Genomic DNA, 240951 nt, shown 5'->3' with positions numbered 1-240951 from the left:
ATTGTCCAAAGACTTGCTCTTTCCAGTGGTCACTGAGGCCCCTACCCCTCTAAGTTGCCACCACTCCCCATCAGTGGCCAGTCCTTCAGCCATGGTGAAACCTCCTGGTATTCTGGCCCTGGAGTCTTCCTCCTTCACCCTTAAGCCCTGCCCCAAAAGCAAACCCCTGTTAAGTCCATGAAGAGAATGAACCAGGGTCTTCAGGGGCTCTGAGGTGCACCACAATCAGGACAAATGAGTGTTGACCCTCTGGCTCATTTGCTTAGAGATTATGATGTGGGACAGGGCTCTTCCCCACTCTAGGCTTCTGTAAAATGAAGGGTTTGAGTGGCATGATCTCCAAGGAAGTTCTAACTCTGAAGTTCTATGCTCGATGGTTAAATGATTTCTGGCTTGAGAGTCCCACCCTATCTCATTCATTCACTCACTGTCTCTTTTTCTCTGTCTTTCTCTCACACACGTACGTCTTAGTCGCATGCAGACATAGGTATCCTCAAAGACAAGATCACAGTCAATAGATAGTCATTTTTGGGGGGAGGTGAGGGCAGGTGCTTGGCCTATGACCTGTTTCATATTCCGAGGGCTCCCTGATTGGGGGTGGGAGCAGGAAGGGACCGGGGCCCATTTTCTCTGACCAGCCACCTTGGCATGCAGCTGGAACCCACGTGCCTCGCCTTCCCCCCGGCCGAGAGTGGGGGCGCGGGGGCGTGGCCGCGGGCGGGGTAGGCGGTGGAAGGGAGTGATCGGGGATAAGGCCAGGGCAGCCTTCCCAGGCCGGGCGGTGTCCCGCACCTTCTGCTGCTGCTCTGGGCCGCGCCCCCTTCCCTGAACACCGTAGCACGATCAAGGCCCGGCAGACGTGAGGGGAGGTGGGGAGCAGGAAAGGAGAAACCCGTCGGGGACGGAGGCTTCCCGGAGGTGGGGGGCTGTCAGGAAGAGGGGGCCTCTATCTGGCCCTCACCTCCGCCCCGGGTCCAGCTTCAGTCTTGCTCCTTACACTGCGGTGGGGGGGAGGGTTGAAGGGGGGCCCGGGTGGGGAGTGGGAGCGGTGGTTTTTCCAGAAACACAGAGATTTCCGGAGGAGGTGGGGCGGGGAGCTGGGCCGGGCCGGGCGGGGGCGAGGCACGGGCGGCGCAGGATTCTCCCGGGATGCACAGACAAAGGGTGAGTCCGCCCCCGGCCCTCCACTCACCACGACCCCAGGCTCCCCGAACCTTGGCCCTTGACCCTCAGAATCCCGAATTTTCTAAGGTTCGGGCCTCTTCTCGCCCAGGCACCGACCCCTTGACCCGCAGAACGCTGAAACCCAACACCCCCCCTCCCGGCCTTGATCCCCATAACTCAGAACTCCCTAGTCACTGGACCTTCAGAATCTCTCAAATCCCTGGCTGGGGCCTTCAGGATGGGGCTCCCTACTCAGTGGAAGGCTGGAGCGAAGCTTCTTCCTATCCTGAACCTCATTTCTGTCCCTGTCTATCTTACTCCCGTTTCAACCACATCTCTGTGGTTCTATCTCTCTCAGTGTCTCAGGGTTCTCCATGTCTCTTCTCCCTTCTCCCACAGTTGTTACGCGGACTACTGTCCTACCTTCTCCTCCAAAGCCCCAATCTATCTGGCCTACCCAGGAACAGTGGCCAACTTCCCCAGCCCTCCTCCGAGCCCTCACTATCTTCCCAGTACACAAGGTTGGAGCTCGGAGCTGTCCGCGGTTCTGAAGTCGGCCCTGAAGCTGGAGGTGGGGGTTGTGTGAACTGCCCCACCCTTGCTCACAGCTCCGCCCCCAGGGTCTCCAGGGCCTGGAGTTCTGGAAAGGCGCTAGAAGTCTCATGTCTGTGAAGAAGACTAAGACTAGTTCTCCTGGGATCCTAGAAGAGGGTCCAAGGTCCTGGGGAAATACTCTTGGAGCACAGAGGTGGAAAAGGGAACTGTGGGAGGTGGGGGTTCTTCTTGGGGTGGGACTAGGTAACAACTCACAGTAGAGGTTCTAGGAATGTAAGATATTCTTGTTCAGGTATGAGTTGGACTGAAATTCCTCTGAGGTCCACTCCAACTCTTAGATTCCGGTTCTCAGGGCTTCAAGAGCTGGGTGGGGGTTAGTCCCCGGGGGCCTAGAAGAGAATTCCAAGGGTGAAGTTGGCCAATTGCTGTAGGGGTAGGATGGGGTGGGGTTGGGCCTGGGTTATCCATGAGGCCTGTTGACCTGGTCCTTGGGGCCAGGGTCCTGAAGTACAGCTGAGATGAGAGGGTCCCAAGTTGGGGTCTGGGTTCTGAGGTCAGAATAGGCTTGGGCCAGAGCTAGCTTGCATTGTGACCACAAGCCTGCTGGAGCCTAGAGCTGCTATTTCTATTGCCACTGCCCAGTGTGGCCAAGGAGTACTCCCTGCTCTGGTGCCACCATTCCCCAGGCCCTACCCCAGTGGCCAGCCCCCCGCGATGACGGGTATTCTTGGGTAGATAATACCAATGGCGCTGTTATTGCTTGAGAATACACGTAGTCGAGGGGAGGTGCCTTCGCCGACCCCCTCCCCCTAATGCCCAGCCTGTCCCAAAGGAGATAGGGCCTGTACAGGGACTGAGGATGTGGGGCATAGGGTGGGATGTCTTTCTAAATCTTCATATCCCTCCTCTCCTCCCTCTCTTCCTATTATCTCTCCATGTCCCCCTCCCAACCCAAATACTCTTCTCTGCAACCTCCTAGCCTCTTTCCCTCTATCTACCTCCTGCTCAATTCTGGACCTTTTCATCCTGCTCCTTGTTTTATCCAAGAGGACCTCCCGACAGGGTTAGAATCCTTGTAATGGCCTGGGATGGATCAAGAAGCAGCAGCCTCTGGAAAAGGAGAAAGAAAGGGGGAAAACAAGCCTTTCCCTCTTCCAATATATCCCTGTTAGCACACCCAAAGCATATCTCTAAGAGGTCAAGGGTGTCTGTGTGTGTCTGTGTATTGGTGTGTGTCTGTGCATATGTGGGTGGGGGAAAGGGAGCTAAGCTCAAGACTGGGCATGTGCATGGCAGGGAGTGTGGAAGGAGGGAGGCAGGGCAAAGCCTGTAGACTGAGGGTGTCTCAAGGTGCATGGAGTAGGGGATGGGTAGTGCTATTGAGCCTGTAGGCTGTGGAGGTGTTCTGCTCATAGAGACCTGATGGGATATGTGTTTATATGCTTTGCTGCTACTGTTCTGCTGCTTCTGCTGCTGCTGCTGTTACTGCTACTGCTGCTGCGTTTCCTTGTCCCAGAAGCCTCCACCCACCTGGGATCTCCTAGCAACAGCCTTTCTGTGGTTGCCAGGCAATGGTGCTACAATGGGGAGTGATTGACAGAGGGAAGATGGACAGGCTGAAGCAGTGGATGATACTGGGCAAAGAAGCTGAGCCAAAACCATCGTTTATCTCCCAGTCCCCAGGGCAATGCTCCAGTCTCTGTGGTCCAAAGTCTCTAGGATTTCTGGAACATAAAACATCCCTGCCATCTGCTCCTAGTGCCTTATGTCTCAGAAAACCACCCTCGTACACATATATTTATTCACACACCTCACTGACCACTGATGCCTGGAACAACCCCTCCTGTATCTCTACGCATATGCATATTTATGCCCCAAGTCAGAGAAGAACTCCCCCCAAACCATATGTTTCCCCTAGTATGTACGATAGGCTTGGAATCTGGAAGAGAATTTAGAAATCACCTGGTCCCACCCTCTCATTTTACAGATGAGGAAACTGAGTAGGGGTTCTTCAAAGCCATACATGTAGTAAGTGGTAGTGCCAAAACTCAAACCTAGGTCCCCTGACTCCAAATCTATGGCCGAATCCACCTTGTTAGGACTGTGAGAATGAGTGGAACATGGCAGAAGGGCAAGAGGGTATACTTTATTTTATTTTTACTTGGGAAAAGGACCATGAACCTGTACCTGTCCTCTCTTTCCATTGACCAGGCAACTGGTTCCTTCCTCAGGCATAGAAATGGGACAGGCAGTAGGTAGGAAAAGCACTTGGATCAAGTGGGTTCCTACAGGTCCGTGAATGCAGGAGTGAATACACACATATGCCTGTGTGGAACAACATGTGTATGGATGGATGGATTATGCCCTCACGCTCAGGCAGAGACATATTATATCCTCCATACATGGACCCCAGACCCAATCCCAGAGGATCAGATCAATGGAAGCTGACAGTTGAGGGATCATGTGATTTTTTGCATATCTCCCTGGGTTTTGCCTAACCATACTTTAAAAAAATTTAATTTATGTATTTTTGGCTTTCAACACTTACTTCCATAAGATTTTGAGTTTTAAATTTTCTCCCCTTCCCTCCTCTCTCCCCTCCCATAAGACAGCATACAATCTTCTATAGGCTCTACATATACATTAATATTAAGCATATTTTCACATTAGTCATGTCGTAAAGAAGAATTTGAACCATTGCGAGGAGCCACAAGAAAGAAGAAACAAAACAAAACAAAACAAAAAAATAGAGCAAATAGTATGCTTTGATCTGTATTCAGACTCTACAGTTCTTTCTCTGAGTGTAGATAACATTTTCCATCATGAGTCTTTTGGAGTTGTTTAGATCCTTGCATTGCTGAGAAGAACTAACTAAGTCTATCAAAATTAGTCAATGCACAATGTTGCTATTATTGTGTACAATGTTCTGGTTCTGCTCACTTTACTCAGCATCAGTTCATATAAGTCTTCCCAGGGTTTTCTGAAGTCCACTTGCTCATCATTTCTTAGAGCTAACCATACTCTTTACCTGAAATGAAGTCACTGTCTCCTATGGACCCTAGCCTGGGGAAGGGAAAAGCCAGGAAATCTAAACCTATAGTTAGGGTTGGAAGGCTGGTGTTCTCACTCATTCCAGGTAAACTGGGGACTTGAGGATCTGGGTTTGAATCCGAGTTCTGCTATGTTCTACTTGTGACCTTGGGAAAGCCAGATTGCCCCTTTGTGGACCTCAATTTCTTCATCTATAAAGTAATAGCTCCTGAGTATATGTGTGCCTGTGTGTAATGAAGTGGCAAAACTCAGGTCCATTTTAGCTCAAACAGTCTATGGTCCTGATGGGCCAATGGATCCCTGGTGATAAAGCTCCGCTCTGAAATCATTCTTGCTCACCAATGCGGAAAAGAGAAGAGAAAGGGGAGAGAGCAGACAAAGGAATAGGAAGACAAAGAGGAGGGAAAGAGGAGAAGACTCTCAGTGTTGGAACTCAGAGGCCTCCTCATCCAATCCATACCTCGAATGAAATCCTCTCTACAGAAGTCACTCCCAAATGGTGAATAAACCCAATCCCTCTTCCACAACACAGCCCTTCAAATATTGGAACCTAGCTTTCATTGCCCCCAAGTCTTCCTTCTCCAGGCAAAACAATCCCAGTTCCTTCAACTGATTTGCACATATTGTAATCTATAATCCTTTCACCTCCTCTAAATAGACTCCATTTTGTCAATTTCTTTCCTAAAATGTGGCTCCAGAATTGGAAACAATACTCCAGATGTAGTCTGACTAAAACAGATCTCTACATCAGAACAATTAACATTTCTCATTTTAGACACTGTTTTTATGAATGCTATAGGTTTGGGGTTTGCATGCCAAACTTCTGTCTCATATCAATATTCCAGTTCACTAAAATTTAGAGCTCTTTTTTCTATTTACTGTTGCCTAGCTATTTTCTTTTATCCTATACTTGGGCATTTGATTTTTGAAACCTAAGTCTAGGACTTTACATGTAAATTTCATTTGTCTAAATTTGGTTCATTGTTCTAGTTTGTTGGGATCTTTTGAGATCCTAATTTTGTTATCCAACATGGAATTTCTCTACCAGCAATAAGTGTTTTCTGAATTATACAAGTCATTATTTAAAGCACTGAATTAAAAAAAACACCAAGGACAAAACCCTGAGATACAAATACATTAAGGACTATTCTTTGGATCTGGTTGTTCGACCAGTTCTGCATCCAGCCAATTATAAATTCTCTAGCTAATAACTCTCTATTTTATCCATAAAGTCAGCATGAAACACTCTGTCAAGCGCTCTGCTGAAATCCAGGTACAGCATTCTCCTTTTCTGCCTGCTTAGCAACCCTCTCAAAAACAGAAATGTAGTTAGTCTGGCATGACCCATGTTTGATAAAGCCATGCTGGCTCTTACTGGTCACCAGAAACCATTCCTTTAATATAGGACTCAGGTGAACACCGTTGTTACCCCATGTGACACTTAGGGCACTGAAATACTAAAGCAACCCTCATCACCTTGTGTTTTGCCTTCTCAATAGCTGATTGCTAATATTTATATAGTGTCTACTATGTGCCAGGCACTGTGCTAAGAACTTAACATAAATGATCTAATCTGTTCCTCACAACAACCCTGCTAGGCAGGTGTTATTACTAGGTGCATTTTACAGATGAGGCAACTGGGATAAACAGACTTCAAATGACTTACCCAGGGTCACACAAGTAGTAGGTGTCTGAGACTGTATTTGAACTCAGGTATTTCTGACTCTAAGCCTGTAGCTCTAACTCACTGTGCCACCTAGCTGCCACCTGCAGGAAGGTAGGGTATTACTCTATTCATTAGTGAATAAGGGAATATAATATATAATTTTCCCACCAGGTGGCATATTACTCCAGCCAGCAGCAAAATGGTCACAGGAAATGAGGCTCCCATACCTAGGGCTCTGAGGCTCCATGTGACACCACATGCACTCACACACACACACACACACACACACACAGGACTCAAAATTTATGCTGTAAAAGTGAAATATTGCTAAGAAATATACTTTTTAAAAATAGTGTAGCACAATTAAACAATTATATAACTATACTCACTTACAGAATTCATTTTATATGCTTAACTTATAGAACCCATCCTAAGTTCTAGGGTAATACAGGGGTATGTCTAAATAGCTTCTCATTAATTAACAAAATTACAGCATGATAAACTAAGCTTAGAGCTCCCAACATAGTTCGTTATTTATTTAATGAACTGTAGAAACCTCCTTTTCCAATAGTAGCTATATATACACACACACACACACACACATATATATACATATATATATATATATATGAAATCGGTAATAAAACAGTTATTTACAGATGACTTCTCTTCCTTTCTTAGAACGTAAGCCCACACCATTTATTTCATTCCAGATGCCAAATAAAGTCTCTTCACAAGAATCTTCCTCATCTTCATAAGGTAAAGATTACAATAGTTTTCATCAGAAAAAAAATGAGCCCTCAATCTTGTTTCGCTGTCTAATCCAGTTTCTCTCCAGTCTCAATAGCTTCTCTCAAACCATCGATCTGAATATTATCTTCAAACTGACAGTTAAAACTGCCATTTCTACAATATTCCATTTGGTTCTTAGGACTGCTTCTGTAGAGAGCCTTTTGAAACATGTTACAATTTTAAAAAAAGCTATGGCTTGCTGTATCTCTACCCACTATCTGAAATTTCTTTCCTGAGGGAAGAGCAACCCTCTACACATATGACCTTTGAGATCATATATAGCTCTATATCTATGATCCTATGAAACTTTTTTCCCCACATAGTTTATTTAACACAGTAAAAAATCAAGGAAAAAGGTTTCAGTACTTTTACATGGGCATTCTTCCTGAACCATATCACTGAAACTCCTCTTGCACTCACAGGTGAGAGTTAGGAGAGGAGTATTGGGGACTAGATTCCAGCTGAGTCCTAGACAGGAATAGTGAAAGCAATGGAAAGACCGGATGTGCTGGAAGATGAAGTTCTGCCCTCCCCCCACCCCAAAATGACCAGCTATGTCTGCCCAATCATATCATTCATTCAACTCCTGACTTGTGGAACTATCCAAATAACCGGCGCAGGTAGTTTTTGTCTCCAACGGATAGATTCGCAGGTTTATAGCGGCACCAGTGGCTAATCACTCCTCGTCTCTGTAGTGGCCAACAGGAAGTCTCTCCCAGAAATTCTCAGTCCCAAGGGCAAAGGCAAAAGTCATAAAGGGTAAATGCAGACCTATGTGCTCAAATACAAAATCTCAACATGCCTCTCTCTCCTTTCATCTCAGTTCCATCATTCTGTGAAGACACACTCAGTGTAGTCCCAGTCTTTTTATGGTGGGGCTGGTATTAGGAAAAGCTTGGTGATGGTTACTGAGAAGTGTTGTGTTATTTTTTTTTCTGTTTTACCAGTTACCATCACTTGAGCTAAAGGCAGCTAGTAGATAAAGAGCTAGCCCTGGAGTCAGGAAGAGCTGAGTTTGAATCTTGCCCCAGACACTAGTTGTATGACTGGGGGCAAGTCACTTAACCTCTGTCTCTCTTGGTTACCATCACATAGGTCCTGGAGTGACACAAGAGGGTACTAATTTACAAATATGTTCTGGAATTTTGACAGGAATCAGGATCAATATGGGGGAGTTTGGAGTTTAAGCCTTTTGAGTTAACTCTTTTTGGAAACTGGGACATTTGCCTCTCTACAATCCTGCAGCACCTCTAATTTTTCCTATTCTTTTTCAAAGATCATTGACAGCAGTTCAACAGCCATACCTGCTGGTTCTTTCAAAAACCTTGGGTGTAGATCTTTTAGGCCTGGTGACAAACTCATTGAGGATTGACCAATGTTATTGTATTTCAATTTCTTGTAAACCACATGTATCTTATACTTTCCAGTCTGAAGAAACTTTCTTCTTTGAAGAGAAAACAGAAGCAAAATGAGAGTTGAGTATTTCTTCCTTCTCTCTGTTATTCATGTCCACTCCAAATAGGAATCTTACCCCAACCTAGCTTTAAAGAAAAAGATATTATTAACCACATTTTGAAGGATGTTGATATGTGTTCATTTAAAATTATCATTTTAGTTTAATATGGGAAAAGTGCTGCACATAATATGCCAGCAAACTTGGAAAACACAACAGTGGCCACTGAATTGGAAAACATTAGTTTATGTTCCAATCCTAAAGAAGGGCAATACCAAAGAATGTTCAAATTACTAAACAATTGTGCTCATTTCACACACCACAAAGCTTAAGATTATGCAAGCTAGGCTTCAGCAATATATGAACCAAGAAGCATCAGAAGTGCAGGCTGGTTTTCAAAGAGGCAGAGGAACTAGGGACCAAATTTCAAACAATCACTAGATTATGGAGAAGGCAAGGGAGTTCCAAAAAAATCTACTTCTGCTTCATTGCTAATACAACAAAATGTGGCATGTTCTCAAAGAGATGGGAGTAGCAAATCATCTGAATCGTCCCCTGAGGAACCTGTATGCACATCCAGAAGCAACAGTTAGAACAGAACATGAAACAACTGATTGGTTTAAGACTGGAAAAGGAGTCCCAGTTATTGAATACAAGTTTGAGTATGTAAGCTCATCTTCTGTAGGTTCACTGAAAGCATCTTTTAGGATGTCTCCAAAAACAGAGAGGATGATGGGGATGAGATGCGGGTGAGATGTGGATGAGATGTACTTTGTTCTGTTCTTGCATGGTTTTCATTTATTCTTCTAAGTTTTTAAAATATTTCCACTCCACAACTTAGAAATTACGGGTATTTGGGATGAAGAAATATATCTACTAAAACCACTGTTCTTAAATTTTTATCACTAAAATAATTTCATCATTATTGTTATTGCTAAAGGTAGAAACAAGGGCAGATTAAAGGGGATCAATTGATCAAGTACCTACTAAAAGATGGGCGTATATAACATATCAAATTGCTTGTCTTCTCAATGAGAGGAAAGGGGGGAGAAGGTGAGAATTTGGAACTCAAAAACTTTTTTAATGAATGTTAAAGATTGTTTTGCATATAACTAAAAGAAAAACAAAATATTGAATCTTTAAAAAATTCTGAAAGATGGTCGTAACCCTGGAAAAATAGCATTGGGAGCCTGAATGCTCAGATTTCTCTAAATCTGGCAATAAATGCCAGTGTCACACTAGGTACCGTAGAAAGGGCATTTGGAAATTTGGGGGCCAAGATCAAATGAGACATAGCACCATTGCCCAGGAAGAAGGAGATAATGGTATTGGAAGATGGAGAGAAGTTACAGTAAATTCAGCTCTTGTTTGTTTTCTTGGCTAAGGATTTATTAAATACCCATTTATGAAGTATCTATTATGTGTGAGGTGCCATGCCAGGTGCTGGGGATATAAATCAAAAGTGGAAACTCCCCAGCCTTTAAGGTTTTCACAGTCCCTCTGGGAAGATAACACGTACATCTATAAGTACCTACACACTAGATACAAGGAGATCAGGGGAAGAGGAGCCACTAACAGCAGGGTAGGAGATCAGGGAAGGCTTCATGTAGAAGGCCAAGCTTGAGCTGAGTCTTGAAGGAAACTAGGAATTTTAAGGGGCGCAGGTGAAAAGGGAGTGCAACCCAGTGATGGGGGACAACTATTACAAAAGCACAGAGATGTGATGGAGAGTTATGCCTGAGGAACAGTAAGGCAACAAGTTTGACTGGACTATAGTGTACCTAAAGCCTAGTATTGAGTCATAAGGTTGGAAAAGTAGGTTAGAACCCCGTGTGTGAAGGATAGAAAGGAAATGGTTAATGGGGGTAGGGTAGGAATAGGAAACCACACAATTGCTTTTAATGAATTCAACACACTGGGTCAAGATAAACTTTATCCCAGTGTACTGGGAGGGCTTTCCATGCATAGATTTAGAGCTGGAAGAGACCTCTGAGGCCATCCAATCCAAACTCTTCATTTTTCTGATAATGTGATTGCCGAGTGGGTGTCAGTGTTCTTGGGAAAATTAGGGAATTTGAAGTTATGATACAAAAGTACGGAAAATGTCTACTCCCTTTACCCAGAGATCGCACTGCTAGATATGAACCCCAAAAAAGTCAACCACAGAAAGAAAGGTCCCATATACACAAAATAATCTTAAAAGCATTTTTTTGTGGCAGTAAAGAACTGGACACAAAGTAGATGCCCATTGGTTGAGAAACAGCTAAACAAAATGTGGTATGTAAATATAATGAAATATTACTTTGCCCCAAGAAACAAGGAATATGAAGAACATGAAGAATTCAGAGAAGACTTACATAAACAGATGTAGAGTGAAGTAAGCCGAAACAGGAAAACGATATACAATAAGACTATGATGATGCACATAGAAAACAAAACAAAACAGGATTCTGTGTAGTAATAATGACTAAGGTTGGCCCAGGAAGAGATGAGAAAATGTACCTTGCTTCCTTCTTAATAGAGATGGGGGACTATAGGGATGAAACATTTCATATACTATCAGATGTTTTTATGTGTTTGTTAGTTTTGCTGAATTCTTTTTCTCTCTTTTGAAAATTCTTTGTTATAAGGAATGACTTGATGGTTGGGGGTGGCGGAGTGAGTAGAATACTGGACTTGGGGTTAGTATGACCTGAGTAAAAAACCTGCCACAGAGTCTAAAATGGGGAGACATTTCTTTTCTATGTGACCCTGGGAAAGTCATTTAACCTTTAACCCTCTTCTGTAAAATGAAGATAATAATAGTGTCTATCTCACAGGATGGTTGTAAGGATCAAATGAAATAATATATGTAAAGAATTTTCTCTTGTGGAGAAAAAGAGAGGTACCACAGGCTTGGGGTGTGCAAATGCTCAGGTTTTCAGAAAAGGGACAAGAACAGCAGTCTGTAGAGTCTATAGAGGCTAGTGACCTTGACTTTGACTCCTGGCACAATTAGTTTTGTTGTTCTTGTTCAGTGATTCAGTCCTATCCAACTCTTTGTGACCCCATGGACCACACCACAGCAGGCCCTTCTATCCTCCACTGTCTCGTGAAGTCTGTCCAAATTCATGCTTGTGATTTCCATGCCATTATCTACCCATCTCATCCTCTGCCATCCCCTTTTCCTTTTGCCTTCCATTTTTTCCCAACATCAGAGTCTTTTCCAATGAGTTCTTTCTTCTCATCATGTCACCAAACTATTTAAGCTTCAGCTTCAGTATTTGTCCTTCCAATGAAGAATCTGAATTAATTTCTTTAGGTATTGACTTGTTTGCCCTCTCTGCTGTCCAAGTGACTCTCAAAAGTCTTCTCCAATACCACAATTCAAAAGTGTTGATTCTGTGGCACTCAGCTTTCTTTATAGTCCATCTCTCACAGCCATGCATTATTACTGGAAAAACCATAGCTTTGACTATACAGACCTTTGTCAACAAGGTGATGTCTCTGCTTTTTATGCTGTCCAGATTTGCCATGACTTTCCTTCCAAGGAGCAAGAATCTTTTAGTTTCATGGCTATAGTTGCCATCTGCAGTGATCTTTGAGCCTAAGAATATAAAATCTGACACTGTTTCCATTTCTTGTCTCTCCATTTGCCAGAGAGTGATGGAACCAGTTGCCATGATATTAGGTTTTTTTTAATGTTAAGCTTCAAGCCAGCTTTTATGCTCTCCTCTTTCATTCTCATCAAGAAGCTTCTTAAATCTTCTTCACTTTCTGCCATCAGAAAGTGGAACAATGGTGGAACAATGAGTTAGTATCATTTGCATATCTGAGATGGTTTATATTTCTCCCAGAAACCCTAATTCCAGCTCTTGATTCATCCAGCCTGGTATTTGGCATGATGTACTCTTCATAAAAGTTAAGTAAATAAGGTGACAATATACAGCCTTGCCATACTCCTTTTCTAATCTTAAACCAATCAGTTGTTCCATGTTGAGTTTTAACTATTGCTTCTTGACCTTCGTACAGATTCCTCAGGAGACAAGTAAGATGATCTGGTACTCTGGTACTCCTATCTCTTTGGGAACTTGCCACATTTTGTTGCGATCCACATAGTCAAAGACTTTAGTATTGTCAATGAAGCAGAAGTAGATGTATTTTTTCTGGAACTCCCTTGCTTTTTTCTGCATAATCCAGCTATTGTTGGCAGTTTGGTCTCTAGTTCCTTTGACTCTTTGAAAACCAGCCTGCACTTCTGATAATTCTTGGTTCACATATTGCTGAAGCCTAGCTTGCAAAATCTTAATCATAACCTTGGTGGTGTGTGAAAAGAGTGCAAGTGTTCAGTAATTTGAACATTCTTTGGTATTGTCTTTCTTTAGGATTGGGACATAAATTGATGTTTTCCAATCCAGTAGTTTCTATTGAGTTTTTCAAATTTGCCAGCATATTGAGTGCAGTATTTTAACAGCAACATCTTTTAGGTTTTTAAACAGCTCGGCTGGAATTCCATTTTTTCCACTAGCCTTATTGTTAGTATACTTCCTACGGCCAACTTGACTTCATTGGAGGGATGGTTTATGAGTATGTTGAAAGGGAAGCCATGATCCTTAAGAGCCAACATGCCTTAATCAAAAAGGGGTCTTAATTTTCTTTCATTTTACATGATTACTAGACAATTCTATCAGAGAATGCTATGAACTCAATAGAACTAGATTTTAAAAAACTTTAGACCAAGTCTTTCGACTGATTCTTCTATCCAAGGTGTAGGGATGTAGCTGGATCAAAATGAAGTTAGCTGAATTTGGGAAAGGTTGAATGACTAACACCAAGGAGTAGTCATCAGTGTCAATGAATTGGAGGGAGTTCCTCAGGTATCTGTCCTTGGCCCTGTGTTTTTTCATATTTTTGTCAATGACTGAGAATAGACATCAGGATTATAAAATTCACAGATGGCATAGAGGGTAGTTAACAGGTTGGATGACAGAACCCAGAGAGTTCTCAAAAGGCTAGAATAATGGACCAAATCTAATAAGCTCAATTTTGAAGCTCAAGACTTGAATTTTAAAAATCAGATATACAACTAAAGGATGAGGGAGACATGGCTAAACAATTCATATGGAAAAGAACTGGGTAGAGGAATAGTCAGTGTTGGAAGAATTGTGGAAAGATGGGCATGTCTAATATACTGTTGGTGGAACAATGAGTTAGTTCAGTCATTTTGGAAAACAGTTTGGAATTATGGAGAGAAATTAATGTTTGAGTTAATGACAAATAATTTAGTAAACCCTTACTATGTACAAGCACTGTGCTAAGAGCTAGGGAAATAATTAGAAAAGCGAGGCAATCCCTGTTCTCAAAGAGATAACATTCTACTTGGAGGAAGACAACTCGGATAGGTACATTCAGCCGCAGCACTGAAAGTGTCTAAAATGTCCATACCCTTTGACCCACTTCTAGCCATATAACCCAAGGAAGTCAACGATGAAAATAAATATTCTCTATTTGTCGAAATATTTGCAGCAGCACTTTGTGTAGTATCGGGAAACCAGAAACAAAGCCAATGCTTCTCTATTCTACACTTTTTCTTCTCTCCTCAGGCTTCTCGTGCCACTATTCACCCTTACTTCCCTCTTGGCTGAGTTGCACATCTTGTACTTCCTTTCCTCCAGATTGAGGGGCATTAAGAACTCCCTCTTCTTCATCAAATATCCCTGTTACGCCATCTTCTACCATTTCCTGTTTCACTCTAGTCTCTGATGTGGGGTAGCCCTTCGGTTTGCCAAGGCCAGACCTCCTTAATTCCATCCCTCCCTGTCTTCTCCCGAAGATTGCCATCATTATCATACTCACCTTCTTGCTACCATCTCTCCCTGTCTACTGGCTCTTTCCCTGCTTCTTAAACACATCAAAGTTTCCTCCAACCTTAAAAAAATTCATTAAGCCTTACCACGTCTACTAGCCATTCCATTATGCCTCCCCTTCTCAATCTATTTCAAATAGCAGTCTGCTCTTCATGCTTCCATTTCCTCTGAATGCTGGCCTCATTCAACTGAAACTGTTCTTTCCAAAATCACCAGTTATCTCTTAATATTTAAATCTAATGGTGTTTTCTCAGTCCTCATCCTTCTTGATCCCTCCATAGCATTTGAATAAAAGTACCAACATTTTCCCCCAATACCTCTTGGGCATACCCTTCTGTATCCTACTTTGGCCTCTGGGGATAGTGGGCTCACTCTTAGTACAGTTTCTATGTAACATTGGTCCACTGAGTTCATTTCTGGATGAAGCATGACTGCTGGATAAGTCCTTGTCTCAGCTACTGCTGGGCAGGATACTGAAGGTCACCTCCAAATGTCATTCCTTGCTCTTTGGGATATTGATGCTGAACTGTCAGAAGAATCCCACTAGGGCACTCGAGTGCCAAAACACCACTGTCCCTTCACCTAAAATTGAAAAGAAATGCCAAGACAAGCAAATAGTTAATAAACATTTGTTCAGCACCTACTATGTGCCAGGCGCTATGCTAAGTGCTGGGGACACAATTATGGAAAAGAAAGACAGTCCATGCCCTCAAAGAGCTCACAATCTAATAGGGGAAGACAACACATAAAAGAGAGCTGAAAAGGGAGGATGACACACACAGCACGGGGACATGGTGGAGAAGTCTAAGAACCCTGTCTTGTCATCAATCACAGGGTCATATAACTTGGGGAAAGGTGTGAAGAAGAAGGTCAAGGCCTGTCTCCCTCATTGCACCATCTAGAGAAAAAGTCCAACCACAAGTAGAACAGCCAAGAGAAAATGGCAAGTATGACTCAGGCCTTTTTGAATTTATCTGCAGAACACCAAAGGGCCTTCCATTCACCATGTAGTTAGCCTTTATAAAATGTCTAAGCACACTCCAAAGTCTCTTAAGGGCACTTCTATTACCTGTCATCACGATTCTCCCAGAAGCAAACATCCTGGGCTCTGCATATGGAGAGATGCCATCATCGGCACATGCCAGACATTCCACTTGCCATCAAAATTATCTTATTTATGATCACCTCTATTCCTTGTTTGGCTAAATTATGTCCCTAACCATAGCTAAGAAACGAAAACCTGACCTGGTTTTCTTCTAATTTTTTTCCATAATGGGAACTTAATAAATATTTATTATATGGATAAAAGGACAAGAAGGAAGAGGGGGAGGGAGAAAATGAAGAAAGATGAAGGAGGAGGAAAAGGAGAGAGGAGGAAAGGCAACTATTCACCACCATATTTCTCTTCGCTCCTAATCCATCCCAAAATCTCTCAACATTTTTGCCCATCTTCTCTTCCTTTACTAGTCCTCTGCAGACCTTCTCTTTCATTAGCTCGACAACCACCAATGACGCACCTACTATGTGTCAGGAAATGTGCTTAGTGCTGGGAAATACAAAACCGATAGTCCCTCCTCTTACACAGTTTACATTCTACTCCTCCTCCATGGGGACCGAGGGCGAAGGGGAGTATGGAATACTACTAGGTAAGTATGTAACACATTTGCCACACAGAGCAGGGACACTTTGAGTCCCAAGGGATAGTGTTTCTACTAGGACAGGCAGGCACCGCCGTCGATCCTCTTGCTATATCTATGTCAGCCACCAGGTGGCACTCACATCTCCAGTTTTCTCCCACTGCACCTCGCAGTGTTATCCAGCCTCAACACTCTGCCTAGTGCTTTCAGGGGTCCCCATTCCAATATGGGGCATAGATAAATTCCAAAAATAATTCCATTCTCAGACCTTAGTCTGAAAAGTCATCCCTTCTCAGCATATTCACAAAGAATTCATGCAACTGGTATATAGACTGGATATTTGCTATGGTGAAGAGGCAACACAGGCAGTTAGCCAGTGGGAAGGTTGCATGGCTTGGAGTAGGGAAGATCTGAGTTCAAATCCTGCTTCAGACACTTAATGCTGTGTGACTCTGGGCAAGTCACTGGACCTCTGTTTGCCTCAATTTCCTCAACTGCAAAATGGGGATCATAACAGCACCTACCTCCCAAAACTGTTGTGAGGGTCAAATGAGACAACAGTTGTAAAATGCTTAGCATGAAGCCTAGCACATAGTACGCACTTATTTCCTTCCTGTTTATGAAGATGAAAATAAAGGTCCACAGAAAGCAAAGCACAGACACTCTGGCAAAGGTTGGGTCACAAAGGTACCCTCATGCTCTTCTGTGTCCTCTTGCTTTGCTCTCACAGGGGAGGGGAAGATAGATGTATTCAAAGGCCTTTGTAGAAAAATGCTATCAAGCATTCTTCATCTCAGGGTCACAGAGGGGAGAGGAAACTGTTTACCTCCTTCATAGGGAGGGAGGGAGGGGAGGAGGGAAGGAAGGGAGGAATGGAGGAGGGAAGGAGGGAAGGAAGAAAGGAAGCTAGAATGAGCCAGCTACAATAGGGGGGGTACGGTTTCAAAGTCCCCAAAGTCAGGTACAGGGCCAGGAGTAAAACAAAAGGCTTCTTGTAGAAAGTGGGATTTTATCTGGGACTTGAAGAAAACTAAAGAAGCCAAGAGGTAGAGATGAGAAAGGAGAGGATTCCAGGCATGGGGAACAGCCAGAGCAAATGCCTGGAATGGGAAGATGGAGCATCTTGTGCGAGGTACAGAGAAGAAGCCAGAGTTACCACATCTCAGAATAAGTGAGAGAAAGTAGGATGTAAGAGGGCTGTATAGGTTAGGTGCCGATGTATTACAGATGTTGTACAGATGAAGACCAAGAGCAGCCCCTTGAAACTTCCATGAAAGGTCTCAGGAAGTCCCCTCCACACCTCCCATACCCAGAGATTCCCCACAGTTTCTGCCACATTTGGCAATCAGAGTCAGCCAGGAAGAACAAATACCAGAATGACCAAAACGAAAATCTGCAAAGCACTGTTTTCTTTCTTCAAAAAAAAGCCCTGCCATATGCTGTTGGTGGAACTGTGGATCAGTTAAATTATTCTGAAAAGCAATTTATTATTATGCAACAAAATAAAGGGGGGGGACTAAAATGACCATACCCTTTGACCCAGAGACTGCCCTGCTAGGCATATACTACAAAAAGGTCAGTGACAGAAAAAAAGAAAGGCTCCAAGTACATGCAAATATTTATATTCTAAAACATAGAGCAAAGAACTGAAAACAAATTTTATATACCTATCAATTTGGAAATAACTAAACAAAATATAGTACATGAGTACATGAGTATAATGGAATATTATTGAGCTATAAGAAACAAGTTATGTGAAGAATTCAGAAAAGTATGAGAAGATTTATATAAACTGACAGAATAAAGAACCAAGAAAACAAGACACAAGAGTGCAACAGTAGATAGAAAAAAAACCCCAAATGTTGCATAATTATAATATCCACGCTTGAACTAGAGAAGAATGGAAAATATCTCCCTTCTTTGCAGAAATGAGTGACTATGGGCATGGAACGTTTCATATGTAATGGAGGACTAGCCAATAAGCTCCCAGTCCTTAAAGAATACACAATATAACCTGCCTAATATTAATCCACATGGAGGCTTGGTGAGCCTGCTCCCTGAACCAAGTGATGGAGGGATCCTTTTCTTCCCCATTTCAGAGCACACATAAGTTCTGTTTCCTGTTGGTTTACTGTGTGATGATGGACAGCCTTCTAACTAGGTCATGAGCCTTAACTGAGTGTGCATATAAAAGTTTTGAGCAAAGGAACTCTCATTTCCTTCCCTGAACCAAACTTTCGAGTGAGGAGGAAGAAATGCTCTGGACCTCTGAGTGGCTGGAGGAGGGGCAGTGGCAGTCACCTGCCAAAGCAGATTTATATCCCCACCAGACCAACTGCATAGCCATGAACATACAATACTCTGTCTCTTTGGTAGCTTGTGTTTATCCTTTCCTATTCTAGAAATAGTTTACCCTATCCTGGTTGTAGATGACTGGGTATTTAGAAACAACAGATTACAACTCTGTGAGCATCAAAAAAATGTTGGAAAAACTATCAAATGCCCCCTCAACAACAGGAACCAAGAGTAACCATATCTCCATATGGTGAGAAACACCCTGGAAAAAAAGTCCGGCTTGACCCAGAAATTAAAGGGGTGCATATCAACTGGGGAATGGCCAAACAAATTATGGAATATGAATGTAATGGAATATTGCTGTGCCACAAGAAATGATGCAATGGACAGTCTCAGTGGAAACAGGGAAGCCTTTTATGAACTGATGTGAAGTGACCAGAACTAGGAGAGCAATTATACAGTGACAATAACACTACAGAGAAAAATATCTTTGAATGACTTGAGAACTCTTACCTATGCAATGATAAACCATGAGTCCAGAAGACTAGGATGAAACACATCACCCACCTCCTGCCAGAAAGGAGACATATATTTTCAGGCATGGCCAATGTGGGAAGCTGTTTTGCTGGCCTATCCATATCTGTTACGAGGATTTTCTTTTTCTTTTTCTTTCCCAAAATTGTTCAATGCCAGGGCACAATAGGAAAGAGGGATAATAAATATTTGTACAAAATAAATAAATATTTTAAAAAGTAAAAGAAATGATAACCTAAGTCCTACCAGACCAGCATGACCTCTGACAACTGTCATTTATGGTAGTGCCTACCTCAAGTCGATTCAGTTCTGTATTTCCATCTCTCTTGGATGCCTGAAGATCTGAGGAGGGGGTGGGAAGGAACAGGAAGGAAAACAGCCATAGGCTCAAGTAGAAAGCAGCCTCACATATGCAAACTAAACATGAAATCATTTTAGTGGGAAAGGCTATAACAAGTGTGTGTGAGTAGAGGGGAAGGAATCAAGAAAAATTTCTAGTAGCAGGAGGTACTTGAGCAGAAACTAAGAAATCAGAGATTCCAGAGGTTGGGGTGAGAAGAAAGTGCATTCCAGACATTGGGGGACAGCCGGAACAAAGCCACAGTTATTAGGAATGTTTGGCATGGCAAAAAGCACATACGTTAGTTTGGCTGGAATGTGGAGTGTGTGAGGTGTACTGAGGTGAAATTAGCCTGAAGAGAAAGATTATGAAGAGTTTTAAATGCCAACCAGAGGAGTATGTGTTTTCTTTTAGAGGCAATAAGAAGCCTCCGAATCTTCTTGGATAAGAGAGTGACGTGTGCCCATCACTTTAGGAATATTCGTTGGGCAGCTGTTTAGAGGTTTGGGCTGGAGAGGAGAGATACTTGAGAGACCAATTAGGAGGGTACTTCAATAATCTAGGTCAAAGGTGATGAAGACCTGAACTAGTGGGGAGGGGGCAGGGGGCGGGGTTGGCTGAGATTTTGTGGAAGTTGAACCAGTAAGACTTGGTAACTGGCTAGAAATGGAGAGGTAAGGGAGAGTAAAGAATTGGGAATGATTCTGAAACTTTGGGATTGGAAACCTGGGTGACTGGAATGAATGAATGAATTAATGAATGAGTGAGTGAGTGAGTGAATGAATGAATGAATGAATGAAGTGTTTATTATGTACAGTGCACCATGCTAAATGCTAGGAATACAAATGTGACAGCATCTGCTCTCAAGGAGCTCACATTCTAAATGGAAGAGATAGCACATATGGAAAGGTCCCATGGTCCTTAGGATACAGCAACAAAGCAGGTGGTAATGCCTCTTTTTAAAAATCATTTCCACTGATAAAATCATATCCATTTCTGATGTTGAAGGATTTGATAGTGCCAAAGACTTTAGTGACAAGAAATTTCTTTTCTGTGTCTTCTGTGGGTAGCACCCACATATCCTAGGATAATGGCTAAAGGCACTTGCCTGGAAGCATTGCCATTCCCAAGACTCTTGGGTTCAGGTTCTAAGTTGTCTCCACCAGGGTCTGAGGGGATATGGTGGTTAAGATGGAGATAATCTGCCTCACCGGGCATATGCTGCCTCCTACCTTTCCCCAAGGGTGCCTTGCTGCTTCAGCTAGGCTGGCTTGCCTGCCTGCTGAATGACAGTTGGTCGAGAGTTAATGAGGATGCCTGGCTCCTTCTCTACAGGAGTTGCCTCCCTAGATGACGGCTGGTCAGAAAGCAGACCCAGCAATCAGGAAGGATGGTGCCTCTTCCAGGGCTCCTGAGCTTCCAGCTAACTGGAAGTATGGTCATACCCTTGGGAGAAATACAGAAGTTAGGAAGATGGGTGTGTTTGAAATGAAAGATAACGAGCTCTGTATTAGACATGTTAAGTTTGAGATTCCTATGAAACATTTAGTTGCAGATGTCCAATTTCACTTGGTGAATGCAAGCCTGGAACTCAAGAAATGAAGGCTTGATGTATAGATTTCAGAGTCACCTGCATAGAGATGATAGTCAAACCCGTGGGAGCTGATGAACTCCCCAAGGGAGAATATACAGAGAAAAAGAATGCCCACGAAATAGTATTGAGGGTAAACCCACGATTAGGGGATGCGACATAGATTATACAGTTAAGAGAAAAGGTTGTCGTTGAGTCATGTCTGACTCTTTATGACCCCATTTGTCATTTTCTTGGCAAAGATACTAGTGTAGTTTGCCACTTCCTTCTCCAGGTCATTTTACAGATCAGGAAACTGAGGCAAGCAGGATTAGGTAAATTGTCCAGGGTCACATAGCTAGTGTCTGAGGCCAGATTTGAACTCATAAAGATGAGCCCTCCTAATTCCAGTCCCAGTGCTCTATCCACTTCACCACCTAGCTGCCCCTAAGAAGGAGAATAGGATCATAAAAATCCAGGAAAGAGAATCCAGGAGGTCAAAATTGCCAACAGCATCAAACATAGCAGAGAGGTCAAGAAGAATGAGAGCTGAGAAAAAAGTCAATACACTGGCAATTAAGAAAACATTGGTTACCTTGGAGAGAGCAGTTTCTACTGAATGATGCTGTTGGAAGTTATTTTGAAAGTGGATGAGTGAGAGCAAAGTGGAGAAAAGTAACATAGCTCTTTCTAGGAGTCTGATTATGAAAAGGAAGAGACATATACATGAGACGCTTGGACTGTTTTTCGTGTGTACACTATGTGACAGCTCCATCAATGGAGTGAAATACCACATTAGCCCACTGAGCATCACTCTCCTTGAGACTGTTGCCCAGTAATCGCCTCAGTTCCTTTCTGGGTCTTACATAGCATAGAAACCCCAAAGGCTGAAGTATCTCCATTGACCCATAGGGGGTGTTGGACTACTCTTCACATCCCAACCAAATTCCATGGCAGCACTGACTAGGTTAGAAATTTAGCCAGGGGATGACACGAAATATTGCTCAAAATGATTAAAAGCAAGAAATCTCTAATTCTAGTGTTCCCGCTTTACAGCTAGATTCTCTTCTCTCTGACCCCCATGTTCACATGGCATAAGCCAGGGGTGGGGATCCAGGTTCTGGATAAGCATTCAACATATTATGGCTATATCACTTATTTTTTAAAAGTGAGAAGAAAAATGTTGTGTTTTCCTATATGATGCCTTCTGCTTCCAACAATCTCCCCAAACTTCTTCTTACCCTTCCAGTTCTTTGTGCATAGTCGGGGATTCCTGAACTTCACTGGCCCAAAAACTATAGAAATGGAGTAAGGTGGGAGCAGCTTGTGAGTCCAGCTTAAAGTCAGAGTATAAACAAGAGGATAATGAGAAGGGAGGTCCCTGCCTCCTGGCTCACCATTCTGTCCTGGGATTTGAGGGAAGCAAAGGCTTCAGGTACTTGGGACCTTCTGTCTTTCTCACCCTCTGGTCTATGCTTCTGCCAATAGGAACTTTAGTGATAGAAGGTACTGGTTTAATAAGGCTCGTTGTGCATGGGAACCTTTTCATTATTTGCCCTTTTATCTCCTGGGCCCAACACAGTGTTTTCACATAGTAGGTAGTTAATAAATACTTAATTGAGAAACAGGAAGATGCAGTAGAGAGAAAAGATGGAGTTTGAAGAGCTTGGAAAATGCAAGATTAATCAATAAACATTTATTGAGCGCCTACTACGTGCCAGGCACTGCGTTAAGTGCTAGTTATACAAAAAAGGGCAAAAGACAGTCCCCACCCTCAAGGGTCTTACAATCTAATAGGGGAGACAATATGCAAATATATACAAAGCAAGCTATATACAGTAAAAATTGGAAATGAATGCTTAAGGCACTGGAGAAGAGACAAAGAGGATGGGAAAAGAAAATGAAGAAGCGCAGTTCTGTGACCTCGGAGGGCGCAGTAGGAGGCGCCGCGGAGGACTGTGCCCCAGATTACGATCGAGACTGGGAAAAACACGTGGAGCGGCCGCCCTTTGGGGGCGGGGCCGGACAAATGCGAGGCTCCGCCGGCGAGTAACTTAAGTGAACTGAGACTAAACCAATGGAACGTTGCCAAGGGGGAGGGATTAGCGCAGAGTAGCGCTTTGATTGGTCCCGTGTCCAGCGCAGAGGGAGGACCGAGAGCGGGCATGGAGGCTCTGCGGCTACTGCTGAGTCCCGCGACAGGGGTCGGCGGCGAAGCTTGTGCCTCAGGGAAGGGTGCTGGCCTCCTGCTGCTCGGGGAGCCGGGCTCCGGGAAGACGGCATTGCTGTTCGCGGCGGCCCTGGTGGCAGCGGGGGAGGGTCGGGGCCCAGTGCTGTTTGTGGCTCGGAGGGCCCTCCAGAGCCTGCCTCCAGGATGGAAGGCCGGAGCTGCTAGGGACCCCCTGAGGCTCCAGGTAACTGACGGGCGGAGCTCTGGGGGCGGGGCCATCTGCGGGGCGGGACCCTGGTGGGACGGAGCTCTGGGATGGGGAGGAGATGTCATGTGGAGGGCGGGGCTCTGTGAGGGAGAGTGGCCTTAGATGGGGCGGGGCTCCGGGATGGAGGCAGGGTCAATGTTTGGGAGAATCCAGTCCATCACCCACCATTTATTAAGCGCCCAATGTGTGTCAGGCACGGTGCTAGTTGTTGGGGATGCAAAGACAAAATCCCAGACCCTGCCTTCGAGGGTCTCCCAGAGGAGACAGGTCCCTACGTAACATATGCAGAACAAACACAAAATAAATCCAAGGCAGGTGGTGGGCGCTAGCTGTTGTGGGGATCGGAAGAGACTGGGAGTTCATGCTTGAGCTGAGTTTTGACGAAGGTGTGGGATTCTCAGAGGCAGAGATGAGGAAAAGTGCACTGCATACGTGGAGGGACATCCACTGGGGACAAGTTGTGTGGGGATCAACAGGAGGAGCCTGGTTGGATGAACTACAGTTTCCGTAGGGGAATGTATTTTGAGACTGGAAAAATAAGTTGAGGCTACGTTGTGAAGGGCCAGACAGAGCAGTTGGTATTTTTATTCTAGAGGCAATAAGTATCCGCTGGAATTTAACAAGTTGAGGAATAACATGGGCGTTAGGCAGCTTTGTGGAGGATGAATTAAAGTGGGGAGGGACTTGAAGCCTCGAGCTCTATCAGAAAAGGAGCAGAACCTGGTCATAGTCCCCCTACTTAATTCTCCCCCTGCCCCGTGGCTGACAGATTGCTACCTCCTGCTCCGCTGATCCCTGTGGTTCATCATTTCCACCTGACTTGGGGCGAAATGACTTTCCCTTGCTGTCTCCCTAAATGCTCATCCCTATACAACTAAGCCCAATTCCTTTCCCTCCTCGCTTTCCCCTCCCACTGTGCCCTGTGGGATTTCTGCTCATTTGGTTAACAAGCTCCCCCTCATCCTTCTTCTCTTCCCCTCTATTCTTTCTGTCTTCAGGCAGTAACTCAGAGGTAGCGTAGGTCTTGTGACCATCTCCAGTCTTGGCTAGTCTATCTCATATCATGTCCCTTGATACTACTCAGGGCCAGGAGTCATCCACTTTGAGACCTTCTCTGCACTAGTTCCCAGTGACCTTTCCACTTTAAATTTCCATCATCAGACTGTATCAAGATGTTGCTTACTGTTATATACTGAGCTCTAGATCATGTTCTGTCCTTTCTCCAGGAGTTGAGCGCTTGGCTCATGGTTCATGCCAACAAACCTTATAACGCCCAGTTCATTAATCTCTTCAACTCGAATCAACTCTGATTTTACTCTGTCAAACGAGAGGGGTGTTGACACCTTAGATTTTGACATTACCTAACTCTTCCATTTCCATGACTTTGGAATATTGGAGGGATTACTGAATTTGGAGTCAAGGGACCTTGACTTCTCTGTGGTCTCTGTGTTCCCTTTAACAAACAAGTCACTTTATCACCCTGGACCTCAATTTCCCCATCTGCAAAATAAAGTTAGATGCGATGATCCATATGCTCTAAAATCTGTGATCCTTTGATCTTAAGCACTGGATACCCTCTAAGGTCCCTCCTGACCTACTCTTCCTTCTCACCCTGCCCTGCACCTCCACCCCATCCTAGGTCCATTTTCCTTGTTCTGACCTCACTTTCTTCCCTTCACAGCCTTGTTTTTTGGTCACTTTGGTTGTCTTCGACCTAAATTTTTATTTTGGAGATTTGCCTGTAGTAAAACTCTGGGATGGGGGCAAAACAAGCCAGAAAGTAAAACGCTACTTTGGAGTTAGCTCTTCCCCCACAGGATGTCACTCAGGTCTTGTGACCTAGGGGTCTTTGGGGAGGGTTCTAATCTGTGGTCACACTTGAGCGCTCAGCTCAAGGGCCCCCTCTTTCTGAGCCCTCCCCCAAATTAAAAAGTCATCTTGTAATTATTTTGTTTATGTTTTGTGTTGACTTCTCTTTGTACCTGGTTTTTTCCTCCCAGTAGCATGTAAACTCCCTAAAGATAGGGACTTTTTTGGTTTTAGTCTCCTAGCACTGTGCCTGATTGATTGGTTGATCTTTGATCTTTCCTTATCCACTGGCTTCTTCCCTGCAGCCTATAGATAGGCCAATATTTCCTCCATCCTTAAAAAAAACCTTCTCATGACCCTGCCATCCACTCAAGTTATCATCCTCTATCTAATATTCCCTTTGACTTGATCAAACAGACCCATATCTGACTCCTAGAAAAGGCATTCTGCACCTGGGGTGTCAAATTCATGGCTTCCAAACCTCTCCAGTGGGGACTGAACCTGATTAAAATGTAACTGGGAAATGTTTAACCCAATAAAGTTTAAAAATACAACATAGTGTGAATTTGTGATTTTCCAAGTCAACATGTGGCCTTGAGTTTAACCCTGCTGGTCTATAGTCCTTGCCTCTATTTCTTTCCCCACTTTCCAACCCCTTCTGGCCTGGTTTCCAGCCTGAACACTTGACTGACACTGCTTTTCGAAAAGTGTGATGCGCTCTTTTTTTTTTCCTTAAGAAAAAATATTCTGAACTTAGCAAACATGAAATAAAATGGCCATTTCTGTATACACAGTAGAACAAAAGATGATTGTATGTGAAACTAGCTTGCTTTGCTTTTTATTTCTGTAATAAACTCAGCAGGTAACTTTCAAAGTGTTCACGTTTTTCTGTGATATTCTCTGACATTCCTTCTGTTCTTTTCTGTGCATTTAAAAAAAAGATGTTTTAATAACCTTTTTTTGCTACCTTATTCCTCCCACTACCACACATATGTATATATTCTCTCTCTCTCTTTCTCTCCCTCCCTCCCTCTCCCTCCGTCCTTCCCCCTGTCTCGCTCTCCCTCTCCCTCTCTTCCCCTCTCTCCCCCTCTCTCCTTTTCCTCAATTTAAAAAAAATGTGAAGAAAAAATAAAAACAAAACCCTTCAAACAAATGTGCATAGTGTTGTACTTGGAGTCAGGAAGACCTGAGTTCAAATCCAGCCTCAGACACTCTCTAACCATGTGGCCCTGGACGAGTCACTTAACTTCTGCCACCCTCAGTTTCTTAAGAAGAAGAATAGCTAGCATGTATATAGTCCCTGTTCTGTGCCAGGCACTGTGCTAAGCGCTTTCCAAATATTATCTCATGTGATTCCCCATAACAATCTGGGGAGTAGTAAATGCTGTATTATCCCCATTTTATAGTTGAGGAAACTGAGATAGAGGTTAAGTGGCTTGTCCAAGGTCATATAGCCAGTGAGTGTGTGAGGCTAGATTTGAACTCAGATCTCTCTATCTAGCTAGCTTCCTATCTATCCATCTGGCACCATCTAGCTGCTTATATATGCCTTTCCTTACCTGTAAAATGAGGAAAATATTAACACTTCCCTGCCAGGGTTGTTGTGGGGAATATGAGATAATATTTGAAAAGTGCTTTGCAAAGTGTTTTTATTAGTCAAGGAAAACATTCCTACGCAGAGTCTGAACATGGACACCCTATTAGTGATCCCTTAACTGTTCACCACCTCTCTGCAGCCTTGGGCAGCGTTGCCCACCTCCTCTTGTCTTCTGTGTCCTTGCTTTGTGCCGGGCCTGCACAGCCTTCAGCATCCTCTACATTTTTCGAGGGCCGCAGGCCGTGCAGGCCTACTTTGTGCTGATTCTTCTCCGATCTACTTGACCGATCCTTTTCAGACCCCGATGGTAGTTTATCATCATCAATCTTCTACCCGCTGAGTGCGTAACATTCCCCCAGAGCTCTGTGCTTGGCCCTGCTCTCCCTTCACTGTTTGTGATCCCGTCCCATTGCACAGATTCATTGTCCTCAGCCCTATCTATCCAGGCCTAACTGCCCCTCTCCCCCATCCTGCGTTATCAGCCACATGTTGACCATCTCCACTTGGAGATCCCATTTAAATCTCAAACTCAGAGTCTGAAAGAGAACTCATGACATTCCCCCCTCCTAACCCTTCTCACTCCAAACTTCCCTGTTTCTTTTGAGAGAGCTGCCATCATTCCAGTCATTCTGATGTCATTTTTGACCCTTTCTTCTCCCTTACCCCTCCATATCCAGTCATTGGAGAGATTTCTCTCTCCAAAACATCTCTCACACCAGTCTACTCATCCTTTTTTTTGGGGGCGTGGGGAAGAGGAACATATATCTGTCCTTTGTCTGATTACCCAGGGATCACCACAGTTCAGGCCCTCATTCATTCTTGCCTAGGTTAGCAATAGCTTCCTAATGGGTCTCCCTGCTTCCAACCTCTTCCCTCTCCAATCTCCCCTACACCAGGCTGCCAAATCGACATTCCCAAGACCCCAGTCTTTCACTTTCATATTCAGAAGTCTCCTCTGTCACCCTGTTGCTTCTAGGATCAGGTACAAACTTCTTGGCTTGCCATATAAAGCTCTGTGACCTCTGGCTCCCACTGACCATTTCAGCCTTATTTTCCAGCCAGACTGGACCCCCAGCTGTTACCCAAATTTGGTATGCCATTTCTTGGAACTTTGTGTAGGCTGTCTCCATGCCTGTTAACATCCACCCTCCTCAACTCTGCCTCCTTCAGAAAGGCTTAGCTCTGGCGCCACCTCTGACACAAAGCCTTTCTCCCTGCTGAAATGACTATATTTGGTTTCTGCATACATGCTGTATACGGTCGATAACATCTAAGCTCCCTGTGGGCTGGAACAATTTTGTTGGTTTTTTTTTTTTTCATTTTACCTCTATGCCCCTAGCACCTAGCAAGAATGCCTTACACAGAATTAGAACTTAGTAAATGTTTATTGGATAGAACTCTGAAATCACCTGTTTGCTGATCACAGTCTCCTGTCCCAATACCTGTTTCATGGCTCCACACTTCCTAACATGCTCCTCTGGCCGCACTATGAGCTCCAGTTCTTAAATCCATTCCAGTCCACCATCTTCTGCTAGAACCCTCTCAACTGAGTCTTAAGAGGTGGAAGGGATCTTGGGCCCCATCTTGTCCATCCCATAACTGGACAAGGATCTGCTTCATGATATGCTCCAGAAGGGCTCGTGCTGCCTTTGCATGAAGACCTCCAGTGAGGGAGAAGCCACTCCCTCCAGAGGCAGCCTTTTCCACTTTGAGAGCTCTCTTGGTCACATTTTCCCTTAGGTCTGCCCTTCTAGAACTGTCTCTTCTTTTCTCCAACTTCTAACCTTTAGGGCTGAGGAGAACAATCTTAATTCTTCTTCCACATGACCATTTTTAAGCACTCGAAGGCAACTCTCATGTGTCATGTCCCATCCCCCACCCCCTAGTCTTCTCTAGGCTAAACATTTCCAGCTCCTTTGAATGATTCTCACAGGACATAATCCCAGACCCTTGACCCATCCTTGGTCATACCTTCTTCTGTATGTTCCTCAGCTTCTCAGTGTCCTTGCTAAACTGTGGTGCCTAGACCTGATCACAGTGTTCTAGATGTGGTTTGGCTAAGGACAGAGGAAATAGCCCCTCCCCAGGCATGGGCACTGTTGCAGAGCAGTGATTCAGGCTCAGGGTTAGGGTGCATCGAGTCCTCATAAAATGAAATAAAAACAACCTTACTTGTGATGAGATGAAAAAGGAGAAACTACTTACATTCAAAACGAAACTCTGCTCCCTTCCGCCTCCTCATTCATGCCAGCAATTGGCAGCGCAGGGACAAGAAGGGGAATCTAAAGGGTGACAGGAAGACCACTGAAACCCCCACAGCGCCAATTCCACAGAGGTTGGGCCTTTTATGCCTCTGGGACAAAGAAGCCAAACCACTCATTCTTGCCCAATTCCTTGGGCCAGTCAAATCCCTGGGGTGGCCCCCCTCATCCCTTCAAAGAGATTTCAGCCCAGCCTGTATACAAGGTGCTGCTGCCTACACAAACACTAAAGGAACTGAAGGTCGATTTTTTCTTTTGGTCTACCAAAATCCCACATCGTTGTTGTTGTTTTTTTCCTAGTTAAACTATCTAGCCATTCCCCCTCCCCACCCCCATGTTAATAATAGCCAGCTAGTATTCATATAGGGCTTAAAAGTTTGCAAAGCATTTTACATATGTCATCTCATTTGATCCCTCACAATAACCCTAGGAGGTAGGCGCTATTATCATCCCTGTTTTACAGATCAGGAAACTGAGGCAGATAATGGTTAAGTGACTTGCCCAAGGTAATACAGCTAATTATCCAGGGGTGAATTTGAACTTGGGTCTGTCAGACTCCAGGCCCAGCACTCTGTCTGCCGCACCACATAAAGTTATACTTGCAAAGTTGATTTTTTTTAACCCAACTCCTAGTTCACATCTATTAAATTTCATTTCATCCTATTAGATTTAGCCGAACAGTCTAGGCATTGAATCTTTTTGGATTCCAACATTGTCTTTCAATGTTTTAACTATCCCTCCTGCCTAACTATCCTGTATGAATTCAGTAAGAATATACTGAATTGCCTTTATCCAAATCATTGATTAAAAAGTTAAGTAGCACATATCCCTGGGGTACTTAGAAGAGACATTCACCGTCTACTTAACCTTTCTACCAGGCAATGCCCTCTAACCTTGAGTCCCTTTCATGCTGACTTTCCAACCCTGCCCATCCTCTCCCAACACCATTCCCATCATCTGCCTTCTCAGGTCAGATTGGGATTGCTGAGCCACTACATACTGCTCAGCGATATCATGTTGACACTATCTTTGCTGGGTCCATCAGAGATCCATATTCTCTAACCTCACCTGGATCCTCCTTGCTGCCTAGTAGTCAGTCACCCAGATTGGCCACATTCTCCACAGAGGCTGGTCCTAACTTCTTTCTGCCAGCCCCCTGCCCCATCCCCAGCACATGGTCTGGCCTCCCCCTTTGATCGAGGTCACCCATTGGGAGCACCCTCATCGCTCTTCCTCCATACCTGGAAACCTTTCTCTGTGTCCCTAATGTCTATTCTTTGTGTTTCAATCACAGAGGAAGACGTCACCCTTTTCCTTGCTACAACTGACCAGTCCCTCCTCTCGTACCTTTGATCCCATCCCCCACCATCTTTGTTGGAAGAGGAGCCTTCTCTTTCTTTCACTGTCAGCCTCTCCCTATCATGCCTACAGTCACATGCTCAACTCACCCTTAACCTTAAAAATCCTTCCCTTGAGTGATTATTTCTCTACTATTCCTTCACTGCTAAACTCCTAGAAAGAATCATTCACTCCATTTCTTTACTCCTCATTTACCCCTCAACCCCTTAGAATTCCTGGCTTCTAACTGTTCTACTTGAAAAAACTTCTCTCTTGATGGTCATAGGCCAAATCTTAGCTGGTCAATGGGATGTCTGTCCTCAGTCCTCACCCTCCCTGCCCTTTCTGTAACAATGGACATTACTTTTCACCCCTTCCACCAGTGCCTTCCCATGGTCACTCTTGTGACTCTGCTTCGCCTTCTCATCTCCTGTTCATTTATTGCCAGCTTCCTCCCCCAAACACGTCCCCTGGCTCTGTATTGGGTCCCCTCTCCTTCTCCCTTGGCAAACATCTGTGCCCATGAGTTTAATTATTGCTTCTGTGCTGAAGGCTCTCAAATCTAGATATCCAGCCCTAATCTCTGGATTCATTCCCACATCCCCAACTGCCTTGAGGACATCTCTATCTGAACATCCCACAAATGCTTCAGACTGTCCCAAACGGACTTCATTATCTTCTCCAGTAAACCTGCCCCACCTCCCAGTCAGTGGCTAGCACCACCATCCTTTCCAGTCACCTGTTCCCAAAACCTTGGAGTCACCTCTGGCTCTTCCTTCTCCCCCTGCAGTCAGTCAGTTGCTAAATCCTGTCAGTGCTACTCTCAAATCTATCCCCTTTTCTCCATTCACACAGATGCCATCCTAGTGCAGTGCCCCCCCATCACCTCTCACCTGTATCACCCCCCCCCAGTTGGTCTCTCTGCCTTCAGTCTCCCCATCCCCCTCACTCATCTGTCCTCTGCACTGTGGCCAAAGTCATCTTCTTTGTCAGTTCACTGCTTCGAACAGTCTCCTTGACCAGGCTTCAGACTACCCTTCTTGCCATGCGTCACAGCAGTCTTGTCTGCTTACCCCCACTGGCCAGCCATTCCTCCCTGCACGGGCTCTTGCCTCTGGGTATTTTTGTGGTCTGGCCACCGATCCTGAAAGGTATCTCCCCCTCTCATCTCCCCTGCCCTTTCTCCATTCTAGAGTAGCCCGCCCCCCTTTCCACCCCCAGAGTGGGAGTGACAAAATATTTACTCCTCTCTAGCTTTCTCTCCTTTTCCCCCTTCCCATTCTAACTTGAATTAGACACCGTAAGCATAGAGGTCTCAGTGTCCCAAGTAGAACATAAGCCCCTTTCAGGCACTCCCTGTCCTTTTTTCCTTTGTATCCTTAGAGCCTATTCCCATGACTTGCACATAGTAGGTATTTGACTAATGTTTGTGGAATTGAATTGACTGGATGAAATATACGTATGCTGTCTAATAGGTGTGTGTGGTAAAGGGTGGCATCCAGGATGAGACCAACTCAACTTGTGAGCACATAGGATGTATCCTTGTGGCCGGCAACAAGGAATCGGGCAGGGTTTTGCGATATCTGCCATGAAGAATGGGTAGGATTTGGATCAGACTGAGGAAAGATGGAAGAAGTTTCTCGTTGAAGGCCTGGGATGAGTCTAAATTTGTGGAAAGTGTGAGGCAACTAGGCTGAAATGGAGGGGAGGGCAGTCTAATTATTGCAGGGCTTTGAATGCCAAGCTAAGCAGTTTGGGCTTGGCTCATTGGAGATCAGGGGCCATTGGCAGCTCTGTGGTCAGAGCTCCCTCGCAGTTCTGACCTTTGGGATTTTTTCCCTCTGGCTTGTTCCACTTATTTTCTGAACTATCACATCTCTAGTGGGCTCAGCAGGAGCTTCTCTGAGGCAGCTAGCTGGTGCAAGACCCGAAGTAAGGAAGACCTGAGGTCAAATTCTGACTCAGGGACTCACTGGCTGGATGACCAAGTCACTGGGCCAGCCTCATCATCACCCACCTCCCAGGGCTGTTGTGAGGATCCAGGAGCTCACCTGTATACAGGGCTTGGCAGACCTTAAAGTGCTCCATAAAGGCTAGCTTTTACTGTCTTGTCCCTTTCTTTTAGAAAATCCACTTCCTGTACCCACCGTCCTTGCGGGAGCTGCTGCAGCTCCTCAGCTCCATCCATGAGACAGCAGCCCAGCCTCCCTCCCTCCTGCTGCTGGACGGAATAGAAGAGTACTTGGCAGAGACCTCTGGAGCCCAGGCGTGTGCCCACCTGGCAGCCCTGCTGGTAGACACGGCCACCTACTTCTCAGGCTGCTCGGGCAGTGGCTGTGGACTCCTGGTCACCATGCGAGGCCCTGCTGAGGCTGAGCCAGATGCAGCTGCCCTCCAGCTGGCGGTGCTCCAGAGATACTTGCCCACGTGCCTCTGGCTAGAGCCTGAGCCCCCAGATCTGGGAGAGACACGGTCCCAGGACTCCGAGCAGTGCTTCAGGGCCCGTCTCTCCAGCGGGCCAGGCTTCCCCAAGCAGGAATGGTGCTTGAGTTTTGGACACAATGGTGAGATGGCCATTTCCCAAGTGACCCACCAAGCTCAGAAAGTCGAGCCCAGCAGCCCCAGCTGAGAACCTTGGTCGGGGTGGGGGCAGCCTTCATGGGACCTTGTCTCTCCCCAGCCACATTGCGTTTGTATCTGAGAGCAGCTGTCTAGAGGTGAATGGAGGCACTGTCATGGGTGTAAGTCCAGTTGGATCCTGACAGCTGTGCCTTCTTGCCACTGTTGGGTAAAACACTATGACACTGTCTGTAGCATCCCCAACAAGCTTCCTGTGCTGGGGCTCCGGGGTTGAGGACCCTGACCAGGGCTGTGGGCCAGGTGTATGGAAAGAGCTGTGGAACCTGGGCAGTGGAGGGCATGGGGGAAGGAAGGTGAGCTGACCTTGTCCTTCTTCTGACATGGAATAAATGATGTTCTGATTGGGCCTTACCATTGTCCCAGCTTGAGATGGACCCTGGAAGTTTTGGGTGGGAAGGTAGGGGGTGCTGAGGGGGTGGGAATGGTCCCCTCTTTGTCTCTGGGCCTGATACTGTTCCTCCAACCACATCCATCCCCACTTCTAGGATCATAACATTGTGCCCTGGAAGGTACCATGAGATCGCCATCCTGCCCATTGCCTTGATTTTACAGAGGAGAAAACTAAGTCCCAGAGAAAGGAAGGGACTCCAGGTCCAGTGCTTTTTCTATACCCCATGTTGCTTCCTCAGTTCCCCCTCCCCTGGCTGTTCTGTCCTCCCTCCTGAGGACACCTGTCTTCCTTGGTTCTCCAGCCTCTCTCTCATTTACAGCCAAGTCTTCTTTTCACCTTTCTCTTCAGAAAATGTGACTCCCATGGAAAGAAAATAAATTTATTACAAAAATATATATAAAAGGGCAAAGAAGGGCCTGCTGGGCAGTGATTTCTCCTCTTCCACCCCTAGTCCTCAGAGGCCATGGTGCCCTGCAACCATGCCAACCTCCTTCTCTCCACGTCCCTGCCCCCATGGCCCTCTGGGAAGAATGAGGAAGGAAAGAGAATGAATCATGCCTCCTTCCTCCTTCCTTCCTGCAGCTGCTCCTAGGAGAGTTGCCAGCCATGATCCTGACAGATCAGCTTCAGAGGCTGCCCACTAGGAGCAGGCCACATAGCTTGGGGGCAGAGGCTCTGGGCTAGGCTGGAGAAGGCTATTCTCATACAGGTTGGTGTAGGGGCCTTCAGGGGAGCTGCCAAGGGCCCCTTGGGAGCCACCAGAGCTGTAGTCGGCTGAGATTCCAGAGTCTGAGACCATAAGATATAGATACTTGAGGTCAGGGGGCCTAGGGGGTGGGGAGGGTGGGGAGGCTCGAGGACATAGCAATTGAGAACTGGGATCCAGGATGGTGTACTCAAAGTTGGAGGCTGACACCTGTTCTTCCTGCTCAGGCTCTAGAGCGGAGATTGAGATCATGGAAAAGGAACCAGACTTGGCATCTGTTTCCATCGCTGGCTCCCCCTCAGCCTCCAGGGCCCTGCTCGCACTGCTGCCTGAGCCCTGAAGGCTGAAGGAGCCCAGCCCCAGGGGCCCAGCAGCTGGACTGTGGGGCAGCAGCCTTGTGTCCAGTGTGAGGTAGTCATCCTTTGCTCCCTGGGCCAGCCGGCTGGCCTCCTCCTCCCGGGCTGGCTCAGCAGGGATCACCCAGCAGCGCTCAGACAGTACTTCCAGCCTGGCTGGTGGCTCCTCCAGGTAAGCGCCAAGCGGCCCCCACCACAAGCAGGCGTCGCTCTGTCCCAGCCACAGCTGCAATGAGAACACCGAGCTTAGCTCAGGCAGCACCTTCCTGTTGCTTGGCCTCAGGGCCTGGCTACAAAGAGGGCTCTAGCCCAGGAGCCTGGGGTTTGGAGGCCTTGCAGCCCTACCCAAGGGGAGAGAGCAGTCTGGCCCAGGCTTTACCACCTACCTGGAAGTCCCCTCTGTGGATGGTGAAGAGACCCTCGTACCCATGCTCTGGACTAGGGATGCCTGGCCAAAACATCTGTTTCAGAAACCTGAGGGGAGGGAGGAAAAACAAAACTGGAAGGGCCTGCCTGGCCAGATGGGCCAACTGTAGAGGCCTTTTGAGTACAATGCTCTCATTCTACAAAAAACAAAAAAACCTGACACCCAGAGGATTAAGTGACATCCCCAAGGTCACACTGAGATCAGAACTCAGGTCCTCAAGTCCAGGACCGCCACTTCCCTGGGTTGGGAGAGCAGGGAAGGGGAGCTTACCTTCGCTGTGAGAGGAGGCCCAAGATGACTGCCAAGAGCAGAATGACAGTGAGTATCACAGACATGCTCAGAATCAGAGGGTCCGGTTCTAGGGAGGGAAGAAGGGAGAGAATCAAGCCAGTATCCCTCTTCTACCCCACTGGTCACAAACACAGACCTTGCCACTCCCTCCTTTCCTCCCTCCCCTCTTGGCTCACTGCTGGCTATCAGCACGGTGACCGGCTGGGACCAGGAGCTCCAGTAGCCGCTATAGCTGGGCTCTGCCATCTTTGCCCTAACAGCAAAGGTATAGTGAGTGTGCCCGCGGAGGTTGGCAATAACACAGTCTGTCCTTCCTTCCTGGACATCCATCTGTAGGATAGGGAGAAAGCCATGAGGAGGGCTGGCAAGGTTGTGGAGGGTAGGGGAATCCAAATGACTGAGGATGGGTTCTCACCCTCTGCTCCATGGTGCCAGCTGCTTCTGAGTACTTGACCTCATAATGGATGTCCTTGGTCACTTGGGCCATTGGCGGTGGGAGCCAGCGAAGGGCCACCTGGCTGGGGGTCTCTGTCTGCTGCACTGTTAAGCCAGAGGGTGGGTCCAGAAACACTGAGAGGGGCACAGGGTTAGGGGTATGAGAGATGTAGGAAACTTGCAAACAAATTAGTTGCTGGCAGCAGACTAAGGGCCCAGACCTCCCCAGGAGCCAGAATGAGGGAGTTGGCATGGAGAGTCTGGCCCTTCGGCCAAGCCAGGAGAGCCAGATTGGTGCCTACGTGGTCCTTTCTGTGCTAGAGCATAGGGAGGGGGATGGGGCAGGGCCCTCCAGAAGCCATACCTACTTCATTGATATAGATGGTCCGACGGAGTTCCGTGCCATTGGGGGCAGCCATGACCTTCAGCTCTAGTGGGATGAAGCTGGAGGCATCAGACAGGGGGAACGGGCAGGTGTATCGAATGGTGCCCCTTCCCGTCCAGACAACCTTCAGCATGCAGGGTTTCCATAATTCCTCCCTGTGTAGACACAGGCACAAGGATAGAGGGGAGGGACACACAGGTGCTATAGTCACCAAGAGTGGAAGAAGTGTCCCTTAGCTCTCCCCTCTCTCCCCAACAACCCGATCGGGGAGTGAAGGGTGGGAGTGGGGGGAGGGGGGACAAAAGATGTGCTGGGACTCACTCCAACTGGTAGAAGAAACTGTAGTTCCTGGATCCCAAGCTGGCCATCTCTTCCCAGAAGCAGACCAGATCCTCCAATCTCTGTGTGAAGCATATGGGCTTCTCTTTCTCTTCAGCCAACAACAGAGTGACTGTAGTGGGGGAGTGGGGGGGTCAGGGTGGTGAAAGGTGGAAGGGCACATCAGTGGGCAGGCCAGAAAAAAACAGGAGGGGCCATCTTAATGCCCTTCCCTGCCCCAGGAGCCCAGGGAAAGTTTTCTGCTACCTGGCTAAGTCAGACCCTCATCTCTTATCACACGCATCGTCGAGTTCACCCCCATTTGGTCTCCCTGCCTCCAGCCTGGAAATGCTAAATCACACACAGCAAAGGGATTTCCTCAAAGTTTAGGTGACCCTGCCATCCACTCAGTAAACTCCAGTGGCTCCCGATTCCCTCTAACATCAACTATACACTCCTCTATTCAGCATTTAAAGCAATTCCTCGCTGGGCCTCTTCCTAACTTTCCACCCTTCTTATACCCTACTCCCCTCCACAGGGGCTGCAGTCTAGCAATGCCTTTGGCCTCCTTCCTGTTCCTCACGCATGACACTCTTATCTGACTCATCATCTCTCATCTCTATACCTTTGACGAACGAATGCCCTCCCTTCTCCCCTCCACTTCTCCAGATTCGAGGTTCTCTTCAAGACTACACTTTCTGCATGAAGCTCTTCTTCCCTCCCCAAACTACAATGTATTCACTTTATCTATCTTACTGCAGCACTTGTTTCAAAAGCCTCTCCTACAGAGACTATAGTTACTGTACTTTTAAGAACCAAAATGGAATCTTGTGGAAATAGACATTTTAACCATTATTTGGGAACAAAGACTATTCAGTGACAGCTTTGGAAAATTGGAAGAGACTGTTTTCCAGTCATCATTAGAGAGAAGCTAAAGAAGACAGAAAGAAGGTGAAGAGACCTTTCTTTTTTTCTTCCTTCCTTCCCTCCTTCCCTTCTCCATCCCTTCCTTCCTCCCTCCCTCCCTTCTTTCCTTCCTTCCTTCCTTCCTTTCCAAAGGAAACCAATCTTTTTGAATTACAATTATTGAAACACTTAAAAAGCATGTTTATGGATCCCAGCTAAGAAGTATTGATTTTTGGTTTGTTGTAACTATTTTTAATAGGATTTTTTTCTTTCCCCCAGTTACATGAGATCTTCTCTCTTGATGGACCTATTTTAACCTTTATTTTGTGAAGAGAAGGATGGGAATTCTTGAGAAGAGCCTTTGCTTGGTACCTTGAGAGAACTGGAAACTGAGAATTAAAAAGCATCTGTCATTACAGTGATGATTGGAGGGGACTGCCTGTGATGTTTCTCACAGCTTTATGCTGTGAGACTCACAAGTCTTTGTGCTATTATTGACTGGGTTTTAATATATCTTATGATAAATTATCAATATTAAGTTACTCCTAGCAGAGTTACGATTTTGATATAAAGATGAGAATGGGGAAAGTGGTTTCTCCAGTTAATGAAATAATATCTAGTAAACTGGGTGGGGCTCTGAGCCAACTGATTAATTAATGAAGAAAACGGTGAAATTAATGAATGAAAAATTATCCAGATGTACCCTCTGCATTACTCTAGAACTCAGGATGCTAAGAAAGAATGTGGTAACGAAGCAATTTAGAAGTCCGAAAGGTGATGAAGAAGTGGTGCTGGATGGCTGCATAGCTCTGGTATATATGTTATCTCCCTGGGTGGCAGGGACTGTTTCCCTCTTTCTTCATACCCCCAATGATGAGCACAGTTTGTGGTCCTGGGTAGATGTTTGTGATTGGTTGATTAATTGATGGCAGCCCCTCAAACCTTACGTTTGCTGCACATGGCCGGATTCTTCCCCCATGATCCCGACTCATTCAGCCCCAAGCACCCCTCTGTGTTTCTCATTCAGCTGCCCCCCTCCTCCAGCCCACTGTGTGTCCAGGCTGATAAGAAAGCCTGGATGTAAGGACCTGTTCCCCCTTACCCCATCTCCCCCTGCTGTCAGGAACACAACCACCATCTCTCCACCGCTCTGAACAGTAGACCCTCTGCTCCTACACCCAGGCTGTTGGGAAGCACGAGAGGGAAGCCACAGACATCAGCAGCTGTAACTCCTGCTTCCTTGGGGTCCTGTCTTGGTCACTGAACTCTGCTCCCATTATACCTCAGGCCGTGCGAACCCCACCCTCAGCATTCATAGCAGAGACCCTGGCAGACTTGGTTCCCAGACTCCCAGTGTGTCTTTAGGCCTGCCAGCCCTTTGACTCTACTCTCTGTCCTTGTCCTCTCCCTGAGCCTAGGCATAAAGGGAAGGCTAAGCTCGAGAGCTTGCCTCCACTCCCTGAGCAAGTCCCTCTTCCTGCCAAGTGACTGGGGCTTGAGCCCTGTTGCTCTTCACCACAGTCTCTTTCATGATTCCCCCATTCCCCAAGAAAGAAAACCATATAGAGCTGGAAGAGACTTGGGAGATAGTTCAGCCCTTCAGTTTGCAGTGGGAGAAGCTGAGGCATGAGGAGGCTGAGTGCCTGAGGTCATGCACCTAATAGCAGAGCAGGGTTTCCATCCCCTGGCCTGGGACTCTCCAAACTTGGCTCTTTCCACTACATGATAATAATAGCTCACACTGACTGTGGAGTAGCAAGTGCAAGTATTCTTATCTCCCATTTTACAAAGAAGGAAACTGAGAATCTAGGAAGGAAATAGACTTGCCCAAGGTCACACAGCCACTGGAGTTGGGGCTGGAGCCCAGGACTCTCATTCTTGCTAGTACACAGGACAGCCTCTCAGAAAGCCCCCAAACTGATTCTCCCAGGCTTGGAGGGGGGAGGAGGCGGGAAGGGAGCATATCAGGCCCCACAGGCACCCTTTCCACCCAGATAAGGCCAACAGCAGAGTCTGAGGAAAGGGGCACAGGGAATAAGGTATACCCATGCATGAAAACACACAGTCACTGTTTACAATTTTCTTTTTCCCCTCATGCCCCTCCACCCCCAAAGCCTCCTGACTCCCCTCTTCACCTCAGAAGACTAAGGCTCCTTCAGGGGATCCTGGTCAGCTCTTCTCCAGGCGAGGTGGGAGTCAGGGGGCAGTTGTGTTGGGGAGCATGGGGGTGGAGATGGCTGTGGCTCCAGCTGGGTATTTGGATTCCTGGTTTCATTTCAAGCTCTCTGATACCACCCACAAAGAAGGCAATGAGGCTGGGGACAAAGGGAGGATTCCCAATGCTAGGGCTTACCTTTGCTCTCAAACAAGGGACCTTCCAGTCCTGGTTCATGCTTCAGGTCCCACTGTGGTGCAGGGGTTGCCCAGGCAGCTCCTGCGCTGAGTAGGACACAGAGGGACCCAATGCCAGGCCAGTGGGGGGGCCCACCTCGTTCCATGGCTCTAGCCCTGGGCTTGCTTGGCACCTCCCCCCACCTCTCTCTCAGAGTTTGAGAGGAGGAGGGGCTCTTCTTTCTTCCTTTGCTATCCCCAGTTGGAGGGGGAGGGGGATGCAGGAAAGTTTCTGCCAGAGGCCACAGCTGGAGCAGCAGCTGCAGCAGCCGGACACAGCTGGCAGCAGTGGATTCTGTCCCTCTGGAGGGCCTGGGAGAAGTGGCGGGCAGTGACAAGGGGCGGGGCCTTGAGGGGGAGATAAAGGGGGGACAGCAGCGGGGGAGGGGCAGCTCCAGGCACCCACACCAGGGAAGGGAGTTTGCCTCTGACACTTGACGTAATCAGTTCAAGTTGCTGCTCACTCAATAGAATTTGATAGAATGCTACTCTGCGTGAGCACCTTGCTGGGCTTGCAGAATTATTCTGTGTTTGGTCCATAGGGAGTGCTGACTGTATAGGGTGGGAGGAGGGAAGCAGGATGACCAACACAGATGGCTCTAGTGCACAGTATTACATGCTAAGTGCACAAGAGGGCTGTACAACATGTTTCAGAACCCCATATTCTGATTCCAAGTCCAGTAAACTTTTCGTGATACCAAAGCCAGTGTGGCATTCAAGGCTCTCCATAATCTAATCCAAACCTACCTCTCCAACCTTATCTCCCCAACTTCTGTTGCACGCACACTGGCTTCCCCTTCGCCATTTCCTGCCTTTGTTCATGCCGTAGCTCTGCCTAGACTATCCTTTCCCTGCTTGGGACACCCACTCATGGATTCCGGGAGTCTGGTGCTCATGTAAGGGTGAGACCATGGCAACCCATTAGAAAGGGCAGCAGCATTCTAAATGCTATTTCAGACTCAGAGGCACATTAGCTCCCCAAGGCCACAGCCCAGGGAGTTTTGCCTGTGGCACATACCACAAGTTCCCTTGCTGCATACAAGCTTCCAGTCTCGTGCCTTAGTTCAGAATTTAGAGGGAGAAGGGACCTGAGAGAGCAAACCTAGCACCTTACTGCTAGATGAGGACTTGGAAGCTGAGCTGCGATAGGACTTACCCAAAGACAATCAGATAAGAACAGCGGCAGGATTTGAACCCACGGCCTCTGACTCCAGACTTACAGAATCACAGAATTTTTGAGTTGGGAAAGAATTTGGTCAACCAGTCCAATCCAAACATAAAAGTAATCCACACTACAACAAGTGGTCAACCTCTCCACCCTAGTCTGATACTTGGGAAGTAGATTTTCTCATTTGTGTAAGACTGTAGGTGCATTCTATTAAATTTAATCTTAGATTTAGCCCAGTGCTGATTCAGTTCTATCAGATTCAGTGGTGGTGCTGGTGTAGGTAGCTGCTTTATTTTATTTTGTTTTGCAAACTAAAAATTAAGACATTTATTCCCCATTAGTACAGTGGTGCATGAGGTTCACGCAATTCAGTGTTCTTTCCAAGTTGTAACCTTCTGCTATCTTCCCCCAAATGTCATTCTTAGTCTAATCAGTCCTTCTCCCCCCATATTTATCTTCCCCCCCACCACAATTCCCCTATCTTTTTCCTCTCCCAATAACCCCTTTTTGTCTTGTCTGTCTCAACCTACTCACTTTCCACTTTCCCACTGCATCCTCTCCTTTAATGTGACTCACAGAACTAAGAGAAGGAGCAAACATCCTCCCTGTTCTCTCTCCACCCCTGCTGCATTTTGACTATTCCTCAACTACCAACCAGCCTTCAGTTTTGAGGTTCCTACAATCCATTTATGCCATCTCCTCCCCATCTTGTTGCTGTCATCCACCAATCTCCAGGACATTTCCCCAGCATTTTCAGTGAATTCCATGCCTAGGTCAAGTTCTGTCTTTATACCATCCTCTACAGGCACCTCAATGTACATTTCAATGACCCTTATGCTAACCTGACCGTACAATTTCTTGGCTTCAATTTCAACAGCCCCTTTCCCTCCCTCACTCCAGACACGTGTAGGCAAGGTCATACTTTAGCTCTCACCATCTCTCAGAAGGGCATTGCCAAGAATTGGAACTTTGGGATTCCCCTCCCCAATAGCAACTTCCTATTCTTTTTAAAACATTTTTATTTATTTATTTTTAATGTTCTTTTCTTTTTAAATTTTGAGTTCCAAATTCTCTCCCTCCCTCCCACTCCCTCCCATACCCACTGATAAGACAAGCAAGTGATACCAATTATTCATGTGAAATCATGCAAAACATATTTCCATATTAGCCATAGTTCCCCCCAAAAGCAAGAAAAGTAAAGAGAGGAAATTATACTAAAATATGCACTCGGAATTCATCACTTCTCTCTCTGGAGGTGGATAGCATTTTCCGTCATGGGTCCTTTGGAATGGTCTTGAGTCATTGGATCGATCAGAGCAGCCAAGTCTTTCACAGTTGATCATCATTACAATATTGCTGTTATTGTGCACAATGATCTCAATGGGAGGAAATTTTCCCCCCACTTAATAGTATTTTATTTTTTTGAATTACATGTAAAGATAGTTTCAATATTCACTTTTATTAATTTTTTTTCCTCCCTCACTCCCTTTCCCCCTCCTCAAGATGGCAAGCAATCTGATATAGACTATGGATGTACAATCATATTAAACATATTTCCACATTGGTCATGTTGTGAAAGAAGAATCAGAACAAAAGGGGAAACCACAAGAAAAAAAAGAGAGAAAAAAATAGTGTGCTTCAATCTGCATTCAAACGCCATAGTTCTTCCTTTGGATGGGGAGAGCATTTTACATCATGAGTCTTTTGGAATTATCTTAGATCATGGTATTGCTGAGAAGAGCTAAGTCGAACAAAGTTGATCATTGCACATTGTTGCTGTTACTGTATACAGTGTTCTCTTGGTTCTGCTCACTTTACTCAGCATCAGTTCATACAAGTCTTTCCAAGTTTTTCTGAAATCCACCTGCTCATCATTTCTTGCAGTACGATACAGTACTCCATTACATTCATATACCACAACTTGTTCAGCTGTTCCCCAACTGATGGGCATCCCCTCAATTTCCAATTCTTTGCCACCACAAAAAGAGCTGCTATAAAGATTTTTGTACCTGTGGGTCCTTTTCCATTTTTTATGATCTATTTGGGATACAGTCCTAGTATTGCTATTGCTGGATCAAAGGGTATGCACAGTTTTATAGCCCTTTGGGCTCTTTGCTCTTAGAGCCCTTTGCTCTCCAGAATGGTTGGATGAGTTCATAACTCCACCAACAATGCATCAGTGTTGCAAATCTCCCACGTCTTCTCCAACCTTTATCATTTTCCTTTTTTGTCATATTAGACAATCTGATAAGTATGAAGTGGTACCTCAGAGTTGTTTTAATTTGCATTCCTCTAATCAATAGTGATTCGGAGCATTTTTCATATGACTATAGATAGCTTTAATTTCTATCTGAAAACTTCCTGTTCATATCCTTTGACCATTTATCAATTAGGGAATGACTTGTATTCTTATAAATTTGACTCAGTTCTCTACATATTTTAGAAATGAGGCCATTATCAGAAACGTTGGCAGTAAAAATTGTTTCCCAGCTTTCTGCTCTCTTTCTAATCTTGGTTGCATTGGCTTTCTTTGTGCAAAACCTTTTTTAATTTAATATAATCAAAATTATCCATTTTGCATTTCATAATGTGCTCTATCTCTTGTTTGGGTATAAATTCTTCCCTTCTCCATAGCTCTGACAGGTAAACTATTTCTTGCTTTCCTAATTTGCTTTTGATATCATCTTTTATGTCTAAATCATGTGCCCATTTTGACCTTATCTTGATATACGGTGTAAGATGTTGGCCTATGTCTAATTTCTGCCATGCTGTTTTCCAACAACTTCTTATTCTTTGTAAGCAGTAAAGAAAGTGATGAGAATAGGGACTAGACTTGTTGTCCAATATAAGAAATTCCAAGATGAGGACACTCCCTCCATCAATGCAGCTTAGCACCTTCTCTGCAACTTGTAGTCCCTTGGGAGTTTTCTAGGGCACTGAGAGGTGGAATCATATGCCCATGCATGGTTACACAGCCCGGAAGAGTCAAGGGCAGGACTTGGAAGCAGTTCTTCTTGACTCCTGAGGTCAGTTCTCTATCCACTATATGGCATAAACTTTAAATTGGTCTATTAACGGGAGGTATTTTTAGTCTCTCACTCTAAGCCGCTCTCCACCCTCATGATGACCTCTGGGCTCTAGATCTGCCCTTACTCTCCCCAGTCCATCTTCCCCACCCTAGCTCCTCCTCCTTGCTCAGCCTCGACCCCATGGGCTGCCACTTTAATGTTTTACTCCTGGCTACCCCCATCCCCACCCCCACCTTCAACCATTCCGAATTTGCTAATCCTCATTCCTGCGGTAACTGCTACCCTCTGATTTCACCATTCCTACCCAGAGGCTATTTTCCCAGGAGAAAGTAATAGAGATGATTTCCTCCTACAAATCCATGACTGTGACCTCACTTAGGCCCCGGCTGCTACTCAGTGATCCGTGAGCAACCTCAAACTCAACATGTTCAAAACATAACTTATTATCTTCCCCTCATCCTGGTCCTCTGTGACATCACTACTTCTGTCTGTAGCATCATTATTCAATGGGTCCACCATGTTCCTCACCCGGATCATCCCTGCATCATCCTGGTCCACTTCCCACATTGGTCATTTCCTCCCAAGGGCTCCATTTTGAGGAAAAGCTCACACTAGTCTCTTTTCATTACTCTGATTTTCTGGACTTTGATACCCCTATTCAAGCGCTCACTCCACCCTGCTGTTTCTTCAACTCCCTTTTGTGGAGTCTTCCCCCGTTAGAGTACAATCTCCTTGAAGGCAAGGGCTATCTTTTGCTTCTTTTTGTATTCCTAGTGCTTAGTCCAGTGCCTGCATTAGCTCAGTGGGTCACTGGTTTGTTAAGTTGTTTTTCGGTCCTGACTCTTGGTGACCCCATTTGGGGTTTTCTTGGTAGAGATACTGGAGTGGTTTGCCATTTCCTTCTGTAGCTCATTTTACAGATGAGGAAACTGAGGCAGACAGGGTTAAGTGACTTGCCCGAGGGTCATACAACTAGTAAGTGTTTGAGGATGGATTTGAACTCAGGAAGAGGAGTCTTCCAGACTCCAGGCCCAATGTTTTATCCACTTTGCCACCTAGCAGGTCATTAGAAGGTCTTTTATCACTGTGAAATTGGCAGGAAACAGTCATAATATACTTACACATGTTCTGATTTGGGGAAGATTCCATCATAGCACACCTTCAGGAAGCAGGCTTACAGGTAGAGCATATTGAATATTGCCAAAAGGATCATTCCCTCATTGGCCAGCCTCTATGTTATATGTATACATACACGTATGTGTACATACATATATATGTGTGTATAACATATAACAATATACACCTCAGACACATTAGTTGTGTGACCCATGCCAAGTCATTTAACCCTGTTTGCCTCAGTTTCCTCATCTGTAAAATGAACTGCAGAAGGAAATGGCAAACAACTCTAGTATCTCTGCCAAGAAAACCCCAGATGGGGTCACAGAGTCAGATGTAAGAACAATAATCATAGTGTATATTATTTTTCTGGTTCTGCTTGCCTCACTTTGCATCAGTTCATATAAATCTTTCTATGCTTTTCTGTATTATGTTTCTTACAGTAGAATGATATTCCATTCCATTCATGTACCACAGTTTGTTTCACCATTCCCCAACTGATGGGCATCTACATAATTTTCAGTTCTTTGCTACCACAAAAAGTGCTGCTAGAAATATTTAGATGTATATAAGGAACTCTGATCAGTGACGTTTGTGGTATACACCTGGCAGCAGTATGGATGTTTTAATGACTTTCTCTGCATAATTTCAATTTGCTTCCCAGAGTGGATGTAGCATTTTACAATGCTCCAGCATTCACTGATCCCTTCTTTTGTCCCCTCTACTAATTTTCTGGGTGTGAGGGGAAAGCTCTGGATTGTTTTCATTTGCATTTCTCAGAGTATTAGTGATTCACAGGATACTTTTATAGGGTTTCCTAATAGTTGGCAATTATTTTGAAAACTATTCATATATATATCATATATATCATTTGAATATTTATCAGGGAATGACTTTGGGCCCTTTAATTTTTTAATAGCTCTAATTGCTAATACATTTGTTGTTGCTTCTTCTGTCTGTAAAAGATTCCAATGCCAGCCCAGTTCTTTGGACCATGAGCAACATGCTCTGCCTGATGCAATCTTCCACGTTATTTAGTGAGCCTGCTTCTGTGAGCTGGTGATAATGTGGAATGAAGGGGCCCAGCTCTCTGCTTCAGAGTACACTTGGGTATTTCTTGTCCACCTCTTGTTATCGTTGTTTAGTTTTTTCAGTTGTGTCTGACCCTCCGTGGCCCCATTTAGGGTTTCCTTGGCAAAGATACTGGAGTAACTTGCCATTTCCTTCTCCAGCTCATTTTACAGATGAAGAACTGAGGCAAACAGGATTAAGTGACTTGCCCAGCTAGTAAATGTCTGAGGCCAGATTTGAACTCAACAAGATGAGTCTTCTGGACTCCTGGCCCAGCATTCTATCCACTGTGCCCATCCACTTATGAGATAGTGAAAAAAAAAAAACCTTTTTTTTATTAGCTCCTGGGCAAGAAATGAGTTAGTATAAAAGACACTAATAAACCAAAATGATCTCTTCCTGGCAGTGGTTGAAGCAAGGACTTCTGTAAGCCGAGAGAGAGAAAGAGAAAGAGAAAGAGAGAGAGAGAGAGAGAGAGAGAGAGAGAGAGAGACAGACAGAGAGAGAGAGAGAGAGAGAGAGAGAGAGAGAGAGAGAGAGAGAGAGAGAGAGAGAGAGAACCAGCAGTCTATTCCCAGCTCAACACATGGTCATTCCCATGGCACAGCTATTTTTCTCTATTGGGTCTATTCTTTCCTGCAAAAGTAGGTGAGGGTGTATTAGAGACGGGTATGTCCTTGTGAGCTTTAAAAGGTTAGAAGAGTGAGCCAGCAGAGGTCCAGGAATTGGAGTCCATACTAGAGTTTGCCAGCAATCAAGCTCCTCATAAATGGGTTTTTATTGATTGAGCCATTGATTGCTGGATGCCGTGGGTGCTTTCCATCTTATAATATCCTTTCTACAACATGGTGCCCAGAATTGAACATAAGATATAGTCAGACCAGGGCAGAAGGATCATTATGGCCTCGTTACTGCAAGCCTTATTCTCTTCATGCAGCCCAAGATTGAAATGCCCTTTTTTTGGGAGGGGGCGGCTTTCTCATCACACTGCTGATTCACTTGGGGCTTGCAGTCCACCCAAACCACCAGATCTTTTTCATATAAACTATCTAACCATGAATTTCTCTATCTTGTGCTTGTAAGATGCTTGTTTGAATCTAACTTCAAGATTACATTTATCCCCATTAAATTTCACCTTATTCAGCCCAGTGTTCTACCAGGTCAAGGTCTTTTTGGATCCTGATTCTATCATACGGTACATTAGCTATTCTTCTAGCTTTGTGTCATCTGTAAATTTGATGAGCATGCCACCTACACCTTTGTCTAAGCCAGTGATTAAAAATGTGAAACAGCACAGGGCCAAATAGAGCTTCCTGGGGGTACTTCAATGAGACAAATTGAGATGGTACCATTAATAACTGCTCTATGGGTCTGTCCGGACAATAACTCTAATTCGTACTAGTCATAGTCACTTTACTTAAATTCCAGTTCTGGTGGGAGAAGAACATGACCCTCCTGTGGGAGAATGTGGAAATCATAGGCCTCCCTGGATTAGAAGATGCTATGCTTTCTTCCCACTGGCCTAGTCATCCCAAAGTGGGGATTGCCATGATCTACAGCCTAATGGAGGTCTCCCTGGCCAAGCAGGCTGGAGCACCAAGAACAGCTGAAGAGGTTATCTCTGCCTGGCCAGAATCAAGGAACCTGAGCTGGAAGGGGCTTCAGAAGCCTTCTAATCTAATACCTACCTGGACATACACACCCCACCAGAGGTCATCCATCCTTTGTTGGAAGACCACTAATGAGAGGCAAGCCACTGTTTCCTGAAGTAGTCCGTTTCTCTTTTGTATAGTGTTGTTAGGAAGCTTTTCTATATGTTAAGCTTAAATTTGTGGCTCAGCAATTTCCTCCCAGGGCTCCTAATTCTGCCCCCTGGGGGCATATAAAACGCATATAATTCTTCCACTGGAGAACTCAGATGCTTGAAGATGGTTATCATGTCTTTCCTGAGCCTTCTTTTCTACAGGCCAACCACACCCAGTTCCTTCAAGAGGTACTTATCCCATGTGATCTTAAACTTTTCACCTCCCTGGGATGGACTCCGACTTAATAGTGTTCCCGAAATGGGGCAACCAGAACTGACCCCAGTATGAAGGACTATCATCTCCTACAGCCTGGACACTGCCTCTTGTCAGAACACCAACATCTCATTTGACTTTCTGACTCTTTCACCTCTCCCAGCTGCTCAGAGGAGGGGACAAAGTGCAGGCCTCCTGGACACCATAGTATAAGGGTGAACACCTAGAGTGGAGTTGAAGGAATAAATGGTCTGTAATCCTCTCCTTGACCTGAGAATCCCTGTTTAAAAACCAGCACTCCCGAAAGAGGGCAGGAAGTGGAAAGAGTCCTGAATGGTGGGGTAGAAAGAACCCTGAATTTGGAGTCAGCAGATGGGGCTTAAATCCCACTCTGCCACTTAGTACCGGTGTGCGTGAGGCTTTAAATTCTTGAGGATGAGGTCCTCCCATATTAAAAAAGGCAGAGTGATGCTTGTGCTGCCTACCTTGGTGAGGAAAGCAATAGCCAAACTGTAAACTCCTGTAGACATGGGAGCTATTGTTCTCTCTCTCTCATCTTTCCCTTTCCCTTCCCCAAGTCCTGCTGTCCCTATGGTTGTGGTAATCTCTTCTCTCATCTTCTGCTGCCTTTGCCCTACCTAGTTCAGGCCCTCCTTGGTTCTTGTCTGTATTACTGCAGTGGCCTCCAGTCTCTTCCCTCTCCAATCATTCACTGCCCAGGTAACTTCCATCCTCATGATGATGATAGCTAGCACATAGCACTTTAAGGTTTGTAAATCACCTTCTAAATATCTCGTTTTATCTTTATAACAATTATCATCCCCCATTTCATGGATGAAGAAGGAATTGAGGCAGAAGTTAGGTGACTCACCCAGGGTCACACATCTTGTGTCTGGAGCAGGACTGGAACACACGTCTTCCTGACTCCAGGCCCAGCACTCTATAAACATTGCACCACCTAGCTCCTATGACTATGTCCTCTCCCTACTCAAAGCCTTCTCCCAGATAAAGCAGAAGCTTCCGGTCCTGGAAGTTCTTCAGCAACTTTGCTTCAACCTCCCTTTGCAGCCCTATTACACACTCTTCCCTTTCACTCCTACAAAGTGAATTGTAATAGCTAACATTTCTAAGGTGCTTCATAAGTGCCAGGCACTGTGATAAGCACTTTACAATGATCTCATTTGAACCTACCCTAAGAGGTAGGTACTGTTAGCATCCCCACTTTACAGATGAGGAAACAGAGGCAGACAAGAGGTTAAGTGTCCAGGGGCACACAGCTGGTAAAGTGTCAGAAACTGAGATTTAAACTCAAGTCTCCCTGACTTCAGGCCCAATGTTCTAACCACTGCACTACCTAGCTGTCCCTTGCCCCCTGTCCCATCTCTGTGTCCCTTGTCCGGAAGCAGCTTCCCATATCTGTTGCTTCTCTTTCCTTCCTTCAAAGCCAAACTTGTGCCACCTTCTCCCAAGATCCCTTCATCACAGTTCTCTCCCTTCCCTTTCCAATAATCTCTCCCTCCTCAAATATCCCATAACAAATTTATATTGCTCTTTTAAGATTGCACAAAGCACTTTTCTCACAACCACCTCTTGAGGTAAGTAGGATAGGAACTAGTCCCCATGATTTTATTGGTATGAGGAACTCCTAAAGGAGAAAAAGCCTTCTACCAATGCACGTTAGCCCTTTTTTCTGCAGTGGGCACTGAGAGGTTAAGAAATTTGTTTGGGGTCACTCAGCCTGCAAGGGTCAAGAGGCAGGACTTGAAGCCAGATCTTCTGGGCTTCATGGCTGGATCACTATCCATTCAACCACACAACTTCTAGCAGTGCAGATATTTTACAAGTGAGGGAACCAAGGCGTAGAGAGCTTAAGCTACTCACTCAATGTCACAGGTGAGATTTGAACTGGGCCTCTGCTGACCTCCATGCCCTTTCCACGGTCATTACAGTTGTCTTAGGCACCTTGTCTCCCTCTTACGGTATATTACTGTCCTTCCCTCCATTAGGTTGTACGTTTCTAGAGCTATAGCTATCCTTGTATCCCAGCCTCCTGAACAGAGACTTAATGTTTGACAGAAGGTCCTCAGGAGCAAGAGAAACATGGATCCAGAGCTCTGGATGATCACAGTGGGCTGGACAATGCTGGTACCTGACATCTCTACTCTGTTCCATGGCATGGCATTGGAGAGACAGTGGGTATATCACTCAGGATTCAGAAGGTAGGAAACCTAGGCATGGTAACACATGCCTGTGAACCACAGACCTAAGGCTGGTGGATTGAGGTAGGGAGCTACAGTGAGCTAAAGCCAATCTGGGGCTTACCCTCTGTTACTAATATGGTGAGCCCTGGGAATGTGTATGGGGTGTGTTGGTGGCATCAAGCACCAGTTCTGGCCTGGGTCAGAAATAAAGTAGGTCAAAGCTTCTTTACCAATCAGCAGTGGAAAATGGCCCATGTGTAGCCACTGTACATATAGCCTGGGAGATTCAGTCTCCAGGAAAAAAAAATGTAGGAAAGATATGGATCAAGTTGGTTCTGGCCTGTCAGGTTTGGGGTGGGGGAATGGTTCGGTGAGTTGGAATGGGTACTGACTATTGTATGAGACTTAGAACTTGTGTGAAGTCAGGGTAAGTCCCTAATCAAAGGCTCTAAGTAGCCCCCATTCAGAATGTTGCTTTCAGTTCTGGGTAGGCCATAGGAGTGTAGATTTTGAACTGGAAGACACTTGAGAAATTATCTACTCCAACTCCATTTCACAAATGGGAGAACAGGGGCCCAGGGAGGTTAAGTAATTTGCCCAAGGTAGGGAATAGAAGTGTCAGGATTTGAAAGCCAGAGGCACTGCTAGTCTATCATTTGGCTTTCTCAATTCTAAGGACGTTGACAAGGTCAAGGTCATCCTGGAAGGTGACCAGGGGGATGGGTCAAGGGATGGGGACAGGAGGCATGTGACAATCGACTGAAGGAACAGAGAAGTTTATCCTAGAGAAGCCAGAACTTAGGGGGCGCATTCATCTTGACTGAAGGGCTGGCACGTGGAAAGATTAAACTTGCTCTGTTTGGCCCTATCATGCAAAATTAGGAGTGACAAAAGTTGCAGAAAGGCAGATTTAAGCTTAGTGAAAAGAAAGAAGCCCCCAAATTATATCAAGAATAAAAAACTTTGGCTTTGAGAGGGGAGTTAACGGGAAGGGTTTCTCCTCACCAGAGGGCTCAGACAAGGCTGACCACTTTTTAGCACTATTGAAGACATTCTTGCTCAGGTGGGCACTGGGCTAGGTAGCCCCTGAAGTCCTTTGCAATGGTAACCCGTAAGCCAACTGTCTCTGGGAACAGAGCTCTGGGTTAGGTTGGGTGGCTGGCTGGGAGGGCAGGAGAAGGCAGCAGCCTCTAGCTTCTGGCCATGTCTCCCCTGGCTGACTTTCTAAACAAACCCAATCTTGTCTTTTTCTACAAGGGCCTGGGATTACAAGGTATCTGTGGCCCTGGTGGGGCCCTAGAGAGGGTGAAGGCAGAAAAAAAAGGGGCTCCTGGATGCTCACAGATATAACTCTGCCTTTCCCACCCAAAAGTCAGGTCTGGGTCTCAATTTCCATTGGACCCATGCCGACCAACCCTAGACACTTGCCATCTAGTGGCCGGACTAAGGGCCTGCACATAATGCCATCCCCTTCAGGGGACTACTTGTCCTAGTTTCCCAGAGAGGACACGGAGACAAAGGTGTGGGGGCACCAGGGTTCATGTTGGGATCAGTGCCTCGGCCCAGCCAGACGTCCCTCTGAGATGGCCTAGGCTCCCTCAGACAGGTCCAAGCCTGGGGTCCTCCCAGCCAGGAGAGTCAGTCATCAGGGTGGGGACTGAGCGCCCTCCTTCTTCCGCAGCACGAAATCCCCAGGGCTAGCTGGGCTCATGGCATAGAACACATTGGCGTTGTCTGGGATCAGGAGCTCTGCGGGTGGAAGGCCCACATGGTATCAAATTGCATCAAGTTGGTATACTCACCCTGTGTGCCTTTTCTTCCTCTGTGTATGTACTAGGTTTTGTTTTTTTTTCCCCTTATGTAGCAGGGAGGTGGGGTCAGAGGATCATAGAAATTTAGAGCTGAAGGGACCTTTGCCCTCTCATTTGACAGAGGAGGAAACTGAGGCAGGGTGGGGGGAAATAGCATTAAAGTGGCAGGACCAATCTTAGAATTCAGGTAGGTCTCAGATCTGGTACACCATGCCACCTCTACACAAAAAGCCTCAGTGATTGGCGACTTCCCCATGTTAACCCCAGCCAGTCGGAAGCAGCTTTCTGCCAGAGTTGTTTGCCCTTGAATTTTCTCAATCTTGAGGCTCCGGAGGACGGAAGGGCAGGACTACTGAGAAAGGGAAAGCTGCTTGGGGTTCTGCCAGAAGCCCTCTTGGAGAGCTGGAGTTCCTGCCCCTTTAGAGCTTCCAACCACCACCCCATGCCCTGGGTTCACCACAGTCCCCAGGGCTCTCACACCCACTCACCCCGGGCCCCAGGCAGGACCTGGAACAGCTGATAGTCACGGGGCTGTGGCTGCTCCAGGTGAAGCTTCTGAAGGGCTCGGAGAACCACACCTGGGACTTTATCCTGGCTAGTGAGCTGGAGTGGGGGTGGGGAAAGAATTCGTGAGAAACAGAAGTGGGGGAAGTGCTCGGGACACAGTGAGCAGAGGGAGAGAGGGGGTACTACAGGTCAGTGAGAGTGACAGGAGGCTGCAAATGGGGTGGGAATGTCCTAAGCTCAGAGACAACCTCCCACCCCTGCCTCAATTCTCCCTTTGCTGCCGTCATCCAGACCGTGTTCCCCCTCCTTACCAAAATGCTCCGATAAAGGTTCCCAGGGTCGTGGTCAATACTGACTCTGATGACACAGGCATCCGGGGTCTGCTGCCCTGGGTGGAAAGCTCGGGCACTGCTCCCAGGGGAGGTTGGGACCTGCTGGAGCTCAGGAGCTTCGGTTCCCAGAGGCAGCTCCAGAGTGCCCTGGGCAGGGGAAGAAGTTACAGTGATCACCAGGGTCCAGCATACCTCCTAGCTTCGGTACACATCACACACAGACACAGCAGCCCTCTCTCCCACCTGTCAAGTGGGGAGGAGGTCCTTTCCCATTCTTTCATCTGAGCCCCTTAACACCTCCCAGCCAAAGTGGTGCGATATTCCCCTATTTTACGTGTGAGAAATTTGAGAGCCAGGCAGGAGGAATGACTCACTTAAGATCATACAGTCAGTGGCAGGGCCAAGACTAGAACCCAGGTCTCCTAACTCTCAGTCCAACTACAGTTTCCCCTGTGCTCTGGCTGCCTCTTCACACAGACACACGGTATTTTATATAGTTGAGGTCATGTACCTTGTGGCCCAGACCAGTTGCCCCTGGGGATGGAGGAGGGCTGAAATTCAGAGGGTCCCCATCTCCAGGGCTGGGTGGGTAGGAACCTGAAGAGAGGCTACAGGAGACACAGAAACCAGAGATGGTATTATTCCCCTAACTCCAGACTCTAACCTTGCCCTCCAACACTTATCCTCTCCCAACCTTACCTGGGGCTGGGAGAGGGGGGGTCCCCAGGCTGGTGGCTGGGAGAGGAGCCCCTTTCCCGAGACAGCTTCCTAAAAGTTGGGAGAGGTGTCAGATTTAAGGTTCCCTCAGTCTCTTCTCCCCACCTCACCATAATTTCATCATTCTTCCACCCTAAGATTAAAATCGACTCACGCGCTAAGTCTCTTAGTAAGACTTATCCGTCGCCGGATCCTGGGGGAACTGGGACAGGAGGCAGCTGGGGGTTCGATAACCCGGGACATGCGGTAACTGGGGGAGATGGGAGTGAGGAAATGGAGACCAGAATCAAATCAGAGACTGAGTTGGAATCAGAAGAATGGAGATAGGGGCCAGAGGGATCGGGGCCAGGTGATGAGAATGCCTCAAAGGAATGAGGTTGAGAACATGAGTTAATTCATTTAACAAACATCCAATCAAAATGCCTGGTCTCTGCCCCAAATCTTCCATGTCTCCCTGCTGTCTACCAAGTCAATAATTGAAGGGTCATTCTATGCTCCAACCTAAGTAAGGAAATCTCTAACCCCAGCACCCCACATGCCCTGTACTCCCCTCCTTTACCTCTGCTTACCATGTTCATCCTTTACCTTTTTCCTGTTCAATTCCTGCCCATCTTTTAAAACTAAGCTCAAATGCCATGTCCTTCAGGAAGTCCTTCCTCAATCAGAAATGACCTTCTCCTTCACACCTCATATAGTATGGTGCTTGTATCTCTCTAACATAAACCATATTTGTTGTCTGCATTTGTGTCTTATCCCTATACCATACCGTGAGCTCTATGAGGGAAGGAAGCATGCCTTATCCAAGCTTACCCTGAGCCTAGTACAGAGCTTTGGACACAGGAGACATTTAATCAATGCCTGCTTAACTGAAGTGTGTTCAGGAAGAGAGGCGTGGTGGGGTAGTAGATAGAGAATCGACGCAGAAGCCCAGTCTCAGAAACACACTAGCCCTGTGATCCCGGACACTTTGTTTTACATCTCATTGCTTCCAAACAACTTATTCTTAAGATTTGTAAGTTACAGAGCAAATGCTGAACTGCATTGATAGATGGGTTTCCCTCACTGGAAGTTCCATGTACCAGAATAATCACATTGATAGAAGGGTTTCCCTCACTGGAAGTTCCCTATACCAGCGGAATCATAGATCTGGTCAACAAAAACAAAGACCATTTAGGAAGTGCCTACTTGTATGCTGGGTCCTGAGGGACAGAGAGAAGACAGAGCCCACCCTAAAGGAGCTTACAACTTAATAAGGAGAAATGAATGGGAGGTAAGTGCACAGGAGAGGAGCAGGCAGACAAAATGCTCTTTGAAATGTGAGAAAAATCCAAGAAGACTTCTTCAAGGAGGTAGCAACTGCTATTCTAACCACTGAGGAACTCAGAGGATTCCCACATCCACAGAAGGGGAGAAGAGAGATTGGTGCTGATCCAGACAACCACAACAAAGATAAGGACACAGGAAGGAACAAGGCAAGAATGGGGGACAGAGAAGCCTGGTTGGAGTAACAGATGGTAGGATGGTGCCAGGATCAAGCGGTTGAACTTAATTCCGAGGAGATTGATCGCCTAGGGGCTTAATTTGGGGGCACATCAGAGATGGGGTGTGCTCCCAGGGTAGAGGAGAAGCTGGAAGCAGGGGATCAGACATGTCACCTCTGTTCTTCACTGAGGGGACGCTGGGCACGGAAGGCAGCAAGAACAGGTGGCCGAGATGGCAGGTTATAGCTCATGCAGCGACGCTGAAGGTGCTGGATACGGGATAGGATCTCCCACTCCTTGGAAAAGGGAGATGGGGTTCTTTCTGCTGGACCTTCCCTCCCTCTATTGCCCACCTCCCAGGCATTCTCCCTCTTACCTATCCCGGGGTCATTACCTCTCTCCCCAATTTCCCTTCACCCAGCACACCCCCCTTTCCCTCCCTACCCAGGCCCCTTTACCTTCCTACGCTTTTCAAAGTTGATGAGATCTCCCTGGGGGTAGTGGAAAGGAAACAAGCCTGAGCCCAGAACTGAGCTCAGAGTCCCCAAGACAGGATCTAGAATGGACCTTAGAGATCTAGTCCCACCCCCTTAAATTTACAGAGGAACCACCTGAGGCCCAATGAGGGGAATGGAGTTGCCTAAAGACACATCCAAAACACAGTTTTGGATCCCAACCTGGGGCTCCTTACTCCAGATATGCAGGGCAGTGGGGCAGGGAGGGGATGTCTTAGTTCTTCTGGAAAGGTTTCAGGAACAAGGATGACAGTGAAAGGACAGGGGGGTGGGATTGGGGAGGGGGATCAGGAGCCAAGCTTTCACCTCCAGTAGGTCAGGCAGTGCTGTGTCCAGCATGACAAGGTCAGTGAGGAAGGTGCCCAGGTAGGGGATAGGACCAGGGGGCACTTTCTGGAATTGATCAGAAACTTGATCAATTCCTTTGGGTATTATTGTCCCAACCCTGGTCCCACCTGTTCTATCATGTCGCCCAATCCCTGTCCCCTCCCCCCAACCCCCACTCCTAGCGTCCCAGAACCAACTCCTTGTAGCCCTCTTCCCCAGACCTGCCCCCTTCTCAAGTTCAATATAGTCCCTTACCAAGGGAGAGACTCCTGGAGCTGTCTCCTCTTCAGGGGAGGTCAAGGGGGCTTCTTCCTGGGATAGAAATTGGAGTTAAGAACCCAAAGGATAGAACCTTAGTCCCTTTTTCCAACAGCCAGACTAGAGCCCCCCAAGAGGAAGAAAACCTGTGTTTTGTGGAATAAAGGTTTAACCACAAAGGCAAAAAATGTCAGGCACTGAAAGAAGGGAGTCCCCTTAGTGGAGAAACCAACAACAGAAACTTCAAGGGTCCTCTCTTTAAAAGGGTCAAATGAGTTAAGAGAGAGGAACATGAGGAATGAAGGTTTGCCCACTAAGGGGTGCTAAGGCTGAGCTTTGGTGCTGGACACTGTCTTCTGCCTGCCTTTGCATCCCCTCTGGGGGAAGTCCCAAACCCTCATCACTGCTTCTTGCTAGGTTGCTTCTATTCATAGGCAAGACTGCTAGTTAAGTTACTGCTAAGCATGTGTCTACCACCCCAAGCATCATATGCCCCCAAACTCAAGTCAACATACATTGCTTAAGCACCTACCGTGTGCCAGGCTGATAAAAGTTAAGCCTGGTACAAAGTGACAGCTCTCTAAGACCCTGCTACTTATTGCATGCTTGGTGTTTCCTTTCCCCATCCAGCTTGGGTACTCCCACTTCAACGACCCCCAGTGTCCAAGGCCCTTCTGTACCTGGGAGAGAATCTCTCGGCTGTTCAGGTGATTGTTCTCATCAGAGAAAATATTGGAGAGTTTCCGGTATATGGACAGTGGCTCCCTAGGGAAGAGAGAGATGGGGAGGAGGAAGAGAGCAAGGCCAGGAGTGAGAGAGCATCTCTTTAAGATCTCTGCTGATCAGCCTCTCTATCCACAGCATCTCAGAAGGGATGTTAAGAGTCGTCTTCGTCAGCTACCACCTGTATGGGAATCCCCTTTAACAACATCTGGGGGGTCCCTTTCTCCATTGCACTTTTGCAAGTCTGGGATCATTAGGAAACTTCCCAAATCCTAAATCAGCCTCTTGGCAACTTCTGGCCCAATATTCATAGTTCTATCCTCTGAGGCTATGAAGAACCACTCTGGTCCCTATCCTCTGTTAACAGTTCTCCAATATCTCTGCCCAACCCCATCTATCCCCATCCTTGTTACTCAGTCTATAGTCTTAGATCAAGGAAGAAGAGGTTGCACCCTCCCTTTGGCCTCTCCCTGGCTCACTCACAGTCACTCCTCCCCTCTCACTCCTGAATTCTCACCGGCTCACAGCTGCCCAGCTCCTCTTGAGTCTGTATATGGGGTTGGACTGCAGTGCTGAGAGGATAGCCCGGAGGGATGAGAAATTCCTCAACTCCCTACAGCGCTGGGTAAGAAAAGCTAGGCCATGTTAGATCCTGTTAGTCTGTGCTGAAGACCCCAGGTACCCCACCCATGGTCCCCCTAGAGGCTTTCCAGCCACCTATACCCCCACACCTGAGCAATGAAGATCCACTTCTCTAGGCGTTGGGCCCGATGAGGTGGAGACAGTCCTGGTCCCGCCAGCACTGAGCTCAGGACACAACTAGTTACTGTGTTGAACTGGGCCACGGTGGCTCGGACAGAGGGGGCAGTCCCATGGCCCCCTGCTTTATCCCGATGAGACCACACAGAGCCTAGGCACTCCCAAAGGCATACTTGAGAAAAAAGTTCCTGTACATTGGGATAGAGGTGGGGGCGAGATACAGCTGAACATAAGGACCTCCCCATATTGTTGGCCTCCATGCCTACCCCACCCCCAATTTCCAATCTCCCTTGGGGCTCTAAGTATACATAAGGTTCTGAGGTCCAAGCAGGGGATGAAGAAGGCAAACATCCTTGCCCAACACATCAGGTATAGGTTAGGGAGGAGAGGGCCAGGGAGGTGTCCCTACCCCATCCATTGGGATCAGGAGGTTGGGGACAGATGTTCCCTGCCCAGCAGGGTAAGGGAGAAGCGTCCCACAGGGTTGGGGGAAGGGACCAAGGGAGCAGGTCACAGAACCAGGAGATCTCAGAGTCAGAAAATACCTCAGGAGCCATCTAGTCCAACTCATACCTGAATGCTTCTATAATATACTGGTCAAGTAGTCATCTAGCTTTTGCTTGAAGGCCTCCAGCAAGAGGGAACTCACTACCTCCTGAGGCAGCCCCTTACACTTGGGGACTGCATCAGTTGCTAGGACAGAGAGTCAAATCTGCCTCTTTGTACATCCATCTATTGCTCCTAATATTGCCCTCTGCAATCAAGTAGAACATAGTTTGTCCCTCTGCCTTATGACAAATACTTCAATGATCATAGATTCAAATACTTTAAGGATCAGAGATTTCATACTAGAAGGGAACTTGTTGGGCAGAGTCCACTCTGTTATTTTCTAGATAAGGAAACTGGAGTCCCAGAGAGGTTGTGACTTACCCATGGTGGCAGAGGTGACCGAGCTGGAATTTGAATCCAGGACCTCAAATCTAGCACTCTTTCCACTATATGCCTGAAGAAGTGACCATATCCTTCCCTAAGTCTCCTATTCTTCAGGCTAAATCTCCCCAATTTCTTCAACTGATCTCACATGGAACAACCTTCAGATCCTTCACCATCTTGGTTCCCCTTTCTAACTTATCAGTGTCTCCTGCTTAAACAATGATTCCAAAGCAGCTAGGTGACACAGTGGATAGAGCACCGGCCCTGGAGACAGGAGGACCTGAGTTCAAATCCAGCCTCAGACACTTAGTAGCTGTGTGACCCTGGGCAAGTCACTTAACCCTGACTGCTTCCAAAAAACAAAAGAACAACAAAACAACCCAGTGATTCCTGGAACTGAACCCAGATGTGGGATGACCAGAATTCAAATCTTGCCTCTGCTTCTTACTCCTTAGGTGACTTCAGGCAAATCACTTCACCTATATCTTGTTCTTTCTTCTCATCTGTAAGATGAAGGCATTGGACCTCCAAGGTCCTCCTGTAATCCTATGATTTGTAACCCTAGTGGAAGCTTGGTGGTGTGGTAGATAGAGTACTGGGCCCAGAGTCAGGAAGACCTAAATTCAGATCCAGTCTTAGCCACTTACCAAAGCTGTGTGAGACTGGGCAAGTCACTTAACCTCTCTGCCTCAGCTTCCTCAGCTGCAAAATGGGGATAATAATGGTACCTGCTTCCCAAGGTTGTTAAGGGGATGAGATAATATCTGTAAAGTGCTTAGCAAACCTTACAGTGCTATATAAATGCCAGCCTAGAACTCTTAAAGGACAACTGAGTGTTCTATTTTAACACTCTTTACCCTGCTTGTTCTGGATTTAAACTTCCTACAAGCCATTTCTTTTCCTCTTAGTCAGAATGTCATTCCCTTTGCTATGAAAAACAGAAAAGAGTCGAGTAGTTTTGCCCTCTCTGAGGGAATACATTCTTCTCCCTCTTAAGTAGCAGTCCTATCCTGTCTTTTATCCTTTTCATTTTCCCCATTGTAGGAAAAAAAAACACACAACCCCTAAACTCACCCAAATATACTAATTTTCCTCACCAACCTCCACTCATTCTGAATTTTTATGCTCTAATACTATTCTTAAATGACTTTTAGATTCACTTTCTGTTACCTAGCCATGGTCCTGCTTTTTCTAAAACCCTTTTAAACATCTCAGTTGGCCAAATAATTCCCCGTACATCCATTCACACTGATCTCTATAAACATCCTCTTTTCTTTTTCATTTGGTAAATACTGGTTTCTCTTTGGATCTTCAGAATTCCATCCCTAAGAGTTTCTTACTACTATTAGACTGATTTTCTCTGTCAATTTTTAGTCTATGGGAGCCTTTTTTTTAACCTTTTGAAAATTGCTCTCCCCAAGTCTAAGATATATATCAGACCCTATCCTTATTCCAAGCAGCAGAATCCCCTCACCATGTCCATCAGGGTCAGCTGTTCAGCAACCTCATCCACACTGAAATCCAGCAGCTCTGGCCACTCCTTTCCATGCTCTTCTTCCTCCTCCAGGGGGTTTTCTGGGCCTGGAGACCCTGGGCAAGGGGAGTTAAGAATGAGGAGAGAATGGCCCTTCTTCCCTCTGGGAGAGGGGCAACAGGTGTCAGAAGTGGACAGCTGTGGTGTCAACGTTCTCCTAGAGCCATGAGAGGACCAGGGGGACTGGGGTGAGAACAGGGTAGGAGGAGGAAACCTTTCTTTAGCCATAACTAGCCACTGACATGGGTGTGAGCCTCAAACATGAGCCAGGTGGAGGCAAGAGAAAGGGGGACAGGGAAGAGGAAAGAATGGTTAGGGGTTAGAAAGGGAGGCTATGTCCCAAAATACAACCTAACCATGGGAAGAGGAAGCTTAGTGCTGTGGAGAAAGAGACCACTGGAAATGGAATCAGAGGAGCTCACATCCCAGCCCTGCTACATCCTAGCAGGGAGATGGGGCAGCTAGGTGAATAAAGCACCAGCCCTGGAATCAGGAACACCTGAGCTCAGATGCTGCCTCAGATGCTTCCTAGCTGTGTGACCCTGGGCAAGTCACTTAGCCCTGTTTGCCTCAGTTTCCTCATGTGTAAAATGAACTGGAGAAGGAAATGGCAAAACCACTCCAATATCTCTGCCAAGAAAACCCCAAATGGAGTCACAAAGAGTCAGACATGACAGAAATGACTCAACAACAACAACTCAACAAAAAGATGAGAGGCCTTGGACAAGTCATTTAATCTGGGGCTCCATTTTCTTCATCTGCCTGTACAGTGCTTTAAGCATAATATAGAAACGTAAATACATTTGTTGAATTGAATCAGATCTGTAAAATGAGGGCATTGAACTACATGATCCCGAAGGTCCCTTCTAGCTCTAGTCCTGGGATCTTATGATTTCAGCCAGCTTGGAAGCAGGAGTCTTTATCTGTCAAATAATATTAGTAACAGTAATATAATATTCCTGAAGTACTTTATGATTAGCAAAGCCTTTTCCTCACCACAACCCTGTGAGGTAAGGAGTAAAAGGTATTGTCCTCATTTCACAGATGAGAAAGCTGAGGCTCGTTAGAGGTAAGGTGACTTACCTGAGGTCACACAGCTAATATGTAACAGAGTTGGGACTGAAACCCCAGGTCATCTGCACTACAAGACCAACATCTTCTTTCCACTACTGACTGCCTCACTTCATCCAGAGGCACTCCTGAGAAAAGAAAGGTCTCCCCCTGCCCCATGCAGATATGAGGACGAAAGAGGGATAGATTCTGTTTTTTTTTAGTTAGCTGCCAATGCCCCCATTCCAATCTCCTAGGATGGCAACCCCACAAGCAAAGGGGCTGGTTGTGGTGGTAGGAGGGGAGGTACCATAATGAGAAGGCTCTGGCACTTCTGGGGCCTCCTTGGCCCCCTCTTTCTCCTCCTGGAGTTTCTTGGCCACCTCCAACTCTTCTTCCTCCTGGAAGTGCTTCAGCAGCCTCTCAGCTTCTTGGCTTTCTACCCCACCTGGGGCTGCCCAACTCAGAAAGGTACAAACCTGGACCAGGTTGGGGTGAGCAGGGGGATCTTTGAAGTCCTGGGGGTGATCCAGCAGCCAGGAGCCCAGCACAGATATCAATGCCCTGTAGCCAGAGTCTAGCCTCAGGCTATGATCTAGCCATGAACCCTTAAAATCAAACCACTAATTTTTTAGAACCAACCCCTGACTTCTCAAACCTAACTTCTAGTCCAGTCATTGACCTCTTGCCTTTCATATCCTAACCCCTAACCCCCGACCCAGCCATGGATCCTTCATCCTTGGAGACCCAACCAATGGCTCATGGCAGTGGTGGAAAAATAGGTACCAACCTGGACTCCTGCTCCTGGTTCAGATCCAAGTGACCTTGACCTTGTTCCTCCTGTCCTTCCCTGGAAAACAGCCCCAGGGAAGCATCAGTAAAAGGAGACTGGAAGGGGGAAATAGGATAGAAGGATGGTAGGAGGGAGGAAGGGAGAGAAGTTTCATTAACATGAGGATAAGGAAATATCTGGATGGGAGGCCAACCTGAAAGACTTAAACTGGGGGGAGGGGTGTGTGTGTGTGACAGGAACAGGTCCTTAGGGTGACTGAGTGATCATTGCAGTTGGGAAAAAGGGGAGTTAGTGAAGGGTGGCGGTGACCTGGGAAGGAGCATCTGTTATAGAACAAAAAGACAAGAATGGAAGCAAGGACGAGCGGCAGATTCCTAAAGGGGAGAGAAGAACCTGATGGACAAGCAGGGAATACAGAGAAAGAGGAACCTCACTAACCCTTGGGGTCTTGGGACCTGCCGCAGCGGCAGCAGGAGACCCAGTACATGGTCGGTGGGTACGAAGGCACGGTGTGTGGCCAGGAAGGCCGGCACAAAGGCCGGGTCCTGTTCATGATCCCCGTGCACCAGCTCCAGTACTAGACGCTCTAGGGGCGCTGCGCGCAGCGCCCGAACTTTGCAGGTGCGATAATGCACGAAATCTTCAGATCGCCCAGGATCTGGAGCCTTGAGGAGGTGAGCCTCAATCAGCCTCAGGTAGTGAGCACCCCAAAACCCCCTGGGCCCCCGCCCTGTCCCACCTAGTTCCTAGCCGCCAGCCCTGACTCTGCTTCTGACCCCTTCTCACTGGAGGCCTAGGCTGGATCCACTCTCCTGGACCCCCACACCTGCCCCTGTTCCTCCCCTGGCCCCCCCCCTGCTCCCCCAGCCCAATTCCTCACCTGGCCCCTCCCCCTCTCTCGGCTCCCTCCCTGGCCAGGCCGCTGACTGCGCTGCCTCCGCAGGGTGACATTGTACACGGCTCCGTCCACTTCCTCTTCACCCCACTCCTGGAGCGGTGCCTGCAGGGACCAGAGCCAGATTTGGGACCAGAGGTGGCTTGGTGAGGAAGCCCAGGGACAGGGGACTTAACTCCTTCCCTGATTTTCCGAGTCTTCTCACCCTGCCCCCTTCCCCTGTCCTGGTTACCAGGGCGAGCTCCTTTCCCGGAGGCCGCTCCATGGCTGGGACACCTGTAGCTGGCCTGGCCGCTCCTGGCTCGACTCTGGCTCCGGCGGCGGCGCAGGGACTGAGAGGAAGAGTGGACAGACCAGCCTGGAAGCGGAGCGCTCCGGCTCAGGCAGCTCCAGGGACTCTTGCTCCGTTGGAAGGCGGGATCCGGAGAGGGGTCTGCCCTGGGGGAACGATGGCGGAGAGGGCAGAGAAGGGAGGCGGGGATGGGAGGGAGCCTTGGGGTGAGGGCCCAGTTAACGCCGCTGGGATGGAGGTAGCTCAGGCACTTAAAACTGCGGGCGGGGGGCGGGGTTGGGTGCGCACCGCTGACCGCCAAGGTAGGTGGGTACTGGGCGGGCTATTTCCATAACAGCCAGGATGGGGACACTGGACAGGAGGCCGGTCAGGGGGCGGGGAGTCCCGGCCACTGCCCACCTAGCCCTGGACAAACCGGGAAGTACTTTCCAAACGTCCAGGAGCTCTTTTGTGGGGGGTGGGGGAGAAGGTGCCCTTCAAATACACATACCTGGGGAACACCCCCCCCAACTCCCACCAGGACCTGAAACCTAACCAGCCTTGATCTTCCTCTCTGCCTTGGCCAAAGGCAGTCTTGGCCCTTTTCTGTTTCTCTACATCCCTATTTATCTGTCTCTACTTATCTGTGTGACCCTGGTCAAAGTCACTTAACCTCTGAGCCCATTTCCTCATCTGTAAAATGGGGCTAACAAGGCTGTTGTGAGGAGCAAATGAGATAATATGAAAAACACTTTGTAAATCTTACAGTCCTATACAAATATCAGCACTTAGGACTCTGCCTCTCTTCATCCCTCCCTCTTCCCTTTAGGGCCAATGCCAGTGACCCTTCCTCCCAGCACCAGAGTCCCCGGGCAGGCAGACGCAGGAACACAGCTCAGGCTCCTTTGTAATTTTTATTGTCTGAAAAAAACGACCACTGGGAGGCAGGCAGTGGACCCTGAGTGTAATACAGGGCCTTGGAGACCTTCCCAGCCCCAGGAGGTTTATGATTGATGGTGGGAACCGTCAGGAGCTAGGTCCCACCTCCCCTCTAAGCTGGGCCAGCAAGGCCCTGGGCTGGCCTCCCAAGGGACAGGGACATTGCTACTCTCCCAGGCCTTAGGAGAGGAAAAGGCCCCAAACTGCTCTTGCCCAGCTATGTGGGCCAAGACTTACTCCTAGGTAGGAAGGGACCCAGATCCTCTAAGTAGATCTTGAAAAAGGGGAGAGAACCCAGTCCACCATTTGGGCCCTTGAGAAAGAACCTGGGGCTGGGCAAGGCCATGAGATGCTCTAACTGGCCCAGTTTGGGATCTGTGACTGCCCCACTAGAGGGGCGCTGGCAGCCAGGCCAAGAGGGTGTGGCATCTATGACCGCTTGCGAGATCGAGATCGGCCTCTCTTCTTGCTCTTGGACTCTATGAGTTTCTGAGACTGAAACTTCAAGGATGCTCTGGTCACTATCTCCCCGGTCTCATCCTCACTCACTTCCTCATCTGGGGGAGACATGAGCAGGATGAAGGAGCAGGGGTGGGGGATATGAGGACATCCCCTGCCCCCAGCACACAGATTTTCTTGTGCATTTCTCCTTGCCTGTTCCTGGCTCCTTGCCTGATCCAACCCTCTCCCTACCTACCCCTAGGCTGACTCACCAAAGAATATGTCCTGGGCGGTAGATGTGGGCAGCAAGATGCGGGTGTTGTGAGGAGGAAGCTTCCCCTCCAGGGTGGCATAGAACTGTGGGAGGAAAGGACAGAGTAAGAGGATGCTGGGGGAAAAAGAGGGAAGGAAAGAGGCATTTCTTAGGCGCCTCCTTTGGACCAAGCACTGTGCTAAGGACTTTGAATGGTAGGGAGGTCTGTCTAGGGATTCAAACCCCAAGGAACAGGGGGTATAATGGAAAGAGGGAAAATCTGGAACAGTTCCCCACTGAGACCCCTTCTGGGTTCCTACCTCCCGCTCAGCAAGCTGGTGCAGTAGATCTGGCACGTCTCGCCCCTCCATATCACTCTGAAGTTTGAGCAATTTCTCCTCGTTCTGAGCCATGACATCCAGCACATAATCTAAGGCATTCGGGTTTAGCTCCTTTTTGCTTTTCTCCTAGGGAATGTGGTTGGGGTGGGGAACCAAGGTCTCAGGAAGTTCATGAGTGATTCCTCAAAGAAAGGGAGTGACAGGGGGATTGGGGGTGTCTGTGGGAGACTCCAGGGGTTAGGGATAATAGGGTAACATGTTGAAGCCAGATAAATAGGGGCTTGAAGGGTTGGGGAGGGCAAATTTGGGGGTTGGGGGATTCATATGTATACCACTGGGATATGCTGCAATTTGTCGGCCAGGTGCTCAACCCCACCCTTGGCAAGCTGAAGTGCTAGAATAGTATTTTGCAGCTTCTCCTTAGCTTCTGCTACTTGTTTCTCCTGGATATCCAGATGCTTTCGAAGCTCAACCAAGACCTTCTGATCCCTGGGTTGGGCGGGGGGAGGGGGAGGACCACATGTGAGGGGCCTTGGGATCACACCCAATCCCCTCCCCCAGCCAGGCCCTGCCCCCTCCCCTCCCCCCACCAGACCTGATGGCCTTGGCCTCCCCGGAGTACTTCAGCTGAGTGAGCTCTTGCTGCAGACGCTGCTTGTCTTGTTTCAGCGTCACCAGCCTCGCTTCATTCTCTTGCTTCAAGGACTCCAGGTGTGCAAATGTCTCACTCTGGGCTATGAACCTGCTCACCACAGACTGCCCCCCACCCACATCCACTCACTCAGGGACACAGACACACCTAGGAGAACCCAGATTGCTTTCCTTCCCACCTGGTCAGAGACATGAAGTAAAAATGGAGTCAGTCTCTTAGAACATACTGGGTACCCGACCTACCTACCCAAGGGTCACAGGACTAGAGAGAGACAGAGACAGAGGAAGATCACAGTTGCATGAGCCTTCCAGTCTCTTCTACATCTTGTCTAGAGTTGAAAGTGCCTCTCAATGTATGGTTGCTTATTTCTTAATGTGTCTGGGGTAGGGCCCCCAGGGAACCTCTACAGCCTCGTCTTCTTCCCCTCCCCTCCCCCACCTGGAATACCCTCCCCTAGTTAGGTAGGATGAGTGAACTAAAGCAGCCAGAAAACCTGCCTAGCCTCCCCTTGCCCTGTCCGATGACTCACACTGGGGTCAGATATGCCGGTGGCAACCTTGAGCCTATCAAATGCGATCTCTGTCTGGTACGTGGTCCAGCGGTTCTTTAAGTGGCCTGTTTTTGTCCCCTGGGCATCTGTAAAGATTTCATCAGACCGAAGAGGTACATGATCTCGCTGCTGAGTCTGTGGATACAGTGGGCAGCATGGAAGGCAGTGTCCTCAGTTCTGCCACCTTCCTCCCCTGCCTCCTCTGAACTGAGCCCACATACCCTCCTCTCAATGCGTTCATTCTGAAGCTTCTTCTCTTCTGTTCGCTTCTTGGCCTCCATCAATACCCTGTCTCGCTCCTTCCGATCTTTGAATAAGTTCTCCTCCAGCTTCTGAAGTTCACTCTGGGTGGGGGGTAGAAGGTGGCAAGAACATCAGGAAGAAGATATAGGAAGCTCACTGGGGGCCAGGCTTCAGGGCTTCTGCCCCTGGAACAAAGGGGGAGCGGCTGCTGCTCACATACTCAAGGCCCCTGCTCCAGCACCAGCTTTGCAACTGAGATGCTGGATCTACAGGCTTGTTGGGTCTAAGTGCACCCAGCTGTGATGTGCTGTGGCTTGGCCAAGCTGAGGGCAGGTGAGGACCAGAGTGAGGCTACGGCATACCTTGGCAGCATCCCGAGCATGTGTGGCTTCCTGGGTCACATTCTGCAGTTCTGAGAACTCATGTCTTAGTCGTTTGACTTCGCCCTCCATTGCATCCAGTTTGTTCTCAAAGTTCAGGCTCTCCTCCTGAGAAAGGGGGGAAGGGAGGGCCAGGCTGGGGTGTAAGAACCCTGGAAGAAGGCCCACTAATCTTTTCAGATCCTCACCATAGAGCCAAGCCCCGTCCTAACTGCATCTACATCTAGAAAGCAATTTCCTCACAATAAGCCCCTACATATAGGACCCCCACCACACGCATCTAACCCATTTATATTCATTGTACCCCACCATTCCCAAATGCCACACCTGCATGTAAGCCTTCAGCTGTAGGTAGACTCGAGTGATGTGTTCTGCCTCATCGGCCTTCAGCCGTGCTTTTTCCAGCCGATTCTCCAGGTTGCGTATGGTCTAGGGGAGAGGAGGCAGTGATTGGCCATGAGTTCTTTGGTCCCATAACCCAGGCTTGTTCTTTCTCCAGCCCTGTTTGGCCTCAGTGGGTCCTAATGCCCACCTTTGCCATCTCACTGTTTCTGTCTCGAACTTCAATGACCTCCAGCTCTCGAAGTGAATACTGTAACTGGAGTTCTTCTATTCGGTGCCGCCTTTGTTCTGCCTCATATCGAAGGGCATTTAATTGTTTTATCTTCTCACTCAGCCGGTGATCCATAAGGGCCAGGGCTTCCTGGGGGCCAAGAGTACAAGATAGATATGTGTGTGCATATATGCTATAGATGGCTGATACAGATATACACATAACCACATCATACATATGTATATAACATGTATCATATATGTATGTATAATGTATATGTATAGAAAATGTGTGTGTACATACCCACATTCTGAGTCAGGGTCCAGGACTCAGAAAAGGATCTTATTATTAAAAGGGCCTCCTGGGAGTCTGGGGACTGAGTGTCCTGCCATGGCTGAGGCTACCTTTCCAACCTACCTCCCCATTCTTGTTTTTCAGATAAGGCTTTTCCTCTTTCCACTCTCTGATGACCCAACGCACCACTCTCTCATCACCCTGTGAAGTCAAGAAATCAAAACATTCCCTACCCCACCTCACCCCCAGGCTTGTTTCACCTACTGGAAAGGGCATCAATAGCAAAGTTCCCCACACAATCACTCCCTCTTTGGAAAAGAAAGGGAAGGAGCCTTGCTTTCCTGAAACAGCCGGCTCCCATGACCCAGGTGGCCTTGGTCTAGACCAGCCCAGGAGCATGGTTTGTGCGGCTTTCCCCTTAAAGGTCAGTGGAGCATGGGAGCCTCCTTCCCCTCCTACTTTCCCCCACCCTGTCCCGTCTTTTCTGTTCCCTCCACCCCAGCCCTCACACTGAACAAGTCTGTCAGCTTCTGGTATGATATCTTGTTCTCTTCTCGAAGATGTTTAATAGTTTCCTTGTTCTTTTTGATGGTCCACTGAGTGCTCTCATAGACAGACTTACGGTCGCCCTCTGGGGGCAAAGCAGAGTGTGAGCACCCCACCATATTGCCATCTCCCTTTTTCAGCTATCATTCCCATCCTTCAGCCCTTGTCCTACACACAAATACCCCATTTCCTACCCTCCTCCTGATTCTCTCCTTCCATCTCCCCCATCAGCCCACTATTTGTTAATCCTACTCTTCTCTGTTTTCCTAAGTTCTCCCTACCCACTGACCCTGGCTCGATTAGCACCCTGTCTTTGATATCCGTCTCAAATTATGGACTTCCCAAGTTCCCTTAGGTCTGACCTCAATATCCTGACCCCAATTCTATCCATCCCTTCTCACCACCCTTTCTTGGTTCTGATCGCGATCATTCCTTTATCTCTCCCTGAGCCCAACTTCTTTCCAACCACCCCCCTCCCCGCTCCAAGGCTTAGGTCACCTCAGCTGCCCTGTTGCTCTCTCCCTTATCCCCCCCCCCACATGCTTACCCAACAATTGGATTTTCTTGTGCAGATCAGAAATCTGCACTTGAACAGGAGGCTTCACTCCAGCATGACTGACAGCTGGACGACTCTGCATATATTTTGCCTGTGGCTTTGAGCCTGGCCTCACAGAGACAGAACGGAGTGAACGGAGAGAACGGGGCTGGGGGAAGGAAGGAGCTGGGGAATGCAGGGGAACCATGTTTAAGCTTTTGCAAGGGAGCCTCCTTAGCCTCTGGCTGAAGGGTAGGTAGGATAGAGCCTACCGTAGGGGGAGGAGGCAGAAATTAGCCTATGACAGGGGTACAGAAAAGAGAAGCTATCCGCCAGGGTTGTGGCCAAGCCTGTGGGATTTAGAAAATGGGGAGCGTATCCTGGGAAGTCAGAGAAAGAACTAAGGGGAGAGAAGGGAAAATAAGGATTGGAGGTCCGGGAAGAACAGAAGGGATCTGAGGGCTTATTCCCAGGGTTCAGAGAAGGACTGTCCCAGGACGGGAAGGGGCTGTGGGAAAGATTAGCGCCTGGACATTCCGGGAGGGAGCTCCGCTGTCGCCTGCGGCTCAGATTCGAGGGTCCCTGGGACTCCCACCCAGACTAGGTCCAGATGGAGCTCTCAGCATCTGTCTCTGTTGCTAGGAAACCATCTCCCCCCTCCTCCCGCCGTCCGCTACCATGGAAACCGGCCGCGTCCCACGCGATCGTTCCCATTGGCTGGCGCTGTACCATGGGGAAGGGACGTGGGACCAGCCTGGAGGCTGGGCGGGGCATGCTGGGAAAGAAGGAAGGAGGGAGGATTGTGGCTTGGGGTGAAGACTGGCGCGGGCGGAGGTCCCCGCCGACGGCTGGGTGATCTCGGACTTCTAGTCTCTGGAGATCGGGTCAGAACTATCAGTGACGCCAGGGGAAAAAACCAGGGGGATTTTTCATTCATTTTTGTCTTTTTCAGTAGTAAGTCGCCCCGCTACCAAGATGGCGCCCGCAGCCGCCATTAAGCGCGAGACCTCGGCTCTGACTGTCCTACCCAAGATGGCTGTTATAGCTTGAGATTCCTTTCCGCCACTCTCAACATGGCTGTCAGAGTGGTCGCTGCCGCCCCTCTTCCGGGAAGCCGTGATTGGACAATAGGCCGGAAATTCTGAAGTTCCTCGTTTCCGCTTCCTGTTCCTCGCTGGAGCCCCCTCGGGCGTGTGCTAGGAAGCAGCGGTGAACGAGAGTGACTTTTGCCTCCGACACCGCGTAGGTCCACCGACGGGGTGGGTGGGTGGGGGGCTGATGAGGGCCTATATTTGTGGTGAGTGGCTTGCATTGACTGCGGGGGGGTGCGAGGGACTCCCTTTGGCTGAGAGATCAGGGCTCCCATTGGTCGGGAGGGGGTGATGAGGGACTCCCGTTGACCGGGAGGAGCGCTAGGGGCTCTCAGTGGCTGGGAGGGGGATGGGAGTTCCCATTGGCAGGGGGAGGGGTGGTGAGGAGCTCCCATTGGCCAAGAAGTAAGTGGGCCCCATTGGCTAGGAGGCGGGTAAGTCATTGCAGTTTGCGTGACAACCATGATAGTCCGCTTTGTGATTGTTATCGTGGTTTGAGAGGTAAGAATAGGCATCCCTTTCCTTAGGCCCTCACCTTCTCCCGTATGTTTTTCTTTTCACCCTAAGAGGTGCTGCTGCTTCCTGTACCCAGCACAATGTTTCTGCCGCCTCTTCTGCTGCTGCTAAGCGTTGCCACTGCTGCTGTCGAAGTCAAAAGGCCTCGGGGGGTCTCCCTTACCAGTGAGTTCTTTACAGGAGGCCAGAGACTAGATATAGGAGGAAGCACCGTGAAACCCCAGCAGCCTCCTGAAGTCAGTGGGGTGGGGGTTGGAGTGGGAACAAAAGCCTAAATTTCCCGCTCTTGGGTGGGGGCCCCGGGAAGAATAATATGTTTGAGTTTCTAAGCTGTAAGGAAGTGATCTCTGGGTTAGTCTTTGTGCTTAATGTTATGCATTGGTCCAGGAGGGACTGTCAGAAACCTTTTGTAGTCCCTGGAGCTTCTTGGGTCCACTGATCTTATATGGATGGGAAGCTCAAGTTATTTTTGCTTATCCTTTTCAGATCATCATTTCTATGACAAAAATAAGCCCTTCACCTGCCTGGATGGGTCCTCCACTATCCCCTTCGATCAAGTAAATGATGACTACTGTGATTGTCAGGATGGCTCTGATGAGCCAGGTGGGAATGAGGGACTCACTGAAGGAGGGTAGAAGGGGCCTAACTACATCTCCAAGTGGGAGGGTAATGGCTGTATATCAGCTGAGAAAGGGGTTCTACTTGGTCTTTCTCTTTTTCTTTTTTTTCTTTTGATCTCTTTGTGTTTGTCTTGGTCACTCTTTTAGTCTCTATCTGTTTGAGCTTGGTCCAGGCTATCCACATGGCTGTGAGTCTGACTGTCTTCCCTCTTTTTGTTCCTCTGTTTGTTTCTTCACCTGTATATATGATGTATCTTTCTTCTCTGCCCATCCGTCTCAGCATCTGTTCATATCTCCCTTCTGTTCGTATTGGCCTGTCCATTTGTCCATCTACTGTCTTTTTGTCTCTGCATCTTTTCAGTTGGCCTGTCCATCTGTATGTCTGTCTCTTTGCATCCATCCGCCTCTGTGTGTCTGTATACTCGTGTTCATCCATCTGGGTTTTTCTGTTGCTGTCTGTTTATCTGTATGTCTATGAAGATATCTTCCTACCTGTCTGTTTTTGAGACCACCTATCTCAGTTCTTTTTTGTTTGTATGTCGATTTGTCTTTGTGCATCTATTTCTTAATCTGCATCTGCCTGTCTTATGTTTAGCCATGTGCATCTCTGTCAGTTCATCCACCCATCGATCTATATCCTTTGAACTGCCCGTGTCCATCTTTCCCTACGTCTCTACATTTTTCTCTGTATGTCCATGTCGGTCTGTCTTCCAGTTTGTCTTATCTGTGTGTCCATCTGGGTTTGTCAGTTTCTGTCTGTTTGTCTAGTCAACAAGGATTTAAGTGTCTCCTGTTATAGATAGACACAAAGAAGGCAAAAAAAACCAATCCCTGCTCTCAAGATGCTCATGATCTAATAGAGGAGAAAAAATGCAAACAACTATGGGCAGACAAGATATATATGAGGAATATTGGAGATAATCTCAGAGGGAAGACACTAAGGCCTGCTTAAGGAGGACTAGGCGAGATTTCTTGTTGAAAGGAACTTCAGGTGAGATTTGAAAGAAGCCAGAAGGTAGAGATGAGGCTGAAGAGAATTCCATATATGGGAGACAGCCAGTAAAATGCCTGAAAGTTGGGAAGTGGAGAGTCTAACTTGAGTAATAACAAAAGGGAAGCCAGTGTCACTGGATTGCAGAGTAAGGGTCTGGTAAATGTAAGAAGACTGGAAAAATATGCAGACTCTAAAGGCCAAATAGAGGATTTTGTTATTGATTCTGAAGGCAATTCGGGCTTTGATCTCTGTGCTTGCCTCTCCATTCCTGTGTCTCTGTATTTCTTTCTCTTCTGTGTCTATATTTGTGACTGCATGTGTGTCTCCATATGCCTTTCTTTGTCTCAGTTTCCCTTTGTATCTCCATCCTCTGGTCTCCCTCTCTATGTATTGCTTCATTTTTCACCTTGGATTAGCTTATTTCAATAGGATGTAGTAAATAACTTCTCTCTTCCTTCTTGACCGTCAGGGACTGCTGCCTGCCCAGAGGGACGCTTCCATTGTACCAATGCTGGCTATAAGCCTCACTATATCCCCTCAAACCGCGTCAATGATGGGATCTGTGGTAAGACTCTTTTTAAAGCTGTGCTGGTTGGAGGCCAAAACTAGGGCAGGTGTCCTGGTACCAGATCTGGTCTCAATGGCTCCTCTCTGCTTCCTTCCCTTAGATTGCTGTGATGCCACAGATGAGTACAACAGTGGTGTCAACTGTGAGAACACATGCAGGTACATGGTTGGGCAGTTAGGGGGAGATTCATCTACCGCTAACTCCCTTCTCCCTTAGAGGTGTTAGGCCTCCATTCCCAGTCTCCAGAGTGGACTTAGGTCCTCAAGCATATGCACACAGACAGCTGTAAGCTGTAAGACCTGGTACACTCATCATTTTCTCCCCATATTCCGAGTTCCTCAGAGCCAGGCTAGAATCCACCACCCATGGTGGATGGGGAGTCAGGAAACCCCATTGGAATGCTCTGAGAGATTTAATTTTAGGAATTTTACTTTCCCTTAACCCTTGTATGCTTCCTCCGCATCCACACTGGCTGCCCACCCAGGGAAATGGGCCGGAAGGAGAAGGAGACTTTGGAACAGATGGCAGAAGTTGCCCGTGAAGGCTTCCGGCTCAAGAAAATCTTGATCGAAGAAGGGAAGAAGGGCCAGGAGGAAAAGCGGGTGAGGCAGGGTGGTGTTTCTACCCTGCCCCATAGGGATTGCCCCATGTTGGAGAAAGTGGCGGGTTTAAGCATGACTCCTCAGTCCTTGGTATCTGTGGGCATGTGTCCTCACCTGTCAAGTGAGAGAATTGGAAAATTTGATTTCCAAGGTCCATTCCAGCTAACTGGTGATTCCTGATTTTATCAGGAGCCTAGATGTAGAGGGAGGGGATTGAGGATTATCTTTCTGATGGAAACTGTTGGGTGTCCTGTTAGTGATTTGCAAGAAGGTCTTGTTCTCCTTCCTAGACCCCTATTCCCCTTGGTTCCCATGTCCCCTTACTTGTGTCAGAGCAAGGCAAATAGAATTATGTTTGAGACAAGCGGAAACAGGCCCCTTGATTATTCCCTTCTCTTGCCTTTGATGAATCGAAGTCCCTTCTGCTCATCAGAGATGTTGAATGTATATTCCCTTGCCCTGTTAACGTGGTGACTCTGCCCTACATCTGATTCTTTATTAAAGATGTAGGAGACCCGCTTTCCAATCTGGATCTGCTGAGTGCTAGGCCAGCGGGACTGAGGCAGGGACAGCTTTCCTGTAGCAGGGTTGGCTCTCTGACCTTTGCCCAGCTGGTTCAGGGTAGCTGCTGGTCATGGGGCAGTGCAGAGGGTGGGACTGGCAAAAATTATTAGCTTGTAGTAAAAGAAGAATTTAACTTGGAGCCATTTGACTGGGTCTGAGTCTTCTGTCCTTCCCAGGTGACACTGAACAAGACCTTTCCCCTTTTTGGCACTCGGTTTTTCCCTTGGTAGAAGGAGGGGATTGCCCTTAGGCTGGGGTGGGGAACCTTTGAGGTCACATATGGCCCTCTAGGTCTTCAAGTGTAGCCCTTTGAGTCCAAACTTGACAGAACAAATCCTTTTATTAAGGGGACTTGTTCTGTGAGGTTTGGATTCAGTCAAAGGGCCAGACTTGAGGACCTAGAGGGCCACATGTGGCTTCGAGGCCACAGGTTCCCCACCCGTCTTAGATGATCCCTAAAGCCCGTTTTACCTGTGCATTTATGATTGTGTGGCTGGGGGGGGGGTCCTCCCAGCCCTGTTGTTTCTACTCCCTTTGGGCCAGCCCTGAGGACTCTGCCCCTGGTCAGCCTGGCCCTCAGGTGGGCACTGCTTAAGTACTTTCTCTGTTGCACAACCAGAACAGGCTCCTTGGTTTGCAAGAGTCAAAGAAGGCCCTGGAGGAGCAGGTGGCAATGCTGAGAACAGTGAAGGAAGAAGCAGAGAAGCCTGAGAAAGAATTCAAGGAGCGGCACCAGAAGCTGTGGGAAGGTGACCTCTCCTAAAAGCCTCCCACTGCTTTCAGTTCCACAAGAAGCCCCCCATGCCCTCCCTCTCAGCACAAGATGGGATGGCGTTTATTATTATTATTGGGCATTGTTAGTCACACTAAGGACCAGTGCTGAGAGTGAGATTGGAGCTGGAGGAGTCCAGGAAGGGTCAGGAACATGGGTGGGATGTGAACATTGAGGGGTGGAATTTGGTTAGAAAAGGGCATTCTAGGCAGAGACAAACAGGACTGGGGTCTGGGGTGGAGGGGCGATGGGGAGGAGGGAGTGCCCCCTTGCCTTTCCATTCTCCCTGGCTTTGGGGACAGTCCCAGCTCCCTGCCAGAGTAATGGAGTAACGGAGCTGGTTGTATATGAACAGAGCAGCAGGCAGCAGCCAGGGCCGCTCGGGACCGGGAGCAGGCTGCCAGCGCTTTCCAGGAACTGGATGACAACACGGATGGAGTGTGAGTCCTTTGGGCTGTGGAGGGTACTGCTTCCCAGAGCCTTCTCCCTGCAGCTCCTGTCTGCTTCACGGGTGCTCTTTACAGAGTCGGTCTCAGACCTCCATCCCCCCACCCTAGGGAGAGGGGACTGCTTCCGACCTGAGGGCTTCTGGGAGACATGCTTATCTCAGGTGGCCTTGGATTACCTGAGGTGTTCTTAGCCTCAAGCTTGGCTGCACTTCCTAGATATTTAATGGTAATGCCAAAAGATTGGCCAAAGACAGGGACGGGAGCTTGGGGGTGGGCTTCACAAAGTGTCATATGCTCTCGACTCTTCCTATTCTCCCTAAATAAGATAATAGTAATAGGATCGTAGATTCAGAGTTAGAGAGAAAGGGACTTTGGAGGTTACCTAGTCCACCAGATGAGGAGCTCTGAGGCCCAGCAAGGCCGAGCAGGGTCATAGAGCTACTAAGTGTCTATGGCAGGATTTGAACTTGGGTTTACTACTTGACTTCTGAGGTGATTTGAGACTGAGGAAGAAATGTTAAGTTCTAATTCTGTGGGAAGAGAGTCATGCTTTAGGAAAGTGGTTTATCAGCCTTAGCCAGCTGCCCTCTCCCCCCTCCCCACACTAAGCCCTTTCTTACCACTTGCCACTGAGATGACCACTTCTGTGACAAACCACTCCTTCATCCTGTCTGTCTTTCCAGGATTTCAGTGGCTGAACTTCAGACTCACCCAGAACTGGACCCAGATGGTGACGGGGCTTTGTCAGAGGCAGAAGCCCAGGTAATGGGGTCCCCATCCCACTAGCTAGCCCTACAGTGTTTGCCCACAACCCTCAGCCAGGGTTTCTCAAGGACCAGGTGAAGCTGGGAGATGAAAGGTAGAGACAAGCTAATGTCCTACCTTGATCTGGCCCCTGGCCACGCTCCCTCACGTAGAGGGCAGGGCCAGGCCTTGGGTCCTTTACTGGAAACCCCCATGACAGCTACTGGCCCAGAGGTCTGGGCAGGACTGTTTCCTCCTGTATCGTACGTCCTTATGGGGTCAGCAGCAGCTCTACTGGGGTTGATGCACCTTCCTGGCTTGGTGATTGCATCTTCCCTTAGGGTCCTGCTGGGTAGCTGGAAGCCCCCCAGGAGCGGGGAGGTGCAGACATGCATGTCCTGCCTACTCTATTGTGGCTGGGCCTAAGGGAGAAATGCACACCCTGGGAACAGTGGGCTCAGGTGGGAGCCCTGTATTCTGTGATGTGCACACACATGCCTGCTCATCCCCAGGGGGTTCGCAACTGGTGCTGGGTAGGCAGAGAGAGCCTTCTCTGTTTCCCTGGATAGGCACTGTCAGCAGCGTGCTCCTTCAGGAAGTCCCCAATTCTATGTGAGGAGCCATCTCAGCCTCACCTACCAGCCCAGCCTGGGCCAGGGCCTCTTGTCTTCCCATCATCCTTAGCTCCACGGCCTAAACGAGTCACCCAGGGGTCCTGAAGGGCAGTGATAAAGACTAACACTAGAAGCGGGTAGGACAGAGCAGTGCCATCCTCCACCCCGGTGCTTCTTCTCTGACTCCAATTCCAAATCATCCTGTGTGACTTGGGAGTAACATAATTTGTCTTGGCCTGTTTTCTCATCTGTACGATGGGAATACCAAGATTTGCATGCCCTACCTGCCAGCAGGGTTGTAAGGAAAGCCCTTCCCAGCCTTTAAACACTGTCAGAGTAAGTGCTGCTGTCATCCTCTGCTCCAGGCTTTGCTAGGGGACGCCTTGCAGGTGGATGCTGCCAGTTTCCGAGAAGGCCTGTGGGCAGCCATCAAGGATAAGTATCGGCAGGAGGTTAGTAGCCTGGGCCAGGCAGCCAAGGGAAAGGGTCCAGGAGGCAAAGGAGGGGTGTGGGGGTGGACTATAGCCAGCAGGGGGAGACAGCAGCACATGTGGCTGGGCTGAGCCAGACCTGAAGGGACTCTGACCTCACAAACAATTCCAGCCTGGGGGGAGGCAGGAAAGTAGACAGAGTGGGGCTACGATTTCGTTCCCTGGAGCCCATCCATCCCAACCAGCTGGGCCTGGCAGCAGCAGATGCTGCCACCCTTCCTTCTCCCTACCCACTGCCCTAGCCTGTGGTCACAGAGGCAGTCCCCTCCCCTTGCCCCCAGGTGAGCCCTCATCTGACAAGGGCCCTGCTCCCTTCCTCTCTGCAGCGACTCTGCCCAGCTTATTCTGATTCCTCAAGGTCTTTCCCTAACTTAGGGACTTTGTTAACCTAAAAAAGCAAGCGAATGAGGGGAGGATCTGAGCCTATGGGCACAAGTGATGGGGTGCTGGGATTGAAGGAGGGAGTGATATCCAGCCCCTGGCAGTGGGAAGGAGAAAGTGTGGTCTCTGTTCCCCATATGTCTTGATTGTGCTGCTTGCTAGGCCCTGCCTACTGTACCACCTCTTGCTGAGGCCACAACAGAGATGATGCTGGAGGTCCCAGAAGAGCCATCCCCAGCAGAGGATGAAGATGAAGTTCCTGGGTTGGAGGAAGAAACGGAGGAAGATGAAGAGGATGAAGAAGAGGAGAGCCCTGAGGATGATAAGGTGGGGAGGATAGAAGTGGGAGCAAGCCTGGGTTCTGAGGAGGCTGGGGCAGGACAAAGTGGAGGCAGGCACTGGCTGGCTTCCTGGAAGCCCATTAAGAAACGGCAGTCACTAAGGCTGCTCAGGTGGGGAAAAGCAGGAACATATCTTCTCCAGGGCCCAGGGGAATGGCTTAAAAGGGATGCTGCTCCCTGGTGCTGGGGGAGGCTGTTTGTTGGCTCTGCCTGCCCTTCCCCTCCCCCCAGCGCAGCCTGGATCGGCCTTTGTTTGGGCTCAGGGCCTGGGCACCTGCAGCCTATGCAGTGGAGGCAAAGGCTTTCTGGGGGGAGAGGTGATAGGGCAGACCAAGAGTGCATAGCCCAAGTGGTAAGGCTGGGGGCACCTGGGCAGGGAGCCAAGGGCTTATGTTCACCTTGTCTATCACCTCTCCACCCAGGAGCCCTTGCCCCCACAGCCAGTCAAGGTGGATGAGGAGGTGGAGAAGGACAAGATGCCTCCATATGATGAGAGAACCCAGGCCTATATTGATGGTATGTGGTGAGGTCTTCAGGGGACGGGAACATTTGGAGGACTCTTAGCCTGGGGCATTTCCTTGTCAGGCAGGACATCCCGTAGCCTTTAGGTAATGCTTGGGCTTGTGGTCCACCCCGCACCACAGGGGGTCTTACCTTTCTGAGGGGACCTTATCTAGCATGGAGGTTCTAGACCTCGAAGATTTCCCCTACTAGACTTCACTTATTGTTTGTCTGGAGAATATTGGCTGTCTACTGCATACAGATCTATGCCCATGCCAGAGGCGGGCCCTCCGCTCAGGAAGCCTAGGTTCCAGTTTGGTTCCCACATGAAAAGTTAGCCCCCATTGCAGGCATTGATGCCTGCTCCAGGTCTAGGGAGCGGATTTGATGGGCAGATCTGGAGCAGCTTTGAAGGGGGGAGTGGAGAGGATTGCTTGGAGTTTTCTGGAGGAGGTGGGCCTTGTATTTCATTCTTAGAGGCAGAAAGTGAGGGTGTTGTCAGAGACCAAGGGGCAGAAAGGAGGCTTCGTGCTGTGCTCAGCAGGAACAAGGGGCCAGTGGGAGAGAAAGCCAGAGCAGCCTCAGGGAGGTAGATAGGGGAGGAGTCGGTGGGGTACTGGAAAGATTGACCAGCTGTCCATGAGGAGGACCATCCCTAAATCTACTAGGTAGTACTAGACTGCACCATAGAGCCTGGAACCAAGACTGTAGACACTCTCCCTGAGGTTGCGAAATATGTCTTCCTTATATAGAGTCCCAAGTGAAATTTACCCAGGAAAATCAGAAAGCAGGAATCGGTGAACATGTTCATACAGGGTATCATTCCAGGCTGGGGATGCCCATGCCTGGCCTTATGGCCCTAGCTGGTCCTCGGAGTTCCTTCCACAGCAACCCTACCATCTGTAGCTAAGAAGTTGACATCTTTTTGCTTTCTCAGAAAGTGCTGGCATTGCCCCCAGGGACCTGGCCTGGCAGTGAGGTTCAGCCTATCAAAAGAGAACCACCAGCACCAAGCTCAGGGTGTTAGAGTGCCTCAGATCAGACCTGGGTGGTGCTCAGCCCAGATTCTGGCTTTCTCTACTATTTACTACCTTTGTGATCTGAGACAAGTCACTGCCCTTACAGTGAGGGTATTGTCCTGGCTGAACCCTAGAGTCCCTTAGAGATACACAGGCAGTGTGCATAGGAACGGGTGTGTGTGGGGCTCCTGTTCTTGCCCACCCTCTGTGATGCATCTGCTGCCCTCAGTGGATCCCCAGGGCCTGAGCTAGAAATGCCTGTGTCTGCGGGCTGAAGACTGGAGAGCCTAAGAATAGGTTGGGGGACAGTAAGTACAGTTGGTGCTGGTATAGATGTACACAGTGATGCAGGGTCAGACCAGTCTTTAAGACTCTCCTCCAGCAAGGAAGGGAGGCCCAGCTTCCCCTCTCCCACCCTCCCTCCCTTCCACCTTCCACCCTCCCCAGTCAGTCCTTGGGGAGAACACTGTTTCTGCCTGCAGAGATGTCAAAACAGCTCTTGGATGCACACAGCCACTGGGTGCAGCCACTTGAGGACAGTTGGGGACTTTTCCTCAGCTGCTGGCCAGATCCAGGGTCTCTAGAACTGAAGAAAGTTGTTGAGAAGAGCCCAGGGCCAGCCCAAGGGGGTTGGGCCTGACCCTGGATGTGTGTCGAGGAGCCTCTTTAGGGTGTGGCCTCGGTGTCCCCTATTCCCCTTTCCTGCTTCCCCATGGGCCACTAGGCTTGTTTGTGAGTCTCTACCAGGCACTCTGGCTCTAACAGTGGGTGAGGGAGGAGCCAGCAGGGTCCCCTGGGAGGCCTACAGTGAACAGGGCAGAGAATTTTCTAGGCTTCCTGCTGAGAAGCCAGGATTGGCTAAGGCCCTGGCATTAGGTGTACCCTGTGTAGTAGAGTGGGACTACCCACGTTGAGGCTTCTCACCTAGGCTGATTTCCATCCATGCCCTGAGAGTGAAGGCCCTGTGCCAGCTGGAGCTTGGGCACTTCATGGGATGGTTCTGAGCAGGCCTTGCTGCTACTGCTCACGAGGCCTAAAATAACAGTCCTGTGGTGGTAGAGGGTGGGCTTTTTCGAGCCCCCTGCTCTCCTGGAGCTGTAATTCAGCCTAGAAGAAAGACCTCCAGCTGAGGATTTGTATCAGCTCAGATGGTAGCTGAGGCTGTTGTGCCCAAGGGACTGGGAAGGAGACAGCCTTTAGTGAGCCTCTTCTGAGCTGTGTCACGCATGGTGGTTCCCAAGAGAGGGAGCTTGTAGGTGTTGCATGGGTGCGTAAGCATTGTGTGTGAGTATGAGCGTACATGCTGTGATGTGTGCATAGGGTGGGTAGAAATAGGGCTGGGTGAGTGAAGCCTGCCATCTTGCAGAAGGTGCATTTGTGGATTTGGAGTTAAGCATTCCTTTGGGAGGGGGCTCATCTGTATGCACATGGAGGAGGTTGACATTTGTGTGTGGTTCTAAGCATCTTGTACCTGCAGCAAACCCCTCTCATTTATATGTGGTCCCTCAGATGGGAATGGCTTCAGGGTCACAAGAGTTAGAGTTAGAAAGGACCTTGGAGGTCTCCCAGTCCAGCCTTCCCACTTTATGGTAGAGGAAGCTGAGGTCTGGGCCAGTAATGTGACTCCCCCAAGGTCACACAGATAGTAAGTGACAGAACCAGCATTTGAACTCCTGCCTTCTGAGTCGGTGTTTGTGCGCGCATGCGAGTGCCCACGCGCTTGTGTGTGTGTGTGTGTGTGTGTGTGTGTGTGTGTGTGTGTGTGTGTGTGTGTGATATGTGGAGAAAGGGAGTTACATAGAGATCTCTGCCTCAATAAGTGCATAGTTTTGGAGATCCTGAGAGTGTGAGGAAGATGTTACATGATTCTTCTCGGGGAACATACTGTTCCTAGGGAAGAGAAGAGTAAGGCCAGTTGTGGGGGTGGGGGAGAAACCCAGGGCTGGGGGTTTAACAAGAGGGTCACGGCTTTCTCATGATTATCTCCCTCCATGGGGCTCTGAGAGTGCCGGGGCCTTCTGCCTGAGATGAGGCCCTGTCCAGGGAGAGAGCAGAATTATCAGGATTGGAGTGGGAGGGAGGCACTGGCTTTACTGTCCTGCATTAGGGCCCTTTGGGAGTTAGGTAGGAAGCCTCCCAGCCTGATACACTGGGATGTTCCCTGGGTGCTGCCTTGTGGCATGGAGTGAGCACTTTGTGGCCCCAAAAGACAGCTGCAATATTGGGGGTGGGGTCCCCAGTAAATAGTCCCCGGCTACGGGGGGTGAGCAAGTCTGATTCTGAGGCTCAAGTAGCTTTGAGCCTTTGTCTTGTTTGTTAACCTGTATTTCCATGCTCCTTTGCTTGGTGTCTTGGGATAGTAGAAAGAGCCCTGGGTTCGGATTTCTGGGACCCATGTTCAGATCCTAGTTCTGCAGCCAGGAACAGCTGTGTGATTTTGGACAAGTGACCTGACCTCTGTGGGCCTAAAATATGAGAGTGTAGGGCCACATCTGGCTGGCCACCTGTTGTTGCTTAGCCCCTTAAGCTAACAACGTGATTTAAAAATGTAAAAACCCTTCTCAGCTTTCTGAGCCCATACCAGATGCTCCTTAGGAGGCTTCCAGGCCTACAATTACCTCCCCCAAGATACTGAGTGGGGAGAAGGAGATGATCTGATGTAGTCCCCAGCCCACCATCTCTGGGTGTTTTGTTCCTTCCAGCGGCCCAGGAAGCTCGGGACCATTTTGAAGAAGCCGAAAAGTCATTGACAGAGATGGAGGAGTCCATCAGGTAGCTCCCTGGTGAAGGATGGAGTGGGAAGCCAGAATTTGGAGGAGGGTGGACTGCTTAGAAATCCCTTAAGAGAAACCTTCATTTCTCCCCCTTTGTGAAAGATAGAGCTTGCCTGCCTCTTTCCTGTCCCCAGGCTTGGAACCGAAAAGGAACAGAGACCCCTGTGCTGCCATCCCAGGACATGCTACCTTCTCTAGCATTAAGTAGCCAGCCCTATGCCAGGGAGATACAGATGAAATAAGCTACAGGATCTGCCCTAGCCTTGTAGGACTTGAGATGCAGATGCACAAAGCTTTGGTAAAGAAGGGTAGATGTGAGTGAGTGACCACTGATCCCCACAATCTTAGGGGGAAGGAGCTGCAGTCACTTAGACCTTTTGATCCCCCAGAATTCTTCAGTGTGGATTGGGACTAGGCATGAACCAGAGGCTTCTTCTATTATCCCTGGGCTCTTAGCTCAGTGTATTTGGCCTGGATGCTTTGCTCTTCTGGTATCCATTTTTTTCCTCCTGGTTCCCATGGGGCATTCCGCTCTTCCGTCCTCTGGGAGCGGGGTGGGAAGCAGCAGTCCCCTGTTATAGGTGGGAAACTTGATCTCATCTTGCAAAAGAAGTATCTAGGGGCTGTGGACAAAGTGGATGCTAGGCACTGGGTCTCCTAACTTCAGTGATGGGGCTCAGTACCCTTGTGGAGCTGTGATCAGACCCCGTGGTGGGAGGAGCCACAGATCTGTGGGGCAGGGGAGTGAGCAGAGACACACAGACACACTCCACAGGAGGGATACCCACAGAGTGCTGCGAGTGCCTTGAGACAAGGCATTAACAAAGGCCCTCCCAGATGTCCTCAGCTGAGCTGAGCTGCTAGGGAGGGGGATGGGGGTGGAGAAGAGCCCAAGCCCTCCAGCAGGGCCCCAGGGTCCCAGTAATTGAGGGTAGCCTTGGTTACAAGAAGGTACAGAGGTGGCTTCAGTAAAGAGTCCTGTCCCTGATGATAGTGAGAAAAGGATGGTGGCTCCCTGGGGCCCCCTGAGTCAGAACTGGGGCTGGGAGGAGCGGAAGACAAGTGACTTGACCAGCTGGATTGGAACCCTGGTCATCGTGGAGGACCAGGGGACCCAGAGGCCTAAGTCACATGTCCTGAATTTGGAGCTAGGGGAAATCATAAAATTTAGGATTTGAAGGATTTTAAAAACATAGAAAGGGACTTTCAGGCATAAAAGGACCCTTGACCTTGGAACGGGAGAGTTGGAAACAACAGGGCGTTTTACCAACAAAGAAGCAAGTCTAGAGAAGAGGGTAAAGGACCTGGCCAGGGCCATGCAGAAACAACAGGGCCAGGATCTAAACCCAGGTTCTAACACCAAATCCGGCTTCTTCCCCTATGTCTTGCTGATCATCACCTTGGCATCAGGGAGGCTCCCTGACCCAAGGAGGGGAAAGTCTCCTAGGCTACCCTCCGACCCATCCTTCCTACTGTCCCACCGCAGGAACCTAGAGCAGGAGATGGCACTGGACTTGGGTCCCAGTGGGGAATTTTCCTACCTGTTTGGACAGTGCTACGAGTTGTCCACCAATGAGTAAGTGCCTGGGGACTGACAACATCTCTGTATTGCACTCGAAGAGGAGGTGAGACCTCGGGGGTCTTAGAGGGCCCATGAAGGTGGGAGGGCAGTGGGAAGCTGGGGGTTCAGCACCATAGCAGGGGCCAGAGTGACCTTGAAGGTAGATTCTGAATTAGGGGCCTCCCTGGTCTTGGCTTGGAAGAAAAGAGTGGGTGAGCGGGGGACGAGGCCTTCCCTTTTCCTGCTCACACACCATCCTGGCTATTTATATCTTGTCTCAGAGCCTGGGGTTGGGAGTAACACCCCAAGAGGGGAGATCATGTGTGCACACTGCACCCAGATCCTAGGGGTGGGATCTTGGGGAAAGAGCCTCCAGCTGTTGAGCTTCACTACCCCAGAGGTGATAGAAAGCAAGGATGCCTGCAGATTACCACCCCCTACCCCAGACAGGAGGGGACATCTGAGGAGGAGGGCCTAGGCTGCCTCCATGAGGACTAGGACAGCTGCTGGTTTGCCAGAGAAGGTCTCAGCCTGGTATTTGGGCAGGCCCTCACACCCCCACCCTGGTCGCTAACGTCCCCTTCTGCCTGTGCAGGTATATTTATAGACTGTGTCCCTTCAACCGAGTCACCCAGAAACCTAACCATGGTGGTTCTGAGACCAACTTGGGGTGAGTGTCCTCCCTTCCTCAGCTTCATCTCCCATTGCCCCACTACCACCATGTCCCAGGACCCTCTGCCTCCCACCTCCCCCACTTCCTCACCCCATGCCTCTGGATCTCAGCCCACCTTCTCTCCCTGCAGCACGTGGGGGTCCTGGGATGCATCAGAGGAGGAGAAATTTCGCATCATGCATTATGAGCATGGGACAGGTTGCTGGCAAGGCCCCAACCGCTCTACCAAGGTGAGGGCCGTGGGAGTTGGACAGGGTGGCAGGGAGTCAGAGTCCCAGTGGACCCTTCCCCACTGACATCTCTTGGGTTTGGGGGTATTGGGCTCTCTCAGGTGAAGCTGGTGTGTGGGAAGGAAACTGTAGTCACAAGTGCCACTGAGCCAAGCCGATGCGAGTACCTGATAGAGCTGGTGACCCCAGCCGCCTGCCAGGAGCCACCCCCAGAGTCCCCAGGGGATCCTGACCATGATGAGCTCTAAATCCCCCAGGTATGGCTGGCCCTGCCCCCCTCCCCCCCTCCAATCTGGAAGGCCATGTGCTGGAGAAAAGCCAGTGAGAGCCAGGTCTGTTCATTCCTCCTGCCCATGTTGTTCTCAGAGGAGGTTGGGCAGGGCCCTAGACTGTGATTTCCATCCTCTCCACACTAACTCCCTGGACCCGGGCTACTTCCTGTCCCTTCTTGCCCTGCCTGGGGCAGCTGCTTCCAAGGGTGTGGGGTGTAGGGCCAGCCCCCCCATAATCACCTTTCCCATTCTTTCCTGCAGAATCCCAGGGGAGAAGCTAATACCTTCAGGACCTGCACACACATCTCCCTCCTAACCCTGACCCAGGATATGTGCCCTTGCCCCCCATGGCTCTTCGGGGCCCAGTGCAGGGGGCTCTGCCCCCTGAATCTTCCTCTTTGGAAGGCTCATCGTTTTGAGGAAGAGAGTCTCTGTGTGCCTCTCCTGAAGACCACGAGGCTGCCTTTGGTTGGGGAAGCCTCACCCATCCCCTCTGCTGTAGCTGCTCAAGTGACTGGGACACTCTGCCCTCCCGATCCCCCTCCCGTGTTGGCAGCTCCACCCACTCATGGGTGACTTGATACCCTCTCACCCTGGCCACCCTCCTGGCCCAGGTGGTACAGCTGGCTGTGTAGCCAGTGAGCAAGACCTGCTGGGGTGGGAGATCCTGACCTCACTGTGACCTCGACACAATAAACTCAGATCTTCCCCACGGCTCCAAGTTGGCTCTCCTTATTCATGATGCTGGAGGGGGGAGGGGTCCTGGGTCCCCCACTGCTGACAGACCCTGCCCAGCTGGGTCTGAGTTCAAATTCTGCCTCAGACCCTTGGCAAATCACTTAGGCTCTCTTAGCCCTGGTTTTCTTCTCTGTAAAGTGGGGATAGTGATGGTAATGTTAGAATACGCTTTGTTGCAAACCTTGATATAGAAATGCTGGCTGTTCTTACTACCCCACCCACATCTCTGGCTGCCTTACGTTCACCACTGAGAATGGGGGGGGGGGCGCCCCCTGTACTCCCCATACAGCACAAAGTGCAAGTATTTTATTCCCATTCCAGAGATGAGGAAATGGGAGTACAGGAAGACATCTAGGCTGGGTCTTGCTCGAAATCACACGGCCCTAAGTGTCTGATGAGGGATTCAAACTTTGCTCTCCTCACATCTGAGTACCAGGCTCGTTCTACAGCAGGGCATTAACGTTATGAAATACAGGAAAGTGAAAGGTGTCCAGTGCAGACACCCCTCCCCCTCCTCCACTGCACCCACCATACACACAAATGTGCACACACAGGTACAAGCAGATGATCTCTCACATTCAGAGATTCAGAGAAATGCCAGCAGACACGCCCAGTCTCTGTCTCTCTCACACACACACACACACACACACACACACAAATACACACAAAACCCGTAAGATTCTGAACTTTTATTTTCTGGCATGAAAAGTACAAATAATCCAACGATTCCATGTAAAAGTCTGTTACAGCGTCAGGCCTGTAATCCCATAATAAATAGTCTAAACTCAACGCAAAGTGTTTTTTTTTCTTTTTACAGTTTTTTTTTTTGATCCTCCAACATTTACTCTGTCATGATTTGAAACCATCCGAATAAATAACAGGATGAAGTGAGGAGGAGTGGGCAGAGGCCCCTCCTGCCTGCCAGCCCCCTCCAGGGATGTGGAAGACCAGGGGCCCCCTCCCCTCCCCTCTGGGGAGCCCCAGCCACTCTGGGGGAAGGAGGGGGCCTGGCCATGGGAGCCTGGCTGAGTTTAGTTTAGTTTTAGAAAAAAATATCCCAAGCTGTGTGGGTGGGGAGGGGAGGGGGAGAGCCAGGCTAGGGGGAGGGGGCTCTGCCTGGGGAGTGGGAGTTTGGGGGAGGGGGGAGCGGGGAGGGGGCACCTCTCTCTCCTGCTCAGCAGAGCCCGGCCCTAAGGGCCCCCGCTGCCCCCCCCCAAGCCCCCAGCCCGCCCTTATTGCTCCGAGAAGCCTCAGGACACGCTGCACACACGTGTGCACATACGTGCTCACACGTGTCAAGGGCAGAGGGGGAAAAGCCCCAAGAAACAGGGGGAGAGAGGAGGGGAGAGCAAAGGACCAAGGGGGGGACACCTGGGGCTGGGCCTTGGGGGGGGTAGGGGGGGGCCTCTCCTATCCCTCCTTCCCTCAGGGTCCACCCTGCTCTGGGTCTGGGGAGAAGGAGGGTGGGGTTAGAAAATTCACAAGAATAAATAGATCCGTGTAGATAAACAACAAGCTTAAGTCTTCACCAGCTAATAGAATGAGGACTGAAAAAAGTACCCAACAAGACGAGCAAAATCATAGAGCACATCGAAAAACCCCACTGAAGAACCGTCCATCCGGATCCTGCCACCCGCCCGCTGCCCGCTGCCCTCCCGGCTGGCCTGGCGCTGGGCCCCTGCCAGCCACTCTCTCCAGTTACTCCGAAGCGTTCTCATCCAACTGCACTTTTGTTCCTTGGATAAATAAATTAGGCATAAACCACTTCTCAGCAAATTAAAAAAATCTGTCCTTTAACTTGTGGATAGGATGAAGGAACAGAAATATACACAAATGTCCTCACGCGGCCGGAATCATAATAAATAGTTAAGTTAACAATAAGTTAAAACTACAAGAAGCTAAATTCTGCAAAAGGTGTAGTAAGAGTTATTGGTGCCAGTTTCTCTCTCTCGTTTTTATAGGTTTTTTGTTTGTCGTTGTTTGCTTTTTTGTTTTTTTTTTTTGTTTTTTGTTTTTTGTTTTTTGTTTTTTTTTGTTTTTTTTTCTCGCAGCAGAAGCTCCACAGACACCTACAAACACAGGGGGAGCACAGGACGGAGGGAGCGTAGGGAGGGGGTCCAGGCCCCAAACTAACGCCTAACGGGAAACAAGGAAGAAGCTGACTTGGGTGAATGGTGTCTCACTGAACTGAGGCTGAGCTGGGCTGCCCCAGCTGGGGAGAACGGAGCCCGAGGACCAAGGGGGCCAGGGCCAGGCCACGGTCTTCGCTTTTGTTGAAACGAAAAAACGGAAACTATAAATGCACATTCCAGACGGGATGGGAGGTGGAGTGGGGGGAGGAGGAAGAATGGAGGGGATGGGGGATGGGGATCTCTGAGGGGTGGGATGGGCCAGGATCAGGGCCTGGGCCTGGGGGCTGCCTCAGTTTCCCTGAACCAAGGAGAAGTTTGGGAGGGACCTAGGTGAGAGTGTGTCAGGGTGGGAGAGGAGGTCAGGTGTGTCTACTTCCCTCTTTGTATTGTTCCCAGAAGGTGGGTTTGGATGGGAGGGTGGGGCCAGCTCAGGCCCCCACAGCACCAGGGCCAGGGCTTGTCCACTTCGGGATAGGGAGGGATGTTGGCTGCCCAAGGTCTGGGGGTAGTCTCACCACCTGCCTCCCAAGGAGATGCAGGCCTCCTGTGGCCCAGCCCCACGATAGGGGGAATAGGGATGGAAGATCGGTGTCTAGGAGACCAGGACTGTGTAGCTGAGGGGAGTGGCCCGCACTGACCCTATGCCTTTGGGACCACAGGGTTTGGGGGATGAGCTCCCTCCCATCCTGACTCCCACTGGGTTAGGGGAGGTACAAGTTTCTTCCCAAACAATATGGTCATTGCTCCCACAGCCCTGACCCTGACTAGGGCTGAGATCTGGGCTCTGCGCCCCTCTTGGCACTGGCCCCAGCCCCACTGGTTCTAGGGAGAGAGGGTGTAGTGGCAGAGGAAAAAGAAAGATCCCCTGCCTCCACACACACCCCATTCTCTCAGGCTCCCCCAGGATGAACCCGAGAACCATGCCCTGGCCTAAAGTCACCATGGCCTGGCCTGGGCCCCAAGTCAGGATGTGCTGGGAGGCTGCCCAGCTCCTGCACTCTGACCTAAGGCCAGGGGGGCCGCATAAGCTGACACAAGGGGAGGAGGAGATGGCTGGGGCTGGGGAGCGTGGACCTTTGGCCCCTTGGGGCCATGCTCAGGGAGGCTGAGTTTCCCTCTGGTCCCTGGTCCGGCCCCAAGGTTAGTTCTGAGCTAGTATGTTAAATCCTTCCATTCTGGGGCTCCCTTGAAGGGAACCTTGAGGCAGTTTCTAGAAAGGGAGTTGAGCAGAGGAGTATCTATGTTGTCATATGTGGTTCTGTGTGTTCATGTATGTCTGCAAGTGTCTGTATGGTGGAGGTGGAAAGTGTCTCTGATATCACATGTGAGTGTGATCCTGTGACTTGATGGCCCCTCGAATATGTGTGTGTGTGTGTGTATATGTGTGTATAATATATAAAATTGTGTGATCCTGTGTGTGTCTGTATGTCTGTATGTCTGTGTGTGTGTGTATGTGTGTGTGTGTGTGTGTGTGTGTGTGTGTGTATCTCAGGTATGACACTCCCAGGGTGCCCTTCAAGAGCCCCTCCTCCCCTCCCCCTCCAGGCCCCAACCTCAGCCCCATCAGCCTCACCTGCCAAAAAGCCTCTCTTTTTTTTTTTTGTCTTTTTGTCTTTTTTTTTTGTCAAGTTCAAGAATCCCCAGTAAAAATTCTCCACAAGGTCTTTTTCCCTTTTTACAAAAATAGAGTTTTCTTTTTTTTTCCCCTTTTTTTCCATTGTGTTTCTGTTTTCAGCTTCTTCCCCCCCGCCCGCCTCCCACCATCTCCTGGGGCCAGGCCCCCTTCTCAAGGTCTCTTTTTTTGGGGATTTTTAAACCTGTTCCTTTGCCTCCCTCACCCCTCCTGGTCCTGGGGCCTGGAAGGGCAGGGATCCCAAGCAGAATCTGCCCAGGATGATGGGGGGCCCTGAACCCCCACTTCCTCTGACTCCCCAGCCCCGGCTAAACCACCAGGTTTTTGCATCTTCGGTTTTTGTTTTGCCAAAATAAAAGAAAAAACTTTCAGAATGACTGAAACCAAGAGCTCAATGCTCAGGAAGATCGAGAGAGAGTGAGCGAGTGAGCCAGTATCTGGGGGGGCAAGAAAGAAGGGGGGTTCAGGAGGGGCCCACCCCCACCCCCAGCCCCTCTCTAAGGCCAGCGCCCTCCCCCTCTCTAGCCCGATTCCGCTCCCTAGTCCCCGGGAGGGTCTGGGGCAGAGAGGGGAGGGGGCCATTCATTCCACCCTCCGGTTTCCAGTCCAGAGAGGGAGGTTCTGGCGCTCCCCAGCACCCGGCCCACCCCTAGCAGCAGTGGCTGCAGCGTGTCCTCTTGTCTGTCAGTCGACATCTGTCACGCTGCAAGGGAAGGGGGAAGGGGGAGCAGGGGAGCGGGGGGCCAGGTTGGGGAGAGGGGAAAAAGGGAGGGATGTTCCCGTAGGAACACTGGTGGGGCCAGGGCTAACACTGGGGGGCCAAGGGCTGCTGCTGGGCTGGGTTAGGGGTCGGGACTGGGGAGTCAGGAGGGCGACCTAAGTTTGGGTGGCTGCTTCCTTCTTCGTGGGGGGTGAGGGTGGGGGTCCGTTCAGACGTCCACCCGTCCATCCGTGAGTCTGGTCGGTACCCCCCTCCCCCCCCCCCACTTTCCCGAGCTTGGCCCAGCTCAGATTCTCGACCCTGCCCACCCACTTGCACCCCGGCCTATCTGCTGCCCTGGCCCGCCCAGCCCAGCCCACCTGGCCCACCAGCCCACCCACCGGCGCTCACGCCTTGTGCTGCTTGCTGGTCTTGAAGGAGACCTGCAGGATGCGGTCACCCAGGCGGTAGCCGTTGAGGCTGGCGATGGCCATGGCGGCCTCGTCGTAGTTGGTCATGGTCACGAAGCCAAAGCCTTTGCACTTATTGGTGGTGAAGTCGCGGATGACCTTGACGTTGGTCACAGCCCCAAAAGGCCCGAACAGCTGCCACAGGACACTCTCGTCTGCCTCCGGGGACAGGTTGTAGACGAAGATGCACCAGCCAGCGCCCGATGCGCCCCCCGACAGGCTCACACCCGCCAGGCTGCTCATGCCGTCGATGGTGATGGGCGAAAACCTGGCGATGAGCGACAGGGGACTACTCTGGGTGTAACGCGGGTGTCCGGCCGGGGGGGCCGGGAACCAGCCCGACGAGGAGGTTGGGGGTGGCAGCGGGGAGGGATGGGACAGGGGACTGACTGGCTGGATGACGGGAGGGGCAGGCAACAAGGAAGGAGATGGGGATGGGAGATGGGAGGAGGGATCTGAGGAGGAAATGAGCACAGGGAACGGGATGGGAGTGGAAAAAAGAAAGAAGGAACTGGAATGACTTGGGGATGGGGATTGAGAGTGGGGGGCAGGAGACAGAGAAGATAAGGAGAGGACCGAGACTGGGGGAACCAGTAGCTAGACAGGACAGACAGAGATCAGGTAGGAAGGAGGGACAGAGACAGAGGGGACCCAGATTCAGACGGGTAAGAGTTAGTTGGTAAAGAACAGGAAGAAGAGCCAGATGAGCAAGATGGAAAAATGGAGAATGAGGACTAGGGGCTGTATGAAAGCTGGGGATGAGGATGGAGGAGGGGCAAGATGGAGCTGGGGCTGGGAGAGGCAAAGATGGGGTGAGGACCTAGGGTGAGGTTAGGAGTTGGTCCAAGATGAAGATGGAAAATAGGAGGTAGGGGTGGGGGATTGAGCTGGGAGAGGGGAGAAGGAGCCTCTGAATCCATGAGAAAGCTGGAGGACAGACACAGGGAGCCCCGTGGCAACAGCCCTGGCACCCAGGGAGAGGGGGAGCTTGGTGCATGGAGGTAAGGGGAGTGGGAAGAGATCAGGGTATCCCCAGGTTGGAGGGAGGGTGAAGGACAGGAAATTAGGGGCCCTGGGGGAGCCAGTTACCTCTTTACGCCATAGGCCATGTTTAGCAAATTGTCCAGCCTGTGGGAGGGAGGGAGAAAGGTCAGTGACCGAACTCTGCTGGATTGGGATGTAGAGAATACCATGGGTGGGGGAGCTCAAGCTCACATGACTCCTGTGCTAACTATTCCTTGACATATATGTGAACACGCATGTGACACGTCTGATGGAGGAAGGCACTAGTAAGAAGGTCCCCTTCAGGCTTACAGACCAACGTGGGCAGGGTTCAGAAGGCTGTCCTCAGCACTTCCCCTCCCAGCCAGGGCACTGCCTGGCACGGAAACTCACATGGCCCAGCCTCAGCCTGGGTGTCCTTGTGTCCAGTGTCTGGGACAGTCTCCCCTCCCTGACTGGAGCAGCCCTTAGGACTATCTTTTCCTTCCCCACTAGGACCTTCAAGAGCCTTGCCTAGGACTTAGACTTAACCTAGAGTTCATCCCCAGAAAGCGATATGGGGGACATGAAGGGAGATATTTGTAGAAAATTGGGCTTGCTGTTTGAAAGAGGTAATGGGTTTTTTCCTGGTGGTGGATTTTTTCTTATTTGGGGTTTGGGTTTTTTTTTTTTGAGAACAGGGTTAGGGAGAGGATCTGACCCAAGGTATCTCACCTGAACCTCTGTGTCTGGTGGTGCAGGGGTCCTGCATACCGCCGTGCTGAGGACTGGTAAAGGTGTGTGAGCAGGGCCTGGCCTGTCTTCTGGCTGGGGTTGTTGGCGAACTTGACAGTGATGGGCTCACTGGCACCTAGCGGCTTCTGCCCATTCAAGCCCTTGATGGCCTCTTCTGCCTCAATCCTCTTGTCAAACCGAATGAAGCCCACGCCCCTAGACACACCTGTGCAGGAGGGGGAGTGGGTGAGAAGCTCTGATCCCCTTGAGCCCTGTGTATAGGCAGGGGCTCTGATGCCCCCCTACCCTGTAACGTGCCAATGTGGTAGAGAGAGACAGTGGGGAGCTCTAATGCCCTTAAACCCCAGGACACAAGTGGCTTCTGATCAGGAAGAAAAGGGGAAACTGTCAAAAGAAAATAAATAGCTCACATTTCTATAGGGCTTTGAGGTCTACAAAGCTTTGCCCACAACTCTGTAAGATAGTACAAAGGTTTTTATTCCCATCTTTACCAATGAGAAAACAGAGACTCAGAGGTATTAAGCCACTTGCCCAAAGTCACAGGATTGGGGAATGTCAGAACTGGGATTTGAACCCAGGACCTTCTGACTGAATCCAGTGTTCTTTGCACAAAGCCATATTAACTCTCAAAGAGCCCAACTTGGGAATTCACAGGGAACCACTTAAGATCTTTTAAACACATGTACAGAAGATGGAAGCAAGGTCAGATAGCAGAGAATGAATTTCAAAGACTGGTAGTTCCTATAAGAATAATTTTAGGAAATCAATGATAAAAAGTTTTTCTTTTTTAAAGTAAATTTTATTGACATTTTTACATTTCCTACATTTCCCAGTGGATCCCTTCTCTCCTGCCCCCCCTCCACTTCCCAGAGAGCCAGCCTTTATAAGAGAGAATGTAAAAGATGAGGGGAAGAGAGCAATTCAGCAAAACTAATCAATACATCCAGAAAAAGGCTGGCATTATATACAGTGTTCCACACCCATATTCCCCCACCTCTACAATGAATGGAGCAGAGATGCTTTTTTAATATCTCTTCTTTTGGGCCAAACCTGGTCATTAAAATTTCATAGCATTCAAGGTTAGCTGTTTTGTTGCTATTCTTTTCATTTACACTGTTGTGGTGATTGTACTTCGTATTGTTTTTTTTCCTGTTTCTGCTTATTTTGTTTTGCATCTGTTCATTTAAGTCTGCCCATGCTTTTCAGTATCCATCATACCCATCTTTCCTCACAGCACAGTGATATTCCCTTACATCCACTCCCCCAATCTATGGACATCTACTTGATTTCCAGTTCTTTGATACTATAGAAAGTGGTGACCTTTTTTTTTTTAAGAGTCAATCAATCCATCAACAAAATATTTACAAAGCACCTACTCTGTGTTTCATGCATTGTGTTAGGTGCTAGGGATACAGGGAAAAAAGTCAAACAGTCTCTGCCCTCAAAAGCCTTAAGCAGGAAAGACACAAAAAGAAAGTAGATGCCCATTGACTGGGAGAGGGGGAACCAAATTCTGTCGTGTGAATATAATGGGATGTCACTGAACTGTAAGAAATTATGGATGTGAAGAATAGGGAGAAACGCAGGAAGACAAATGAGACGAGGCAAAGGACATGAGCAGGAAAGGGAAACAAACCTAGAGGAAGCAGAGTCAAGTAAGGAAAACGATAGACACAAAGACTATAACAACGTCAACAACAACAACAAACAATAACAACAAACCCCACAAAACTCATTTTGGTGAAATTCTAGCTGACCAAGCTTGGTCCCAAAGAAGAGATATGAGAAGAATACACCTACCCCACTTCTTTAAAGAGGTGGGAGACCATGGGTGGGAAGCAACTGCATGGAGATGTTGCCTAGGTCCATGTGTTGATTAGTTTTGCTCAATTGTGTTTTTTTCCCCCTTGCTCTTAAATGTTTTTTATTGTTGTTGTTTTAAGGGATATTATAAGAGAGGGCTCTCTAGGAGAGAGGGAAGAAGATTGATATAATTAGATATGAAGGTGATGCAAAAATAAAATATAGCAATAAAAATTTCCATCAAAAAATCACAATTTTCAGAGTTTGAAAGCACAGCAGTGATTGTGAAGGCCAGCTGCTTTTAAAAAGCCAGGTTGGAGGAAAAAGAAAGATCAAAGGCAGGGGCCCTGTTTCACAATGAGAGAGACACTGAGAAGGGGCAACAGATAAAATGCAAAGCTCTTTCACTCTCATTTTGTTTCTTCTCTCCCCTAAGAAGAATAATCTCTTAACTGAGGCTAGACTAAATCTGGACAGACGAGTGAAATGGTAAGGTAGCCTGTAGCTATCCTCAGCTAAGCTCTAGTCATTACAATTCAATTATAGGTAACATTTATATAGCCCTTTAAGGTTTGAAAAGTGCTTTACATATATTATCTCATTTGAGCCTCACTATTATTATTGTCATCGTTCTTATTATCCCCCTTTTACAGATGAGGAGACCAAAGCTGAGAGAGGTTGACTTGCCCAGTGACTATCTGAGGCAGGATTAGAATTCTGGTCTTTTTGACTCCAGCTTTCTACTGTACCACCGTGGCTGAACCACTCAGCTCATGAGCTGAGTCTGTTTAACAGATTTAAAGGAATCAATGCAGAAAACCAAGGTACTGAAGGAACTGGGGGCTATGAGTGTTGAGTAACTGTCAGGGATCTTCGAAAAATCAGACAGAATTTGCAAGACATCTACCCTTCAAGGAGACCAAAGACAGTAAGAAAGGTTCTACATAAATCAAAATATTCACGGCATTCCTTTTTGTGGTAGCAAAGAACTGGAAACAAAGTAGATGTCTATCGACTGGGGAAGAGCTAAATACATTGTGGCACTTGAATGTAACAGATATTGCTGCCCCAGTAAGAAAGAAAGGACATGAAGAATTCCAAGAAGCATCGAAGACATCTAACAGTGCAGAGTCAAGTCAGCAGAACCAGGAAAACAATATACAAAACAACTATAACAATGTACATGGAAAGAACAACAACAAAAACCTTCAGGTTGTATCATTATAATGACCAAAGGTGGCCCCAGAAAGGAGCTAAGAAAATACAACTCCCTTTTTTTTTTTCCAAGGTGGAGAACTAAGAGGGTGGAATATTGCATGTACTGTCAGACTCCACTGATGTTTTCTGACCTGCTTTTTTTCTCCTCACCCTTTTAATTCTTTGTTAAGAGAGATGGGTCCCTGGGGAGGAGGGGGAGGAAGAACATATCTGGAAATGAAGGTAATATAAAACCAGAAGATATTAATAACAATTAAGCTTTTTAAAAAATGATTATTATGGAAAGTGGGAAATGTGTTGGACTGGAGAGAGGCAAATGTCTTGATTTTCAGAAAGGGAAGAGATTAAGAGTTTTCAAACTCAAGGTATAACTAAGTTTAACATTGATTCCTGGAAGTATTCTGGAATGATTACACAGACGGTCTGTGAGTACTTACAATGGAAAGTTGCAGTCACTAAAAGCCAAGAATGGGTTCATCAAGGGCAGTCTAAAAGCTTTTACTTTTTTGACAGTGTTATTAAACTGATTAAAATGGAGAATGACATCTACAGGTCTGCCGCAATGTCCCATAGGCATCTCAGACATCTCAGACTCAACATGTCTAAACTATCCTATTCTCCCTTAAGCCCACCCCCTTCCACCTAAAATCTCTATTTTTTTTTCCAAAGGGCATCACTATCTTTCAATTCATCAGTGTCATTCACAATAATTTTTGCTCTCACTTCAGACATAGCCAATCAACTGCCAAATCTTGTATCAGTCTTCTTAGCATCTCTCACATCTAAACCCTTCTCTCTACATTATATTTCAGACCCTCATTACCTGTTATCTAGACTACTGCAATTATTCACTGAATTGTAGGGTCTCCCTACATTCAATGTCCTCTCTCCAATCCTCCATAAAGCTGACAAACTGATATTTTCAAGTGCATATCACACTATGTAATTCCCATGCTCAAAAAACCTCAGTGGCTCCCCATTTCTGTAGGATAAAATACATATTCCTCTCTTTGGTATCTAAAGCCCTTCACTACCTGGGTCCAGATCATCTTTTCTTAGGCTGATTACATATCACTCCCCATCACACCCTCTAAGCTCCAGCTCCAGTGGCTGATCCCTCACCTCAACGCCGAGCTCGGTACACTAGCTGTCATCTATGCTTTCCCTTTTTCTCTTCAACTCTTGGAACCCCTTGTCTCACTTTGGGTCTCAGCTCTGGTACCACCTTTGTCGGGAGGCCCTTTCTCAATTTCCCCAAGTGTTAGTGCCACCCCCATCCTCCAATCACTACATCTATTTTATATTCATCTCCAGTATTTATTTGTCTGTGTGTATCGCCACAATAGAATCTAAGCTCCTTTGGATAGAATTTGAATCCTCAGCACCTATACCTGGCACATAGTGGATACTTAAGTGCTGGCTGATTAACTGATTGGTGTACATAATTATGTCTATATGGATTTCTGCAAGGTTTGGCAGTCTCTCCCAAGGCACCCTTGTGGACAAGATGTAGAGATAAAAGCCGGATGAAGAGGATTCTGAAATTATCAAATGACCAGAACCAAAGAGGTCCCTCTAGAGAGAGGTCTCTAGTGGAGGGCCCCAAGGACCTGGCATAGGCTTTGGACTCTAATATTTTTATCAAAGATGGAGATTTTGAAGGCATAGATGGCATACTTATCAAATGTTCAGGCAACAATGCTGAAGTCAATCAAGACCGTTAATGCAGTATGGGACAGAAAGCACATAGTTGCAGTTTTCAGTGACTCAGTGACTCAAAACCTGCCCCTCCTTGGGACCTCCATTTTTATGTTGGCTCCACCTTCCAGGACACTCAAGACATAAAACCTGAGTCCTATATGATATTTCAATCTCTGTCAATCAATCTCCATTTCTAATCCGTTGCCAAAATCCTTCTACAATTCTTCTTCCTTCCATTTACTTGTTTCTGCTTCCATTGCAATTACCTGAACTCAGTCAGGTAGGTCCTCTTTTCCTCTCTCTGGGAGCACTGTATTAAGACCCTTCACTGACTTCCTCCCTAAAGTCTCTCCCCAATCAAGCCTACCCTTCAGAATGTTGTGAGAGAAAACTTCTCGTGAACTATTCTGATCACGTGATCCTGCGACTCCAAAAACTCATGGCCCTTCACTGCCCATCAAGAAAAAGGATTGTCTCTTTCAGATGAAATTCAAGATCTTTACAACCAGCCTTGCCTCACATTCAATCAGTCAAGGAGCCAATAAACAGTTATTAAGTACCTGCTGCATGCCAGGCATTGATTATTTAATATTTTCAACATTCCATTCCAACTAAACAAGTCTGCTCACCAGTAGTCTAGAATCCCAAAACGTCTTGGGTAGAACGATGAGCCAAAGCCCAAAGGATATAAGGTCAGTCACTTGCATGACCTCAGACAAGTGATTTCCCTTCTCTAGGAAGCTTCTTCATCTGTAAAATTAGGGAACTTTACTGAATAATCTCTGAGGTACCTTTGCTCTAAATAAATGTTCCTAAAATGAAATTTTGTAGAGACAAAGGACTTAAGTCCTACTCTTGGCACATGAAAGTCACAATCACAGAGCAGAGGCATGACTTGCATGGATCTTGGCATTTGGGTGGATTATAAAGCTCCATATTAGGTAACAGTCTAACGTGGAGGTAAAAAACATTGCATGTACTGTTAGAAGATGCACTCATAGTAGAGACAGTGGGGACTAGAGGCTCGGTATTGACATCGGAATCAGGAGGACCTGGGTCCGTCACTTCCTAGCCCTGTGGACCTGGGCTCATACAACTTCTACAAGTCTGTTTCTGCATCTGTAAGATGGGGATAATAATAGCACCTGTCTCTCCAGGGCCTAGTGGTGAAGGTCAAGTGAGATAGGAGTATGAAGTGCCCTACAGACGGGAGTTGTTATTATTCCAGTGTCCGGAGTATTACTCGGTTCTGTGTCACTCAGACCAGGACAGGCTATATCTGGAGAACTGTCTTTAGCCCTGAGTACCACATGCTAGGAAAGAGTCGGAAAGACCGATACACTGGAGCGTTTTCCAAGGAAGGTGACCAAGAGGATGGTTAACTTAGGACATGGAAACATCCTGTTCTTTCCATTAGTCGAAAGAACTGTGCATAGCTAACTTGAAGAAGAGAAGGGGGTGGGAGATAGAGGACCATTTTCAAGCATTTAAAGGCCATGGAAGAAGAAATAGATTCGATCTACTTAGACCCCCCGAGGGAAGGACTAAGAACTATGGGTGGAAGCTGCAAAGAGACACATAGGTGTGTGGAAAGAATTTCCTAATAATTACAACAGTGTCAGAGTGGAGATTTTGAAGTAGAAACCAGATGAATCCTGTCAAGGAAATTCCTATTTGGACACAGGTTGGACTAAATGACCTCTGAAATCCCCTTCTAAATGTGAAGTTCTTTTATCTTACTAGGTGGGGAGGGAGATAACTTGAGGCATTCTATCCACCCTCCCCTCCCCCACTGCCCTATGCCCAAGGGCACCTATGTGGGGGAGGAGAGAACAGGGACAGAGACAGAGAGGGCCCCTGGTGCCTGAGGTACCAGATCAGTGACTCTAATCAATACTTCAATCAATGCCCTGCAAAGTGCTGTTCATCGACCAATTCTGCCCTAAGCAGGAGACAGGGGAGGGGCCCTTGCTGTGGTATGAATGTCTGGAGCTGGGCAATCAAAGACCCTTTATTCTGATGCCCCTTTCCCCTTATGATCAATCAGGCCCTAAGCCTCAAAACCCATGCCCCTCTGGGGTCACTTCCACTCCAGCCCTTCTTCCCATTCCCCTGCCCCCTTTGTTCTGTACCAAACATGGTCTCCTCACCAGGCTAGCACACTGGGCCTATCAGGCATTTTACCCTTACTTCCCTGGCCTGAATGAGTCAGTGCCAGGTATAGTGTAGAGCCCTGAGGGAAAATCCTGAGATCCAGTTCAGTTCCAAAGATAAGTTAGTTGGCAATATGACTTTGGGCAAGCCCAGACCTCAGTTTCCCCTTGTGTAAATAAAATGAAGGGGTTGGACCTATATATCTGATCTTTGTGACTCTGTGAGCTCCTGGAGGATCTTTGATTAGCTCCCCACTCCCAGCAATTCTTCCCCCTCCCACCCTTGGGCCAAATGAGGCAGGATGGGCTGTGCTGACCTGTGACCTGATCTACGAGGATTCGGGAGGTGATGATGCGCCCGTACTGGGAGAAGAGTTGCTCCATTTCCTTCTGGCTCATGGTCTTGGGGAGGCCACTCACATACAGGTTGGCATCTCTGATGGAGGCTGAGCTGGGCCGGGCGTAGGACACCTGGGGGTATTAGGGACCCATGCGGGATCCAGGGCCAGTGGGAATGAGGGGATAACCCCTGGCTTAGAGTTCATTTGTCCAACCACCCCCACCCTTCCCTTCCCGTTCTATAGATAGGGACAGTGAGGACTAGTCTGGGGAGAAAGGGCCCTCCCTATAGTCAATCACATAGCAAGTCAACAGAAGATCCAGAATTAGACCACCTATTGGACTTCCTGAGGCCGAGCCCAGTCAGGCTTCAAGCCTCTGTTTCCTAGGAGCCTCAAACGTCCCCAACGGCAAATGCCCAGAGTCACAGACACAGGAGAATTTGGGGAGGGGACAGTACTTTGGGAGGGGGGGTGATGGGGCAAGTCAAAGCACTACTAAGTTTCCATGGAAACTGCAATCAAACTCTCATCTTGTGTTTTCCCCACCTCCTGGGGTGGGGAAGTGAGGGAACCTAGAGTTTGAGGAAACTCGCCCTCCCCCACCTCTGAGCCTCTCCTTTACCCCACCCAGATTTTCAGGGTAGAGACCCCTTTCCCCTCTAGTTAGAGAGAGACAGTAACACAGAGACAGGATCAGGAGAAAGACACAGACGGAGACAGAGGGGAAAAAAGAGTCAGGACAGAAAGAGACAAAGATATGCAAATTCGAGAGTGAAAGAGAGAGAGAGTGAGAGAGAGAGGGAGAGAGTTAGGGAGAGGGGGAATGAGAGGGAGGGAAAGGAAGAGGGAAAGGGAAATGGAGGTGGGGGGAGAAGGAGTGAGAGAGGGAGACAAAGACAGAGAAAGACATAGCCAGACTGGGACAGGAGACAGGGACACATTGTCAATGAAACAGAAACAGACCTGAAGAGAGATGGAAGGATAGAGGGAAAGCTCTGGGTGGGGGGTCTTGACCCAAGGTTTGACCCTGTTTCTCTTCTGAATCAACAAAAACCCAGGTGTCCAGAAGCTGGGCCTCCCACTCCACATAGTTCCTTCCCTTCTCTGATGCAACTGTGATCCTCCCCCCCTCTCCCCCCACCCCGACAAACACACACACTCACTCACTCAATCGATCACATACACTCACACACTCACACGGAAGCAAAAACACAGACAAAGGGGAGGGGGCGGGGCCTGTGGTCACTAATCCCCCTTCCCCCCACTATGCCCTAATTAGGCAGCTCAGGCACCAGATGGGCCCCTCCCTCCATTTCCATGACAAAAACATGGAAAGTGCCAAGCCGGTCCCCTCCCCCATCCCTGACCCCGGGTCAGCCTTCTGTCCGCCCTGCCTGGGGCGCAGGGGGCTGACCCCATTTTGGGGAGCAGGCCGAGCGCAGGGGGCTGACCTTGATGGTCTTGGTCTGCAGCTTGAGGCCATTGAGGGTGTTGATGGCTTTGTCCGCATCATTGGGGTCCACATAATTCACGAAGCCATAGCCCAAGCTTTGCCCTGAGGGGGATGGAGGGGAGGGATGGGATATCAGAGGAGGACAAATAGCCTTGAGGCTGAAGCCTTTATAGTCAGGGACAGAGGTCCCCTTAATAATAGCTATCATTTATTTAGGTGGTGTTTTAAGATTCACAAAGTACTTAGATTATCTCATTTGCTAGATCCTGGAATCCCAAACTTAGAGTCCCCAAATCCCAAACTCAGATCCCTCAAAATCCAAACATCTGGGCTCTCAAAATCCTGAGCCCAGGCATCCTACTTTTGCCCTGTGACCTCAACCCCACTACCCCCTTTTCCACCTTAGGCCCATGACCCCCCCTCTCTCCTGTCTCTTCCCATCAAGACCCTCATCCTCCCCCATTCAGGCTAGATCTATGACACTCTGCCCCTTTCCCCTCCCACCTTCTTTCCCCCTTCACTGGATCAGGAACTATGACTTCATGCCACCCATGACCTTGTCCCTCAAACTCAGGGCCATATGGGACCTCTTTCCTTCACTCCCTCTCTAGGGCCACCTGTGATTTCATCTCTCCTCCCCATTCATGAGCTCCCCACCACCCTCCCTGAGGCCACCCACTAGGGCTTTGTCCTAGTCTGACTCTTCTCTCATTCTCCTTTTCCCTGGGGCCAACTTCGGTCTCATTTTCCCTTCTCCAGTCCTGATTTTGCTCCCTTTGAGACATTATCCACTCCCACCTCCCTCCAGGGCCAGCGCCCTCACCTGTGATCTTGTCCCGAACCAGCTTGCAGGACTCAATCTCCCCAATGCTGCCAAAGAGGCTTTTGAACTCCTCCTGCGTCATATTCTGGGGCAGGTAGTTGACAATGAGGTTGGTCTTGCTGTCATCGGTGGCTCCGTTGGTGCTGACAAGCGGCCCATTGGGCAGGGCCGTAGGGGGGGGGCCGCCGGACACCTGAGTCTCCATGGTGCTAATTATCTGCTGGAGACAAAAGGAGCCATGCCTGGTGAGGGACCGTGGGAAGGGAGTGCTCAGAGACCGAGGACCCAGATTTAAGACCACCTGGAGATGTGCAAATGGGGAGCAGACAAGAGAATATGGGACTTTGGTGACAGAGTTGGGGGCCCAGTCCAGATGTAACCCTGAGTTGTAGAGCCCAAAAGCCTCCCTAATAGGCACAGGACTTGAAACAGCCGTGGAGGGAGGCAGGTGGGTAAAGATCTAATGGAATAACTTGTGAACCCCAAGGGCTGAGGCCACATTTGCCACACACACACACACACACACACACACACACACACACACACACATTCTTCAAAGTCCCACAACCCTGAACACATTGTGGCCTTCCTCATGGTATAGGCCAAGTGACCATCCTCCCCCCTTATCTCCAGAGAGGGTATTTGGGCCTCCCTAGAAGGAGCTCTGTCATGACTTCCTCCTGCTATGCATCTCAGAGCACTGACCTCACCCCAACCCTGAGACTTAGCAGTTTCAATTTCATCCAGGACTGAGCTGGCTAAGCCTCTAATGGGGATCAGATCAAGACAGGATCCCATCCCCTCCCTGCCCCGCCTGCACCAGTCCAGCCTGGCATATGGCCCCTGTCGGGGGTGGGGGTGGGGGAGGGAGGTTTCCTTTGCTGGGAGAAGAGCCACATCCTGACTAGAGACAGACTCGGAAATAGTAAATGACATAGAAGAAACAAATACAGAGGCAGAGACATATATCTACACAAAGCTGCCCAGAGATCCAGAGACATGCATTCAGATGACCAGAGATATGTGTAGGGAATGCCCAGACACTCTGAAGCAGAGGCAAGAAATGATGATGATGCCCTCAGATACAGAGATATAGGGAGATCATTTCAGAGAAAGGAGAGTTAGGCATTCTCAAGAAAGAAAACAAAAAGCCCCCAAGCCTTCACATACTTTCTGTCTCTTGTATCTTTTCTCTCTCTTTGGATTGCAGAGAGAAGGCCTTGGCTGGTTGCCATGGAAATTCTTCAGTGGACTAAGCTGAAGCACCCCATTACCCCAGTCCCAGCTCAGCTGACTATTTCCCCCCCTCCCCAACAAGTCAGAAACCATCTCCCAATATTGTAGGCACTCCTCCTCCCCCCATTCCTCCACTGGGTTTGGAGTCAGAGGACCTAGGTTTGAATCTGGACTTTGTCACTTACTATATATGTGTGACTTTAGGCAAATTACTTCTCCACTCTGGGCCAAATCAGTTTGCTGCTCTGTAAAATGAGAGGATTGATGACCGATAAGGTCTTCCAGCTCTAAATTCCATAATCTAAATAATAAGGTCTTCCCTATACAGAGAAGTCCCAAAACAGATGCCCCCACAGAGTGAACCAATTCTGCTGGAGAGATTGCTCCATACAGAGAGCACCTCCCTCTAGTAAGTAACATTTGGGAAGTACCATTTCAGCAACAAACACACCTGAAGCATAGGAAGCTGAGATTCCCTAGCACACAGAAACATAGAGACCACAGACACAGGGAGACAAATACAGAGACACAGACACATACAAACACACCCCTCCAGCCCCTCCTCCTCCCAACAATGGGGCATTGAGTGGTGGCGTCAGCGGCACGAGGGCTGCCTGCCACCACCGGGCCTAAGGCTCTGGCATTCCCACACTCCCACCCCTTTATGCCTAGAGAAAAGGGGATCCTGGAGTTCTGGGTTACATTTGTGCTATAAAGATTTCTTTCCCTGAGTATACCTTGCTCTCCTCACAGTCCTGCCTCAGTTTACTCGAAAGCGTAGCCCTCCCTAAGGCAATTGTCCTTCTTTCTTGCCTCCACTCTCACCCACCCTAGGGATCCACATTCCTTACAAACACCATGAAAATTTGATAAACCTTCTCCCAAGTTTTCATTTCCCAAAGGTCTGCCCCACCCATCTCACCCAACTCTCTCCTCTCAACAAACTATGTTGGGGGATAGAGGGAGCTTCAGCTGTTACCTCCAACAATTCAGATGTTCCCCAGTGTAGGGTCCCTGATCATTTGTGAACCCTCTCTATATGGCACTTTGCCTTGATTTATTCAGAAACCCTCTTCTATATGGCACTTTGCCTTGTACTCAGGAAGGAGAGGCAAAGGCCCCAAAGTTTGATATGGGGGGGGTTAGTCCTTGGCTCTAGGGAAAGGGTCTTCTCTGCACACTCACCTATTTGCCTCTTTCATCACTGTAGAAGAGATGGGAGAGGATAGGGGCTTAGGGAGTACATTGCTTCCCAATTTCTAGGAATATATGAATTCCTGGGCCTCTGGAGAGGCAGGAAGAATTGCTAGTCAAACCCAATCCTGGCCCCAGGATAAAAGGTTAGTATGAAACTTCACAGGCAAAAGATCTTCGTAGGGAGACAGAGGAGCCAGAAAGAGAGGAGCAGTGTGTACAGGTAGAAGAAGATACAAGGAGAGAGGGGCCTTGAGAGTCAGAAGTAGCTAAAGGAAAGGGAAATAGAGGAACAGGAAAGTCAGAGACTGAGGCACAGAGAGGGGGCAGGATAGAACATCTAAGGACAGGAGTATGAAAACGGGTGGTAAGGATACAAATGGACAAGTACAGAGATATGGTGAATGAGACAAGCAGGAGAAAGAAAGCTGAGGCACATAGGGAAAGGGACAAGGAAAAAGGCACCCTGGCTGGAATAGAGACATGGGAGTAGTGGACACACATGCAGAGACAGGGGCAGAGAGACATTAGAGGTAGAGTCAAAGCAAAGGGCAAGATGAGAGAGATAGGCACATAGAGAGGGGAAAGGACTAGGGCCAGAACCAGAGGCAGGGTAAACTGGGGAGTTGGGGGGGGGGAAGTTGGAGTTGGGAAGGGGGAGTTTGGGAGGGGGTGGAGAGCAGAATCAAAGACAGTGTAGGAAGGGCAAGGCAGGGACAGAGATACAGGTCTAGAAATAGGGACTTAAGAGATAGAGATAGCAAGAAAAAAAGAAACAAAGGAAGGCAGACAGCGAGTCCAGGTACAGAAAGAAGGTCGAGAGAAAGAAGGCTGCGGGCAGGAAATCACTTGCGGGATGGGGCTGCCTGCTGGGTGCTGGGAGGAGCTGCCTGGAACCCCAGTGGGCTTGGGGCGGGGCCGGTGTGGGCGGGGCCTTGAGGGGCGTGGTCGGTGTGGGAGGGGCTCAGAGCCCGGGAACTGGCCAGCTCCCGGGCTGCTGAAAACCTTCAGGCCTAGCCCGCCAGGGCGAGGCACGGTGGGGTGGGGTCTGGTTGGGTGGGGTCTGGCGGGGCGGGGCCGAAGCGCGGAGACGAGAGCGCCTTCTGCAGCCCCAGCGCCCGCTCCACCACTGCTTGGCCCGCTCAAGGTCACCCCGAGGCAGAGCCCGAACCCCTTCGCCCCAGGGCTCCCAGCTCAGTCTGAGGCCACTCCCCCTGCCGGTCACTGGCCTCGCTAGGTCCTAGGGGTGGGGATTGAAGGGGGGGGCAGAAAGGAGGGTGTCCTTCAGACACGCCCTGGGCTGGGGGCAGAGGCTGGCAGGTGAATTTGGGGCTAGAAGAGGGCGCCTAGGGATCGACCTTTTTCTCCGAAGGAACCCGAACGGGAACTGGGTGTCGGGACGGGTCTAGGGTCTGCAGGACTGTGGTCTTCTGAAGAGTTTGGGGGCCTATAGGTCCCCAAAACCTATACTGGTGGTGGGGGATTCTTGGAGGTCTCCAGGGTCTTGGTGGTCATAGGTGCGTGGGTCCCTAAACTGAGAGGCTTGGTACCGGGGGTGGGGGGGCTCAGGGTCTTGGAGGGGCGTGGGGTTGGGTTGGTCCTACCCCTGCCGCAGCCCTCCCTTCCCCTTCTCTGCTGCTGCATCGATGACCCTCACTCCCCCATCCCCCACCCCCACCCTCGGTTCGTGGCCACCCCTGGGAAGAAGATGGAAGCCCCTACCCCGGTGAAGCGCTTCTCCCGACTCCTCTTTCCTTCTTCCCACTCCCCCCGCCACTCCCCCCCAACCCCCCCCCTCCCCCCCGCCCAAACCCAAGGCGGCTGCGAAGGCGTCCGCGCAAGACGGCGGCGGCGGTGGCGAGAAGAGCCGAGAAACAAAGAGATGTCTCGGGCCGGGCCCGCGGCATTCCAGCAGGGCGGGCACAGCGCCCCTAGCCCCCCCTCCCCACCCGCCTGGCCCCCGCCCCTCCTGCCGCAAGGTCGACCGGGCGGAGGACAAACGCCGCCCCCCCAGCCCCCGCCCAGCCCAAGACCCCAGAATCTCGATGTAACGCCAGTCCTTGGACACACCCGCCTTCCCCCCTCCCCCCAGACAGCAATAGCGCCCCCGCTCAGTGGCCCACTCCCTGAATCTGCCACCGCCGCTCCCCGGGGCCCTGCGCAGCGCAACGCAGCCCCACCCGGCCCGATTCCCCCATTCAGGCCCCATCTCTCCATCTCCATCTCCATCTCCCCGAGTTCCATCCCCCAAGGATGCAGGCTCCCATTGGATCTAGGCCCACATCTTCATCCATCTCTTTCCGTCCTTCCCCACCCTTAGCCCCCCCCCCCCCCATAACGCCGAAGCTGGAGCTTGGATCTAAACCCATTCAACCCTCCCCCCAATCCCTGAGGCTCCATCCTCATCTCATTTTAGTCACCCCTCCTTTTACCAGGACTCTCGGCCCATCTCTACACAGCATCCCCCCAATTTCTATCCCAAGAGGAATCCCCCCTAACCTGCACTCGGACTCAGGCCCAACCCTATCCGTCGCCCCCCCCCCCCCCAATCTTCCAGGCCAGTCCCCACCCTCAGCTCCACTCTATTATATATCAATCTTCCTCCCCCAACCAGGCCCCATTTTCATTCTCCCCCTTCCCAGGCTGTCGAGCCCTATTCCTTTCTCCCTAGGGCCCTCCATTCCCATTCCTCCCCCCCCCCCGTTGTTTCCCCCTCCCTTCACCCTTCTAATGCTCGGGCCCATTCTTACCCTCCCCCCACCAGGCCCATGAGGCTCCTGGGTCCGCAGCGCTTCAGCATCTTCAGGCAGGAGAAGGGGGAGGGGATCCAGCCTGGCCTCACGGGGTGGGGGGTGGGTGAGGTGGACGCCCAGCAAATCGACCCATTCTTCACTTCCCTCCTCCAAATGCCCTATCATCCTCCAAATCCACCACCCCTCCCCCCCATCCCATCCCTTCGCGAGCCATTCGGCGGACAGAGGATACCTACAGTGACCATTCTTCTGGGTCCGGCGGGCGCGGTTTTGGCTAGAGGCGGCTCTGGGGGGCCCGGATTCGGGCGTCCGTCAGCCCAGAGGCCCCGGCACCATGCGAGGCCCGCGGCCTGAGCTTCACCGCTCGTTAACTCTGGAGGCGGCCGCTCCTTCGAAGAGGGGTTGGGGAACTGGGGGACCGAGGATAGCGGCGGCAGCAGCGATCCAGGAGGCCCAGCCCTGATGGGGAGGCGGCGGCCGCGGAGGAGGGAGAGGCGAGAGCGTGAAGATGGAGTTGGGGGGGCGGCGGCGTCGGGGGGGGCGGGGGGAGCTGGTGACGCCCCCGGCTCTGCCCAGCAAGCTCTGGGCTGTTAGGGGCGGGGGGGCCCCGGGGAGGGGGAGCTGCGGTTCCCAAAATAAATAGCGATGCTCCTCCCTAGCCGCAGCTGTAGCCGCCGCCCAGCCCCGGCCCCGGCCCTGCTTGTCCCCGCTCCCCGCCCGCCCGCCCGCCCCGGCCCCTGCCCCGGCCCGCGCTGTGAGCTGCGCGCTGTGTGTCGCGGCGCCGCCGCCCCCGGCTCTTTATACCACCAGCTGCCGCCGCCGGAGCAGCTCATTGGCTGCTCTGTGCAAGGGTTCCCCCCGCCTCCTCACCCCGCTACCCTGCTCCCCCTCCCGGCCCCCAGTCGGCTCGGCAGGTGGAGGCAGAGACGCGCCGTCCAGGCCCCCCGCAGCCCCGCTGCTCCCCAAGCCTGACTCCAACTCTATCTCTTGAATTTTAGTCTCTCCTCTCCCTGGCACTGCCCCATTCATTCCTTTCCCCCGTCCTCATTTGCTCTTTTTAGCCCGACATCTATCCCCTTTGCTCTCTTCGCCCTACGACGGGGGTCATCAAGGACAGCCCTGCAAGACTCGGCTAGAAAATACTCTCAGGAATTCTGGAACCCTTTCTCTTCATATGCGGGGAGGAAGAGTCAGTGCAGGCTAGGCCTAGGGACGGGTGTCAAACAAGGACCATTCCCTCGCAGGGGCACAATGATCACGAGGAGCAGTGACCGAATTCTGGGAAAAGGGGAATCCTCTTCTCTGATACGTTTAGATAGGACTAGCCTGACTCTCTATGTTTGGCTCTATATTCCTTTGCTTTTCTGGGTCCCTGCTTCTCTCCTCAATTCCACAAATATTTATTAGCATCATATACAAGGAATTGGGGCGGGGGGAGGAATGAAAACAGTCTGTGCCCTGAAGGAGCTTACATTCTAATTCTCTGACTCTCTGCTTCTTGTTCAGGCTCCTTTCGAGGTGTTGGTAGTCTGAAAAAGTCAAATTATCCTTGGTACAAAAGACTGCGTAGAGAAAATCACATTATTCTTGGGACAAAAGGATAGGTCGAGATCCACCTGGTGTCTCTCTGCTACCGTCTTCCAAACCCCGCATTCTCTTACTAAAGAGGTCAGCAAGGGTGGAATTCTCCAAGAAAGAGGACCTACACATACGGATTCCTTCGAAAGAGAGGAAACTTTAGGGGTGTTCATCACGCTTTGGACCCTGAATCTCGATCCCACAAGTTCCCTGGCAAGGTGGGGCCGGTTGCAGGTTGTGCCGCAGCGCACCCCTTCGGGTGCGTTGAGGACTACGAGGCCAGGAAGAAGAACTGACCGATTCAGAAGGAAAAGCTCCAGTATCCTGAGCCCAGTGCAAAAGGCCGCTTGGAGATCCTCTTGACTGAAGAAGGGGAGGAATGAAGGAACCTGGCTCGGGCGGGGGAGGAGATGGAACAGAGAACAACATCCTCAGCCAGACTACTGTGAGTCTCCCAGGAGCAACCCTAGGCCTCTGGATGGGGGGGTGGGAGGAGAAGGGAAAATCAAGGTTTAGCCAATCACAGCTCGAAACCCGGAAAGCCTAAGAACCACGTGGATTCCCCCCTCCCCACAAACTTAGGGTGGGCGGATCCTACATAAAAATGAACAGAGGTTCCCGGCTTCTAATTGGCAGGGTAAACTACCGTCATACTCTCAGGCCCAGGGGAACCCATGGCCACTCCAGGCGGAGCCCGAGCTGAGCTTCCCGTGCATGTATAAGTCTTAAATATCTGGATAGATAACTATATATGAATTCACATGTGTCCAGACGTACAAAAACATACATGCACGGAAAGACACACACATGCATAGGCATATACATGCTTGCGCCGCGTCTCACATACATAAACACGTGTTCACATCCGTGCACCAACATGTGCAGAATGCACACGTTTAGACAAACTTCCGGCTGAGATTAGTGACAGCTAAGACGCCACCCTCCCCCTTCCCGCATAGCCTCAGGCCTCCGGGACCCGAACAATAGGAACCAGTCCGACTTTAAGGAGAGGAAACGTAGCAGCTGCCTCTATCCCTCTCCGTCTCTTCATCCCGCCCCCGGAGCCTTTGTTCCCAGTCCCCAGTCTCTCTGCATTTTTGTCCATCTCGCTCTAGCCCACCCCTTTCTGACTCTGAGATGGAAGGCTCGTTTCCCGGAGGTGATCATGCCATTATGCCCAGCTTCAGCACCATAGACAGCGCGCCACGACGGCTCCATCCGCTCTCAAATCACCGGCAGGGCGCCTGGATTCCGGTAGCAGCTCCATTGCGGAGGGAGCTCTTCTCCGGCTCTCCTACTCCTCGCCTGTCCCATAACCTCTAGGACAGAGGCCGAAATAAAAGGAGACCGAGAAGCGGTGGGGCAGGGTCAACCACCATGTCCTAGTCTTTCCCTGTAGTTCAAATATCACAGATCTGCTTCACGCAGAGCTCCACACTACGAGTGCCAGACTTCTTCCTTTGAGCATCCACTGAACGTTATTGAAAAATCGCCCAATCAGGGAAAGTCATCGAAGAAACTAACTGTGGGCAGATGCTCACGTCGAAAGACCTAGAGCTAGCCAATTACGAAGTGGACAACAGAGGGCGCAGTCGGGAGGACTGGCTACAAAGGCCAATCACCTCGACGTCTCAGAGAAACCAGAAGGCTCCTTAGCGATACCCTTCGAAGGCCAGACTTCGTGAGCTGTGGACTGCGGGGTGAAAAGACACCCATCTTGAACAATTGCTCAGATTGGACGGAGAGGGAGGGAGGACTAGCTGAAAATGACACCTACCCTGCCCTTCTTGAACTATGGAATGCATTGTCCTCCCCGAGCCGCCAGGACTTTTTGGGCGGGCACGACGGGCCTCGCTGCCCTTCTCTTTCCTTTTCTCCCAGCGCTGATTCTCACGGTTGTTTGTTCAAACCCATCCACCCACAGCCCGTTATCTCCCCGCCAGCCGCGCTGAGGAAAAAGGAAACCAATGGAATGTTTTATAACAGCGTCGGCAGAGCCTGGGAGCTAAACTCGGATTCACCTATTGGCCAGAATAGAATATCGAAAGCATATTTTCCCTCATATCAGCGAGTCTGGGGAGAAAAAAACTGACCGGCCTCCGTGGGCTGGGAAGAACTGACAGTCTACGGGGTCGAGGGAGAGGTGATGAGCGCGGTGGGACGGGAAGATTCAGCGCTCCCCGCCACCAGCTTCTACAAGCATAAGGCCTAAGCAGGTTCCCATGGTTACTGCAGGTCTCCCTGCTGCGGCCGCATGGGAGAGGAGGGGGCGCAGTCTGAGGCTGCTTCTCGGTCTCTAAACAGGTAGAGGATCTCTCCACTCCTACCTAAAGAGAACTACAACCCCCGTCCAAACGCCGGGGTTCTAGTAGCCTCGGGCTTCAAGCAACCCCTATCCAAACCCGAAAAGCACGAGGCCAAGGGCCAGAATGGGAAGGAGAGGCAGAATTCCGCCTCTCTTCCAACGCGGGGACTCTGGCTGGTTAAGAACGGGGTACGTTTGCAGCCAGTGTCCCCAGATCCCCAGGACGGGAGTCGAGGGCATGTGGGCGAGGCACATGCCTGGACTTCCAGCAGCACAGCCAGTCACGTGCTCCGCTCTTCCGAAGAAGCTAGTCGCCACCTCCTGGCGAAAAGAGGCCGTAAAACCCTGGCATAAGACCTGGTTTCTGGGGCAGAATTCTCAAAACTGATTTGAAATATAGGAATCGCAAACTGTCTAGCACTAGATTCTTGTCCCCAAGAAGGGCTGTTGTTCTATCCTCCCGGAGAAGTACCACGCCAGGAGTGGGATGTGGGAAAGGACACAGTCTGTAGAGTTAAAGGATAAAGTTCCCTCCAAGTAAAGCCCTGGACTTGGAGTCAGATGTGGGTTTGCACCTCTCCATCCTCCAACCCCTGGGAGCCCAGGGCACAACCCCTCAGGGTGTTTAGGCATATCCATCTGCAAAAAGTATATACTAGTTCCCCTCTCTCCAGGGCATGTGTTAAGGCTGTGCTGAACCCTTCCCACACCCAAAGCTCTGTCCAACCGTAGCTCTTACAGAGTGGGCCTCTTGTAGCCCAACACCCAGCACAGGGTTCACTGTTGCCACTTTAGTTTCAGTTTCAGCTGCAGAATTAGGGGAAAAGCAATGGCTTCACCCATTTCTTTAGGCTGCCTGACTGTTCATGAAAGGGATAAAAGTGTACATACGTACCTGAATATGACTCATCAACCGCCAGGAACAAGGGGATGAGTTGGAGGAACTGACCAGGGCCAGGGGAGGGGGGATTCTGAGCTCCCATCCCTATCCCAAGTTCTGGAAGGCCATAACTTTGCCCAAAGCCAAAGAAGCCCCGCTGCAAGTACTGAACAGCTCCCCCTCTTGGCCTAAAGACCTCTTCCCTCTATAGTCTCTATCAGTGCTAAGGAGGGAGCTTTCCTACCAAGACATAAGAGAAAGAGGAACAATGTGGAAAACTTGAAACACTCATCTAAGGCCCTAAAGCACACAGGAGTCTAAGCAAGACCTAAGGCCCCTCCCAACCTTTCCTCAGAAAGGACAAAACTCATCTCTTCCCCTGGCCCAAAGTGTGAGAAAAGGAGCTGTGGTCAGGGTTGTGCTACAGCCCCTCGTTACCCAGGGCTCTATCTCTAGAAGAAAGGTCAACCATCAACCCTGAAGGCAAGCAGGAAGGCACAGATTTGAGGCAGGAGCCTCTGGAGGAAAGCAGTAGACTATATATAAATGGGGAAAAGCACACACAGGCCACTCCTTTTTCTCTTTATGCCCAAAGGGATGGAGGTGTAAAGTGGGGCCTAGTCTCCCCCAAGTGTTCTGGAATATGAACTCACCACTCTGGCCTTGTGCATACATAGAGGTGGGGTGGGGAGAGGGGTTTTTTTGGTGTGTCTTTTTTTTTAATCATTTTTGCTCACTTAACACTGTTCCAGGTGTCCAGCCCTCTTGCCCAGTGACCAAGCTGAGAGACCCCAGCTTTAAGGAGGTGGACCAATGCCCCACGACATCCACGCAGATTCTTACAACACCTGCTATACCACCCGGCAGAACCCTGATCCAACAGGGCCAAAAGGGCCACTCCTGGAGGCCATCTCCTTCCTTCACGGCTTGCCCTGGCGCCCTCAATGTCCACCTATGCTGCTTGCAGCCCCAGAGTGGGGCTGGCTCACTTCAGCCCCCCAGGAATAGCCTTTGTGAAGTGGGGTCAGGTTTAGGGAGAAGGGCCCAGGAGATCAGCGGGGACAAATAAATAGAAGTGTCCTTGTGCTGGGGCAGCCAGGATCACGTGGGTCTGTGGTCAGGGTGGCTCTTGAGCTTGTGAAACTTGACGCTGTCCATCTTCTCAAAGCGCTTGCCACAGCGCTCACAGGTGAAGTTGTACTGCACTTCGGCTGTGTGCTTCTTCATGTGCCAATTCAAGGATGCCCTCTGTCGACACTGGTAACCACAGATCTCACACCTGGGGATAAGCAGGGGCAGAGGTGGGGCAGCTTTGGGGCTACAACTGCCCTGCCAAGGGCCACAGCCACAGCCTGAGGAGGAACCTCACTCTTCCAATCTCCCTGAGCCTGAGCAGGGAAAAGGCCCAACCTTCTATGGGGCCAAGAACCCTGGAGGGCTGCTTTGGGGTGGGGAGAGAAAGCCATCACTCACTGCAAAGGGGTCTCTCCTGTATGTGTCCGTCGATGGACCTCGAGGTGATTTTTTCGCTTGAAGGATTTCCCACAGGTTTCACAGGTAAATTCTCGGACACCTGGAAGTACAGCCCAGAGACCCAGGGACTGAAGGTTAAGGGTTCTTTCTTAAAGTATATTCTTCCATTCATGACAACTCAAAAAGGCCCCCATCAGTCTGGTTAAGAAAGAAAATCCTTTTTTATTGTGCAAGATTGAGTGGGTGCCATTGTAGGTAACTGACCCTAAATGAGGGGAAGAACTCTGAGATAAGAGGGATTCAAACTGGACTGAGCCCAGCACTAGCCCATGGCTGGCCAAGAAAAAGTCCTCTACTGAACCTCCTGCCCTATTATCCCAACCAAACATAATTCCACAATTCCATGGGCCCAACCTGAGTGAATGATCATGTGCCTTCGAAGGTGATTGGATAAGTAGAACTTCTTGCCACAGCCTGGGTGAGGACACACTTTCGTTTTCCCCTTCCGGTGGACAAGGTTCACATGATTCTGGAGTAGAAAAATACACAAATTGGGGGTGGAGAGGGGATAGAAGCAGACCGTGTGCAAACCTGCGATCCAAATGATTCGGAAGGAAACTTCTTTCCTTGGGATATTCCCAACAAAGTAGGAGGCCCATAGGGGAGAGACGAGGGTGCACAAGTGAGAGAGTTGCAAATGGGGCCCCTGGCAGGCATCTGCCTGCCTTTGGTTTCATTTCTTAATTCCCAGTCCTGGAGGGGTAAGGGGCAGGTAGAAAGTCCTTAGCCTAAAGATGTCTTATAGCAGCCCTAGGGAGGGCCTGAGGACACAGTCTGTAGAGTTAAAGGATAAAGTTCCCTCCAAGGTTTCACCCCTCCCCATCTCCTCTTTCTAAATTCCCTTTTCTAGATCATCAACCTCTGCTCTACTGGTGAGTGTCCTTTAAAGTTGTCCCAGGTCTTTCTTCTCTCTATCCCCTCTTTCAGCAATGCCACTGGTCTTAAAGGAAAACAGGTCTAACCATGTCACTCCTCTGCTAAACAATCCTCAGTGGCTCATTACTTTTAAGACAAAATACAAAAATCTCCCCCTAATAACAGCTCACATTTATACAGCAGCACTCCAAAGATTGCAAAGTCCTTCATCTAGCATCTATTCTATCCTCTAACCCTTTTCTAACCCTTTTTCTAAGGTCCTTCCTGACAACACTGTGAGGGAAGGGCCTCATGTGACATCTGAGGTCCCTGAAGCTGAGAGGTGGAGTGCCCTAACTAGCATCCCACAGCTTATCAGCACCTTCTTGTCCAAGACTCCATCTACTAGTGGGTGATGCTTCCCTAGAGGTCTTCCTACCCAACTTCAGCCTCATTGCCCAGGCTTATTCAGCTTGACTTCTCCCCTCTCTAGGTTCCAGCTAGTCTGGTGGGAGACTATCCCCATCTTGGTGCCAGGCGCTGCACCAGCAGAAAAGCCTTCCTCCATTTCCCTACTTGTTGGAGCTCTCTCTCAAATTAGGCCGTATTGACACAGATGCACCAGCCCAACAGAACAGAAGTTCCTTGAGATCAGGGCCCGTCTCCCACTGGCCTTTATCTCCCCACAGCCTGGCCCACACAAATGCTTAACACATATTTGTTAAGTAAACAAATGGGAAAGGAATCTGAGAGGCCTGGTGTACCTGAAAGCTGCTGAGGGCTACATAGACCTGACTACAGCCTTCATAGGGGCAATGGAACATCTCCAACAGGCCGTCGGCATCTGTCGCTCGGCCCCGCTTGCTTCGCCTCCTCCTAGGGGTGGGGCGAAAGCAGAGACAAATTCGGACAAGCTCAGGTCTAGAGCCAAAAGGCACCAGCATCCTCATCTGCCTCTTTTCAGACTTCTGTTCAAGCCCTGGGGCCTATGAGCCCTGGACAGTGCTGCACTTGGCACAATCAAGCCACATGAGACCCTGTTCCTCCCCAGGCATTCCCAAGGATTCAATTCAACTCCCTCCCTTCTGGCACTTAGATCTCTGACAGAGGCAAATGGGGTCACTGGGTAAGATGAGGTAAGTAAAGTACATGGGTAGGGGACATATGCCTGTGTAAAGGGGTTGTATGTGGAGAAAAGTAGGCAGGGGAGTATGGGTGTGGCTATATATGCATGGCTTCAGGCGTGTATATGCACACACATTTGTATATGTGAGACTCCAGGGGTGTGTCTGTGTGCGCACATGAGTATGTGTGTATGGCTTCCAGGTGCAGGTATGTGCGTTCGTACACATGTAGAGGTGTGTGCATGTATTCTCAGGGTGGGGTATGGCTTTAAGTGTGAGTGCTCACGCATGAGTGGGAGTGTGTATAACTTCAGGGGGCACGTGTGGGTGTAGGTATGTGTGCGTTCCTAGGGTTACAGGGCTTCAAGGGTTTGTGTACATGCATGCGCATGCATAGGGGTGGGAGTTTGTATGGCTTCAGGGGTGTGTGTATATATATATTCTTGGAGAGGGTATGGCTGTGTGCGAGCTCGTGTGTGCTCGCAAGAGTGCTCAAGCTCGGGCATGGGTATGGGTTTTGGGAGGGCTCTCCCAGGGCATCTACATCCAGTGTTGTTCTCCCCCAGGTTCTTGTGGCCAGAGAAGAGCATGAGTCTGTCCCAGCAAAGCACAGTCCTAGCCCTTGTCCTGAAAGCCAGCATCCCTTCTTCCAACAGAGCTGCTCCACTGCCCCAACACTGTCCCCACAGGGTGCTCCAGGAGGAGTGTGGGCTCCTCCCCTCCTCCTGACCGCTCTTTGTATGACCACACAGTTACGTGATATGCACGCACTCACTTCTCGGGCTCCTTGGGAATCTCATAAATGATGGCTGACATGTTATTGCTGTCTAACTCCTCAGGCTCGGGCTCAGGCTCAGGCTCCATGTTCTCAGGCACTGTCTCTAGCTCCTCCAGTTCTGGGGAGGACAGCTCCTCTTTCTCCTCCTTCTTGAGGACATAGAGTTCTTCCTTCTCTGGGACCAGGGAAAGTCACACATTAGTGCTGGGCCCCCTCCTGAAGAGCCCCCAAATCTGGGTATGGGTGGACCCTAACAGGGGTAAGAATTACTGATCCAGGACTGAGCTTCAACCAAGCTGGGCACTGGGGCTGCAGCAGGACACTGCCCCTGGGCCCTTGTGGGAAGGCTTACTGGTGACCCGGGATTACCTCCATCCCCATGTCAACATCTTCATATTTCCTCCCACCCTCCCATACCCAGGACATCTTCCAACCTCTTCAGGGACAAGGTACAACATCTCTTTATCTCTGTCCCCACCCCACTGATCCAGGTCACTTTCCCCACATATCTGTCCTAAACTCCCATGATTTAGAACTGGAAGGGAATCTGGTGATCATCTAAGTCCAACACTTTCATTTTACAGATGAGAAAACAGAGCCCCAGAAGTGACGTGACTTGCCTAAGGTCTGTCTCACAGGCAGTGTGATTGGCAGAGGAGGGATTCAAACCCAGGGCCTCTGACTCCAAATCCAGTGTTGTTTCCACTACACCAGGTTGCCTTGTCTTCACTGGCATGTGTGTACATGAGCGCTCCTGAGCAGGCGAGGGTAGGATGCCCACCTTCTGCTCCTCTGGGGCCCGGCCCTCCCCGGTCCTTGATCCCTCCCCCAGGGGCCCAGGACAGGGTTCTGCCTGGGGTCAACTGGCTGACCTGAGGGAGGCCCAGGAAGGGAAGGGAGAGGAACTGAGAGGAGGGAAAAGAGAGAGACCTTTTTTGGTTTCTATACACTCCATGCTCTCCACAGGGCCGGAGGGATCAGGCTGGCTGCCTTCAGGCTCAGTCTGGGTGTAGGCGGCCACGCCCTCAATCACAGCACAGGGCACCTCTTCTCCACTGCTGCCACCACTGGCCACATTCAAGTGGATGCCCTCTGCTGCCAGAGCGTCATAGCCAGGGCCTGCGATAATGATCACCTGCGAGCCTGGCACCATGCCTGGCACAGGGCAGCTGGCCACCACCTCTCCCAAAGCTTCCTGTGGCACACTGTCAAACAGGGCACCGTGGCCTGTGCCCACCTGGACCGGCACAGGCACACACACCACAGTCTCCATGCTTTCAGGGCCACTGGTGGTCGGGCTGTGGCACAGGGGTGTGCCCTGCTCTGCGGTCAAGTTGTCCATGTGGTGTTCAAAGGGAATGTGGATACCATCTTGTGTGATGAGCCCACTGCTGCCGCCCTCAGGGGCCGGAGGAGGTGGTGCGGCTGGCACTGGGGAGGCCTGCACGTTCTGAGCCCGCCGGCTTTCTGGTTGCTCATCAGAATCTGAGTCAGATTCGGAGCCTGAGGAGTCTGAGCTTCCGGCCCCCAGGCCATTCCCCACTGCAGAAAAGAAAAGCAAGCAGGGATAACAACACTTCTCAAACAGGCCTGACCCAGCAATCACACTCCCTTTTAGTCACCCCTGCAAAGGTCTCAGGCATACTTAAGAAACCGAGTCATCCAGACACAGCAATTCTAAGAGCTAGCATTCATACAGTACCTACCATGTGGCAGGCACCACGTGAAGTGCTTTACAAATGCTACCTCATTTGATTCTCACGGTAACCCTCCAAGGTAGGTGGTGTTATTGTCTCCATTTTATGGATAAGGAAACTGAGGCAGAGGTTAAATGACTTGCCCAGGGTCACTAGTAAGTGTCTGAGACTGGATTTGGATCCTGACTCTAGGCCCAGTGCTCCACCCACTGTGCCAGCTAGCTCAGTCAAACCTGTCTTCTAATCATCCCCTTACAAAAGCTATACTCATTCCAGTTTTGGCTTGGGCCATCTTCTCTGTTTAGAGTTCCCATTGCTTTCAACTCTCCAAATCCTACCCATCCAAATATCCCAAAAGGGGGCTTTTCTTGATCCTTTCCTTACTGATCACTCCTTATCAGAACTGCTTTCTGATCTATATATGTGAATTTTTTCTCAATAAACCCAAGGAGAACAACTGAGTTCTCTCCTCTTCCCTCTCCCCTGCCCCTAGATAACCCAACACAAGGCTAGCAGGCACCAGTCCAGACTATCTGGGGAAAGTAGATGCCAATGAGGGCTGAGTAGGCAACTTCATTCAAGGAAAGGAGAAAGCTGGAAAGAGAAATGGAGCTGTGAGCCCACTGTCAGAGTGCGGGGACTGTAATGCTACCTCAGTACCAGGAGTGTGTGCCCCAGGACCCTCAGCTCCCAACAGCCCTAAGGTGTCCCTACCTCTGTCGCTCTCGTTCTCCGAGTCACTGAGCGGCTTCAGAGGTGAATGGAGGTCCTGGAAGTACCGGTGTCCAGCCTCACATTGCCACACCGCTGTGGTATAAAGCCCAAAGGTGGGGTCGAGCTCAGCCAGGTGAGGCTCATAGGGACAGCGGTTCTTGTGATCCTCATACCAGATCACCATGTTCTTTAGGCAGTTCACATTACGCCTCCTTCCTAGGAAAGGAAAAAGGCAAATGGAACAATGCTTGCAAGAGGCAAGCCTACAGGCCCTTCCTCTACTGTAAGGACCAAGCTCTTACATCATCGTCCACCTCCCTCCCAAGAAGAAGAAGTGGCTCTTGCCCAGGGAGACAGCCAGGACTGGCCACCAGTATTCACCTCAGCACCACCACCCTCCCAACAGAGGTCTGGTCACTGGGTCAGTGTGTAAGAAAGCAGGAAGGTAGAGCAGGCTGGCTGTGGTTCCCTGCCAGGGCCCTCTTGCGTTGGCGGGCTAGAGAACAGTAAACTCTCTTGGGTGGCCATGTTGCCCAATCACAGTGCTGGGGGACAGACTACTAGGGTTCCACTGGCATAGACAGGGATGAGGGAAAGGGAGGACGTTCAACTTTCCTGAGTGGGCATACCTGCAACACTGTGGTCTCCCTGAACCCTCAGAGACAATCTATTCTCACAGTAGGCTCTAGGACATAAGAGCTTATTAATCAAAACAGAAGTCCACATTGTTCTCTTTGGGTCAGTGAACTGATACCTAAAGGCTAAAATTTCCCCACAGAGCAGAGGTATTGGGCATTCTGAGGCCTGAGGGCCATCATCCTGCAGCAGGTGTACCACAACCACAACCACAACCTTAAAAAAGGTTAGAGAACGGGGGAGAGAGCAAAGGGTGGCTACCAAAATTTCAATTCCTCCATCAGCCAAAAACTAGTCCTCCAAACAAATAACACTCCTTTTAGTTAGATGATTCGTACTTTTCAATGGTCACAGCTGAAATTACCAAAATCTTTCAGAGTCAACTGAAACCACAAGCACCCTGTCCTTTCTGGCCAATTAGGGCACAAATACCGTCTAGCCCATGGGATAAGAACAGAGCCACTGAGAAGGGCCAGAAGAGAGGACAGGTTTAATCTAGCTCGGCTCTGAATGGAGCCACCAGCAGAATTCCTTGCTCCCTAGGTTCTCCTGGGCCTAACAAAAGCCCTATCTGTGCTGCTAAAAGAGAGGGAAAATAGGGGCTCACTCCTCTGACTCATCAGCAACACTGTTCCTCCATGCCCTGGACAAATCATAAGCCTTAGGCCCCATTACCCACTTACTCTTCTTCCGCTTTGGCTTTTTGGGGACTTGCTCCCAAGGCTTCCTGTAACAGAGAGAAGCAGCAGCGAATGAGAGGGCCAGGCTAGGGTCTGTGAAGGTCTTCTCATTAGACAGCAGAAGGGGTATCTGGCGGAGAAAGGGCCCACAGCACAGGGACATGGGGATATCATGAAGAGGCCCTCAAAATCAGAGAAAAGATAACCTAGAAGTCAGGGAGGCAAGACAATGAGGAAGGCTGTAAGGCAGGACTAGGGAAGAGTGTGCATGGTGAGAAGTGAAGGCTACGGGAAGTCTGTCACAAGTTTTCCCTGGATCCTGCTCCTCCTTTGTGGCTACCATCACGTCTCTCCTTTCGCTGCAAAACATTTAAACCACAGTAAGAAGGAATACAAAGTGCTTTGCTCACAACAACCTGTGAGGAAGAGCACAGCCTCTTCATTTTCCATTTTCCTTGTGGAAAGTGAGGCTCAATAAGGCTACAGGACTTTCCCAGAATCACAGCTAGTGCTGGATTCAAATGTAGGTTTCCTGACCTCAAGTCCACCTCTCTTTCAATTACAACATGCTACCACTCACTTGCGGTATACACCCAATACCCCCTTCCCAAGCAGCTGCCTCCTCTGCCCCCACCACTCCACTTGAATAACTGTTCTCTCCAAAATTTCTTCTGAGCCTCAGTTTCTAATCTGTAAAATGGGGACCATAAAATTTATACTACCTCACAAGGTATGCCGTGAAGAGGGTTCTTTGTCACTAATAAGTAAAGTCAAAGAAAACAAACCAACCCACTGGCCAGTATCTGACAATGTATATATGCCTCATCGTGTACTTACTGCCTACTACCGCTTTTCAGGAGTCACACTTTACTACTAAGTCCTTTGAAGTCACAAATGGTCAATGCATTGGTCAGAATGACTGACAAATGACTGTTCATTGCAAATTCCAATGGCATTTTATCAGCCCTCATTCTCCTAGATGTCTCAGAATTATTCAATCAATCAACAAGCACTTATTAGCAGCTATTATGCTAGAGGTACTGGGATACAAAGACAAAAGTTAAACATCCCTGCTCTTAAGGAACTTATATTCCCCAGACCAGAGGCTTCTTTCCTGGAAAATTTCCCTTCTTTAGTTTCTATGACACTGCTCTCTCCCAGTTCTCTTCCTACTCCTCCGACTGTTTCCCTGTCTGATTTACTGGTGTTCCACCCCCAGATACCGGTGTTCCATTATAACAATAATAGCTGACATTTGTACATAATTTAGTGTTTGAAAAGGTTTACACATATTGTCTCTTGTTACAAAATCTCAGAGGCCCTCAATTCTGTAAGCTTTCATTAAGCACCTACTATGTGCCAGGCACTGTTCTAAGCGCTGAGCTAGTTTAGCCTGTACCTACATAAATATCTCCTCTACAGCTTCCCTTAAAAGTGTTCATGCAGCGTTTGTCTGAAGACTTTCAATGATGGAGAACTCCAGGACCTCTTGAGATCATTCTGCTTTTAGACAATCCTTAATCGCTGGCAAGACTTTCCTTACGTTGGCCTGCCTAACTTACATACATTTACCCTAGTTTTGCTCCCCGGAGCCAAACATGACAAGTCTATTTCTCTTATCCAAGACAGTCTTCCAGATACGTGAAGAGAGAGTTCATGCCCCTCAGTGTCTCCACTACCTAGCTTGGTCCTCTTTGATTCCTACACTCACTGGCAATCTCAATCCTTCCTACACCTTCGGTTTCAACTCTTCTCCCAAGTGTCTACAGGACACCTTCATCTAAATGTCTCAACGTCACTCAAAACACTGCAGAAACCAAACCAAGCTCCTACTCTCGCTCCACACCGGCAACGGTCTCCTCCCAACCACAGCTGTCACGGGCACCAGCATGCACCTGCTAAGTGCATGCCCAACACGCAAGGAGCACTCGGTGGAAACGTCTGAATGGGATGCTTTACGTTCTCCTCTCCACCTCCGGACTTCTCCAAGAAGCCTTTCCATCCGCCTTAAAGCTAAAGCTTTCCCTCGGTGGATTACCTCTCCCTGTCAATAGCTCTTTGCATGCATGCCCGGGGAGCTCCTCGAGGGCAGGAACGGTCCTTTGCCCTCCTCTACACCCCCAGCGCTCAGCCCAGTGCCTGGCACGTAGTAGGCGCTCGGTAAATCCTGGCTGACCTGACTTCCCAACGCGCCGCAGTCCGACGTCGCTCCCCCGTGGGAATGCCCCCCAACCTCCCCGGCCGGCTCGGGGCTGAGCTCCTTGGGGAAGCTTCCCCGACCCCTCCAGGTCCCGGAGCTCCGGCCCTGCTGCGGCTTCCTCCCTCCCTCCCTCCGCGTGCGCCTCGGCGGGGGTCCCCGCGGGAGGAGGGGGCCCGGGCCTCACCCGTGGCGGCTGCTGCGCTGCCCCCGCTCCAGGGAGATGAGGTAGGCGGCGAGCTTGGCGTCGCTCCAGCCGCTGCGGCGCCGCAGGTCCACCCAGGGCCCGTGCGCCTCGCCCAGGTACACGCGCCGCACGTCGTACTTCTTCCGGGACTCCAGCCGCCGCCGCGCCCGGTCCGACTCGGTGAGGCGCGGCCGGCCCCGGGCCTTGCGGCCCGCCGCGCCCTCCTCGGCCGCCGCCTCCCCGCCGCCCTCGCCCTCGGCCCCGGTCTCCGTCTCGGGCTCCGGCGCCCGCTCCGCCATCCCCCCCCCTCCCTGGTTACAGCCTCTCCCGTTGTTAGGAGCCCGGCCGGAAGTGGCGCCGATCGCCCGCGTCCGCCGGGAAAAATTTAACTCGGCGTTCGCGAAAAAGGTCCCCGGCGCACCGAGCGCGCCTGCGCGAACCCAGAACGCGCCCCGCCCCCTCTGCACGGGATCACCCGGTAGCGGGGAGGGGGGAAAGGGAAGAAGATTTGAGAACTAGAGGACGTTCGGTAAGGAAACTAAGGCTAAGTGACCCAAGCGCCCAAGGTCAGCCGGGGCTCCGGGAGCAGCACCAAATGCCAGGGAAGTGGCACAGAAGGGGGCTGGGACAGAACGTGGAGATGATTTCCGTTAATCCCTTCATTGTACCGGTGACTACCTGAGACCAAGGCTCGGATAGAGGGCTCTTAAGTATCGAACTGGAACTGGGGTCTTTTGTCTCTGTCCAGCATCCTTTCCAACAAACCACATTTCCGGACTTTGAGGGAAAGAACAAAGCAAACTCCAAGAATGAAATAGTAACTTGTTTGTATTTAATCTTTTTGGGGGTGAGGGATGGGGGGTGGAAGTGGCCACAGTCTTGAGTAACTATCGGTGCCATATATCACATGGAAAGGATATTTCTCTCACCCTTTCAGGATGAAAAGCTGAGCAAACTGCTTGAAGCATAGTGCCTGGCTTTGGTCAGACCACCCCTAACGGTATGCCATGCCTCACCTCCACCGGTAGTCTGCAGCAGGACTTGGGGCAACCACAGAAATGAGGGCAGGCAGAATCCCCAAGGACGATACTTTATTTGCTACCTTCTCAAGAAAGGCAAGTAGCCGAGCCGGGTTAACTTCAACACACTTGTCCCCTGGGGAGGAGATGGAAGCAGCTGCATCAAAACCCATTCCCAGTCAAGGTTTTGGACTTTAAGTTCAGCCTCTGCTTTTACAATAAGCCAAAGCCACACCTGACAGAGAGCAAAGAACACTCAGTCTCAGAACACTTTCAGGCAAAGGCTCAGCTCTGACCCTGCTGTCGCATCTGGGTTTGGGATGGCTCTTCCTCTTCTTTCCTTGGAGACACCTGCTCCTCTTGCTCCTCGTTCTGGCCTTGGATTTCCTGATGCCCAGCGAGTTGGAGTTCTCCCCCTACTGCTCCCAGACGGAAGACCACTGGGATATGTGCCAGTGCTGGGTTGGTGATCTGCAAGCCCTGGATCCACTTGGCAAGTGTGGCCTGATCGTGGGCTCCGGCCATACACATGGCGAACACAGGGCCTTCCTCCACTATAGGAACAGATGGGAGCTCTGGGCTGGAGAAGCCAGAGACTGGCTTCTAGGAGGACTGCCCATAATGTAGTTCCTGACCTTTACCACCAGGGCCTGAAGCTCTTCACCTCTTGGATTGCCCCCTTTCCTTCTGCCAGTTGACAAGTAGCTGTAGACCCCATTCTGGCAAGCTCTGGCAGCAGCTCAGAAACCCAGGTCTCTACCACCCTCACCCCCACCTTCCCCAATAAATCTAGCTCTCCAGGTTTAAGGCCAGCCCAGTTCCCTGTGCCTAAAGTAGTACCAGAAAGGGAAAGACGATGCCAAGCGTCTTCCACCTCAAACCCAAAGGACGGTGGAGGTGAAAGCTAAACCAGACCCTAGAAAACCACCCTGAGGCTATGTAGAGGAACCCCAATACCTTCATCCACATCAAACTCATAGTCATCCCAGGGTCCTCGATCCAAATCCAAGTCCAGCTGCATGGGGCAATAGAAGTTCCTCTCTGACTCCATCTCCTTGTCTTCCTGCTGGAGGCAGAATCCGTGGGGCTCAGATTAAAGCCAAACACTGTGCTATCAACCTCCCCAACCCGAGTTTGAAGCACAGCTGTCAGAACCACCCAGTGTTACAAAGCACCAGGGGCACCCACGGCCTCTCCTTCTGGCCCCTCCCAGGTTCCTCCTCTCACTCTGTCCTCAGGAGGCAGCAGGTCAGCCCGAAGCACATGGTAGTAGAGACACTGATCTCGAAGCCACAGTGGGAAGGGGCCTTCCACAAAAACAGGCCTGGCAGGGTTGTGCTGAGCCAAGGCAGCCTGCTGATCAGGGCTCTGGATCCCTGGTTTGGGGAGGGGCATAGGCACACATCAATTCCAGTGCTAAATATTTCCAGGAGATGACTTCCACCCACCCCATCCAGAGCCTCTTCCAGGGGCCCAGATGTAAAATGAGGGGTTATACTTGATCTCCAAGCTCCTTTTCAGATCTACCTCGATATGATAACATAATTACATAGTACCAGGTTTTGTCTGTCACCTTATGCAAAGACTTAGGCCCTGAAGCTAACTAATTCCAGCCCCACTTTCTTATCTCACTCTGGTTTTTCTTTCCAGAATTCATCTTAGTTTATGTCTTCCAGCACAGGTAGGATGAGGGAATGGGCACTGTCTTTTCAGGGTCCTGGGGACTCCCTGGGCCCTCTGGAAACACTACCCTCACAGTCTTCCCATATACTCTCTTCCTGTCTAACCCCATTCTATCTGTGGTCTTAGGAGACTGGCAATATGCTATACACCCAATGGGCAGAAGACCTACCCACAATATGAGGCTGTGATGGGTCAGCTCCGAGATCTTCTGGCCCAGGCATCTACAGACAGAATATCAAAGGGTACAAGGTACTCAGCGCCACCCCCCCCACCATGTTTACCACCCACCCCAACCTGAGGGGCAAAGAGTCAAGAAGAAACATACAAAGACGATGGGATCAGCAGAGGAAAAAGTCCTGGCACTGTGTGTGTGGTCTCAGAGACAGAGATCATAAAGGCAGAAAAAGGAATTGGGACCTACAGTGGTGGCTGGGAAAAATTGAGTAGTCCTGGGTGCTACCTGGTAGACAGTGACTCTGGCACTCAAGTCAGCTGCAATACGCTCCAGACCATGCCGGGCCAGGTCAATAGGGTTCTTGGGAAGCAGTCTCGGCACTGGGAATGGGTTGATGTTCTTGAAGCGGGGGAGCCAGTACATCAGGCGCAGATATTTGAGCATGGGGTGACTCTTGCGCCCAAAAATTTGTAGCAGCAGAAACTCAGTTTCCTTGTTTGGTATGACCCCTGTGCTGGGCCAGAAGGAAAAGAAGCAGAAGAGAACAGGGAAAGGCAAAACCAGACACAGAAACAGATATGGGTCAGAGGTAAACTGCCCCACATAGGGTAGTACCCACTAAGTAAAGCAGAGAGCCCCCTCCCCATGCCCTTCTTCTGAAAAACACAATGACAGAATTTCAGATACAGAAGGGGCCTCAAAAATTATCCAGTCCAACCTGTGCCTGAACATGAATCCCTCTATAAATGAGTTTCTTAAACTTTTTTGGGGGTCACTCCCTTTGGGAGTCCGGTGAAGCTATGGCCCCCTTCTCAGGATGTTTTTAAATGCATAAAACAAAATACAGAAGATTACAAAGAAAACCAATTACGTTGAAAATAGATTTATCAACATATTGAAAAAGCAAGTTCATAGAATCTAGGTTAAAAACCCAAGTTTTATTGTATGATTGCCACATAATTATCTAGCCTCTTCCAAAGACCTCCCAGGATGGGGAACTTACTGTCTCCTGATAGTCCTTTTCATTTCTGGTCAGCTCTAATTGCTAATGACATTTTCTAACCTAAAGTCTAAATCTGACTCTGCCATCTCTCAACCAAAGTTCATGGTCCTTGTCCTGGTAGAGGAACTCGGGTTGCCCAACCCCTTCCCAACTTGCTCCTCATCCTTTGGGGCCAAACAGTGTGAGTCTGAGCCCTCTGCCATGTCACTGCCCTTTAAACCCTTGCAGATAGAGTATTCGTCTCTCCACTCCTGGAAGCCCCTCAAAAAACCTTTTCTTTTGTCTTCTGAACTGGGATTAATCACCCCCAGTCCACTCAAGCCCATCTAATCCCATTCCATACTGGCTAATAGCAAAGCTTTTCCTCCAATGCCCTCTTTGAAGGCTGGGGGTGGGAAGGGATCTTCAGACTCCTCCCTCTTACCGTAGTTCTCCATCTGATCTAACACCTTCACGCCACACTCCTGCTGACGGGGGTAATGGTTGAAGATTTGCTGCAGCATGTTTCGAGGCACAAAGACCTCCTTGGGGAAGATGTCTAACAGGAGGTTATAGACAGCCAGGTCATGCTGCACCCCGTACTCTGGCATCTTTCGAAGAGCCAAGTAGATGAAATCAACATGGCCCCGCTTTCTTGTGTCCCGCTGAGCAAAGGCCTTGACTGCCTTTGAGAATCCTGTCTTATTTCGCTGTCCACCAGACGCTTGCTCAAAGAAGTCCTCATATGGCTCCAAAGCCTTCGTGGACACTGCAGGGGGCCTCACCATAGGGACTTGCTCAGAATCTGAGGTTAGTCTTGCTGCACTGCTGTGGAAGCCCCTTGGGAACTGAGAGAGGCCCTGTGGGTCAACAAGAAAGATCACAGCTGGGATCTGACACTCATGGCCACCAGGAAGCCTGCCTATCCCTACCTCCACAGGGTGGGGTCACTTAGGGGGTACCTCTTTCCTTTCCAAAAGGAGAGGCAGTAAAGTACAGGGGAAAGATAACTAGAACTGGAGTTTAGCAATTAGGTTTGAATTCTCGTTCTGTTACTTAGGGATATGATCTTGAATACTTAGCTCTCAACCTCTCTGGGCCTTAGTTCCTCATTTGAACACTTGGTCCTGGGGCTTGTTATCTACAAACGAGCCTGGTTGGCTCTGGAAAAACCCAGGCCTTCTCCTCCTTCTCAATTTGGAATCCTGAGGCTCCAAAATCTTTCAATAGTATTGTGAAGGGAACTTCCATCCTCCCCCTAACCTAGGTTCCCAACTTAAGAGTTATCTTTAACTCTACTCTCTCTCATCTAACATATCCAAACTACTGCCAAATCTAGCCAGGGATTTCCAGTATATCTATTAGCTCTTCCTTCTTCTCCACAATATCCAACATCTATATTAGGAAAAGGATTTTCTGTCTTCAACACAAAGTTCTTTTCTATTTGCTGGGGGCATTTGTGTTCCTTTTCACTTATAATTTCAGGTTCCCATTCCTAATTTGTCTCAGTCTTTCTGAGTAGATGTGGCCCGAGAAGCTGTTAAACATTCAACAGAATTTGCTGAAAGAAATGCTAGCCAGGAATGGCACCAAAATCGAATGGCCCACGTGAAAATTACTAAGAGTCAGTTTTAGGTAGAACTGAAGAAGGCAAGTGAATGGGGCACAGCCAGAGGGAACCTGGTGCCTCCTCCTATCCCCCGAATCCACTCAGGCCAGAAGAGAGGGAAAAAAGACTAAAAACTAGAAGGGATGATGGTTTTGTCAACTGTAAAATGATGGTGTGGAGCTAGATGATCTCCAAGAGAAGGCCAAGAGAGGTTAAATGGCTTATCCAGAGTTGAGCAAGTAGGTGATCTCTCTCCCTACCCCATCCCCACTACCTGTAAAAGGCAGCTTCCTTCAGGCTGCCAAGGACTGTGCCCTGGAGCAGCTCTGGAAAGGAAGTGTCGACCCACAGAATGATCCCAGGCTAGGATAGTCCTCCGTATGCAGTTCATCCTGTTGTTGACCCTGGTCAGGAACTAATGGCAACCAGATGCCTACCTAAGCCAAGGAAAGGATATATATGGTTAGCTGGCGCAGAGGATGGCCTTGGAAACCTCCCTGCACACAACACACACACATACACACACTCCCCCAAATCCTCACCTCTTCCAAACTTTGAAACTGCTACAATGTCAAGGGTATGTCCATCCTCTCACTAACCTAGGCTCCCAGCTTCACTGTACTCCTTGATTCCACTCTCACACAACATGCCCAATCCATCACCAAATCTTAGCACTTCTATACTTCACAGTGTCTTTCCCATAGGTTACATCCCTTCCTCTCTAATCACACAGCATTGCATTAGTTCAGGTTCTTATAGTCTTAAGCCTAGACTATTACAACAACTTTCTAACCGGTGTTCCTAATTCAAGTCTTTCACAAACCCCTTCATTCGATGGTCAAAGCGATCTCCCTAAAGAGCAGGCCTGACCTGGTCACACCCACACCCCACTCTATGCTCAATAGATTTTAGTAGCTTTCTATCATCTCCAGGATCAAATATTCAAAACTCTTGATAGGACAATGCCTTTCTACCTTTCCAGTCTTTTTTTATACTTTACTACCTCTCTGACCCAACTACATTGTACTCGTTACTGTTTCTCAAGGAGGGCATTCTGGCTGCCTCCCAAGCCTGGAATGCTTTCTTTCCTCACTTCAGTCTCTTTGTTTCCCTGGCTTCCTTTAAGATTCAGCTCAAAGCCCTCTTCTGCAGTAGGTCTTTCCCTTTCCTCTCTCCCCTAGCAGCTAGTGCCTTCCCCTCGGAGATTACCTTCCATTTACTCGGTATGGATCTTGTAGGTACCTAATTAGCTTCAGGGGCTGTTTTCGCTTTTCTTTGGGTCCCCACGGGAGTGCAGTGCCAGGTACACAACAGGCACTTAATAAATGTTTGATAACTAATACACGACCACAACGCCTCTCCCAGGAGGCAATCCTTACATGGCCCACTGCAACTGAGAACAGCCTCGATGAGGCAGGCGCCGGGTCAGGCTGGGTCTCTCCTCCGCAGATCCCCAGTTCCCCGGGGACAGAGCCACGTCTTTCTCCCTTGCCTGGGTGCTGGGTGTGGGTGGGGATTTTGAGGGTGACACATAAACATCCATATGCACACAATACAATACACACAAATACATATACACATTCACACACTCACGATACATTCACACACACAGACACACAAACACACAGAGTAGGCGGGGCTCACGCCGCCCCGCTCCTCCCCTTCCCAAAGGCGATCCAAGGGGAAAAGGTCACCATGTCCGCAGACCTGCGGCAGAGCACGCTCGGAGGCTGGGCAGGGACCCAGAGGCCGGAGTCCGGGCTGGTTCTCGAGCCGCGCGACGGCGATTCCCCGCCACCGCGATTCTCAGCTGACTCCGGCTCGACTAGTCGGCGGTGCTGGGCGCAGCCATGTTGGCCATTAGAGCTTCCGGGTCACAGGGCGTCAGGCGGGACGCGAAAGGATATCTCAGAAAAATCCTTCAAGATCAGGAGCCAATGGGAAGGTGTCATTTAGGAAGCCCCTCCCGCCATCTTTAAAGCTCCGCCCCCGGTCCACCCATCCAGGTCTAAACTTGGAAAGCAGCTCGCGGCGCGGCCAGCGCTTGGAGCTGGATCATACGCTTAGCAGATCTTCTCTTTCCTTTCCTTGCTACTTGCTCAGGCCCATTAGGCCTCAGTTTGCTCATCTGCGAAACGGGCAGAAATTTATTCGCCATCAAACCTGGGGAGAGGAGGGTAGGGGACGAAGAGGCTGCGTGGTGATAAGTGAGCACTAGCTCAGCTTCTTTCTGGTCCATAGCCGGGACTGAAAACGGACCCAGCTCCAGCCCAGCTCCGACGGACGGGTGGATGAGAAACACTGGATATAGGGTTTCAGAATTTTACTGGTGCTTTCCGAGCCCCGCCCTCTTCCATTTTACAGTTTAGGAAACTGACTCCACGAGTTGTCAAAACGAGTTGATAGAGCCCTAAGTCACCTTAGAGTCCACCCTCTTTTTTAGAGATGAGCGATAACGGTAATAGATTTTGATGCGTGATTGCAGAGGTTCTACATAAACCTTTTTTTTTCTTCACCCAAACAAGAACCTTATGAGTAAATACTAGAGGCATTATCTCCATTTTTCAGTTGTCCTTTCCATCTCCACAACTTCTTTTATATATTCTGTTTCTTCCCACCTAGTTCGGGCCCCCATCTCCTCTACCCTGGACGATTACAATAACTTTTCCTTTTTATTTCTCTACCTGAAGCCTCAATCCCCTTCAATTCATTCTCCTCTTATCCAAGATTTGACTCTCTCTCTCTCTCTCTCTCACACACACACACACACACACACACACACACACACACACACACCATTCAGTAAACTCCAGTGGTTTTCTATTACCTCTGGGATCATTTGGGTCATTTCACAAAATTTCAGAAACTGAGAGTTGGAAGGGAAGTCAATGACCATCTAATCCAACCTATACAGAAAAGTAAACCCCACATACCTTTCCAGTGGTCATCCAGCCTCTGCTTGAAGACTGCCAGGAAGAAGGAAAACACCACCTCTGTGGCACCCATTATTCTTTTATATATAATTTTAATTATTAGGAAGTTTTCCTGAAATCTAGTCTAAATTATCTTCTTTGTAACTTTCTTCTGGTTCTGTCCTCTGAGAACAAACCAAACTAGCCCAATCCCTCCACCAAATCAATCCTTTAAACACTATTTGAATACAGAGAGAGAAGTGAAGGGTGCCTGGGAAGGTGGGGGTGTCTTCAACAGTCATAGGGAAGTTAGGAGTGGGGAAGAGTTTAAGGGGAAAGATGATGAGTTCAATTTTGGACGTTTTCAAACATACACGTACCCCCCTCCCCCAAACAATGAATTAGTCACTGAATGGAGTACACTAGGTATAAAGGAATTTTCCTAAGCCTTTATGAAAATGTGTGTGGACAAGCCCTTCATCATATTGAAAGGATCATGGGACTTTGGCCATTTGACGAAAGGCAAATGGTACACAGGAAACAGATTACGCTTGCCTGAAATGATCAAACGTGCCTCTGGACCCACGTACAAAATAAGCCACTTCCAAGTTTAATAGACCTACTGCAGGCCAATGAGGGGGTAGAAAATGCCTTGAGAACAAAGAACAAAATAGATAGTAGAACAAAGTAGAAAAGAGAACAAAGTAGAAAAGTGTCTTTCTCTTTTTCCCACCTCCCAGCTACCAGGATCTAGGAGACCTTGAGGTCTCATCAGAAGTTTCACCAGGGTTTGGAGTTCATAGCAGAGTCCAAAAGGGCTGGATACACAGTTAAGTACAGGAGTCGCAAGGTGACCTAGTATTAGGCTTGAGGTAGAGACACTCAGGCAGAGATGTTGGAAACATTACACATTCTGGAACACCTCTAGACTAAAAGCTGGTGCTTTCCCTTCCCTTGGCAACTGAGCAGAACTGGAGGAGAGAGTACTAGCAACAGTGTGGAAGGGGCGAGACCCAGCAGAGGAGTGACCTGACTCAGTAGGAAGTGTCAGAGTCTTACCCAACAGCAAACTGGCCCAGCCTAGTAGCAGATTGACCTTTCCAGAAGAGATACCTTGCCCTGCAAAGAGCCAGCCATGCTGGTAAACTCAACCATCACTCAGACCACCCTCCTGCTATGAATTTCATGAGGGATCCATGAAGGGAGAAAAGAACTTCCAGTAACTAGGACTTGTGTATTTACTTTGTGCCTTGCCACCAAGGACCTTGTATGTACAAAGGGAGGGTGTGCCCCATTATTCCTGAGGAGATGAGAATCTGAGGAGAAAAAATTTTACCGACTGGTTTTACTATACTTAGTAAACAAGAGTGTTTACTCTTGAGGATACTGGCCAATAATAAATGTGAAGCACACTGGTGGGGGCTCAGGATCAACTCTGTTAGAAACCCTAGGGTTTCTAATTCCCCCAGAACCTTTCAAGGAGGAGGAGGAGTAGCAGCCACCCTCTGAAGGGCCAGACTTGTCAATTTAAGTGAGAGTTAGGGAAGTAGCCCCAGAGGGAGTGTTACATTCCAGAAATCACTAATAGAGGCTCAGCCATCATGTCAGACAGTTCTTTCAGGACCCAAGCATGTAGTTCATCTGGGTCATGAGGTAACTTGAATTCACCAAGGGGAATTAGGGGCTCTCTTACTATCTCCTTGCTTATTCTGGAGTATCAGCGCCTTACTAGCTATTTTTGTTCCACTATATCCAGTTATTCTTCTTGGCAGAGGAAAGAGAAACACAGTAATCTAAATATTACTAACAGGCCCTTTCCAACTTTTCCAGTCCTATTATGCATTACTTCTCTCCACTCCCTCTCTGAGATCATATGGCCTACTAGATGTCCCTCCCACATAACCTCCATCTCCCATCTCCATGCCTTTGTACTGACTGCTACTCATGCCTGGAGGGTTCTCCCTTTTTGCTTTTAAGTCTTGGAATCCCTAGTTTCCTTCAAGATTCAGCAATCATTTACATGATGCCTTTCCTGGTCCCCCCAATTCTTAGTGCCCTCCTTCCCCAAACTACCTTTGGTATATTATATACTATATGTACGTATGTATATATGTCTATGTATGTATGTGCATGCATACACACATGTGTGTATAGCTATCTACCTACATACATGTTGAATCCTGTTAGAATGTAAACTGTCTGTGGGCAGGCACCGATTCACTTTTGTCTTTGTATTGCCAGCACAGTGCTTGGCACATAGGAAGCATTTAATAAATATCTGTCTAATGATTAATTCTGGAAACTGAAACTCAGTGGCAAAGGCAGGACTTGAACCAGGAGTCAACAGATGGGGGTCAAAAGGTGGGGATGGTGTTCTTATCCTCCTAGTCTAGCTCTTTCCATTTCAGCTTCCTTACCTTCCTCCACTCCTTTCCTCCTCATCCCACAACCTCTGATTGCGTATTGGGGATGGGACTCCCAGTCTCTGAGGGCCCCAAATCCGTTCAGCCTCCTGGTTATCCAAGGCTCGGCTTCTTCAATCCCCCAGATGTCCCAGGTTAAGAAGCAACTGGAAGGGCCAGGCAGCTGGCAGTGCCCCCCAGCCACCTCCTGGGACCCTGAGGCTATTCCCCTCGGTCTAGCATCCTCAAGAAGGGTGGCCACGAGTACCCGGCAGGAATCCAGAATTCCTGAGAGGGAGCCTCCAAGGTCAGCGCTGAGAGCTCTCTGAGGAGCCAAGGGTATCCCAGCTCCAGATGGTGAGAGGCGTGTCCTCCGACTCAGATTGGCTCGTACTGCGGCAGGAGCCAGGCTCCCGGGTAATGCTTCTGCAGTCCCAACTTTTTAGTCCTGATATGCTGGGTGACCCTTCCGGTCCACCCCACCCGCAGCGGTGAGCCATCTGTCCCCAGAACCTATGCCTCCCACCCCACCCGCATCCCCACCACTTACTTTATCTTCCCAACCCGATGCCTATCAGCTCAGGTCGTCCCGGCTGCTGGAACCTACACACCTGGAACTGCTCCACAGGGATCCTCAGGGCTTCAGACACAGGCTTCCTACCACCAGCGCCCATGTCTGCGAAGCAGGGAGTTGGATCCCGTACATTTTCCGAGAGAACTTCATCCTGAGCTTCCATGACCCCCAGTCCCAAATTCTCCTAATCCCAAATTACAACCCCCACCAGGATTTCCCAGGAACTCTTAATCCCTCCTTTTAGGAGTTCCCATTAATCGCAGTGTCCCAAGAATTCCCTAGCCCACCTCCAATCTTAGATGGGCTTTCCAGTCCTGATATCCTGGGGGCCCCCTACTCCAATCCATCAGAGCTCAGATTCAAGGTGACATCAGCTTCTTCTTCCACTTTCTTCCACTCTTCTGCCTGGGGTCCCCTTTGATACTCCCTGAAAGCATCAAGTACTTGGGATGGGTGGACCTGGATCCTGGCCCTTCCCCTAAATGAGCGGGGGTTGAGATCATATTTCAGGAAAATGCTACAGGCTGCTTGCAACCTGAAGGTATCAGAACCCTCCAAGATCTCCTACTTCACTTTCCCCACTGTTAATAAAAGGAGAACTAGTAGCCAGGACAGGAAAGAGAGGTGCCTGAACCACAGCACCTACAGTGGGTGTGAATGGTCAGGACTAGAAACATCTTCACCTTAGAACTGGAAGATCTGGGATCTGGGTCATCATGTCCCCATTGCTTTCTTTGAAGCCCATAGGGCTGGACTGCCTCACAGGGATGTAGTCCTGGGTGTCTAGGGAAGAAGTGGGGAGCCCTTTAAATGGTTGGCATTTACCGGGGAGAGAGAAGAAGGGCTGAGGATCCTCAGTAATCCTTCTGTGGAGAATGGGCTGGCCCAAATTTGTCCTCTGCTTTGCCTGGCCATTAACAGGATGAGGTCCTAGATATAAGGTGTCTTTATGTGCACGGATATGAAGGTGTGTTGTGTGTGATAATGTATCTTTCAGAAAGGGAGTGTGTTTGTGTGTCTGTGTATGAATGTGAATAAGTAACCACGCCCTTCTGATTGTCAGTATCTTACGTGATAATCTAATGGCAGATGTCAGTAATGGAATGTGTTTATCTCAGAGTACATCCTCCTATCTGTGTCTGTAAATATGTGTATCAATAACCAAGTCTAAGGGTCTGTGCCTCTATATGTCCTGAGGGTAAGTCTGACAGTGAGCATCTAGCTGTCTAGCTTTCAGTGAGTCCTTTTGTGCCTGTGTGAGTGCGTGTCTAGGATGGTCCCAGAGTGTCCCAAAGAGTGTGAATTCTCTGTTCTCTTCTGTCCCTTGGTCCATCCTCCTTCCTTCCAGCTATCACCTAGGAAGAGGACCAGAATTCCTGGGTTCTTATACCTCCTGCTTCTGGCTCTTGGGGCTTCATGGGAAGAGGTCAGAGTAGAGCCTTAACCAAGACAAGGAGCCCTGATGGGAAGGGCTGACTTAATCCCTGATACCTGGATATCAGACACATGACACATGGGAGGAGACCTTCTGAAGGAAGTGACTAGGATGCTGACCCTGCCCTTGCCCAGGCCTGCCATGCTGAAGCCCCAGAGATAGCAAGATTTTCTCTGCTTTGGCAGTTTGGGAGGCTCTGTCTTGGCCTTCCTACTATATTCTGTATTTGGTCCTCATGTGTCCTGCTGCCTCAGCAGCCCCCCCCCCCAAGCAGAAGGAGGTACATCCTTGCCCCACCTTAAGTTCCAACCCAGGGCCCTCATGGGGTCCTTCCTGGGAGCCCCCAACCTGGAACCTCCATCCTACTTCCCATAGTGCCCACAGTACCATTTTTGGAGACCTGGTTGGGGGAGTGAAGTCAGAACCCATAGGTAAGAAGAATTTGGGGTATGTCACCTTGTGTCTGGGGTGGTGGTGGTATAGGAAGAACACTGGGTTTGAAGTCAAAGAATCTTGATACTATCACTTTCTATTTGACCATGGACAAATCGTTACCTCTCTGACTCTGTTTCCCATTATGTAAAATTAGGGGTTTATACCAGAGGACCTTGAAAGTCGCTTCCCAATGTAACTTCTGTGAGATAAGCTCATCTGTTGGAACAATGATGCTACGATGGGAGGTGAGAGATAGTGGAAGGCTTCAGTGATAGTGAACTTCTCCCTCCCCCAGGTTCATGTTGACCATCCATGCCACCTTGATCGGATGCCTTGGCCTTTATAGCCTGCAAAATGAAGAGTTTATCCAAGCTGATCCCATCAAGTAAAACTTCCCATCCTCAAACTGAGGTTTAACTCCAGGGACAAAGAGATCCAAGGGGATCCAGGAACCTAGGGAGAGGGCAGAGACAACCTGGTTATGAGTTCCCAAGGGACTCTGGATGTATCCACAATGCATGGGGCTATATTCATACTTCCTTCCCCAAGGGATCAGAGTATGATCTGAAAGGTGGGTTTATTTCCCAGGACAATAAGGCTTTGTTTTTGTGAACCTCAACCACTACTCCCATTTCTCCTACCTCCGCACTGGGCAGAACCACCGCCCACTCCACACACACACCTTTCCTCTATCACCTTGATAACTCCTCCCCAACAGAGGCTACTCATTCCTGACAATGTTCAACCCTAGCCATCTCCTCAGGTTGTATGGTTTACAATAAGAGGGAACTTTATGGCCCTTGTTCCAGTCCCATCCTTCAACTTCATCTCCCCCCAACTACCAATCCCTGAACTTCAAAGAACCTTTCCCTCTCCTCTTCTAACCCCTTGCGATTCTCACAACCCCCTCCAAACCTCTAGGCTTCCTACCTCAGTTACTCTTCCCCCCCCACCCCCAGATCTGGTGCTGATCCTGAGTTTCTGGATCTCATTTGGGGACAAGATGATTTGGTGACACCATCTGTCTGCTCTCTGTGGTTTCTATTGCTCTATGATGAAGGCCTGATGCCTGACTTAGAGGTCGTCTAACCCAACTCCCAGAGGTTGGAAACTGAAGCCCAGAGGACTGATTAGCCAAGGTCACTGTAATGGCAAGCAAAGTGAGATTTTTTTTGTTGTCTTTTGTTTTGGAGTGCTTCTCAGCACTAAGGCAATCAAGTGTTTTTGACTGAGTCTTGCCTTTGTTTGTAGGAAAGCCCACACCTCTTGCTAATTAGGTCACAAGAGCTGTGAAGCTCTCTGACTTTGAAGAAGTGTATATATTCTCTGAGGTTAAGATTTTGTTTGGGACTCACTCACTGGAAGAGTGTCATGTGATTTGACCAGATGAGACTCTGGGTAGCTGTTGGAGCCCCCCCCCCTTTGAAAAACCCAGATGTTGGTGCTTCTCTCTCTGGTAACTATGTATGTAATGTCTTAGACAGACAGCTAGAAGCCTGTCTGCTGATTTGTGTTATTTTGCTCTGTTTATATAATTTCTTTTTGTGTTTTCTCTGAAGTTTGGGGTGCTAACTTTTTCTCCTGAACTAAGTGAATGATATATGTATATTTAATTAAAGTAAGATTGTTAACCCCTTAAAGTTGCTTTCCTTAGAAAAATAGATCAAGGAACCTTAGAGATTGTCTAGTCTAAAAATCTCTTTAGACAGAGGAAGAAAAGGAGACTCAGATAAGAGGAATGATTTATCAGAGGTCACCCAAGAAGTTAGTGGGATCATAGTTATAGAAGAAAATGTTGTTCAGTTGTGCCCAACTCTTTGTGGCCCCATTTCGGGTTTTCTTGGCAGAGGTATTGGCGTGGTTTGCCCTTTCCTTCTCCAGATCATTTTACAGATGAGGAAACTGAGGCAAATAGAGTTGAGTGACTTGCACATGGTCACACAGCTAGTAAGTGTCTGAGGTCAAATTTGAATTCAGGTCTTCCTGACTCCAGGTCTAGCGCTCTAGCCATTGCACTACCTAGCTGCCCAGAAGAGAATGTTAGAGGTCACCTAATTTCACTCTTTCATTTTCACAGATGAGGAAAGTGAGGCCCAGAGAGCTTAATTTACTTTTCCAAATAAATAGTAAATTTTAAAAAATAGTAAATAGCAGATTTGAGCCCAGGGCTTCTGACTCAAAATCCATCACTCTTTCCAGGAATGCCTTATAGTAGGGCATTTAAGTCTTAGCATTGATGCTTCAGTGATTTTTCCATCACAATAGAAAACACCATTCCTGCTCTCAGAAAGCCCACAGTCCAATTCATGAGGATAAGACGTGAGCCCCCAAACTTATAAGACAAGGCCACATGTAAGGACCAAAGTTCTACTGTGAGATCACCTAAAGGGGGGCATCAGAGAAGGCCAGATTGCACAGATGGTATTAGGTCAAGAGGGGCCCTTGTAGAGTGAATTAGGTTTTGACAAACCAAAACAGGGAAGAAAGGGATTCCAGGCAGAGGGGAATGTGAAGGAAAGCACAGAACTGATTTAGTGCCATGTTGAACGCAGAAGACCTGGAGAGGCAAGTTGAACAAACAGTGAAGAGTATGGAAACAAAGCATCTTTGACTCTGAAAGACTGTGTTTCCTTCCGCCACCTGAACTTAGACTCTTTCCCTCCAGTCACCAATCCCTCAGCCTTACCCCTGACCCCAGAAAAGTTAGGGAGTTGTCCTTCGGATTCTTCCTCTCTCTTCCTCTCTCTTTCTTGATCTGTTCTCATCACTCTGTCCTTCTGGGTACTTGGGCCAGTCAGTAAGCAAGCATCTTTAATTGAGAGCTTATTATGTGCCAGGCACAATGCTCAGTGTTGGGATACAAAGAAAAACAAAGACAAACAAAAACTATTCCCCGATCTCAAAGAGTTCATATTCCAGTGGGGGAGGGGACAGGAAAATATCCAGAATATCAAGCTATATATAAGATATATTCAGAGTATATCAAGGTCATCTGACAAGTCACCCCAACAGTCTCCATTACTAATGACCCTTCCTGCCCACCTCCATATTCCCCCAGACGACACACTCTTTTCTATACTTTGCCAACTTCTGACGGCTCTGCGAGTTCTCCTTGCCTTTCTTCAACTTCGGGTACTAATAATTAATCACAATAATATGCATTTAAATATTGATTTAAGGCTTGCAAAAGGCTTCTCTTGATCTTCGCAACAACTCTTATCCTCATTCTACAGAGAGGGAAATTGAGACCCAGTGTGATAAAAAAAACTTTTCATCACAGGTTTCTAACCCAAGTCTCTCATAACTTCAAGTGCAGCCCATTTATTTTTTTAGACCAGACCTGTGATCTCATCAGCACAGGGAACTTCCAGTGAGAAAACTCCCCAATAGAATGACTGACCCTACTCTTTCGCTTAGCTTTAGAAAGATTCCTAGGGCATTGAAAGGTTTAAGTGACTGGTCAGGCTACCATTATCAGTCTTAGGCAGAACTTGAACTCAGGTCTTCCTCACTCTGATGCTGGCCCTGTCCTCTGTCCTAAGTCCTTTTCCCACTAGACCCCATTGGATAGGAGTAGAGTGGGGCCTAGGCAAAAAGGGGAGGGCAAGAGGATTCACTAATACTGATTCCCTTTCCCCTTCCCATTTAGAATAAGAAGAAAACTAGGTCCAGATCTGGCTCCCACGCTTACCACATATGTGACCACAACTTTGTCAGTTAACGTTTCTGAGACAATCTAGTGCCCCATCTTGCAAAGATGATAACAATACTTCAACTTTATAAAACATAGGACCAGAGGATCATGACCTGCCATAGAAATGTAAGTCGCGCCCCCTTACTATAAAGACCCTACTGTGCTTCCTTCGCATTGACTTCTCTCTCTCTTTGTCTCTTTCTCTGCCTCTGTCTCTGTCTCTCTCTCTCTCTGTCTCTCTGTCTCTCTCTCTCTGTCTCTGTCTCTCTCTCTCTCTCTCTCTCTCTCTCACACACACACACACACACACACACACACACACACACACACACTCCTCTTCCCCCCTCACTATGTCCCTTTCCCCGGCACAGTCTCAGATGGTTCCTGGACAAAGCAGGCTAGCCCAGCTTTTCCAAGCTTGTCATCTTAAATAGCTTGGCCCTGATGTTGGTTTTCTTCCTTGTACAAATTGCTGTGGCTCCCACCTACTATAGCCTGATGCTTCCTTGGATGGGTACTGAAACCCTGGCAAAATGGTGGATTTGCCAAGTCTGGATTCTTAACTCATTGAACTTCCTTAACCTTCGGTGTTCTATGGATGTACTGTATCTGGCGTGGCCTGCTACGTTTCATTCAACAGAGACCCAAGGACAGGACTAGATAGAAGGGAGGAAAGGTGGAGCAGGTGGGGAGGTGGGCCACCTTCCCCAGAGGAAAACCGCTCCTAGGAAATCCCTGTCTGGCTGTGGAACTACCGCCCATGCATTAACATTGGACTGTTTGGGTACTCGCTTTCCTAGGGGAAACCATACGGTCACTCAATAACGAGATTTCCCTCTGCCCAAGGCTTCCCAGACAGGAGGTAGTTAGGAGAGGGTAGTGCCAAAAGTCCAGAGCATCCCTAGAGGGCGCCGGCGCAACGTGGCCGCAACGTTCGAACACCTAGGAGAAAGGAACGGCGTGCAAATTATGAATGGTGGTTGGGTTGGGGGGCTCCCACGATTGGTCAAGCCCCGAGGTCTTGTAGCCAATCATGTGTCGGTACCAGAGGGGCTCGCCTTCCCCCTCCCAGATCTCTGCTGTCTCTTGGACATGGTCCTGTCTCCTGGGTGACCCTGGACTGCCTTCTCCTGGCCAAGTCTCGGAGTAGCTCGTCCTGCCTGCGATGGGTCCCGACACCTTGGCTAAGGACCCCAAGGATGCAACACACCCAGCAACAAGCATACATTACACATTCAGTTGAGCGTCCCAGCGATCATGTACTAAGCGCCTACTGCGTGCTACCAGGCATCTTGCTAGGTGCTGGGGGTACAAAGACGAAAGGGAAACAGTCCCTGCCCTCAAGAAACTTAAAACTAGATAAGTAAATATAAGGTGTGAGACTGTGATATTATGGTATAAAATACTCAGAATCAGTCATTAAGTCAACAAGCATATAAGCACCTACTATGTGCTGGGCACCATGTTAGGCACTGGGGTTACAAAAGTTCTTGCCCTCAGGGGTCTCACAGTCTAACTAACACCTTTTGTGCTAGCAGACACCTCCCTAGGGCACGGAAATGTTAAGTGTCCCACAGCGTGTATCAGGAGCCAGACTAGAACTCAACTTTTCCTGACTCTCAGACTGTTTTCTACCTACAAGGCTACAAGAGGAACACCAACAGCTCTGGTCACAGGAAAGCCTTTTGGAGTAGATGGCCCTTGAACTGAATTTTGAAAGGAGCTAAGGATTCTGGGAGGGCTGAGGTGAGAAGGAAGAATATTCGAGGCAAGAGGGACAGATAGCTTACGCAGAGGCATAGAGATAAAGAGGATCGTAAGATAAAATGAACACTTTTAATACATGAGATTTTGCACAAACAAAACCAATGTAGTTAAAACGAGAAGGGAAGCCAAATCAAACTACCAAAAGACTACTTTATAGAGCTAGAAAAAAATAATAAATAATCACGAAATTCATCTGGAGGAATGAAAGGTCAACAATCAATAATAAAAGAAATGGGAAGGAAGGGGGCCTAACAGTACCAGATCTCAGACTATGCTACAAAGCAGAAATCATCAAAAATGATTTCATATGGGTTAAGAAATAGGTCGATCCGTAGAACAGATTAGGTATGCAAAACGTACAAAGCAAATGAACACAGTAGACTAGTGTTTGATACACCCAAAGACCCCAGCTGCTGGGGAAAGACCTCACTGTTTGACAAAGACCTCTGGGAAAACTGGAGAACATTTTAAGTATAGACTGACATCTCTCATCTTATGCCAAGTCTAAATAGATACATGACTTAGACATAAAGGGTGACATTATAAACAAATTAGAGGAACAAGGAAGAAGTTACCTTTCAGATCTATATACAAGGGAAGAGTTTATGACCAAATAGGGGATAGAGAGAATCACAGGAGATAAAATGGACAATTTTGATCATAAAAAAGAGTTTTTGTAAAAACAAAACCAATGCAGATAGAATTGGAAGGCAAGTAGATAATGGGGGGAGGGGAATCTTTGTAGCATATTTCCCTGATAAGGATCTCATATCCAAGATGCATAAGGAACGAATTCAAATTTGTAAGAATAAGAACCATTCCCCAACTGATAAATGGCTAGAGAATATGAATAGGAAGTTTTCTTTTTTTTTTTCCTGAGACAATCAGGGTTAAGTGAAGGGTCAGAAAGCTAGTATCTAGTGTCAAGTGTCTGAGGTCGCATTTGAACTCAGGTCCTCCTGACTTCAGAGCTAGTACTCTATCTGCTGTGCCACCTGACTGCCCCAACAGGGAGCTTTCTAAGGAAGGAATCTAAGCTATCAATAGACATATGGAAAAAAAAAACCACATACACACACCAATCACTAATAATTAAAGAAATACAAATTAAAGCAATTCTGAGGTTCTACCTCATACCTATCAGATCAGCAAACTTGACAAAAATGGAAAATGACAATTGTTGGAAAGGTTTCAGAAAACATATATCAGCGTACTATTGGTGGAGCTGTGAATTAGTCCAGCCATTCTAGAAAGTATTTTGTAACTATTTTTAGAAAGTTACTAAACTACAACGATCAACAATGAGTGACTTAGCTATTCTCAGCAATATAATGCTCTAAGAATTCCAAAAGACTCATGATGAAAAATGCTATCCACCTCCAGAGAAAGAACTGATGTAGTCTGAATGCAGATCAAAGCACACTTTTTAAAAACTTTCTTTAAATTTCTTGTTTGGTTTTGTCTAAGTTTTCTTTCACAACATGACTAACACAGAAATATGTTTTGCATGACTGCACAGGTATAACCTATATCAAATTGCTTATCTTCTCAATGAGGGGGAAGAGAGGGAAGGAGATAACTTGGAAATCAAAATTTTAATAAATGAATGTTAAAAATTATTTTTATATGTAATTGGGAAAAATATTTAGGACTTGGGGGGAAAAGTCACTAAACTGTTCATGCCTTTTGATCCAGTAATATCACTACTAGGCCTATACCCCAGAGATCAAAGAAAGAGGAAAAGGACTGATGTATAAAAATATTTATAACAACCTTTTTGTGGTGGTAAAAAACTGGAAACTGAGGGATTGCCCATCAACTGTGGACTGGCTGAACAAATTATGGTATATGGATGTAATAAAGTATTATTACACTATAAGAAATGCTAAAGGGACAGCTTCAGAGAAGCCTGGGAAGATTTTTATGAATTAATGCCAAGTGAAGTCAGGAGAATTGGGAGAACAATTTATATATTAACAGCATAGCAAAGATAAACAACTTTGAAAGGGGTAAGAGGGGGCAGCTAGGTGGTGCAGTGAGTAGTGCACCAGCCCTGGAGTCAGGAGGACCTGAGTTCAAATATGACCTCACACACTTGACACATTTACTAGTTGTGTGACTTTGGGCAAGTCACTTAGCCCAAGTTGCCATCCCTTCCCCCCTTCAAAAAAGAAAAGCCTGTAAGAACTCTGATCAACACAATAACCAGCCACGATTTCAGAGACTTCATGATGGAAGTATGTTACCTACCTCCCTGACAGAGAGATGATAGACTCAGGGTACAGAATGTGACATAGATTTTTTGGTCATGAACAATGTGGAAATTTGTTTTGTACAGAATAAGACACAGATTTTTGGGGGGCATGAACAATGTGGAAATTCGTTTTGCTTGACTAGACATATTTGTTACAGGCTTTTTTTGGAGGGGGAGGTTTTGGGGAGGGGGAAGCAGGGGGCAAAATTGAAGGGGAAGAGAGAGGCTATCAATAGGGTTGCCAAAAGAAAAGAATGAAAAGGAGGTCATTGAAGCATTTTAAAATGCACTGAAGAATCAGCAAAAAAGGCCAGATAGAAACAGGCAAGCAACATAGTTTTGAAAGTTATTTGTTCAATTGAACACTTAAAAGGAAAAGCAAGCTGTATGTAATGGAGATTTGTGGTGTCATGTATAATCCTCTTTTTCTATTCTAGGTTTTATATGGAAATGCTCATTTTACTTGGTGTTTATTAAGTTCGGAATAAAAACAAACATACATTTATAGGTATATAAATATATATAATACATTGGGTTATTTTTATATATCTGTGTGTGTGTGTGCGCGCGCGCGCGCGCGCGTGCGCGTGTGTTTATATTTAAACCCAAAGGCATGGAAGCAAGTGATAAGACTTCCTATATGGGTAACAGAAGAGCTGTAATGTGAAATGCGGCAGTAGGTGCAACAGCGGATAAAGCACTGGGCTTAGAAACAGGAAGGCTCGTCTTTCTTCCAAGTTCAAATCTGGCTTCAGACAGACCTATGTGACCTTGGGCAAATCACTTGACCCTGTTTGCTTCAGTTTCCTCATCTATAAAATGAGTTGGCGAAGGAAATGGCAAACTACTGCAGTATCTTTGCCAAGATAGGAAGAATCCAACATGACTGAAAATCACTGAACCGGTCTCTTTGTGAAGGCCCAGTTCTAGCCAAGCTCGCCTGCTGGCTGTTCCTCCACCTCAACACTCCCTCGGTCCCTTATCACAGACTCTCCCTTTGTCCGCTACGCACTCATCTCTGCTTCTCTGCATCCCTGCCTCCTTCGAGGTTCAATTCAGACTCTGTCTGCCCAGTCATCAGGGATCTTTTCACTCCCCCAGTTTATCTCACATTGTGCTTATTTGTACACGTGTTGTATCTTCCAGGAAAATGCAAGGTCCTTGAGGTCAGGGGTGGCTTTTTTGTCTTTGTATCTCCAGCCACTAGCACAGGGTGCCTGGAGCATAATAGGCACCTAATAAAGTCTGCACAACTCAATTGACTCAAGAGGCTGAATTTGGGGAAGAGCTAGGAGTCTAATTTGGCGGAGCTGTACAGTACAGGTAGTTACACAAAATAAAGCTGACAGTGGGCTCCCTATTGCCTCTGAGCTAAGTTATAAGCTCTCTAGCTGGGCATGGAAAGCTCCAGGAGTTTGGTACTGGGCTATGGGGGGCTTGCCTCTGTACCATGACGTCCTTGTGAGTAATTCAATGCTACAAACTTTCATAGGACTTGCATTCTCACTTCGCCCTCTTATCTCTTTTTAATTTTTATTTTTCTCTTGGCCTTGGCCCAAGGTGGTGATGGTTCAGGGCAGAGAGACTGGCAAAGACATTTCTGATGATTCTGGCACACGTAGGAGGATGACTACCCTTCCTCACCTCTCAGGAGGTCTTGGGGAACATGTGCTTACAATGAACAGGGAGCCATGAAATAGGAGAGAGGAGTGTGGCATCTGTACCCTGCTTCTTTCTTCAGTTGCCCTCAAGAGTTAGACTTCCTGATCATGTTATGGGCAGTGAGTGGCTACTGCCCTGGATTTTGATCTTCCAGGCTTCCATGATGTAGAGTCCCGGTACATGATTGTCAAAAATCAGTCCTCTAGAGGCAATCCAGATAATGGAGCAAGATGGAAACCAACTCCCAAGACAACCATCTATTTTGACTGTGTCAGAATGGTAAGTTGAAAGGAAGATTGATTCTCTCACTGTTAGAATCCCTTATGACTCTCAGATGGTGTACCAAATACACTCCCTTCCTTTATCCCTTTTACATGAGGTTTGGGACTCACTTCTATAGTTGAATTTCTCCCTTATTTTGTCTAGAACCAGAGCTCCATGTACCATCCTCCTGGTCCTCTTCATTCTCCTTCTACTGAACCTTGCTCTCTAGCCCTGGGACTTTGGGTTTGAGGTGAGTTTTCACCTCATTTTGCCAGGCCATTTCCAAACTGCCAACTCCCTTCTAGCTCCCCTTTATGTGTGGTCTTTCCTCATTAGAATGTTAGCTCACTGAGGGCAGGAAGTACCTTGTTTGCTCATATTTGTATCTCTAGCACTTAGCAAGGGCTTGATAAATAATTTTATCATCCCTTCATTAACTCAATTTATTGATTCGCCAGTTGAGTGCCCTCTGGTGGTCAATTAATTAATGAAGTATTTATTGCCCAGAACTGTGCTAAGCCCTGGGAAGATACAATTAGAAAATAAAGATTGTCCCTATTCTCAAGGATCTCACTTTAATGGGGGAGACAATACATATGGAAAGATTTAGAGGGACAGCTAGGTGGCGCAGTGGAGTCAGGAGGACCTGAGTTCAAATCTGCCCTCAGACACTCGATACTTACTAGCTGTGTGACCTTGGGCAAGTCACTTGACCTCAATTGCCTTGCCTCCCCCCCCACCCCCAAAAAAGTAAGTAAATAAGATTTAGCTAGAATTCAGATGGAAAGATCCCATAGTCCTTAAGGTACAAAGGCAAAGCAGAAGGAAATGGTATTTCAACTGATCCAACTGTGTTCATTTCTGATGCTGAATCATTTAACAGGGTCAAAGACTTTAGTGACAAGAACTTTCTTTCCTGGAATTCAAGATATGTGGCTGTTGCAGTGGAAGAAGCAGCGGACAGGATGCCTCCTCATGGGATTGCTTCCTGGGATGATGGCTTTGGACACTGAGCTAGAAACACGGCCGTTCCAAAAGCTCATAGATTCAGGGTTCTGGGCTGCCTCCAGCAGAGTCTAAGGGGAGATGGTGGTCAAGGTGATGGCCGAGATTTGACTTGGCTGGCATACGTCCTGCTGCTTCATCTAGGTGGGTATGTATATCCTTTGCATGGCTGCTGGTTGGCAGTTGGCGAAGAGGGCTGGCCCATTCCCCGTGGGATGGCTGTGAGGGCTGGGCTGGTGGAGATGAAGACTGTCACTCCCATGGCTCCTGTGCTCATCTGCCCACTGGTAGCAGTCGATTGGTAGTTGTTCCTGGTGGCGAAAAAATCAATTATGGCTAGGGTTGGGAGCATCCAGGCTAGAAGCAGATTTGGTGATTTGAGAGACACTGATATTATTTTTTATATTAGAGATGATACATAGATAGAGCTACAAGTATAGATGCTATTACTCATATCAGAGGCGACTGTGGTGCAGTGGGAAGAGCACTACTGGGCCTGAGTCAGGAAGATCTGAGTTTAAATCTGGCTTCACCCAATTGTTAGCTATGTGACTCTGGACAAGTCATTAAACCTTTGCTTTCTTCATTTATAAAATGGCTGGTTGTTAGGATACAATGAGCTAATAATTGTAAGGCAATTATTATTATAAAGGTTCCTGGCACACAGTGAGAATTATATAAATGTTTGTTATTATTACATTAACACCATCTAGGCTCTTGAGCTCAGGGTCCTGGACTGTGTCCCTCAAGGTCTGAGGAAGGATGGTGGTCAAGGTGACATTGGTGGTGGTTTGCCCTTTGGTGCACATGCTATCTTCCCTATCTCCCTCGGGGTGTTTTGCCACTGCCTCTAGGTGGGCTTTGCTCCCTTTTGAGTGGCAGTTGGCTGGAAGTTGGTGGGGATGACTGGCCTCTTCTCCACAGGAGCTGCTTTCCTAGATGATGTCCATGAGGGCTGGGCTGGAAGCAAGACCACTGGCCTGGGGGAAATACTGGGGGGATATTAAAATGGGAATCCTACAGCCTTTTTGGAAGGTCATTCTCTCCGGCCATCTTGCCATCCTCCCTGCTCCTCCATGCCTGGACCAGCACCTCCATAATGGACTTCCAGAAAATATCTCCTAGTTCCTGGAAGTGGTAATCTACCTAACGTTAGAGCTTCTGCCCTGGTAATGGACTTCCAGGAAATATCTCCTAGTTCCTGGAAGTGGCAATCCACCCAACTCTAGAGCTTCTGCCCTGGTAATGGACTTCCAGAAAATATCTCCCAGTTCCTGGAAGTGGTAATCCACCCAACTCTAGAGCTTCTGCCCTGGTAATGGACTTCCAGAAAATATCTTCTAGTTCCTGGAAGTGGTAATCTACCTAACGCTAGAACTTCTGCTCTGGTAATGAACTTCCAGAAAATATCTCCTAGTTCCTGGAAGTGGTAATCTACCTAACGCTAGAACTTCTGCTCTGGTAATGAACTTCCAGAAAATATCTCCTAGTTCCTGGAAGTGGTAATCTACCTAACGCTAGAGCTTCTGCCCTGGTAATGGACTTCCGGAAAATATCTCCCAGTTCCTGGAAGTGGCAATCCACCCAGCTCTAGAGCTTCTGCCCTGGTACTCGTCTGTCTTGATTGGTGAGTACAAATTCAATTAGTCTACCATATAGAGCTAACTGCAGACCACCATATCAGGCTATGCTTCACATTGAATTCAGCCATCCCAGGGATTTGTCATCTACCCTGTCACTTCCTATTTTCCCCTCACTCTGATGCCTTTGGCCTCTTGGTCTGGGCTTAGTCATCAAGTCAATCCTGTCATAATACCATCATTCTTGGAAAGGACCTGTCATTGACCATCCTGTGGATCAATTCAACATCCATACTCTGACATTGCCTTCCCTGGACACCTCTACCATACGTGTAAATGCCTCGAGGCCTGAGATCATCTATCCCTAGCTCTTAGCACAAAGCCTAGCACGTTATGAGTGCTTGATAAATTATTTATTCATTCACTCATCCAACTCATGGACTAGAGAGACTCTGACAAGAGCGTGGGCTTGGTGGGTCAAATAGAGTGCCTACTGAGGGACAACATTATACTCCCTCGCTGGATAGGTCATATAGTGATACATCCTCTTTCTATAAATGTCAGGAAGGTAGTATTTGAGCCATACAACCCAGGGGCCTGAGGAAAAGAGCCACAAGGGATGCAGGGGTCACATTTATTTAGAATCTCCTACATGTAAGATCTAGTGCTAGGAACTAGAAACACCAATGTAGGGAGTTGAAACAAAGGGAATTTTTAACCAAGATGAAGTTTTGAACTTCTTTTTTTAAATTTTTTTTTTTTTTTGCAGGGGGGAAGGTAGGGCAATTGGGATTAAGTGACTTGCCCAAGGTGTTTCAACAATCCGGCTAGCAGCTGTTGTGGGGGTGAAAGACCAACACAAGCCCAACAACAAGCATGCTACCAGCATGCTTCAAAAGCCCAGGTTCTTTTGATCTGCTTTACTAAGGAAAGCAACATTAAGGGGTTGACAAGTTTACTTTAATTCAGCATACAAATACCATTCACTTAGTTCGGGGGGGAAAAAGCCAGCACCCTGAACTTTGGAGCAAATACAAACAAATTACAAACATTGACAGACAGACCAAATACAGATTCAAATCCCAATACATAGTTACCAGAGTTTAACAAAGTCCCCACATCCGGGTTACCAGCTGGAGGGCTCTTAGCCACAGCTGCCCGGAGTCTCGGCATCAGCGCACCAACACGAGTGGGAGCTCTGAGCAAATGGCTGTCTTCTGTCATCAAATGACCACAACTTAGGCTCCTGTGATTGGCTCTTGAGTTAGTAGCTCCCCTTAGTACCCTGGGAGCTTCACACCCACATAGGCTTAGCACCTAATAGGGATTTGGGCCTGGGGCTTAGCACCTAGTAAGACTCAATGAAATACACAGAATTAATCAAAGGAAACAAAAGCCAAACTCTTCACGGGCGCTTGGTTGAACTGAGTGCTAAGAGCTCATTTTGCTTACCAACACACAAGGTCACACAGCTAGTAAATGTGTCAAGTGTCTGAGGTCAGATTTGAACTGAGGTCCTCCTGACTCCAGGGTTGGTGCTCTATTCACTGCACCACCTAGCTTCCCCTACTTTTGGACTTATTGATTGAATTTCCCTAGAAAGAGTGAAGAATATATCCACTGGCACTTTCTTGAGAAGGCAAAATTCAACTGATTAAGTCTCCAGGACTGGGCCTACTCTCAAGAAGAATTTACTGGTTTGAAGTTGCCCCTAGACCTGTTGTGGAAGATCTGTTTAATTGATGGGAACTAACCCCCTGAAAAACTAGTTCTGACTCAAGCAATTAGACTCTGTGGGAAGATCCTAGAAAGATGGTTAGCAGACCTCTTTTGCTTCCCTTTTTTTCTAGGGAGCTCTTGAAAGCCTAATAGGGGCTACCCAGGAACCATTAATAGCAGCTTTGCAGAAGCACATGGCAAGGCAGACATATGCTTGCCCAAGCCTGAGAGGGAAGTTCCCAGACCATGTTGTTTCTGGACACTTGCCTTTAGTTGTAGAAGGGGGAGGGGTATGGGGGGATTTCACAGGGATTATCATTCAGGAATCTGTCCTAGTCAGGGAAGGGAGATTTCCTGGGCAACACCAGCATTAGAGGTAGTCTTTGCAGTAAACTCAAGTGTAAGAATAGTCCTAAAATCTAGCCTTAAGACACAGAGCCTTAAAGACAGAGAAGAGGATCATGAATTTGGCTGCTGGTACTGGGCAGAACAGTGGCAAGGGACCAAAAGCCACAATACAGAAGACCAAAGGGCCTGGAATTTGCACTCTGCTATTAAAGTTAGCTATGCAGACAGTGTAGGTCAGCTGGAAAGCAGAACGATCCAACAGCCCCAAAATCTCTTCTGGGGGGGGGGGTCTAAGACTATTTGGCCCAGAGAGAGTTTACACACAAAGCAAAGATGGCCCAATTAGCCTGGGGAGCTGGGGGAAGGATTCACATTCTCTCCTGTGGGAAGAGGGACACACCTGAATATCGTAGGGTAGCCCCACCAGGGATCTCAAGTAAATTTTCCTCTGGAGTCTAAACCACAGGCAGGAGATTTTGCTGTGGAGGACTTTAGGACCCTGGTGGAAAAGAATTCTTTTGGTTGTTTATGAACTATTATGAGTGGTTTAATGTGTGTTCTGAATTTGTTTATGGGCTCCTGAGTCCTTTGTATTTTCTGCATTCTGTATGTCTTACTATGAGATAACATAAAGACTGCCCTATACTGGTTAAATGCATTTGCTATCTTTAGTACTTGTAGGGGACCTGGGGATCCTTTTATATACCATTTGTGGACCTAAAATGGATGGTATTCAGAGATTTCCTGGAATAAACTCTGGGCAAAAGGGAATATTTGGGCCAGGCCCCAAGATCAGATCAAAACTGTTTCAAACCCAGAAGAGACTGGGGGTGTGGAAAGGGTTCTGGAGGGGACACAACTATAAATATTACTTGGACTTTACTCTTAAGGAGCTTACAATTCATTGGGAGGGATAAGAGTCATGGGACCTGGGTTCAAACAGTGACACTGCTACTTACAACCTGCATGATCTTGCTGTAAGATAATTTAACTCTTAGCCAACAGAGAATGGGTCTTGGAGTCAGGAAAGACCTGGATTCCAGTCCAGTCTTGGGCCAGCAGTGTGATCATAGGTTAACCTTTTGGTGACCCTCTTAGACAGTAAGTAGGGGATGAGTTGCAGACCTGCATCAGTAGGAGAAATTTCCATGCAGAGAGTTCCCTATCACAGTGAAATCATAGGTCCAGACCAAAACAAATGAATAAGCAAACGAACAAAAAAAAAAAGAGAGAAATTGAAGGGATCGGACTATGTTATGTGATTGCTAAGGTCCCTTCCAGCTTTAAAATTTTGAGTTGGACAACATAAATACCACACATGTCAACAGGGAGAGATGAAGAAGAATTTAAAGTAAGGTAATATTTGAAACAGAAAAAAAAAAAAAACATTGGAGCTCATTCTCCAAATAGAATGCAAGCTCTTTGAGGCCAAAGACTCTTTTCCGTTTTGAACTGGTGTCCCCAGGTCCTAGCACAGTGCCCTGCACTTTGTAGGTACTAAATAAATGCTTGTGGGATCATTTTACAGGTGGTGAAAATGAGGCCCAGAGAGAGGTTAGGTGACTTGTCTGTCCCAAGCCATAAAAGCAGTGAGGTAAGTAGCTCACAGTTCCAGGCTTGGGGGCAGGGCCAGAGCCCTCCTAGCTTGTCTGATCTGTGACCCCAGCCTGTCACCTCTTTCCCTCTCCTGATTTTTAAAATGTTCCTTACTTACTCCCTTGCCTGGGATCAATGCAATGAGCCCTTTTAGAACCAAAGACAAGAGGGGTGTGTGTGTGTGTGTGTGTGTGTGTGTGTGTGTGTGTGCTCATTCATACCTTTATAAAGAGATGATAAAACCTCTTAATTACTCCATGACAGGATGGTCACCTGTTCCTTAGTGGGGGTGGTATGGGGGTGACAATGCCTATTGCTGAGGGAGGGGTCATTACTCAGATATTCTAAATGTACCTTGATGGTGAATCATTCCAACCTTCCCAACATCCCACTCCCCATTATCATGACTGGAAGCACCTAGAATTCTTCTTCCTTCCTATCAATCATCTGCCCATTGTACCAAAAAGAAAACTGAGGTAGAGAGGGAGGTTTGTGAAGATCCACGAGGGACCTCTCTTCCTACCTACCAATCAGCACTGTCTTCCAAGTTTCCTAAGTTGCCCCTGCACCCAGTGTTCATAGAGCTCTATCAGATTATGTCGAAATCCCCAAAGTCCCCTCCACTAATCCTCATTAAGGATGAAGACTGATCAGGAGGCAAAGGAAGCCAAAATCATAGCAGAAGAAGAGACAATTTTCTTGAAGGGGAAAGGGTTCCCTGGGGTTGGAGGCCTTGGTTTCCCTGAGGATAAAGAAAGGGCTGGGGCGGGGAGGGGGTGGACACCCTGGAAAGCCCCAAAATGGGCTTTTCTGGGGGTAGGGGCCTCAGCAGATCCCATCCTCCAAGCCAGGCTGATGGTGACTTCAGAGCCCAAGAGGTCCATTCTATAAATGGTGAAGCCTACAACAAAAAGGAGGGAGGGAGGAGAATGGTGAGGACAGCCCACAGCCCTGATGCTGACGCGGTGTTAGTCACCCACAGACATCATGTCCAAGAGATTTAGACTGAATGCCCTTTTACCCTGGTACGAGATCCAAGTTCCTTCCTCCAGCCCACATTCTCATTCCATGGTCGTAGAATGGAGAGTTGGGAGTAGCCTTAGAGATAATCTAGTGACCCGGGGGTTCCTCCTCACCTAGGAGTCTATGGACTTGTTTTTAAAGATATTTTGAGAAATGTCTTTCAATAGCATCAGTTTGCCTTGTAATCCTATGTACTTTGTTTTATGCATTTAAAAACAGGATTTTAAGAAGGGGTCCACGGCTTCACCAGACTGCCGAGGGGATCCATGACACACAAAAAAGCTAAGGACCCCTATGCTAGTCCAACCATTTCATTTACAGTTGGAGAAATTAAGGCTAAGAGAGGTAACATGCCCCAAGTCTCATGCCTAATCAGTGCCAGAGCTAGGATTCAGATGGAGACTGACTAATTCCAAATCCAGGGTTCTTTCTACTGTACCCCACAACTCTCTCTTGATGATCCCCATGGAGGGAAAGTTCCCTCTCCCTGAACTGAACACTCAGGGCTCCCCATCCCCCCTTCTCCAATGCAAGGGCAGGAGTCCCAGAAGGGGAGAAGAGCTGCCCAAGGGGAAAAAAACCACAAGTGTTTCTGCAGAAAAGGGAGAGCCTTATAAGGTGGGGGGCACGGGGGGAACCATAGAAAGTCCCCTCCTCATCCCATCTCCCAGGGTGCTGAAAGCTTCCAGGAAGCCTGCAGGGGGACCCAAGACTCAGAAGCCAAATTGGCCTTAAAAAGCCTGGGTTTTGGCTTGGGCCCATTACTCCCTCGTTCCACCCACTTACCCTTTCTGAAATGATGATCCACAGGTGCCCAGGAATTGAGGGCAATGATGGGGGCCAGCCAAAGGAAGATCTTAGTCCCCTAACCCCAAAGGATGGAGGTTGAATAAGAGGAGGAAAGGGACAGAAAGAGAGAGAATCAGAAGGAGAAGTAGAGAAAACAGCGATAGAAAGAGATATAAACTCAGTGACAAAGACAAAGCTCCTAGAAGTCGGGAAAGGTGTTGAATTCTACGTGCTTAATAAATGTGGGTAGGATTAAACTGACCCAGAGACAGTCTTCGATAGTGTTTATCTCTGAGTCCATCTCTGTCTCTCACTATGAAGTGATCTGCATCTCTGGAACAGTCACAGGGAGAGACAAATAGACACAGACCGAAACCCAGCACAGACTGCCAGACTCGGGCAATACTGCTGGGGTTGACCCAGCAGATGGTGGGGGATGGTGACTGTTGTCTCAGACTGTCCCTGTCCCCGGCCCTATTCCCTGTCTCAGCTGGATAGGTCCTCCCCAGGAATTCTCAGCTGGTTATTCTTCCACATTCCCCCACCCCCCTTTCTGGGCTAAGAATGACTATAGCAGTGCCCCCCTCCCCTCCAACATCCCTCCCCCCACCAAGGTGGAAACAATGACAGCATCGGCTCCCAATACCAGGGGCCTGACATCACGGGGGTGGGGGGAGAGGGGGAGGAGGGGGCTGGCTGACGTGGGGGAAGGGGAGGGGGGGTATTGCTTCTCAGCCATTGGTGGGCCCTCTGGCCCAATGAAACGACCTGCCAGGGCTCATATGGGGAAGTCCAGAGCTCGAGCTTTCAAAAAGTTGCAGGGAAAATTTGAGGCCACTTCACCAGCAGCAGCAGCAGGCGCACATCAGGAGAAACCCAGGCCAGGCTCCCCTCCACGGGCAGCGACAACACCACCATGTCTACCGCTCACTTCAACCGGGGCCCCGCTTATGGACTATCAGCTGAGGTCAAGAACAAGGTAACCACCTGAACTCCGTCATCTCCCTCAGTCTACCCAGGGTGGGATTCCCATCCCACGGCTGCCCCCCACCTTTCAGGCTCTGAGTTTCTTCCTCCTCCTTCCGTACTCCCCAGCCCCATCACTCTCTCTGGTTCTGGGCACCTGGAGGTGAGGGAATTGAGGGGACTAATCCAGGGAGCCAGGCCTAGCCCAGGGAACGAGGGCCATTGCCCTAAAGACCAAATAAGGGTCGTTCTTGTCCAGCTCTAGCCCTCAATCTTTCTACCCCACACCTGGATGAACTACCCGCTCCATTCACTAGTTTCTCAAGCTTCTGCTCCCAACCCTGCCAGTGAGGAGAAATGGGGGGCCGGAGGAACAGGAAGCCCAGGAGATGTCTATAGGGATCTATCTGGTGGGGTGGGTCCTGCTCTCCAAGGAAGAGAGGGCCTCAGTTGAGTAGGCCTTTTGAGGGAGTTAGGATTTGCTCAAACACTATTCTCATAACACTCCTCTTGGGAATATCTCTTCCCTGGAAGCCCTAACCCCATGAGGACAGGATTTTGCTCGCTACTTTGCACCCTGTAGTTCAGTTATTTGCACCCTTCCGCTTATATATGGTAAATCTTAAGAGTATGGAGGGTGAAGTAGGGAGACTGATGGTCCAGGATAGGCAGGATCCTTTTCCCCAGCATCCCAGGGGCATCCCTCAGCCCCAAGGCCACTTGCAGAGAGATGCATTGACCAGTAACTTTGAGAAATTTTAACTCTTCCGCTATCCCTCATCAGACAAACACTAAGTCCTAGACCCCTGGACCCTAACATTGGGAACAAAGCTGAATCTCAGAGGCTCTGAGTGGCAGTGAAAAGGCAGGAAGATACTAGGAGACACTGGGACTATTTGGGTACTTGTTCTGAACTGTTATCACAAACCCTCCTAGAGCTCTGGGTTAGAAAGCTTCCAAGGAGGTAGATCATCTTGTCACCTGTTTGAGCTTCCCCTATTCTGGACTCCCAGGAGAGCAGACTGGCTATGCCTTTGGTGACAGGTGTCTGGGAATACCCAGAAAGGCCAACCTGTTGATAATGCTGATCAGCAGGAAGCATCTCCACTGCCACCACACGCCGCACCCCCCCCCCTCCTTCTATCCTCCCAAAAGAGAGCATGGGAGATGTAGGAAGTTCAGACTGACTTCTGATCATTGCAGACTCCTACTTATCCCCCAAATCCCCCAGGAACCTTTCTTTCTAGGTCTCAAATAACCTCACAGAGTAGCACACTTCCTGATGGCCCCTGAATCCTTTTCTGATGGAAAAGTTCAGTCCTTTGGAGAAAGAAACTTGGATGGGGGGAGGAGTGGTTGGTCTTGGATGGTGGGTCTGATGTCCTAGCTGTGAGGGAGAATTTTAAAATCCCAGACCGGCAGGAAAGGACTTTAGAAATTATCTTGTCCAACCTTCCTCACTTCCCAGCCAAGAAAACAGAGATTCCCCAGGGAATGAGGGGTCTTTCCCCCTTCTTTTTTTTCCCCATATAAAAGGAGCAGGGAGGGGGAAGGGAGAGGGGAGAGCTTAGGCTGCCCATCCCCCACTGGGACCCAGCTCCAGACTACCCCCTCTCTCCCTGGAGCACCCGGCAGAGCAGCCTCTCCATATAAGGCTGCTTTGGGGGAAGCTGGGCAGGGAGGCCCGAGCTCTATATAAGGGCTGGTTTGCTTTATAAAGCAAACTGGAGCTGGAGGGGAGGTGGGGGCCGGGGGACCAAAGGGAGGGGCCATTGTACAGGCTGGCAACGGATGCTCCTCAGGCCAGGTGAGTAGGAAGAATGGAGAACTAGGCCCCTCCCCTCATGTGGGAATCCGGCCCAATCCTTCTTCCCCACTCCTCCTTACCCCACTGCCCTGCCTGGGGCAGATCAGGCACTGGGCACCCCCTGCTGGCATGTTGGAGACTAAGGTGGCAGTGCTCTGGGCAGGCTTTCTAGTCCCAACCCACTTTCCCCCTATCCAGTTCCTGAAGGCTTGGGGAAGGACCTGTGAGGTTAGTGGCCAAAGCGGGTGTTGAGATAGCCAGAGGACTTGTTTAGTCTAGTGGGGTCACGATGCCACCTCATCCCGTGTCTACACACTCTGTCTCTATCTCTCTCTCTCTCTCTCTCTCTCTCTCTCTCTCTCACACACACACACACACACACACACACGCACACTACACGCACAGAGAGAACCCTAAGGGAGAGACGGGGAGAGAGGAATGGGAAGGCTGCAGAATTAGGACATGCATAGTGAAACCCAGTGGTTGACCTGACCTCAAATGATGCTTCTGTGCCTGAGCCTTCTGCATTAGGTCCTCTGTCTAGACCCATGCTCAAGAGGGGATGAGAAGGGAAGAACCAAGGAATAGTGACACTCAAATTTGGTGAAGGGGGTTGAAAGGATAACTTTCTCCCCTCCCCTGAGGCTCTCCTTACATCTCTGCCCAATCCTCCCCTATTTCCCTATGCCAAACCTCTGGTATTCCTGGAATGGGCCCCCTGGGCAGGTGCTGAGCATGGCCCTGGCCTAATGCCTCCTCCCGCCCCTGGGCCCAGGGACAGCATTGCCTTAGTTGGGAAGAGATGGGGAAAGTAAACTGGCCTCTTCAGTCTTTGGGAGGGGACGGGGTGGGCGGGGAGTCCTTTTCACAATGAGTACACTTCATTCTAGGCACTTCTTGCCCTTGATACAGCTCAGGATGGGACCCAGATGTCTTGCCTCCCAGTGTACACTTTTGATTACCAATTTTGCCCAACCCAATCCCAATCATAACCCAATTAGTCTCCCCTCTCCCAGTACCTCCTTACACTGTTGGCCGTAGGAATTATAGGGGGTAGAAGTCCACTCATCATTCTCTCCCACCACGCAGCTGGCCCAGAAGTATGATCCCCGACGGGAGCAGGAGCTTCGGGCATGGATTGAGGAGGTTACTGGAAGACGCATAGGTCCCAACTTTATGGATGGTCTCAAGGATGGAATTATCCTCTGCGAGTAAGAATGGGGAGACTGGCTGGGATTCTATGATGCAGACCCTTAGTTTGGAATGTCAGATCCCCCCCCCCCCTCCACAAAGTCCAACTTTGAGTAAGAAACTCCATTCCAGGACCTGGGATCAAATCCTGACTCTGCCACTTATTAGCTATTTGACACTGGGAGGTGATTGGAAGTGGAGTGGCATATGAAAGCTCCATTTAGTGTTCCAAGGGTTATTGAGTGATGATTTCTGTTTGCTCACAGAAGGCCAAACTAGAAGAAGTGAGTAGAAGGAAGTTGAAGGGAGACAATTTTCCGCTCACACTGAGTAAAAACTTTTTAATAATTAGAGCTGTCCAAAAGTGAAATAGGAAGCCAAGAGGGGTTTCAATAATTGGCTCCCAACCCCTGGATTTGAGGCGAAACAGAATGACTCCTTGTGGTAGAGAGGGCATCCTGCTCAAGGTGGGAAGAGACAGCCTCTGAAGTTTGTAACAGCCCTCGGTTACCAAGTCAGCCTTTGTTCCTTTTTAGGTTTATCAATAAACTGCAGCCCGGCTCAGTAAGGAAGGTGAATGAGTCCACCCAGAACTGGCACCAGGTACAACCCAGAACTACCTTCTCTTCCAGTCCCTAGCAGTCTACTTGTCTCCCTTTCTCATCTCTGATCTCTCTGTTCTCTGATCTTTCTAAGTTGGAAAATATCGGGAACTTCATCAAAGCCATCACCAAATACGGAGTGAAGCCTCATGACATCTTCGAGGCCAATGATTTGTTTGAGAATACAAACCACACACAGGTGCAGTCCACTCTCATTGCCCTGGCCAGCGTGGTGAGTAGGAATGGAGCGGGGCTTTCTATTAGGGGTAGGGGGAAGCAGTGACCAGGGGCTCAGTCCCCAATGCCTTGATCTCTACAGGCCAAGACAAAAGGGAACAAGGTGAATATGGGAGTGAAATATGCAGAGAAGCAGGAAAGAAAGTTTCAGCCAGAAAAGCTGAAAGAAGGGCGGAACATTATAGGCCTGCAGGTGGGTAGGGCTGCTGGTAGCCATGGGCTCCAAGACAATGTGGGGGAGTTGATCCCAAGACCTAGGGGAGGGTTTGCATTTGTCCCCTGATTCCTTGCTGACTTTGCTAGGCTGGTTGTCTGGCTCACGTCCAGACCAGACTACTGCTGTCTTAAGGTTAGTACCTTGGGAGGATGCCCAGGCCAGTTCCTGCTGTCCTAAGGCTCCTGGATGGGTGTCTCCCTAGATGGGCACGAACAAGTTTGCCAGCCAGCAAGGAATGACAGCATATGGTACCCGCCGCCACCTCTATGACCCCAAACTGGGCACTGATCAGCCCTTGGACCAGGCTACAATTAGTCTGCAGATGGGCACCAACAAAGGTGCCAGCCAGGTAAGCCGCATGGGTAATGCACAAAGGCAATTGGGAGGTGGGGGAATGCAAGGCCCCACCTGAAACCTACTGCCTTTGACTGCCCCCCTCCACTGGCAGGCAAGGGCTCTGAGCACCCTGGAGAGTACATGATGCTCCCATCCCTTGCCCTGCACATCTGGGCCAGGTTAGAACTGCCATTCTGCTGCTTCCCACTGCAGGCAGGCATGACAGCCCCTGGGACCAAGCGGCAGATCTTTGAGCCAACTCTGGGCATGGAGCACTGTGACACACTCAACGTTAGCCTGCAGATGGGCAGCAACAAGGGGGCATCCCAGAGTGGCATGACGGTGTACGGCCTGCCTCGCCAGGTGTATGATCCCAAGTATTGCCTGACCCCTGAGTACCCGGAGTTGGGTGATGAGCCCACTCACAATCATCACTCACACAACTACTACAACTCTGCGTAGGGGCCAACCCAGAACCCCAGGGGGGGAGTCAGCAGCTGCTCTAGGGGCCTGAAGAATGGCCAGGCCCAACCTGCCTTACCACCATGCCTCAAGGGTGTATCCTTCCAGCCAGGGTGCATAGTCTGGGGGACATTAGGGTTGGGGGAGTGGGCTGTGGGAGCCAGGAGAAGGGGGAGACAGAGGGAGAAATAAGGAGGCTCTCTCCTCCTTCCCCTGCCCCTTAGATCCCCTGCAAAAAACCTCACCCTGAGCCTGCTGCATTCTTGAGTCTGCTTTCCACCCTGCCTCTAGCTCAGGGCTAAGGCCCCATTCCCTCGGAGGTCAGTGTAGGAGTAAGGAGGTCTCTTCCTAGGGGTGGAGGTGAAACCTCAAATATACCAAATAGAACAAGGCTGGACAATACCCCCAACAGAAAAGCCTCAAGAAATCCAAACTACTGAGTGGAAATGAAATTGCTGTACGTCTCCCTTGTCCTGAGGACTCCCCCTCCTTGTCCCATCCTGACAGCCCTGACCCCCCAAGCAAACTTGTCTCGGACTTTTCCCTTCCCAACCCCCAGCGCAGTGAGCACAAACTGCATGCCAAAAGGCCAAGCGGGCACACTCGGTTTTGCATTTTTGCGTTGACTGGCATTCCTGAAGGCATTTGTTAAGTGAGCACTTTCTTTTTTAAATTTCACTGGAGCACAATAAAAATCTACAAAAACCACTATTAGCTCCCAAAGCCTACTCCGTTTCTAGCTCCAGCATCCTACAGGCCCCTGCATTTACCTTGTCTCTTTCCTTCCCCATCCACCCCCAAGCAGGAGAGAATATCACCAAATGTCCTAGTCTGTGTATTTGATGTGGGAATTGGGGGTGGGGAGGGACTATGAGATCTGAAGTCAAAGGATCTGAATTTGAATCTTAGACCTCACTGTATGACTTTGGTTAAGTCATTTTACCATGCCAAGCCCCAGTTTCTACCTCTATTAAAAAAGGGAGTTAGATTAGATGAATTCTAAGGTTTCTTCTTGCTCTTAAGTTTTATTCCCTTGGCCATAGGAGTCTGCTTCATTGGGGGACCTCAATCACCAAGAAGCAAAATCTAAGGAAGGAGGAAAGGAAAGGGAGGAAGGCTGGGGGAGGGAAGAAGAGTGGAAGGAAGGAAGGATTTATTAAGCATCTACTATGCACTATACACCAAATACTTTACAAATACTATCTCAATTGATTCGCATAACCCTTGGAGGTAGCATTTATTCAGTATTAAGCATTTACTATGTACCAGTCACTGTGCTAAGTACTGGGGATACCAATCCAAAGCAAAAAGAAAGTTCTACCTTAAAGAAAGGGACTAGGCCAGGCCAGGCCAGGCCATGGTCAAGTAGAAAGGTCTGGTCTCCACTGTAAGAAGAGGTCCTCTGACAGGACTAGGGATCATCTGGGAGGATGAGTAAGGAGCAACAGGTTGGACAGTGACTCAAGAGCAAACACTTCCTACATTAAGGCAGGGCTCAGGCCATGGGTAGGGAACCTGGTGGCCTTCTAGGTCCTCAGGTGTGGTCTTTTGACTGAATCCAAGTTTTACAGACAAAATCCTTTTGACTGAGTCGAAGTTTTACAGGATAAATCCTTTTATTAAGGGGATTTGTTCTGTGAAGTTTGGATTCAAAGGGCCACACTTGAGGACTTAAGAGCACCACAGGTGGCCTCGAGGCCACAGGTTCCCCACCCCTGGCCCCTGAAAATAGGTCTGTGGCCACATATACACTGGTTTCACTTGAGCCACAGATTATCCAGGGGTGTGCCAGTTCTTGGGGCTCGAGGGAGAGGAAGATGTAGGAGCAGTTGTCCCAGGAGAGGCAAAGGGATGAAGTGTGGTAGGAAGAAAGGGAGCAGTTAAGAGGATGATATACATGGGCCTCAGCCTCTACTCCCACCTAATAAACCAGATTCCAAGAAGTCTTGGCTCTTGCTGTTTGTCTTGATCCTTGCCAAGGGTCCCTGGCGCCTGTCCTGCCCCCAGGCCAATAGGGAAAGTCGTACCAAGGATCCGAGGCTCCTTGGGAAAACAGCACCATATTAGCACTGAACCTCGAGGAGCTGAAGACATAGATTGGGAGGGGTAAGGGGCAAGATGCCTGCCTCCCTCAAGGAGTGGGATAGAATACAGGGGAAAAGCTGGGACCAAACCCAACAGACATCCTAGTCCCCTCCTCTTTCTCCCTGGGACTCAATAGGGCATGTAGGCAGCCATTTGACCCAAAGGACATTTCAAATGGTGCTTTTTATACTGAAGCCATCCCTACTCCTTGATGCTGAGTCACATGAGAAGTTTCAAGCAGCGAGTTGCTGAATGGTGTGGGGGAATGAGGCTCAGGGTAGTAAGGGTTGTACTAAGATCCTTTCTAGCTAAGTTTATGTTCTGTCCGTTGGCTAGGGACCCCTAACCTAACTTGGTAGCTACCAGAAGTGTGACCTGGACAGTATTAGCTTGCTGTCCATTTGTCCTGGCCTGTCTCAGGTTCTAAGGCCAGGCAAGAAGGCAGCTGGGGGTTATACCAGAAGAGCAAAGACCCCGTACACATAGCAATCGCTGGCATTTGATGCACCCCTTGAGAAACCACAGTTTAGGGAGAAAGAAAGGCTCTCAGTGCTTCTTTCTTGAGGCAAAAATCTTACCGAGAGCTTTTTGAAGCTTTCCCTTCCTCGCACCGCCCCCCCCCTCCCCCCACCATCTAGCCCAAGTGCCTGGCTTTGGACTTCTACTGCCTGAAAGTTCTCTCCCCAGCCACGCCGATTAGAGGCCAATAATCGCACAAATAGACTGAAATCCCTCAGAGAGTAGTTTATTAAAGGGACACTGATAGTTCCTCTCCCTCCACCTGCCTACCCCCTCAACCCACCAAAACCCCATCTTTCTCAGCAAGATCAGTATTATTTGTAGTAACTGACAGGAGGGCCTTTTTAGACAGCCTGAAATCAAGTCACTTCAGGAAGGGGAGGAAAGATTACAGTTAAAATGAAAGAATATCAAACCAATCAAGTGCTACATCCCAGTGGCAGGAGCCACTCCCTGCTCTTCTCTTCCCCCAGACCTGGCTGGCTGTGTGCTCACTGGGAAACCAGGTACTGGTGGAGTTCCAAGACAACCCAGCCACATCTGACTGATGTAAGGCCACAGTATCTGCACCTCCCCTGGGGGGAGGTCCAGGTCTGGTCTCAAGAGGGCTGGGGGACGGAAGAATCTGCCCCAAGCCTTCAGGGACCCCTGGCAGCTGCCTAACTTAGTGTCTTCAACCACTGCCCCTCCCACCTACAAATCAACGCAGATGCCAGTCCAAGAACTTCAGGAATAGGGAGAGGCCTAGCTCAGGCTAGAGCTACAGAGGGAGCCATTCTTCTTCCAGTGTTCTGGAGAGAAGCAATGGGGGTGGATGGGGGTGGGCCCTGGGTCAGGGAGGGGACAATTGAAGCTTAAGTGTCACTTCCTTTGTGGTCTCAGGAAAGTCTTCCAGCTACTCAGGGCCCAATGGGACGCCCACCCTTGACAGCAAGCAGGCCGGGTCCTCAAAGCCACTACTGATTGGCCGCTTCACAGGCATCTATCCAGTCACTGTATACATCCACGGGTTCTGACAGATCTGCGGAGTCCAAAGTCAAGGAGGCCACCAGCTGGAAGGGTGGCATCAGAGTGCATGTGCTGGGATGACAGGTTGGCTTAAAGGGCACCAATTTCCCCTGTGAAGTCCACTAGTGGGTGGTACTTATCTCACCGCTTAAGGCCCCTGCCAAGAATTCATACCTCCCCCTCTCCCCCAACTCCTTCTAGGAAGATTTCAGAGATCTCTAGCATGAGTTTACCTATCCATGACAGGGAATTGGGCAATGAATTCTGGAGTAGGGGGTAGAAAACTTGAATGAATCTGTACTAACTGCTTCTCATCAACCAAACCCTTCTGTCTCTTCTACTACAAATCATTTCTCATCCCACTGACTTGGCCCACTGCTCCAAGGGGCTAGCAATTGCGGAAAGAGATATTATTTCAGAAAAGACTTTTCTGAGAAGGATACATGTGATAGGCGTCTGAAATTCTTCCAAGCACACCGTGCAGGATATAACACCAGTGTTGCGTGCTCGATCCCTGAAATGTAAACATACTGATAAGCAAAGAGACAACAGTAAATGGAGGGACCTGTCATCCTTCAAATCATGTATTTGTATATACCCACATAGCATATGCCTCTCCTGACAAAACATAAGCTCCCTAAAGGCAATCCTTGCATCCCTGGTACTGAGGACATTGCTTGGCTGACGGATCCTCCACTGAGGGAAACAAAGCTCAGCCTCTGAGGAGAAACCAGAGCTGGGTCCCAAGCTACTGGACCTGGTGACAAGGATGGAGAAAGGCTAAAGGGAGGCAGGGAGAAGAATGCCAGTAACCAAGGAAACAACCGCTGATCCCCTGCCTGAGCTAGGGCAAGATGTCACTTGTATGCCAGGTATTTCCAGGACTGTTCCATCAAACAGACCACTGCACCATGTCTGGGGTCCAAGCTGGACCCAGCACCAATAATTTGGACCATGAGGTCACTGGAAATGACAAGCCCCGCAGTGAGCCCAACTCTCGGGAGGGATGGATGAGCTAACTAAAGGAGCCAACAGTTTTTAGTCCTCCTTCCCTGGAGACTAGCCCTGTTTTCAGGGGTTATTAGGCCCTTGGTTAGAGGCTTCTCCCTGAGGTTAAAAAGATAAAATGTGTGCAGGTGACTGGGAATGAATGGGAATCTACTGTGATTGAGTGCATTGGTTGTCAGCACAACCTAAAATCCCCAACAGAACTCAGCAGAAAGCTCCTTTGGGGCAGAAACAACAAAGTCCCTTGGAACTGAGGCACTATTATCCTCTGTCTTTGCCTGGAAAGTAGCTCACTAAGCCCAAAGATCGTGACCTCAGCCCCTCCTTCACGGTTGACCCCCATGGCCATGACCACTAGCCCCTTACTCACATCTTTACATCACAAGACTTCTCGTGGTTGCAGAAGGGACAAGTGAACTGGGTCTCCAATGTTCCAGTCATTTTCTTCTTGGGAGGAGGCTTTCTCTTCGACTTTCTTCGGCCCATCTTCCTGGAATGGCAGGCCTAGAGGGAGAACAAAAATTCCTGCTGTTACTGGGGAAAGATGGAAAAGGCTCCACAGAAGCCTTTGACGGAAATGGCCAATTGGGTCACAAAAAGGACCCTTGGTTATCTGAAATGCATAGCCGCATGGTAGGGGAAACAATAAACCCCTTCAGGCTCAGCTCCTGATATGCATACATATGTTGTTTGTCATCCCACCCCACAAAGTAAGATCCTTGAGGGTAAAGATTTTAATTTTTGTCCTGGTATTCCTATCGACTAACATGTTGCCTGTGTATACACAGCAGAGGTTTATAAATGCTTGAATGAAAAAGTGTCCAGCCCTCAGGAGCCTGAGGGAATCAAAGCCAGTTCAAATTCCACAGGCTGGGCTCCAGGACAAGAGGACCAATGTGGATAACATATGGTCAAACACAAGGTGCTCTGATAAACAGAAAATTTGCAGCAGTCAAAAATCTGTTCCTTTCTTTGACTGAAAACTAAGTTAAATACATGGATGTCAAAGCTGATCAGCCATAAGACAAGGCATTCCCAGAGAACTGAATTTAAAGTTAGAAGGCCTTGATTAGAATCCCAGACCTGCCATTCACTAGCTTCTCTGACCTTGGGCAAATCACCTATCTTTTCTGGGCTTCACTCATCTCAGTCAGTAAGATGAGAGAGGTGGATTTGATATCCCCTAAGCTCACTTCCCATTTTAAATTCTATGACTACACAGTTTCCAAGCCTTGGAATTCTCTTCAGGCTATCTTCCTGCCCACAGCAAAACCACCCCAATGGCAGAAAACTCACAAAGTCCTTCTACCTCCTCGCAGGATTTCCAACTTGTAAAACCCTACAGCCTCCAGGCCCAGCTCTCTATCCATTTTGTCACCTAGCTGTCCTACAGAACTAGAAACTAAAGATGGTGTGGAGATGTTATCTTGGGGGATGGGTGAAGTTTGCCCAGGGTGCCCAATTAGCTATGAGATCTTCCCCTCCTCCATGGGGAAGGGAAGGGGAGCAAAGGAAGATGACATAAAAACCACTCAATATAGGAGACTAATTACTTCACTTCCAGTCTAGTCTGAGGACTTTTCTGAGTCAGGAAAAAAAAAAAAAGCAGCTCTTGCACACAATTCGTGGGGGCCTGTCCTGTTCCCTCCCTGTTTCTAAGACCCTCCTCCCAATACAAAGAGGATCCCTCTCACCCCCACCTTGCTCTCCCAGTCTTCAGAATTTGTGAAAAGTCCTATCTGGCTTATTATCTTACCTTGTTCAAGTGCCTTCCTCTAAGCTCGGTGCACAAGACCCTAGGTTAGTCAGTCAACATTTATTGAGTGGTTTACTTTATACACACACACACACACACACACACACACACACACACAGGCCCTTAGTGGGTCCTGGTGTGACTACCTTTGATTGAAAGGTTTATTAAAAAGCAAAGGAGAGACAAGAGTCTCCTCCCAATGCCTGGTGGATAGTGGGAGGAAAAACTTGCTCTGGGGGTCAGAAAATCTGAATTCTTGTCTGCTACTTACTAGCTGTAGAAGCAAGTCACTGTCCCTCTCTAGGCTTGTTTCCCCAGCGGTGAAACAACTGAGGTGACCCAGATGATCTTAGAGGTCCTTTCCTGCCCTGATCCGGTCTAACTGGGTAGAGTGCGCACGGTTGCTAAGGAAGCAGGTCCACGTGGCCAGGCTCGCTTCTCCCTCCTTGCAAACCGGCCTGATGGCTCTAAATAGCTGCCATCCATCAAGACATTCACAACTGAATCCCGAGCTCCCAGGAGCCAGGCCGGGGCTCCCGCCCTGCAGAACACGCCCGCGGGCAGCCCTGCCCTTTGAAGCGTAGTCGGGGTTACTTCGAGGGTCCTTCTTGGGGGGGGGGGGAGTCAGGCCCCAACAGGACCAACAGCCGCCTCCTCTCCGTATCACACAGAGGTCCCTTTCTTCTCTTTAGACCGCGCCTCTCCTCGCCCTCGACCGCTGTGGCCGCGTCTGTCCCCTTGTTCCCCCGGGAATCCCCGCCCTCACGGTAACTCACCTGTCAAGTCCAAGGATCGGAGAAGGGGACCGAGTTCAGCTGGGCCGAGCTTCGCTCCGGCGGCAACGCCTCGCCGAGCTCGATCGCCGCAATGTCGACCCGACCAGACAGCAAACTTCCGACTCCGAAGCGGAAGCGAAAACCTTTCCCTTTCTGCAGCTCCGGGATATTTAAAACTCACGCAACAAATGCGGAGAACTGAAACAAGCCGAGGGAAGAAAGACAGGTATATAAGAGAGGAAAGTTGAGCCAGGCACCACCTCCTTTTTCCTGTGCCGCCAATAGGATCTTTCAAACTCGTAGGCCCGCCTACTCACGCGTGCGCAAAGGAGATACCCATAAATCGGCGCGGTAAAGAGTCACACCTTGCGTGAGGGAAGAAGAAACGCGCCTGCGCAACACGCCCCCTTCTTCCCATCGGGCCTCAACTGTCACAGTCTAAGCTTCTGTCCTGAGAGCCGGAAGTTTCTTTTCCCGCCCAAGTGGGGGGGTGGGGCTGTTGACTGGAGTTAGAAGGTTGAGCTGGGAGGGAGGGGGGAAGGAACCGAGCGCGTTTGGCCCCTCGAAAGAGGCTTAGGGGCCTTTGTCCCCATGCCTCAGGGCTGGAGGCCAAGCGGCCGTATAGGAAAGGGTTGTGGAGGCAGGCGGGTGGGCCGCCCGGCCTCCTCAGCTCGGACTGCGGTAGGAGATGGGAATCCTCCAGCCCGTTCCTCAGCCATCCCTTTCAGCGTCAGGGAGGGACCCTTTCCCCTCTCTGGCCTTTGCATTCCCAGTACCTGGCCTAGAGGAGCCTTTCCAGACCACAGTCCACTTCTGAACCGGAAATACAAGGAATACCTCAGTGTCAGCCTCTAACACTTCCTCCACCAGTGCAGATTACAGCCCCTCAACACCTTATCCCTACCTGGAAAAAAAAAATCCCCTTGCAGCCCTCTTGGGGATGAGCCTGTCCTTACCTGGGCTGAGCCGGCTGGTCCGGGCTTGGCATGTGGCACGGGAAGCCTCCCTGGCCCGGTAGGACCGGTCGGAGCTCCGTTGGCATAGCTTTGGAGAGCTGAGGGTCACGCTGCCAGGCATCAGAATGGGCCAGGCTATGTCAAGTCTTGCCATTGCTAGAAAGGTTTTCACCACCCCAACCAGCTGCCAAGAAGCCACCAACTTAGCTAAGTGCAAACCCCTTCCCTTGCTGATGGTGGATTGCCACGGGGCGATGGATTTTTCTAGCCAGAGAAAAAGTGTGCAAGGTAGAAGGAGTCATCATTTGAATGAAATCACAGAACTTAAAGCAAATAGTCCTTAAAGCTTTGTGGCGCACTTGCCCACACAGCCCTTCGAGGTAAGTAGAAGAAATATATTCCCATTTTATAGATGGGAATCTGAGGCTGGATAGTGTATCCAGCATCACATAGCTAGTAAATGTCAAGGCTTAGAACCAGGTTTCCTCACCCCAGGTCGGCTGCTTCTGTAATAGCCCACGTCACTTTCCCCTTTCCCTCCAAGAAACTTTTTTTTTTTTTGCCTACAGGATCAAATACAAACTCCGTTTGCCTTTAAAGATTCCACAACCTGAATCTTTGATTTCCATCTCTTATTATGTTGCTCCCATTCATAAGCTCTGTGATCCAACTTTAATTGTGTTCCTTATCTCTAGCCTCAACACCTTTGTATAGGCTGACTTCCATGCTTGAAATATTATACTCTGTCCTCCCCTCTGACTCCTAGGATCCCTATTTTTCTTCAAAACTCAGCTCAAGAACTAACAAGTATTTATGAAGTGCTTACCTTTACTAAGTGCTTATTGTCAGGCCACTGTGCTAGGGTGCGTGTGCGAGTGTCTGTTTGTGTTTTCAGTCATTTTTTGGTAGTATACAACTTTCCGTGACCTCATTTGGGGTTTTCTTGGCAAAAAAAAAAACAAAACCCAAAACTAGTGGTTTTCCATTTCCTTCTCCTGCTCGTTTATAGTAATGGCTGCTAAATCTTCTGTGATTCCGATTGTGGCTCCTCATTATTTGAATTCTTTTTTTTCTGGCTGCTGGCAGTATTTTTTCCTAGATCTGGGAACTCTGGATTTTGGCTATAATATTGCTGCGTTTTCATTTTGGGGTTTCTTTCAGGAAGTGACCTGTGAATTCTTTCAGTTTCTACTTTGCTGTCTTGCTCTCTGGTTCTAAGATATCTGGACAATTTTCTTCATAATTTCTTGAAATATGATATCTAGGTTCTGGTAATCCAGTGATTCTTAAATTATTTCTTCTCAATTTGTTTGCCAAGTCAGTTTTTTTCCTATTAAATATTTCAATTTTTTGACTTTGGTTTATTATTTCTTGATGTCTCATGGAGCCAATTCAAATTTTCAAGGAGTTATTTTCTGCAATATAGTTTTGTATCTCTTCTTCCATACTGTTCTTTTTTCATATCTTTCTTCCCTAGTTCTTGTCTTTTCTTTCATCTACTGCCCCCATTTGGTTTTTAAGATAATTTTTTTAGTTACTTCTTTAGCTCTTGCTTTAACTCTTCTAGGAATTCTTGTTGGACTTGTGTCAAAGCTACATTTATCTTTGAGGCTTTGCTTGGTAGGTTTTTGGGGGTCATTCCCTTCTGTGTTTGTGTCTTGAGCTTCCTTGTTGCCATGATAATTTTTTGTGGGTTTTTTTTTTTTGTTTGCTCCTTTTGGGAGCCTACTTCTGGACTTTGGACTTTGTTAGTGCCAGGTTCTACACACTTCTAGGGGGCGGGGGGGTGGGGATGGTGAATGCCTGGCCTGAGTTTCTGATCTCTTACATTTTTCTGCTGGTTTTACACAGCTCTGACTGAGGGCCTACAAACTTTCAGTGCCCCTAAAGTTGTGTGGTCTGGTTTGAGGTCTGTTTACTACCCTCCTGGTCTGCTTTCTACAAGTTCCTGCCCCAGGTTTGGGCATATCAGTTTGTTTCTAGTTGGGAGTTTCAGCAAATTGCTTCATGACTTAGCCAGTATTGGCCCACTGGGAAGCTCTGCAAGTTCAAATCATCTGAAATGCAGGCTCCCCTTTGGTCTGGGATGCTGAGATGAGAGCCACACAGCTGCCATTTGCTTCCTGAAACTCGTTCAGTGTTCAGTACATAGCTGGGACTGTTGCTCAAGATTGCTCCTCTCCTCTGACCCAGCACTGGGTAGTGGGTGACAGAGCTGTCGAATGGCACTCATTCCTGGACTTTCTCAAGGAACTGGTACCCTGTCTCAGTTCCTCAGCACTGGAATGATCCTATCAGTCCCTGTCTCCTCTGTCTGAAAACTTCTCTGTTTGTCTCCTTAAGCCTTGGGCTGGAAAATGACTTACTGTGACTTCTTGGCTTTTCCCAACCAGAATTCAGTCTAGTGTGTTCTCTAGATTCCCTTCCCATCTGCCATTTTGACTCTGTCCCCCTTGATTTTTTGTGTGTGAAATGAGGCAAGTTTCACAGGTGAAAGGGCAAGAGGAGTAGGTTCTGTGGGAGGCTTGAATGACTGTTGTGGTAAATGGGACAGAGAATCAATTAGGAAAGACTAGCATTGTTTCGCAGCTAGGTAGTCCAGTGGTTAGAGTGCTGGACCTGGCGTCAGTAAGACCTGAGTTTGAACCCTGCCTCAAACTGATCCCAGGAAAATTACTTTTATTTACCTCTGTTTCCTCACCTGTTAAATGGAGATTAAAATAGCTTCTATCTTCCAGGGTGATCTTTCCAGAGGAAAAAAAAATGAGATATTTGTAAAACACTTTGCTAGTGACGAGTTGTTAGTGTTACAGTGAAGACTTGGTTGAGACTTAAGCAATAAATATTTGTAGCTGTCCTAGTCCGCATAGTTCCATGATTTCTTTTAGCTTTGTTCAGCAACAGGTGAATAGCAGTGAAGGAAGCAAATGTAATCAGGACCTCACATCTCTTTAAGTCTAACAACATTAAGTGCCTGCTACATGCTAGATACTAGGAACATGAAGAAAAGACAAAAGACCCTTGCCTTCAAGAATCTTACACTGCTGGATGTACAATGTGTAAACACATAACACAAACCCAACGTAATTTCAAGGTGGAGAGAGTACTAACAACTGGGGGGAATCAGGAAAGGCTTCCCATAGGAAGTGGCACCTGAGCTGATCCATGAAGGAGGCTAGAAATTCAGAGGAAGGAATGTATTCCAGCTATGGGAGACACTTCAGTATTTTCTAGTTGGCCTCAACCAATCAACAGACCTTGTTGGGGGAGGAGAGGGAGACCTGGGAGAGAAAAACGCAAATCTTTGTGTAAACGACAACAACAAATATATATGTATATACACACATGCACATATATGTAGCATATATAACTTTAAAATTAGTTTCATGTTTCTTATTATGAACTAGAAATTATCGGCAAACGTGAAAATTTTGATATACAAAGAAGGCCAGGAAAAGAGAATTGTATATGAAACAATGACTTGTTTTAAAACTGTGTTGGTAGGCAAAATGGGCTCTTAGCACTTAGTTGAACAAGTGCCCTTGAAGAGTTTGTCTTGAGTCTTAGTGCTAAGCCCCAGGCTCTAACCCCTATTAGGTGTTAACCTAACCTATGTGGATGTGAACTTCCCAGGGTCCTAAGGGGAGGGGCTAACTCAAGAGCCAATCATAGCATCCTAAGTCCTGGTCATTCAGATGACATTTGATGACATCTGAAGCCCTGTAAGAAGAGAGGACAGGGCCATTTGTGCAGGGCTCTCACTCGAAATGGTGTTGATGTGGAGACTCCAGGCAGCTGTAGCTAAGGGCCCTCCAGCTTGTAACCTGGATGCTGAGACTTTGTCAAACTCTGGTAACTATGTATTGGGATTTGAATCGGACAAGGTCTGTCTGTTGATGTTTGTACTTTGTATTTTGCTCTGAAGTTCAGGGTGGTGTTTTTTTCCCCTGAACTAAGTGAATGATATTTGTACGCTGAATTAAAGTAAGTTTGTCAACCCCTTCATGGAGCTTTCCTTAGTTAAGCAGATCAAAAGAACCTGTGCTTTTGCAGCTTTCACCCCCACAACAGCTGCTAGCCAGATTGTGGAAACAAAAACATATGCATATATATACATACATACATATATGTATATGCACACACATATATATTATATATAAAATGTGATACAACACCAGCATTTTTTGTCTAAGTTCTAGCTATTATTACTTCCAGTTCTTTGCTACAACAAAGGATTGCTATAAACATTCTTATACATATGAATCCCTTTCCTATCTTTGGGTAGAAGCCTAGCAGTGGTATCCCTGGGTCCAAGTCTCTGCACAGTTTAGTTACTTTTGGAGCAGTTACAAAATGCTTTCCAGAATGCTTGAACCAAGTCACAGCTCCGCTAACAGTCGATCAGTGTCCCTGTGTTTCCCCTAGTCCCTCTAACAATGATAATTTTCCATTTTTATCATCTTTGCCAATGTAATAGGTATGACGTAGAACCTAAGTGTTTTTAAGATTTTAATTGCTCTAATCTGTAACATTCTAAAAATATAGTTGTTGGTATCTTGGATGTCTTCCTTAGGAAATTGTTTCTATCCTATTGGGGAATGGTTGTTGTTCTTATATATTTGAATCAGTACTATACATATCTTGGATATGACATCTTATCAAATAAATTTACTGCAAAGATTTTTTTTTCCCAGTTAACTATTTGCTTTGTGTTGAAACTTGTGATTATCTTTGTCCTTTGTTTGATCAAGAATTCTTCCCTCATCCATTGTTGTGAAAGGTTATCTCCTTGCATTTCTCTCTAATTTGTTTCATCTATCTCTCATATATAGATCATACTTCCATTTGGAGGTTCTTATGGTATATGTTGTAAGATGCTGATCTAAGCCTAATTTTTCTGAAACTGCTTTCCAATTTTCCCGTTAGTTTTTGTCAAATAGTGAGTTCTTACCCAAATAGTAGTTATCCTGGTGGTTCAGTGGACAGAGTCCTGGATAGACCTGGAGTCAGGAAGACCTGAGTTCTAATGTTGCTTTAGCCATTCACTAGCTATGTGACCCTGGGCAAGTCACTTAACCTTTCTCAGGCTGTTTCCTTATCTGTAAAATGGGGATAATAATCACACCCACCTCATAGAATTGTTCTGAGGATAAAATGAGGTGCTTATGTCGTATTTTGCAAACCTTAAAGTGCCATATAAGTGACAGCTATTGTTAGTGAACACTTTGCTTTGCATTCAGTTGCTTCATTTATTTTTTAATAAGTGGGGTTTCTTTCATTCATTTAGTTGCTGTACTAAAATAGCATCTGCTCTCTAGTAACTAAAGTGACAGCTGAAGGGTTAGTACCCTAGTGTGACTTCAGTGAAGTATTCATGTGATGTTTTGTCATTAACTTGTGTTTCATAATAGACCATTGGTATGGAGTCACTCAGAGCTTCCTCTCAACAACAGAAATATTCTTTAGCTCAGGATTGGCTCAGGTTTCTCAGAGTGCAAGGGGACAGAGAAACACACAGGGAACTTTTCCCTCTGCAGGAAGGTGGGCTCCTGGTGATGTCAAATCTGGAATAGTCAGAGGAATCACAATAACTAGGAAAGAGAGCACACCGAACGTCTGGGTGAACATCGAGGACAGGAGTAGCATGCCCACCAGCCCTAGGGACTGGCAACATCTAGCAGCCATAAGAGAAAATGTAAGAGCACTGGCCCACGCATGCATGCACATTTAGCCTCTGTAACAATCGTTTTATTGAAATGCAGCAACAGAAAATACCTTTCTTTGGAAAGAAAGTTCTTTTCTTTATCCCAGTTTCTCCTTAAGATCAGAATTGGGAGTGACAACAATTGCAGGAGTGGAAAGCTACTCTTTAGAAATGCTTGTTCTTCATCCACACTGGCATGTTCACATCAGCTGGTGTTGAGTTTTGGTCTCCTGGACCAAAAGCCCCTTCAGTTTTTCATAAACCTGTGCCCACACTCTAGATTAATCAAGTGGGACTCTTTACTTCTCTAACAGGCAAATCCCACCTACCTGCCAGCATAGCCTTTGGGGGAGCAGGGTTGATGAGTCAGCTTCTTACATATTCCAAGCCCCAAGGAAGACAAACCTACCAGTGCTAGATTCCCAGAGACTCCCTGAGGAGCTTATCTAGGGAAGTGGGAGGGAAGAAGTAAGAAGGGGGGGGTGCAATGAGCTCCCACTATCTCCAAGACAGTCCAAATATGAGAGGTGCTGGGCAATAGAAGGTGATAGGGTTTAGGACACAGTTCGACGGGGCAGGCTTGTCTTATACAGAGATTTGCCTGTGGCCTCAATATAAGTGACGCTCATGTCCTTGGAGGTGATCTCCACATAGGCGAAGCCACCTAGGGAGTCTCGGGCCCCATAGTGAAAACGCAGATAACCATCGGGGACCTTACGTTGGTGTTTCTTGGAGGGGTCCATGAAGTTTCCTGCCCCGCTCAAAACATAACCCACGCCATCCTTGTCCTTGAGGTACTGGAGAAGAGGACATGTATTAACAGAACAGCCATGCAAACAAGTTTCCACCCCCAAACCCCAAACCCCAAGTTTTTCATTTCTTCTGTCTAGGCAGTGGCTAGGCTAGGCACCTAATCTTTCTTGCAAAGAGCAGGACTGCTCAGAATCCCAGAGGCCCTGCTATTGGCCTTTTTGCAGAGCTAAGCCATATTTATATTCCTGATTAGGTCTTAGGCTGAAACAAATCACTTTCCATTCCCCACGTACACAATGAGGGACCATAGCAGGAGACCCAGACACATGGGGCTAGGTGACTGGTTGCTAGCCTGAAAATACAGATTTTCTACAAGTTAGCCACAAAGACCCATTTGCAGGTAATCCTAATAGTTCATAGGATTCATGGTTCCAAAGTGCATTAAATTCATCACGTTATTCAATCAAAGCCACCCTGTGAGGTAGAGGATGTGTGTGTTATTATTTTGTCTCTTTTTTACAGGCTTAAAAGGGGGAATTTACATGAGGAGTACAGCGTGGCTTGTAGTCACGTAGACAGCAAGTACTAGAATAGTAGACTGAGGCCAGGCTTTCTGATTCCAAGTCCAGTGTTCTCGATCTCCCTCTAGTTGAAAGGTGGCTGAGTCATTTCCCTGGGATTCCTTCTCACCCCTAGCTTCACATACTTCCCCTCCTCTCCTCACCTGCAAGTTGTGGTCGTGGCCACATAGGTAAGCTGTGACTTTGTACTTGACCAGCAGAGGCTGTACGTGCTTGACAAGGCAATGGGTAGGTCCATGCTCTGCTATTGACCACACAGGGTAGTGGCCAGCTACCAGTAGGTAGTCCTCTTTGGCATTGGCTAGCTGTTTCTTTAGCCAGGACAGCTGGCTTCGTGCCAGTTTCAAATCCTTGGGTCTCTCAGGCTGTTGGCTCAGGAAGTCATCTGAATTCCCACACAGTGTCACGGTGTCCAACATAAAAATGGCCACACTTACATTAGTTTTGGGGATTTTGAATCTGAGGCGGTAATAAGGGCTGGGGAAATTCCTGCAAAGAGGAAGTAATTCTCAGATGAGCACGGTCTAGGAATACATGATGCAGTTTAGCACGAACAAGTCAGGGGGCTGTAGACTGTTCGTTCTCTAAGGATCACACACACAGTAGGACCCTCTCCAGTGAGAGTTGGGGACAGAATTTATGACTGGCTGGTGTGAGCCTCAAACTAAGCAGTGAAGGCCCCCTCTAAAAGTTTCAAACTTTAAGCAGCTGGAGTTGCTGATTCAGTGGAGAATGAAGGGGGAAAAGGTAGACTTCTTGGTTGGGTTTAACCCTATGAGGCACAGTTCTGGGTAAGTGGCTAATCATGACTTAGTGGAGAATCCAGCTTTCTAATTAAAAGGAACCTAGACAAAAGCTTTTCAGTTTCATGTAAGTGAAAATATTTTACTTTTATAATTGCCCCCCTATCTCTTGCTTTGATAAAAATTCATTCCCACCCATAGCTGTGAAAGGTATATTATCAACTTTTCGTCCATTTTTTTTCACAGTGTGACCTTGGCTATTCAGGTCATCCGTCCATTTTGAATTTATTATGAAATATGGTTTATGAAGTTGGTCTAAACCAGTAGTGGGGAACCTGCGGCCTCGGGGCCATATATAGTCGTCAAGTGCGGCCCTTTGACTGAATCCAAACTTCACAGAACAAATCCCCTTAATAAAAGGATACCCTGGTCTAAACTTAATTTCTGTCAGACTGTTTTCCAATTTTTGTCAAATCAGGAGTCCTTTTCTAGGTGCTTTATGTTTTGTCATTTATTGAACAAATTATTTCTAATTCTTCCTTGTCTAGTGTTCCCTTGATCTGTTTTTTAACCAGCTTTATAATTGAAGTCTATAAGTGTTTTTCACCCTTCATTTCTACCTCTCTTTGTTATTTTCCTTGTTATCCTATGTCTTATTATTTTGCCTAGCTCTGTAAAGTATTGGTAGTTTGGTATACGGCTAACATCTGTAAATTAACTCTGATATTTTTATTATATTGGCACAGCCCATTCATGAGCACTGAATATTCCTTTCAGTATTTAAGTTGTTCCATTACTGCCTCCTAGATTTCATTATTATAATATAAAAATGCTATTGATTTTTGTGGATTTATATTGTAGCTTGCATCTTTACTTGAGGCCATGGATATGGGATCTAAATATTAAAGATCATATCATTAAAAAATTAGAAGGGAAGTAGAACATATACCTTTCACAGCTAGCATAGGAGGTAAATTCTTAACCAAAAAAGGATAGATTACAACAGAGAGATTATTCTATTATATGAAATTATTTTGTTTCATGAACAAATTAATGCAACTAAGAGATAATACGGAAAATAATTAACTGGGAAAAATCTTTGTCTCAAATATCTTTGATAAGAGTTTGATCTGAAAGATATCTAGACAATTCATAGAAATACATAAGACAAAAAATCATTTCCTAATGGACATGTGAGGTCAAAGGATATGAGCAAACAATTCACCAAAAAAAGGTAAACTATAAACAACCATATGAAAGAATGCTCCAAATCACCAATAATAAAAGAAGGGATTTGGACTAGACCTGTAATTTCGTTGCTATAGAGAATTCACCCAGGTAAGAAACCAGTACAGGTTAGCACCTTCTCATCTTGGAGAATGGTCTGGAACACTGAATGATTGCGTGACTCGCCAAGAGTCATAGCCAATATACGTCAGAGGTGGGATAGAAACCTAGGCCTTCCTACCATGCAACACTGCCATCTCTAAGAGAGCTGCAAATCAAAACAACTCTGAGGTTTCACCGTATACCCAGCAAACTGGCAAAGATGCCAAAAGAAAGGAATAGACAATGTTTGGAAGGGTTGTAGAGAGACAAGTATGCAGTGTCAGTGGAGCTGTGAATTGGTCCAGCCATTCTGAAAGCAATTTGGAATTATTTGAAGAGTGCCTAAAATGTTAATAGCCTCTGACCCAGAGATTTCTCTGCTAGGCGTATACCTCTGAAAAGATCAATGATAAAAAGGCTTCGTCTACACCTAAATGGGGCAGCTAGATGGCATTGTAGATGGAGTGCCAGGGCCAGGGGTCAGAAAGACCCATACTCCTGCGTTCAAATCTGGCCTCAGACACTTACTGGCTGTGTGATTCCGGGCAAGTCACTTAACCCTATTTGCCTCAGTTTCCCCATCTGCAAAATGAGCCGGAGAAGGAAATGGCAAACCACTCCAGCATCTCAGCCAAGAAAACTCCAAATAGGGTCACGGAGAGTCAGACATGACTGAAACTTACTGAATAACAACAAATACACCAAAATATTTACAGCAGCACTTTCTGTGTGACAGCTGGAAACAAAGTTGATGCCCATCAACTAGAAAGTGGCTAAACAAATTTCAACTCTGCCACATACTTCCTGTGTGTCCTTGGGCAAGTCACTTACCTTCTCTAGGCTTCAGTTTCTTCATCAGTAAAAAAGGGAGCTAGACTAAATGGCCTAAGGTCCCAGCTCCAGGTACATGATCCTATGAAACTAGTGTACATGAATGTCAATGGAATAGTATTGTGCTGTTAAGACCTGGTGAATTCAGAGAAGCACAGAAAGACTTCTGTAAACTGATGATGCTAGTGAAGTGAAACAAATGTAACTAGGGAGACAATAGACACAGTGACTAAAACAAGGAATGGCAACAAAACAATCAAAACAAAATATGGTTAAATTATAATGACCAAGCTCTGGCCCCAAAGAACTTCCTCTCTGCGCTTTGCATAAGTGGGGGGATATGGGTGTGGAACACTGCATATGGTGTCAGATTTTTTTACATGTAATGATTGGTTGTGCCGAACTTTTCTTCTTTTTTAATCCTTATAAGGAATGGCTCTCTGAGAGTGTGTGGAGGGAGGAATTTAGTGGAAAATGTAGATGATGGCAATACAATTAATGGGGGGAAAAGGAACCTAGATGTTTCTGAAACCTAAATATTACCACTCACTCCCTCTTGACTTACTAACTATAGATTAGCTAAAGGTGAAGGAGATGAAAGTTTCCTTATTCCATCCCAAACTGTAGGACTCCTAGGGAGGCTCACTACTCACCAGCGCTTAGAGACTTTGGAGTAAGCAATCTGAGCTGAAACATTCCCCAGGTGGTCATGGTTTCCAGCTAGCACATACCAGGGAATGTTTTGAAGGGAGGGGGCTGTGAAAACTTCCTCAAAGGTTTCCTGTGGGGAGAAAAGGAGCATGGAAGTGGATCAAACTGGAGGAATAGGATGGGCATCGTTTGTAAGGTGCTTTGTGTCTCATAGCAGCAAAGTTCTGGTAGGAGTTTATCTTCATGCAAAGCTGTCCAAAGTGAGATATGCAACCAAGTTGGAGGCAAACCTCTACATTGTTGGGCTTTAGTCACTGCCTCCTAGAAAGAGGGACAGGGGTGTATACAGTGTCCAGACACCCATACTAGTGTTCAACTGACTCCCTCTGAGACAGCCAACTGAGCGATAAATATCTATTCAGCTAGGAGCCTCCTCTAACACTATAGCAGCGTCTCTTCTTTTTCTAATCTGCTTCCAACAAGAACACAAGAATTAGATGGATTCTTCACACACCCTCCACCCCCAACCCCCCAACTGTCCTGGGTCTTTCGGCAGAGCTGGAAGACTACTTAATACTGATATTGTAGAAGAAATTCCTGAGTGACTTGGAATAGATGACTTTGTAAGTCTCTTCCAGCCTTTGAGATTCTGCAGACCTCTAGTCAAGGAGGTAGTCATTGGACTTTAGAGCAGAAAAGCCTAAGCGAGGATAAATTTTGTCCCCTTGAGTTGACATGAAGAAACAGGCTCAGAAGGGGCAGGTGACTTGCTCAGGTCACACAGAATAATTTGCAGTTGAGGTTCAAACTCAAGTTCCTTGACTCTGAACTCTTTTCATATTGTGATGCTGTTTCCCTAGTGGACTTTGGGGGCAGGTAAAGGAATTAAAGGAGAGGGCTTAGAAAAAGGGAAAGCCGTGGGGCAGCTAGGTGGTGCAATGAGTAGAGCACCAGCTCTGGAGTGGCTCTTGAGTCAGGAGAACCTGAGTTCAAATATGGCCTCAGACACTTGACACACTTACTAGCTGTTGACCTTGGGCAAGTCACTTAACCCCAATTGCCCTGCCTTCCCCCCTCCAAAAAAAAAAAAAAGAGAAAGCCTTGAACAAGGGACCTTCAGAGTAACGGACTATGCGAAATCACCATAGAGAAGGGAGCACCTGGAATCTTTTATCTTCGGCATCCTGAACTCCATTGAAGTAAAAGTTATCTCCAAGGGATAGGATGAAGTTGGCTCCCAGGGTTTCCACAGTTCTCCCAATTTCCTTCGCATTTGCCATCTCTCGGGCTGTGTAGAACGGGGCATTAGGGACCCCTCCCCAGTCTCCCACAGCCACAAAACGCAAGGTGGGGACCGAATTGTCCGTCAGTGAGAGAGTTAAGGCCCCTTGCAGGAAGAGGGCTAATAGTACTGTTGTCTCCATCTGCAGGGATGAGAGGTGTAGAGCTCAGAAAGAAAGAAGGGACATTAAAAGGGGGCTGGTTCTCTTACCCTCCTGCACAGCTTAAGTGTGTCAGCCTTATCCATAATCTATTTTCAACCCCTACTCCATCTGTATGTCTGTGTGATCTGTGCCAGTGCAAAGAACTCACTGTGAGAGGCTCTGTAAAGGGGCTAGCTGGGAGGTAAGCAAGGGCAAAGATGAGAGGAAGAAAAGATGATGGAGAAAGGCGGTGGCAGATGAGCTGGTATGGAAGGGAGGTAACTGGAAACTAGAGAGGACAGCCTCCTGTTTTATTGTGTGAGCTCTCCAGGTATGTTGTACATGCATGCACATGATCACGTACACGCATTTTCTTCCTGCTTCTGGAAAAGCTAGTGGGTAGGGAGAACCCAGTGCTGACCTAGTTCCCAAGTTGCTAGAATTAAAGATAGAGGGGAGCGGTTAGCTTGGGAGATAGGTTGAAGTCTATCCAGGGTGACCAATTAGCTCTAGGAGTTTCTCTCATCTTCCTCTTCTCCAGCCCCCAGCATGGAGAAAAAGCAAATGAAAATAGGAGGGGCCCTATGTTTGACTCACAGCCCTGTCTTGGCCCAGCTTTGAACACCAAAAGTGTCCTTGACTTTAAAAAGAGAGCTTGACTTTATCTAGTTGTTCTTGGCCTGGTATAGCAGCAGAAAACAAGAAAGTCAGAGTGCTGGCAGTGGAAAAAGTTTAGAGAAGAAATTCACTCACTCTGGGCGGTCCTTCAGTCAGCCTGGCCCCTTGAGCCTAGGGTAGGCAAGCTGCAGATGGCTTCAGGAGCTCTAGCTCCCTATGGTTTTATTCTGTGAAAAGGAGGAAGCAGGAGCCAGGGAGGGACTTAGATCAGGGCTAGTGAGTTGATCATAATGAGACTGATGAAGTCTCTCCACTGAGTGACCCAGGATCACCTCCCTTTGGATCATGTGAGTCTCCATGGGCCTGGGCAGTCCTACTTCCCCATAGAGACAGATCAGTAGCCCAGGCTGGGGGTGGAGAGGACCTGCCAGTTCCCAAATCAGCAAGTCAGCATTTTTTTACTCTTATCTCAGCCTGCTGCCTGATCCCGCAATATCCCAGTTTTATGGGTCTGAGAGCCCTTTTATTCACAAAAGACGGAGCAAGGACTCAGTGGAAAGGACAGGCCACCCTGTGAAAGTTATAGATCTGTCCCCTGGACGTGTAATTCTAACTCTCTATCCCTGCCCTTCCCCTCACCCACGTTATCTCCTGTACAAGGAGAATTGTACCCATAGAAAACCCAAGCCTGCTTGTTACCACCTCTCCAACCCCAGTCTCACAATATGACTAACCAACCCATGACATTCTAGTTTCCAATTTTGTCTTTCTCCACATATTTCGGGCCTTCTGTTTCACGTTGGCTATGGGAGCATCCCAAAGACTGAAGGAAGAGGTGTATTGAATTTAGGAGACACCAAGAGATAATGGTCATAACATGGCTTCTCCTCCTGGAGAAGTGAGAATTATGGGCAGTGTATCCTACTTGAAGAGGTGAGGAGGCTAAGGATTCTGGTCCATCCTTGAAGACACTGTGGAACAAGGCCCAGGGCTTGGGAGTTTTGGGAACTGAAAAGAAGTGACTAGAATATCTCTCCCTTGGTCAAGCCTAGTATAACCCCCTAGGGGCAAGTCTAGCTCCTTAGCCAGGTTCATAGGGTCCTGCCAGGGAACCAGTGTTCCAGGTTGCTGATAATAATAATAGCTAACATTTTAATAGGTACAGTGCTAAGCTCTTTACAACTACTTCATTTGATCCTCACAACCCTGGGAGGTAGGGGCTATTATTACCATTTTACAGGTGAGGAATCTGAGGCAGACAGGTAAAGTGACTTCCCCAGAGTTACACAGCTAGTAAGTGTCTTAGGCAAGATTTGAACTCAGGTTTTCCTGAGTCCCAGCACTCTGTCTACTTCATCACCTAGCTGCCCTAGAGAACTAGAACTAAAGATGGTGTGAGAGGGGTTAGCTTAAGGAATGGGTTGAAGTTCACCCAAGGTACCTACAGGAGTTTATTTCTCCCACCTTCCCCTTCTCCACAGGGAGCAAAGGAAGATGACTGAAAAAAAACCACCCAATATAAGGGACTATTTATGTCACTTCCAGTACAGTTTGGAGACTTTTCTGAGTTTAAAAAAATGCAGCTCTTGTCCCATTTTGGGTCCTGTCCGTCCTGTTCCCTCCCCTTCCCCTGTTTCCAAGTCTTTCCCCTCAATATAAAAACCTCACCCAATTCTCCCAGTCTTCAGGATTTGTGAAAAGTCATACCTATGGCCTTTTCTCTGTTGATCTTTGTAAAGGGAGAGGTGGTGCCTGGGTTAGGCTTGGCTTTCCAGGGCACAGATCTGTGAGATTCATCTACAAAAGTCTTGAGCCAAGGGTGCTGGAAGTGGGGCCCACCTTCGTCCTTGAAGAAATCTGTTGCCCAAAGCCTACAACCTGTTGAAAGTCAGCTCCAATTAGAGACATAAGTGTTCCCAGAGGTAGCTTCGCAGAGCAGAGTTTTACTTTCTGAATCGGGAGGAAAGGTTAAAAAACAAGGTACTCACCGTGATCTGTGGGAGGAGGGGTGGAGCTAAAGGAAGTTAGTGGCTCAGGCATGAAGGAGAGTAGGGCTGGGTCTGGCGGAAGTTAAGGGGCCTTTTTAATGCCAAAAAAAAAAAAAGCCCACTGCCCTTCCCTCCTTTGTGAAGAAAACTCCGAGAAGGGTCCTTCCAGACCTGGAAGTACAGGCCCTAGGTTAACTATTTCTTATATGGCCTTAGGGGAGAGGACTATACAAATACAGCCTGAATTTGTCCCTGATCACTGCTCTCATCCTCTTACCTCCATTCATGGTAACCCTATGTTCCCAGGCTTTTAATTGTAGTAGTAATACTTCAGCAGGAAGTGCAGGCAACATGAGGATCTTTTTGGGACAATCTTCATGTTAATCCTGTTCACTGATTGCCCCAACAGTAGTTTAATATTGTGACTTTAAAGAATCTTAGCAAGAAATCAAGTTCAAATCCCTCCTTTCAAATAGGAGCAGAAGCCTAGCCAAGTAACCCAATGATATCCCAGGCAGAGCTGGGATTAGGACCCAGGCTTTTGGACTCTTTACCTGGTCCAGTGCACTCTCCTTTAAGCCTTTTTTTGGCCCTCAATTGTGCTGGGTTGTGCTGTTTCTACCCCAGGCCTATCCTCACTAGAATAATATAGGCTAAGAGGCTGAAGGAATGATCCTTATCCAGGAATCAGATGGATATCTTCAGGGAAGGGGTTAAGGTAAAACTCAAATAGTGGGATTTTCTGGGATGGGAAGGAGAGTGAAGTTGATTGAGTGTTTTCTGGGCAGGTTGGAGCCAGAACACAAGGTTACTAGTTGGGATGGACTGTTAAACACAAGGCCAAAGACAGCTGGGCTGAAGGGGTCTTTTTATCTGGTGTCTCCCCTAGGCATAGTCTTGGTGTGATTTCTCCTCTTCTCACCAGATTTATTGTTGTCATTCAGTAGCTCAGTTGTGACCCCATGAACTATAGCATGCCAATATGGTCCATGGGCTTTTCTTTGCAAAGATACTGGAGTAGTTTGCCATTTCCTTTTCCAGTGGATTAAGGCAAACAGAGGTTAAGTGACCCACCCAGGGTCACACAGCTAGCAAGTGTCTGAAGCTGCATTTGAACTTAGGTCTTCTTGATTCCATGGGCCGTTAGGTGGAAGACTAATCTTCATGTCAAGAAGAGTCAGGCAGGACTGAACTCCCTGGCTCCAGGCCCAGTTGGGCCTGTCTATTACTAGATCAGGAGAGGCAATAGATCCTTTATCCTTTTGAGTTTATCACACCACATATGGAGAATTAGGTTCATTATAAGAGTGATATTAGCAAATGAAAACATCCATTTTGCCAAGGAAGTTCAGAATTGGAAGGCATACTTTCTAGGACAGTTCCAGTTTTGGTTGGCCAGCTTCTCCTTGAAGTCCACCAAATCCAACCAATCCTACCTCATCTAGCTGCCTTCCAATACTTTGCTTCCTAAGAAAAACACTTCCAGATTGGATCAGCCAAAAAACACCAGGACCCTAGTCTCTTGGGAGAGTTAATCTACTGAGGCTTTTTTTTTTTTTTTTTTTTTTTTTGCGAGATGCCCAGAATTTGACCTCTTGCTTCAGATTCAGTTATCAAATCCACACCACCATTGTTCTGCAAGGGTGTATCTTTTGACTTTTCAAAAGATCAATTTACCCTCCCTGTAAATCCCCAGGCACTTTCCTTATAAAACACCACTCCCATAGGTCACGTCTATCCCTATTAGAAAGCTCCTTGAGGGCAGGGACTCTATCCCTTTTGTATTTGTTTTCTCAGTTATTGGTTCTGAGTCTCTCTGGTTAGAAGCGCTGAATTCCTTTTCATTCAGGATGGAAGATGAATTAGAGAAGGAAGGGTTCTGAGGCAGGAAGGCTAAAGTTGGCAAGAGCTGGTATGGGCTTGAATTTGGACACAGACTGGCTGAGTGAATAAAAAAACTGATGAGAGATGTCTTAAAAGTAGAATCCACAGGATGAGGTGATTGATTTGGCATGAGGAATGAGGAAAAGTGAGGCCAGAATGACTCCAATATGGTGAACTTGGGTGAATTGGAAGGGTGGTGCCTTCAACAGAAAATAGAGAGTTTGAAGACTTAGAAATTTGAGTTTGGAGGGAAGAAAATTAGTATTGTTTTAGACATGTTGAGTTTGAAATGCTGTATGGGTGGAGATTTTCAGGAGGTGGTGGACAACCATAGGACTAGAGCTCAGGAGGGAGATGAGGTTAGACATAGATTTGGGAGTCATCTATCAATCAATCGATAATAATTTATTTTGTCTACTATGCACCTATAGGCACTGTGTTAAGCACTAGGGATACAAAAAAAGGCAAAAGACAGTCCCTGTTCTCAAGGAGCTTACAATCCAATGGGAAAGACAACATACAAATATGTACAAAGCAAGATCTATATAGGAAAAATAAGAGAAAACAGAGAAAGCACTGGAATTAAGAAGGGTTGGAGAAGGTTTATTGTAGAAGGTAGGATTTTAGTTGGAACTTAAAGGAAGCCAAGGAGGTCAGTAGTCAGAACAGGAGGGAGAGCATTCCGGGCTTGAAATACAGACAGAGAAAATGCTCCGAGCTGAAAGAAATGTCTTGTTTGTGGAATGACCAGGGGGCTAGTGTCAGTGGATCGGAATACATGTCCAGGAATAAGGTGTAAGAAGGCTGGAAAGATAGATGGGGGCTAGGTTATGAAGGGCTTTGAATGCCAAATAGAGCATTTTGTATTTGATCCTGCAGGTTATAGGGAGCCACTGTAGTTTGTTGAACACAGGGGTGACATGATCAGACACTCAATTTAGGAAAATCATGTTAGTGGCTGAATGGAGGATGGACTGGGGTAGGAAGAGACTTGAAGCAGGCAGACCCACCAACAGACTGATGCAATAGTCGAGGTTGAGGTAATGAGAAGCTGCACTAGAGTGGTGGCAGTGTCAAAGTAGAGAAGGGGGCATATCTGACAGATGGTGCAAAAGTGAAATCAAAATAGGCCTTGGCAAAGAGGAATACAGGATAACTCCTAGGTTGTGAGCCTGAGGGACTGGGAGGAGAGTATTGCCCCCTACAGTAATAGGGAAAGTAGGAGAGGGGGAAACATAATGAGTTCCATTTTGCATACATTGAGTTTAAGATGTCTACTAGACATCCAGTTCAAGATGTCTGCAAGGCAGTTGGAGATTGGAGAAGACTGGAGGTCAGCAAAGAGTTTGGGGTAGGGCAGGTAGATCTGAGAGTCTTCAGCATAGAGATGGTAATTAAATCCATGGGAGCTGACTGAGATCACCAAGTGAAGTAGTATAGAGCGACAAGAGAAGAGGACACAGTTTAGAACCCAGAAGGACATCTATGGTAAGAGGGCTTGATCTGGAAGATCAAAGGAGTCAGAGAAAGAGTGGTGAGATAGGTGAGAGGAGAACCAGGAGAGAATGGTGTCCTGAAAACCTAGAGAGAAGAGTATCAAGGAGGAGAGAGTGATCATCAGTGACAAAGGCTTTGGAAGAATGAGATTTCAGAAAAGGCAACTAAGAGATCATTAGTAACTTTGGAGAGAGTAAATTTAATGAAGTGATAAGGTAGGAAGGGGTTAAGAAGAGAGAGGAGAGAAAGTGGAGGCACCTATTGTAATGTCTTTTTGACAAGTTTAGTTACAAAGGGCAGAAGAGATATAGGATAATAGTGGGGTTGGAAGAATCAAGTAAGGATTTGGGGGTAGGGAAGATGTGGGGTATGTTTGTAGGCAGTAGGAAATGAGCCTGTAAACAGAGAATGAAAATAAGTGCTAGAGTAGGACTGGGGGATGGCAATGTGCTAGAGGAGATGGGCTGGAATGGAATCATTTGAACAAATAGAAGGGTTAGCTTTGGTAAGGAATAAGGCCACTTCATTGTATGAAACACAGATGAAGGAGGAGAAGGTGGCAGAAGGCATGGGAGTGATGGGAGGTGAGGAAGAAGGGAGAAGAGGGAACTCATGGTGAATGACTTCATTTTTTTCCTGTAAAATGAGGCAAGGCTTTTAGCTGAGGATGTGGGGGGAAAAAGAGCCATGGGAGATTTGAGGAGGGACAAAAAGATTTAGAAGAGTCACTGTGGAAATTGGGATAGTTCTTGTTTGTCCTTCATTCCCATCATCACAGAGTGATGTCTTGAGTTGTGAGTGAATTGGATCTAAGTGAGGCAGAGTTGACCAAATTTGTTAGTTTCACTCTCTCTTCCAGAGTCATCGAAGTCCAGTGGCAAGACAAAAGTTAGGACAACTTGCAATGGCCTGGGATTCAATGGATAACATTGGCATCCTGGTTGGCTGACCAAGCTCTATGGGCTCCACAGTGCCTGATTCAGCCGCCTTCATGGCTGTTGGCACAACTTGTTCTCATCCGCCCATTCCACCGGGGAAAGTCTTCACATGCTTGGAGTAGAAATCCCCCCACTCACACTAATGGATTTGAGGCCTGTTGGTTACCCTTAAAGTTGTTTAGTCCATCTGCAGAGTCAGTTTTACTGGGGTGTGGCCACTGAGCATATTACAGCTTCTTGGAGCAACAGGTGAGAGTTGGTTGAAAGTGGATGAGCAGCCCAGAAAAGGGTTGGAAAGCCCTGACACCAGAGATACCTCCCTGAACACCCCAAAGGTCTCAGATTCTCCACTTGTCAGTGGTCAAAGGATGTGAAGTTTTTTCAAAAGAATTGCAAAATATAAAAGACCATATGAAAAGATATGCCAAAACCCTAGTAATAACAAATGCAAATTAAAACAGTTCTGAGATTTTAGCTTATATTCATGAAATTGGCAAAAAAAAAACATTTTGGAAGAGCTATAAGAAGGCAAGAATAATATATAGTTGGTGTATCTCTAAAATAGTCCAACTGTTCTGGAAAACAATTTGTCCTCCTCTCTTGAATCTCTATCATGCATTATGCTCAGCCAAACGTCATCCTTGGATCACTCCTACCATTCATCATCTTTGCTCCTTCATGTAAGCGGCTGAAGACAAGGGAGAAAATCACACAACCATTCCCACTGGGTCTACTACAAATTTGTGTTACACAACCTCAATCAGGCCCTCACTGCTGCAAGGCAAACCTACCGTATTTCCTTTATCACCGCGCTATCCCTCTCTTACCAGAAGTGCCAGTCTTCCCCAAACACCCTATACACCAATTGGGACACTAATTCATTTTTGGTGAAACTGCGAATTGATCCAACTGTTTTGAAGAGCAATCTGGAATTATGCCCGAAGAGTTATTAAACTGCCTGTAACCTTTGACCTAGCAATACCATTACTAGGTCTGTTTCCAAAAAATGATTAGGGAAAAAGGAAAAGAACCTGTATGTTCTAAAATATTTAAAGTAGCTCTCTTTGTGGTGGCAAAGAACTGGAAATTATAGGGGTGCCCATCAGTTGGGGAATGGCTGAACAGGTTGTGGTGTATGATCATGATGGAATACTCATATGCTATAAGAAACGATAAGCTTAATGATCTTAGGAAAACATGGATAGGCTTGCACAAAAAAAATGAATAGTGAAATGAGCAGAATCGAGAGAACATCGTATACAGTAACAGCAATATTATTTTAAGAACAACTTTGAGCAAATAAGTCATTTTGAGCATTATTAATACCCAAATGAACCACAAAGGACCTATGAAGAAAAACGCTATCTGCATCCAGAGAAATAACTGATAAATAGAAGTATGTATAGAATGATTTTTACATATATAAATATTTGTATCTAATGGTAGCCATCTCTGGGGCAGGGGAGGACAGTAGTGGAAGGAGGGAAGGCAAAAAGAAAAAAAAAGTTACATGACAACTTTATATTTAAAAGAAATAGCAAGTACTGTTGTAGTCCTTGCTATGGGGTTGAACCTTTCCTTCTTTTGCCTCTTCCCTGTTCCCCCACACTTACATCCAGAGAATGGAATTGAAAAGGAAGAGAGGAAATACCTGGAACAGAAAAGTACAGGAGTTTTGTGGATCATGCTGAATAATGCTCTGAAAATACAGGCTGGACTGCTTGGAGTGACCAGAACCATAGTGTTACCTGATAGTAAGGGCTACATTTGACAGGGCAATAGCCTTGGGTCCTCTGGTAATGGAGGGCAGTGTTTCTCTGGAGCAATGAGCACTGATAGAGAAGAGAGATTGACTCAGGAGGCTGGGGTCTCTATCACCTGGCAACCTGCTTGAATTCCCATTCAACAATACCAGTTCCTTTGCCTCCTTATTCAGAGATGGTGGGGAAGACACAGAGCCAGATAGTTACTAGCAGGTAAAGTGTGCACTTGGCTGATACAACTTGATGTCAGTGGCTTTATTCCTAGATGATGTTGAATAAAAAAATTAATACAGTACTCAGCATTTTAGGTACAAGTCTGCCAGAACCCATTTTTATTCATTCATCATTATTCTAAATTCAAGCATTTCTAGCTTAGATTCCTTTGTGCCCTTAGACATGTCTTTGACACAAGACATTATGAAATAACAGAAGTACTGAACAAGGAAAATGTCACAATATGATAAAAATACAATTTAAACATTCTACTTCATCTAATAGAACAAAAGTTACTTAATATTTTCGGAATGCACCTGGAGAATCTATTTAATTCCAATGGATTATAAGCAGCTAGGTGGCTTAATGTGTAGTATTCAGGAAGCCTTGAGTAACCAGTGTAAAGGGGCAGTAGCAGGTAATAAGATTGCAAAGGAGAACCTGGAAGTCATATACAAACAGTCCCAAAGATCAAAGGAGCATAATTTACAAATTGTATGATATATTAACCAAAATCTACATCCTGGCCGTATGTACTGAATCAGGGGAAGCCATCTCGGCTTTACTTGTCAAGTTTCTGTTCCTATGACATGTAAATTCCAGACAAAATCCAGACCTCCACAGCTCCAGACCAGTAGAACGTCAAAAGGGGGCTGATAACTTTGAGACAATGACTTTAAAGTTTTACTCTAACTTAGAGATAATTTGGATATGATAATGAACTAACCCCAAGATGATACAGATAGGAGTTGGTCTGTTTCCCACAAAACCCTATCAAAATTAAACCTCAAACTCCTGCCCTCTTTCCCCCTACCCGCAGCCCTCTTCCATCTCCATAGGGTCCATGCTGCTTAATGCTCCCAACTTTTATCCATGGTTATATGAATAATGTTCTTTGCCTCTCCTCCTTATCCTCTTTCCCATTCTGCTCCTCATGCTGTCTTCTGCCTCTGTACCACTTTCCAGCGCTTGTCTCTGCTTTTCTGGGCTTTTAGCCCCCATACCCTCTGTGTTTAATTAAAATGTGATTGCCACCTCGTTTTGTGCTGCCAATTGTAGTCTTTCCTGGAAAGTGCCCAAAGAACTGAGTGTGCCTGCCCCTATTTCATAATTTCATAAATTAATTATCAATTCCGTTTATTTCTTAATATTTTCAGTGGAACTAAAAAAGATTTGATATGCTTCCACATTCCTCCCTCCTTTTCTTTCTGAGCACAACTATTCCCAAGAGTAATTTATATTCATTAATTTCTAAGATCTCATTTTGTACCTTCTAATCAGTAGCAAGATACATTACTCTAATTGGTTCTTTATAAATATAGAACTTTCTATGTTCTGCTTTAATATGTGGGATGCAGCAAAACAATGAGATGACAAGAACTAGTCTGGTGTTATAACAGTGTGCCAAATAATATCATAAGGTAGAGATGGCATTACCTTGAATTAGGATATAGAAAACAATACTGTTGGCATAGACAGAACCCAGGGTTTTTATGTTTCCAGATCTTTCATTTTTAATTTGCATTGTCAAATAGTTCCACATCAGAAATTGATATGATTTTATCAGTGGAAATGATATGAAATAAGCAATTCCAAATTCTTTGCCACTAAAGACCATGGTTCCTTTTCCTCTGCACCTAAAACCTTCCATTTATATTGTCTTCCCCATTAGAAAATGAGCTCCTTGAGAGCAGGGACTGTATTACTTCTCTTTTTGTGTCTTTAGCTATGTGCTTAATAAATGTTTTATTCATTCATTTATTCATTTAATCTCTTTCTTGAGAAGTAGTCGCAAAGCTATGTAGATTAGCTGAGCTGTCTGGAATCTATATGATCCAATTTAAAAGCAATTACAACTTAAAAGTAACATTATTCTGCTAACTAGCTGGCTAGCAGATAATCTGATCTTCTTAGCCATAGTTGTGACAAAATAGGTATTAGAAACACGCATAGAGACACACACACACGTGTGTGTATATATACGTACACACATACATGTGTATATATATGTATACAAATTCTAATATAGTTATAACTCTTATCAGAAGTATACTTCGTATCTTAGTTCAATCCAGCATATCACATACTGCAAACCACATCCTCATCTCAGATTTTTGTACACCCTGCAACTAGATGGTTATAAAGGTCGGAAATTTCACTGATTGATTCATACAAATTATCTGATACTATTCAGAGACCACTTATAAATCAGTTAGACTCTCTCAGGAACTTGGCTTCCCACACCTCAGGATGGACTACTCAGTCCCACTCACAGGCTTCCTAGGGTTCCAGAGTCAGAGTCCTGGACTCCCTTCAAGGGGCCATAAGAGTGAGAAGGTGCATTATGAGAGATGCCATGGAGCTCCTCCCTCTTCCAAGGAGGGGAGTGGGAGTGTCTTCTCATACCTCTTCTTTGGATTCAGGCTTGTTCTTCACAATTTTGCGGTGTTTACTTTTGATCTATTTACATTATTGTAATCTTTGTATATGTTGTTACATTGTTATAATAATTGTATCTGTTGTTTTCTTCTCCATCAGTTCTTGTAAATCTTTCTGTGCTTCTCTGTAGTTGTTGTCTTTTTCCTTTCCTACAGCATAGTAATATTCCATCAATGTGCCACTATTTGTTTGGCCATTCCTTGTTCGATGGCAGGGGTGAGGAATCTATGGCCTCAAGACCACATGTGGCCCTCTAGACCCTCAAGTGTGGCCCTTTGACCGAATCCAAACTTCACATGTGGCCTGGAGGCCACAGGTTCTCCACTTCTGATCTATGGGCATCTACTTTTTAAATTCTTTGCTATCACAAAAAAAGTGCTACTGTAAATATTTTGTATATAAAAGAATTCTATCAGTGACCTCCTTGGGGTACAAAACTAGTAGTAGGAAATCTGGATCAAAAGTTATGGACATTTTAACAACTTTATTTGCATAATTCCAAATTGCTTTCCAAAATGGTTGTACTGATTCACAACTTAAACAACAATGTCGTTGTGTGTCTATTTTCCAACAACCCCTCCAAAATTGACTATTCCTATCTTTTGTCATCTTTGCCAATTTGCTGGATGTGATATAAAACCTCAGGATTGTTTTGGTTTGCATTTCTTTTATTATTTTTTTTGGAGGGGGGAAGACAAGGCAATTGGGGTTAAATGTCTTGCCCAAGGTTACACAGCTAGTAAGTGTCAAGTGTCTGAGGCCATATTTGAAATCAGGCCCTTCTGACTCCAGGGCTCTATTCACTGTGCTACCTAGCTGCCCCCTATTTCTTTTATTGTTAATGATTTTTCAGAGTGGTACCCAAGACCTTTTTAAAAGAGTTGCAAGGGGTCAAAATTGTTTTCATAATTATATATTTTAATTTATTATTTGGTAAATATTGATAGATACAACCCACATAAACAAAAGTTCTTTGAGGAGTCCAGTAATTTTTAAGAGTGTAAAGGAGTTCTAAGACCAAAAAAGTTTGAGAACCACTGCTGATTTGGAGCATTTTTTCATATGGTTGTTAATAGTTTGTAATTCTTCTTTTGAGAATTGTTTGTTCATCTCCTTTGATGACTTATCTGTTGAAGAATGGGTAGGAGTCACTTTGACCTTCTGGCAGGAATGCTGAAAAAAGCCAAAGCTATTCGACAGCCAGTAGAAAACGGCTACTTCCATCCACTTGGTAGGCCAGAGGATGCAGAATGTTCCTGAATATTTCAGTCCTCCAGTCTCCCAGAAGCACATCCCTAACATCTTCTATATGTGTAAGGCTGTCTTAGGTGATCTGGGCATGCACCAAGCCCCCATTACACCAGTAGGCAAACTTATCACCTATCTTCTGGAAAAATACATTTGTGGTCTCTGGGGTGAGAAGTATCAGATAAAGTCACATAACAGTATATACAGCTGTCCTAAGATAACAGTAGATTTCAAAACAAACTAGGTAATAACAGATCTCAAATTCTTAGCTAAAACGTTTCTAGTTCTTTCCAGAATGGCAGTCATCAGGAATTAATGCACAGTCTTTTGGTCTTAGAGATGGTAAGCAAACTAGATTCTACCACAAGACAAATCCTCCTTGGACTGAGAGGAGGTTACTTGCAAAGGCACCTGATCTTTTTGTCTCATACTCCATAGCTAGAGCGTTTATTTAGCTTTAATGTGCTAAGCTCCTCATTTGCCTGTCATGGAGAAGACCCAGGTTTGATTCCCCAACAAAGAGCCATGGACAGCTAGATGGCTCCAGATTTGGAGTCAGGAAGACATGAGTTCTAATCCAGCCTCAGAAATTTACTAGCTGCGTGACCCTGGGCAAGTCACTTAACTCTGTTTGCTTTAGTTTCCTCATCTGGAGAAGGAAATGGCACACCACCCCAGTATCTTTGCCAAGAAAGCCCTAAATGGGGTCACAGAGTTGGACATGACTGAACAACAACCACATGCTAAACTTTAGCACTGTGCTAAACACTGGGGTTACATATAAAAGCAAAGACAGCCCCTACTCCCAAGGGGCTTATATTCTAATGCTCATAAAGGACTGCTGGACCAGAAAGAAAAGAACAGAGAAAGTAGATGGCAGATCTGGCGGTCTGGTTCTGGGCTCAATAAAGAAGGCTCACCTCTCAGAACAGTGGAGTGCAGGTGCATTTACAGGAGTATACATAAACTCTCTATGGAAGATCTTTCAGCAGCTGCCTTGATGACTAATAGTAATCTGGCTACAAAAGTCTCAGCAGTTTCCCTTGTGTCTGCTCTGAAGTCCACTTTAGCAATAGGGTAAGCTTCATCTTGTCCTGAAAGCATGAAGATTACAACAAGAATATAATTATCGCATTTAACCATTTGAATCAAAACTTAGCTGATAACCAAAAGAAAAGACCCATCATCATGTGTGTTTTGTCTTGGTTTTGGTTTCTAAACATTATGTGCTGAGCAGTAATGTTGAACTATTAAAAAAAAATTTCAACCAATTTTTATTTGTACTACAATGATGCCAATTAGCTTCAGTTCCTCCTCGCCCCACCTTCTGCTCAGGTAAGGAAGGTGTAAGGGAAAAAAGCACTGCCATAGGCACAAATGAGCTGTTCTTATAGGAGTCTTAGAGACTGGCTAGAGAAGAAATAAGAGAAAGTCACACTTGTTCTGTCTGAGGATGTAAAGAAAAAATACTTCAGATCCTGGCTATAGAGTCAGCTCAGACCACTTTCTTATTGCTCTTTTTTTAAACTCTAAGTTCTATGCTTTTATTATTTCTCAGTTGCAGTTGCCCTTTGGTAAAACATTGTTTAAAATAGCAATAAATAAAAATCAACATTTAAACCTCATATAAAACTTTTTTGCTTACTTGAACCAGTTTCCATTACCTGTTCTCTAGTCTCCCCGCCTCTGAGAGGGAGCTTTCTCAGTACTTCACATACAGGAATTTCTCATATTAATGAGAAGGGGGCCAGGGAGCAGGCTGCAGCCAATTGCCTGGGGCTATACTAGACCCTATTACAAACACACATTGCTACAAATTTAATAATCCTGGATTGACTCTTTGACAAATAGGAAATATACACATTTGAGTACTTAAGATAAAAACTTCTAGTAAGTAATACCTTCAGTTCATTAATCAATCACAGTATTCAAACTAAAGAGAATCTAACCTAATGTCATAAATGCATCACATTCTAGGCATGATTCCAAAAATTATCAGAACCTCTATACAATAGCTTCCAAAATTCTAATGCAAAAAGCTTATAAAACTAATAAAAAGTAATCTCATGAATTTAAAACCTAAACACAAAACAAAGCTTGTTGCCAATCTAATAATATTAACAGAGTTGAATGCATCTCCAAATCATCTAGATGAAAAATTAAAAAGAAACAACAATAACAAGAAAAACCTTTCCATTCATCTACCAGTTTTGACATTCTATCCTGGTCACATTAAAAAATAGGAATTTAATCTTATTAAATGTTACAAAGGTATGGCACCAGCAGCTACTCTCCAGAGCATATCTTAATAATAACTTTTAACTCCCTGGAAAGGGAAGAAGCATTATTGTTCACAGCTTTACATGGATGGTATTCTCATAGTCTCCTGATAATCAGTGAGCTCTGAAAACTAACTTGAACTTGACCATTTGGGGCAGTCCTGGATTTGTCTTTCCCTGCCTTTTGTAGTAAGCCCATACTAGAGATGCCAATGGGTCAGCAAAAAAAAAAAAGAGAGAGAGAGAGAGATCTTTTGTGTTGCCCCCTGATTAAAATGATGTAAATGAAGAGCTCACTAAAAGGAAGTAGAAAATTTTTTATAGTTAGATTACTACATATGTCTTTATTTTTTTAATTTAAAAAAATTTATTTTTAGTGTTTAACATTCAATTCCATAAAATTTTGAGTTCTAAATTTTTCTCCCTCTCCTTTCCCTCCTCCCTCCCCAAGATGGCATGCAATCTGATATAGACATATACATTTGTGTTAAACATTTTCACATTAGTCAAGAAGAATTAGAACCAATAGGAGAAACCACGAGAAAGAACAAACAAAGAAAAAGAGCAAATAGTATGCTTCGATCTGCATTCAGACTCCATAGTTCTTTTTCTGGATGTGGATAGTATTTTTCACCATGAGTCTTTTGGAGTTGTCCTAGATCCTTGAATTGCTGAGAAGAGCTAAATCTATCAAAGTTAGTCATCATACAATGTTGCTATTATTGTGTATAATGTCCTCTTGGTTCTGTTCACTTCATCATCAGTTCATGTAAGTCTTTTCAGGTTTTTCAGGTTTTTCCACCTGCTCATCATTTTCTTATGGAATAATAGTATTCCATTACATTCATATGTCACAACTTGTTCAGCCATTCCTTAATTGATGGGCACCCCCTCAACTTCTGATTCTTCCTACCACAAAAAAGCTGCTGTAAATATTTTTGTATATGTGGGTCCTTTTTCCCATTTTTATGATCTCTTTTGGATACAGACCTAGAAGTGGTATTGCTGGGTCAAAGGGTATGCACGTTTTTATAGCCCTTTTGACATAGTTCCAAATTGCTCTCCAGAATGGTTGGATCAGTTCACCACTCCACCAATGCATGTGTTCCAATTTTCCCACATCTTCTCCAACATTTATCATTAAGAAGTAAAAAAAAATTTCAGTTACGAAAAAAGCATCTTCCTATCATGGGAGAAAAGTAAGGAAACTACTAGGACAGAGAATTTCATATATATTTGTCAAATGTGATCACTACACTGGATAAATTTGCTTAATTATTACTTTTTATCATAAGAAAGAATTCAATCCGGAGGAGGGAAAGTGTTCTGCTCCTCCCCCCTGCCTTGAAATGAGCATGATGTAAGGGCAAAATTCATCAGTAAAAAGTATCTTTGAAAGGGAGTGGAGGGAGGAGGTGGATCTCACAGAAAGAACAGAGCTGAGCATTGAAATAAGAACTAACCATAGAAAATGGCCTCTTTGAGGAACCCCTGTGCACCTGAGCAGCCCCAGAGGGAATCTCTCAGCCTCAGATGGCAGCTGGGGTAAGGTGGTAGCAAGATAGCAAAAGATGACCCTATTTTGGTGGAATTATACCTGTAACCATCCCTCCATAGATGCTTTCACTAGAATTGATGCTGCACATGTCCTGGTCAAAAGATCAGCCAAGTATCATCCCCCAATTGATAAATGGTCAAAGGATATGAATAGGCAGTTTTCAGAGGAAGAAATCAAAGCTATCTATAGTCATATGAAAAAACGCTCTAAATCACTATTGATTAGAGAGATGCACATCAAAACAACTCTGAGGTACCACATCATACCTATTAGATTGGCTAACATGACAAAACAAGGAAATGATAAATGCTGAAGATGTGGGAAAGTTGGAACACTAATTCATTGTTGGTGGAGCTGTGAGCTGATCCAACCAATCTGGAGAGCAATTTGGAACTATGTCCTAAGGGCTCTAAAAATGTGCATACCCTTTGACCCAGCAATACTGCTTCTAGGGCTGTATCCCAAAGAGATCATAAAAATGGGGAAAGGACCCACATGTGCAAAAATATTTATAGCAGCTCTCTTTGTGGTGGCCAAGAACTGGAAATTGAGGGGATGCCCATCAGTTGGAGAATGGCTGAACAAGTTGTGGTATATGAATGTAATGGAATACTATTGTGCTATAAGAAATGATGATTAGGCAGACTTCAGAAAAACCTGAAAAGACTTGTGTGAACTGATGCTGAGTGAAGTGAGCGGAACCAGGAGAACATTGTACACAGTAACAGCCACACACACACACACACACACACACACATCTCTGCCTCTGTCTTTTGAATTTGAACTTATCAGGAGTGATCCCTTTGTAGTCTCTTTGTCTAGCCCCAGCCCTAACCCAGATGTCCTTTGAGCTTTGTTCTTGAGGGCCTTTCCCTCTTTATTCTTGAAGAATCTTGCCCTTTAGAGTCTCAGAACATCCAATCTTACATATTTTCTTCCTTCTGGATTTTTTGAAATGTAATATCCTAAAAGTCTAGAGGGCACCACAGATGCCCAGTGCTCTTCTCCTTGGGTCTCACAAAACTCAAGGCTGCTGGGGTCACTTCCTCCCATCATCACTACCCACTTCCTCCTCCTTGGTCACAATCTCGTGCAGCATAGCAGTTCCCTCTCATTAGTTCTACCTCCTAAAAGATGGAATGCTCAGCAAAACAACTCAAGGACTTGCCAGAGTTTCTGCTTTTTGCTTTGTGTATTCACAGCTAAGCTTCTGTGGACTTTCTGTGGAAAACTAGGGGAGGAAGATTAATCTGGCAGCAATAGGAAGGGTTGATTGAAAGCAGAGAGAATGAAAGCTGGGAAGACCAGTTAGGAAGCTACTGCAAAAAAATCGGACAGGTGGGAATGAGGGCTGGTCCCAGGGTTAGCAATGGAAATCGAGAGGAAGGGATGGATAGTCATTGTGATAAATAATAGCTGACATTTATAGAGAACTTTAAAGTTTGCCAAGCATTTTTGTCAGTCAACAAACAGTTATTAGGTGTTTATTATGTGCCAGGCACTGTGCTAAGCACTGAGAATACAAATACAAGCAAAAAAGAAATAGTCCTCAACCTCAAGGAGCTTATATTCTTTTTTAAAATTATTTTTATTTTGTTAAACATCTCCCAATTACATGCAACAAGTTTTTTTTTTAAATTTTGAATTCCAATTTGAATTGAATTTGAAAAAATTTGAATTCCAAATTCTCTTCTCCCCTCCCACCCTGCCCCACTTCTTGAGAAGGGTTAAAGTTCAGCCCAAGCCCTGTCTCTTCAGATTGCATCTATGAGGGATGTTGTAGAGAGCGCATTTAAGGTTAGTTTTTGATCCCATGAGATAGGAAAGAAGATGAGGACAGGAATAGCATTCAGAGTCTAGACCCATCAGAAGTGGTCACCTAATCTGTATGGACCCACAAAAAAACTAAAAAAAGAGGAACATGATAAAAAGGTCTGAGTCATGATGGTGGTGGGTATGATCGGGAGAAGAGGCAGAGATTAAGGAGGTAGATAGGACCATAGTGTTTTACACTCATTTCTGTCCTAAGTAGTAGAAAAGAAGACCACTAGACCTTTCTCTACAGGCTTCCCACGACATGGCAACATGGCCAAACCTAGTTCAGGGGGTTAGATCTAGCCAGGCTGAGGCCCCTATCATTAGAATTTGGAGACAGCATGGGGCAGTTTACAGAAAATTGTACTGGGACTCAGGTTCCACGTTCCAGCTCTGGGTACGCTACAAAGTCCTCTGTCCTGGTCTCTTCATGACAGACCTCTGAGCCTTAGCTTCTCTGCTTGTAACATGAGGGTAAGAACATTGGGAAGTTGCAAGGTTCTAGAGAGAGACAATGAGAATGAAAGCAAGGGAAGGGAGAAGGGAATAAGCAGTGGTATAGCACCGACTTTGGGCCAGGCACTGTGCTAAGCACTTTTACAAATACTATCTTACTTGATCCTCATAGCCCTGCAAAGTGGGTGCTAGTATGATATGCACTTGAAGAAGCAGAGACAAATAGAAGTTAAGTGATATGCCCAAGACCACTCAGCCAAGACACTTACTAAAGTGTCTACGATGGGATTTGAACAGAGGTCTTCCTCACTCCAGGCCCAGCTCTCTATCCGCTTTGCCACAGGGCTGTGTGGATATCTGATATTATCAGGTGATCAAGACCCCCTCTGTAGCCCAAGACCCTGAGGCTCAGTGAATCGCTGATTCCCTCCATGAGCATACTACCTGTCCTACCTAGCTGGTCAATCACATTTCTGGTTAAGAAAGAACTAGATTCCCCCATTAAGCCATCGGCTGGGAAAGGTCAAGGGACAAGCTAATGGACCCCTTCACTGGGATCTAGAACACCTAAGTTCTAATTCTAGCCTTTCTTAGCCCTTCCTTTCTTCCCAAAGGTATTGATTGGGTGGAGAGGAAAAAGTACAGATAACCAGACTTTCTTCCTTCTCTATAATGGAAAGACTGTAGTTCAGTATGTGGCCATAAGGGGTCAGCAACAGACAGTCCAGAGAAGAGAATGAACATATTCTGGGGCTCTTAGAATCACCTTCTCTCTTTTGCTGGGGACCCATGGAGCAGGTTGAGTTTCAATTAAATTCAACAAATGTTTACTAGGTGCCTGTCACAGGCTAGACTCTGGAGACCTGAAGATGAAACAAGAAATCCTACTTTCAAAGAACCTAGAACCTACTAGAGAAACTGTTATGGAGGATTTTTCTTACAATCTTTACGGGAAAGTAGTCAAAGAAATAACCAAATAGTGACTCCTCTTGGATTTTAACCCCAAACTGTATTTTAGTGTATTGTGACCTTTTCCTTATTCAAGATTCCTATGAATATTGTCTCAAATAATCTTGGGGTAGATATATGTTGGGGGAAGGGGAGGCTGGGGGAACTGTGCTAATTTAGACACATGTCTCCCCCCGCCCAAGCCTGGATGTAGAATACTAATAAATAAAATCACTTTGGTAACTGAGTGGAAGGTAGATTGTAGTGGGGAGAGATGAGTCAGAGAGACCAACTAGTAGACTATCACAGTAGTCTGGGTATGAGATGATTAAAGCCTGTACCAGGGTGATGGCAGTGTGAGTGGAGACAGCCCCCATGTGTAAGAGGGGTGCAAGATTTTGTTGCCATGTAGGTTATATTTGTCCATATGGATCTGTCTAGAGGTGGTTGGAAGGGAGACAAGAATAGATATCTTCTCTTCCCATCCTTCTCTAAGAGAGACTTTGGTTGCTGCCAGGAGGAAAAGTAGGAGCTTAAGATCATAGGCTGGCCACTGTGGTCTCCTCAGAGAGAGGAGGTACTGGGCTGGAATTATTTCTACCTGCTCCCTTAAATATTATTAGTCTAGAGGATGTAATTTTTAGGTTCAAGCTAAACTCCTGATAACCATTAACAAGAAAGGAGGTCTCCAAACTCTGTATCCAAAGCTTAACTCCCTTCTGACCAAATGGTAGCTCCACAATGAACATACATCACAAAGAGCAAAAACAATCTATTATCTTAATTGACAGTAAAACAGAATCAGAGAAAGTATACATAGGAGAATATAGACCTGACAATACAAAGTGAATGGGCTCTCCCTTTGGAAGTAGGGTAATAGTTTGTCCAAATGAGATTCCCAGATCTCACCTAATGGAAAGTTTCCTGAAGTCTTTTGCCTTCCATCTTTCCCAATATCAGGGTGTTTTTCAATGAGTCCCATCTTCTCATTACGTGGCCAAAGTATTTAAGCTTCAGCTTCCTATTTGACCTTTCAGTGAGTAGCCTGAGTTAATTTCTTTAAGCATTGACTGATTTGACCTCCTTGCTGTCCAGGGGACTCTCAAAAGTCTTCTCCAGCACCCCAGTTCAAAAGCATTGATTCGGTGACACTCAGTTTTCCTTATAGTCCAACTCTCACAAATTTACATAGCTACTGGAAAAACCATAACTTTGACTATACAGACCTTTGTTGGCAAAGTGATGTCTCCGCTTTTTAATATGCTGTCCAGATTAGCCATAGCTTTCCTTCCAAGGAGAAAGAGTCTTTTCATTTCATGTGTGCAGTTGCCACCTGCAGTGATCTTTGAGTACAAGTATATAAAATCTGACACTGCTTCCATTCCTTCTCACTCTATTCGCTAGAAACTAATAGGACCAGTTGCCAAGATCTTAGGTTGCTTTTTTTTCATGTTAAGCTTCAAGCCAGCTTTTATATTCTCCTTTTTCACCCTTGTCAAGAAGCTTCTTAGTTCCTCTTCACTTTCTGCCATCAGAGTGGTATCATCTGCATATCTGAGATTGTTGATATTTTCCCCCGCACTCTTGATTCTGGCTTTTGATTTACCCAGCCTGGCATTTTGCACAATGCACTCTGCATAAAAGTTAAATAAATAATATGACAGTATACAGTCTTGCACTCCTTTCCCAATCTTAAACCAATTAGTTGTTCCATGTATGGTTCTCACTGTAGCTTCTTAGCCCACATACAGTTCCTCAGGAATCAAGTAAGATGATCTGGTACTCCCATCTCTTTGAGGACTGGCCACATTTTGTGGTGATTTGCACAGTCAAAGGCTTTAGTGTAGTCAGTGAAGCAAAAATAGACATTTTTTTTCTGGAACTCCCTTACTTTCTCTATAATCTAGCAAATGTTGGCAATTTGGTCTCTAGTTCCTCTGCCTCTTTGAAAACCAGCCTGCTCTTTTGGTAATTCTTCATTCACAGGTTTCTGAAGCCTAGCTTGCAGAATCGTAAGCATAATCTTTCTGGCATGTGACATGAGTACATTTGTTCAGTAATTTGAACATTCCTTGGCATTGCCCTTCTTTTGGATTGGGATGCAAACTGATCTTTTCCAATCCAGTGGCCACTGTTGAATTTTCCAAATTTGCTGGCATATGAGTGCAGCACTTTAATAGCATCATCTTTTGGGGTTTTTAATAGCTCAGCTGGAATTCCATCACCTCCACTAGCCTTATTGTTAGCAAAGCTTCCTAAGGACCATTTGACTTCATTCTCCAAGATGTCTGGCTCTAGATCAATAACCACACCATGGTGGATATTGGTGATGTTATGATCTTTCTTGTATGGTTCTTTTCTGTATTCTTGCTACCTCTCCTTAATCTCTTTTGCTTCTGTTAAATCCCTACCATTTTTGTCTTTTATCATGCCCATTTTTGCATGAAACTTTCTCTTGATATCTCTAATCTTCTTGAAGAGATCTCTTGTGTTTCTCATTCTATTGTTTTATATTTCTTTGTATTGCTCATTTAAGAAAACCTTTTTATCTCTCCTTGCTCTTCTCTGGAATTCTGCATTCAGTTGGGTACATCTTTCCCTTTCTCCTTTCCCTTTCCTTCTTTCCTCAGCTATTTGTAAAGCCTCATCTGACTGCCATTTTGCTTTCTTGCTCTTCTTTTCTTTGGAATGTTCTTTGTTGCTGCCTCTTGTATGATACACAAGCCCCTCTGCCATGACAAGGCAGTGACCAGATCAGTACCAGATCTCAAACTATGCTGCAAAGCTGTAATAATAAAAACAATTTGGTACTAGTTAGAAAATAGAGATCAGGCAATCAGTGTAACAGATTAGATATATTCAGAAGCAAATGAATATAGTAACATAATATATGATAAATTCGAAGTTCCGATTACTGGGGTAAGGACTCTATATGACAAAATCTTCTGGGAAAACTGAAAATCAATTTGGTAGAAATTAAATACAGTTCAACATCTCACACCCTATATAAAGATAAGCTCCAAATGGATACATGACTTAGACATAAAAGGTTACTAATCTCAAGCAAATTGGAGAATCATGGAAGAAATTAAGTTTCAGATCTATGGATAGAAGAATTCATGACTAAACAATGAATAGAGAGGACTACAGAAAATAAAATGGACAATTTTGATTATGTAAAATTTTAAAAATATTTTGTACATATATTAATACAGTTAAAAGGCAAACAGGTAAATGGGAAAGAATCTTTGCAGCCGGTTTCTCTGGTAAAGGTCTCATATACAAACTATATAAGGAAATCATTCAAATTTGTATGACTAAGAGCCATTCCCTAATAAATAAATGGTCAAAGGATATGAACAGGAAGTTTTCAAAAGAAATTCGAGCTATCAATGACCCTATTTTTTTTAAAGTGTTCCCAAATCACTAGCAATTAAAGAAATGCAATGTTGGTGGAGCTGCATATTGGTCTAGCCATTCTGAAAAGCAATTTGGAACTATGCCCCCAAAGTTCCCAAACTGTGCATACCCTTCGTACCACTGTTGTACTGCTGTGCACCCCACTAAAGAGATAAAGAATAGAGGAAAAACTGTGTATATGTGCAAAATATTTAGAGCAGCTCTTTTTTATAATAGCCACAAACTGGAAACTAAGGGGGTATTTTCCAATTGGGGAACAGACTAAATAAATTATAGTTTATGAATTTAATAGAATATTATTAGGCTCTAAAAATGATGAAGTGAATAGTTTCAGAGAAAACTGGGAAAGCATCCTGGAACTGAATCAGAGTGAAGTGAGCAGACCTAAGAGAACAATTTATAAAATGATGATAGAGAAAAACAACTTTGAAAGACTTTAGAACTCTGATCAGTGCAATGATAAGTAATGAGTCCAGAGAACTGAAGATGAATCATGCCACCCACCTCCTGCCAGAGAAGTGATAGACCTAAAATGGAGAATAAAATGTTTTTGGACATGACCAACATGAGAATATGTTTTGCTGGACTGGACTATGCATGTTTTTATGAAGATTTTCTTTCTCCTTCCCCCCTCACATTCACTGAAAGAGACAATAGGAGGGAAAGAATACATGCTTTAAACATATATGTGGTATATGAATATATTATATGTAATATATAAAATACACACACATGTATAATAAAAAGGTATGTGTATATATATACACACATACACACACATATAAAAGGTAGCAAGTGGGGAAGGGAGGAAGCTATGCCTGAACTGATGATCAGCACGTGAATAAAGAGAAAAGTACCTTGAGATTCAGAAACCTTGAGCTGGGCACAAAGAGGGGGAGATGTGTAAGACTGGGATGAAACAGAGAAACAATTGTATCCAAGGTCTGAAGGGTGGACAGAGAATCAGAAAAGAAGGAACAGCCCAGTTTCCAGCTCTGAAAGTAGCCCTGCCCTGTGTTTGCTACTGTGCTAGGAAAAGTATGTCAGGCAGCCAAGGGGTCTGGGCCCTCAGCTTAAACAAAAGGCAGAGGCCATGCTACCCCACGAGTCATATGTAGCCTGAGATCTGGAAGGCAAGGCATTAGGCTCTTCAGAAGAGGCATAGCCAGGGAAAGGGTGAGCAGTGTGGAGACCAAGCCTTGCCACTGAAGGGTGGGAATGCTCCAGCCTCAGGAAGGTGGATCTCTGAGTAATGGTTGTCACACAGGCTCATGGGTCAGAACCACCAACTTCCTCTCCCCTTCTTCCCCAATCTCCCCCCACCTTGAGGCCTGTGTGGATCTTAAAACAGAAAACTGATGACTCCTCATCATATGCACTATAGAGAAGATTCTTGTCCAGAATCATTCTATTAAGTGTCTGAGGCAGGATTTAAATCCAGGCCTCTCTGACTCCAAGTCTAAACAAATGAATGAACAAATGTAAATGCACCTATTTAAGTACTTGGCGATACAAATACAGAAATAGCATTGACTCATCACCCTAGTAGTGTTCCTGCTCCTGCCAGCCTAGAGGCCGTCCCTCACTGACCCTTCTAGTCGCTGAACCGCCATGAACCTCAGTTTCTTCATGGTGGTTTGTCCCAAAAGTCTTAATGCACTTTTAAGCTACTAAAGCTATATTAAGACTTTGGGGGCATCTTGAATATGCTGAGCATTCCACCCCCTCCCCCACCATGAACTTAGAGGTCCCAGGAAGGACAGCCCTATAATGCTGATACCTGACAGGCTGAGAAATTCTGGGAGAGAAAGTGGAAACAAGGCAACGAAAGAAAGCTCAGACTGCCAGGCAGACAGGAGGACTCTGGAGCTATCATGGCCATGAGAGGAAGAGCAGCCGCCTGCTTTTCCCTTGTTCCAAGAACCTGCACCCATAGAGACTGCACACAGTAGGCTGCTCAGGTGAGATTGTTCTCCATCTGCTCTGCCCCCCACCCTCACCCAGCCCCTCCTCAACACTTCCCCCTTTGAGCTGAGATTTCCTCTTGCTCTTGGACTTGTGCCTTATCATCTAACTAATCTAAGTGATTTTCCTGATTATTGTTTTACAATTAGTGAGTAAAATATTTTTACTTATTAGCCTTTTTTTTGTGGAAAAATGAAAGTGTGAAAAAGTAATGGAAATGGGATCCAGGACTTCTGTGTAATGAGGATTTGGCAAGAGGGAAAACTAAGCCCAACTCTGGGATGGAACGACTTCCCCTATCCTACCTTCTCCCCAGGATGATCAGGGCAAGCAGCTGTAATCCTGAGCACTCAAAAAGAATCCCACCCCTAGAGGACAAATGTCGGATGTGTAATGGATAGCCATAGTGCCAGAGCCAAGGCTGCTCTTGAAGAGAAGAGAGTGAGGGAGCAATGGCCGAGCCATGGCCATACTCCTGCTCCCCTCAGATGGAGCACTCCAGATGGAGTGGGGCGTTTGGGATCTATCAACAAGTACCTGTTATGTGGGGGCTGCCCCAGTCTTGGGGACACCGAACAAGTGTCACATGTGAAATGAAGGGGTTATACTAGATGGCTTCCAGGAGGGAGCGATGGCCGAGCCATGGCCATACTCCTGCTCCCCTCAGATGGAGCACTCCAGATGGAGTGGGGTGTTTGGGATCTATCGACAAATGCCTGTTATGTGGGGGCTGCCCCAGTCTTGGTTACACCAAACCAGTGTCACAGAAGCTAGTTCTAGATTCTCTTAAGTTAGTCTTCACCCCCACCCCAATTCCCCTTAGAGTTTGTCCCCACCTCCAACAGAATGATCCTCAGCACTTCCGAGGGAGTAACTGGCCCTACAAACTAGCATTGGGGGCCCTATTTAAGAGGGAGCCAGCTACCTGCTTCCACTTCAAGGAAGTCCCTGGGACGAAGGAGATATACTCTCCCAGGATAGATCCAAGGGAGTTAAGCCAGTTTCAGGAAACCCCACCCCCCGGAAGGCCCAGGCTGAGGATGGAGCTAAGGTAGCATTGGAGTTGCTGGTATTTTTCCTTCATTCTTGAAAAGGACCATGACATCAGGGAGCTGATGCCATGGCATACAAGTGCATTGGATTTAAGTGAGGGAAGGCTGTGCAAAGTCACCAGCCTCATTTTCTCCCCCAGAGCCATCTAGGTCCAGTGGCCAGATATGGATCAGGTCAACTGGAGATGGCCCAGGATACAGTGGGGGACCTTGGTCTTTTCAAGCTAAGGTCTTCAACGGGTCTGTTTGACTGAGGCAATGCCCATTCAGTAATTAAGGCTTAACTAAGAAATATGCCTGTCTAGGGGAACACATGAACAATCACTGACCCAGGCTGTTCTGGGAGCAGATAGGGTAAAATTCACCCAGCCCTGCCCCATTCCCCTAGGGATCCTGACACACTATCTCAAGGAGATAGTCTATACCAACTTCTTGTTCCTCTCTTGTAACAAAATCACATAACTAGGCTTCCAGCATCCAGTGTTTCTCAGAGAGCTTTATCTCTCGTGCCCCTGCCCCAGCCCTCCCCACCAAAGCCCACGCCTAGCTTCACTGGCTCCTGTCTGGCCCTTCCCTGCTTTCTATTATAGCCTTGTAGTCCTCTTGTCTATCTCAGGGTCTACTGGGAGCAGTGGGATAGCAGGTCTGGGATGAGGGTGATGGAGGTAGTAGTGCCCATTGGCATGCTGGTCCTGTGGCTCCTGTTAGTGCAGCACACCAGAAGCTGTGGCTATGAGGTGAGTGGGGGTAGGGCTGCTGTGTCCTCTTGGCCTTTGTCTATGATGGGCCTGATGGCTGGAGTCGTGCCCTTATCCAGAGATTTCCTGCCACTCAGGTTAGTACTCTGGGGAGGTGGGGCCTTGGTGTCCAGACTAGGAAATGGGGGGCCCCAGGGAAGTAAGCTGCAAAGAGGTAAGGTATCTGATGAGGTGATGCTAGGAAAGCAGGTGCCCAACCAAGCTGGGGTAGAGTGGGTAGCCTCAGTGAGGAAAGTGACCTGGGCCCAGAGCCCAGCCTAGGGGCCTGCTCCCTCTGGAGCTGGGCCAGCAAAACTGTGTCCTGCTTGGCCTTGGAAGAGAACCTTCAACCAGGGCAGAACCATGAGGAGAGGAAGATGGGTGTTGGGGGTGCAAGGGTAAAGAGAGGTAAGGAAAGGTAGGCACAGGTTGTACCCCAGGAACTGAGCTAACTCAGGGGAAACAGTGGGTAGGAATCTATGTTGACTACATAGAGTTAACCACTTCTGGTGGAATAATTATGAGCCAGCTCAAGGAGACGTTTCCAGAGGAAAGGGAGCATTGGCAAGCCAGCCCAGGGTTTATTTCTATATAGGAGCAGGAGTCTCCTAAAATAATGAGCTGACACTCTAGGCAGGAGGCCAAGGACCTTGGACACTAGGCTGTGGACCCACTCTTACTCCACCATCTTTGGCTTCCCATTACTCCTTTCCATTGGGAATGACTAAAAGAGGGCCTAGGGTAGGACTGTGTAGGAGCCTTGGCATTTCTGCAGCTTAAGTGGCCCCATGGTGGGCTCTCTGCCCTCTGCCCAGCTGTGCCCAGCCACCCAGCCCTCCATGATCAACGTACACCTGCTGCCCCATACCCATGTTGACGTCGGCTGGCTCCAGACGATGGATGAATATTACTTTGAAGGTGAGAAAGAAGGGCAAGTTCGGGTATTAGCTCAGGGCAAGTAGCCACCAGGCTTGGAGTCTATTGATCAGTCCCAGTCTCCAGGAGAACTGAGGTAGAACCTGGTCCATAGGCCATTCTATTCCAAGCACCCAACCAGGTGCTCAGAGCCCCTTCTAGAAGATGCTAGGACCGGGGCCCTGCAGAAGGAGAGGGAGAGGGAGCGCCTTGGGGCCTGAGAGAGGCAAGATGGTCCTTCCCTGAGGTGAGTGGTGGTGGCTGTGTGTGCCCACAGATCAGAGTGATGATCCTCATAAGTGTGTGCAGCACATCCTGGACTCAGTGGTATCTGCCCTGCTGGCCAACCCATCCCGATGCTTCATCTTTGCTGAGATGGCCTTCTTTGTCCGATGGTGGCAACAGCAGCCAGCCCCAAGGAGGCAGGCTGTGCAGCAGCTGGTCAGCCAGGGTGAGGAGGGCCACAGAATCAGAAAACATTAAAGCTAGAGGGGACCAGAGAGGTCATCTGGTTCCACCACCCCTCCACACTCCATTTCACAGACGAAGAAATGGAGATTCAGATTTGCACCATCAAAGGCCTCTGGCTAGGAAGTGTCAGAGCTGTGACTTTAATCTAGGTTTCCTGACTCCCACTAAACCAAGCTACTTCCCTACACGTGTGTGTATGTACATATACATGCGCAATATGTTTTCTCTGTGATGTCATGCACCTTATGATGGTCATGTGGGCATGTTCTCTGCCCCAAATCTTGTCTTCCTGACCAGTGAGGGGCCCATGTCCCCTAATGGGCCTCATGGTTACCCAGCCTGGCAGTCTGGTACCTGCTCTAGGTTCCCAGGGAGGAAGTTGGGACCACATGCCTCCTTCCTTGAGGGAGTTCACCTAACCCCATCCTCTACTCCATAGGGAGGCTCCAGTTTGTCAACGGAGGCTGGGTCATGAATGACGAGGCCACCACATACTATGCAGCCATCATTGACCAGATGTCCTTGGGGAGGCACTTCCTGAGCGACACCTTTGGGGACTGTGGCCGTCCTCGAGTCGCCTGGCACATTGACCCCTTTGGCCACTCACGGGAGCAGGCATCCCTCTTTGCTCAGGTCTGGCACAGTGTTCTCTGACTATGCCTCATCTTTCCACCCCTTTCTTCCCCTCCGCACATATGTTCTTGGAGAGAACCTCAGGCCCTGACCTCTCTCTGATTCCCTACCCACAGATGGGCTTTGATGGTTATTTCTTGGGCCGCCTGGATTATCAAGACAAGCAGAGGCGTGAGAAAGAGCTGGAGATGGAGCTGGTCTGGAGGGCAAGTGCCAACTTACGGCCTCCTCAAGCCGACCTCTTCACCAGTAAGAGAAGTTGTTGGCAGCTCCCCCCACACTGCTCTCTCCCCTGAAGTTTGCTAGAAAAACTAACCTGGCTAAAGGGTTGCTGTAGGTGGAACGTGGGTTCTGGGATGAAGAAGGGGCAGGGGCCACGGCAGGGGTTGAGAGCAGCATGGGGCTTAACTGACAGGGCTTTGTCCTGACCTTTTGGTTCCTAGGCATCCTTCCCAATGTCTATCTCCCACCAGAGGGGCTGTGCTGGGATCCTCTCTGCTCTGTCAGAGAAGAGAACCTTGTGGCGGACAATCGGGCCAGTCCAGATCCCAGGACCGACGAAGTAATCAACCACTTTCTGGAAGTAGCCGTTGTCCAGGTCAGACCCAGCTGCAGTTCCAGGGCAACCCTCCAGCACTGCCTTTTGTCTACCTCTACCTCTCAGGGCCTTGTCAGCAGCTCAGCTGCCCAGGCTGAACTAGGCATCTTTGGGGAGTCACATCCTGGCCTTACTCTTCTCCCCACCATGTGCCCTCTAACTCTGGCGATGGCAGACAGAGGACGATGGTCCAACACCACAGGCTTCAGGACTCTCTGCAGGTGGAGATGGAGGGCTGCAGGGCTATAAAGGGCCAAACTGGAAAGATGGCCTTCTGGTCCGGCTGTCTTACCAGTGTCCCAGGCACAGTGAGTGGGCAGTCAGCTGGACCATCTGAGTGTGTGTTGGAAAGGAGAAAGTGTCAGAGAAGGTCAATGGATTTCAGCCCCTTTTGCTGGCTCCTTTCTCTCAAGGGCAATTCTTCACTACCCCTCCCTGACACCATGTCTTCCCCTGATCTTGCCCCCCACATCTCTTTTCCTCTGAGGTAGATCCCTGAACCCTATTGCCCAAGAGGGAAGCTGGGATGGGGTTTGGCCCTGCCTTCCCAGCAGTGGGCTCAGGAAGCTGAGGATCCTGACTTGTCCCTTCCAGGCTCAGCGTTATGGCTCCAACCACACAGTGATGACTATGGGCAGTGATTTCTTCTACAGCAATGCCAGCCGATGGTTTGATAATTTGGACAAGCTGATCCAACTTGTTAATGCAAAGGTTCATATCCAGGCGTGTGGTACCAGGGAAGGGGGGGAGGGTCAAGGAGAGAATAGGATGCTGGCCAGGAGGGTGGGGGATGGGGGAGACTGAATCGGCCTTTGTTCCTGTGCCCCCTCAGCAAAGCGAAGGGAGCCTCATCAATGTCCTCTACTCTACCCCGGCCTGTTACCTGTGGGAGCTGAACAAGGCCAACCTCACCTGGTACGAGCTAGAGGTGGTGGGGAAGTGGAGGAGGAGTGGGGAGAGAAGTGATTCTGGGCAGAGAGTGACTTGTCCCCCACCCCTACCCCTCCATGCCCCAGGACTGTGAAGCAGGACGACTTCTTCCCTTATGCAGATGGCCCCCACCAGTTCTGGACTGGCTACTTCACCAGCCGCCCTGCCCTCAAGCGTTATGAGCGCCTGAGCCATAAATTTCTGCAGGTGGAGACTTGTTGGGGGTGGGGGTGAGGGGAGAAGAACATAGGAAAGGGTTGAGGGTCCTTGGCAGGAAGATAAGATGGGATTCTGATGGGGAGGGGTGGAGAAGAAGCAAATGGGAAGAGTGTAAAGGTCCCTGAAAGGAGGATAAGATGGAGTTGGGGAATGGGTCTGTGAGAAGAGTATGAGGGTCCTTGGAAAGAGAATATAAGATGGAGTCCTGATGGGAAGGGGTGAGCCAGGTTATAGGATCACAGATTGGCTTTTGGAAGGGAGCTTAAAAGTCCTCAGCTTATAGGTGAGGAAACTGAGACCCCAGAGAATTTAAAATCACTTACTCAAGGTCATATAGGTAGTAAGTGGCAGAGACCTATCCCCTAGAACCTCTCACTCCATGTCTGGCCCTCTTTCCCATGTATCACAGGATGGGGCCCAATAGAACCAAGTAAAGGAGACTGGGGGATTCCTGGAAGGAGACACAGGCCATCTCCTCCACTTGACACTTGTTTTCCCTTCCCATCAGGTGTGTAACCAGCTGGAGGCACTGGCTGGACCAGCAGCATCACAGGGTCCCTATGGACGAGCAAGAAGTATCTACCTGCGTAGGTGACAGGACCCATTGGATGGGTTTGGGGGAGGAGGGTTGTTTCTTCTTGATCCCCAGCCCATGGCCCCTGACACCCAGCCCATGGTTCCCCACCCCCAGCCCATGGCCCCCTCCCCAGCCCACGGCCCCCCACCTCCAGGCCTCTCCTCACATCACCTGCTTCCAGGGAAGGCAATGGCTGTGGCCCAGCACCATGATGCAGTCAGTGGTACCTCTAAGCAACGTGTGGCCAATGACTATGTGAAGAAGTTGGCGGAGGGCTGGGAGCAGTGTGAGGTATGGCTGTGGCCCAGGGACCCCAGTAGGAGAGGCAGAGGCCCTGCTAGAGGCTGAGCTTTGTGCTTCTCTCAGGTGCTGGTGAGCAATGCTTTGGCAAATCTGGGAGGCTCCCGAGAGGATTTTGTGTTCTGTAACGACCTGAATATCAGCATATGCCCCCTGAGCCAGGGGAGCTCCAGTGTAAGCTGGGCCCTGGGGCAAAGGAAAGAGAAAACAGCTCATGAACAGCTCACTAGGCTTGGGGGATGGGAAAAGAAAGGTTGTTGTTGGGCATGGTGCTGGTATGGGGACTGGTCTGACTCCTCCATTGGCCCTCCAGTTCCTAGTCATCCTCTACAACCCCCTGGGATGGACAGTGAACTGGATGGTGAGACTGCCAGTCAGCAATTGGGGCTTCTGGGTGAGGGATGCCAACCAGCAGACTGTGCCTAGTGAGGTAATTACCTCATATTTTAAGCACTTTCTCCAGAATATTCCTAATACCTAACCTCCCCCTATAACCATCCCAAAAATGCAATCCCAGAATCCCCTCTAGTGACATCATTCACTGTCCTCTCCTGAGGGAGGCTACACATTTCTCTCCCCAAGGCTTTGGAACCCTGCCTCTCTAATGGGTTGTGGCTTGGAGACAAATAGAGGCTACATCTGTGCCTCAGTTTCCCCTCATTAAACAACATCCCTGCCCCTTCCACCAAGGTTGTTGCTGGGTCAGGTGAAGGAATGAAGAACTCTCCTCCTGAGCTCCTCTTCCCAGCCTCAGCCCCTCCCCTTGGCTTCAGCATCTATTCTGTGGCCAGGCTGCCTAGCAGGGTGCCCACTCCTGCAACCCCTACCCCTGCTACTCTGGTCATCCAAAACGAGGTGAGTCACTGAGGCCAGCTGAGGAGAAATGTGAAACATCTTTGAGCTGGGATGGGAGGTAGAAGAAAGAGAGTTCAATCTCCCCCAGGCCTAGGGAGTAGTCTCACAGCTCTGTGCTGGGGGGGGGGGGGGGGCTAAGGCTTTTGCTGTACATTTCAGCAATCTGTCTGCCTGTCTGTCTGTACTATCTAGCACATTCGAGCCACGTTTGACCCAGACACTGGGCTCCTGCAAGAGATTGAGAACCTGGACCTGGGCCTGAGGCTACCACTCACCCAGGCCTTCTACTGGTAAGGAGGTCCCAGAGAGGACAATGCGGGGAGAAGGAGGGAGGGAATAAGGAGGGTTCAGGGAGTCCTGAAGAGGACAAGAGGCTTCGAGCAGAGCCAGACCGAGGCATCGTTTTTTTCCCTCCTCCTCCCACCCCACACCAGGTATCGAGCCAGCATCGGGGACCGCAGAAGCTCACAGGTTTCTGGTGCCTACATCTTCAGAACCCAAAGCTCAGTGCCATTTCCTGTGGGACACAGGGTCCAGACTCATCTAGTGCAGGTATGAGGTGGGGTGTGGCCACCAAGCCTGTCAAACACTTGGGGCACTGTGAGGAAAAGGGGGTGGGGGAAGGAAGGTTTCTTATGAACCTTTTGGATGAAACATCCTAAAGGGTGGGGTGGAGGGTGAAGGATTAGGTAGGAATGTGTGGGTGGATAGAACTCGCTAGGGCCAAACACAGACCTAGAGAATTCCTGAGGCCCTGAGAATGAGCCTGGCCTTGTAAAGCAGAGGAGTGAGTTCTATTTAAAGCAGGCAGCTGGACTCATCCCAATGGGGTGGAGCATATGTATTTGGGGAAGCTAGGTAGCACAGTGGATAGAGCACCTGGCCTGGAGTCAGAAAGACCTGAGTTCAAATCCAGTCTCAGTCAATTACTTGCTGTGTGACTCTGGGCAAGTCATTTAATCTTGTTTGCCTCAGTTTCCTCAGTTTCCTCATCTGTAAAGTGTCCTGGAGAAGGAAATGGCAAATCACTCCAATATCTCTGCCAAGAAAACCCCACAATGCGGTCATGGAGAATTGGATGTGACTGAAAAGACTGGACAAAAACAAATGTGTATTTGGGGGGAAATCTATTAATAACTGGCATTTATATCACTCTTTAAAAGCTACAAAGCGTTTTACATACATTAACTAGTTTGCACCTTACCCTATGAGGAGGTACTAGCTAGGTGTATTATCCCCATTGGCCTAACGAAGATCCTGAGACTCCTTGAGGTTAAAGACTTGACTGAGGTCACCCTACTAGGAAGTGTCAAGGTTGGCATTCCATCCCAGGTCTTCTTGACTCCATGTCCAACGCTGTCTACTGTGTCACCGTGAATAAAATAGTTTGCTTCTTGGGTCCTGACTGGAACAAAGAATAAGAATTGGCCAAGATAATAAGAGATGCCCTCAGAGGGCATCCAATGGAGCCCACTCCTGAGCAAGAATCCTTTCCTGTGCCGTCCCTGACTAGTGGTCATTCACCATCCGCTAGAAAAATCCCAGTGACAGGGAAGTCACTCACTGCCCCTGAAGTAAACTATTCCACTGGAAAGTTTTTATTGTTAGTTTAACCCATTGCCCAGGTAGACGCCCCTCCCCTCAAAAAGACTCTGGGTTCACTCATTGGGTCCAGTTTCTAATTGCCGGGGCTGCCCTGAGGTAATCCTCTTCTCTTTCTGTCCTACCCCAATCCTAGAGTTTGGTCTGGAGAAATCTCTGAAATACAGCTTTGGAATAGTTTGTATCAAGGTTGGCCTAAATGTGGGTAACAGGGGCCCCAGCTCCTGTAAGATGCTCAATGTAGCAAGGCATGTGGGTTGAGGAGAACCTCCAAGTGATTCAAAAGCACCTTGGAAGTAGTTCATTGGCTCCTTTTCTGAAGGGCAATCCTTTCACATTTCTATAGTCCCCCTTTCCCACAAGGGAGATCCCACATGGTTCCCCAAGACTTGCAATACCAACCAGACTCCTCTTGGGAATTAAACATATGTGGTGGTGGTGCTGCTGCTGCTGGTGCTGGTGGTGGTGGTGGTGCTGCTGCTGCTGCTACTGGTGGTGCTGGTGCTGGTGGTGGTGGTGCTGCTGCTGCTGCTGCTACTGGTGGTGGTGGTGCTGCTGCTGCTGCTGGTGCTGGTGGTGGTGCTGCTGCTGCTGCTACTGGTGGTGCTGCTGCTGGTGCTGGTGCTGGTGGTGGTGGTGGTGGTGCTGCTGCTGCTGCTACTGGTGGTGGTGGTGCTGCTGCTGCTGCTGGTGCTGGTGGTGGTGCTGCTGCTGCTGGTGCTGGTGCTGGTGGTGGTGGTGGTGATGCTGCTGCTGCTGGTGCTGGTGGTGGTGCTGCTGCTGCTGCTGCTGCTACTGGTGGTGGTGGTGGTGGTGCTGCTACTGGTGGGAGAAGCTGCCGAACAAGAAATTTTTTTTTCTTATCAAGCTTCACTATCAAAATAACTCACTGGTATGGTGGAGTGTAACAAGGTCCAAATTTCTTTCCTTCACCAAGTGACGGGTTTCCTTAACAGCTCCTTCAGCTGCCAGGACCATATGGACAATTCTCTTCTTTATCCAAAAAGGCAGAGCTGCTCAAAAAAAATCCCTATATTTCTAGGAGGTCTGATTCTTAAACCAACAAACTTGGGAACTTGATCTTGGGGATCACACATGAAGCAACCCCAAGGCTGGAAGTCACCCTTCACTAGCTAGAAGAATAATTCTGGAATATATAATATATAAGAACACAAAATCCCTTCTCTTCACAGGATTTTGGGGTTCAGGAACATCATCCATGAGCCTTCTTCTCAGTCTGAGAAGAGATTAACTCATGTCTCCTTCTGTGACATGCTTCTGCAGGAAATCTATCAGTGCCTGGCTTGCTGCTATCATCAGTTAGGCTAATATTTATATAGCTCTTCCTGCGTGCCGGACACTGCTAAGCACTCTACACTTATTTGATCCTCACAGCAAACCTGTGAGATAGGTGCTATTGTTATCCCTATTTACATATGGGGAAACTGAGGCAGAGAGAGGTTAAGCCCAGTTATACAACTAATAAGGATCTGAGGTCAAATTTGAACTCAGGTCTTCCTGACTCCAGGCCTGGGTTCTCTATCTACTGCACCACCTAGTGGCTACTATCAAGTCACTCTCCTCTCAGGCTGCATGCAAGTACATGTTTACCACTGTCTTGTATTTCTGCACAAGTTGCCATCCACTGTTCCTTAAGGGATTCTCCCGCCTCTCTCGAAGCACTCTATTTAATATTTGATTTTTTCCAACTATATGTAAAAAGTTTTTTTCCATTCATTTTGTAAAATCTTGAGTTCCAAATTCTCTCCCTCCTCCTCTTCCTTCCCCCCTCATTGAGAAAGCAAGCAATTGATATAGGTTACACATGTGCAGTCATGCAAAACATATTTCCATATTAGTCGTGTTGTGAAAGAAAAGAAACCCCCAAAAAAACCCTCAAGAAAAATAGTTTTAAAAAATTATGCTTATGAAAGCACTCTAGAAGAAAGCTGAAAGCAAAAACAAAAATGAGCCTGAAAATGGCTTAAGGTCAGCCTGTCACTCTTTTTTTTTTTCTAAGTCCTCAAAAAAGGGCAGGTCCTCTGACAAGAGTCCATCTTCCTCAAAAACATGCGGAAGTGAGTATTGTGAACTAAAAATAAAAAATCTTAATTTAAAAAAAAAGAATCTCAGGTATGCCAATAAAACTTGGGGCTGAAACTCAAAAACAAAAAAAAAAGAGTCCCATCTTCCTTAGTCTCAATTAATCAGTCATCTTAGAGCTGTCTTCAGTCATTGAAAAACAGCCAAGAATTGTCTCTACCTTCTAAACAAGGGATCAAGGGGCATGCCCATGCTCTGCATAGGAAGGTATTTTTCTGAGCCCACACAATGATCATCAAATCAGATCAGAGAATTACCCAAACTTCCCAACCCCGACACTTGAAACACACCAGGAAATTCTTTTTTATATCAAGCCTAGCTCTGCTTCTCTGGAATTTCCATATACTGCTCCTAGCTCTTCTCTCTGGGGCAATTAGAACAAAAAAAAATCATAGATTTTGAGTTAGTAGGGATCTTTGAGGCCATCTAATCTAACCTTCCCATTTTACTGACGAGGGAACTGCCGCCCCTTCGAGTACTAGAAAACAGTCATCTAACAGCTTAGCTAGAACTAGGAAATTTATTTTACAGGTTTATTAAGTTGTAGGTCACTTAGTCTAGAATTGTAACTAGCCAAGGGCCTTTGAGGCTTTGCCCCAGGGTGGGCAATTTGGAGGGTACCAACATGGGCCACATGTACTGCTTAGAAGAGCAGAATAAGGCAAAGGGAGCCTGAATTTGGATTCTGGGAGAGGATTGGAAAAGAGAATGTTTGGGTTCTAGGTTATGAGTCTCACCTCTTTGCTCCCTCCTTCTCTCCCACCCATAAAAAGATTTCTTACTGTCTTGCTCTACCTCCTTGTCAAGATTTTTACTTTCTACAATTCCTCCTTTCCAGGCAAACTAACCTCTTCTACCCTTCTTTCCCCAGGCTGTGATACTTTCCCTAGCAAGTAGGATGAATAATCGCAGTTCCCTCCTACCTACTGCATGGGAAGAAGCCAATTTGACTGGGCCTTTCTGGTAGAGTAGAATAAACATGGGACCCCAAATCCTGTGGTCTGAGCTAGATGATCTCTGAGGTCCCTTCTAACTCTGAGATTCTATGCCCTAAGCTTCTAGAGTAACTAATTCCTCCCACTCAATTAGATTTGTCTTATTTGTATTATTTTTTCCTTAAAAAATACAGAAACTTTTATTTTCATATCAACTTCATTTCCCTAATAAATCCTTCTCCCTCCCCTACCCAGAGAGCCATTCCAAAGAATAAAAAAAAGAAAGAGGGAAAAGTTGTCAGCAAAACTAACCAGCGTTTCCACCAATTCTGGCATGATATGCCATATTCCATATCCATAGTCACCCACCTTTGCAAAGAATGCATGGAGGTGCCTTCCCAGCTCTCTTCTTTGGGGCCACATTTAGTCAGAATAATTACATAGCATTTGGTTCCAGTTTTTTCCTTCATTCTTTCTATTTACCACCACCGCTATGAATAATTGTTTTCCATGTTCTACTTAGTTTACTTGACATCAATTGACATGTCTTCCCATGACTCCCTGAAGTCTTCATACACATTTCTTATGGGGCAGTCAATGGTCTGCCATGTTTGTATACCACAATTTATTGAGCCATTCTCCAATCAATGGACATTGACTTTAATTCTTTGCTACTATCAAAAGGACTACTATGAATATGTATTTGGAGACTTCCTCTTGTGGAAATGCATCTTGGGATCCATGCCTGTATCATTTTCACATTGTGCATTACAAAATTGATTTGAGAATTTATTTCCTGCCATTTATCCTAGGGATCAAAATTACTGGTCATCACTTTGATGCTGCTACATATATTTTTACTAAGTTTGGTTGGCACTTTTCATTTCACCCCCAAAAGACTCTTCCCACCCAACCTACAAACAGGTCCCCTTACAAAGTGCATGTCTTGGGGCAGCTAGGTGGCACAGTGAATAGAGCACCAGCCCTGGAGTCAGGAGGACCCAAGTTCAGATCTGGCCTCAGACACCTGACATACTTACTAGCCGTGTGACCTTGGGCAAGTCACTTAATCCCAATTGCCCTGCCTTCTCCCCTCTAAAAAAAACCAAACCAAAACAAAGTGCATTTCTTGAGAAGAGCTTAGTGATTGTTGGCAGAAAGGAGGGATAGGGATCTTTGATAGGAGGATGCAGACGCTGACCATGGTGCTGGACCCAAGTTTGGTTACTCCTCCATGTTGACTTTATTTACTTTGCTGCTGCCGTTGTACATGTTCTTCTCCTGGTTCTTTCTTTGTTGTGCATCAGTACAGACAAGTGTTCTTCTATTTCTGTAAATCTTCCTATTTATCGTTCTTCGTTGTTGTTAAGTTACTTTTCAGTCATATCTGACTCTCCTTCTATTTCTGTAAATCTTCCTATTTATCGTTCTTCGTTGTTGTTAAGTTACTTTTCAGTCATGTCTGACTCTCTGTGACCCCATTTGGGGTTTTTTTTGGCAGAGATATCGAAGTGGCTTGCCATTTCCTTCTCCAATTCACTTTACAAATGAGGAAACTGAGGCAAACGGGGTTAAGTGACTTGCCCAGGGTCATACAGCTAGTGTCTGAGGCCAGATTTGAACTCGGGAAAATGAGTTTCCCTGACTCCAGGGCTGACACTCTATGCACTATGGTGCCACCTAGCTGATTCAACTTTACCTATGCCACTTCCCTAGGGCTAGCCAGAGAACTTTTTAGCTCAGTGGAAGAGATTGGGAAAGCACAGCAACACTAAGGAGTTCCCTTCTGGCACTTTTTCCATAGTGGATAGAATGCTAAACTTGGAGAAAGGAAGGTCTGAGTTTGAATCCTGCTAGCTTTTTGACTTCGGGCAAATCTCTTAACCCGGCTCAGTCTCAGTTTCTTCATCTGTAACATGGGGATAATGATAGCACCTGCCTTAGAGGATTGTTGTCAGACTCTAATGGGATACTATGTAAAGTATTTCATAAACCTTAAAGCAGCATGGAAGAAAGAAAAGAAAGGGTCGCTACTCCTGGAGAGTGGCAGCATCAAAAGGGGGGCTGCTGGTAATTTAGGCACTAGTGTGGCAGATCTTGGAAACCAGGCAGCCTGCTGGCTCAGCCAGAGGCTGTGCAGCAGAGTGGAAAGAACAGTGGGTTTGGTGTTGGCAGCCCTGGCTCCACCACTCACTAGTGGGACCCGTTGGGCAAATTGCTGAATTAACCTCTTGAGGCCTCAGTTTCCTGATGTGCCAAATGAGGGGACCGGAGCAGATGATTTTTTGGGTCCTTTGCAGCCCCAGAATCTATGAATAAACAATGAAAGGCTCATGGAAACCACTTCTAAATCAAGGGGTTATTTAGAGGGAAACACCATTTTCCCAGAGGTCAAAAAGGAGCACAGGCCTCTGGAGGTCTTCTAGCAGTCAGGGATCTCCAGAAAGGCTAGTTTGGGAAGCTGAGTTTGAGGTCAAGTCCTTTTCTACACAAGCTTTTCTAACTCTCCCCTCCCAGCACCACCTGCCCACCAGTAACTTTGTAGGCTGTATCTTCTTATATGTATATATGTCACCTCCCCCTATAGAATGTATATGCTTGAGGGGAGGAGCTGTTTCATCTTTGCCTTCATATCCCCAGCACTTAGCACAGTGCTTTGTACATAGTAGGCACTTAATAAATGCATGTTGATTAATTGATTCCTGTACGTACCTATTGTGCAATTCAACCCAACAGGCCTATATTAATTGCTTTCCGTGAGCTAGCACTAAACAGAAGCAAAGTCTTTGCCCCCAAGGAGCTTTCATTCTTTTTAACCCTGGAATTAAGCTTTGGAGGCAAAGCCTGCTTCCCAAAGTCAGGGACCAGAGGCAGGGCCCCAAGGAACGTAGGGGGTCTTGTTAAGACAGTAAGAGCCTGAGGATTTGTCAGCTTCAAGTAAGTGATGGTCCAGAGAAGTCAGCAGACCCATAGGCTTGGGGGGATCCTTTAGGCATGGGGGTTCATCCTGCCCTTCTCCTGATATCACCTTATCTCAACTCTTTGTGCCCCCAGATGGCCCTGGTGCAGGAATTGCATCAGAATTTCTCGGCCTGGTGCTCCCAGGTTGTGCGGCTATACCCTGGGCAGAAACACTTGGAGCTGGAGTGGACAGTGGGGCCTGTGCCTATTGAGTAAGTGGCCAAGGGAGGGAATGAAGTAGAAGGGATGGAGGCGATGAGTTGCCTTTGACTTTCTACTTGTGTTCCCTTACAGGGATGACTGGGGGAAAGAGGTCATCAGCCTCTTTGACTCCCAGTTAGAGACTGGTGGGCGTTTCTACACTGACAGCAATGGACGGGAGATCCTGGAAAGGAGGTGGGGGATTCAGATACCCACCTACACATAATCCAAGGCTCCAAACCAAGGGGAAATATCTTGTCCCAAGCCTGTGGAGCCCTGAGGGGAAGTGAAGCAAGGACTGGGGATTCAATGGTTTAAAATGTTATTAAAGCTCCTACTAAGTGCTAAGGTCCTTCTCTAACCTAATTTCCCCAGGCGAGACCACAGGCCCACTTGGGACCTGAAACAGACTGAGCCTGTGGCTGGGAACTACTATCCTGTCAATAGCCGCATCTATATCACGGTATTCCATGAATATGTGTATCTGAATTAGGTAACCCCCCAATACACATATTTACTTCACAGTAACCCCCAACCTGAACAGCTGAATCATTTCCACCATGTGCAGAACTACAGAATGGTATCCCCCTCCACTTAGGCCCTCCTACTATCTTCCCTTCACTATTCAGACCCCTGTTCCCTCTCTGTGCCTCTGGCTCCTGGGGACCTGGAAGTAGGCTGCAGTGGAGCTTGGAGCACCCACCTACTGTCCCAGAAAGAATCACCCTGACTCCCTCTTGCTCTTACCCCCCAGGATGGGCAGATCCAGTTGACAGTGTTGACAGACAGGTCCCAAGGGGGCAGCAGCCTGAGGGATGGTTCCCTGGAGTTGATGGTGAGTTAGGTGAAGAAGATGGGGGACATGGGGAGGGGAAGAGCCCTGGCATGTATGCTGGCACACCTCTGTGCCCCCAAGGCTGATGCCCCAGTGTTCCTCCAGGTTCACCGGCGACTACTCTTGGATGATAACCGAGGGGTGGGGGAGGCCCTGCTGGAGCCTGGGGATGGGCCTGGCATAGGACTGGTGGTGCGGGGCAGACACCTGGTGCTGCTGGACACAGTGGAGACAGCAGCTGCTGGACACCGCCTCCAGGCCCAGAGGGAAGCTCTGGCCCCACAACTGGTGCTGGCCCCTGCGGGGCAGGGCACCCCATACAACCTGGGGACTCCTCCACTCACACAGGTGAGAGTGTGTCCAAGACCCAGGAGGGTGGGCCTTAGCAAGGAGCAGCCTTTGCTCCACGGACCCATCTTTCCTCCCCCCTCCCTCTGTGGCAGTTCTCTGGACTTCGAAGAGAGCTCCCCCAATCTGTGCACCTGCTGACCCTGGCCCGCTGGGGGCCCAACACAATCCTGCTGCGCCTGGAGCACATTTTTGAGCATGGGGAGGGCAGCTTGTTCAACTTGTCCCAGCCAGTGACAATCGACCTACAGGTAAGTAGAGGGGAAGACCAAGAGAAGGTGAAAGGGAGAAGACCCCACTCAGTCTCATCATCTCTTTGGTCTCCCAGGATCTGTTCTCAGCCTTCACCATCAACCACCTGGAGGAGACCACTCTGTCAGCTGATCAGCTGCTCCCCAAGGCCACCCGGCTGCAGTGGAGGACCAGCACAGGAGGAGGTGGGGAGGGACAGAAAAAACTGCTTCCGGTCCTTGTCCCTAGGGAGCCCCAGAATGTGGCTAGAGGGGCTCTTGGTAGGGAGGACTCAGTGCAAAGGAGGGGCCTCTTGGGGCCGGGGCTGAGTTGTGACATCCTTTTCATCTTCCTGTCTCTCTGGTCTCCCTCTAACAGGCCCTGTTCCTCTGCAGCCAGCCCCCTCCCTGGACCTGTCGGCTGTCACTCTGCAGCCCATGGAAATCCGCACCTTCCTGGCCTCTGTCACCTGGAACAGATGAGGTTCTGAGCCCTGAGCTGGCCTTCACAGACCATGCTCTCTCCCCTCTGCTGGACCAGAAGGAGCTTTCCTGTCATTTCCTCAGGGCTTCTATCATCCCTAAAGACATTAAAGTGTCACAGCTGTGCCCTCTGCTATCTACTGTTGTGTGTTTGTGTGTATTTGTGTATGTGTTAGGGGCAGGTGGGGGGAGGGGACGGGGAGATGAGGCAAGCTGGGCATGGAAGGACTTGACTCTTCCCAGAACAGAGGCATCTGGCCCCATCCACTGGCCTGTTCCCCTCTCTGTCCTGCCTGGTGCTGCCCCCTTGTGGCCACAGGCTGAACAGAGCTGCAGAACAGAAAGAAGGAATTTGGCCTTCATATTGGGGCTATTTTTCCCTCTTCCCTTTTATCTGCCCCTGTCCCCCTGATCAGAAATGGGCTGGGATTATGTGGCTGGACTTTAGCTATCCCAGCTCCCATCTGTGGCTCCATATGCTTGTCCCCTGCTCATATGCAGAGCTTCACTATGAAAGGAAAACCAGTGGGAAGGCTGGAACCAGGGATGTACTGGTAAGAGTTTAACTGGCTCTCTTTTTAAAGAAAAAGCACACACACTCTCTTCTAACCATAATCTGCAGGTTTAGCATTTTCTCCACCAGTTTCTTGAGCCTGGACAGTCAACAAAATGATAAATCAAGCCCCAATTCATAGCCTCTGCAGTTTTCCAAATGTAGGTGCTCTTATGGAAAAATTTAGCAATCAGCTCTCCAGAGTCCATTTGAGCTGGCTCTAGCGCATCCTTGGTAGAAGTCTAGCACCTGTAGTGGAATTCAAGTATGGAAAGGCCTTAGATCAAATCCCATAACTGACACTTATGAGCTGTGTGACCGAGTCACTCTGAGCTTCAATTTTCTTATCTGTAAAATGGGCAGCATTTACCTCACAAAGTTGCTCTTAGGATCATACATCTAGAGCTGGAAGGGACTTTAGAGCTCATGTTGTCCAAACCCTCCTGCTGAGTCTCCAGCTCACCACAGCAGTTGTTCTGAGTCATCTTCCACAATGTTCCTGACCATCACCCTCCCAGGAGGACCTTACTGACTACTTCGGCTAAGTGGCACAGTGGATAGAGGTCCAGGCCTGGAGTCAGGAAAACTCATCTTCCTGAATTCAAATCTGCCCTCAGACACTTACTAGCTGTGTGACCCTGGGCAAGTCACTTAACCCTGGTTGCCTCAGTTTCTCCATCTATAGCATGGGAATAATAAATAATAGCACCTACTTCTCAGAGATGTTGTGAGGATGAAATGAGACGATATTTGTAATGTGCTTTGTAAACAGTAAGGTGCTATCCAAATGCTAGCTAGTGGTGTTAAAATTGAAGCCACTTGTCCTGATCTCTCTCTCTCCTCATTTCACAACCTTCTAACACCATTCCCTAGAATCTTCTCATTTTCCCTGGTCTCTAATGAAGAAGTAGACCTTCTCCTTCCCATGGGAAGGGGAAAAGGAAGGGAAGGGAATAAGCATTTATTAAACACCTACCATGTGCCAGGCACTGCGCTAAGAGCTTTACAAATATTCTCATTTGATCCTTATAACAACCCTGTTTTGTTGTTCAGTTTTTTTCAGTCATGTCCAACTCTTCGTGACCCCATTTGGAGTTTTCTTGGAAAAGATACTGGAGTGGTCTGCCATTTCCTTCTCCGGTCCATTTTACAGATGAGGAAACTGAGGCAAATAGGGTTAAGTGACTTGCCCAGGGCCACACAGCTAGTAAGTGTGTGAGGCTGGATTTAAACTCAGGTCTTTCTGACTCCAGGCACAATACTCTATCAACTTCGCCACCTACCTTCCCTGTAACATTTGCTGGGGATGGGCCTGGCACAGGACTGGTAGTGCGGGGTAAATGCTATCATCATCGTCATCATTGTCATCTTTGATCCCATCTCCTCCGTCTTCTCCAGAAGATTGCTTCTACCATCATCTCCTCTTTCTAATCTTCAATTTCTCCTTATATGCTGGTTGCTTCCCTGCTGCCCAAAAACACACCCAAGCCTCTCCCATTCTTAAAAAAAACAAAACCTTTGCTAGATCCTACCATCCTCACTGTTATCCTATGTCTCTCTTACTCTTCTTAGCTGCAAGCCTTGAAAAAGCCCTTTCCTCTCATTCCCTTCCAAATAGTTTGTAGTCTAGTTTCTAACCTCACCTCTCAATTGAAACTTCTCTCCCCAAAGGTGCCAATATTCTCTTCATTGCCAAATCTAATGGCTTCTTGTCCACTCTCATTGCACTTGATGTCTCTGAAGCATTTCACACTTTTGGCCACACCCTTCTTTGGTACTCCTCCCTCTCTGGCCTTTTATGATGCTTTTCTCTCCAGGCTCTGCTTTGGATCTTTGTCAGTCTCTTTTACTAAATCTTCACCCGTGTCATGCCCACTTACTGTAGGTGTTCCCTAAGGCTGACTTCTGAGGAGTAAGGGAATGTATTTCTAATACTCTCACTCATGAGCCCCTACCAGTGCATTTCCCACCTTGTGATTATCAGTTGATGTCAATTAGTCAGCCAGACTTAGTGTTTAGAAAATGAATTTACTATGGTGGTATAGTTGGTACAAAATATCTCTATAAATTGAAGCATCCTCTCCCTCAAGTACATACATAGTCCAGAGGAAAGTGGACTCAAGCTTAGAAAGTATGTGTGTGGCAAAGACATAGCTCAGAGCCCCTGGAAATCCTTTTCTCCTCTCTATGGGATACTTAAGCAGTTCTCCTTAGGCATGTTGTAGCCTTTCTAATGGGCTTCTTGTACACCCTTGAAACTGTGTTTCTTATCATACCCAGTCTGTTCTCAGCTATGATGTAAATAGCTATGATGCCACTAGCTGCTGCTATCTTATGGACCATGCTAGGATGACAACAGCAACAAAAACCAAAATCATCTGGTCCTCCAGCTTTCACTAGGTCTTCCTCCAGTCAAGTGTAGGGGAGTACACCAAAGCTGAGGCCAAGGTATTCTTACCCCATCTCCCAAATGACTCCTGGGGGCTTGGAGGGAACTGCTCTCACCTGGCTTGCCACTTTTAGCTCTTTGGTTTTGTATAAGGTCCCCAAAGTATGACCAAGTCTCTCACCTAGCCAAAATGGATTTCCTGTCAGTTTGACTCTAGTTCACTTTTCAGAATTTTTCCCGTTTAGTCTAAAGTCTTTGATTAATTGATTGAGGCATGTTCTCACTTGGTTATATTGAGGGCATAACATCTCATTACTTATTTTTAAGTGGAGTAAAGTAATTGTCTACCGAGGTGGGGAACCCCTAGCCCTTACACTCTTCCCACCCCACCCTTTTTAAATATTTGCTCCCCTCAGCAAATCCACTAGAGTGTGTTTGGCAAAGTCCATAGTCCCAAATCCTGGATAGCACTTTAATGACATGGTGAGTTTTCTCACTATTTAAAAAATAAATAAATAAATGTTTGTTGAAACATTTTATTTTACATTGCCTACATTTTCCCCAGTTTCCCTCCTGCGTCATCCCAGACAGCCATGTCCAAAAACCATTGTCCTTTCTGGTCTCAGGGTCTTATGCTAAAGAGTCTTAGGGAAAGTCTAGGTGACACAGCTCATTAATAGAACCAGTAATTAGCATTCTTCCAAATACATGGAGATGCAATTTAACAAATCAACACCATTTGCAAAGTTCTAATAAGTTACTGGCTATTTTGGTGTTTGCAAAAATCCTTCCCCAAGCCCAAAATAATAAAGAAAAAAAAGGAAAAGAAATTGATCCTCCCTTCTCAGAGGGAAAGCCTGGTCCTTTATAGTGTTCCTTGAGTGTGTGAGGCTCTCCCCCAGGGACTAGGGGCATGAGGTTGATGGGCAGCCACACCCTCGACCTTCACGTGAGGAACCAAATAGATTTGCTTGGTGGTTGCTAACAAGGCCCTAATTTATAAAACACTAGACTCCTGGCTCCAGAAGGCTGTGTCCTCATCCTCTCCTTCTTCCGTAGAGGGGATCCTCGGGCTCAGTCAGGTACCAAGTGCTACAAAACAATTGACCCTGCATCAGGGGAGGGAAGGCTTGGATACTTTGCGCTCTCGCTTTCCTGCTAAATGACCCATTAAGAGGCCCAATGGAGTCAATGTTCAAATCTAGCTTCAGACACTTACTAGTTATATGACTATGGTCAAGTCACTTAACTTCTGACTGCCTCAGTTTCCTCGTGTAAAATGGAGATAACAGCACCTACACACTTCCCTGCCCTCCTCTTAGGGGGGCTGTTGTGAAGATCAAATGATATATGTGTAAGGGGCTGAGGATAGTACCTGGCACCTAACTGATACTTGAAAAAATGCCTGTTTCCTTCCTTTCTTCATTCCTTCCCTCTACTAGGGACCCCCAATCCAAAGGCTGGGTTTTAAAACTGGTTAATTATAAAAGGAAAAGAAAATCCAGCTTCCTATAAGCCCAGTCCTTATGGACATTCCAGAGCATGTGGGCCTTTCCCCATATGGATTAGGACCTGGGGTCGACTGGAAGTCACCACCTCACCCGTCAAGTGGAAATCCAAACTATTCTTGGTGAAAACTCTTTTATGATTCCTTCAGTGCATGAGGTCACCAAGCTGGGGTCCAGACAAGATTTCTATGTGTCTTATTTCTAAACTTGACCCACCAAAATTCATCTAGGGGTCTCTGTACCATAGATGATCCTCCTCAGAGGTCCAAGCGAATTTCTTCTGAGTCCCTGTCCTAAGAGGCATCCCAGATTTCTTCCAGTGGATCCCTGCCAATTGTAAGGGCAATTCAGATGGAATCTCTCCCTCACCCCTCACTGGAACAAGCAGATTAACATAAAGAAAACATACCCGGGGCAGCTAGGTGGCCCAGTGAGTACAGCACCAGCCCTGGAGTCAGGAGGACCTGAGTTCAAATCCGGCCTCAGACATTTGACACACTTACTAGCTGTGTGACCTTGGGGAAGTTACTTAACTGCAATTGTCCTGCCTGCCCCCTCCAAAAAAAAACCAAAACAAAACAAAAAGAAAGAAAAAGAAAACATAGCCAGAAAAGCCCTCACGGAGCGCAGGGCTCCCAAAATAGGACTGAACACTTAGAGTTCATTATGCAAGGTTGCTAGGCCAGCAGACAAACCTAACCGTCCATGAAGCTCTCACAATGAGGTAAGCAGTCTGGGTCTGTTTAAAAACCAAAGGAAAATATGGACATTTATCAAGGAGGCACCCATACTTTAGGGATATAACATCCTTATTTATATTAGCAGTGATATTCATACTGAATTGCAAGAATATAACAGCTATTGGTACATACGCATTTAAACAAGCAAAAGTTATGACAAACTGGTCTAACTTTTAAGGGAAAAACATCAGAAAAATTGACTGCCTTCCCACCAGGCCCTCTGTCAGCCCTGGACTAGACCCCCCTGGCCCTGGGCTCTTTGCTCAGTGGCCTTCCAGAAAAGCCTTGCATCAGCATTGAATCCAGGTTCACCCATTTCCCTACTTCCCTGTGTATCTCTCTGCCTCTTGGCCCCTTTATTCCAGCCTTCCCAGAATGCCCTGACATTGTACCATAGGACTTTCAGCAGTATTCTAGAGGTTCATCCCAGGACCAGGCCCCACCTCCTGCCTCTTGATTGGATTCACCTGGCCATGGAGGCCATCCCTCCACTTGCTCCCATATGTTGCTGAGTAGGCTTTCTAGGGCCTCAAAGGACACAACATCACCACATGCCACAAGATTGACCCTCAAATCAACTGCTCCCCTTAAAAGACCCCTCTCCAACTATTGATACTCTGCCTGGACCTATTCACCAGTGGCTAACACGCTCCCATCGACTCATGCTCTTCTCAACACAATGAATTCTGGACCCCTAGTGCATACTCAGCTGCCACCTCTCTCATTCCCATCCCCCTCAACCCCATCCCTCAAATGGCCCACTCACCTATTTGCCCCTTCTGCCGTGTTCCCTGGGACGCCTAGACCATAATTAAACTATTGCTACTCCTTCAGCTACCCTAACTTCCCAATTCTTCAGTATCATGACCTACTTCTCCAATCCACCTCAGAGAAGTACATACCCTTGATCTTGGTATCACCCACAAGTATTCCACTCTCATATTTAGGAACTCCAAACTTCCTTTATCTGATAACGGCCTTTTATCATTCCTCCTCTCCCTGTGCCTTACAACCCCAAAGCTATTCTTTGTCCTGTTGGTGAACTCTATCCCTCCATTCCTCAGCTCTTCCCCAGGCCACCATAACCCCCGCACTGACCATATCTTTGGCCCTTCCCTCTCTTAACCCTTTGGCGAATCAATTCAATGCCATACTATCCCTCACACTCGAATCCTTTGCTCCCTTGTCTTATTGCCAACAATACTTTGCCAAATTCCAAACTTGGATTACTCCCACCATCCTCCACCTTCACTCTCAGTCACATGCTACTTAGCAAAGCTGGAGAAAGTCATGAAACCGTGACTGCATCACTGCAAATTTGTTACATATCCTTAACCAGATCCTCACTGGCAAGGGGAAATAGAAGGGAATAAGCACTAATTAAATACTTACTATGTGCCAGGCTCTGTGCTAAGTGCTTTAGAATGATTTCATTTGAGTTTTGTACCAACCCAGCATCTGCCTAATGACTGAGTCACCTATTTGGCCCAGCCCAGAAGTAGCTGAATCTTGTGAGAAACCAGTTTAGCAACTGAGGTGTCTATCTGGCCCACCCCAGCGGTTAGTGTACCTAGCTCAGATGCACCCTGTGAGGGGCAAGCCCAGCTTAGCAGCAGATGGATGTCTACCACTGACCCTGACATGCAGTCCTATGGAGAACTTCATGAGGATCCTCTAGAGAGGTTAGTCCTGATGTTCTAGAATTAGGAGTGATCTGTCCACATTGGTTCCCTGCACATGAGCCTCATTACCTCTTAGGGTTAATTCAAGTTGGATGTTGGGTCAAACTGAAGCACTTATGCATTGTTGAATGATCAATAAAAAGGAGACTTAGCCCTGACATAGCATCAAGAAGATATTTCAGAAGGGCACTTAGCTAGCAGACACAGCACCCCCTGCAAAGTCATCTAGTCATCAGGGCAGAGTGTGGTGACTTGAATGGTCTTGGGACATCCACCAAGTCTGAAGGACCTTGACCCCACATGGGCGGGCTTTTTTATGTCCTTTGTTGACCAGAAAGCCACGTCAATAGACAGAGACTGCATTCAGGGAGGCTCTGTTTAAGTCTTGCCCCACCCCCTGGACCAACCAACCCCCAACTTTATGGCCTTTTGGGGAAAAAAACGAGCCTAACCCATGTTGGGAAGGGGAGGTCGATATCGATCCTATCACACTAATGTACTTTTAAGTTCATACCCAGAGTCTGTTGAAGGAACATGTTAGGGTTAGCCTGGAGAAGAGAAGACAGGACTGTCTTTATGGATTTTCACAGGCTTTAGAGCTCCAAGTCCTTTCAATTTATAGAAAATGAGGAAGAATGAAATTCTCAGTGGCCCAGAGAAGCTATATAATCATCCTAAGTCTTCACAGGAAGTAAATTAACAGAAGCAGAATATGAACCCAGGTCTGCTGATTCCTATGCTGGGATTCCAAAGGCTATCATTTGGGGCAGGGGGTTGGACCCCTGCTACACTGCAGAAGGAACAGTTTAGGAGTTCCTGGGTAACTTGAAATGGTTTGGACAGCCTATAGGGCACCAAAAAATAGCACAACAGAGAGCAGCCCTGCTCAGTTAAAAAGACTCTAGAAAAGGATAACCACTGACCACTTTCTTTCCCAGAGCTGCTGTAATTGCTGCTTTGAAAACCTCATGAATGTCTGAATTAATCTCATGCCTTAAAATAAGGAGCAGATGTCTCTAATTTTAAAATACTCAGATTTCTATTTTATAAATTACATCTGGAACTTGTCACCCACAAGTTCAGTCCTCCTCCCTGCCCCTAATCATGGTGGCATTTATATAGTGCCTTTGGATTTATAAAGCATAATGGGGAGAAGTTGAAGAGAGGCAGATTTTGGCTCAATATAAGGGAAAAAGTTCCCAATAAAAAAGGCTGTCCCAAAATGGAATGAGCTGCCTCAAGAGGGAACGGGTTGGTGCCCCTCCCTGGAGGCCCTCCAAGCAGATGATATGGTACTGCAGAAGGAGGTCCTGGCCATATATGAACTGGATTAGATGGTCCCTGATCCTCATCAGCTCTCTCTAGGCTGATAGCCTGGCATCAATCCTTTCCGAACAGAGTTGGAGGAGGAGAAAGGTAATTGTAATGTGATCAAGAGAGGCACAGGATGCAAGACCAGGAAGGCAATCTCACTGTGGTCCATTTTGCTCAGAACACAGCTGGAGTATTATGTTCTGTTCTGTCACATTTCAGGAAGGACACAGATAAACTAGGAAGTATACAGAGGCAGACAAACAAGACAGTGAAGGCCCTCAGGCTTGTATCATATGTAGCAGCATCTACAATGACCGCCCAAGCATGAGTTTGGTAGAAGGCCAAAACTATGTGACAGACTGAGAAACAGGTTGAGATTGATTTAGATATTAAATGTCTACCCTTCCACCTTTCAATTGTCTCATGGACTTTGCCCTGGGGAGAGTTCACTCATTTGTCATTCCATTAGAGACACTTGGCTGATGCTATATCTTCCCAGTAAATATCTCTTTGTAAAAGGTTGTTGTTGTTTACAATTGCGTCCAACTCTTCTGACCCTTGTGGGGTTTCTTGGCAAAGATAGTGGTTTGCCATTTCCTTATACAGCTCATTTTACAGATGAGGAAACTGAGGCAAGTAGGGGTTAAGTAACTTGCCCAGGGTCACACAACTAGTAAGTGTCTGAGGCACATTTGAACGAATGAAACTGCATCCTCTTGACTCCAGGCCCAGTGCACACCTAGATGCCCTTGTAAAAACTTTTGCTCATTAATAATTGTTTGTTGATGCTACCTGTGGAGATAGTAACTGGTTAAATGACTCTGGGAGATGCTAACTGGCACTGGTTAGTTGGCATTAGGGCACTGATCATGAATGATGATACTGGGAGGGAAAGAGGGTCTGAAGCCAATGACAACAGAAACCTGAGGGGAGACAGTGCAATAACCTTGTTCTAGGCCCCAACTTGCCAGGTTGAATAGGAATTGCAATAAAGACCCCCAGAGTGTATATAGGATACATGCTCTAGAAAGCAAAGATAGCAGAAGAAGTTGCAGCAGACCAAGTATACAAAGAGAAAATCCATCCTAGAGGTGACACAACAGTAAAAGTGCTGAGGAACCGATTTGCAGACTATCTGGAGGGTGGGAGATTACCAAATACTTGGGGAGGGGGATACACCTTATTATAACAAACAAAAAAAGGTGACTGCCAAAATACCAATAACCTTGGTCTTGCATGTCTATTTTCCCACCTCTATGATCAATCACCAAGTAGTTGTTAACTATCTACTATCTGCTGGGAACTGGGCCAGGTATTGGGAATACAAACAAACAAACAAACAAAAAAACACCCAGTCTCTACCTTCGAGGAGTTTATATTCTATGGGGGGAAAACAATATGCACATGGAAAAGAAAATACAAAATCTTATGAAATAATTATTAGGCTGAGGTATTAGCAGATAGGGTTGGACTCCTAAAGTAGCAGTTGGCACTCAAGTTTGGCTTTGAAAGGGGCTAAGGCGTCCAAGAGGTGGAGGGAATGAGGTAATGCATTCCGGGCATGGGGGCCAAGCTGGGCAACAGCAAGGATATTGGAGATGGAGCCCCTGTGGAGGATTTATAGGAGAATGGGAGCAATCAAGAAATCAACAAACAATTATGAAGCACCTACTATGTGCCAGGCATTGCTTTAGGTAGTGGACAAGAGCCACAGGGAATGAAGATTAGATGCTGTAGTGAGAGGAAGTACCCACACTGAGGAGACTGTGGATGCGTCAGCTTATCATTAGTATAGGGAGGTGAACAACTACCTCTTCTCCTCTTCTCTACCAATTGTAAGTTCAAGGCCAGCTAAAAAGTTGGAAGGCAGAAAGAGATTTTGTAGATGGACTTGTTCATTCAGCCTTGCCCCCAGGATCTGTTTTTATGGGCTTCAACCCAAAAAAAAGCGCCATCATTCCACTTCCTGATGAGCGGAACAGAGCAGAGGATGCCTAGACTTGTCTTTTCCATGCCTGTCTTTCCAGACAAGAAGATATGCTCCTTAAGAGGAGGGATAGTTACACCTTCGCTTTTATATCCAAAGTGCCTAGTTGTTTAGTCATTTCAGTCATAACCCTATTTAGGGTTTTCTTGGCAAAGATACTGAAGTGGTTTGCCATTTCCTTCTCTAGTTCATTTGACAGATGAAGAAACTGAGGCAAACATGGTTAAGAGACTTGCCCAGGGTCACACAGCTAGTAAGTGTCTGAGGCCAGATTTGAACTTACAAAGATAAGTCTTCCTGACTCTGGTGCTCTTTGCCACCTAGCTGCCCTACCTGGCATATGTTATTGTTGTTGAGTCATGTTTGACTCTTGGTGACCCCATGGACCATGGCCTGTCAGGCCCTTTTATCCTCCCCCATCTCTCTAAGTCTGTCTAAGTTGATGTTCATTGTGTCCATGACACTATCTATTCATCTCTGCTGTCCCTTTTCCTTTTGCCTTCAGTCTTTCCCAACATCTGGACCTTTCCCAAGAAGTTCCATCTTCTCATTATGTGGCCAAAGTATTTAAGCTTCAGCTTCAGTATTTGACCTTCCAGGAAATAGCCTGAATTAATTTCTTTAAGTATTAACTGAGTTGATCTCCTTATTGTCCAAGGGACTCTCGAAAGTCTTCTCTAGCACCAAAATTCGAAAGGGTCAATTTCACAACACTCAGGTTTCTTTAGAGTCCAATTCTCGCAGTCATACATTGCTACGAAAAAAACCCATAGCTTTGACTATATGGACCTTTGTCTGTAAGGTGATATATCTGCTTTCTAGTATGCTGTCCAGATTTGCCATAGCTTTCCTTCCAAGGAGCAAGCATCTTTTAGTAAATGTTTAATAAATGCCTACTGATTGATTGATTTTGATACAGCCAGGATGGAGAGACTTTGAAGACCCTGGGACCTCCCAGTGGGTCTGAGGTAGCCTGGGGCTGTATGTAGCTCCCTCTCTGGACTGCCACTGCAGCTTGAAACAAGCAGAGAGGAAGAAGTGGGAGCAGATCCTTGAGTACTGCGGCAGTTGAATAAGCAGAAGGGAGCAGAAGGGACTGGGGACTGTGATGGACAATGGATCAGAATAAGACTGGATGAGATAGGCAGCTCATGTGAACCTCTCCCCCTCCCCTCATCTCCCCCTCCTTTCATCTCCCCCTCCTCTCATTTCCCCCTCCTCTCATTTCCCCCTCCCCTCATCTTCCCACCCCCACCACAGTGAGACCTGGCTAGAAGTGATTCCAAACTCCAGTGTTTGCCTCTAGTTTTCTCTGAGAGCTGGCCAAGCTGATCTTAGTGAATTCCAAAACCCATAATCCTTTTCCTTATTCTTTCCTCCCATTTACCCTCAGGGAGGAGGTGTGAGGTGAGGGGAGTCCAGTGGGCGAAGCAGAAGCTTGGAACTTGCTATTCAAAAGCTTCTTTACAATTTTGTTTTTGCTGTGCTAACAGACTGAGAATTAACCTACTGGGTTTCAATCAATTTTATTTACTCTGTGTATGTCTTGTACATAGCTGGTTATGTACACGTTGTCCCCCTCCTCTCTATTAGAATGTGAGATCCTTGCTATATTTTTTGCCTTGCTTTGGGATCCCTGAGGCTTTGTACATAGTAAACACTTACCATGTGCCTGGCACACAGTAAGCACGTAACAATGGCTCCTCGATTTCCTGACTGGCCATCACATGCATCAGCTCTGTGGGCAAAGCACATGATCTCTCTGAGCCTCACTTACGTCGTCTAAAAAATGAGAAAGTTGGACCAGGCCGCCTCCAAGGTCCCTCCCAGCTCTAAATCCATAGTTCTATGAGCCTGAGTAAGTAAATAATAATAATAGCATTTATATAGCCCCTTGAGGTTCACAACGTGCTTTATATGTTATCTATAAAGGACGTCAGATATTAACGAAAAGGAAAGAACTTCCCCCCCCAAAAAAAAATCAGGAATAAGACCTCAGCGCAATGATGAGAGAACTGTCTATTTTGCTAATTCTAGGTCATGCTTTTAGATCTGCATAGAACTTGGGTCTAGCATGGCTGCTCGCAAGTCACTGGGAAAACAGTTTATACATGTAGTCAAAGAGCCCCCTGGTGGCCAAAGATATACACACCCGCATACATACATATGTATGAGTTGTTCAGTCATTTTCAGTTGTATTTTATGCTTTGTGACCCCATTTGGCGTTTTCTTGGCAAAGATACTCAAGTGGTTTGCCATTTATTTCTCCAGCTCATTTTACAGATGAGGAAACTGAGGCAAACAGGGTAAATGACTTGCCCAGTGTCACACAGCTAGGAAGTGTCTGAGGCCAGATTTGAATTTAGGTCTTCCTGACTCCAGGCCCAGTGCTCTATCCACTGTGCCACCTAACTGCCCTACACATATGTGTAATACGTAATATACATCATATCTCCTAACTTGTTAATTGACTGATGATCTCTTTGTAGATTCAATATATCAATCAGTAATTAACAAGCATCTATTGAATAACTATTATGTGCCAGGAACTATGCTAAAGAAACATATGGAAAGAATGAAAAAATAAAAGATTGTAGAAAGCAGAGTAACAAGCCAGACTGGGTGGCTATAGCTTGGGCAGTACAACAAAACACACGCCTAAGCCACGCTACCTGTTCCACTCTCATGTCTAAAACTATGTTGAATAGCAGTGATGAAAGTGGTTTACCTATTTTTGGTGCAAACGGAGCTAATGTTTCTCCATTGCACATAGTGGCAGATCTTGACTTCAGTTAAATACTTTTTAAAAATCATGTTAAGGAAAATCCTTCTCTTATACTTTTTACTCTTCTTTATATAAATAGATGCTATATTTTATTGAGAGTCTTCATTTATTAATATAGTTATATGATTTTATGATTACTTTTTATTGATAAGATTTATTGCACTAATTATTTCCTGCTATAAACTCTACTTCACTGTAATTAATTATTTGGGGGCAGAAGGAATATATTGCAATACTCTGATTGCTAGTATTTTATGTACTGTTTTAAATCTATATTCATTAATGATGGGTTGCCATGATCAAAAATCCATCAAGTGAATAGGCCATTGGTATGTAGGTAGAATAGTCTGTTGGAAGCAGATATACTTCGTTTCTGTGACTGACTTTGAAGGCTTTAAAAAAAATGGTTACCTTATGCTTTTAGATCAACTTCATTTCTCAAGATGTACCTCCCCACTCCCTCCCACAGAGCCATCCTTTATAACAAAGGAAAACAGGAAAGAAAAAAAGAGCTCAACAAAACTAACAAATGCAGCAACCAAGTCTGACATTATATCTAGAGCTCCACATCCACAGTTTTTCCACCTCCACTTAGAAGGGGAGGGGGGTGGATGGAACATTCTCTCCTATCTTGTCTTTGAGACCAAGCTTGGTCTTTATAAGTTCACAGGATTCAGTTTCAATTGGGGGAGGGGGGAAGAATTTCCCCTTTGCATTGTTGTAGTCTCCATGTATATTGTTTTTCCACTTCCATTTACTTCACTTTGCATCAGTTCATATGACTTCCCAAGTATTTGAAGACACTCCAAGAATAGGAGAACCTGCCAGCATTTGTACTGCTGGCTCCTAGGGCCTCCTACTAGTCAAAATAAGGAATCCTTGCCTTTACACAGGGATCACCAATGAATAGCCTATATGTTCCATGGGTACCCATAGAGGTCCAAAGGAAGGCTTTGGTGGACACCCAAGCAAGATTTGTAAGACATTATATATGAGTCATACAGTATGAGAAGGTATGGAAAGGTGACAATTTGCATTATTGGAAGGAATTATAATATTGAAGAGATCACAGATCCATCAAAACAAATATTCATGAATGCTATTGATATATAATTTTCTTCTACTTTGTCTGCTGGGTTTGAGGATGAGAGATACATCTGCCTCATAGAATCAGTTAGACTGTTGTCTTTGAAAAGTTTATGTGCTAAGGGGAATTATTTGTTCTATGAATATTTTCAAGGAATTCACTTATGAATCCTGTGCTAGTTTATGTGGAAACTCATAAATGGCCCATGCAAATTCTTTTTCTGAGATTGGAATGTTATCTACTTTTTGTTGTTAGCAACTTGGACATGTCATGTGTTTTTGACAATTTATTTACTTCTTTTAAATTTTTAAGTTGATTAATTTATAGTTCATATAATCTCAGATTTAGAGTTGAAATTTAGAAGTCATCTAGTCCAGAGGTGTCAGACTTGTGGCCCACAAAACTCTGGGGTGAGGGGTGTGGAGAAGAAGATTAAAATATAGTTAGGAAATATTTAACAAAATAAATAAAAATACAATACAACATAGACAATGTTAATTTGTGGTTTTCTAAGCCAACTGTGACTCATGATCAGTTTCTATTTGAGTTTGACACCATTAATCTAGCCTAACCTTCAGTTTTAGAGATGAGAAAATAGAGGCTTAGAGAATTTAAGTGACTTGCCCAGCATTATAAGTGGTAGTAACTGATAGAGTCTAGATTTAAACCTAGATCCCCTGATTCCAAATCCAGAACGCTTTCTATTGCACAATAGTTGTAAGTGGTAATCTATTACCAACAGTTCTCTTGATTTCTTTCTTATTCACCATGACTTCCTTTTTTTCATTTATGCTTTGGGGAAATTGATTTTTTTTCCACTCCTTTTAAAAAACTATATTTGCTAGTTGTTTATTAATCTCATTAGTGTTTTTAAAAGCTTTCAACCTTATTAATCCAAATTCCTTCTTCTCCATCTTTATAATCTCCTTTGTGACTGATTTTGACATACTTAATTGTTCATTTCCTAATTTCTTCACTTACAAGTTCAATGCTTAAATTTCCTCTTTTTCTCTTTAGTTAACGTGTTCAGAATGGTAAACTTGCTACTTTGTAATCTCTTGACTGCATGCCACAAATGTTTATATTTCGCATTTATGTCACTACCTTTAGCATTATCTTTTTTTCCTGTATTTTTAAACCTGAGTAATTAGTCGATAAGTCCATTTTAAAACTTTATTTTTAAAACAATATTTCTAGCTTACTTTTTGCACTATGATCCATAACTGTAATATTTAGTTGCAAAGGGCTTTCCATACAACCATGTGAGATACATAACATTTTTCCTTTTTTTCAAAAAAATAAAATTTTATTTGTACTTTTTGTTTCTGCATGGCCTAAATTTCCTCCTTTATCCTGTTCTCTCTCCCCTCCCGGAGAGCCTTCCCATATAACAAAGAATATCTTTTTTTTAAACGTTTACAAAGATCTGTTGTACTAAGATATTCATATAAATGTCACAAACCAAACCTTGATATTGATTTCCACACTTAAATTAGACAAAGAGAAAAATATCAAAATACTGATTGGTTATTAATAGCTAATAGTAAAATAGCTAATAGTAAAAGTCAAGCCAAATCAACAGATACTTTTTTAGACTTGTTGTTCAGTCATTTTTCAGTCATTCCCAACTCTTCATGAACCCTCTTGGAGTTTTCTTGGCAGAGATACTGAAGTGGTTTACCATTCTTTCTCCAGTTCATTTTACAGGTGAGGAAACTGAGGCAGGGTGAAGTGAGACACAGTTAGTAAGTGTCTGAGGCCAGATTTGAACTCAAGTCTTCCAGACTCCATTTCTGGTGCTCTATCCACTGTACCACCTAGCTGCCTCCAAAGTTTTCTCTACCTCACAATGATACAAACAGGGGTAGTTAGTGATTGTAGTGGTTTATGACTGCTCTTAGAGGCTATCTTCCTCTCACTGGGTGCAGACATACAACATGGCACCCACAAAAATAACATGGAGCAGGACCTACCTACAGGGCATGTAGTTGCTCTACACAACTAGGGAGATCATGTGAATTACCATATTGATTCTGATGCACTGGATAAGAATCTCATCTCTAATTGGTGACTGACCTAAACTCCATGGGAGCTGTGATATATATTGAACCATTTCAGTGGTCTCCCCCAGAAATCATTGTACAGAAGTATCGAGGCTAAAACCCAACACAACAGTCCAGCAATTGGCAAATAATAAATATAATCTTCAGTCTAAGTTGGGGTAAGTTGTCTTTTTGAGTGCGTGGAGTCTCAGTCTTTGATGAAGTCAAGGTTACTGGACTGTACTCATTGGGCTCTCAATAACATGGCCAGGGTCAGCTCACACAGTTAAGAACCTTCCACAGCACGTCTCAACTCTGCAAACAATAGGACAGATTCCTTTTCTAGGCTGCCAATCAGCTCAGTATTAGCGCAGCTGCTTGCTATGAAACTCACCACCGATGGTAGCCCGATTGAATTAAACTACTTGGTATGTGTTGTAGTAGCAAATGGTACTTTTGGTTTTTGAAAGTCCAAGTTTGCTGCCCTGGTCTGTTTGCAAGTGCAAAAGTAGATAGGAAACCAGGTCTCCAAGAGTGCTCTGGATCATTAGCTCCAGGCACCTAAAAGTTCCTTTTTATATAAATCTCTGCTTTAAGCTTGTTTCTTGTGATTTGCCTTTTTCTCCTTTGATAACAGGTCCTTCGTCCTTGTCTGATTCTACAATAGCATGGAGACCTTCAACACTTGGTAATTTTTTGTAGAGGAATCTCTTTAAGTTATCTGCCATGAGGATCCATCCCCTCCTCCCGGGTATGGTAGCCACCCCTGGCTGCTGGGATGGCAGACCTCGGCTTGCCACAGGAAGCTCCGACTGCTCCAGTTCCTTCCTCTGGAACCCGTTGTCACATGATTCACAAAGAATACATTTGAGAGACAGTGAGACAGAGACAGAAAGACAGATGGGGGGGGGAAGAAGGAAGGAAGGAAGGAAGAAAAAATGAAAGAAAGAAAGAAAGAAAGAGAAAGAAAAGGAGAAAGGAAGGAAGAATGGAAGGAAGGAAGGAAGAATGGAAGGAAGGAAGGAAGAATGGAAGGAAAGAAGGAAGGAAGGAAGGAAGAAAGGAAGAAAGAAAGAAAGAAGGAAGGAAGGAAAAATGGAAGGAAGGAAGAATGGAAGGAAGAACAGAAGGAAGGAAGGAAGAAAAGAAAAGAAGAAAGAAAGAAAGAAAGAAAGAAAAGGAGAAAGGAAGGAAGAATGGAAGGAAGGAAGAAAGAATGGAAGTAAGGAAGGAAGAATGGAAGGAAGAAAGGAAGAAAAGAAAGGAAGAAAGGAAGGAAGAAAGAAAGAAGGGAGGGAGGAAGGAAGGAAAGACAATCTGCAAAAAAAAAAAAAACCTCTGAAACTATACACAATGTATCACATGCATGGACCTCCAACTTATGCAAAGGTGTGGGGGAGGTGTCTTCTCAATTGTCCTTTGGGACCATGCTTGTTCTTTATAATTTTGCAACATTCACTTTCTACAGATTTGTAATTGTGGCAAATATTATTCTCATAGGCAATTTGCCTATGATCCTACAACTATTAAGTATTTGAAGTAGGTTTTGAAGCCAGGATTCCATCTACTATGCCATGCTACTTCTTTGCCTTCCTAAATTTATCAATAACTTTTCTAAGACCCGTAGGATTAATTTTTTTTAATGTCCCATGTATATTTGAGGGGGGGGGAAAGTGTATCTGCTGCTTTTTTCCATTTGAGTCTCACCACATCTACGTAAAGGGTCAGACACATGCACAAATCACCTAAGATGTAGTCACCCACATGAGAGACACCAGGGACCTGATTTTTGAAGACATTCTGCACTCCCCTCCCACGAGGGTAGGAGCAGTCTCTTCCACTGACTGCATAGGCAGAAGAGGCTTGAAGCCTGTTGATTATGTATGATTGTGATGAATACTACTGTGCTATAAGAAATGACAAGCCGGATGCTTTCAGAAAAACCTGAGAAGACTTATACAAACTAATGCAGTGCAAAGTAAGCAGAACCAGGAGAATACTGCACACAGTAACAGCAATGGTGTACCACGGTCACTGCTAATGACTTGGCTATTCTCAGCAATACAATGATCTAAGACAATTCCAAAGAGCTAATAATGAAAAATGCTATCCACCTCCAGAGAAAGAACTGATGGAGATTAGCTACCTCTCAATGTCCTTAAGGGTACTAGAGACTCCTGGCAGGGGTGAAATGGAACACACCTAGCCTTTGGCAAGTGAGAGCCAGGATAGTCACCATTTTATCTATCAAATACAACTTTTTTGGCCAGTGAGTCGAGGCTAATTTTTTTTCTTTCTTAGCTAAGCTCCAGACTCCACCACCTACCAAGTACTTCCTCTAACCACCCTGGGAAAACTGGCCATGAGTCTTTCCCATTGCCAACCCAACTCAGCCCAACCTCTTTTCCTCAGCCCTTCCACCTCTAGGTCTGGGCACAGTGATCAAAAAAACACTACCACTCCTGGAAAGGATGTGTCAAATAATCTATGACTCCACTCACCCTCCCTGTGACTTCTGTGACCAAAATACCTCTCCCTGGCCATCATTCCCCTATATGTGTTTTCATTCCTTAATTAAATATAAGTTAATTGAAGACAAGGACTGTATTGCTTTTTTGTTTTTGTATTCTAATGCTTAGCACAGTGCCTTGTATATGGTAAGCACTTAATAAATGCTTTTTCATTCATTCATCTTTTTGTTTGATTTGATTTCTCACACTCTGTTAGTGGAATGCAAAAAACTCCCACAATAATTCAATAGCCATCAAGCTCTCTTGTAAACCTATCAGCATTTCCTTCATAAATTTAACTTCTATGCTATTTGGCACACAAATCCCATTGTTCTTATCATCAGTGGTACTTTTTCAGTCATTTCAGCCTCTTCATGACCCCATTTGGGATTTTCTTGGCAAAGATACTGGAGTGGTTTGCCATTTCCTCCTCGAGTTTATTTTGTAGATGAGGGAACTGAGGCAAACAGGATGAAGTGACTTGCCCAGGGTCACATAGCTAGTAAGTGTCTGAGGCCAGATTTGAACTCAGGAAGATGAGTCTTCCTGACCCCAAGCCCAGTGCTCTAACCACTCTGCCACCTTGTTACTCCAATGGTACCTTTACTTGGAATAATTTGTTTCAGTTTTAATGTTTTCTCATTCGAATTTGACTTTATTACATGCCAGTCAAGATTTTCTTAAATTAGCTATGGCATAAGTTTTAAATCTATGTATGTTTTTTGTGTTTGTATATTGAGCTATATTTTTTCAACCATTCTGAAACCCTTTTAACTATTTATAGGGAATTTTAGATATTTACACTAAAATGAATAATTGTGAATTTATTGTCTACTGTTCCTTATAAAGTGATTTGTTTTGTCATAAGGAAAAACAAACTTCATTTCACTGTGTAGCAGGGGTGAATAGGAAAACCCCTGATCAATTTGATGAGTCCCTCACTCGATGAAAGGGCAGGGCTGAACTTTTGTTGGGAGGCAGGAAGCTTCCACTTAACTAGACATGGACCTAGCCCCAGGCTGAGAGGAAAGAGTGAACTCCTTCGCCTGTCCCCTGGCCTTGAGAAGGTCAAGGGAAATCTACTCTGGATGGAAAAACTGCCTTAGGCTACAGGCCAGCCTAGACAATTACCCATACCCCACATAAAGTAGCTAATAAGACCAATGCCCAATGCCTTTATCTAGGTTAGAACATACCTCACTGAACCAATCAATCAGTCAGAAGTGGGAACAAGGCCTAGTCTCAATCAGTAAAAGGCATGTCGACTACTTTTAACAGGCCACCTGCTCAGATTGATTGAGCAACTTGGTCATACCCTGTGGGTGCTACAACAGAGCAGGGCAGGTCAAAGTCTAGAGGGTAATTTTTGGTGTGTAGCTTAGGGTAGAAGCCTTCTAGACAAGCTTCTAAGAAGATTTGCTGAAGGGATCTGGTGAAGGACACTGGTCCCAGCCTCTGCCTTCTTCTTTGTCTCAGCCTTGTCCTCTCCTTCCCTTCTCTTTTGTCCAGAAGATCTCCTTTTCAAAGGACTGGGGTATCCACTGCCTTCTTAACATATCCCTGGGATGAGAACATCTTCATTAGGAGCCAAGGACAGACTGGAGGAGGTGAGGA

At 47.3% G+C, this 240951-nt stretch overlaps 12 protein-coding genes and 1 pseudogene across 22 annotated transcripts; 4 read left to right on the top strand and 9 right to left on the bottom strand.

Annotated features, from left to right (window-relative positions):
- The first annotated feature begins 23053 nt into the window (after positions 1–23053).
- SWSAP1 (SWIM-type zinc finger 7 associated protein 1) lies at positions 23054–33325 on the top strand. The gene is made up of 2 exons (XM_036741848.1): positions 23054–23317; positions 32475–33325. Exons 1-2 carry the CDS (start codon positions 23069–23071, stop codon positions 32976–32978), a joined length of 753 nt encoding a protein of 250 aa, XP_036597743.1. The 5' UTR covers positions 23054–23068; the 3' UTR covers positions 32979–33325.
- Positions 33326–34020: 695 nt separating this feature from the next.
- EPOR (erythropoietin receptor) lies at positions 34021–39702 on the bottom strand. The gene is made up of 8 exons (XM_036742107.1): positions 39558–39702; positions 36302–36431; positions 35960–36135; positions 35576–35730; positions 35337–35490; positions 35140–35227; positions 34829–34916; positions 34021–34668 (listed from the first exon to the last, which is right to left on the bottom strand). The coding sequence occupies exons 1-8, from the start codon at positions 39700–39702 to the stop codon at positions 34021–34023; spliced, it is 1584 nt and encodes a 527-aa protein (XP_036598002.1).
- An 11390-nt stretch (positions 39703–51092) lies between these two features.
- Positions 51093–63362, bottom strand: RGL3 (ral guanine nucleotide dissociation stimulator like 3). 4 transcript variants are annotated; one of them, XM_036742399.1, is made up of 19 exons: positions 63066–63362; positions 62819–62938; positions 62377–62603; positions 61936–61995; positions 61456–61709; positions 60036–60151; positions 57601–57816; positions 57387–57490; positions 56827–56911; positions 56144–56200; positions 55868–55954; positions 55505–55537; positions 55221–55342; positions 53720–53815; positions 53548–53616; positions 53360–53456; positions 52828–52995; positions 52498–52612; positions 51093–51947 (listed from the first exon to the last, which is right to left on the bottom strand). In XM_036742399.1, exons 1-19 carry the CDS (start codon positions 63096–63098, stop codon positions 51844–51846), a joined length of 2163 nt encoding a protein of 720 aa, XP_036598294.1. In that variant the 5' UTR covers positions 63099–63362; the 3' UTR covers positions 51093–51843. The 4 variants fall into 4 exon arrangements, with proteins under 4 accessions (XP_036598294.1, XP_036598295.1, XP_036598296.1 ...); XM_036742400.1 differs by having other exon boundaries at positions 60036–60142; XM_036742402.1 differs by having other exon boundaries at positions 51862–51947; positions 52517–52612.
- A 1110-nt stretch (positions 63363–64472) lies between these two features.
- Positions 64473–69039, bottom strand: ODAD3 (outer dynein arm docking complex subunit 3). Its single transcript, XM_036742404.1, has 13 exons — positions 68844–69039; positions 68260–68381; positions 67874–67951; positions 67436–67606; positions 67231–67332; positions 66886–67011; positions 66502–66624; positions 66260–66415; positions 65674–65834; positions 65411–65567; positions 65058–65204; positions 64757–64841; positions 64473–64600 (listed from the first exon to the last, which is right to left on the bottom strand). Exons 1-13 carry the CDS (start codon positions 69037–69039, stop codon positions 64473–64475), a joined length of 1752 nt encoding a protein of 583 aa, XP_036598299.1.
- A 525-nt stretch (positions 69040–69564) lies between these two features.
- PRKCSH (protein kinase C substrate 80K-H) lies at positions 69565–85325 on the top strand. The gene is made up of 18 exons (XM_036742403.1): positions 69565–70073; positions 70490–70603; positions 70925–71041; positions 72522–72617; positions 72721–72778; positions 73105–73222; positions 74406–74535; positions 74914–74998; positions 75691–75769; positions 76731–76817; positions 77400–77564; positions 78001–78094; positions 81801–81870; positions 83359–83448; positions 84029–84103; positions 84237–84336; positions 84438–84593; positions 84870–85325. The coding sequence occupies exons 2-17, from the start codon at positions 70519–70521 to the stop codon at positions 84582–84584; spliced, it is 1596 nt and encodes a 531-aa protein (XP_036598298.1). The 5' UTR covers positions 69565–70073; positions 70490–70518; the 3' UTR covers positions 84585–84593; positions 84870–85325.
- Positions 85326–90218: 4893 nt separating this feature from the next.
- Positions 90219–107033, bottom strand: ELAVL3 (ELAV like RNA binding protein 3). Of its 3 annotated transcripts, none has more exons than XM_036763027.1 (7): positions 106930–107033; positions 101511–101730; positions 100686–100789; positions 99211–99364; positions 91998–92223; positions 91371–91409; positions 90219–90570 (listed from the first exon to the last, which is right to left on the bottom strand). In XM_036763027.1, the coding sequence occupies exons 1-7, from the start codon at positions 106936–106938 to the stop codon at positions 90219–90221; spliced, it is 1104 nt and encodes a 367-aa protein (XP_036618922.1). In that variant the 5' UTR covers positions 106939–107033. The 3 variants fall into 3 exon arrangements, with proteins under 3 accessions (XP_036618922.1, XP_036618939.1, XP_036618930.1); XM_036763044.1 differs by having other exon boundaries at positions 90219–90549; XM_036763035.1 differs by having other exon boundaries at positions 101511–101727.
- A 5159-nt stretch (positions 107034–112192) lies between these two features.
- On the bottom strand, positions 112193–122156 carry ZNF653 (zinc finger protein 653). The gene is made up of 9 exons (XM_036766281.1): positions 121858–122156; positions 119477–119520; positions 118158–118373; positions 116677–117288; positions 115744–115921; positions 114609–114720; positions 113344–113458; positions 112930–113029; positions 112193–112735 (listed from the first exon to the last, which is right to left on the bottom strand). Exons 1-9 carry the CDS (start codon positions 122154–122156, stop codon positions 112558–112560), a joined length of 1854 nt encoding a protein of 617 aa, XP_036622176.1. The 3' UTR covers positions 112193–112557.
- Positions 122157–122667: 511 nt separating this feature from the next.
- Positions 122668–129203, bottom strand: ECSIT (ECSIT signaling integrator). 5 transcript variants are annotated; one of them, XR_005010843.1, is made up of 9 exons: positions 129033–129203; positions 127600–127762; positions 126162–126576; positions 125020–125243; positions 124729–124780; positions 124104–124252; positions 123834–123939; positions 123112–123430; positions 122668–123012 (listed from the first exon to the last, which is right to left on the bottom strand). XR_005010843.1 is itself a non-coding variant. In XM_036766293.1 (8 exons), exons 2-8 carry the CDS (start codon positions 127714–127716, stop codon positions 123162–123164), a joined length of 1335 nt encoding a protein of 444 aa, XP_036622188.1. In that variant the 5' UTR covers positions 127717–127762; positions 129033–129201; the 3' UTR covers positions 122668–123161. The 5 variants fall into 5 exon arrangements, 3 of the variants coding, with proteins under 3 accessions (XP_036622188.1, XP_036622212.1, XP_036622200.1); XR_005010842.1 differs by having other exon boundaries at positions 122925–123012; positions 123834–123942; positions 129033–129201; XM_036766293.1 differs by having other exon boundaries at positions 122668–123430; positions 123834–123942; positions 129033–129201.
- Positions 129204–153611: 24408 nt separating this feature from the next.
- CNN1 (calponin 1) lies at positions 153612–159545 on the top strand. The gene is made up of 7 exons (XM_036769472.1): positions 153612–153763; positions 156647–156768; positions 157285–157351; positions 157445–157582; positions 157670–157780; positions 158007–158153; positions 158354–159545. The coding sequence occupies exons 1-7, from the start codon at positions 153701–153703 to the stop codon at positions 158600–158602; spliced, it is 897 nt and encodes a 298-aa protein (XP_036625367.1). The 5' UTR covers positions 153612–153700; the 3' UTR covers positions 158603–159545.
- Positions 159546–161416: 1871 nt separating this feature from the next.
- Positions 161417–165992, bottom strand: ELOF1 (elongation factor 1 homolog). The gene is made up of 4 exons (XM_036736198.1): positions 165755–165992; positions 163593–163726; positions 162658–162728; positions 161417–162227 (listed from the first exon to the last, which is right to left on the bottom strand). The coding sequence occupies exons 2-4, from the start codon at positions 163706–163708 to the stop codon at positions 162163–162165; spliced, it is 252 nt and encodes an 83-aa protein (XP_036592093.1). The 5' UTR covers positions 163709–163726; positions 165755–165992; the 3' UTR covers positions 161417–162162.
- A 6444-nt stretch (positions 165993–172436) lies between these two features.
- ACP5 (acid phosphatase 5, tartrate resistant) lies at positions 172437–181298 on the bottom strand. 2 transcript variants are annotated; one of them, XM_036740863.1, is made up of 6 exons: positions 181052–181298; positions 179480–179571; positions 178463–178726; positions 177305–177432; positions 173892–174237; positions 172437–173211 (listed from the first exon to the last, which is right to left on the bottom strand). In XM_036740863.1, exons 3-6 carry the CDS (start codon positions 178724–178726, stop codon positions 172969–172971), a joined length of 981 nt encoding a protein of 326 aa, XP_036596758.1. In that variant the 5' UTR covers positions 179480–179571; positions 181052–181298; the 3' UTR covers positions 172437–172968. The 2 variants fall into 2 exon arrangements, with proteins under 2 accessions (XP_036596758.1, XP_036596759.1); XM_036740864.1 differs by lacking the exon at positions 179480–179571.
- A 24168-nt stretch (positions 181299–205466) lies between these two features.
- On the top strand, positions 205467–220740 carry LOC118833390 (lysosomal alpha-mannosidase-like). Its single transcript, XM_036740755.1, has 24 exons — positions 205467–205544; positions 206360–206462; positions 206737–206910; positions 207370–207563; positions 207680–207812; positions 208007–208161; positions 208756–208872; positions 208994–209076; positions 209178–209298; positions 209819–209897; positions 210069–210178; positions 210254–210361; positions 210501–210617; positions 210878–211042; positions 211235–211332; positions 211477–211594; positions 218737–218855; positions 218938–219039; positions 219220–219307; positions 219599–219679; positions 219785–220027; positions 220123–220278; positions 220356–220464; positions 220637–220740. The coding sequence occupies exons 1-24, from the start codon at positions 205467–205469 to the stop codon at positions 220738–220740; spliced, it is 2955 nt and encodes a 984-aa protein (XP_036596650.1).
- Positions 220741–237113: 16373 nt separating this feature from the next.
- On the bottom strand, positions 237114–237555 carry LOC118834679 (annotated as a pseudogene).
- Between the last annotated feature and the right edge of the window lie 3396 nt (positions 237556–240951).

This window comes from Trichosurus vulpecula, chromosome 1 (genome assembly GCF_011100635.1).
Source record: "Trichosurus vulpecula isolate mTriVul1 chromosome 1, mTriVul1.pri, whole genome shotgun sequence".
Classification (NCBI taxonomy): Eukaryota; Metazoa; Chordata; class Mammalia; order Diprotodontia; family Phalangeridae; genus Trichosurus; species Trichosurus vulpecula.
Note: the sequence above shows the minus strand (reverse complement) of the source record. Positions and strands in the feature narration are given on the sequence as shown.

Excerpts from the sequence above, each read along its gene's own strand:
- ELAVL3 (XM_036763027.1), bottom strand. Across the intron at positions 99,365-100,685 it reads TGCAGACCAAGACCATCAAG|GTGTCCTACGCCCGGCCCAG; the intron begins GTCAGCCCCCTG and ends TAATACCCCCAG. Across the intron at positions 91,410-91,997 it reads CACCAGACACAGAGGTTCAG|GCTGGACAATTTGCTAAACA; the intron begins GTGAGATACCTT and ends TCCCTCCCACAG.
- CNN1 (XM_036769472.1), top strand. The coding sequence starts at position 153,701 with ATGTCTACCGCTCACTTCAACCGGGGCCCCGCTTATGGACTATCAGCT. Across the intron at positions 156,769-157,284 it reads GATGGAATTATCCTCTGCGA|GTTTATCAATAAACTGCAGC; the intron begins GTAAGAATGGGG and ends GTTCCTTTTTAG. Across the intron at positions 157,352-157,444 it reads CCACCCAGAACTGGCACCAG|TTGGAAAATATCGGGAACTT; the intron begins GTACAACCCAGA and ends GATCTTTCTAAG.
- PRKCSH (XM_036742403.1), top strand. The coding sequence starts at position 70,519 with ATGTTTCTGCCGCCTCTTCTGCTGCTGCTAAGCGTTGCCACTGCTGCT. Across the intron at positions 72,618-72,720 it reads CGTCAATGATGGGATCTGTG|ATTGCTGTGATGCCACAGAT; the intron begins GTAAGACTCTTT and ends TCCTTCCCTTAG. Across the intron at positions 74,536-74,913 it reads GCACCAGAAGCTGTGGGAAG|AGCAGCAGGCAGCAGCCAGG; the intron begins GTGACCTCTCCT and ends GTATATGAACAG.
- SWSAP1 (XM_036741848.1), top strand. The coding sequence starts at position 23,069 with ATGGAGGCTCTGCGGCTACTGCTGAGTCCCGCGACAGGGGTCGGCGGC. Across the intron at positions 23,318-32,474 it reads GGGACCCCCTGAGGCTCCAG|AAAATCCACTTCCTGTACCC; the intron begins GTAACTGACGGG and ends CCTTTCTTTTAG.
- ODAD3 (XM_036742404.1), bottom strand. The coding sequence starts at position 69,039 with ATGGTTCCCCTGCATTCCCCAGCTCCTTCCTTCCCCCAGCCCCGTTCT. Across the intron at positions 67,607-67,873 it reads TGAAAAACAAGAATGGGGAG|GAAGCCCTGGCCCTTATGGA; the intron begins GTAGGTTGGAAA and ends CTTGGCCCCCAG. Across the intron at positions 67,333-67,435 it reads GAAACAGTGAGATGGCAAAG|ACCATACGCAACCTGGAGAA; the intron begins GTGGGCATTAGG and ends CCTCTCCCCTAG.
- ECSIT (XM_036766293.1), bottom strand. The coding sequence starts at position 127,716 with ATGAACTGCATACGGAGGACTATCCTAGCCTGGGATCATTCTGTGGGT. Across the intron at positions 126,577-127,599 it reads AAGGAAGCTGCCTTTTACAG|GGCCTCTCTCAGTTCCCAAG; the intron begins GTAGTGGGGATG and ends GTTGACCCACAG. Across the intron at positions 124,781-125,019 it reads CCAGAGTCACTGTCTACCAG|ATGCCTGGGCCAGAAGATCT; the intron begins GTAGCACCCAGG and ends TTCTGTCTGTAG.
- LOC118833390 (XM_036740755.1), top strand. The coding sequence starts at position 205,467 with ATGGAGGTAGTAGTGCCCATTGGCATGCTGGTCCTGTGGCTCCTGTTA. Across the intron at positions 207,813-208,006 it reads TCAAGCCGACCTCTTCACCA|GCATCCTTCCCAATGTCTAT; the intron begins GTAAGAGAAGTT and ends TTTGGTTCCTAG. Across the intron at positions 219,040-219,219 it reads CGGGAGATCCTGGAAAGGAG|GCGAGACCACAGGCCCACTT; the intron begins GTGGGGGATTCA and ends TAATTTCCCCAG.
- ZNF653 (XM_036766281.1), bottom strand. The coding sequence starts at position 122,156 with ATGGCGGAGCGGGCGCCGGAGCCCGAGACGGAGACCGGGGCCGAGGGC. Across the intron at positions 117,289-118,157 it reads GGAGAACGAGAGCGACAGAG|TGGGGAATGGCCTGGGGGCC; the intron begins GTAGGGACACCT and ends TCTTTTCTGCAG. Across the intron at positions 113,030-113,343 it reads GCACATGATCATTCACTCAG|GTGTCCGAGAATTTACCTGT; the intron begins GTTGGGCCCATG and ends CTGTACTTCCAG.
- ACP5 (XM_036740863.1), bottom strand. The coding sequence starts at position 178,726 with ATGGAGACAACAGTACTATTAGCCCTCTTCCTGCAAGGGGCCTTAACT. Across the intron at positions 177,433-178,462 it reads CCGAAGATAAAAGATTCCAG|GAAACCTTTGAGGAAGTTTT; the intron begins GTGCTCCCTTCT and ends TTCTCCCCACAG. Across the intron at positions 173,212-173,891 it reads GCCACGACCACAACTTGCAG|TACCTCAAGGACAAGGATGG; the intron begins GTGAGGAGAGGA and ends CCTCTTCTCCAG.
- RGL3 (XM_036742399.1), bottom strand. The coding sequence starts at position 63,098 with ATGGAGCGGCCTCCGGGAAAGGAGCTCGCCCTG. Across the intron at positions 60,152-61,455 it reads GCCAGAGCCTTCTCATTATG|GGTCTCCAGGCCCAGAAAAC; the intron begins GTACCTCCCCTC and ends CCCCTTGCCCAG. Across the intron at positions 55,343-55,504 it reads ACTTTGAAAAGCGTAGGAAG|GAGTGGGAGATCCTATCCCG; the intron begins GTAAAGGGGCCT and ends CCCTTTTCCAAG.
- ELOF1 (XM_036736198.1), bottom strand. The coding sequence starts at position 163,708 with ATGGGCCGAAGAAAGTCGAAGAGAAAGCCTCCTCCCAAGAAGAAAATG. Across the intron at positions 162,729-163,592 it reads AAGTCTTGTGATGTAAAGAT|GGATCGAGCACGCAACACTG; the intron begins GTGAGTAAGGGG and ends TTTACATTTCAG. Across the intron at positions 162,228-162,657 it reads ATTTCAGACGCCTATCACAT|ATCTGTCAGAACCCGTGGAT; the intron begins GTATCCTTCTCA and ends TGGACTCCGCAG.
- EPOR (XM_036742107.1), bottom strand. The coding sequence starts at position 39,702 with ATGGAACGAGGTGGGCCCCCCCACTGGCCTGGCATTGGGTCCCTCTGT. Across the intron at positions 36,136-36,301 it reads AGTTTCTTCTACCAGTTGGA|GGAGGAATTATGGAAACCCT; the intron begins GTGAGTCCCAGC and ends GTGTCTACACAG. Across the intron at positions 34,917-35,139 it reads GGCCTCCTCTCACAGCGAAG|GTTTCTGAAACAGATGTTTT; the intron begins GTAAGCTCCCCT and ends CCCTCCCCTCAG.